The following is a 288,358-nucleotide window of genomic DNA, read 5'->3' as shown; positions in this document are numbered from 1 at the left end:
CATTCATATACATTGATAAGATCCCCCTGAACCTTCTCTCCTTCAGGCTAAACAGTCCCAGCTCTCAGCTTCTCTTTGAATGTAGGATGTTCTAGTCCCTTAATAATCTTGTATAATTATGTGAACAAAAAAAAAAAAAAAAAAAAAAAAAAAAAAGAGAATATTACAGAAACATTTATTCCTTTGGCAAATAATAATCTGTCATGATTTGTAGTTGAAAGTATTTTGTAGTTTGTTCTTTAACATGCTTACTGTATTGGGTTTGCATGGCAAGATTGGGTTTGCATGGCAAGGTTTTGGTAGGAGGGGGGCTACAGGTGTGGCTTCTGTGAGAAGCTGCTAGAAACTTCCCCCATTGTTTCATTATTGTTTCATAAATGATGCCTCTGAAACTACTTAGAATCCTTTTTCTATTTCACCCTCTTCACAAAAGACACAGTTCCTCGTGCTCCATTAAGCAAATACATTGGCATTTCTCCTAGAAAGGTACAGTCCTGCTTGCTTGTTTTTCTGTTGACCTCATGAATTGCAGGAAAAATTCACCAATGGAAAAAAATAACAGACTAATCTCTTTTCTTCTAAGAACTCAAGCTTGTGTCTGAAGCAACAGGACTAGTCATCTACAAAGACTGGGTCATTACTTGTTGAATTCATAATTATTTTAGGCTACTTTGTTTTCATACAAAAATGAGTCCCAGTTGCACAAGCCATTTGTTAATTATATGTTGCAAACAGATCCCCGTATGTAAAAGCACATATTTTCCTATTCTGCCCCCCACTAAATCTCATTTATTTTTCTTTTAGGTGCCCAAAACAATCATTGCTATTCCGTCCAAACTCAGCTCCCAGTCATTGCTAAGCAATGATATTTTTAAGAACAAGGTCCCATAAACAAGTGATGGACAGTGAATATAAAATATTTTCTTTCTAATTTTGACATGTACATTGAATTAGTTTCTTGATTTAAGTCTTTTCTTACAAACTTAATGTACTCTGCAGCTTGTGGCTGTGTGGTGGCTGTCCCTGGCGGGGCCGGTGCCCCCCAGCCGCCCTGTCGCTGCCCCCCTGGGCTGGGCAGGGGCAGACCCACAACCCAGGGCCCGCGGGGCAGGGCCGGGCAGGGAGATCCCTCCGCCAGGGCCTCAGGGGCAGCGCGGGCCGCTGGGGGCTCCCGCGGAGGTACTGCCCATCCATCGCAGCCGCGTAAGGAGAACTCCAGTCAGAAATTAACGCCACCTGCCTTCCACCCCTCCCTTTCATGGGGCCACAGGGAACGGGGGCTGCGGTCAGTTCATTATGGCTGTCTCTGGGGCTCCTTCCTTCTCAGGGGGAAGCTCCTCGCACTCTGCCCCTGCTCCCGCGTGGGTCCCCCCACGGGCTGCAGCCCTTCGGGAACAGCCGGCTCCAGCGTGGGTCACCCGTGGGGTCACAGGTCCTGCCAGCAAACCCGCCCCAGCCCGGGCTCCTCTCTCCATGGGGCCACAGGTCCTGCCAGGGGCTGCTCCAGCGTGGGCTGCCCACGGGTCACGGCCTCCTTTGGGCATCCACCTGCTCCAGCGTGGGGTCCCCACGGGCTGCGGGTGGGATCTGCTCCAGCGTTAACCCCCACGGGCTGAGGGCACAGCCGGCCTCCCCATGGGCTTCCCCTGGGGCTGCAGGGGAGCCTCTGCTCCGGCCCTGGAGCACCCCCTGCCCCTCCCCCTGTGCTGGCCTGGGGGGCTGCAGGGCTGCTCCGCTCACATATTCTCACTCCTCTTTCCTGCTGCTTTTGTGTCTCATGCAGATTCCCCCCCCCCCCCCCCCCCCCCCCCCCCTTCTTAAATACATTCTCTCAGAAATGCTACCACCATCACTGATGGGCTCGGCCTTGGCCAGTGGTGGGTCCATCATGGAGCCATCTGGCATGGGCTCCATTGGACATGGGGGAACCTTCTTGAAGCTTCCCATAGAAGACACCTCTGTAGCTCCCCCTGCTATGAAAACCTTGTCATGCAAACCCAACAGAGACAACAATTTCAGCCTTATTTGTGAATCTTAATTGTACACATCTTTGAAAAGTAATTCTGGATTACATCGCTGTAAGAGATGAACTCCACCCATTTTGTAAAAACATCACTTAGGGCACTATTTACAGTGTGACATCATATTCATAGCAACTTATTCTGACATCGCGACCAGTGGCTTATCAGGTACGCTGCTTTTATACTGTACCTTTTATTTGTTTCTCTTTTCTGGCATAGTTAAAACTCAATTTTTAGTTACTTTTTTTTTTCTTCTTCTGGTTTTAGATGGGATATAGTTAATTCTTTTCTCAGTAGCTGGTGCAGTGCTTCCTTTGGATTTAGTGTGAGAATGATGTTGATAACAGACCGATGTTTTTAGTTGTTGCTCGGTAATGTTTTTATAAAACCAAGGACTTTTCAGGTTCTCAGGCCCTGCTGGCGAGAGAGCTGGAGGGGCACGGAAATTGGGAGGGGACACGGCCGGACAGCTGACCCGAGCTAGCCAAAGGGATGTTCCATACCATACGACATCATGCTGAGTATAAAAGCTGAGGGAAGAAGAAGGAAGGGGGGGACATTTAGTGTGATGGCATTTGTCTTCCCAAGTAACTGTTATGTCAGATGGAGCCCGGCTGTCCTGGTGGTGGCCAAACACCTGCCTGCCCATGGGACGTGCTGAATGAATTTCTTGTTTGCTTTGCTTGTGTGCACGGCTTTTGCTTTACCTATTAGACTGTCTATCTCAACCCACAAGTTTTCCCATTTACTCTTCTGATTCTCTCCCCCATCCCACTGTGGAGGAAGTGGACAAGCAGCTGCATAGTGCTTAGTCACCAGCTGGGGCTATGTAAAAAAAACATACTGCACCTAAAAACCATTATCCTAACTATTTGTCAAATTCTTCTTATATATATAGTATCATATAACCATCAACTTCATAATCAGCTCAGATCTTCCAAAGTAACAATTTTGCAGACCTGTATCTTTCTGTGATTGATACTGCTATTTCTTTACTTTTCATCTCAAAATGTTAACTTTTAAAATACATCAAATTACCATATCATTTTACAAAGGATATTACCTTGAGACTGACAGATAATGACCAATTAATATTCCTTACTATTGCAAAATTACTTAAGTGGCAGTGTATATCAATGAAGATATTAACAGTTAGTTATGCATGTGACCTCAGTGATACACAGTCCTCTGTGTATCAGACCGGAGCTTTTTGGAGATATATCTTTAGCTACCAATGAACAAATAACACATAGAAAAAAAAAAATCCTGCTTATAACCTTCCATCTTCCAGATAACTTTCAGATTAGTTTTTGTGTCCATGGATACAAAGTCATTGTGAACAGCGTTCCTTTTAAGCATTGTGAATGACAATGTTATCTTTCAAACCTAACCTTCAATACTTAAATTTCCTCTGTCAGATTTCAGTGATAAAGCACATATGGATACAATTAATGCATGAAACCCAGCATTTAGTCTAATGTCTCCTCTTGGAAAATGATCTATGCAATCTGCTTAATGTAGAACTTCACAGCCAGGACTGTGGTTGTGCTCATGCAACTATTAGTGGCTGATAGTGAAGACTGGGATCAATTTTCGTTTAATGCAAGATATTTAAACCTGTTATACGGTCCAGAAGAGGGCATCTCATATATTACTATTTGAGCATGTAACAACTTTCAACAGTGTTCAAAACACAGAGGAAATTTTATTGGCAGTATAGCATTTTCCTATTTTTGTCTTTAAATAAAAACTGCTGCAATTATGAATCTGCCTTAATGTGCTTTAGTACTAACAGAAACTCATTAGCCATTTCTGTAAATTCTGCTTGTTTAAAAACTTATGCCTTCCCATCTCCACTGCATTTCATAAATACCAGGAACAAAAGCAGTCTGTCAGTACACAGACAGGTACACACACATGCATATTTGTGTGATAAATAGAACAGATCCCTCTTTTCTCACAGTCTCGCCTTATTTTTTCTTTCTTATGCCTTTTTTTGAAAGAGGCACAGAGCTAACCGCAACAAAATGTAGGAAAGCAAGACGTTCATTTTTAAAATTGGAGATGGCTGTAATTTTCCACACCAAAGAGTACAGAGAAAAGAAGGTTTGATACTTGCTTGTTCAGACTGTAACAGCTCGTCTATTTGCCGACATTTCACACAAAACTGCAAACAGCCATGGAGGGTCAACTCCTTGCTGCAATTTGGATCAATTTTTTCTGGCATATTTTCATGGAAAAAATTCTAGAAACTTGAAAGTGGCTGAGCAGAAGGCTTTATACAATATTGAGTTGTATAATGTTCTACAAACATGATACAGAAGATTTTTTTTTTTTGAAGCTCTGTTTCTTTTTGCAAACTATACAAGTGTGTAATAAGCCATCAGGTGGTCCTTAATACAACCATTGTTATTGTTCTATTCTGTTTATACATACTTAAAAAAAGGTTTGAGAAAACAAGAAATGTTGAATGTTATCTTCAGTGCTCATATGTTGATCCTCAAACGGTTGTGTGCTACTATGTTCCTTTTACAGCTGTTACTTCTACTAGGTTTACAACTATTAGGTTTCTTTATTACTGGTAACTGCAATACTGTCATTAGTACTGAAGCATTTCTTCTATAAGTTAGTTAAATATAGGGAAGAGTTTTAAAGTAACATTCATTTTTTAATTGCAACACACATTTAATTATACTTTATATTATTTTTATGGTATAATGTCACTTAATTGCAAAATCATTTTTAACATGCTTTTATTATTGGAAGAATAAATAATTCTGATATAAGTATTATTTAGAGCTACTACATGATAGTAACTACTATGTTATAAACATATAATATTTTAGCGCCACTAAAAATAGTGTTTTAAGTAAATATTTTATAATTCTTTTTAACACAAATATTAGCATCAGCCAGAATGATTTTTATTTAAATATGTTCTCTGTTCCATTATCATACAGAACATAGGTGCAGGCTATTAGACTATATACAGTATAGCATGATTAAATCTGTTGCCACTTATTTTTACTTCAGATGTTCTTGTAAATTTATTATTAACATTTAAATGGAATTTCAATACTATGAACTTATGTAAAAGTCTCTCAAATCTACCTCACCTGTTCAGTATACCTACACATATTAATTCAGATGGCCCCTAATCATAACTGTACAGACTGGAGAGCAGGGAGATATGTATAATTAATTTACTTAGAAATGTCATAAAACTCAGTGATGTATAATGAAATTATACAGCAATAAATACATAAACATCACTTAATTCCATCATAAACTCTGATGTGACAGAAATAATGATGTAATGTAGAATGAAGCCTATTCTTGGTGATGACCCATTTTTATTGGATAGGTCAACTTTATAGTATTCAATATGGCATATTTCTTTAAGAAATGTATATGAGTTCATATTCATCAACAATTAAAATTGGAAAAATCCACTGACACTTAATCACGCTAAATAACTTTAAAATAGTATTTTACTGTGTTGTAAGCTTAAGCACATTATTGATACATAGGTAAAAATACCAGAAGATGACTGCCAGTATTTTAATTGTGTTCTTATTCAACACCTTATGAATAGAAACAAAACAAAGCCTCAAAATCCTCCCCAAATGAAATATGTCTTTAGATTGAAAATACTGAATCATGTAAGATTGCTAAAACAGTGTGATTCCTTCTTGTAAAACGTAGTCAAAGCTAGCCAAAAAAAGTGCTGTAGACCAGAGAAACTAATAGTTTTTAAAATTACAGAGAAAGCTATTTTTCATTTAACACATTAATCTCTCCTTGTAAAGGTTTTATCTTGTGCGTTTTTATGAAACAGTACAAGCACAACTAAAAAGTCTAATCATGCATTAGAAAGTCTATCATAAATGTATATTAAGACTGTGGTACATGGAATTTTAGCCATATGTTTCTCTGCATGGAGTCCTCTGTATATCCTTGTAGTCTGTGGGGTTAGCAATGAGCCGACTTCATGAGACACTTGTCAGGCTTTTTCCTATGACTTTGTGTTAAACAAAAAATTAATTCTCTTTGCCTTGTTTCCCATTGTGCCTGGACTTAGAGAATCGAAGTATACATTAGCTGAGGTGAGAGTTGTCATAAAGGATACACACAACAGCCTTTTCCCAAATGCAAATGCAGTCCTCATGTACAGCATGACAATTACAGTGAAAAAGAGTCTGCTTCATTTGTTATGTGAAGGGAACTGGAAAACTATCACTGCAGATACATACCAAAATGCAAAAGAAAAAGACACCCATGGGACAGCTTTAGAATTATAAATTGGTATAATTCATCAGAGTTCACCCACAATCTGGAAAAGCCAACAGATGCATAATTGAAACTGCCAGCATTAGTATAACATTTGTATTTTCGTTTCTGACCCTTTCACACCTTTCAGCAACAAATAAGTGCATTAAATCTAAAGTTCTCAATCTGAATATTGGAAAGGTTCATGTTTTTGAAGGTAGGAATCCTTTATTAAAATTCAAGTTTACTTCAGAACGGTTTAAGATATGATTATCCTGAACTGTCATAAAAATTGGTTCCACTTAAGAACTGTGAGAAATTATATATAGTTAGCAATTGTAACAGCAGCATTTTTTTGCTAAATCATTGGACGAACTCTGAAGTTATACTGACTATAGTTAACCATCATGAATGCACTAGAGAAAGTAAAGAAAGTGGTGCGATTCACATGATGAGTTTTCAGTACAGAATCAGAAACCTGAAATGCATATATTCAGGTTAAAATGAAAAACAGTAATAGTTGAATAAACTGCAATTTTAAAATTATAACTTACTACAGGCAGTATAATGCACCTTTACTAAGATTGCCAGGCATATCACATTTTCATATTTTATACAGTTTCTTTAGCGTGAAGAAATTTCCAGTTCCTTGAACATTCATATCATCTTTTGAATGTGAAGACCTTGATTCCACATCTTTTTTACCTCTTTGAATTAAAAAAAATGAATTAACTTGCTGTCACACAAACCCATGTTATCTTCAGCCAGTAACTCTGTTACCTTACTTATAAAAACTGAGTCTAAAGCAGGGTCACCTCTTATTTGTTCAGTGATTATTTGGTGAAGAAAATGGGTTGATAACGTGATAATGTGGGTAATAAAATGGGGGTGGGGGGTGGGAAGACCTGCTCTATTACAATTTGTTTACCTTTTTTAAGTTTATTTTGATTCAGAACAATTCTGCTAGTTTTATACTTTCATTCCAGTTTATCTGGGCTTTTTCACCTCTGTAATACTTACTCCTCTTTGAACACTTTTATACTGTTTTTTGGTTTTCTTAACTTTCAGTAATTGAGTTCCTCTATTATTGACTTGCCCACCATCTTTCTAATAATCCTTACACTATCTGCTTCACACGTGCAGTTCTGGTTCTGTTTGTTGAACCACCTGGGTCTATTTTTGGACTTGTTTGTAAACTTCGCAGTTATTTCTTGCTGACTATATTCAACTACCTATGTGCAGATCTTTGATGGACAGCTACCACCTACCTTTTGTGGTATTATTACATCTTCCTCCCTCATGATTATTCTTTATCTATTGTAATGTCCCATGTGACTCTATTTTTTTTTTCTTTTGTGTGTGTGTGTTACAAGTAGGCATGGGAATTGCATAATGAGTCCAAAGTTGTCCTCTTTGAATTTCAGGATCTTAACAATCATGTCAGCCTAAAGACATGTTTTCTCCAAAACGGACTTCATTCAATCACAGGATCTCATGTTTCTCAAAACCTACATATGGCTGAAGGTCTCAAAAACCTAGTCAATGTTATTTTATCTTCATAGTCATCTGTCTACTTTCACAGTTTACTCAATCCTTCCACCTACTTTTTTTAATCATGAGAAAAATAACACTTGAAATCCTTTAAGATTCTATTTCTTTTTTACCATCTCATAGGCTGGCAAATTATTTCTTGATATTTAGGAGGAATCTGTCAAATCTGTCATGATGGATGAATAGCAGATTCTGTACTGTGTTCACCTTGGGATTTTATTCAGCCTCAGATACACACTTGCTGCTCTTTCCTCTTTCATATGACTTGGTCCCGTTTCTTTTGTTTCTTCAGGCTGTAGCTGTCTTCCATCGTTCCTTTCTATGCTCCTGCAATCCTAGCTGTGATTTTATTCTTCTCTTTTTATTTTTATTTTTTTATGTTTTATTTACAAACCCTTCATCTTATACTGTTTTTTTCTCCAGCAACAGATCTTTTTCTGAGTACTCTTCTCCATTTTCTGTGGTTTTGGAGACTCTTCCATAAGCTTCTCAAATCTAAACTCCTTCCATTTACACAGCACCTCAGTAGCCACCAAGTCTTGATCAAATGACACTATGATCTCTCACTGGGGCACCATTCAAGATTAAGGAAGGGAAGCTGGCTGCTTATTTTGTCACCATTGTTGTCTCCTCCATTAAAATCCTCTGCAGCTCTGTATCACTATTACCTCATTTCTAGTTCTTTCTCTCAGGTACCACGGTATAGAAGATACAAAATATGGGAAGAGGTATGACAAGGAAAAGAAAGATGCCGAGACAAGCAGGGGACAAAAAGACGGCAAGCAGGATCTGTGTCTGCCACAGCATTTGAATCAGTAGGAACTAACAGAAATAGATTATCTGATGGAATTCTATACGATTCATTCACAGTTTTCTGTTTGGGTTATGAGTAAGACAGATGGAGAATGATACCGCTCATTATTCTGTATTTTTTAAAGCAGGGAGAAGGGATGAAAAAAAGGTGTAAATTAACTATTTAAAAATTAAATCAGAATTAAGATTACCTCAACTAATTTTTATTCTCCTCTAGCTTTGCTCAATTGAATTCATTAGTTCTATGTTGTTTTACATTTTCTGAGAATTTTGTATAGTATAGTGTATAGTATTAATGCAAACAAGGCACACATGGTATCAGACAGGGACACTCAGAATCTGAAGGTGTGATGGCGTACCCTGAAATATTTATGGCTGCTAAGGAGTAGTTACCACCACTTTCAAAATCACATGCAACATAAATTTCTCTTCAAACAGATATTGAATCTGTTCATTTGCTTATGAAGATTTCTTTTTGAGAAATATTAGAAACTAATATGACATAGTTTACACTGAAGCCCAAAGGAACTTCAATATGTGTGAAAAGTTTGGAGAACGCTGTAATGAAATCCTATTCTAGGAAAAAGCTTTGTGGTGTTTTTGGTGGTTTTGGGGGGAGGGTGTTTGGGTTTGGTTTTTGTTTTGTTTTTCAGCTAGGATTCAAAAGGCCAACAAAACATCCAGGATGTTGCACATTATCTTCTTTTCACCTGACTCTATCATCACAATGATATATCCCTGACAGTAGTTTTGCGTTGCCATTCATTTTATCCTGAATACCGTTACATGCTTAGATTGACACAGTGTATTGTGTCTATCAATAGAGATATCAATATAAATTATGTTACCACATCAGTTTCCCTTTAATAAGCCCAGGTGGACCTTAACTGGCTCTGAAATAATGTGTCAAGTTTTTTTCACAGTGTTTGCTTCAGCTCTATATTAGCTGCAGCAGGAAGACAGACTTGCTATGGGAAGGATCCTGCCCTGAAACTGGTCAGTCTCCCCAGGACTGAGGCTATAGAAAACTGTCTCAGTTTCAGCTGGCATGGAGTTAATTATCTTCTCAGGAGCTAGGACCGTGCTGTGTTTGGGATTTGATGGGAGGCTTTGCAGTCCCTCAGGCCCTGCCAGCAAAAAGGCTGGAGGGGCACAAGGAATTGGTTGGGGACACAGCCAGGGCAGCTGACTTGAACTAGCCAAAGAGGTGTTGCATACCATGGGACGGCATGCCTGGTATATATTCCTGGGGGGATTGTGGGGGGTGGGCAGATAGTTGCTTGGGGACGAGCTGGACATCAGTCCTGGGGTGGTGATCAGTTGCATTGTGTATCATGACTTTCTTCTGAAACGGTTAAGGCCCAGAAAACAAGGAAGATGTTATAAATACTTTAGATACTTAGTTGAACAAAAGAGGCTCCAGATAGTTGTAAGATAAGGAGTGGGATAAGATAAGGGGACACCTGAATAATCTCATGGTAGACATCTCAATCTCCAGAAAGGATTCACAGGGCCACAGAGATAGGAAAGTTACAAGAGAATGGCCTGGAAGGATATGGTCTACTGATCCCAGAACTGAGTTTGCCCAGAAGTAAAGGTCAATCAGCAGGCACAGTGAAGAAGACTCCAAGCCTTCATTTGAAGACCCTAAAGACCACCCAAAGACCACCAGGGAAGATGACTGTGCATGTGGACCAGAGATTTGCATATGTTAATGAGTTCCAGGAAATATCATGCATATGTGGATGAGTTCTCAGACACCTTACAAAGATGTGGAATTTCATGATATATAGTCTCTAAAAGTCTGCTGGACTGGGGGGAGCACTTATGGAGCAGCTATCCCCAGTGCTGCAATTAAATTTTATTATATTGGACTCCTTACCCAGCCGGACCTAGCCTCCCACTTTGGTGAGGTTAGCAAGCAAGGGGGCATCACTTTCTTTCTTTCACTCTGGATTTTATTCTTTCCCTCCCCCTTTTCATTATAACTGGTATCGTTATCATTGTTATGATTGTTTTTTCATTTTTATTCTATTTATTTCAATTACTAAATTGTTCTTATCTCAACCCTCAGGACGATGGGGGAGTGAGCTAGTGGCTGCGTGGCACTTAATTACCAGCCGGGGTTAAATCACAACAGAAACACAGTGCAGAAACACCTAAGTGGCTTTGCAAGTGCCAGTTTGCCTTACATACGTGTGCTTAGCCAGAGCTAGTAAAGGATTATTGAACCGTGCTGACTCTGTTTTGCCAAAGTCTCTGTACTTCTTGCCTGGATGTGTTCTGTAGTATCTCTATTGTCTTTATTACACCTGAGGCATTAGAGGTTCAAATAGTAGAGAGTCTAGAAAAAAAGGAAAAATCAAAGCAGGGATTTGGAAACTCCTTCATGTGGGGGAACAGCACAGCACAAGATATTTCTGAAGTTTACTTACAGCCACTGGAGTAACTTTGCTTCCATTCATTCAGAGGCGATATTATTATGATGTTCATGGGTCCAGCATCTGTATTAACATTAGACTCATGTTGTCCTTGGAATAAGGCATGTGAAAAACCAAGCAGATCCATCCTTCTGCAAATGGAGGAAAAGCTCTTTGTATCTCTCTACCTTTCAGACTCTTCCCCCCACACCTTTCTTTTCCTCTCTCAAGGTCTCCTGCAGTTTAGGAAAGGAGTTAACAGTCTTTCAAGGTTATGTTCAATCTTTCAAAAGCTACATTTTTCTTTCACAAATTCTCTTTCAAGATACCTCATGCAGGACTCTCTTATTTCCCATGTCCTTGACATTTAATCAGATTGTGGCCCTAAATGAGAAGACCCAAGTAAACACACAATAATGGCCAACAGAGGGATCATGAGAGCTAAAAAATGTCCCCATTTGTAATAACTTTGATACATAATTTTCAGTGAACTTCCACTTATTACCAAAAGAGATTATGATACCTCTTAAAATAAAACTGCCTATTCATAAAACTATAATATTAATCTCCTAAATAATTCATTAAAAAATCATTATTTGACAAGTTTCCCAATTAAATGTAATTAATACCTGGAAGTATCACGGACTGTATGATAAATCAGAGATGTCAGAAATTTTAGCAATGTTCTTTTCTAGTAAATCTCTTCAGTAAATAATGGTAGATGAACCACAATAATTTTTTCACATAAAGGGGTTTGCGTATTTTTCTGCAGTGTAACTACAAAATAGGCACGAACTAAGAGTTCTTTCTGAATTATTTTGTACATGCTTCCTATATTTCCTATATATATGCTGAAACGTACATATTTCACTTTAGAACAGGGAAAAAAATGCAATTAAGAATAAGGCAATACATGGACATCTGGTGTTTTACTACAGGGGAAAGGAGTTAGACTTGTCAGAAGATTTTCTCATTGATTCAAAGCTACCCAGAGACACAAGGTCTGATCTCCTGAAAAAGCCTTTCCTTCTGCCTGATTCACTGGTTTTGTACAATATATCAAAGCCACAGAAAATCTGCAATCTGATTGCTGGCAAAACTCTTACATCCCAATTAGAAGAAAACTTGCCCCATGCACTTTTACTCCTTGCTAGAACCCTGAACCTAATTCATCATAAGCATTTTTCTGTTGCACCACATGGTATCTAGCCATGAATAATACTTTCCTGATAGATACATAAGCAGACCTTCTGCATATGAGTGCAGAAAAGAAAAGCCAAAGCTTTCACTAGATATGATGCTGTTCTTTCCAGTGGTAGCTGCCATTCTCACTTATGATCATGTTGTTAGTAAGAATTCTAATCTTTTTGCTGAGTGTGTGATCGTTAAAATGACAAAAGTGTGATCTTTCTATTGATTTTTCCACTGAATTTTCAGCATGAACATTCTCTGCCCCTGAGAGCACTCCAGCTGTGCTGCACAACAGGATAAATAATACCTTTCTGTTTCCCTGAGAAGCTGCTTGCTTTATTTTCTGATCTAACTTTTCCCATTCCAGTTTATTTTTCTTAACACAAACCAATTAATGGATTAAATGAGAAAAAAAAAAATTAAAAAACAGTCAAATGAAAAGGACATAGATGAAGAAATTATTTAGAAGTTGTTAAGGTCTTTCCAAGGTTCAACTGAAACATTTTCTAGAACTTACCTTTTATTTTGAAGATTGAAGAGGGAAGCTGGAGTCTATGAGAAGGAAGATTTTCTGTTGCTCAGTGATTTCTGGTTATAGTCTTCCTAAGGAAAGCAAAGAAACCAGAAAATGTTGTGATGTGAGTAGTTTTTATTTTGGTTTTAATATGAAGATTTTTGAGTTTTCTTGGACTTTGTTTACACTGTCAGAGTGTATTATTTCCCACAACTGGCAGCCACGGCTCTCCTAAATATGAAAGCACAACACTGTTTGTATTTTTTCTGAGCAGTAGGTCACATATTATTTCATGCATCATTCAGAATTTGTTTTAGTTATTCTGTGAAGTCAGAATATACTCTATCCTCCTTGGCAAAGACAAAAAAAAAACAAACACCAAAAACCACAACCAACAGTATTTTTATCTTCTTTTCAACAGCACACACTTCTATAGCCACACTTTTTTGTCATGAAGCTACAGTGCCGTAAGTTACATTACATTAATTTAACCATGAATTAGAAAACTAATTTTTTCCTGGTTTACTATGAATGACTTCTTTGCTGTTCAGGAACACAGATCATGGATATCTGACTTCTGCAAATTCACAAGTAAAACTAGCTGAATCTGAGTAGGTTTTATTATTAACACATACTAAGTGTCCTTGAAAAGAAAGAGAAATACTATGGTGTTAGTAGCTACACATGTTCTGTGTAAACTCTATTTTCCGTCACTTGTTCATGGTAGTATATTGCTATTAACCATTGCCATGCATTTAATAAATATAATTCATGATACTGCCCACAAAATTTTTTCTTTATTTTGAATTTGTAGGTTTCATTCCCTGTCGTATACACTGAACCTCATAATCCTCAAGTTATTTAAAGACTGGTGTTAACACATGCTTGGTTGCATGTCGTAGTAGAAGCAATCAAGATGTGCATGCAATGTATCTTGATTGCCCTTGAGCAGATGGGGACATTATCGATCCTTAATGAGCTGCAGTCAGCAGCAGAACATAGGTGGAAACAACGATCTTCATGACTTTTCAGGTGTCATGTTTTAAGATTTAATAAAAATGACTATTATTTCATAACATCTAAATGTGCACCGCAAGTATTTTCATGCAATTAATAATCACAGCGTTACAGAATGATTGAGGTTGAAAGGGACCTCTGGAGCTCATCTTGTCCAACTGCAACCTTCCGCAGTTAATCAGGGCCACCTAGAGTGGGGGTGGTGGCCCTAGAGAGGACCATGTCCTGATGTTTTTTTAAATCTCCAAGGAAATGCAGTTCCACATTTGTAATTCTTCCTAGTGAAATTGGGGGGACACAGTTGGAGGATAGAGCTATTGCTATTAGGTTCACACAGAGTATGATGACACTAAATTACATCTGTAGCTATGCCTTTGTTGTCCATGCCTTTAAAGTCCACTGCGAAGCAATGACGGTGTTTTAAAGATGGTCTAACACACAGGCTTTCACACCACTTGACTCTGGGCACACCGTCCAAAGGATCCCACTCTAGTTTGCCATTAGAGGGAACCTAGGGAGAATAATCACCTACCTTAGCCTGGCAGTTAGGACAGCTCCCAGTCTAGCCCAGAGGTACAAAGTAGGAAAACAAAATACTGTGCATCATGTCTGCAACAGATTAGCTAAGAAACACCACATCGTTTCTCCCTTTTCTGGTAGCTGTTAGTATTCTGAATTAAAATAACCTCCATTGTCTGGGGTAATATGAATAAAACAGAAAAAAACTACAACTGTCATAATATATATTTTAATATAACAATTTGTGTTAATTCAAAAGGTCTATATTTCATGCTTATATTCATAACATGTTTTAAATCTCTTTGTACTAAAATAGACTCCTTCGGGAACAACGGGAGGGTTCTTAGGTTTCTGCAAGAAGCAACCTTTCATAAACTTTTTATAAACATACCTTTAGGGTACTGTGTGGGTTACTTAAAGTAGCAAATTAATCTCTTTCTGATTGTAAATGTACCTAAGAGTAGTAAGAAAGCTGTCAATATACATGTCTTATTTTTCTTCTCAACCTTTAAGCTACCACAGTGATTGCACAAGCTTTTTCCTTAACCTGAGTATATTTAAAAGACCACAAACAAAATCTGTTTCTTTGCTAGTAGCCAGTGAGTAGGTCTTGCTGAGCCCAGGATGTTTTAGGATTGGCTTGGATTAAATTTACCAAAATCACTTAGATCAACAGCTGATACTGTGAAGGCATCTCTAGTCCCAATGTTCAAATTGGAAAGGGCTGACTACAAGAAGAAGTTTTGTGGGAAGGTGTGAATAGGATTGATTCTTGAAGGCATTGAGTGATTGGAGTGTTTCTGCATGCTGTTATCAGAAAGTGGAAAGACTTAATTTTTGTGTATTGCTGGTTTTGTTCAATAAAATTTCCTTTTTAATCTACAGGGTTCAAGTTGTTCTGTCAGAGTAACAGCAGATATTCCAGAAAGTGTTCACTTCATTAGCACAAATACCCTAGCATTTTTTTATTATCATTATTGTAATGAAATCTATTTTTTGCCTTGAAATAACAGAGCAAACATATTTAACTTATTCCTAAATTTTGTATTACAATGAGGCTGTCAACGCTCAGGCTGTCCCAGAGGCGCAGTTCTGAACACCTTTGCAGTCTGTGCTTCCCCTTTGCTCCTGTGAAGCAACCACCAACAGGCACCCTGAAAACGTGCTGCTCTCGGCAAATCCTCGCTGGGGCACATGTAAGGTGCACCCTGTCTTTCTCACCCTCTCTCTTTCCCCTTTCCTCACAGAAAGAGGAATTGGTGTAAATATTTTACATGTCAATACTTCTAGTTACATTTGCATGTACTTATATTTTTCTTTAATTATTACTTAATACATGCATTTTACATGTGTTAAAATATTTATATGTAATTTTTTTTTCCACGTGCTCTGCAGGTGTACAGTGAAACTCAAGTTGTCATGTGGTGTCCTGGGATTAAAGGTAGCCTCTCTGTCTTCTGTAGCCTTTCCTATCTTTTCTCATTCTTTCCATTTTGTTAAGTCTGTGATTTGCCCTTCTCTATGTTAACCTTTACTCTATTAGACCATTCAGTGTTGCTTTCCCGTTTTTGGTCAGGACACTCACAAGTTTCCATATCCACTTGTTAATGTTCTCTCATTACCCTCTGTGTGTGCGTGTGTGTAAAAAAATAATAAAAAAATAATTATCTGTGGCACAGCACAGTCAGGGCACAAATTCTAATGGTTTCATTTAAAAAAATGTTCAGAATAGTCTTGCTGAAAACTGCTTGAACAGCTCAAAACTACTCTTTTCATTAACAGGATGCTTCTTCTGAGCCAACTGAGAGAGAAAAAGTCAGTAGATATTTATAATGAAAGCTGTAGAAACTGTAGGAGGAAAATTCAAGAGCAACAAAATGTTGGAATTCATTCTGGCATTGAAGGTGTCAGTGCTCTGCTCTGACAGAACTGAATTTAGTGTAAGTTTTGACATAGACTTTAATGGGAAAATCCCTCAATTCAGTGTGAAAACTAATGCCTATTTTTTGTTCACTCTTCATGACAAGCCAATGAAAGCATAGTACCTGCTGTCTGGCGGTGGCATTTCTATATGCTATTTACATTAGAGTAGCTCCCCTTAAAAGTCTGTACAATGCATTTTGTGTGGTTTATGACTTCACTTTGGGCAAGGATATGATGGTTCTAAAAACATAGTATCCCCAGGTGGGACACTTCTGTTTTTCATTAACAAAATTAAATAGCTTGCACAGGATTTTGAATCCATCACTTCTTTAAATTTCAATAGGATTGCAACTGAACGTAAGGAAAATATACTTGTCTAAACTATTGTATCTTATCCTAAAGGCACATCATGACAGCTAGAAGGCAGACTACCTGTGGTTAAATTAGAGATGACATACATGAATGCACTCACTTATTAATACACCAAATTTAAAGTGGTTTTATTTTAAATCCCTGTTTTTTTCACTGAAATAAACAGGCATCCTAACCCTGCAGCTTCAAGAAAAAAGTCCAAGTTGTAATACTCTGTGATGACTCTTTTTTTGGCCTCAGAGAGGTCCTCTGGATATTTTTCCCTTCATGTGCTCTACATGCAATGAGAGGGAAAGTGAGATAACATACCCCACAACCTTGCATGTGGCTGTGAGATTTGTCAAAGCTGTTCCACTTGATGACAGCTGAAAGGTGTGCAGTCATCTGATAGCACAGGCAAGTGAATCCCCTTGTCATCACTCCGAAACCTGAAAACCACTCGGACCCACGCCAGAAGCACTGCAGTTTTAGCAAATGCAGTGGGCTGATATGCCAATATTGCTAAGCTGCTTTGTCAGCTGCTTCCTGATGCAGCACTGCTTACAGATTAAGGAGTAAAGTTAATGTCTTGGTAGGGTTTTTTGGGGCATTATGCTTGGATGTTTGCTTGGTTTTGTTTGTTTCTTCCCTTTTTTGGTTAAGCTAGCATGTGAGGAAACTGGTAAAATATACTTCTATATATTATAAAGAAATAAGAGTTGTTACTATTGGGTCTTTTCAGAAGATATTCACTGCTCTGGAACACTAAAACATGATTCTGTATTTCATCTCCCTGAGAATAAGACAAGAATGAGACTTTTTCCACTGGGATAACAGTTAAACTATCCAAGCAGATTTTTAAATGCAAGCTGTTAACTTTTTTATCTTGGATGGTGGTTGGAATAATTGCTGAATCCAAAGAAGGTCAAAGGCTTATTTTAACATCTGATCTGGCTCTGTGGGTGACCTCCTGACTTTACTAAGCCGACCATAAATCTCTCTTTGACTGCAATGAAGTCAGTATTTGATCCTGCTTGTATCGCTACAGTGCGGCAAAATACACTCAGGTTTTGACAGACTCTTTACACAATTTCATTATTCCAGAGTTAATGTCAGAACTGAATTCCTCTATAAGATGCCACAAAATATCTGCTCCTCTGGACACTTGCATCATTTCATACAAATTAAATCCTGAGGCATCATTACGTGATCCTATATGTCACCATTACTTCTTAAGAAGATGTGGATGCAGAGTGAGAAAGGAAAATCTGCCGAGTCTCAAGCAGCCTGCAGGGAGCTGCAGCACATGCCAGGCACACACACAACAGGCAGCAGAAGGCCTCAAGAACACCTTTTCATCTCTAACCCCTGCTGTAGCATCCTTCTTTAGAAATCTTAGTTACTACATTGTCTGTCATTCCATACATCAAAAGCCACTAGGTTTCATTCAGATATGCTCTATCAGGTGAAAAAACCTTAGCAAAATATTCTGATCTTCAGAAAAACTGAAACATGAGGTACAGGTAGGGTACAGCAGACACTAATGAACCACAGAGAACTCTGATGCTGTCCCTGCCCTTCCCTTTCAAGTTCTCCAAGGCCAGGGGGGCTTCTCAGCATTGACTTTTTTTTTTTTCCTTCTGATCTACATCTCTTGCTGAATTCGTATCTTTCAGGCCTCCAGGCACTAACCAGGACATCTGAACGATAAAGGGAGAACAATATTAGACAGATACGCTGAGCTCCTGCAAAAGGATATTAAATAACAGAGAAGCATCGAGGGCAGTACAGAACTTGACAGGAATCTGGATCTCAAGATATGGAAACGTTGAATAAGGAGATACACAAACAACCTTTCAGTAGAGCAACACCCAGCAGAGATGAAGATCCTGCCCTGAATCAGTGCATGATCTGTTTATATTTGCCATTGGCACATACTGATAACTACTGCTGTTAGCCAGAAACAAACACTATGCCCTCACGATCAGCAAAAGTAATCCATGCTTGTGTGATTGTTTTAAGTGCTCCTTAAACACTCTTCCCCTGCCCATCGGTACCAAAATTTCTTCACAGTTCCTAACTCCACGTCTTATCAAACCAGCATTTGATGCCTTTAGCATGTTCTCTTCACAATCTAGCAAGAGAGAGAGAATTAGGAAAGCCTAATCTTGCAGGAATCATTTAATATTCTTACTGAGAATAAATAACCCTATGCTGAGCCTTCAATTCTGTTTGATGATTTTGTCAAAAATCTGAGAGTTTTCAAATGAAGAAAGCCTCAACTCTGAAACTGCCTCTGTAAAAAGAGTGTTGCTGTCTCTTCTTGTTTGCAAATGAAGTGACCACTGCATTTTCTAGTTTTCCAAACAGAAAAACATTCCTGGGGTTTTTGGCCACAAAGATTCAATCTCAGCCCTAAAAGTAATTTTCCCTCACAGTGTCAGTATCAAACAAGAATCAACTGATCAAAAAACATGCTCCTGTTTTTATCAGTCATCTTTTATGAAGTCTTGACTACTGGTGATTGTAGATAAATCAGAACATATACAATAGGACTCTTCTTGGTCCCAAGGGCTTTTTAAGCCTGGTTGTGAACAAGAATCTCTTTACTTGCAAAGGCAAACAATTTCAGTGCATTCTCAGTGACAAATCGTGAATAAGTCACTTCATTAAATCACATTAAATAATTCCAGAGGCTTTGAGATACAGAGAATAGTATCTAAATAAGTTAAAAATGTTTTTATAATAATAAAATGGGATTTCTAAAGAGCTATGTATTTCACCAAAAAAAAAAATGGTGTTGAAATGGCCAGGCTGATTGAGAGCGGTTCTGCTCAGCCTTGTGCAGGATCTGGTAATGTTAATTTTTCATTTATTATGCACGAACTAAATGGAGGAATAGACAATATGCATATGAAGCCTATTGACAAAAACAAGCCAAGAAGAACTGCAAATATGCTAGAACAAAAGCTTCCAATTTTAAATGATTGTGCAGCATTCAGCTTGGGGCCGGATCGTGGTCTTACGAAGAGAGACTGTGGTAGCTCCCACTGCTTGGTGTGACAGAGGAGGCTGAAGGACTGCTACAGCTACTTGAGGAGTATTTCAAAGGTAATGTAACCAAATGCTTCTCAGTTGTGCCAGGCAAAAAAAACCCTGCAGGTGAAGAAGGTCTTATTGGACATTACAAAAACTATGTTTTTCACTATGAGGGCAGTGGATCACAAGAATGGATTACCCTGAGAAGAATCTTCTTCCTTGGAAGTTTTCAAAATGTAGCTAGACAAAGCCATGACTGACCTGGCCAAGGATACACGCTAGTCAGACTTCCAACTGAGAAAATAATCCTATAATGGCAATAGTATAATGAAAGACATGCAGAACATAAACAGGTGTGAGCTAAAGCTAGGCACAGATGCAAATGGGTATGGGTTGGCTCACAGTCACAATTCCGGAGTCTATTGCAGATCACAAAATAAACATTAACTAATAATATCAAGCTGTCACAAAGCCAGGGAAAGTGTACTTGGGTACGTAAATGCACATGCCATCTATAAGACTTTGGAGGAATTCCTCCTTATTTATTCAGCCCATACAATGTCTCAGCTGGAATATTGTATCAGGTTTTGGTCACTGTATTTCCAAATAAATGTGGATTGATAGAGAGTTGAGAAGATGATAAGGTAGGGAGTTACTAACATGACACCCAAGAAAAATGAAGCTGAGATAATATGGTCTAAAAAAAAAAGGAGGTACATTTTGAAATATATGTTGATTTGAGCCCTCCCTGGTTTGAGGGATGAATAAATTTATTTTTGTTTCAGAGAAGCTTTTCAGAGAAGCCTGCATGGAAACACAGAGAAGCTTTTCAGAGAAGCCTGCATGGAAACAGGACAACATGCTGGCCCCTTTGGAACTAATTTTAAAAAGTCTTGGAGAAGTCTTTGAAACGTCTCTTAGAGAGAGAAAGAAGATGACCTATGATTTCAAATAACTAACACCAACTCCATTTTAGATTCTTTTTTTTTTTTTTTTTTTTCCTGGAGTTGTGCCAAAGAAACTTGAAAGAAATAATGATCATTATTCTCACATTATAGGAAGAATAGACACACACACAGAAAAGACTAATGGAAATTCATCACCTACTCAGCTGAAGCAGCTTAAAACCCTACTGCATTAAAGATACTTGCTTTAACTCTAATTGACATTTTAAGGAAGTTTTAAGTATTGGGGTATGTGTGGGGGGGTGGTTGGTTTGTTTGGGGTTTTTTTTTTGTTTGTTTTGGTGTTTGTTTTTTTTTTTTTTTCTCTCTCTTGTGTGTAATCCTCATTTCTAGTTCATACTGGTATGTTTGACTATTAGGGTAAGAAATAATGCTTTTAGTAAAGCATGTCTCCAGTCATCATTGTGCTTTACCAAAAAAGTAAAGTATTGGATTTTGGTTTGAAGTGGCAACATCCATTGTGTTTAAAATGTGGAGTGCTACAAGAACTTGTCATACCTTTAAACCTAGGAGGAAGCCTTTCCTGGCCTTAATGTCATGATGTCTATCAAATATGCTTTTTCTAGTGAAAGTATCTTATCTTCAATTTCATTCATGTACAACTAGAACAGTATTGCAAGAGCCAAACCCAGCATCCATTACCTTATTTCCAGTTGCCACCTGGCCAAAGGAGATCTGAGGAAAGAAAAAAATCAACCACAGTTTCAGCTTTTAAGGAAAATTACACAATGCATGATTCAAAAAACAAAATCATATTTATAGTTGATCTTGCCAAATGTTACTTATCAAATACATTATTCATTGACTTTTTGTCATTTTTCATTGTTTAATTTAGTCAAAAAATGCTTCCTATGATATTCAACCAATTCTGCAGCAGCTAAAATACCATTTGTCAAACAAATTATTTAATAAATAATATTATTCAAATCTCTTAGTCAACTTGGGTTTTAAAATTTGTTTATTTATTTTCAGCTAGCTGCAATCTTTGCCATGGAGTCAAGCTGCCTAAATACAAACTGATGATGCACATTAAATGCTAACAGACATAAGGTTTCAGCCCAGACAGTGCTGTATTTTCCATGATTCTGTATCTTTCAATTGTTCTTTAACAACTCATTTTTGTTTCCTCTGATCCTTGTTTCCTTTCTGTTTTCTTCTTTGCATCTTATCATATAATTTTCCAGATCATAATTGTCTTTTTTAATGTAGTTTATATCCAGGAGGTGACTCAATACCATATTTCAAAAATGCTTATGATTTGCAATCTTTAACTAGTGCTAAAGTTTTTACTGCAAATTAACTACTCAGATATGACTGCATAAAAACAGAATTCTGAAAATGAATGTTATTTGTGCACTAGAGGATGATCTGAGCTCTGAATTATTGCTGTGACTGAAAAATGGGGAATAGATGGTGCAGCGATGGACAGGAAGAGAGATTATTTTGCAATTTGGAAAACGTTAGTATAGACTAGTGGACAGAAACCTTGCCTCTGGGCAGGGGCCTGAGCAAGTGGAAAGAGAGAAGAGAGGTTTTTATTGTTGGGCTTGAAGGAACAAGCATGCAACATGGTGCAGAAGGCTGACCCTGGGATGGAGCTGCCACAGGTAAGAGTTGATCAGAGTCTGTTTTCCTGGCTCCTTGGTGCAGGTCTGAACTGGGCATGAGAGGCTGAGGCCATGGGTTGTTTAAGTGCACAGTATGTATATGGTAAAACAGAAATGTTAAAGTAGAAATTGCCATTCATCTGCTAAACCCATCCTCCTTAGTAAATAAATTATAGGTTATATGCTTCTGAGCACTGTAGCTGTGTTCTTCTGGCCATCCCACTTAAATTCACCCTGAGAATGAACAATCTGACCAGGTTTTAAACACTGAAGTTCATCCATTCCTTGTGGGAACTGGCATTGGCAATTCAACAGTGTCTCAAATAGCTACATTTCTTCTTTATTTTTAATAACTTAATTACTGCTTCTATCATTCATTTAAGGAACATAAAATTAAATTTAATATTATCAATTATTATTATCGTGAACACTTGTGTTTTGTAAATTCAAGCTTTTTCTGCAACAGTTAATTCCAACTACAGGTAGGTGGGGCCGCACCTTATTCAGTGCGGCTAATTCAGTTCAGACTCAAGAAGAGTCTAGTGAAGACGCTAAAAATACTTAACTGGAAAAGTAGGTGTAAGTATCCTAAAATTACATCACCTTACGACTGCAAACTAGACTAGTTGACATGCTCTGCTGGAAATAAATACAGATTTATTTTGATTTATGCTTTATATTGTATCCCTTTGGTGGTTTAATTTTTTTCTTTTCAAAAGCTATAGGCGTACCTGTCAAAGCAGTCATTCACCTAACAGAAAAATCATGAGATCTAACACTGTAACTACTAAATAAGAATATAAATCAATCAAATAACCTTTCTGTTTCAGATAGTCTTTCTGCTCTTATGATTAGGAGTAACCCTGGTCCTTACCTGCAGCAGTCCTTTTGTTAGCTTCTGTGGCTTTAGCACTGCTCTCAGGACTAGATTCCTGCCCAGAGCTACCTCAGATCTTATCTTATCTGTGAACTGGTTTGCTAACTAATTGATTAGCAATTAGCTGTAGCAATCCAATCAAAAAGGTGAAGCAAGTACTAAAAGAAACACAATCCCTTCTTAGTTGATAAACAGACAAAACCAACACCTGACATGGTTTTATGAGTGCAACCTGTGCATACTTTTCAATTTGACCTCTAGTGGCTAAGGTACAAACATTTGTCAGAAAGAACAGCATTTGAGCTTAAATATCTGAAATATGGAAACGTATACGCTGATGCTCTGAGTTTAAGGTTATCTGTACTTCCATAATTACAAAATGGATAACTGTGATATTACAAACTCTGTCTCTATGGTATCAGTAGTGTATAAGTCTACAATAAGTATTCATTGAATATTGATGTTAATTGTCTTATATCCAAGAAAATCAACACAATACTTACATTTTTTTTCTCCTTTTTCTTTACAAAAAATCTTCATAGAAATAATGAATAATGTTTGCAAACACTAAAAGAAGACTTTGCCATATGTTGTAGGATGTGTCTTCAAGAAAAAAATGTTCTAAATGAAGTCAAAGTTGTTTGAAATTTACTTGATTCACAACCTGAAAGTTTTTTCTTGTGTGAGGAGGAAGACGATCTCAGGAAGTTAGTAAACAGAGTCATATGCAACCTTCCTCCCTCTTATGGTAGGTGCACTCTTGTCAGGAGAAACTGCTTTCAGCTGATGGTGACACTGAAAAAAAAATAATCAAATTTCACAGTTTATCTGAATTTCTGAATCACATGCATAATTCATGATGTTATCTCTTTAGAGCTCTAAATATGGTGTTACCTGGAGTGTCTGGCACAAATAATAACTTTGAGAATCAAAAACAAATTCCTCAGAGAAGACAGTAGAAATGAGGAAGAGAGCACTCTAATCAGAGACGACTTCAGAACAAGAGAAAGGCCTGCATTCCTTACTCCGCAGAAGAAGCAAGTCCCAAATTATCCCTGACTGACTGACTGAGCTGAGAATCTGGCTCGTGATATTTCACTAGGCTGCTGCTGATTTGGCTGTGGGTAGCAATGATCTCTGACTGATGCTACAAGTCACCTAGCAGTTGTGATATTACTTTTAAGGATAAAAGTAACTGAATTAACTGAAAAGAAAAAGAGGTTTTTAACTAAACTAATAACTGTGCTTTAACCTTCAAAGTGGCTTTTATACGGAACTTAGAAACCAACATAATCTGCGATATTAGTATGATTTATTTACCGGCTTTTAGCAAACTGTGATCATTGTTATACGTAAACAACATTTTCGCAAATTCAGCAAGATGAAAGATTGCATTCTGTAGTAAATTTCTTCTTTATGCGTTGCTACTCTGGTTTAATGGAAAAAAACCCACCTAGATCTGAACTGCAGTATGCCTGGCTAGCTTGTGTCAGGTGTGCAGGATAATGAGCCATCTGGTTTTGGTATCTCTCCTTTTTATCGGCATGTGGGCCAGACAGAATAGATGTTTCAACCCCTGAGCTTCTCTGTGGTCGCATGCATTCCGAAGTGTAAAGTAAGGAGTAGCAAACCGGTGAGGCTATTCCTAGGGAGAGAGAACATGCAGAGGGGCGACAGTGCTGCATCCCCCACTGCCAGGTGGCAGTTTGTGCGCAGCCTTGCAGACAAACGAGCTCCAGGAGGTATTGCCTTCCAAACGGCCCGGTGCTCGGAGCCCTACAGCTCTACGTCTTGACATCTTCTCACTCTGGTATCCGTATACATATTTTTCATAATTTTTACAGCGCTTGATCTGTAAGGGCACATTATGGCAAGACAGGGAGAAAAAAGAAAAAAGATTAGATATAGCAATTAAACCAAGAAAAAAATATTACAAAGATATATGCTAGTTTTCTTGGTGGGAATTTGCTGTTTCAAACATATGGCAAATCAAGGGTCTCATTCTGCATGTTTTGAAGCATGTTTTGAAGCTACCTTACACTGACGTGAATCAGTGGCAATTGTCCTGATAAATGAGACATCTCCAGATTTACTTCAGTAAACAAGGAGAGCAAAACTTGGCCCATGGGGAGTTTAGAGTAGTCATCATCTTGTAGGAATAGAGCCAAAGTCTGGGCATTTCCACTGCTGAAGAAAGTAGACAAAAGCATATGGTGCTGCTTATGAACTAAATGTCACTTGTCTTCCAAAGCTGTCTTTACTGTAAGGTTGCTTTTACTTGTTTCCCCACAGTCCCCATAGTAACTACAAAAATTCCATTTCTACTCTAAATATTTAAATCCCAGCCAGACCTATTAACATTTTGGAAAGTAAACACAAAGGAGCCAGGTGATCACTCTGCACCATTCTGGGCCTCGCTGGAAGGTTGTAACTGGTTTTGCATTTTGGGGTATAAAGATTTCTCGGTAATTTCAAGTATAATGTGTTCTGGGATAATTTAATTGTTCCAAGAAAAGCTAGTTACAACACATTAGCAAACTGTTGGTTACTGAAGTGTTATTTCATTTGGGGGGTGGGGGGTGGGGTGTTGCAAATTGACACATTTATGAATCAAGGAGCATCACCTCATCAGGGAGCTTTGACTTTATCAAACATTTTCCAGTGTTTGAGCTCACATCAGTTTAATTATTAGCATTCGTATTGCACATTATGTTTTTCTTCTCAGTTGTGATTAAAATTGAATATACAAACTAAAACTTTCCCAGGTCACTGGAAGTCAGCATTTTCTAACGGTCCCTACAATTATTCTGTAATCGATCTTACAAGTGAATTCAGAGGTTCTCATCCATATAACACCATTGTGCTAGTACAAAAATATGGGAAGACAGGATACTGATCACAAAGGACTTGTACTCTAAATTAAATATGACCGAAAACAGTGAACAATCAAACAGATCCACTGAATATTGAGGTTAACAAGAAAATCACATCAATTTACAAATTAATTATAGTCCGAATATATAATTCCAGAAAATTTGGAAATGGTTTCCATAGTTGCCTTTCCATATCAAAAAAGTAAGGGAATTTGTTGTAACGGATTAATAATAAAAACACCTTTAGTACTACTACTAATAATAATCTATTTTCCTTCTCAGAAAATCTGCATGGTTTAATATTGTTTTCGTCATATAATTGGTTGGCTTAGTTAATTATCAAGCAAACAGCCTGAAGACCAGAGCTGAAAATTAAGAACATTGCCCCAAGTGCTTTTATATTGAACTCAGACCACTCTTATTGAGCACATCAGCATAATATTAGTGCCGTAGGCACATGTGTTGGTAGAAAATCAATTTAATCTACTTTCATACTTGAAATTGTATTTTATTAATGCGAAACCCAAGAAAATATGTTTTGAAACAAAATAACTCTGATCCCTCTCTAGGTGTTCCATTAATTTATAATGTTCTTTAGACCCTGAAAATTGTTCCATTTTATCCCTTAAATAAATAGCAGTTTGTTCCTGTAGCTATCAAGAAAAATTTCTTCAGGCAAGTTTCCTGAGATTCCCTAACACATCAATCGTTACAGAAACTAAAAACATACTTCAAACAATCTCTGCATGGCTATACCCACAGGCACAATTTGGCCAACAGAAATTCAATACCTTTGAAAAACAAATATTTCTGCTTGTTATTTGCATGGAAGATGACCAAAAAGATTCAGATACCTATTCAACCTATTTTTATAGCTTTTATTAATTGAATCTAAAAATTGGCAGCATAAGTCCATTTGATCTATTACATAGAAGTGCAAATCTACTGTGCCAATACTAAAAAAATATTGACTACAAACCATTATTTTTACCTTAATTACACTATTTTTGGTCTATTACTTGACAAAATACTCTTATAAACTTAACTATTACCATAATATACTCAGAAAGCTGGTGTTTCCTGAGAAACATAATGCAGAAGGGTGGAAGAGGAGAGTAAAATAAAAACTGGGGTAGTTAAGGCATCTTTTAGCCACCACCTGTGCCCCCCCGGGGGGACCAAAAGCTTTCAATTAATGAGAGCTACATCTGACGCTCATCTGATCTGCTGGCCCCTCTTTGCACTGCCAAAAATACGTGCCTTGTGTGGTGCACCAGAATTTCTGAGAAGTTCCCTGGGGGACAGAATTGGATACATTTTCTCATCCAGTGTTAATATCTTCCAATCCTATTGTTTTACCCCTTCCCCCCCCCCCAATGCAGCAAGAGCCTTTTAAATCTGATTAATTGCACTTGATTACTTGTATTGTTGGCTTATGGAGTTGGGGAGAGGGGGGCAGATTCCAGCTGCCCTCATATATTTCTGCAGCTGCCCTTGCAGCAGGTGGTGCCCTGGTCTGAGCCCCCAGCCCCCATTGCCAGTGGCAAAGCACCCGCCAGGCTGCTCGCTCCCTGCCCTCCTCATGGGACGGGGGAGAAAACTGGAAGAACATGAAGGAGAAAGCCTGCAGGTTAGGATAGAGGTGGGGAGATTGCTTACTGGTGAGCAAAACAGGCTCAACTTGGAGAAATTTAAATTAATTTGTTGATATGATACGCCCCCTTGTTATGATAATGCCTCCTCTTCTGGTGCTACCCTCCCTCTTAATGCTTTTTTGTTCTCTGTCTCCTCTCTGGCTGGTGTTTCATGCCCTTTGTGTGCACGCTTTCCCAGAGGTGGCACCAGTTTGGCTGAGGGCTCGGTGGTGGGTCCATTGGGACTGGCTGTGGCTGGTGTGGGGCAGCCCCTGCCCTTGCCCCCAGCGGCCGCCCCTGCAGCCCCCGCTGTCCACACACGGGCACTGGTGCCAGCACACCAACCTTACCGGACTGTTTCCATCCCTGCAACCTTCGGCTGCATGCCTCAGATTTGAAACTGAGCAGGGGTTTTCTTCTGAAATAAAGAAATCTATATCTCTGTCTTTTTTTCCTTACACACACACACACCCACACACACCCTCTGAAAATAAATACATCACACACACACACACACAAAAAAAAAAAAAGCTCATTGCCTGGCATAACCCAGCTAGGTACTATATAAATCAATTATTTTCTACTCATTTTTCCGTCCACCCACAGGCTAATCTGTCCCTGTGTTTTCATGTGTTCTTCTAGAAAAATGTAAAAGTCTTGATGGCTGTATGTATTTGCGATCGATTGCAGTGCATTGTTTTGAATGCAAGTTACACTATTTACAGAAGTCCCTCCTCGGTGCAGTGCTCAGTCAATGAAAGCATTATTCTCCCTCACATGTGTGCTGGCATCTAAAATGAAGTAAATGACAAAGGCCAGTGAGTGAAATGCCACTACCTGTTTCAGTTTATTTGAAATCTACCAGGCCTTCATGCAAGATCATAATTTGCCAATTTGTAGAACAGGACAGAAGATTACACCCTGTAATAATCACACATCACGACTTTGTAATTTTTTAATTTATTCTCATGCATGATGGAAAGTATAGATTAAATATCTAAATAAATTAAAAGCCATAAAAATGGCAAAAAGAAGAGAAAACATTTTTCTCTTAAGACCCTCTCCTTTAGTCTCACTCATAATGCAAACAGTACACTGGAAGAGAAAACCTGGAGGTAGTCTGAGAAAGATAAGAGAAAGACAAAGAAACACCATGGAATGGCTTAAGAGTGAGCACTTAATTTACATTTAGAATCAAAGTTTTTATCATACACAAGGAAAAGGAGAGAGGGCTTAAGCTTTAGAGTTTCTCTCAGGTGCTGTTTGCCTGAATCAGAAACTACTGCTTCAAAACCCAGCCCCCCTGGATCAACTGCAGAAAAGGCCTAAGCTGGGGCAGAGTGGATGGGTCCAAAAATCAGGAATGATTTTTCATAATATTCTGGCTTGAATGTGATTTGAGTTGGTAATGAGGAAAGGCTGATTTCACGTTGTGGTTGTTTAGTGGACTGTGAGACACAGAAAGCCATTTCTTCTGTGTTCGGTTTGCAGCAGGCAGGGTTCCAGGTGAGACCCACAGAGGGTAATCCCAGCAGAGCAGCTCAGGGCTGAAGGGACAGCCTGCCTCCCTGAAGCAGTTCCAGCTCGGGGAAAGGCTGGCTGAAACCACGGCACGGCACAGCCGTGTACTGCCCCGAGCGCCCTGTCTGGGGGGGCAGGGGGGCAGCACAAAGGGGCAATATTCCTTGCACACAGGACAACCCTGCGGTACAGCTCATCACCGGCACACCGCCTGAACACGTTTCTATCTACCTACACCCACAGATGACTTCCTTTGATCTTGACAAGTTGTTTTTTGTCCATTGGGACAGGATTCTATAGGGATTAAAGTATAAGTAAGGCAAAAAGAAGAAATTAATTATTTTTGTAGCTTTAGTGTTTATTAAATTGTATTGATACTAACTGTAGATTCATAAATTAATTACAGTGAATTTTAAACCATTTTTTGCAAGGATTTGTTTGCTAATCATAGTTTTAAAAAACATTTTAAGAAATGGTTATATCTAGAAGGTAAAACAGCCATTTTCACTAGAAAAGCTGATCTGTTTGTCTTTCAATCTTCTTTGTAAATAAAACACAGAAGGTGGAGGTAAAATAAAGGGCAGGAATATGATTAATCTTAGAAAAAGCAAAACAAACAAATTATTGTAACTTATAATTACAATAGTTACCATAGTGATACTTTTCAGGCTTTTCATCTTTAAAGTGTTGAACAATTAGCAGTGAGAAGGGGAAAAAAAAAAAAGATATTAGCCAATGTGAAAGAAAAGAGTCTATTCTTTGAGCAGAACTTGATGAAATCTGAATGAGAGAGTAAGGGACATTTACAGCTTCTACTTATTTCAAAATAAAATTACACTAAAGGATAGGAAACATCTTTCCAAAGGCCATTAACTCAAAATCTATGACTTATATTGCATTAACTCCCAACAGAGTCATCTTTATGAGCAAAATCTTGTCAGAGTAGATGTAAAAAGAACAAATGGAACTAGTATCATTCTTCAGTTTAGGAATGAACTGTTTTCATCATCATCCTTGTTACTATAAGACATTAAGACATTATATCTGAAGCCATGTTTTGGGAAAGGCTTCTAGTGTAGAAGCATATTAATCTAAAAGGTGAATTTCAAGTATACAGGAATGAAAACTCTCAAAGATTTTGAAACTGTGGATCCTTCAGCATAATCAAAGTATTCCATGAAGGAGTTTGTAAGACTTTACTGACATGGATGGACAACTAGGTGCAACTGAGTGCAAAGAAAGAGAAGCTAACCTAATTAGCATAACAAAGTGTCTCAGATGCGTTTCATAAAGAACAGAAATACAGTAGTGTACACCCTAATGTTCACAGAGTTAGATATTTCAAAGGGAAAGAGCAGAGAAAGATCTGAGATAAGAGCCTTTGCCTACAATAATTGTTCCCCAGGGTTTCACTCAAGGGACTGCAAAGATCGGAGATGACACTCAAAAAGTGTCTCCTTAGACTTCTCCTTTACAAATTTGGGACTGCAGTTACCAAGGGATATTCACAAGATAGAAAATAGAAAAAGGAAAAAAAAAAAAAAAAAAAAAAAAAAAGTAATGCTGAAATTTATGTTCTGGCATCTTCATCTGACTTTTTGCTGTTCCTAACTGCATCCCATCAGAATCTGAGGAAATGATTGACTTAAGCTCCTCTCTGACCAGAAATACATAAACAACTACTTTCAGATGTAGAAAAGAGACGAGATTAGAAGCAGAAATGCAGGAAAAAGCAATAGCATGTTGGAACTTTCTTAAAAAGGCAGTAAATTGAGTCACATCTCAGGTCATGTCCGAACAAAGGCGTCACCATATAGAGAGACACCCCAGTAAATGTTGAACACGTTGATACAGCATGGCTTTATAGTCAGTGGTCTTACTAACTTGGCTCCCAGGAAGAGGGTAGGCATGTTCATGGAGCAATGAGTCCTGGATAATCTTACACTTCAGCCAGGTTGTTAGGTCCACCCTAATGCACGAAAGATGCTGTGCTATTTCTTTTTCAAGGGCTGACTTCAAGAGCTCACCTGGATAAAGTTGTCTAGAGAATCTCTATATCTAGCAGCCATCACATTCTGTTATGCCTAATTTACAAAGCATCATGAGTGTGGTACAACGAAATGGTGCTGGACCAGTCTATAGGATTCATGACCTTTTCTCCATTCCTTAAATTTTTGTTATAAGGATAGAATAGCAACATTTCTTCCAAAATATTGTGGAAAAAAGATACCAAAAATAAAGAGAAAAATGTATTGATAGGTGAGAATTATCACAATGTTTTCCATGTATAAGGAACAGGAAAGGTAGTGTCTTCTCTTGATTATTTTTTTTTTTAATTCATATGTCTATCTTGAAATATTTATATATTTTTGTATTGACACTGATACAAATATTGTATATGCATACACACATTTATATTGCAAGCCTACAGGTTTTAAAACCAGGAATTTATGGAATATGATGGCAGCCTAAAATAAGGGAGCTGCCTAGAATTATTTGGACAGCTACGTATGTCTTTGTGACACCTATAATAAAGTAATAAGAAGGACCAAATAATTTTCAGTAATCCCTTCAAGTACGTTGTTTAAAGATGGCAAGTTCAAGTATTCATTTTCTTCTTCTTCCTGAAAAGATTTTCTGAAATCACTTAATGAATGGAAATGTGAGGGGGAAAAAAGAGATCGACTACAACATGAGGGAAACATAGGTAGCCAGGGTTATATGAAGTGCATGCAGGTGGTAATGATTATGCTGTATTTGCAGAACAGTTACAGTTCATTTGTTCTAAGTTTAACGTGAACAGCTTGTTTCATAATGCAAATATATTTTTAAGGGGACGTAAAACAAGTAAGATTTATATTTTTTCCAGTTATTGGAGAATACAGGCATTTGCATATAAACCACACAACATGGATTCGTGCACATATATGTATGATATATAGGTGTATGCACGTATATATCCCACCATCATGGAAACTGAAAAATGGATACAGTCCATCACAGTTCAGATTATTATGCATCTGCATTGCTTAAAATATACTAAGCAAATTATTGCAACAGTGCAGACTTCAGGTTTGGAGCTCTAGCAGTGGAGTGCACTGAATACAGTAAAATTAAAAGTAACATTTTTGCTTGCTGGCTAGTCCATACTGCCAAGAAAAAAAATATCTATCCCTAAAAGAAGATTCTATAGATTGGCTACACTGTGGAACTAATAAGAAAATAAAGATTTTATATACAACAATTCAGGGTGGAATGGTATCCATACCCTGTTTCTGTACTCGTGTCCCACATGCCTATTCAAAAGAAGAGAACAACCTCTGTGGGGTCAGAGCTGGGCTTTATGCTGTGGATGGGTAGTTTTACTCACCATATGCATCTTACACCATCATCCTTCCTAGTATTGATCCATGGCACCAAGCCCCAGTATAAATTTACATTTCCAAATAGCACCAATATGCTAAGAAGAAAAAAATAAAAGCAATTAAAAAGTGGGAAAAGGTGATACAGGTTCCTTGAGCATCTATTATGTAGGAATAAGTAATAGCTTCTTTTCAAGAGTTCCTGAACTCCAGGTGTGGTAGCTTCCTTAGATCCTGATATATAGATATATATCTCTTGTATTTCCTTCCTCACAGCCTGTATTTCCTTCCTCGCAGCCTGTAACTCTGAGAGCAGTCAGTGAGAACAAATGGGTAAGTAAATAAACACAGCCTCTCTAGTTAGAAATTACTATTTCATTGATACAGCTTTAAGTATATTATCAGGTGCATAGAACCACCTAGAGGAACACTTCTGGGAAAATGTGGGGTTTTTTCTCTTAGCTGTAGAAGATGCTATTTTCATTGGCTTGTTTTCTTAATCTGGCTTCTTTCATGGCATGAACCATGAAAGCAAGCACAGGAGAGTACAGACCTACCCTGTCTGAAGTGAGTCTTTTGAAAACTGAAAGGATCAGAAATCCATAGATTTTCTGCTCAGTTAAGTCCATGACTTAACTGATTGCATTTGAGTCACAAATAACGTATTTTTCTATGTGCACTAAGGTATATTTAAATTTTAAGTATTAATAATATGAAAAATGCACATACATTAAATTAAAAAATCTACTAATACTTATCTCTATGCAACAAAAAGTTCAACACACACACACAAAAAAAAAAAGCAGAACAGAATGATGAGTCAAAATTCCAGGTAGTAACATTTTTTTTCCTATTATTTATCTGCAAAGATCTACATATCACAGCAAATGGTGAGGTCGCTTTCATTGCCTGTAGTAGAAAACTGACCACGGCTGTATCAGAGTCATCATACTCCGGACAATACACTTACAGCAAAACAGTAGCTCATATTTTTACTGCATCAGAAGCTGTCTCTTGACAGCAGTCAATAGGAGTTGGATACAAGTAATTGCCTTAACAATACGGAAAGAAAAGCAATTCAACCAGATCAACAGATGAAAGGGAGAATCATTTTGTCTTTAGGCAATTGGGATATCGAATGGCAATTGTAGTGCAGAGAAAGAAGTGCAGCAAGAAGTGTAGAGGAATTAGGAGACAGTGAGGAACAAGGCATATGTAACTTTAGTGGAAATTACAATGAATGAGAAGGTTTTGCATGTTTTTGATGAAGTAAGTATTACTGATTTATATTGTCATTGATTCAAGTCCAATGCATATTTTGGGATACTTGTCATTCCTTAAGAAAATCAAAATGTTTAAATTTCAACATCAGGTCCTTCCGTATAACAAAGGAAGAAAGAAAGAACCATTTCTTTACAGCCACTTCAGCATGCAGCTTCTCTCCATAGCAACCATTTCTTGATGCAGTGGTGAAAACGCTTACAGAAGCATCAGCTCATTTAACTCCTGTTGCTGCTTGACACACTAGGAAGATTCTGTTTCCTTTAGCATCCAAATATATAAAGGAAATGCTCCATTGGTCTTACTATAGTTTCGTTTGGTACACAAGGAGAAAAGGATGACTGGCTGATGAGTGAAGTCAGACTAATTTCTCCTTAAGAACTCAGTCATTAAAAGGCTGAAGTTCTCCAATGGATCGAAAAAAGGATTACTTTACCTTCAACAAGAAGAAAAAACACAGATGTGGAAAGCAGAAACTGTACGGTGGAAAAGGAGTAAGTCCCTCTGTATGGGTGTCTCACCAGGCCAAGTCTCCATGGTTCCTTGGCTGCCATCCTCAGCACCCAACAGTTCTAGTCTCACAGTTCAGCCCAGATCCTGTAAATACAGAAAGAAACATCCCGTGTGTATGAACTGTGTCTATTTAAGCTGTGAAAAATATAGACAAGAAAATGAAAACAGGAATCTAAACAATACAAGAGTGTCCATGAGTTGCTGTCTGGAGTAATACGCGTTTTATTGGAACATGTATTCTTGCCGTAAAACCAGATGAAAAGAAATGGTGGGAGATACCTGTGGTTGTTCCTATTGTTGTTTTCAATCTGCAAGACAAGAAATTACACATTTGTTATCAGCTTTTCATAGATGAGATACAAAATTAAGATCCAGAGAAGAAGTCCAAAATATTGTAGTCAGATTTATCTCCAGAAAGTCACATGTAGTCCTACCTTAGTGGAAGTAAAAGAGGAGAAAACTGTGCAAGCTCAACCATCACCTCTTCCAAGGATGTGGCAGTAGAGTCTGGTATGCTAAAAGCAAATATTCTGTGACCTTCTCCAAAACCCTCCAACTTAGAGCATCTTTCCCAGGGCAAATGTGCAGCAGAAGGCTTGGTAGCTGATGAGGATCTATCAGAACACGGTTAGCATGAGGGAGAGCTGTTGCTGTAATTCTGATCCTTCTTCCTGCCTATAAAGCCCAACATAGAAAAAAACCCTGTTTAATATACAGTAAACATATACAGGTGGAGGCAGACAGATCTGAGTTTCTTTATGTGAGCTGGAAAATTGCTCTGTATTGGCTGAAATAATTAAAAAATTCAGACTTCTGACCAGAGGAACACTGGAACGTGATTTTCTTTTGTATATGAAGTGAGATGGTTTTCTCACCAGGTCAGAAGACACAAGAAGCACATTTTCAATCATGATTATGACTTTAGTGTCTGTTTTGGTTTTGCTAAAATCCAGTGCCCCTATGACTGCTGTGACAGCACGACACTGAGTCACCCTGACATGCTGGCTTCACAGCTGTAGGTATCTGGACAAGCAAGAATTCTTTTCCTGAGTAGGAGAGATTGGATGTGAGTTTGGGGAGTTAAGAAGAACATAATATACTGGGTAGAACAATCGATACTGAATCTTTTACATTATCCATTTTTTATATAAAATTCCACTGTTGGACAAGCTAAGAAGGAATTTTGAAGTTGTAACTGGGGATACTACATAAAAATCACTGGTCATGGAATAATAAAAGAGCTGGCAGGAAGAATTAAGGAAACTGACATGTACACTCTAACCTTAGGTTACAAAGCTAAACAGCTGAAGGAAACCGAGAACACCCTTCAGTACAACATCCTGAACTCTCTGTAGGTTAGGGAATGCAAGACCAGCAAGACAGATAGCTTGTCTACTATTCTGATTTTCAAAATTCTTTTCATTTCAGAACTAGTGCAAAGAAATATTCTCCACTGAGTGTTTTTTCTTCCTTCTAAGCCAAAGTCTGGAGCAAAATTTTTCAGCAAGGCCTTGGACCTAGATAAAACAAGTGCCTAGAAATCAAATGGAAACTTTAATGATAGTTATGCTGACAATTTGGAATAAAAATGGATTCTATAGTGCACATAAGCCTAAAGTTAGAAATGGTTAGAGCACTGCATGGTTGTTATTTTAATTAAAAAAACCAAACCAACAAACAAAAAAGTTCTAGCTGTTTTAAAGAAACAAGGTCTAATGATCAAACTAGATCCAAATCAGAAAAAATCTGTTATCATCTTTGTATTTTAAAGCCAAAACATAAGGTTAAATTCAGGCCCTTGGTATCATAAACTGCATGTATCATCAGTTATGGATGAATATCATCAAATGAAGAAATGTTCTTTTCTCGTCACATTATAATATAAAATGTCAACACACATGGATGATTTTTATGAACTTGCACATATCTGAAATTTTCTGGTAGATTTATGCCGTCAGTAACAAGAATATTTTCCAATCTGTGCATAAACCCTTTTAAAAATCTAGTAATCTGTTACTGATTGACAAGAACTGTTGAGGTTTTCCCTAGCAGTAATTCAGATCCTCAGGGTATGAGGTTTTTGGATTTGTTATAGGGGCAGAGTACAGGCTTGGGGATTGAACCACCTTTAATCATTGTTTGACATGAAGCATTGTTGGAAGCACAGTTTAGAACTGAAGATTGACTCTTAAACATCTCCGTCCATGTTGTTGCAGAGCTTTAGCACTACTTCTAGTGTTTTAACAAGAAGACTATAACATTTCCCCATCAGGCAAAGACTGCTGAAGTGCCAGAGCCTGCCTTCTGCCCTCCCCAGCCACCAATGCCCCCAGGATCATCTCCATGTGGGGAGAAGGGCTAGAACAGTTGCTGTATTCCAGCAGTCATGGTGTCAACAGCAATCATGCCCTCTGAATCAAAATAACTGGTTCTGAAACCAAAATAACAGTAATCACAGCTGGGAACAACACAAAAGTAAGCACAAAGCACGGGTTAAACAGATCAGAAGATCAGGGCTGTATTGTCTAGTCTTCATATTTCTTTGACAAGATTTTCTGTATTTTCTCCACTAAAATTCTAAAAAGCCAATCTTTGTTTAGTAAAGGAAAAGCTGACAGGAGGTTTTCAAGAAGATCTAATATATCTACTTACTTCTTATTTGAAGAAAACTTGTGAAATTTGATGAGGAAAACCTTCAGGCTAGGAAAACGTCTCCCACCCATCAGTTCCCCAGTGGAAAAGGTGTTTGGTTTCCTATAAACTCCAACAATTGCCCTTCTGTGCATGCATTCCTGAAAAAGTGGAGACTAATACTGAATGCTTTAACTTGACAAGTAAGCAGCCACAGAAAAACAGTTACACATCAATAAACACAGCACAGGAATTCCATGTTTCCTCCCAGATGTTAAAATCTTGTAAATTTTATTTAGTTCCACATTACATTGGGGAAAACACATTTGTAGCTTTTCAACTGTTTTTTCATTAAATGTAAATCTTAACAAATTACATAATCTTTATACAAAAGTAGCTTAAAGGAGTTATTTAGGTTGAAAACCTGCAACGTTAAGACATGACAGACTTACTTCCCTGTGTTTATGCAACATGACATGATCTGCAGCTTCAGGGTCACATATATTCACCACAAGCTGTGGCCTCACCCAGTACTAAAGCTGCATAAGAAAATGAAAATACGATCCTTCAAGTCTCTGCATTTGCAAATGAAACATTTCTGGACACCTTATGATGTTTTTCAGTTTTCCTTTAGATATATATTTGTGTGGTTAGCAGCAGAGTATCTACGTAATTTTTAGAATTTATACTCCGGATAAATTAGACATCTGCATTTTATTTGGTTTCACTTTGTAGTAAGCTAGCACAAGCCCAGGAGCCTCTGGGACAAATCATATTTATGACTTTCTTAATGCCTCCATAACTGCCTGAGTTTACACATTCCATAAAACACAGAATAACCAGACCTAAACCACAATCAGTGCTCTTCTTGTTTTCCCTAGAATATTTCTTCCATCTAAACCACATGGTTTTATTTAAATTTAAAGGTCATCTCAAAGAACCAGAAGAACTTCTTTCTGACTATACAGAAATCTCACACGAACTGCTCTTCCAGCCATTGCGTATGGCTTTCCATAGGTCCTGTGAAGATGCAAGCATTTTAAAATACTTGTCAGTGCTCACCAGCAAGGTGATAAATGACAGATTAGTTCCTGTTGCTAAACTCTTTTGATATTTCTGTCTTGCCAGGCTCTTCCTTTAACACCAACAGGACACTCAGCAAGAAACTGTGCTTTCCTGGGATATTAGAGGTGTGACCATTAAAAGGTGCAGAGGATTGCTTTTTGAAAACTGGCACTACTACATCAGTGTATTTTTAGCCATTTTCTTCTTTTTTTTCAAAGAGGAAATGCAGGGAAATGACATGTGCTAACTGACAGCTTGCCAGCAGGAGCATCATTAAGAGCATTTACTATGAAATGCGAAGACAGTATTTCTTTTCCTGCAAACTGTAGTGGAAAGCTGTCCAATCCTGGTCTGTTCCTGGGCATAATGAACTTCTGCTGCTGTTAGATTGTTCTGACTGATGTGGGGAATATAAATTATTCTTAGGCATGTACTCTTGCTTTTGTCATTTGTATGTATTTTGGAAATGGTTTGAACATATTTATGCCATAACCTAAGCTCCCTAAGCTGTTCATCACCTGATGGGAATAAGGAGCCTGTGTAAAAGCAACAGAAGGAACTTCTCTGGAAATGTAGACTTTCAGCTGTAACATCAAATTGAGTCAGCTGTTTGGTTTATCTTCTCTCCTTTTCCATACCTTGTAGATTTTATGACTCAGTAACTTTAAATCTTTCTGTTTACCATTTATATTTCCCCCCACAGGCATCATATCTTTTTGATGTTGGAATTTTTAAATGTCAGATAACAGCTTCCTCCCCAAAAATGGTTTTCCAAAACCAATCCTGGCAATTAAGGCCAAAATTCTTCAAATCAGACATGCCTTGTGATTGCCTTGATTTTTGAGCACCTGTTTATGTTTGATTTGCTGAGGCACAGTGTCAGGATCCTGGTGACCACCATGGAGATTGAGGCAGAATGGCACTTACAGAAATCGCAAACATCTGGCACTCACCTTCATTGCAGCGAGCCTTTATCCAGAACCCACTGCAGTTAGCTTGGCTAAAGTCAGATAACTTATCTTTCTCAGGATAACAACGTATTAATGAACACAGTTCATTAGCATAAGATAAAATTTTCATCAGGGTGTACACCTGATTCTCTGCTGAAAATTGAGGGTATCGTTCTCAGAACAGATTTAAAATCTATACCATGAGAAACAGACTGCAGATACTAATATATTTGTCTTCCAGAATATTTCTGTCCTTTCTGGTACAGTCTTCTAGATCACAACCAGGATAACCTGCACGCAACACTCTAACCAGCTTATATTTGGTAGCTAGTTCTTGCAACATGCAACACTGAATGTTTCCCTTCCTCCTTCAAAGTAGGAAAACAGCTTGACTTTCTGCCTCAGGCTATTATATTGTAAAGATTTAGGTTTGCTCATTTTCCTTTTTTTTTTTTTTTTTTTTTTTGGTTGTTGTTGTTGTTTTGTGGTTGTTGGGTTTTTTTAGATTCCCTGCACACTGTAGTCAGCTCTGGCTCTTTCAGCAACCTATTTGCACAAGTACGATGTGTCAAGTATCAACGTTTCACTGTTGGCATTCAGTGAGGATGCATGAGAGGGAGGTAGGGTGCCAGCAAAGGAAACTGGTTTCATCCATCTCCACTGACAAATCAGGCAGCTTTGAAAGAGATAAAAAATTCTTGCCATTCTACTGCTAAGCATTTTAATAATTTAGTTGTGGGGAGCTGCTGACAGACCAGAACTATGTGTTTGCCTTATGGAAGCTGCTATTCTTATAATTTGCTCATCATTAAAAAGGGTCTCTAGAGAAATGGAGACATAGTCAGGTAATTTTTACACAAACCATCGTTTTCTCCTTTGGTGGCTCTTCATTTAGCAAGGCTGATTCCGCAAGCAGAGGAAGAATCCTTCCCTTTGCCATCAAGCAATGTCCTTCATGGTCAGCTTCAGGGAGGTCACCAGGTGATGCCAGGTACATGGTCGACACTCCTGGCTGTTTATGTGAGGCTCAGAATAGCCCCGCTGAATAAAGAAATGATAGAAGGAAACATCAACACCATAGAGAAGGACAAAGCAATTGCCAAATATAGAAAGAACAAAGGAAAAAAATTGTGACTGCCTACGAACTACACAATAGCACAAACCACTGGCTGTGCTCCTCAGCTGTAGGTCTGAAAAGCCTCAGAAGTCAGAGCTTTTCAGCAGTTGCCACAGGCATACAAAAAGCTGCAGGAGAATCAACTGAAATTTGTGTAATATTTTAATGAAAAATGTTGGTTTGGGTAAAAGCATGAGATTTTGGTTTATTTTTATGTTCAGTAGTTCAATAATAAATCAAGATAAACAAATATTACTTTTTTTTCTGTTTATTCACATTTATCTAACCCATTTTTTCTCATGGATAGGTAAAAGAAAGTAAAACATTGAAAGTAAGCTATTTAAAAACTCCCATATAGTACCCACAAGTTACACAATTCAAGAGAGAGTATTTTTTCAATTTCACGTGATTCTTTACCTCTATTTTCTGACTAATCTGAGACTGTAACTTTTAAATGCATTTCTTTGTGTAAGGCAAGCTTTTAGAAATTTAAAAGGTTTATAAGCTGCTGTGGAATACCTAGGAAAGATAAATGGATAATGAATATTACAATTTAATAGCATGTTACATCTGTTGTATAATATGTAATTACCTCTGCTACAACATAGGTAAGAATATTACCTCTTCCTTAATGCTTTCTCAGAGGTCTTTACTTGCGGCGAATGAAGAGACGGGACGCAGCTTGATGCAAGCAAATGTCAATTTATTGTACAGAAGCACGAGGTTTTATAGACTTTCAGAAGCTGCGCGTTTTAAACAGATTGGTTCTTGAAGCTAAGCCTTGCATACTAGGCAATCCCTGATTGGTGGTTAACTGCCAGCAATTAACAACAAGGTGTTACCTTTCCTTGGCGCCATCCGTCTCCCACTCCCCTGTGCTCTGCAAACATGCCTCATCATGTTAATTGTTGTCTAGACAAGCTCGAACAAATTCCCCTCAGCTAACTGATTGCCATGCATGGTCCTAGTTTGCAGACCGCTCCTGCATCTCCCCCCCCTTCCTGTTGCACAAAAAGAACCTTTGAAACCGAACAAGTAAAAACAAGGCATAAGTAATAGAACAAATAAAAAAGCAACTAAGACATATTATCAGTGTCAAAATAACCCACTGTCTCTGTTCCGTACAATTTTACAATTTCCCCTTTTTGTTTTTGAACAGCTAGTATCAGGTTTTTCATGTTCTGCAGGGCCCTTGCAAACGTGACAGCAACCAAGGTAATAGCAAACAAACAATACTGCCAATTGATTGAATGAATGCCAAAAAGACTGAAATTTTCTCAGATTTTGATAACATGTTGCTGCAATGGGGCGCCTAAAATCCACGCAGCACATACCATCAGAATCCTCACAGCCATGTCCTTGAACCAACAACAAAAAGCAGTGGCAATTTTGACTCACATTCTTAACTGCCTACCAAACAAGGTGATTTAACTCTTTAATGCTTTCCCTGCTGTTACTCCGGATAAGAGAAGAACCGCTGTGACACGTTCCCATCATAGCCTCCTACTACTTTAACATCTACAGAAAGACAATTACCGACATTCAAAGTGTAAACAATATCATCTTCTTTTGGATTAACATTATACATAGGTGGAAGGGCACACCAAACAAGAACTGGTTCAGTCAAAAAGTTCAAAACATCACATGCCTTCTCTGAACATACCTCTGGGGTCATTCCCTTCATTCCCTCTCTTTTTTATGCAAAGAGAAAAACTTTTACCGTAACAAAGAAGCCCCTATTTACATCTCTGAGCCCGGACACAAACCGCAGCTGTATGCTCCACCAGGCTCAGGGCAGAAATCATTCATGCAGTTACATAGCTATATATCTCTACAAGCATGCAGACACCTATTAAACACTAGATAACCATGTTTATCTTTCCTATTCTCCTTCACAATACCTAGCTGTTCTCTCATCTCTTGTTAGGTCAAATATTCTCCAGTTTCCTCTCCTGTATATCTCTTCAGACATTCTCTATCCTCTTTTTTGCTTGTTAATTGCGAGGAGGCAAAGGGGGTGTGTAGCTGGGTGACCATGACCTGATTTATGTTACAATCAACTAAACACTGAATACAGGGAAAAAAAAGCATGGGAGACATAAGGCAAACATCAATAAGGTGGTTAAAGATAATTATAATAAATCCTGTAATACTTTTGAGTCATGGCCCAAAGTTTCCCATCCGTGAGAAGAGACCAAAGGCATCCTGCCCCTGGCTCTGTTGCAGATCTTTGTTTTAAGGCTTTTGAGTTTTGTATACTTTTGTAAATTAATTCACAGTGGTCGCTCAGATTCACGTAACACATCCTATCAAAGTCTTCACACTTGTGTCCCTGTGCTAATAATAAAAATCAATAGCAACTCGGTTCTGTAGCAACATATGATGGACAGAATCAACATCTGTTAATAAGCCAGAAAAAAAATATTATTTGTAGTATTACTTTGTTTAGCAAGCTAGCAGCCTAATTTACTAAGCAAGTTAAAAGCGTGTACTGTTCTTACAGAAGAGATTAGAGAAGCAAAAATCTGTTATGCTGCATTCCAGAACTCAGCCTGAGAATTACAGTCTGCTCCGAGTTCTGCGTTACAATCATTTGACACATGTTGGGGCTGCGATTGTGAAAGTTGCCCATTTACAATTTTCATTGGCATTATCACAGCTAGTTGTTTTAAAAGCATCCCTTGAGCTTCCTGATGTTCGACTTGTTGCAAAATATTCTGAAGCCAATCAATCAAGTTAGTATTAAAGTTAGCGACTCTCTAGGACCCTGCAAGACTGTGGCAAGACTCCCCATCCTGACTGCCTTAATAGCCGTCTCATTCATTTGCAAACAGTTGTCCCTGGGATACCTTGCCTGAGTCACAGAATCGGCACAATTAATTGCTCCAGCCAACTGCTCATAGTTAACAGCAATTCCCCGATTAAGGTTTTCAATCAAGGCCACTACACATAGCTCACAAAAATCAAATAACCACATCATATACTGTATCAGTTAGTACCATACAAAGCAATAACTTCCAATCATGCAGTGTGAGTGTATAAGGCTCTGCAATTACTTTAAGAAGGGACATAGAAAATGTATTATGAATCCTCCCTTCCCGCACTGCTTTGCTTAACTCTTTAACAGCCTCGTATTGCACAGGCTGCCACTCTGCAGGTTGATTTGTCTGACAAAATACTGAACATGCCATAGCGACTCCCAAAACCCATCACTGAAGTGTTTCCCACTTGCATTCCTGTCACCAATCCCTCAGACTCCCTTTCACCCTCCCCAAAAATACAATCAATGCATCAGGAGAGACGAGGGGGTGGGGGAAAGGTCTAGCTCCTTTTCCAGATCTATAGGACCTGGATCAAAAGGTTTATCAGTGTCAATAAAATCATTGTCCGAGTTGTCCTGTTCCCGTGCTTGGTCCTGTGTTGTGAGGGTCGCTGCAATCAGTGACAGAAGCTTTGGGGGCAGAGGAGGTGTGGACAGAATCTCCATCGCTGACTGTGTCTTGAGAAGAGTCGCGCTGTCGGTGGAATTTACAGCTTCCTCTGGTTTAGCACCGTTAGTAGAATTAGTCCACACTTTGGCAAAGAGTAGTCAGAATTTGCCACCAAGATGCTAAATGCATTCCCGACACAGAGTTCCCCTCCGCGGCAGCATCATACAATTGGCTGCTGTATGTGCACACTTTCATTCTTACAGTCTCTAAAGTTTCTTGGCTGCTCACCTGTCTCGATGAATACAGGTGTTATCCTCGGGGTTTAGGTTGTCCGCCTGGTCCAGACAGCAAGTTCAGCCAAGCCGTCTCCTCCGGAACGCAGCCCTCTTCCATGAGCTGTCTTTTTTATCGACCAGTTCCGTCCTTATTCTTCCGGACCACCACCATAGGGGTCACCATTTGAGGAGACTGAGGCACGGACTCCCTGATCTGACTAGAAGACCCTTCATGAGTCCATATACGTCTCTTTCTGGGGACGAAGCCTGATTCCCCATTACGGATTTCCCACAGCTCACCTCTCAGCTCCGGAGGGATTTCTGGCCGGCTCCTGCTTCCTTTCAGCAGATCATTCAAAGTTCTGTGGGATTCGCTGCATGTCGCTCAGATAGGCGATTCGAGAGCCCTTCACGTCAGATCCTTAAACGCATCACGTCGGGGTCACCAATTTGCGGCGAATGAAGAGACGGGACGCAGCTTGATGCAAGCAAATGTCAATTTATTGTACAGAAGCACGAGGTTTTATAGACTTTCAGAAGCTGCGCGTTTTAAACAGATTGGTTCTTGAAGCTAAGCCTTGCATACTAGGCAATCCCTGATTGGTGGTTAACTGCCAGCAATTAACAACAAGGTGTTACCTTTCCTTGGCGCCATCCGTCTCCCACTCCCCTGTGCTCTGCAAACATGCCTCATCATGTTAATTGTTGTCTAGACAAGCTCAAACAAATTCCCCTCAGCTAACTGATTGCCATGCATGGTCCTAGTTTGCAGACCGCTCCTGCATTTACTAACTTTCTCTCCTGACTCATGACAAAATTTATGTGACTCTGGATTTCTTTACTATGATAAAGTTGTGTGAAAAAGATCATTACAGAAGTATTCAAGAAACTGAACACTTAGGGTCACCCAGGCAAAATTTCTGACAAGATTTTCCAGCAAAAAACAGACGATTATGCCTTGAGTCAATAATCCAATATGTTCTTCTTTGTACAGGCTCAGAACGTTTCACTGATGAGTAAGGCTATTACACGCCCATGCATGATTCTGTTGTGGGTTTTTTTTCCTGTCATGCAGAAAACTTTTTCTGAACAGAACTTGAAAACTTTGTGCATTTTCTGGATTCTGTGGACATCTTGCAGTTTGATTTGGTTTCTGGAGATAATAGGTAAGAAATTACATTAGAACTGGATGTCGCATCTACAGTAAAATAGTTCGATGCACTCAAGATCCTTTTTAGTTATAATGATTGTGCTATCCAGATGTGTTCCATGTGCAGGAGTATGTCAGACACATTAGATTCACAATACTGTATCACACCATGTATATGCACATAATTCCATTCTGGACATAAAAATGTCAACCATTGCATTTAAGGTGAGGTACAGCGTAAAAGATCCACCTGCCCTCTGCTCGCTCCTTCACCTTTTGTGCAAGAGAGTAGTGGTCCTCTAGAAGCTGTCTCTCCACTCTTTTGGGGTTGTAAATATGTCTATGGAGAGAAATATGGAATACTTTGAGACATTAGGGACTGCTGACTATGGGAGTGGAACAATTATTATAACCGTTGCTCTTGTTAAAGAAAACTCTTCACATTTGGATGCACAGGTGCAAGTATGGACAATCACATTAGGGTTTATTCTCATTGTACCCAAGGCCTTGCCTCTCTATAACCAACCAGCTGAATTATACTTACCAAGGTAAATTCCAGAAACAAAATTTCTTTAGTCAGAACTTCTTCCAAAGGCATTTTGAATTTTTATGGGAGCTGAATATCTTATGTCCTTTAGGGTTTGTTTAGGTTGCTGTTCTGCTTTTTCATTTGTTTTCCAAAATCAAAATTCACACTGTTCCTGGCACCTTGTGTGGAACTTTTTTGCAATTTGAGATTCAAATCTACAAAATGCCATGTAAAAGCTTCTTTAGTTTGTGAAGTAAATTTCCTAATATTTCTGAGACAATCCAGTTGTATTTTCCTTCTTCAGCAGAAAGCAGGGACAAGAATAGTAGATAAATCAGCAGAGGCAAAGTAAAGTTGAAAATCCTTCTTCTGTACATGAATGTAGAGTAACGTTCTCATCCATGTGCCTAGCACAGAGATTGGCAGTAGAGATGTGTTTGCTGTCCCATTTCAGTATGTCACTGCCTTGAGAAAGGTGAAGGAGATTTGCTGTGGTCGAATGGGGAAGCATTTCTCCCTCTTTTTCATCCCATCAAACATAAAGCCATATGAACTATCTCATTTTAAATCTTTTCAAAATCTGTCTTTACATAAAGGAAAAAAAAAATGTGCAGTTACAATACTTAGTCTGCCACAAATATACAATGCAAATTCAAACAAGCCTCTAGAACTATTAGTTTCCATCAGCATCTGTGTACCAACACTAAGGGTCCTTCCAGACCATCAGATTCAATAGCACATTAAGTCAGGAGTGTCTCACTGTTGCCCAGATCGCTATAATTATGCTAGGACATAAGAACAAAATGTCAGCTGGATAATCTTGCTCTCCACTCAGTACCAATTTGTGCTGGACAAACACACTATCAAGTGTTGGGCTCACTAATTGAGGAAAAAAATGTAGTTTAGGTAGGCAATGACTAGATGAGAAGAACAAGAGCAATTAGTAATAAGATATATAAACTACTAGAAGATACTAGAAAAATGTTTTTATTAAGCCTGGAGAAAAAATAACCAAACAAACCAAAAATCCCCACCTTTTAGGAGACATGATCATAATTTTCAAGTATATAAAAAGCTTTGTAAAGCATGCTCTCTTCCTCCTATTCCCTAAAGACCGAGAAGTGCTGGGTGTTGGAGAGATTGTGGAATCTTAAAGGAAAAGTAGGGAAATGCTTTCTAAAAAGTCCAAGGATAAACTCCCAAACTAAACATGGGGAACAGTGTTACATCTGTCAGGAATCTCTCGGTTCATCTGTCTGTCTGCTGGAATACAGTGTCACAGAGAGATTAACTGAAGCACTTTTCTTTCCTCTGACTCTGAGATTTTTCCATTTTAGCTCCCTTCTACACAAAGAAGCATTCTCAGTCCTTGCTGTCCCTGCCGATCAAAGAGAAACCTTAGGCAACAGCTGGCTGATCAGGAGTCAATAAGGCAATCACAGCAGAATAGCAATCGACAGAGCTACAACAGCAAAACCTGAGTCAGGTTCTGAAATTTGACTTTTCTAACCATAACATAGTACACTTTCACCTAAGCCTTTCTTTTCAAATGAGAATATGAGACAATGAGCTTAAGAAAAATTTTTCATATGCTCAGCTTTTACACAGGGATTTTATGCGACTGCAACAGAAATCAAAGGAAACCCAGGCTTTATAAAATGAAACTTTAAGAAGTCTTACTTTGATTTCTTCTTCCTGCATTGCCACGGTTCACAAAAAGATTCTGAATACTTCCACACAATGGCCGTACCTTTAGTTAGATCAGACTGACATACCTTCACTGACTTTGATGTATATACCTTGATCTGCATTAGGTGGAAAACTGGCCCTTTTCCTTTTACACAAATTTGGTTTAAGTAAGCTGATGATAAATTTTCCAAGTTAAATCACATAGAAAGTAAAACACATAGATTTTCCATTTCAGCTTCCTGGGTTACACCATTTTTTCTGCAATCTTGCCTTACAACACAACCTCCTTTAACAAGTCACAGAAGACTTGTATGCAAGAGGATCATACGCAATTACAACTCAACAAAGGAAACAGAAAAAGGGAGCATTTAACATCTGAAAAGGCACCATAGGGTAAGGAGCATGAATGTTCCTAATCTGGTTTTGTGACACGATGAACTATTGCTTGAAGAATAAAAAATTATGCGTGTAGCTTTATTTTGACCGGTTGTGATTTAAGGAGATGAGGGAGGTGGGAAAGGAAGACGAGTTATGCACATTGTGCTAATTGTTTCGGCAGGCACATAGCCCAGTCAGAGCTGGCCTTCCAGTAGCCGGGATAGTTCACTAACAGAAATATAGATGAATCAACCTAAAATTTAAAATATAGTATTTAAAACCTGTGGGTGGCCCAGGGCAGATATTTAAAAAACAAATCAAATACGGACCTCTACATTCTAGATGTTTATGTCTTGCTAGTCATCTGGTTTCCCTTCCTAACCAGCAGAGACGCATCTAGGGTACAACTCACCCTAACAAGGGTGTCCCAAATGTCAGACGAATTACACCCTGCAAATGCCTAGTTCTCTTTATTGACTGCAAAAATAGCTTATGCTGGTTATTTCAGAAGATTTATACAGTACTTATCTAAAATTGGGTGAGATTAATTCCACGATTAATCTGTTGTTATTACCTCAGCTAGCTGTTTAAAGCTAGTTAGGACATCTCATGACACCTGCAAAACACACAAGCTATGTGTTTGTTTTGCATCAACTTTCCCACAGTGGGAAAGCCACAGAGAGAAGCCAGGCCACTTCTGCAAAACACACACTGTCTGGGTGAATGCAGACTTTGAACCAAAACTGGTGGCTTTGCAATTTATTTTCAGCTGGTGAGACTGTGCCAAAATGTGACTCCTCAGTGGGATTTCTGATTACGCTACCTTCTGCTTGTGTCTGTGAAATATCTGCAAATAAATCAGTTTTCTTGATTTTCCCACTCTTTCAGATTATTAGACACGTTGCAGGGGGACTTTTGGTAGGAAAGAGACAGAACAACTGGAATAATAATCTTTTTAAACATGTAGGTATCATGCACTGCAGCAGTAAATAGTCAGCAAAGACAGATGATGTTCTGTGTTTTAGGAGACCAGGCAGTCATTGCCAGAAAAAAAATAAAAAATAAAAAAGAAAAAAGAAAAAAGGGACATTACATATTCAGTTACAATTAATATTTCTAACATGTCTTTGGAACTCATTTTCCATAAAACTCAGTTATTCAGATGTTCACAGAGAATAAACACAAAAGGGAATTGGGTATGCTCTTACAAATTAATTAAAAGCCTCTGATAGTACATTGATGGACACGTGTAAGAAGCTATACAGCTATTTATTTTTTAAAAAATCAAACGAAACTTTGAAGACTTATTTTTTTCATATTTTACCCAGATGCTACTGCCATGATTTCTGCTCAGCAGAGACCTCCTTGTTTCTGAAGTACAAAAGTCTGCTGATCTAAACCCTTTGACTTTATTTAGTTGTGTCGCATTTACGTGCAGCTTTCTTATGATATGCTTAGGACAAGTAACTCGGGGATTAGTCATGAAAACCTGCTGTTGCTTGAAGGGCACATTTATAATCATATCTGGTTTCAGTCAAAATGAAACAAACAATTTAGATGTCTTAATTTGATCTGAATCCAGTGCCCTGGTATCCAAGACAGCCGCACAGGGCTTGCCATCTCCCAGGAGCTATTGGAAACTGGTGCCCTTCTGGGTCATCAGCTCCAGGCTGGGTCAGTCACCCGAGAACATCTAAAACAATTTTAGATATTAATCTCCAGGCATCTCCATCAAGCCACTGATCTAAATAGAGAAATACAGCTTATCTTGAGGAAGAACAGTTAAACTGTCCCCTGGATGATTTTCAAGTTGAAAGACTCCATCTGTCTGAAGTCTGGAAAATTTCAAAACCGTGGTTGTCTCTAAAGGCTAACAGAGGCACCAGAAGGAGGTATCCTCTGGGAGTGCTCTGTGGTGAAGGCTACAAAGGATAACACTCACTGATAGATGCAACTTGAGCTATAATGTACACTCAAAGAAGAAACCTTGATAAATATTTTTTAGAAGCAGGGAAAAAAAAATCATCTGAAGGAGGAAGAATGGAAGGGAAAAAAAGAGAGAAATCTTCTAATTTTCTCTTATTTTAAGCAGTTAAGCTTTTTTTTGTATCTTTATGTCTTTTATAAATATTCTTAACTGTTTGCCTATTTGGATATTCTAGTCAAATACTTCTATCAGAATTTTATCCTAATCCAGATTGAAGGGACTGTGATTTTAAGCTAATTTGATAACAGCACGACTGTATTGTGAGGAGTATGTAAACGAGAGCACTGAGGCCTCTGAACTGGCAGAGAGTTGGCAATGCAGGAGACACAGAAGTCTTTTGATGATGAAAGGTAAGCAGGAGGACGCTCCAGCACGCAGTAAAATATCAGCTGCAAAGTTACCTCCACCCAAGTCCAGTTTTAAGATGTGGAGGTACAGGCATTCTTCAGACACATTAGCTGAAAATTTATACTGTACAATACAGTATTTTACCAAGACAAGTCGAAAACCTTCTCAAATGCAAGCAAACCAGTTTTTAAATAGATTCACACTTTTTCCTTTTTCTTTTTTTTTTTTTTTTCTTCATGTCCTTTCAGTAGCAGTATATTTACAGGTACCATATTTTGTACCTTCATTTCTGTGTCAGGTCTATAACACTCTTTCAGATTTCTTCTTAACCCCCAAGGCTAAGCTCTTTTAAAATAATAAATTGTTCCATATCTATTCATGATGTGGGAGTTCCTAGTTGAGGTGAACACTTTGCTCAGCCACTGAGTCAGGACTCTGCTTTCTTGCCACAGTCAAGGCATTTCTGTTTCAGCCTGGAAGAGCATATAGCACCATCCTCCTTATCAAGCTGCCAAAGTTAAATGCAGATCAATCATTCACTTACTGTAGATTTTACTGGTAAAAGATTTCTTCCAGCACTGATTCCTTAAAATTATCATTTGAAGAGTTTAACAGGAAGCCCTTCCATTATAAACAAAAACAAAAAAAAAAAAAAAAAAAAGAAGTGGTGTTTGTACTAAAAGTGACTTTTAAATTAGTTTCAACAAGAAACTAGAACGTGCAGATCTGAGAGGCTGTCGTGATACACTACAAGAGGAAATTAAAATAAGCCATTAAAAGAAGGGTTCTTGGCTGGCTGGTACCATATTAGATACATTACAGACGGGTCAAAAATTCCTCTTTGCTCTGTTCTGAAGTTTTCTTTACAATATAAGGTTGATTTTTAGAACTGAGTTTCTACCAGGAACCTTATATGCTTACATTGTCAGTTTTAACAATTTATAACTTGTCAATAAGGAAATGCTCTTGACATTAATTTTATATTTATAAAGGCCTGGATTTTATTTAATTTGTTTTCATGTTAAGTTGTTTAATTGTATCACTAGAAAATAAATTGTTATTTTACTGCCTTTTTACTAGTTCTAAACTGAAGATTAATTCCGTATGTAAGTCATAGTGACACTGTATCAGCAAAGATTCTGTACCTGGGATCATTGAAGCTCCTTAAGGTCCAGGGAGATTTGGTTCGTAACACCTTACTGAGCACCAAATCTTTATATTCACTTGATCTGTTGCAATAAGAAACATCTATTGCTGAAAAATATATTTTTAGAGACTAACCTCCTAAGAGAGGCAGAACAAGCTAGAGGTACAATTAATTAGGAAAAGGATGAATAATAATGGAAAACTAGAACAAAAAAAGTATTAAAAATGCTCCCAAATAATCATTGAAACTTTTCCCGACTGCTTTTCAACAAATACTAAATAGATACCTGTGTTTAAAAGCTTTATTTCAAATGGCCTATGAAGCAAATTGGTAAGTGAAAATAAATAAATTTAAAGAAGTAGAAGGAAAGTGACTAGAGGGATTAAATAGAGTAATTCTTCAGAGAATCAAATATGGGTTTAACAATTCAATAATTTGGATATAAATAATAATTATTTGGAATTCCAGGGTAATAAATTATGCAAAATTAATAAGATTTATCTAAATATATAAAGTAAATATTCTAATTTAGTTGTATCTGCACAAGTAATCATGCTCATTGCAATGACACTGGCAATACTATTAGCAGAATTATTTAATAGAATCTTTTCATTTGTAAAATGGTAATTCACCAAACATGTTCTAAAAGTTAGTCAAATTAGGTTCCTGCATGTTAAGCATTAATATCTTATGTGCAATTACCAATTACAGACACTGAAGATTTTAACTTTCATTAGATTCTTATGATTTATGAAGATTAGATGCCTTTGATAAAAAAAAAATAAAAATTAAAAGGCAACAGGGCTCAGTAAAATGCTTACCTAATGCACCGGTAACCTGGGGATCTGGCTAGCTGCAAACAGAAGAGATTATCAGCTTAAGTTCTGTTATTTCCTGTAGCAATTTCATACCTAGTTCCTATGAGTACTCTCAGAGTTATCTGGCAGGCTTTACACAAAGTTGCTCAATGACATCTGCAAATGCTGAAATAGATCTTAAGGGTCCTCTGTACTAGGCACAACATGGAAGCTCAAGGCCAAAGGAAAAAAAAATAATCAAAAATTATCTCTGGCTTCCAACTACTCATGCAAGAATCCACAGCAACGCTGAAGCTATGCACACGTGGTTGGGTTTTTTTGTGTGTGTGTGTGTCATTTTCTACTAGCATGAGATGTACAGAGGGAGCTGGGGGACGATTCTCTGGGGAAACATTCTCCCCACAAAAGTAGTTTGTTCACATCCTCCAGACAGTGTTACAGAGCTGCAAAGGGACAATGGCAGAGAAAAAATTTGCTCCTTCCTTACGTGCCAAAGAACTTCCTTTTGAAACCAGTGTGATATAAACATGTTATAGCTATCACAATTACTGCTAATTGCCATTTATGGAGCTTTTCCCAGCTTTATAGTTTGAGCTTCTGCCTGTCGTTACAGCAGCATACAAGTCTGAAACAAATGTTCAGAGGAGTCGTTTCCTCAAATCTGTTGCATGAGGAAATAGACTGGTGATATCTGTGAGACAGTGAAGTACGGCAGGAGGGCTGCCTAGCTAATGAACCAATGCAGCCCACGTCTGGCGTGAAGCAGGGCACAACCTGCTGAGAGAGGTAGACGTGGTCTCCTGGCACGCCAGCGTCTGGTCTGTTAGAAACCATCCATCACACTGTCAAAGCTATCAAATCAGCGCTGCTGTGGCGGGATCTCTGCCACTGTCACAGAGACATTTTCCTAACGTACTGCCACCTGTTAGATACTTAGTTTAGCCTCAACTCTCGGTCTGATGCATACTCATCATCACTTTTCTCCCTTCAACCTTTCTCCTTCCTCACATTTCAGGCCTGGAAAATGGGAAATGGTTTACACTAGTTAGTTAATCAATCAAGTCAGACACCAGTCTGTTAATGGAAAATTAACCGGCAACAAGAAATAAACTTTGAAATCCATCATCTAAGCACAAGCTGTCGACGTTCCTGTTGCTTTCTTGCAGGTTGCTGGAATAACTTAGAGTAAAACTGAGATAACTTTTCCAGGTAATAAATCTCATCTGTTCTGATATACTTCTGTCTTCATGATATTATAAGACACAATGAAAATAATCTTGTTTGGGAGAGTTATCTGGACAAAGATGTCATGACAGTTTTTTTCTTCTTTTTTAATTTTTAATTCTAGAAAGAGTATTTGTTGCGATTAAGTTATGGCGGCCAGGAAATAGCACAACACAAATAAAATAGTAAGCAGCAAAAAGCTTTACTATTGGTCAAACTCTACCGTCCCTGCTGTTTCTCCATCCTCCAGAGGCCAGACCACACTCCTCCTTATCTCTGCTTCATCCAGGTTTTTCTCCCGGACTCCTCAGAGCTATTTAAGCACTTTGCCGTAGGTTCACAGCTGCACATCATCAAAGCAAGACCACAGCTGCATATTATCAATGTCAATAAATCACTGTCTTTGTCCCCCTACAAATATTCATGAAACACTTGAAATAGATTTGAAACATACATCTTGGTAATTCCAAAACCAACCATCATAGCTATATCACAGCTAAACCACTAGCTTTATAAATACCAATCTATTTGAACAAACCAAATAGCCAGCAGTGCATGGCAACTAACCATAGTAATAAATACAGGTCATGTCTGTAAGAAAAATATCCAAAAAGAAATTTGGATAAGACCCTCTTGTTATGATAAATGCTGTATGAGCCATATATAATGTAACAGCAACCTATGTATGAGAGGGAAAGGAACAGTCTGAAGATAATGAGGCTGGCCATGCAAAGGCTGGTGAGCCTACAGTTAACAGAACACCGACTGGAAATCTCTTTTCATGTAGCCATAACGCAGGACTTACTTTTGGATCATTTATTCATTTGTTTGTCCTATTGAAAGCAAAATTCTTTTGCCCCTAACCTCATTCCTAGATTGAAGAAAAACCTCAGTATTTAAACAGGTTACAGTCATTCCTCCAAATGACAAAGCCAGTGATCTTTGGTACATTTTCCTTCACCTTTCCCATGCAAAATGTAAGTTCAGTCATGCTTCATTTATTAGAAGCTGTTTATGAGCATTATATGCAAACCCTGATTTTATTGCTCCCAGTTTAAAAAAATAACTCCCAAAATCATAAGGCCCTCCCAGGACTTCAGTTCTGCTTCTTTGTCTTTCTGGATGCTATCTCCTTACTAGGGTAGTTTTCTTTTCCTCTCAAACCCATCAAGAGATATCCAAATATTTACAATCCAAATCAAGTGCAAGAAATTCCTCAGTAAATAAAGGAAAAGTTTTGCGCTACAGGTCTTTGTCTCAAGTTCAATGCAATAATTTAGACAAATTGCTGCACAATCCTATCAGACCTGTCAGTCATGGGAATATACTCATTTAATCTGCACTGGGTAATAAGGTTGCCCATATACCTGCAATAGCTGCACAGGATCAAAACGTTCCAGATGACATGTAGCTGTTTGGTTTCCCATGCAGCCGTCGGCTGGATGGGGACGTCCTGAAACTCTGTGTTGAGTGTCTGTTGCTGTTGTGAAACCTGTGGGGACAAAGGGGTCTGGCAGCGCTTTAGACAGGTCTGGGGTGCCTGTGCTGGGACTTACCTGCTTCCTGCAAAGCATGCGTGGGAGCTCGGCCAAGAGATACAGCTCAGTCAAACACCGTGTGCCATAACTGGAGAGACTATTTCTCCTTGTAAACCTCATGTGTTACTCTTTGGAGGTGTCTGACTGCTTCTGCCTTCACTGCTTACGGAGATTTAGTTTCAGCTAATAATTACTCCACCAAGTCAGATTCTTATTATTAAGGGATCAAAACCCATAAATTAGTCATTTTGAGTAGAAATTCAGAATACAGACCTGTAATCTCAGCAGGCACTTCTGCTGCTAACCTCTTCATTGCTTCTGCCATTTCACCAGGATGAAGGGTAGCTATCATATTCATTAGCATTTTAAAAAAGTTTAAAATTTCACATGTAATAGAGACGTGCTTGCTGACAGCTACCACCATGCTCTAGTAAACCAATAAAGTCAGAAATGTGGCCCCAATTGCCTTTCCTAACAGGAAAAAAAAAAAAAAAAAAAGAAAACCCAAACAAACAAAAAAAACCAAAAAACACACCAAAACCTATGCACATTTTTAAATGCATTTAAATATAAAGCCCATAATTGAGTGTAAGTGTCAATAAGATCGGGGTTTAAGTGTGAACACTTGGTGTTGACACTGATATAATTAAGCATACACTTAGAATCTTAACTGTCATTCACTACTTTAAATCCATTGGAATTACTTGGCGTTTTAAAATTAGAGTTAGTCTGGTTGCCCTGACTGCAGAGGATCATTTAAGGCACAGCTAGTGTTAAGTGCTGTGTCAACAGTTCAGTAGTTTTGATATTGATAGTGTGGGTACCATCCTTCTGAAAGAGCAAATTAGGTAAGATCAGCACTTAAGATGAGATTTAGATTACTATGTATTGAATTAATTAAATTGCATTTCAATTTCTTGTTAAAACTTTGAACATTCCATGCTAAATGAATACTAATAGGACAAATCTGTATCACCGCTGAGAGAAGAGCGTGCGCTGCGCGGAGGATGGAGGGAAGCACTGGCTGTGCAGGAGGACACGGGTCCCCTGCACTGTGCTCTGTGGTGCCGCAGGAGCAGCCCTGCGCAGTAGTACAGCTGGCACTGCCTCGCACAGCCCTGCAGCCAAGCAGGCAGAAGGGCTGCACTCTCTTGGATGTAGCCTCTTGGAAAGCATTCAGGCTTCCAGTGGGGACCAACACAGCCTTCCTCCTCTTCTGCAGTCTATATAACTATATAAAAGTGGATTAATCTCAAGGGGGAAAAACGTTCCTACTAAAGATCAGTTTGGGGAAAATTTATTAGAACTGATTGACTTTCAGACTCTTTGACAGTCCTGGGTATAATAGCTGCTACACGTCCTTCCCTGTCTCCCTTTCACACATGCTTTTCTGCTCAGTAGCAAACCAAATAAATCAGCAGAATGCCTTAACATAAAATAGGAACCACAAAATTTTACTTCCCGCTCCCAGGCGATACCTTTCCTTCCACAGACTCTCTCCTTTCTCTATCTTGTCCCTTGCTCTAAGAAGCTAGTTATTCCTGCCTGGCGCTGCAGGTTCAATGGTGAAATTAAAGCATCTCATATCAGCTTCGTGGTTATAGCACTCCCAGGAGCAGAACCCGCATACTCCAGCAGAGGACTAAAAACTCACATTTCACTTTCCAGGGATGTGCTCTAACTTTAAAGTTGCTTTGAAAAAAGTCACAATTCTGGTGCTGGTTTTGCTCATATTCTGAACTAAAGTCTGATGCCTCTACTTTGATGTTGTTGCTTGGTGAAGTGCCCACTCTGAGAACTCCTGAAGGCCAAATCTCTCTGAAGACTTAGGCAGTTCAGGAGCCACATTTGCATCTTTGAACTGTAGTGGAGCTTAGCTGCCGTCTGGGTGTATAGCTGGTCAGACGCCAAACTATGCAAAGATCCATATTCCCAGACACATAGAGAAATACGCAATCCAAAAGAGAAATAATTCTAAGTATTAGGAGTTTCCCAGGTAACTGATAAAGGAATGTAGGTAGGCTGAATACCATTCTTGGTCTAACGTTATACCTAAATTTGTGTTATACATTAGAGTTAGTCCACCTGCATATTTCCCAGTTTAACTTACATTAAACCATGAGCTCTAGCATACTCTGTAGGTAAGGAGGTAATACAAAAATCACATTTATCTGTTTTGAATATAACGATATTAGACTAGCATATAAAAGGAAACAGAAATTTTTGCCTTATCACTTGAAAATAGAAGAAAATGTCTTTTTACTTTCCAGAGATGTTTGCACACATGTAAATATACTTTCAGGCTTGATGATACGGTTTCCCACATCTTACCACACTCCTGCTTTTTTTATTATTGGCATCATGTCATCCTGACACTCTTTAAAATCCTTTCTTCATAAAGCCTTTTTTGTAAGTCTTATTATTTCTTTACTTTTATATACTAACAATTTAACAAATGCTTTCACTGAGATGAAATTGTGTTTCTTTACATGCTAACAGAAGAAGCAGCACATTTCTGAAAGCAAACAGCTTTTGAACTGACTTCACTAAGATGGCAACACATCAGTGTGTCTTTTTGAACAAATAGACCAGCTTACACGTTCCTTTAGAGCTCTTGGTATTCCTGTTAAGGCATATAGAAACAGACCTCGGTAATAAGAAAAAAATACTGCTTCATTATCAGTATTGCTCTCTCAAATGTGCATATTTCTTTAATTTTATTTTGTTTTTTCCACTAGGGAACACAGCACAGTTAATTTCCAATTGGTAATTCATAATATATCCTATATTGTAACCCTTGGCAGCTATCCTTCACTTTCCTAAGCTTGATTCCAGCTTTTACTGGTGCCAGTAAATGCATCACCTAGGATTTCCTAGAGGCAACAAATGGTTGGATTTTATGTTAAGTTCATTGCAATAGACACGTTTTCTCCCCTTTCAAACCCTAAATATGAGATGGGATGCACCAGTGCCTTACTTGTATGTCCTGGCAGGTCATTTGACTAACGAGCTTCTGCAAAACTACATGACCAACTTTGCAGTCAGTGCTGTATACCCAGTAACAAACACCCAGCCTACAGCTGCCATTTCTTTTATAACATATCTGTGCTCAAAAATCTACAGTCTTGAGCTTAGATACCTTATTTACTTTCCATCTACCATTTACTGTATAGGGACTCAGAATGATCTGAGGAAGATGCTAATCTACTTTTGGGTATCAGTAGCAGACAGGCACAGAATAATCCTCAGAAACTTAAGTCTGATTTTATGTAGATAAAAAGAACTTTTCTTCCATAGATGATTCACAAAAGAATTGCTGCCTGAGAACCTGAGCATCCTGCCTACATGTTTGCTGCAAGGCACAGTCAGGTCTCAGATTTTTCTGATGTGCCTGCCGTGGTGCATTACACTCTTGGCTGAGCCGAGGCACACATCAATCACATTCCTATGACTGAACAAATTACCAAGTGCCTTTTAATCCACTAAATATACATATGCATTTACTCCAAGTTTGCAGTAAATATGAGGAAACTTGGCTATGTTATTGGATTTGTGATTAAACAAGAATATATATCCATTGTCAATACCAGTTAAACGACATACTGAAGAGCACCTACCTAGCATTCGTGGAGCCACCCAGGAGAGGCATGAGAGAGGAATAATTTACAGCCAGCACAGTTAAGGGTGCAGGTGCAGACCGTGGACAAAACGGCATCCAGAAGGGAGGCGGGAGAGACTAACAGCCCCAATGCTGTTTACTTGTGATAGTTTCACCTGTTGTATCCTAATGGTGTATCCTAATGGATGTAATGGTCTTCCCACATGATAACGAATCTCAGTCTGAGGGGTCATTCAAAAAGGTATATTCTTTTTCCTAGATAGGGATAGAAAGCTTAATACAGCTATTCATAAACATGTTAGTTGCAAAAATGGATTGCTTTGCAAATCCAGACAAGGGTGACTTGCATCTAGATTCCAATGCAATAGATCTACTACCTCTGAAGAGGAAGGAGATATTGCTGGTATGTCTAAGATCATTATTTAACACCAAGAACACTCCCGTCAAGTGTTTTCACAAAGAACAATGCATGGTTAGACATATTTGGATGCCTAACCAACGAACTGAAGACAAATCATGTGAATACTCCAAGATAAATGTTGTAGTTATAAAGGCTGAATCCACAAACTAATTCCTCTGAAGCTTTCAGAAATGCTGTATTATACTTAGCACTGTTTCAGCACCTGCCCAGCTGTGCATCGTTGCATCGTTCTGATGCCTCTCAGTGCAGGCTGCCATTCTAATGCAGCTTCCTCAGCAGGAACTCTAGTCTGTGGCCCATGTTTTGTGACAAAGGAAATGCTACAGTGATCACCAGATGAATAGATGAGGCAATCAACAGATGAATAATGAAGTATTTCACCGCTGGTGTTTCCAGATAAATGCTGTTGTTTAGTAGATTTCCTACATTTAATTTCTTTACTGGCTTTCCACAGAACAGCTTGTCAAGAACTGAAGTTGCAAAAGTTGCTAAGAACCATTTTATTTCTTTCCTGGATTACCTGCATACCTTCCCTGTTTCTGCCTTATTTTGATTTGACAGTTTCAGAACTTCGTATTTATCCAAATACTGTACTAAGCCAAATATTTTACAGACATAGAAATACAGACCTGCTGAGCTGCCTTCTCCATCAGTGTCTAACAACATAATAAGTAACTGAGATAAGGAGACACATACACTACAGTCGTAGTGTATGACGTAGTAATAGGTCCACAACAGGACCAGGTGCCTAAAGACGTTCCTTAGTGCCTATATCCAATGTGGATGAGTCAATGTCATTCAAATGCTCTTCTTCTTAAATTGCTTAACCCTGGGGTTAGGTGTTCATTAAGATCAGATCATTGAATTATGAGATGACCAGGCAGTAGAAATGACAAAGCTGTGTAATTTGGTGCATCAGAGGAAGGCACACTCAATCACACAGCATGCTGAAGATGTCATTCATGAGTTACGCACTGAGCTCATCCCTTACAAAGGCAGGAACCTAATAGAAAAGTAACGGAAAACTTTAAGAAGCATCTTCTCTTTGACACTTGCACCAAACTGTTCTGTGCCATACCAAAAGGTTCATCGAGCCCTAGATGCTGCCCAGCAGTACCTACAGAAAGCTATATGAAAAGGACAAGCCCAGTACAACCTGTCCAGTTGCCTTATCGTAACACCTATGGGCAGCAGGTGCCCGGAAAGTCACAGCAGGCTTTTCTTCCATGGAATCTCCAGGAAGATGCTGTACCAAACTGCTGCTTGTCTGCTGCAGGGTGCTGAGAAGCATACATGAGCTACCAAAATTGCAGCTGATGACAACAGAAAGATAACAAAATCCTACTTACCATCACTAGCGTTGTAGATTATGTTCTCTCACCTAAATGAACTGTTCCTTCTCTGAAGATAACTAAGCAATATTTTCAGTAAAACATACAACATTATAGGATTGCTTTGGCCAGCTCACTCCATCCTTTTCAACATTGCATACATTTGCATACTGTATTTTTTTATTTCCTCTAGATCATCTTACCAACTTCCAGGCTTTGTTCAGAACCTGCTCATCATGCTTTTGCTTGTTTTCTACAGGTATCATTGCGATGTAACTGCATTTAGAGTTCCTGAGATTTTTCCTAGGTTTTTCTAAAAAAAAATCACTTTGGTTGGATAGATCTCACTAACTGTCCATGCTAAAAAATAAGGATGGAGATGGCATAGCAAATTATACAATCTCAAATGACAGCCATGATTGTTTCTTTGCATGAATACTTTCCCCTGTTATGTACCTTATCACAGTGTGACCTTGAAGCATATGATCTTGCAGGCAGCTGTGGTGCTGGCTTCAAGGTGGGTTCTCACTGTAGTTTTGGGTTTAGCTGACCATCACTGTCAGACTGTGCAATGAAGAACGCTGTCATTTTAGTATATATAGACATAAAACAGATCTCAGGAAGACTACAGTCTTCTAGCACAGAGGACAAGAGACAAAGGGGCAAGGTGGACTAGTAAAAAAAAATAAATCACATCTCAAGGGAAGTCTGATCAGAGACAGTTCAACACTTCATACTTTCACTGGCAGAAAGTCAGTTCTATTACCCTCCCCAGCAGTTTTTTTGAAAATGTTTGATGTGTTGGTTATTTTTTACATTATCAAATAAATTTACACCATACAGAAGCTGTTTTTTTTTAACCTCATAGTGGTTGCTTTAGAACCAGACATTCTACAGTTGTTGCATTATATAGAAGTGAGCTATTGAATTTTTCAAAGAAAGAGACAGAAAGAGGAGTACTGTTGAGAGTGAGAAGTAACTAAAGTCCTCTGAAGTTCTCTGGCAACACTTGCAGAGCCATAGAGAAGACTTAAGGGGCTTTTGAATCTGTGCAAGACCAGCTGGACTCAAAAACAGTCACAAAAGCTGACTGATTTTTTAATATAGTTGTACCTGAAGTTCTCAATTTCCTTGTTAGTATGTTAGTAAAAGAGAATGAAAGAACTGCCTCTGAGAATGTGCAGGAGAAATACTGTGCTCCTAAGAAAAGTAAAACTTTTGAAGGACATCATTGTCATCATATGCACCTCTCAAAGAGCAGAATTTCTTTCATTTCTCTGAATTTGAGGAATTTTTGACTGACAGTCACTTAACAAGTCAGGCGTGTAATTATGGCATACTGACTGATTCCATTAGAAGAGATCAAATAGTGTTTGGAATCAAAGATATAAAGTTACTAGAACGACAGCTACAAGATAGAAACCTAAATCAGGAGAAGCAGTAAGGACATGTCAAAAAGATGCCAGAAGAAAACTGAGACGCCGTTACACTGGATAAACAGGTTATCACAAGGGGAAATTGGAAGATGGAAAGACAATAAAAAGTGAGAAACATCACAGAACAGCAATAAACTGTGATGGACAGAGAGTGCATTAGCTTAAAAACACACACAGATCCAGGCACCCAACATCTGTATTTATATGCCATGAACTTAACCATTTTACAATATTTTGAAATTTAATGACATATCAGTGCTCTGTATTAAGAGAACAGTGTGCAAAAAATATCTGGAAAGGACTTCCAGAGAGAGTTTAAATCCTCAAAAGCTGAAAGCAGGGATGACAGAGGGCTGACATCTTGCCCTACACGCTGAAGGAACACTTCTGAATCGTAGCCTGGATATTGATACCGAAGTCAATATTGGACAGAAAAATGTGGCTGTCAGTTTTTCAGTAAGAAAACAAGACCACTGAAATTCCCATCAAAAATACCTTCAAGGGGAAAAATAGTTCTTCCTCTTCCTCTTCCTGAAGAATAATAATCTTGAACTGAAAATCAAAAGTGAAAATGAAACTGATTACATTTTCTGTAATTTCTAAGCCCATAAATATGGTAAGCATTTACCAGCAGGTTAAATTCAAAACACAAAGAGAGAGATCCTAAAGCTGTGTTACACAATTAGAAAATTAGTCTCTATTGACAGATACTGGATAAAAGAGTTTTATGTTTATTATTATCCACATTTCTTTGTGTTTGGATACTTGAAGAGCCAAACATGAAAATCTTAGCGTATGTTTGCAATATAGTTAAGGGGCATAGTATAATATGCCATCAGTGTACATCAAATCTGTATTTCAGGACATGAAACTCCAGAAGTTTTTCTCTGGTGGTGGCTCACAGTTTAATGAACAAAAGAGTCTCCTGCAAACTCTTTAAACTTATTTTTCAGGAAAGCCTGTATTTCAGTATTTAACATTACAGGCATCTGTGATTGAACAGTTTGATGAACAAAAAAATTAAGATCCTTAATGAATATTTCAAAAGGTTACAGAGGTTGGAAGGGTTTAGCTCAGCTAAACTTAAGGGCATCACCTCTACAGCACAGTACATCACCACTGAAATTGTGGTTTGGAGGGGAAAGCAGATTCTCAATTTAGCAAAACTGCAGCAGACAGTAGAACAAATTCTAACATGCAGCAAGCAAAACTGATAAAGACAACAAAAAAAAATGCATGGTATAATGGATTCAAAAGTATTAAATTAATTATAAAGTGGATTTCTAGAAATTTCTGGACAGATACTTCATGAACTTAAAAGACTACAGCTATCAGAAAGGTTACTTCTCGCTTCTGTAAAGTACAGAACCCTGGAGATGAGATTTTGAGGAAGAGGTAGATGACAACCCATTCTTGGCAACAATCAGACAGACAGGTAGAATTTGTAGAGACAATCCATGTGTCGTGTGTGTGTGTGTGCATGTGTGTGTGTGTGTCCCTGTCCATTATTTTACAGACACCCCAAAGAAACAGTAATAGAGACTGAAAAAGAGCAGAAACAGGAATGTTTCATAGGAGTTCAGCTGGAATTCAGAATAGATTCATTGAACATTGCCGAAACAGTTAATGGAGCTGTAGTAGCATTTGACAAAAAGAATGTGTACTAACATTTTTAGTAACTGAACCAGATGATCAGGAGACGAGTCAGATAGATAATGGAAATAGCTAGTCAGTCTGTGCCCAGTTTTAAGAAACGCAGATAGTACAGCTCGCAGGGACAGGGAGTAGTCTCTGTTCCCTTGTGGTTTTGTGGAATCTTCTTTGGGGCACTTACGTCACATTGTCCTTCTCAGTTAGGTAAGTTATTGCATAGTCTTATCAAACTACCCTGGTGAATTGTTTTCTTTAGACAATAAATTCTTGAGATTTTGAGCCTGATTATTTTCCTCCTACTGCTCCTTAAGATGTGAGTCACTAGTTCCATTGTCCTTTGACTGCTGCTGACTACCAGAACACTACATGACTCTGCTGTTGACTCCAAGCAGGCAATTTGGCTACTGGATCAGATTTTCTTGCCCTGACTGTTGAACAACCTTGTTGCTTTGCTTTACTTCTTCAGCTCACCTTATTCTGTCTGCTGACTCTTCCTGAGCTCTGCCAAGCTCTCCTCAAACTTTGACTACAGCTGTAAAAAAGGTGTGAGATTTCCAAAGAAATGTTATATTAATTTGCATTAATTATTGCTGTGAGTTATTCAAAATATGCAGATTATAAGAGGCTTTAAAGTATCTGGAAATGTACTCAAGTGTCCTACAGAGTCACAATATTTACTTGACCTAGGCCTAGATGTGTGTGAAGAATCTCTGGGAAATGCAAATTTATCCATAATTCATTTTGCAACATGGACAAATTGAAAGAACAGGAGAGTATCCTGACTGTGCCAAGTACGCAAGATAGTCCAACATTCACCCCTGAAAAACTTCATCTTGAATAATCTATTGCATATGCTACAGGTTCAGGAATTTATAGGCTTAAATGTCTAAGTAAAAATGTATGGATCACTTAGTAAATGCTAATATTCAACTGGAAATGCATACTTAGACAAAAAAGGAGTGTGCCAGCCCTGCAGAACAGGTCTACTTTTTTGCAAACTATGATATTTTTCAAAGCGACAGCCAATTGGTATAGAAAGGAATACAGCTGAACTGGGAAAAGCAGTGACAAATTCACGTACAGCTCATCTGTGTTCATTACCGCTGTTAGAAGCCACGATAAGGTTAGCAGCTACCGCAGACCTCTTCTGCCTGAAACAGGGGCATAAAGTGTGATACTGCAGATTAGTGTGATGCTGCTATTAACATTTATATTTTAATTGTGATCACTCTATCACTGCATTAGCTGTGACAGGAAAGTTCAAAATCACACTTTGAGTACAGACCCCACAGACATCCGACTTGAAGATTAATGTCAATGCAAGCCTGATCTTTTTCCCCCTTTCCTTGGCTTGACATTAATCATTTCAATACCAGGCACAGGCCTTTTTAACTTATGGTTGTATCCTTGAACCACAAATTCATATGGATGAGGGTTTTTTAACAGCAAAATAAAGTTGATTTTTTTTTATACCACATTTTAAGTTTCGGGGTTTATTTCCTTTATTTAATTTAGTTGTTTATTCTAAAACAGTGAGATATTTCAATGCTTTTGCAACTTTAAAAATTGAGCAAGAGCTATTATAAGTAGATTGAAACTCAGTAGTAGTTATTTACTGAACAGTGGATGTTAGTATGGGTAACCTCAGTGGGTAAGGATTCATACCCTGTGGTGACTACAAGCAAATATCATCCATTGATGATACATTTTCAAACACTCTGCCATGGGCATGTGTCTGCTGTGCTTTAAATTCTGGATTGTTGAGGGTATCATGGAATCACAGAATGATTGAGGTTAGAAAGGATATCTAGAGGTCATCTGGTTCAACAACCCCCTGCTCATGCAGTGCCACCTGGAGCCAGCTGCCCAGGACCATGTCCATATCACTTTTAAATACCTCCACATCCTCCCTGGACAACCAGTGCTAGTGCACAGTCACCCTCACAGAAGAAAAAAAAAAATAAAAAGTTTTTCCTGATGCTCAGACAGAACCTCCTGGGTTTTAGTTTGTGTCCATTTTGTCTCTTGTCCTGGAAATGAGCACCACTGAGAAGAACCTGGCTCCATCCCCTTTGCACCCTCCCTTCAGGTATCTGTATACAAAGCCTTTCCCCTCCCAAACCTTCTCTTCTCTAGGTCAAAGTCCCAACTCTCTCAGCCTCGCCTTGTACAACAGGTGCTCCAGTCCTGTAATCATCTCATATCGCTCATACTGGGGAGCTCAGAACTGGACACAACACTCCAGGTGTGGCTTCACCAGTGCTGAGAAGAGGGGAAGGAGAAAAGGCAAAGGATCTTCTTCCTCAACCTGCTTCCTAATGCAGTCCAGGGCACTATCAGCCTTCTCTGTCACAAGGGTACATTGGTGGCTCATGGTCAGCTTGGTGTCCACTAGGTCTTTTTCTGCAAAGCGGCTTTCAAACCAGGCAGCCCCCGGCATATACTGGTGCATGGCGTTGTTCCTCCCCAGGAGCAGGCCTTCACACTTCCATCTGCGGAACTTCACGAGGTTCCTGTCAGCCCATTTCTCCAGCTTGTTTATGTCCCTCTGGATGGTGACACAACCCTCCAGCGTATCAGCCCTCCTCCCAGTTTTGTGTCATCAGCAAACTTCCTGAGGGTACACTTATCCAAACCGTTAATGAAGATGTTGAACAGGACTGGATTCACTATTGACCCGGGGTACACTGCTAGTTACTAACCTCCAACCAGACTTTGTACCACTGATAACCATCCTCTTCTGGGCCAGGCTGTTCAGCTGATTTTCAATCTACCTCACTGTCTGCTCATCCATCCCCTGCTTCAACAGCTTCTCTGTGAGGATTTTAAGGGGAACTGCACTGAAATCATTACTGACATCTAGGAAACAGTATCTACTGCTCTGCCCTTGTCTACCAATCCAGCCATTTCATCGCAGAGTGCTATCAAGTTGGTCAAACTTGAGTCCCTCTTGGTGGATCCATGCTGACTACTCCTGTTCACTTTCTCGTCCTTCATGTACCTAGAAATGGTGTCCAGGATTTGCTGTTCTATCACCTTCCCAGGGACTGAGGTGAGGCTGATGAGCCAAATGTTCCAGAACAGTACTGGTTTCCCCCTAGTAGCAGAGAACAGCTCTTTCAGTGATTCTTCATTGCTATTGCTGGACAATGATCCCCTAAATCCAGGTTTTCTGCTCACGTTAGTTCACACCAACAGCTTATTTATTTCTTACGTTTTAAAACACTCTTTGTCTCCCTCTGATTGCTAGCCCATATCTCATAAATGCACAAAGCCTTTTTATGTAGGAGTGCTAGTTAAGAAATTTCAGCATGAATAACCTTGTTTGTACAAAAATATGATCATTCATGCTCCAGTAATTTTATTCACATGCATAGAAGCTCTTCTCCAAATATTTGTATGAACAAAAGCAGTTTGGATGAATTTTCATGGGAAAATTGGACAAATAAAGGTGTATCCATTGTTGAATCATGGAGAAATTAGAATTTGTAAAAAATATTCATAATCAAAACTATTCTTATTATACCTCACTTGAGGCAGCAATTCTCTAAACTTAATCATTTTCAATAAGCTCTGGAGTTGATTTCTATGTATTAGTTTTCTCAATACCCATAGACATTGTTCTTCTACCTGAAAGACACTGAGCTAATCCTTGGCATTTCTAAGGCCAGAGAGATTTCTTTGTCCAAATTCACCTGCTAGGTATATCAGATCTCAGCTCTAGATCAGTAAATTTGTAAGCTTTTATTAATTTGAGGAGATTGCATTGATGTGCCCATCCATTTTGCCATGCAGCTACTGGGCCATACAATTTGTGGATATATATTTTGAACAGAGATTCAAAGATAAAATCTATTGTACTTTACACAGCTCAAGAGACACATGCATCTAAAAAAAATTATAAAAATCTCAAAACCAAAACTGTCATGCCTGCCAGAACATATTAGGAAATAGTGTTTTTTTTATTTTATTTGAACTTACTTTCACTTATGATTTAAAATTACTTTCATTCTCCATGAAATGAAACTTTCAGGAGAAGTGAGGGAGAAGAGAGAGAGAAGAAGAGGAAGAAAGAGATGGTTAGTAAGAGTGCAGCTGCTCCACCAGATTTGAGGAAGCTGGAAGTTCAAGTCAAGAAAGTTCAGGGCTTCATCAAATATTGAATTACTTAAAAAATGTGGAAAATCTCCAGCAAAGATGAATGAGTAGATTTTACTCTGTGATGATCTGTAATCTAATAGAAGTATTTACATGAAAAAAAACCAAAGAGATTTAAGCATCCACTGTGAGTAAAGCATGACGATTCAGTGAGATTCTCTCACATACCAAGTGCCATGAGCACCAGTGCATTAAACCTAAGTCTTTACTCCTCTTTTCAGGTCTGTCAAAGCCTGATACATGCATCATATAGAAGTTATTGAGCTTTGACTCAGATATTTCACTAAAACAACAAAAGCTTTTCCAAGAAAATTCTCAGTTGTCTGTACGGCGTAGGAACCTTGTCCCCGTGTCCCTCCTGTTCTTTACACACATTATCACCCTGGAAGGAGAGGGCATCTCTGCCACTCCTCTCCAGAAAACAGCTCATATTGCTTTCATAAATTACAGTGTTACTTTGGCCTTTGTAATTACCTGGCAGTTATGACTGATACTTAACACTTCCGTGATCCTAAAGTCAATCTCTTTGAATTTCTTTGTAAATCCTTCCACGATTTTAAGTGCTAATAAGAAATGCAGTTTTTGCTCTACTTTTCAGGAACTTCTCCCATTCCCAGTGCAATGAAACCTACACCATTTCCTCTGGGCATCACCTTCAGTAGTTCCACGTTCTAATGTTCTGGTGAAGACTGACATACAGCACAGGATCACATTATGCCCACTCCTCAGACTTGGAACAGACCACTGGGAACTGCTGATAAATTTACAGCAGCCTTGGTGCAATAATATATAGCCCTTTTCGAACTAGTTTGGCATCAGGCAGCGCCACGCTCCGTGCCAGGTTCCTGCACACCACAGCCATTCTCAAAACACTGGCAGTTGTATTGGAATGCACATGCTGTATAGTTTGTGTGCAAAATTACTTAACTTTGCTTTGCTTTAAGTGACTAAGCGTCCCTGACTAAGCGTTCAGGGTTCTGGCCCTAATCAGTGTTGAGAATGACCATTTTAATAGAAGAGTTCACAGAGACGTGGCTTGGGAACAGCTTCTAACTCTTGGTCGGATGGAGTAACATTGGTTCGTGGTTACAAAATTGATTTGCTTTATAAGGGAAATTAATTGCCCATGAAAGGGAAGAAAGAAAAACTGCACACTTTAGTTAACTACTAAATGAAATAGACTGGAAGTTCCTTCTGTAGGCAGCAAAACACTAATGAAGTTGTCAGCGCTAAAGGGTGGTAGATGATTCAGAAAAGTACAAACTCTATGTTAAGTAACACTAACTGAAGTGAGACACTCTTTTAAGGCTTCTGTTACCATTTAAGATAGTCTGGTTTAGCTTCGCAGCTGTTTGTTTCAGAGTACTGACTATGGAGAGACGGGCAGCCAGCCCTGGCTGGGTAACTTTACGCCAAGGGGGAAAGACCCATTTACAACTCTCGGTCACTGAGGAGACTGTGCGGTGGCCGAGGAGACATTGCATGGGGAGCTCGTGACAGGAACTCGGACTCCTCGGGCTCCTCATGTAAGGGAAGGAAATTAAGGTTCAGTGGCCGGGCAGCTGTAACTACAGGGTTAACTATTGCTTGGGACCCCTTAGAAGACTCTCAGATACCTGTAAGGAACACGTGAGACACTTAATTAACATAGTACTGCCTACTGAGTGAATATGCATGATTATCCCAATAAATGTAATGCATAAACATGTGTGGACTATATGATTTTGTTTGAGTGTAACATACAGCAAGCACAATAGGTGGAGCGATCTGTGCATCCAGCGCTGCAATAAAGGAATGCCTGCTTCTTGATGCTATATTGGTGTTAAGGAGTTTTTTTATTCCAAATTTCGGTGACACTTCTAGCCAATTTTTCTCTTTGTGGCTTTTTTTTTGGTTGTTTTTTTTTTTTTTCCCCCAGAACTGCAAGTGCCATAATGTATTGGAAAGTCCCTATGATACACAGTGTTACATTGGATATTTCTTGAATTACAGACAAAACTATTCTAATGGTATCTCAGCAGCGGTCAGAACTATGCACCGTGCAATACTACCATAATTCCAACTAATGCCTTTAAAGTCAGTAAGGTTAAGCTAGACTGTGATTAGTTCAACACCACAACAGCTGGTCCAAGGTTTTCAGAGGCAATGGAAATAAACTATGTTGATTTTGTTTGAGTGATGAAAGGCAAAACCCCCAAGTCTGTGTTAAAGGTTATTTAATGTTTGGTGTATAGATCCCTGCCCGCTTCCCCCACCTCCCCACGCCCCCCCCCCCCCCCCCCCCCCCATTTTATACTGAAAAGAAGAGATGACAACTAAAAGGGAATGGAAACCTCTGTATTTAAGGCTTGCCTACAGTTGTGGAACACTGCATTCAGTGACTCAATGATTATTTTCCTCCGGACTCTTTTCCTACATAAAAATCTAAAATAACATTTTATTCAGGTTGTTATTATCTGTGAAAGGGATGAGAGATCTCCATGCTCAATAAATAAACCATATATTCAGGTGCTTACACATTAAGTAAAATGTTTGGTTCAGGTGACCAGCTGAACATCACATATGAAAGCACTGTGAATACAACCACTCTGACAGGTAGATGGATCTAAGAAAGTTTATCTGCCCATTGCCCAACAGCCTGTGCTCACCAGTAAGTAACTGAGAGCTTAGATCAAACTCTGTTGTTATGGCCACAACAAATCATTCTAATTAGTGTATAATTCTAGGTGGTTGTGTTCATTTTACTATATTTCTTAATGCTTTCACATTGTTGAAGAGACAGCTTTTATATGTTTTCTTGCTATTTTCCCTCATTACATACTCCTAAGATGAATGTAAATGTGATAAAGACCGTTATTCTTCATGTTAATGAACAACTCAAACTGTTCAGAAACATCTGAATTGTTGCCAAATTCATATAAAACCCAGTGTTGCTTAATTATATTTTATCGTGCTATGAAAACTGTTTTAACATTACAATGTCCACTGAACGGTGCCTGGGGGCATTGTAGAGCTCTATTGCATTTAGGCAAATGTGGGGCAATCGATCCGTACTAAGACTATTACCGTTTGGTTGTGTGAGCCCTTCTATGTGCACAGAAGTTCTGTCACTGCCCGACTTCTCATATGTCCCATAGAAGGACTTGAAGTGATAGTAATGTCTGCATTCATGTCTGATGCTCTCAACAGCTGTGAGGAAAACCCAGCAGTTCCACCTACAAATTCTGAAGGATGAGGAGCCTGGAGTGACGAAAGATACTCTCACTGCAGAAGCCTCCTTTCGGAGAAGGGGCATTCTGGAGCTGTCACTAGGTTGAACAGCATTACTATCTGCATCTAAATATTGAAAATTCAGTCCACCTTTGCTAAGTTGTTATACCTGGCTTCCTGAAGAAACCACAAACATTCCTTTATAGCACAACTGCAGTTCTGCCCACGCTGGCACCAAAGCTCAGCCCTGTTTGGCTGAGTGGTTTCTGGCTTTCAGGAGCAAGTTCCTGCATTTACTGTTGCCCTGACTCACCTCTTTCCATGGGCTGTAACTCATGATGTCATGGTAGTTAACTGTCAGAGTTACCTTACATATTTTCACAAGAGTCACTTAAAATGCAAAAAATTCATAATTACAATATTGCTTAATTTTCTGCTTTTCATTTTCATGAACCTTATATGGTTACCTGACATACAACTAATATATGCTGAAAACATGAAAACTCTGGAGCTTGTCCCCGGCAATAAATATGTATCAAAGAAACATGTATCCATAATCTTTACTTCTGTGGAGCAAGGTGAAAATAAATAAATTTCTGTATGTAGAAACCTGTAAGTAGCAAGAATATGAATCCACATCCACTTAGACCTCTTTTGAAAGGTTGAAAATCAATGATTAGAACTGATGTTAAAACAAAAATCCCACCTCAGATTCATATTTGACCTAATCTTTCAACCCACTGAGTCTTAATATGCATAATTATGTGTCTAACCACAGTGTGTATCAGAATTGTGACCTGTTAAAATTCATACTCTATTTAGACTTTTGCAATGAAGACACAGCACCAGTATACTATGTCATTTAAATAACAACATATTCCCTTCACAGGTTCAGAAGAGATAATGAATTAAACTTGCAATATACTGTGGTGGGTCCTTATGAATTTTCAGTAATTTTCATAAACACCAGACTCATGGACTTCAGTAATATTTATCTTTCCTGTTCTCTGAACTCTTTCTTTTAATAATGAAGTAATTGAAGTCCTGTTGCTATGAAAATTGGGGGTGGGGAAATCACAAACAAACTTAAAGGTAAAAAAAAAAGTCTATAAAATCAGTTCTTTCTTACATTATGAGGGTCACCTTTAGGTACCAGTGCTCAAGTGAACAACTTGAACTTTTCATTAATTTGTCAGGAGCACTAATACTGAACCTCCCAGAAATTCATGGCAAGCGCTATGCTGCACCAGAGATGGCTAGACTAGACTTGCTGCCATGATCTCATTTTGCTGCAAAGACAATACCACGTCCACTGTAAAACATGTTGCCCAAGCCCTTTACTTTGGGGCAATATTCATGGTGAGGAATTACCTTTTTACAGAATATTTTAACTACTTGGGGTCCAATAAACGGTACTTCTATGAACATCAATGCCTAAATTCACATCTACTTCAAAGACAGCTCAAGGCACAATGTATCGGGCGGGCAGGAATATTACTCTGGGACTGTAAGCTTTGTTCATTGTTTTCTGGCACCCTGGTAACATTCAGGGCCATATGACATGTAAAATGATTCCACATCCATGGAACTTTGTTTCCCTATCACCTGCATGCCATGAACAGATCTACAGTTCTTTCCAATTTTTTAATGTAATGTTAACATTTGTAATGAATTAGAATAGAATAAAGTTTTTAATATATCAGTACTATATACCACTAGTAAAGACTGCAGTCACTATGAAAAAATTAGGGTAGCTCTTTTTTCCTCAGTGATAATCAGTTTGGGATTTTGGTGGGGGTTTTTTGAACGTTTCCTCATTTGGAGGCAATCTAACTATTCACTTTGTTATATTCAGATAGTATTTATTATGCAGTTGCTAAAAATATAGTAGAGAACAATGACAGCAGGGCCTGCTACAATGACAAATGACATCCCATTTCTTATTAAAAAGGCAGTGGCTGCTAATCAGTGTGTATAAATATTTCTTGGTGCCTATGGCAAAATGGCATCTTAAAGGCTTTTCCCCTTTCTCCACTTGCGAGATCTTTGACTCTCCATCTCAAATTACAGGAAAGGAAAGCTCCCTAGACAGTAGAATATGAGTCTGTGTGGCCTAAGAAATGTGAAAGTTTAAAATAAAACAAAACAACAACAAAAAAAGTGTTATTTCTCTTTGCTATCCCCTTTTCAACTATTCTCTGCCCAGGTCACATCTTCCTTGGTGTGAAATAGGTTAATATACCCCTTGGGTTTTGATCAGGTTCTTGGAAGACTGACATGCCGCTATTATTTGAGATTATGTGTACCCATTCCTGCCCTCACCCCTTTCCTTCTCCAGACCTAACTTTTTGCCGAATAAACAATACAATTCCCTGCTGTTTAGCCAAAGAATTATTCTGATGCCATAATAAGACAGGGAGAAGAAAACCACGGCACTTACAAAGAACCTCTAGGAACTTGCTAGATCAGACTAGCAATTCATTTACTCTGATGAGGGGTTATTGCATCATCTCACCAAGGAAAGGAGCAGTGAGAGGAGGTCAGCATCAGAAATGGCAAGAAAAAAAGTAAAGTCCCTGCCAGTTGCCCTGACCTATCGCCTGGGCTGGTTGGCTGCTTGCCAGGGCTCAGATTTGGGATGTTGCAAAAATTGATGGGACTTCAGCAGCCCCTAGACAATTACCTCTGCTGTTCCATGTGCTAGGGAAGACCTGGAAGTGTGACCTATATGGCTCCAGGAGAGACCATCAAGAGCAGAGATGGTTTTCTCCCTGAGGCTGCTGGTGACCCACTGATTCTGTGGATCAACCACCAGCTGCACAGCTGGTGTTGGAAACAGGGAAATGTTTTTTTATGACCATAGAACTCTCCAAGGGTTTAGGACTGATGGGAAGAGACAGGATCTACCTTACAAAGTGAATCAAAAACATCTTTGCCACTTTGTGCAAGTGAGGGAGGGGAGCTTTAAAGTAGGAACAACAGGGAAGAGAATCAACAACCAACAATCAGGGGAGGAAATGTTGGACCACGTTGGCAAGAAAAGGGTTCAGTGATGTGGACTGGAGCATCCTCATGATCAAGAAAACAAGGTTGAAAGTGGTCTGTTTCAAGCATATGCACAGAAATAAAAGACTACTTGCAAGAGAAGACAGTATCCTGGGGAAGGTGCTTGTAAATTTTCTGGGAAACGAGACAGCTGGGTGCCTCTGAAGTGCCTGTACATAAGCACATGCAACATGGGGAACAAATGAGGAATTAGAGGTCAGGGTGCACTTGCAGGGTTGTGAACTCATCACAGAGGTGTAGTAAGGTTACTCACACGACTGAAGTGCTGCAATGGATGCATACATGTTCCACTTTAGAAAGAACAGGCCAGGAGGGCCTGAAGGAAAAGTCACTTGGTTATGGGAGAGGAGCAAGAATGCATGGAGTTCTGTCTTCAGATGGATTATAAGGCAGCTGAGACCTTATGGGTCAGGATTAGAGGGTAGACCAAAGTGGGTGATACTGTTATGTGTGTCTGCTGCAGAACACTTGATCAGAAAAAAAGCAGAGGAAGCCTTCAGATAACTTTACTTTTACAGGCTGTGATGCTCACAAGGAATTGAACAACCACAAAATCTCCTGGAGAACCAACACAGAAGGGAACCAGCAATCCAAGATACACTAGTGGTGTATCTCAAATGTCAATACTGGGGCAAATACTGTTTAACATGCTCATTAATGACTCAGATGATGGGACAGAGCACACCCTCAGCAGGTTTGGACATGAAACAAAAACTGGGAGAAGTGATTGATAAACCACACGGTTGTACTGTTATTCAAAGGGTCCTCAATGGTCTGGAAAAATGGGCTGGCGGGAGTCTCATGAGGTATGGCAAATGAAAAAGCAAATTCCTGTGTCTGCATAGGAATCACCCTATGCACCAGTACAAGCTGCAGGCTGGTCAGAAAACATCTTTGGTGAAAAGGACCTGGGGGACCTTTCAGACAAGTTGAACATCAGCCACAGATCATGTGCCCCTGTACCACAGAAGGCCAAGAACCTCCTGGGCTGTGTTAGGAAGAACATTGCCAGAAGGTTGAGGGAGATGATACTTCCCCTCTGCACAGCCCTGGTGAGACACATCTGAAGTACTGTGTCTGGGTCTGGTCTCTCCAGTACAAGGCAAGGACGTACTGGAGTGGGTCCAGTAAAGGGCCACAAAGATGATTAAGGGACTGGAGCATCTTTTGTACAAGGGAAGACTGAAAGTGCTGGGGCTATTTATCCTTAAGAAGAAACAGTCCACAGGAGACCTTTTCAATGTTTATAAATATCTATTGGGGGAAGTAAAGACAATGGAGCCAGACTTTTCTCCATGGGACCCAATGATGAGACAAAACAGCTCAAATTAAAATAGAGGAAATTCTGTTTAAATACAAAAAAAAAAAAAAAAAAAGCTGTTTGGCTTTGTTTTTCTTTTTTGACTGTCACAGTGGCAGCATTGCACAGGTTGTCCAGACAGGTTGTGGAGTCTCCTTTGTTGGTGATATTTAAAACCTGACCAGACACAACCCTGAGCAACCTAGGTGACCCTGCTTTGATCAAGAGTTTGGACTAGATGATGTCCAGAGGTGCCTGCCAACCTTAATTGTTCTGTGATTCTGTGATATAGTAGCAATGGGGATATGGAGGCTGACAAGGCGTATGTACAACTGTGTGCACGGTACAAGCCAATTTGAAGCCTGAAAAACAAACATATCTACAGCTGTAAATCTATAGGTATGAACATAATATATGTGAAAATAAATATGTTGAGAAATTGTCACATGGATTGTAGCGGTTATCTGTTCAAATTATTCTTAGAGGCAGGAGAAAGGGGAAAGAGCAAGGGCAAGGGGAAGAAAGAGAAACAGTAACAGTCTGTCATTGAACCAGACACAATTATCAGTTTGAGTTTATCAGGTGTCATGACAGCAATAAAAATTAAAGGATATAATATGGTATATTTTATCACAAATACTTTCCCTTCAATAAGCTATGCTATCTAGAAGAGATGCTGACTGCCAAAGAAAAGATGCTGATTTCTCCCTTTGCCCTTCAGCGTGCCGCTGTTTTATGAATTTTCAGTAGTTGTGTCACCAGCCGCAAGGCTTTGCTTACACTCCTTATTACTATGCACAGTTCAAGGAAGATGCCAAAAAGAAATGTTAGGGTTTCTTTGTGAGGGAATATATATGTGAGTATATATATATATGTGTGTGCACTTGTTTGTGCGTAAATATATACACATATGACAAGTTTCATCCTAAATCTTATTGGTCAGCAGCTAGCTAAATTCCTACAAGATACAGACACATATTTTCACATATGAAGATAAAATTATATATAATTTATATAACACCTAACAAATTTCTGGCTGTTTTTACCATCTGTATATGTTTCTTTTCTGACTCCCAAAACTCTCCCCACCACAGAAATACTTAGTAACAGAGTTACACAGGATAATTACAATGTGTAGGAAGTAGAGTGTTCTCCCTAGTTTTGAGTACATCACTTCTGTCTTACTAAACTATAGCCTGGTACTGTATAACAGAAGGTACATCAAAATAGCCTTTTCCTTCTCTTTATTGTTTTGCATCTCTACTAAATAGTCATTACTGAAACGTCTATCTCTTTTTCCACATTTTTATCTTTTTAATCAGTTTTTGATATTCTTATGGTATTTCAACATACAGCATTGCATCCTCTTGCTTAATCTCTTTAGAGACAGGACAATCAGAACAACGTAGCATTCAAAACAACTGGGTAACATCAAATGTTAGACTTGTATATACCTTTTCTTAGGAACACTAGCAAACTACTATTTTTGGATCACTGCTACATATTGTCACTATTTAATGAGCTGTCCAGGTGTTTTTTATGCATAGATCCAGCTCGTGTTAAAGCTAGAAATTCCTAGGATCTGGGATCAGCAGCTGTAAATCTGCCACTGGCCTTAGAGTTGCATCACACGCATTCAGCTCACAGCGTACAGGTGCTGCTAATTTACTTTGGAAACTGAAAACCTCAGCAAAGGCTCTCCTTTACTTGTCCTCCCTTCATCCTTCATGTCTCTTACCTATGAGCTTGCAGTTGTCCAGCTAAAAACCCCAGAGCTCCCCTTAAACACTTTACCCAGCTCAGAGCTGGAGGAACTCACGTGAAGCCACTTGATGCACGTCCATGACCTTCCTCCGGGTTCCTGGGTCTCCATTTTTCTGCTTGCACATCCTAGGAGCACTCTGCTCGAGTAGGGAAGCACACACAAATTATGCTTGGAGGGTGCGTATGAACACTCACAAATTGGCTGAAATTGCACATCTTGGATCTGTATGAGCATTTCCTACACTAATGGCCAAAGCCACAGCATCGATCAATGCACAAAGAAACAAATGCTTTCACATTTCCAACGATCTAGGAAATCATCACATAATGTTTTCTTTCAGTAATAAGCGGATGTTTGATGGAAAGCAATGAACAGAGACAGTGAATGTTGCAAGAATAGGAAACCAATTAAGTGAGGTCCATATGGATTACACTATGAGCACAGCGGGATGCAGAGCAGAGGGACTGAGTGCCATATGGAATGTAGATGGTGAGCCCATCTGGGTGTTGTCTTTGCAAAGGAGATACACAATTTTACTATATCCATTCTGAGCTTCAAATTGCAAACATCTTAAAAAATTTCGAATTATTTTTATTCTTACTGTGATCCGTTTGCATGCATACACAGTACACAGCAGTTGGAAGTATATAGTTTTCAGTTATAAAGAATAAATCTCTGATACAGAGATTGACTAACACAAGGTCAGATTGAAAGATCCCTGTCAGTCAGCAGCAAGAGACAGCAAAAAGCTGCCTACCATGGGAACAGGACAGCAAGAAAATTATATAAGGGCACAGTTATGTCCCTAGGTCTTTTTAAACTCGGGGGGAGGAGAGGATTAACCTGTAATTTTTCTCAACTTCTTACCATTTCTTTACTCTATTACTTCTTTAGTTTCAGTATTTCAGCTTGGTATGTTGGAGTTAGTTCTCGATTCAGCTGCGTAGTAAGGGGAAGGGGAAAGGAAGGAAAGCTGACTCAGTTATCAAATGCTCTTCAGTGGCTCTCTTAGGTGTCCTGCCCAGAGGAATAATGAACCACCTCACACAGGCTTCACAGGACAAACCCAGCCTGATTGGGGACTTCTTATTAGGGGGTGTGATAACAGGACAAGGGGTTTCAAATGGTTTTAAAGGTAAAGAGGGTAGGTTTAGAACAGATATTGGGAATAATTCCTTTCCTGTGAGGGTGGTGAGGCACTGGAACAGGTTGCCCAGGGAAGTGGCGGATGCCCCATCCCTGGACATGTTGGAGGGCAGGTTGGATGGGGCTTTGAGCAGCCTGGTCTGGTGGAAGGTGTCCCTGCCCATGGCAGGGGGGGTGGAACTAGATGATCTTTAAGATCCCTTCCACCCCCAGCCATTCTAGGATTCTATGATAAACTTTTCCTTAAATAAAGGGGAATCCTGTATCTCTAAAACCTGGCATGTACTCTTTGTACACAGAGGACATTTTTTGTGAGCCCATTTCATTTTGCACTGCAGTAGAATTACACAATCAATTACATGTCTCAGCTGAACTTTTAAAATCAGCATATCAGGCTCTCAAGCACTTACCTGATCGTGCTCTGAGTCTTATTTAGTGCTTTTCTTATTGCTGGAGCTGGATGTTTCTTCAAATATAAATAGGTGTGTTGCCCCTAGATGGTTCATTAATATAGAAGCTGAAAAACATAAATTTTATGTTTCAGACCAGAATGTACACAGCCTATTTTATTAGTGCTTTTAGCTTTATCCATTTTTTATGCCCTATTCACCACCAAAAGGAACACAGGCAGTGAACCAGCCTAACAAAGGTCATATACTTACTTGCTCCTATAGTTAACCAGATAAACCTGTTTCTATGTCTAACTGGCTCACCTTCAAGGACTTAGTCAGAGATTGCTCAGAGACCTGAAGACATGTCAACAAGAGATGAAATGGTTTTAGTGGAGTTTTCCCCAACAACAACACCTGTGCTACTGATAGATACAGTGTGCTGAATTAAACACATTTTATCTTCATTACAATATGTTAGGACCTTTCTTCATTTTACAGCATAAATCTGTTTTCTCTGTTTATGGATCAAAACACATGCAAAGCAATTCACTGCTTAAAAACAAAATCACCAAATGAAACTGCAATATCCAGCTAAAAACCTTAGTTTGAATTTCAGATGACCAGACCAGTTTTTGCCAGCTCAAGGGCAACAAAAACTTTCTGTCTTGCACTTGTCATTTCAGTATGCTCAATAATTGGACTGGACAGTAAGAGGAAACTGGAGCCTTTGGAATTTGGCACCATCATAACTTAGAATGCAGTAGGAGAGGCGAGTAGTGGGCACTTTTGCAGACATATATCAGAAGAAAAATATATATCTAGATTTAACACAACAGCAATTGCTTCAGTGTTGCTTCATATAAACACAACTGCAAGAACAGTGATATGCTTACAAACTTGAGCCATTGTAAATTTTGCTTCAAAAAACCGAAACACTTATTTTCTGTTAATGAATGGAAAATAAATTTGCATTGAAACAAGAATATGGAGACCATTCTTTTGTATAGGGTTTTTGTAGCAGAAAAGAGACATGAAAGCAGTTTTAGAGATGTATATGGGAATATATATGTCATTTTTATTCTGAATGAAAAGTGACCAGAATACCACAGTAAACCATTTATAGATGTGTGACTCCATCAGAAACATCTGTCATTCTCAAAATGTGGAAAGAAAATTATTTTCTACATCGGTATGTATTGTGACTGGTTTCGAGGACACTTAATATTCATGTTTTCTAGTCCTTCAGAAGGTTTCACTGAGCCAGGATGTCTCTCTCATCTGTCTCTTCAGCCTCAAGAAGTCATTACCTAGGGTAATTTTTCCCTTTATCAGTGTATGTCTGATATAGGCCAGAGGCTTGCATCTTAGCCTGAATCCTTTGAAGTAATTGGAGGTAAACTATGATGGGATTTGCATCTAAGACTAAGCATATCTTCCACACTACTATTAAAAAGTCCTAATGACCTAGGATGCATTTATATGGTACTGAATTTACTTCAAGTTAAAAATTGTATGTTTTATGTCTTCCTATAATCTTAATTTCAACTACATTATTCAATACTTTCTCATGTAAAATCTCTTTCCAGAAGGTCTTTTCCAGTTTTATTGGTGTTTTCTTTATCATTTGAAATGTCAGGTGGACCTGCCTTTTTCTAAAATCATTTTCATATTTATATAACTTTATTTATGGGTTTTCAAGAAAAAGTAGCGAAAAAAATTTCCATATGTCAGTATAGTACCCCCAAAATGGTAACAAATAATTTCTATTGAAAACATCACACTCTTTGTTCTGTATGCTATTTTTACAACTACTTCAATCTACTATTTTATGCTTTCTATTGATTGTTCTATTTATTTCACATTGCCTGAGTCTGGCTGCCTGTTTTTTTGAGTTTTTTTTGGTTTTGTTTTTTTGTTTTTTTAAACGACAAAATGAAAAGAAAGTTCACTCTTTAGCAAGTATAGCCAACAAGAAATCAGCTACAGCATTTTTAGATCAAATTTGTAACAGGGGAAAAGCAAGCCTGCAAAGAAACCAGAGCACTGCCTTCAGAGCCAAGGTCACAGAAGGAGAAAAACACACTCAAAATCGAAGCAACAGAAGTTTAAAAATGTACAAGCTCTTTATCAGTGAATGTGAAAAAAGAATCCTATCATAATTTGAAAAGTACAAGTGCCTCAACTAAACTGAAAGGACGGCATTTTCATTCTGGAAAAGAGTATAGGCACAGAAATACAGAAATATACCATGATATAACACTTAACTTCAAAATTAATATGGATTGAATTTCTGGTGGACAAGCTCTGTAAGTATTGTTCCTCAGGCTGACCTCTCTCAATAATGACAGACATTTTTTTCTGCCATTTTAAATAGTTACAGCATGGGGGGTTTATTCACCTGTACTAATGAGAAAATACCCATTAAAAATCTGAGTACCAGACTGTACACAATATTCCACTCTTGATCTTACCAGTGCTGTATAGAGATGGATAATTACTTTTCTCTCCTACTAATCCTTAATATGTAAGTACGACATTAAACCTTTTAGCCATAGCCCTGTATCCTGGTTTTCTTTCATTCACTTACCTTTATAGTTCCTAGAGTTTTCTCAGTTGCAGCTTTCCTTGCTCTAAAATGTTCAGTGGTCCTTATTCTTAAATGCTTCACTTCACATTTGTGTGTTTTACAATCTTTTTTTTTTTTTTTTTTTTTTTTTTTATGTATACACATGGATCTAGAGTGAGCCAACCTCACATGATCCAGCTCATCTTCAAATTATTATTTTCAAAAATTAACACTGAGTTTTCTGGAATTTCCCTGATATTCCAAGAGTTCTTTAAAAAGACTATTAGGATGATAAAGATAACTGAAATGAGTTAGGAAGTCAAGTGATTTTCTGAGAAGAAGGCCTGAAAGACCTGAAAAATACTCAGTCATCATCTCAGGCTGCTTCCAGTAGCTGGTTTTCTGCTGGGCAGATGGCAGAGTCAGCTGTATTGTCCTTTCTATTTTGAGCCCTTGTGTTCCATGCACTACTGGGACAAATTAAACAGCTTTTCAAACCCTTCCTCCCCAAAGCTGTAGCATCTTTCTCCTCCTTTCTCAGGGTGTATACTTTCTGCTCTCTGTTATTCAAGTCTTCTGCATGCTCAAGAACCAGTTGCTTAGTTTTTGTTTGTTTGTTTGGAGTTTCTCTTCCAATTTTGTTTATTTATTTAGCACAGAGTGTATTTGTCTCTCTCCATGCCTGGTTAGGTGTATTTACTGTCAGAACAAAATTAACTATACAACTTCTCTAACATGAAACTGATCCTACCACCTACAATAAACATCAGCTTGAATTTATGAAGACTTCTCATCTTTTCATACTACTTTAAAAAGAAACTATTTTGGAATCTCTTTTGAAGGAAAGGATTTTGCTCAAAAATTGACCACCAAGAAATTCTGCTAACACTAATTCAATCAAATCACACAGAGCTAAAAGGTGATTTCTGTGAAAGTTTCTTTAGGGTAAACATGGCTTCAGCAACGTAGCCACTCTGCCTGAAATAGGAATAATACCTTCTAAAGCTGTCGCATTACTAAATCACTAACTACAAGTTAGATGAAGTATTAATTTTCAATAGCTGTTCTACAACAAAGATGAGTTGATCAAAATATATGTCATAATTGGAATGAATAGCAGTCTTATCCTTACTAGAGTAAATGCAACTTCCAGGCTTTTCTATCTGCACTTTCTGGCACTTCATAACAATGGGTTATTTATGAGATCAAAACCAGATAACTGAAAAAAAAAATAAAATGGGTGGGGGAGTTGGGGGGGAGGGGAGCGGGGAAGAAGGAAGAAAAAATAAAAACCAGAAAAGCATGGACTTCAAAAGTTGATTTCTTGGCTATCCCTCCAACATTCGCTACGCTCCAAAATGCAAGTGAAGTATTTCACTTAACGCCAGAAAACATGGATTTAACCCAAAATTACAGACTTTACATACCTTCATTCTGATGACTTTGAAAAGAAGTTTGAACCTTGCCTAAGGCATTTCTACCGGTTTCCATTTCAGCCATCAAACTAAGAGAAAACCCACAAAAAACCCACCACCTCACTTACTGTGCAACTCTACAAACAGCACAGAAAGCTAAAAATATATGCTTTTTCATAGCATTTTCTTCCTTTCTTTCTAGCATTCTTTACAATGAAATTGTTCCAGCTGTGGTAAATATTGTTCAGGCATGGATCTGCAATATATTTTGCACTTTGATATTCATAAGTATACATTTTCTTCCAAGCTGAAGACATTTATCACAGTTTGACTGGCAGTTAGAGACATATTTTCAAGAAGAAATACGCTATATATTTGGCTTTCTTTCCCACTTTTCACTTTTGTTTGTAACTAGATTATATTCCTTTTTTATTTATGGGGTTTTTTCCAATTATTTGTACATCCTTAGACGTATCTACTGCAAACTTCTAGTCCGGCTCTTTCACTTATTTTCTTTGGATGAAAATGTGAATCATATTCTATATCTTTATTCCAATAATTCAGTACTTCTTCAAAGAGCATCAAAGCAGTCTTTGATCAAATGGGAAATGATCAAAGACTAAGCTTGTTAGGGAAAAAAAAACACAAAGTGGAGATTCTAGTGCCTTTTTTCACTTTTATCTTAGCTCTCTTCTTTGATTATGTTTTATTGTATGAAGAAGGTTGATGGTAGAATAAAATAAAACAGAAATTGAGGGCCAATGGAAGTACAAGTATTACTGAAGTGCTTGACTGTTTCATGCTTTTGTTTTCAGTACAAAGTGAGCTTGTGAAACAGGAAGAGTTATACCTCATTGAGAACTCCATTCTCATGTACATACATAAGTTGCCACCTCAGGTTAAATAGGACTTTAAATTCAAAAAGTATCTACAAGTAAGAAAATAATGCCAGCTGCAAGTTCCTGATTAACCTAGTAGTGCACTGGAGTCCCAAGTACTCTGAGGGGTTGATGCAACTGTTTTATGTTACTAATCCAGTTCTCCTGTGTAGTACTAACTTTATTTTTGCAATGTGACCACTTGCATTACAGCTAAGGTGACCCAAGATGTTAATTCAAATATAGATAGCTTGAGTTATTACTGCACTGGAGACAAGCTGTGACAGTGATAATGAATAGGAAGTGGGTGTGTGGGTATGTGTGCATGTGTAATTTTCATTAATCTCTTAATAACCTAGCCCTAAATTAGGGTCCCATATTTGTTTTACATTTACCTGAAATCAAAGTTGTCGTCATATGGACTGTACACAATGCCTAGGCATATAATCTGCAAGGAATGTTTTAGAAAGGGATTAAAAGAATCCCTTTAAAAGATAATATCATATTTTTAAAGTGTAGGGATTTATCTTTCAGGTTAGATGTATGCTATTTATATGCTTCCCATCTATATCTATATGCCCACTTACTGTATCTTTTATTAATTAAACCACAGATACAGAAATTTACAATGATTATATTTCAGGCGTATGTGTCAAGATAGTGTTCAAACAGGTTCATTGACCTTCTGAAAATTAACCAAAAAGAAGAAAGCAGTTATTTTGTAAATCTTTTGGATGTTAAAGTAATCTAAATTTTTTAAACTAGTATTACTTACATAATCTGAAATTTAGCCAGAAAATAAAACAAAAAACCAAAAAAAACCCAAAACCAACCAACCAACAAAAAAAAAAAAAAAAAAAAAGAAAAAAAGCAGAAAAAGCTGATATTTTCTTTACACTCTTTATTTAGTCCCAGTACAGGAATTCCTATTGCCTCACGCTTCTCCTACCTGTTCCTCTCACATTTTTAACACATCTTATCTCCAAACTTCACACCTTACCCAATCAGCTCTGTTTTACTCCTTACACTCACATTTCTCCATCCCTTTAACAGCCATCATAGAACTGGATTAATCTTATCCTAGGACATACATCAACAGGAAACAGTGAATAAAACCAGGCAGGTTTACAGATGTATTGTTGGAGGTAGACCTTTGCAAGTAGAGTTCTGGCTGATTTCTCAGAGGTGAAATGCAAACTGAAAGAAGACGCGATCACAGTTTACAAGTACATTTACACAAAGAAAAGATTGGCAGCTAATCTAGCAAAGGAAACATACTAAAGAGAAGATTAATGACTGTAGGCTTAAATCAGAAAAACTCAAACTGGAAATAAAGTGTAAATTATTAACCATGCTTTTTGTGATCCACCACTGTAATGAATTACCAAGGAAATGTATTATTACCCAGTTCTTAATATATTCACATTATACCCATTAACTGGTTTTGGTAAAATGGCCTTAGTCTAGTCATACCAGTTATTGGCAAATGCAGTGATGATTGGTTGATATGTAAAATACTGTGATATATGGAAGTCAACTAAATGTATTTGTGATTAGAAAAAGATCAGGAAAAGTGTTAATTTGGCAACAACTGAAAAAAAGAAACATAGAAAGTGATAGGTGATGTTGAGAAACTTGAAATGTTTCACATTTTTGCATCAGTCTCCTTAAAAACAATAAAATGGAAGCATGTAGCTACCTGATACTAATTGATAGTAACAATGAAGTGGTAAGGTATCAGCTCAGGACAGGGAAGGAAAAGTTTACAGAGTAACTTCTACATTACATATTTTCAAAACTTTGGGACTTGACAAAATTCTTCCTGAGATACCTGAAAAACTTGTAGAATCATTCTCTTTGCAAAATCGTTGAGGAGGAGTTAAGCACCAAAAGACTGGAAAAGCATAAATTTACTAAGTGTAGTATTAATGGAAAAAACTAAAAAGCAAGCAAAGTGGAACTCAAGAAATATAGCCAGCTTGTGCTTAGTTCTGAGAAAACTGTGAGATAAATATTCCAGCAAAATATTTGCAAACATTCTGCAGAAAAAGTACACATCGTATACTTCAGTGTTGTAATATATGCTTATAAGAAGCCAGGAAGCTCAAGCTGATTTAATTGCTAAAGGGTAGTTGCAAAACTAGTTGGATAACTGTAGCCAGAGAGCAGTTAACATAATGGAATTCAAAGAGTGATTTGGGGGACCGACAGAAGCCTGTACTTAGGATTTATTCAATGTCTTTGTTAATGACATGGATGGTGGGGCAGAAGGATGCTTGGTGAATCTGCACTAAGGTAAGGGGAGTGGTACCTAAACTGCAGGACAATGTACAGGTGACAAACTGGAAATTTGTGCAAGACATTACACTGGGCCAACAGTAGCCAGATGCATATAGGACAAAGGGGACAGAATGCTAAAAAAAAAAACCTACCTAGGTAGAAGATCTGCAGGAAAGGATCTGAGAATTGTAAGGCATCAGAGTCTAAACACCTGTTCCCTGCTTTAGTTATTGTGAGCTTTCGTGAATAGAGCAGACTTGGTTACTTCAGTCCAAGATGGGGATTAACTGCATACAGCTCAGAGAAGATCAGCAGGTAGTCAGATGTCCAAGAAACACAGGAAGACAAGACTGGATGGCTTTTCAACCTAAAGACAAAACTGAATGGGGACATAGGATAGGTTTTAATTATGTTAATGGCTGTGGAACAAAGGGAAAATAATTTATTCTGCATTATGATGGTGTACAGGACAAGAAAAGGTTTCAATTGCAGCAAAAAGGACAGGACATTAGGAAAGAATTGAGCAGGTAAGGGCTGAGCTGATGGCACAGGTTGAGCAGTAAACCAATAGACTTTCTGCTACTGGAACAACTCACAGGCTAGGTAATACCCAGGTCTGGGTAGAGCAGAAACTGATACTGTTGATACAGGTGATACTGATATAGATGTTGTAGCTGATAAAGTGATAATCCGTGAAAGAAAACCACAGTACCTAGGAAAGTTATGTTATACAGGTAGAATTACAACAACTGCATTTAAGTTTGTATAACAAGGCTGTGGCCTCCTTCGGAAGGTCAAGTGTCATTTTGCCAAATTTCCATAGCACATAAAGGCTCGCAGCTGATATTCATATGACAATTCCACAGAACAGGAACTAAAAAAAAAAATAATAATCTATAAAATCATATTAAAAGACCTTGAAAAAGACACCTACAGAGATCAGTTTTCAGCTACATTTGCTAAAGCACTGGATTCACTCATCTGTATTTTATTAACTGAAGATAATTTGATTTAAACCAGGCCACTTCATTAAAAAGCTGTTTTAGAATTAGTATTCAGTAAGCCAAGATTCCAGAATTCTTAATAAAACTTGGAAAGTTTGACTTTGAAATTCCAAGTACCAAAACCATAAATAGGATTTTTATGCTTTCCTCCGTTTTTTCCTGAATAAAAAGACTTACAAAGTTGTATAGGCACTAACCACTTGACACAAACTAGTTCAGTATGATTGAAGAGATATTCTGTGGGGTTTTGCATTAAAAATGCAAATAAGATGAAAAAAACATGCAAAGGAGATTAAGTGATGACCAAGTAATTTTTTTTCCAAGTACATACCTGACAATATAGCAAACTCAATTATTCCTCCCAATCTACCTTTCATGCTTATATACACATAAAATCCATTCTCTAGTGCCCTCAACGGTTTTCAAAGTTGTTATTTACAGATTTTCAAGATGACAGCAATGTAGCTATAACTTTTGCTGGACCTCAGTTCATTAGTCTGTTCCTCCCTATGGTAATTTCATTATGTCTTCAACCTGTGTTCTAACTCCCACTGCTACAATTAGACATGAAATTTAAAGCCACCAGATTGTAAAGTTATGCTACCTACTACCTACTACCCAAGGGTAATTTAACCATTAATTACTAAGGCACCAACTAACATTCCTCCCTTCTAGTGAACAAGATCCTTGGAGCTGACGAACTTTCCTTCATCCCTAGGTGTATGTTTTGCTGATCTGAGGCTGTATATACCTATTAATCTCGCAATGAACAACAAGCCTTAAAGGAACCCTTTAAATTACCCAGTAATTTAAATGGAAATAAAATAAAATTTGGAGAGGTGGGATTAAAAACATCATGGAAAACCACCATAGATAGCAGGACTTCTATGATTCTGAATGCTTTTATTTGGCTGCATCTGTCCACAGATGAAAAGCCTGAAGGGGCCATATACTGAATAAACACAGACATAAATTCTGCTCTTGAAGTCAGTGGGACTATACTCATGGAGCATAAGTCTTTGAGAATGCGTTCCTTTAACAACAGTGAGGGAAATGAATGGAAAAAACACTTGCTCATTCTGCTCTGGTGTTGCTGTTCATGATCAATATTTACACATATAAAACTTGTGAGGCAGGGTGGTTGAGGTGTGCTGGTGACTTGTTTTTAAGTATTTTGTCATCTTGTGGGGTTCACAATCCCACCAGATCTGTCTCAATCCTTTGGTTAATAGAGAGAAAGTCTAGGAACAGGAGTCAGAAAACCCTGTGTCAGGATGATCAGGAAGAAGTTGTGAGGGAGAAAGGGAGGAACCTGACTTACACCTCTTCAGTTAAGTGCCTACATCAGGACACTGATCAGTAGTATCTGGTTTCTATGCAAGATTCAAAAGTGTAAATCTTCTCCTGGATTTAGTCATCTCAGCACCCATAAAGAAATTCAGGCTTTTTTCCAGGTACTGAAGTACTACTTAATCAAAGAGGCTCACACATTGCTTGGGCTTCTTTCCTTCTAAGATATCTTTTTCCTGAAGAGTCTTTTCTTTTAAAGGATTTCTTCTCTCTCTCTCTCTTTCTCTCTCTCTCTCTTTCTTTCTGTGTATATATATAAATAAATAAAGTTTTTTCAGTTTAGTTTTGTTATAGTATCTGCCGTTCCATTACCATCTTTTTGAACTACAACACTGGGCATCAGTGGGCCTAGTGGGGCCTTTATCTTACAGCATTCAGGAGTTCCAGGAGGAGAAAGGAGGAGCCGTGCGCTCTTTCAGGTGCACAGAATATCTTGGTGAGCACTGTTCAACAGCTAAAACATTCATGTGTGACCATTTTAGTCACAAATCTAAAAAAAACTCGGTTCCATATGGGCTGCTGTGAAAACAATTAACTTTACTCAAGCTAAATCCACTAAAACCAATCACAAAATTTTAGGTTAGTTACCCCTGCTGTAATCACTGGCAGGGCAGCGCACGTATTTCCTACTTCAAGCATCACATTGATGTAGGGCTTCTTGGGTCTTACTTATTCTCCTCCCTTCTCCCTGTTTTTCTCAATATCCTCAGAACCTAGCTTGGCATCCAAAGCCAGCAGAAGCATATAATGTTATTTAGATACTGATGATGATGCCAGAAACATGCTACTAAACTCAGTAGACATAAAGCCTAGAGCCTTGTGATCTTCCTATCGTTTATGTGGTAGTAACACCAGACCTGATCTCTTCTATCTGAGATGGTTTATTTCCTCTTTAATAAAAACAAAATTTTCCATCAGTTTCAAAGCAATACATCTCTTCTACCAACACACACACACCCCCCTTTACCTACATCTTTTTTCCTTCTCTGTACTGTATACAGTAATACATAATATACTTATGTAAGACCCAAAATTATTCACAGGTTGATAGATTATGGATGCTTCACGATTTATATCAATAGGTCTTGGTTTCATACCATGGATAAAAATGTCAGGAGGTGGTAATGAGGACATTTCACCCCTGAACACACAAAAAGCGTGCCTGAAAAAAAGAATGACGTTGAAAATCTTTAGGCAGAGGAAAATGGAAAACGAGTTTAATGCAGTCTGGATACTTGAGCACAGGATGCCTTCTGTATTGATGGACTTCACTTATTCTTCACTGCCAAAGGACTAAAGTCTTTGCTTTACAGTAGGAAAAAGACTTCAGAAAATTACCTAGCACATAAGTTCCACTACACAGAACAACTCACTGATACACTACCACAGAGCATTTAATTTTTCAGGACACAATTTACTACCATGTGTTCTAATTAAAAAAAAAAGATATTCTCTCTAAATTTGGAGACTCCTGTACCAGGTCATTCAGTCAGGTCAGTCTGTACTTGGATGTTACTTGTAAGAAAGTTATTTTTTTTATTCTGTCCCAACAGGACTGTTTTCTGTTTGACTGTTTATTAGCATTGACATTTTCTCCCTAAGGCTTTTATCTTCTTCTTCTAGAACTTGATTAGGAGAGTTTCATGGAGGTTGTGCAGCTTTTATCGCCAGGAAAATGTTCTATTTTGTGGTTATTCTGCTGCTGACATTTGGTGACATTTTCTCTTTTTGTTGAACAGTTTCGTTTTTTGCTAAAGAGTAAGCTAGTACAGTTAGGGTGTTTAATTTGCTTTGTCCAGCCTTTATCATATCCAGCACATACAGTACTCTTCCCGTTTCATTCCTGCAGTAGCTTGCCTCTCCTTTTGCTTTTTTTTCTGCACACTGGTTTCCTCTATGCCCTCTGTATGAAGTATCTTCTCTTCTGGGCAGCAGCTGACTATCTCTTTTCTGCTAGCTTTTTTGTTTGGTTGGTACATGTTTTTAAATCATTCAGCATTGTGGTAGAACGTTTTGTAGGTATTTTCTTTAAAACTGTAAGTAAGCAAATCTCGTAACATTAAAATTTGGAAGTTCCTGTTGGAAAAGGTCAAACAGTCTTTTTGTTTCTCCTGCTAGCATACAAGGGCTGAGTGATTACTAATCTTTACAGAATACTTAGTGAGCAGACTCAAATCCAAGATATTTTTTTCTAATAGCTGCTGCAAAGGTGAACCAGAAGAACAGACTCCTGTGCCAAAATGGATGCGATTGTACCTACAGCTTCACTGCTAATGGCAGGAAATACAAAATACTACTGAAGAGCTTTCAAGCAGAGATATATGATCTATCTCACCGTCCCCAGAGATGAAATACCTGCCAAGCTGCAAATAGCATTGTGTCTTGCAACTGCACGATCATAAAAACTGGTGTTTATAACAGCATTTTTAAAAGCTGTTAAAGTCTCAGCACTAAACAATGAAAGTGAATGGTTAATTGCAGGTCAGCTATTGAAAATTAGAAGCTTTAAGGTTAAGTTTTCCAGAGATGATATAATCTTTCTTTTTAATCAGTATTAGATTTCGGAATGACTTTGGTGGGGAGAAGGAACACGGCAATTTCAATTAGTAGTGCCAAGGAATATAAGAAATAATGTTTTCTGAAAAAAAAGACTCAGCCACACAGCTGCATTCTGGATTATGTCATTCCGTTTTTAACTAACGGTATCATGGGTTTGCAGTTTCAGCTTTCACATTCAATGCAGAGCAAGTGATCTTCTGCGATGTATACCAGAGAGAAAAAAAACTTGGGAAGGAGCTGGATTTCCTATATGATCAATATTTAGCTTAATATTAACATCTCTAACTTAGGCTGAAGACAAACATTTTCAATGTTTTTTCATAACACTTTCCCATGTGTGTCTTGGGTGCAGAAGGCAAGATGGTAGCTGGGGGGGGCTGCAGAGGTGGTCTCTTTGGGAGGAGGCCAGGGGCTGCCCCATGCCAGACACAGTCAGGTATAACCAGCTACAACGGACCCACCACAGGACAGAGCAGAGCACATCACCCAAGCTGATGGCACCTCCATGAAAATATATTTTTAAAAAGGCATAAAATGCCAGGCAGAGAGGAGGGAACAAAAAGAGCAAGAAACAGCAGAGGGTAGACCAAGGTCAGAGGAAGAGGAGGTGCTCCATGGCAGAGCAGATATACCCTGCAGTGTGTGGAGGGCTCCTGCTGGAGCACTGACGTGTGAGGAAGAAGGAGCAGTAGAGACACCCCTGTAACTCCCCTGTCCTCTGCACCACTTGGGACAGGGTAGAAGAAATTCCTTCAGGAATGAGAGAATGATGTTGAGCGTGGGAAGAGGGTGTGGGGATGGGTGGGAGGTGGCAGGGGGGGAAGATGTTGTTTTAATGTCTGCCTTTTTGTTTCCCACTACCCAAATTAGTAACTACGTGTATATTTTAATTGACTATAGATTAGGTTGATTTTCCAAGTTGATTATGTTTTGCTTGTGACAGTAACTGGTAAGTAGTCTCCCTGCCTTTATCCCAATCCATGAGCTTTTTCCTTCCTGTTCTTCCTTTCTCCCCTGTCCTGCTGAGGAGGCGGAGTAAGCAAGCAGCCAGGTAGGGGTCTGGCTGTTAGACAGGGTTAACCCACTGCAACGTGCTGCGAGAAGCTCAGAACTCATAGCCCAGGCTCACACAAAGCATGATTTGAAGGTTGGTTTCATATAGAAATGAAACACACTGAGCTATTTGTCTTTCTTACATATATGTGCACATATGCTTTCACTCACATGTTCCCTTCATCCATGGATCTGGCAGTTATTTCTCAATGATGTCTCAGATCTTCATTTAAGAAATCCACAATCTCCTTTTTCTATGTATAATCAGAATGCTGCAATTTCCCAAAAGTGTTTTGTAGTTACACAGCATCTTTCCATGCTTCTCATTTACCACTCAAATTATAAGGATAAAACCTGAAACATTTCTGGGTTTATGCGTTTTGTGCAATACGACAGTTTTAACCAAGTGTAACAATGTTAAAACGTGTGTGTGTCTGTCTCTTGTACTGTGGATTTACAGGCCTTATTTCTGCTGCTTGTTTGTTTGTTTCAATAATTTCCTAAATTTTATAATTTTCTATTTCTTTATATATATGGAGTTATTTTCTGTGCTTTCTCAGTTCCTGAAATGCTGATAGCCCTGAAAATCCCAACACCTATCTGCCTCGCGCTCCTGTCTGTAGCACCAGTGGTAATAATGCACGACGTTGGCATTGAAATAAACCCCAAAGTAACCTTGTTCAATCAGGTTTTGACACAGACAGCTGACACTGAAAATGACACGCAGTTTGGTTTTGATTTAAACAATAATTTCCAATAGAATGGATATTTTCTCACTTGTCTAAGTTCACCTTTTGAGTAACAGCTTATCTTGCATGAAACCACCAGTAACTGGAAAAGGTATTGGCACTACCCCAGTCTTCTCTGCTGGTTGCCACTGTTTCCAGCGTACATAAAAGAAAATTATATCTGGATACCTTTCTCATTCCAGCAAGGTGGAAGAACAGGGAGGTGTTGAAGACTTCATATCTAAAGCTACACTTTCATGCAACAGGAGGCTAAAAGCATCAGCCGGTAAAAAAAAAAAAAAGTATATATCTGTCAGGGGTTATGCTTCTAGAGTTTCATGAAGCAGCTAAGAGGTTATGGCCCACGACAGTCCCAGGTTATTCCATTGACAAACATCATTTGCTGTGGGGCATGGTCAGATGTTGATGATCTGTCCTTATATAATTTGTACATACGGATCATTAATGTATTCACCATTGCAATAACGTTACTTAACAGTTTACTTGCTTCTCAACCCTCTCATCAAGAGTAGTAGTTGCCAATGTAAATCTGTACTGATAAGCTGAATGCTTTCCCCATACACACACTTCTCTATACCTTCACGTACATTCTCTCTCTGAAGATCATCTCTGAAATAATGCTGTTCCCTATGTTTTACTAGTCTGTGGTACAAAGCTGCTCCTAGATATATGATCCCATGAAGTTCAAAGACCCCAGAGATACCATGAAATGTCCAATGCTAGTGTAAAAAAAAAAAAAAAAATAACTGCAGTAAAAAGGAACTTTGTAGAGATATTGTGAAGAAGAATTGATGACCGGAATGTGCAATGTGCTTTACACTCTCTTTAGCTTTAACTTTGTTTCTATTTTCTCATGGGAAGTACAAATTATATCCCTCGCTACCATTTAAGTGACATTTTGCAGATCATACAGAGCTAGATGAAAAACTTACAAAATGCATTTTTGGAGTAGGTTTAATTCAGGCTCAATCCATTTCAAGAAATTGCATTCTCTCACTATAAATCCAGATTTATAGCTTTCCTTATTAAACCTCAAGGTTTCCACAACAGCTGCCTGTTTTTAATTGCACTGCTTTTTTCAAATGAGAGTATTACAACTTGTTTGTTTTCTATTAATGCATGTTTAAACTGATCTTTAATTTACTTGACTATTTTTTGTAATATCAAATAAAAGTAGACATACTGAAAAACTATCCAGTATTTACATATTTATTATGCTGTGTGGTTCTAGAAACAATTAATCACAAGAATTTTCACCTTAAGGTACAGCTTAAAGTCTTTGTGCAGATGTTTGTTAGAATTCAATTGCCATAGGTAGTGGAATAAAACCAAAAAATGTGCAGAATTAATTTCTGTAATAATTCCAATGAAACTGGTGATGTTAAACTGGATATCATTTGAACTGTTTGGAAATATAAAATTAAATCTTTCCAAAGTTAGTAAAATTCTTTTAAGCCAAGTTGGTAGTTCAAAAGAGTAAAAGGTTTATATCTTCTCTGATTTACAGTCTTACTACCCTTTGAGTTCATCAGTACTAATGTGAAACTCTATCTTAAGTGTTTATATCACTGCAATCTGAGAAATACCCTTGTATGATCAGTTGCACTGGTAAAGTTAAAGCTTAAGCATATCAGATTCACACCATAAAACCAGTATAAATTTGCTCCAGAGTTTCTTAACTTTAGAGATTTATTGTTAAAAAGGCATAAAACACTACCCTTTGCTACATCTCCTATAGAATAATATTCCTAGCCCAGAGCTTCAACAGATTTATATTACTTCTGTGGCACAAGAGAACTAATTTCAATTCATGTCTAAAATCATCTATAAACTGTCATTAATTGCAAGCATTGAATTTACATTGATCTCCTCTGTCTCCTTGGTGTTCCTCAATAATAATCCAAGATAGCTATATCACTTTGATCAGATATGCTGGCCATCCAAAATGATCACATGCTTCTGAATATATTTTTTTTTATAGGTCTTTTTCTTGATCACCAAACTTCAAGTGAAGCAATAGTACGTTAGAATAAAGCTTATGGAAGATAAAGCTTATGGAAGTAATTTATTCACATGTTATTTTATTAACCAGGCACCTCATGGTCCAGCTGGCATTACTGTGCTTAAATACAGGGAAGAGCAGGGTATAGGACTATCATACGGGATCATATGAAACCATGGTCTGACGTGCTTTTTTTGGCTGCAGCTGAGCTGAGTTAGGTCAATACTGTTCTCCACTCCTCATCACCTTTCCCTTCCCATTAACATCCCCTCATATCCATCAGTTTACCCTAGGTATCAGTACTCCATGTAAACATGAGTTAATAGTAGGGGTGTTTTCTAACCCAGATAATTTTACCAAAGCAAGTTAGCAGTAAGTAAGGACAGAGTGTACTCTTAGAGTGGCAAATAGAAGTGGTGATAAGTCTCAGAGGTGGTGACATCCTGGGAGAAGCTATGAACTAACTTTTTTAACCAGATGGTCTGCATCTGGAGCAACATATCTGACTGTGAACTCAGAAAGACTGTGAGTCTGAGAATAACTGTTGGCTGCGTCTAGAGATTCTAAAGGGTTAGATATGTTCATTATAGATAACACCTAACCGTGCCACTAGACGCTGGAGTTATTTATCTTCCATTTTTAATTATTTATTTGTTGGGGATAAATTATTAAATGAACTTAGCTTTTCTGGGTTTACACTGCTCAAGGGTCAGTCCTGAGAGTTGTATATATACTTTCTCAATATTCACATTTCAAACGTGAAAAGACCAGTCATTTCCAAAACATTAATATTAATAAATTATTTTATGACCTGAGTGTCAACAGTAAAGGGTTTGACTCAAAACAGTCATTTATAACCAGAGTGAAAGGCTTCAAGTTCTATTTTTTATTGAATTTGACCCTCTATCATTAAAAACTCTGGTACTATATGTCAAAGATGTTGTAAGTTGTATATTTTTGTATTTTAGTCTAGACAGATGGCTGGAAAATGAAACAGCTGTATTTGTTCCAACAGCCTGAAGGAACTCCTCCTTAGCAAAAATGCTTATGATGGACAGGTTCACATTTTAGGGATAGTCCTACATATGTTTGCTGCAATAAATGAGCTTGGATTCACCTATAGACCCGCTAATGTCTAAGAAGATGAAGACATGGAAATAATTTTGTGCCAGAATGAGACTTTTCAACTTCCTCTCGGTGTATAAGGGCTACTTGTTGTAAACATTTTATTAAATCTGATAAGGTATCAAGGCAATCAAATGTAATTTGAGACCAACATGAGATATAGCCTGAACTTGGAAAATTTATGAATTATTTAAATGTCAGAAAAATTATGTGTATGCACTCTACCTGTTCCAGAAGGTCTGATCTCGCAGTTCAGAAAGCCAGCTGTGTCCTGGGCTGCACCAAAAGAAGTGTGGTCAGCAGGTGGAGGGGGGTGATTCTGCCCCTCTGCTCTGCTCTGGTGAGACCCCACCTGGAGCACTGCATCCAGCCCTGGGGTCCTCAGCACAGGAAAGACTTGGCCTTGTTGGAGCAGATCCAGAGGAGGCGACACAAATGGTCAGAGGGACAGAACATCTCTCCTGTGAAAAAAAAAGCTGAGACTTGGGGTTGTTCAGCCTGGAGAAGAGAAGGCTCCAGAAAGACCTCATTGCAGCATTTTCAGCACCTAAAGTGCCCTTTTGCAAAAGACAGAGACAAACTTTTTAGCAAGGCCTGCTGCAATAGGACAAGGGGCCATGGTTTTAATCTAAAAGAAAGTACATGCAGACTAGATGTAAGGAAGACGTTTTTTACAATGAGGGTGGTGAAACACTGGAACAGGCTGCCCAGAGAGGTGGTAGATGCCCCATCCCTGGAAACATTCCAGGTCAGGTTGGACAGGGTTCTGAGTACTGATCTAATTTAAGATGTTCCTGCTCATTGCAGGGGGATTGGACTAAATGACCTTTAAAGGTTCCTTCCAACCCAAACCATTCTATGATCTCTTTTTATAATTGGATTATTTTAAAATAACTTATTCTCTGAGGTTATTTGTCAATGAGACCACACAGAGTTAAGCAAGTTTGACCTTAATATTACTCTTTTTCAGGTCTAGGTATGAATTTGAATGCTACAGAAATGTCATTCTGAGAAATTTGTGATTTACACACAATAGGACTGAAAGGGATTAGAACATTATTGGGAAAAACAGGTTTAAAAGAACCTATGGAGCAAGTTAGAAAAAAAAAAAACCTATAGAAGGGTAAAATCTCTTCTTTTTATTGCAATGAAGCAACAACTGTGATAAAAAAATACACGAGTTCTAAAACACCTTTAGGAAAATTAAATGAGAAAAACAGCAGCACTAATGCTTTGCTAAGGCTATAACTGCAGGGTGTAATGGCCACTGCGTAAAGTACTAAATTTTAAATTGAATGCATTGATTAAGATCAACACAGTAAAAGAACTGTTATACTGTGTAACACAAAAAATGGAAATTTCAGAATACCAAAACTGGTAAAAATCATGATGCAAAGAGGAATCAATGCAGAATCATATCATTGCTGTGAACATCTAGATTACATACTGATGCAACAACAGAATAACTCAAAATTCTGGCTTTTAAAGAAAATATATAAAATCATACAAAATTCTAGCTGGCCAACCAGAAAAAGTGTTCTGTAAGACTTGTCTTTGTCATTATTGCATGGACATCTTCAATTGTAAATTTGTTATTGAAAGATATCACATAAAAATAATTTTATTCTGACCCAGCCCTTACATATCAATCTCAAGCAGAGATCAGTAGGATAAAGACATGCAATTGGACATTTGGAGTGATTCAAAATGCAATTGCAGATGTGCAAAAATTGCATGCACCTTCTGAAGTGCATCTTGTGTAGGCCATTTTTGAAGTTAGGCATAGTTACCCAAACTGTTTAAGCACCTTTTTTAGTGAACTTTCCAATTTGTACAAGTATAAATTTTGTGTGACTAGGTAAAAAGAACAGAAAATTTGATCTGTGTATGAACAGATGGTAGAAAAGTAATACTTGACTCATAATAAACTCGCAGATGATAAAGCTGCAGAAATAAGGATATCACAAGATGACATACAGCCAACATTCAAAGCAATGGAATGGGACGATAAAATTTTACGTTATAGATGAGAAGACAACACAGGAGAACATGATGAGAGCATAAAACAAAAAACAAAACCAAAAAGTTAAGGCCTTGATGCTTTTTTAGGAATAGTAGTTGTCCATTTTTTCTGCCTTAACAAAACTTTGTTAAATAGAACTTCACAGTAGATCATGATGTCCAGAATGCTGTGTCTGATATGGTCAAACTCACAAAACCATCATCACAATTTCCTTCACACAGAGTCTAGAGTATTTGTAACACATTTTGGAGTGACTGCATATAAAACATAAGCAAAAATAGAGAACGTGAGTTCACTAGTGTGAGACAGAAAAGGAAGTATAGAAGATTATTTAATCATTTGACTTACTCAAATTACACATGTAAGCTTGAATAACAGAAGAGAGATTGTATTCCTCTTATCCAAAATCTGCTTTGCAGAGTGAGGTCTTTCTTTTTTCATTATAATTTTAAAAATATATTATTCCATTGTCTTCATATCTACACATAGTGGGTATACACCCCAAAATCTTCTGTCATGTGCTTCAGGAAGAAAATTCCCTTATATTTTTTAAATACTAATTCAAGCCAATGTAAAGTACCTGTCAAGATGAGACTTCTGTATTATTACTTCCTTCCACCATAATATAAATTCTCATGTAAATATGGTTGCATATGAACTTTTATCTTGTGGACAATATGTAGGCCAACCATGGACCAGAAACAATTTCGTGATAAAAGCAATCATTGAATAACACAAATGGTGGGTAACAAATACTGAAATACTAATGAAGTAGATGCCATGCTTGGGGACATGGTTTAGTGGTGGACTTGGTCATCCTGGCTTAACAGTTAGACTTAATAATCTTAAAGGTCTTTTCCAACCTAAATAATGCTATGATTCTATGAATACTAAGGTCTACAATTGTAGACTGGCAGTGTATAAGACCAACAGTTTGGAAGAAAGAATTTTCCATCTACTAACTGTTGAAAATGGTTGGTTTAAGCACCAAACTAATTCAAGCATACAAATCAACCCATCCATGAACAGAAGAGAATTCACTGAATAAAATAATTTAAAATGAACATTTAACCCACTTACATTCAAGATCATCTTCCTTGATTTCATATTTGGAAATGCTATCTAATGAAGCTTTATCATTACCACTTTGTGCTGATTAAATACCATAATCCTCTTATTTGCGCAGATCCCTAGTGTTCCCCACTTTTATTAAAAGCAGGGTTCTAAAGAAGCTCATGAGGTGTCACTAGGTAATTACTACTTACAGTCTGAAATGAAGCTCAGTTCCAAGCCATTTGCATTTATGTGCTAAAACTAAATGATTAATGTGGATTTTTACACATTTTTAGGTTTAATTTTTCAGTCTAATGAAACCATAAATTTCAAGCTTTCAAAAATATTCCTATCTCTTATTTAATTCAAAATGTAATTGAGAACATGCTTTTGCTACAGATGGAGAGTCCTTTTCAAATTTGAATTAATTTGGTGTTTTGCTGAGCTAGTAGATTAAGTACTACTGATTGCCTGATGTTCACTCTGCTAAACCTGAGTTTTCAAATTAATGGAATGAAATTTTAGAAATTCACAAGGTCAAAAATATCTTGTGCAAAGGTGGTATTTTCTGCCCACACTGTGTGCACTGAATGACAACCACAAAGCGATGACAGCTGGTAATAGTCAGAAGCAAAATTCTACTACACCAAAATGAATAAAGTCCAAGTTGAATATTCACTGTATACAATGTATTCAGGAATAATATCTCATTTTAAAGGAGTGGATGAATTATGTTTAGTTGGTAGTACAAACAACCTGTGCAAAATGTTTACAAAAGGATTATCCTTAAAGTTAAATAGAAGTACACCAAGTTGTGAACACCAGGCTGACACAGTGGCTTCAGTGAGACTTTTGGGAGGGAATAAAAGAATGGCAAACTGAAGTGAACTTTGAAATGGTCACATATATATATAAAAAATTAAAAGTCCAGTATAATTTCCTTAAAACTTGCACAAGTAATTCTGCCCTTGATATATCTCTCAGGGAAATGAAAGGCGGGCGAGACAGGAAAAAATCTAGTGACACTAGGACAATCTAGTGATTTGTGAAACGAAAAATCCTTCCTGTTTACATCAATGCAGACATTCTTCAGCGGTTCTTCACAAAACACCTGTCCAATTGCACAGCATGCAAAGCATGATACATTAGCAATCTTGTAAAATTATCTTCTTTCTTTCTTTTTTCTCTTTTTTTTTTTTTTTTTTTTGCTTTTTTTTGGTTTGGTTTGGTTTTGGTTTTTTTGTTTGTTTGTTTTCCAGAAGTGCTAACCTTAGAGAAATTGCACTATCTATTTCACTTTTTGTCACTGGTACCTAAGTATGCTCTCAGTGGGTGGAAGCAACAGACTGATAACCTCAGCACTGGTGTTCTTTACAAGTTTTTGAAAGACATGAGCAGCATCACACATAATTCAAAGGGTTGCTTTGCATTTATTTCACCACCCTCTTCAGATTCCCCCTTCAAAAAAAACCCTCTTACCTTAGGCAGAACTGTACTTCTGAAGCATTGCTCACGGCCATGAAACCAAGAGTTCACTAGTTGCTCTTAACCCAGACCGTGCAAAGCCCTACTGGGCTTCCTACAGGCAGCATGGGAAGAAATTAACCACCTGCTGGGTATAATCCTAGTGGCCTAGTTTGAGGAGAAAGCAGCCTGGAGCAAGCCAATGAGGATTTATAAAACCATGCATGTATCTGACTTCCTACCCTGCCTTAAAGCACGGTGCCCCTGCCCACTTTGAAGGCAGCCTGGAGGATTTTCTTTACAGTGAAGGTCTACAAACACTTTTTTCTTCTCGTTTTCTAGAAAGGTTAATGGTATTATTGCTCCATGCTGAGTGGTTGCCGAATCCCTTCTGACTGAGGGGGTATTGCAATGCAGTATCTGGTATCATACAGCCCCTCCGGTCACACCCGGTAGGTGGGACCATGCCAGCAGCACTACATCAGTCATAGTGTGTGGCTGTTGCATCCGTCCTCTTTGGAAAACACATTATCTATCGCATTTGAGAAGCTGTGGCAGTCTGGTGAGGTTCCCACTGACTGGAAAAGGAGAAACAAAACCCCCATTTTTAAAAAGGGAAATAAAGAATACCTGGGGAACTACAGCATGGTGAGTCTCGCCTTGGTGCTTGGCAAAATCATGGAGCAGACCTCTTGGAAACTATGCTGAGGCAAATTGAAAATAAGGAGGTGATTGGTGACAGCCAACATGGCTTCAGTAAGGGCAAATTGTGCCTGAGAAATTTAGTGGCCTTCTACGATGTTGTTACAGCACCAACAGATGAGGGAAGAACAACCAATGTCACTTACCTGGATTTGTGCAGAGCAGTTGACACTGTCCCACACAGTGAGACATCCCTATCTCTAAAACTGGAGAGACATGGATTTGACGGGTTGACCCCCGGTGGATAAGAAATTAGCTGGATGGTTGCACTCAAGGAGTTGCAGGCCTTCAGGATTTAGATACTGGTTTCACCTTCAAAACCATGTTCTACTATTCTCCTTTTGTCACCCGTAAGGTTTTGTGCTCATATTCCACTTGTCTCTCAAAAGAAAATTCAAAGCCATAACCCTTAATGAGGGAAACCTGGACATTTCCAAGAGTAGTCATGGAGGTAAGATGCCTGTGGAACTGCCACATCTCTTATTGCTTGCTATTATTGGTACAAAAGAACAATTTAGTGCTATACTTGCTGTAAAAAATTTTGCTCTACATATGCTGCATAGCTAACCGACTTGCATAGCTCATAAAGCAATGGAAAGAGGTCATTAAAGTCTTTGCCCACTTTTCACTTCTAATGAATGTTCTCTCAGCAATGCTTGAATAACAGACAAATTGAGAGCACAGTTTCAATTCTGAAACCTGCAGAGATGGAATGATTGCAAATAAATTATATTAGACACCATTGTTTTGATCCAGTTCAAGAGTTGCATTTCTTCACAGCTCTGAAATACTTGAGAATGAATCCTTCAATGTAACGGAACTATTCTTCATAATTATGACAGTGCTTGGCCCAGAAGGACAAATCTCTGCTGAAAACATGCTTTCCCTGAAAACTAAAATTTATATTTCTTTAACATAGAAAGCAGAATTGTCATGTTTGAGCCTTAATAGTCTTTCTCTGGGCTACCTATATTCCATGGACATTAAATGAAAATACTAGGAATTTAGTCTAAGACAAATTACTTTCTCTACCACACTTGTAAAAATGCACAACATGGAAGATGACTGATAAAGCAGCATGAATTGCACTGCTCAGCCCCCACACAGAGACACATCTGAACATTTCCTTTTATCTTTTTCATACCTCAAAGTGCAAAACCACTCTGTCCCCAAAGCTTGATCTTCATGGTGAGAAGTATCCCTAAATCTACTATAACATTAAAACCAAAGCTGTAAGTGGGGTTAGGACTTGGGCCAGTAATTCTGTCTGGATTCAAAATTATGCTACAACTTTCACACTCTAAGAAAAGAAGCTAATTTCGGTTTTCCATTCCTGTCATAGTCTCATAGAAAAGGTTTTACAAAGGACTGCACTGAAGTTTTCTGTCAAAACTTCTTGTAAAGACTTTTACAATAGGTACAGTTCTCAGAATTTAAAACGTGTAATTTCTAAATTTATTAAATAATTTTCAGTTACATCGAATCTATTGAAATTTGGTCTAAGAATTTTATACCTAGCCACAAATTCACCTGGACTTTTTCTAAAAAAAAAAATAAATGTAGTAATTAACATATTTTTCAGAATTCCCTACACAGGAATCTGCTAGTCTTGATCTGTGAGCTGCTCGTGATCCTTGTAAGTATGCCAGCCATGTTGTAACTGGGAAAGGATAAGTGGTTTCTTCTTGGCTTTAGTGAGAAAGGTGCTATTCAGTTTTCTCTTGTGATTTTGGGAAGCTGTAATAAAATACATTGATTCATTCTGCAGATAGTGGCTATCACAGGAACATTATTTTTCACTTAAATTGTTATTCTTTTATGTGTTACAGAAATCTTCACTTGCAACCTTATCTTAGAGATAATATATGTTTAGAAAATTCAGAAAGCATGAGATTAAGCTCAAACAAGCTCAGATGGAGTGTCATTAATAGTTGATGCAAGAAGATTTTGTCACACATGCAATGCAATGTTTCTAAATCTTGCTGCAGCTTTTGATAATGCAGTTTCTGTAGCTCTCTCAAAACAAGTCACTTTGTAGAAGCTAATTCATTCCTCTTGGTCACAGCAGTACCTCTTTGTCACCTTGAATAAGTGTTTTTCTGATCCTGTTCCTGCAAATTACAGTGTTCCCACGAGCTTTTCAAAGGATTTCTTGCTGTTATGGTGTAAGTTATTTTTCTAAACAGAAATTGAGAGATAATTATTTATTTATTTATTCGCAAAACAAATATGAAGTTGCCCTCTAACAAAACCCTGTCTTAACCCTCCAGAGAGAGGCTACCAAAATCAACGGCCTAATACATTTTATAAAGAAATATAATTACACTGAAAGTTTATAAACTGCTGTATTTGAAACAATATTTCAACATAAATGATTCAGAACTCTACCCTAAGCTTTTTTCATAGGTTTGAATTATGTAAAATCAAACTCAACCGGTATAGAAACACATAGAATTCAGTAATCTTTCAAGGAGAAGTTCACTTCCATCTGGGCTAGATATGGCTTATTGTCTTTCATTGTTAGCAGATACCTACTACAGATGTAAGCATCTAGCTCAGATAATTTTCAATTTTTTTTTCTTTAAACTATCCAGCTTCTAAAGACAATATTGTTTTATTGTCCCTAGAAAAGAAGTAAAATTAAAATTATTCATGATTCATATTCTATGATTGTTATCCATATCTCACCTCAGGATGTATTTCTGTATCTCCATGTTTCCTATTTCAAGTATTAGGATTATACAAACATCTATACAGATGTGTTTAAAATCAAAAGATTGTCATTTATAACAGACAAAGGTGTGAGCTTAATATGAATCAATTGTAGGTCTGTGAATGTTGTAACACTACAATATGTACAATGATACCATAAAATATTACTGTTTCAGAAACCTTAACAACTATGAACCCATCTTTTTCACCAGCACATCTATTCAAAAGATACTTGCCAAACATTACTTAATAACCAAAATATTATCAGAGTACTCAGAACAGCTCCATCTAGAAAAGGTGATGACTTCTCAGGGACCTCACCTTGGACCTTTTATCTTTACCAAACTAAAGTTTCTCACACCTACTGCTCACTCGAGAAAAATGCACACATAGGTGTGCACACACACACACTCACACACATAAAGACCTTGATGTGAAGAGATAAGGCATGTGAATTCTTGTAGAGGGCTCACATTTAGATTATTTGTTTCCTAAGTTAGCATCGACTGCTGTTTTTACGTGTCAAGACCAATACCCTAAAATATCTATGAATTTCAGTTTCAAATGAGACAAATCTTCCTCCTAAAGACTAACAAATTGTTGTGTCAAACACAGAAACATTCATCAGCTTATACAGAGTCAAGGATGAAAAACAGTGCCAGTATATTGCACATTTGTCTACTGAGCAGAAATTTACTATTTATAAACCATCATAAGGAAATATAATTCTTTAAACAGTATTTGTTATAAGCACCAAGTAGAGCTGTTTACCATGGTAAGGTTTCTGAGCTACTAAATGAAATACTGATAGGGTAAGTACTCATTCCTGCAGCTCTACCTCTAGGAAAAAAAATTAACCATAAAAACAAATGGAAAAGATTAATGATAAAACCCATCTGTAAGCATTGTCATTCCCTAAAGAGCGTTCCACCAGATGGACACATCTCTGCATTTATGACTAACCCATTCCAGGCTCATCCCTTTTGCAGCTTCTGTCACATGAGACAGAAGTGGCTGTTTTCTTCTGAAGAAAGTATAAGTCTGATGAAATCATACATAAAGCAGTTCCTTTACTAGCTCCATCTTCTTTTTTTTTTTTAAAAAAAATCATTTTAAGAATTAAAATGTAGCAGCATACATAGCACTAAAAGTAATTCCGGTCGTATGATTTTTGTGCTATGGTCACACATTGGTGCTACCATACTCACTACAAAATCATACTTTATACAGACATTGGTAAATGTGCTTCTGTGAGTAGGTACGTTAAAAAAAAAATTAGAAAAATATTAGTTTGAGTGATTTCATAATGAACTGCCCTTGAATTATTTTCTAAATCTATCTTGAGGAATTTGCAAAGTTTATCTTCCTTCTGCTTCTACCCTCCATTTCCGAATAACCTACATTTGAGCCTTTAAGGCTTCTAAATTTCAGCTTCGATGCCACTTTGCTCTCTCTTTTCCGGAAACATGATACACTGCAGCTCAAAATGCAACTCTTCAGTTACTTGGCTTTTTTAACTATTGAGAGCAATGGCAGAGAGCTCAAACATTGTGCAATAAGAAAAGAACAAAATACTGACAGGTGGGGGTTTTTTGCAGTATTTTGTCATGCAATTGAGAAAGAATTATGCACCTTGGCACCTAGAGCAAGCACATGCAAGTACCTGCCTCATACCTGCTTCTCCTCCCTGACTAAATATAACCAGCAAAAATAGTATTTAAAAAAAAACAAAACCAAAAAAAACCCACCCACCCACCCCAGCAAAATAACCAGCAAAAAGCACAATAACAAAAGGCTTGACTCAAAACACTTGGAGTCAGTGAAAAGACCCCCATCAACTCCAGCAGGTTTTGTGTCATGCCATCAAAGAGCTGTCTGTACAAGTCAATGTATTTATCTAGCATCTGGTCTAATCCCGTGAACAGCAACCACAGTTCATGTAACTACTTAAATATTTCAACTGAAATTCATGCTTCAACATTTTTAATTTTAATTAAAATGAAAATTATGTTTTATTATATAGAACAATTTAATAAGGGTTAATATGTATTTATATCTCTGTAAAAGCGTTCAGATCATTTATTGTTTTTGAACAGAGGATGCTCAATACAAAATGGAAGATAATCACTTCTTGTGTCTCATCTCATTAATTTGATATCAATAACTGAGCACAGAAAGAGGCAGAGATGAGTGCAAACTCTGACATGCAGTAGGGAAAACAGAATCATCTAGCTTGCCATTTGAATATTTGATTTTGAGTTCTTTTCTTGCTGATTTCCTCTTATTGTTGGATTAACTAGTCAAGGAAGAGTGATGATGAGCAGCACAATACAAAAGCACCACCTTCCTTATTACAAAAGGATGCCCAGGGGACATGGGGGAGGTATGAACAATGCCTTGCTGTTCTTGTTCTCTGCCTTATATTTTCTAGCATTAGCAACTTTTGTTTTAGATTTATGTTACCATGATACAGTAGGGTAAAATACAACTGGCAAAACCACATTTTGATGGGTGTTTTTATTTCTGTTCCTTTTTCCCCATTTATGTGCCCGTACCAGGAAGAGTGCTTGCAAATTAGAGCACAAACAAAATGCACCACTTTCTTCTTTCTTTTCAGATGAAACTATGTTCCTATTTTCTGCTTTCTGTCTCCATTTTTTAAAGAAATAATTATTGTTCTTTTTGAAATTTTAAAATGTCAACATTTCTAACTTAATTGGATTTTGAAGTGCACTCTACTTGTTTAGTAGTAAAGTGTGTTTTAAAAATACTTGTATCTCTATCTATTTTGTTTAGTTGTGCAGGCAGGTGACTGCAGTGCCTTTGCAGAAAATCCACGTGTTTTCTGATGCATAGTGTCAGATTTATGCCTCTGGAAAAGTCAAGTAGTATCTGAAGGTGGTGATTTTAATCTATCGCATACACATCAATAAGGATAAAATAAAACTATTTTCCTAAAATATTTTAATTCAAGAATTTTATAGTGCTACAGGTAAAAAAAAATAAGAGTGACGTTTAAAATATTTCAAGTATATTACAACTTGTATAAACCACATGTGTGGGGGCTTTTTCCAAAGGGCGATTTTAGGTGTGCAGCATCAGTACCAGACATTCAGGCTGGAACAATATAGTAAAAAAGATAATTTTCCAAAGACAATTGAGCACTTGGGCGTCATCCTGCTCTTGAAATGTGCTCTTGATCCCCGATATGCTAAGGTGGAAAATAAGTACTTAGTCAGCAACCTTTTCAAAATCTCCTCCTACAGTGTGTGCTGTTTTCACTGTTCTGCTCATGACAGCAGTTGGAAAAATCTCCCGACAGAACAGCCTTCCTCTGGAAATGCCGATTCATCAAAGCTGGAACCAGCTCCTCTCCACTTTTTGAGAAAACACTGCCTGACTTTTTGCCAGCTGCCAACTTCCTTGTGCTAGATACCACTTCGCACAGAAAGGGAGCCCCTTGACTCTCCAGGTTCCCAACAACTTTTGTGGTGTGTTCAGGGAGATGGGGCTCCCCGTGTTGCCCCCCCAAGCAGGAGGCGCAGGAGAACACTGCAGAACTGGCCGGCATGGCCTCCCAGCTCCCGGGCGCTCCGGTCTGCTGCGCTGGGTGGGTAGCACAGCCTGCAGAGCCGAATGGTGAACATCAGGGCACAGCAGGCTGCCTGTGAGCGGTGTTCATGCCCAGGTACTTGCAGATATTGAAAGCCTGGTAACCTTGATGATGCCAGTTTTGTGGCAGCCCTTTTATGTGTGAGCTGCTGGGGGCTTGCTGCTGCCCCTCTGCTTATCCCCCACCTGGCTATGTAATGGATACCGCTGTCTGGTAAAAGGTAGAGAGGAAATGTTGGGCCAATCTGCTCCCAAAACCAAACCTCATGTTTATATCTTACAAATGGTCTGCACTAAAAGCAAATCAGAAATTGTAAATCTGGTTATATGCATCTCTAGTGAACCCGTTTTATGAGATCAGAACTATGAAGAACAACACATGAAAATGTTGTGACCAGCAAGAAATTCACTTCAGCCAGAAAAAACTTGTTAAGGAAGACAATGGAATTTTAAGCACTGGAAAGGCCTTTGAGAAGGTATTGACTATGTCTGCAAAAGAACATGAAGCGACATGAAAAGCGTAAGCGATCTCAGCCATAGCTGTGGCTGCGCTATGGCTGCATGAAAGCTTTGAATAAAAGCAGGACAAGTGTGATAGTCTTGAACAAAAGAAAAAGTGTATCGGAAGCCTGCTGTGCCTATTTCTGAAAGCCAGCATCCAGGAGACAGTGTTATTAGGTAGGGATCTTAGCTGCAAGCATTATTTTAAAGGTCAGTATAACTAGACATTAGACATTCAGGGTAAAGTTCTTCTGACAAGTATTAATTAACTGGATTTCAGAGCTGGTGACTGAGTGCCCTTTAGCAGTTATTTCCAAACAAGTCAGTGTCTTAGCAAGAAATATCCGAAGGAAGCCCTGGGTGCCAGCTTGCCTTAGGTGCCCAGCTTCTGGGCTAATTGGTTCTTGGTGCACCCAGGCACCCAGCAGCCCTGCAGTTTAGGGTGCAAGCCATTGTCATTCAGTGGAGGTATTTCCAGCAAGCTTAAAATTTCCACGTCAGTTGTTACAATATCTGGAAACTCCATAGAAGACATTGTGTGAGCTGACCTTTTCTTCAGATTTGTAATTTTAAAAAAAAAAAAAATCAAGAAAAAAAAACCCAACCTAAAACGCCAGCTTCTAAAGATTTGCATTTTCCAGTTAGTTCTATTGTCCATCACTTCAGAAAGTTGCATCGATATTCAAAGCAATATGTAGTTCACATGCAAGTGATAAATCCTTTAAATATGAAGGTTACAGAGAAATCTGGGGTGTATAAATTCACAGAACGCATTCCACAATTTTGTCATGTTTCAGTGCTCCCTTGCTGCAAAACAAGATGGTGATTAGATAAGGGACATCATCTACAGCTTCTGACCCCAAATGGTTACATCAGGAATAAAAAGCTTATCATTCATTATTTTTCATTGTGTCTCAAGACCCCATGGCCAGCCACTCCTGGGGAGGCTAATACAAAGCCACAGAGAGAAGCAGTTTCTGCTTGATTTTTCACAAAGCTTTTTGAGGTGTGTGGTGAGCAGAAACCTACAGCACTTTCACAGACTCAGGATACAGGAGATACAATTTGAGGAGCAGAGCAGGATGTGATGAGACCTGAGCTTGGGAGCCATTCCACAGTCTGCAGAGGCACAACTGTCTAGCAAATGTGATTAATTACTTGCCAAAGTTGCGTTCGACATTTCTTAAAAGAACAACTCCTGGTGACAAGCATGTGCTCTTCCTCTCTCTCTCTCTCTCTCTCTTTCTCTCTCCATGTATGCACACAGCATAAATAAAACCCTGGCACTCTCGGGTAGAAGGTAGAATTGGAGAACTGATATTACTTTTATACTGGAGGTACAGAGGTAGCTAATGTACAATTTGTTTACATTTCATCAAAGATGACAGAGAAAAAATAAAAGCATGGCACACTGATATTTAGGAAGGTGATTGTAGCCGGACTGCATCCCCGTGCTACCTGTCTACAAATCAACATGATTAACCCAGCACACGTAGCCAGCTGCTGGTCCTTCCTATTTTCAGTAGTCACAGACAGCAGCCAGGATTCCTCTGCTCCTTGCATCCCTGTTCTCCTCAGCAGTGATTTGTTCGGAAAGCTACTGAACTGGTAGTATAAATATGACTTACACAACCTATAACAACACAATCACATAAAACCTGGCATAAGTCCACTAGTTGCAAATTTCCTACAGTTCCATCAATAAAAAATAAATGTCAACATGACTTTGAGCAGGGTAAGTGGTGTCGGATATGCATACTTCATCTCTTTGCACTGTTTCTGATCTGTAGTTCACCAGCAAACTTGGGAGCAAACAGTCTGCTGCACCTCATCAGTCAGTGCTTTGCACAGACCACCATTCCTGCTTGCTTTCTCTCCTGCCTCCTGGGTGACAGCATTAATGCAGAAAGTATAACTTGGTCACCTTTTCTGACAGTTGCTAGTGCTTCCTTTGGCTTCTTCAGCCTTTCCAGCATAGCGGTTGACTACTTCTGAGTCACCACTCCAGATCACATTGCACTGCTTTTATATTCAATAACTTGGCATGTATGTCACCACAAGTGTATTTTCAAATGTGTTTGGAAGCCCTTCAAGCCTCTTGTCTTTTAGTTAGAACTAAGAATGAAAAGTTTTCTGTTCCAGGAAACTGTTCTGAAAGTTCCAATGTTAGTTTCCTTTCCTCTCGTGGACAAAGGCAAGGTATTTCAAAGTTTATCACTGGAGAAGAGTAGAAGAAAAGACAATTACACTTTAAGGTTGCTTACAGTTCATAGATGAATCATCAGACCACATCTTCAGTGGACTGAGGAGGCTTAAGTATGGTAGAATGGGCAACCAGCTTTTCCAGAAGTTCAGTGCCCTGCTAGGTCAACCAAACACCTTAACTCAGTACCAGCTATCAGCCTAATATGGTGTTGTATACATAAATATTAATTATATAATTTATAATTTTTTAAGATCAGTCCTCAGAAGATTGCTGTAATACAGCATGCAAATTTATAGCACAACACTTTAAGAAATAGAAAAGAACCCTTGTACTGGCCCTAAAATGGGAAGTGGTTCCTGCATTATGTTGAGGAATGAATTTGGCCTACAAATTTAATTACTGCTTTAGAATTTGCTGTCCAAAACAACTAAATAAAACACAGCATTAGCGATTTAAAAGCTCCAGGTTTATATGCTTTTATGTGTGAAGATTTTAAACACTTTCAAGATTTCCTTGCTTAAAAGTTTAAAACTTAAAGACCTTGAATCTAAAATAACCTCAGGAGAAGCACTACAGAAAGAATTACTAACTGATTGTCAGCCCTATCAAGACGTACTTCTTTCTTGCAGTTGATTTCCCTGTTTCCTAACAGGTCTTGTTCAAAGACATTGCCAAGTTACTATAGGCAAATGTTCACTCCATCATATGAGTGTTGCTCACACAATACAGCCGGGAGCAGTATTTGGTCTAGTGCTTTTAAGAATGAAGAAGAAAAGCCTCTTCAAAATTTTCTATATTAAACATAGATTTCATCTGGGTACTACATAATGCCTGATGTTGCGCATTATAGGGCAGCAAACACCAGAAGGTGTAAGTGGTTAAGGGGAACAATCAAGCTGGGTGCAGGGAGTGAAGAAAGTGCCCTCATTTATATTTGTTTGAGTTTTGCTCAGAGGACAAATCCAGGCTAATGTTCATGACCGAGCTGAATAAATGATTTTGCTTTTCTTAGCCAAATACCATAAAAATTCTGAGCACTGAGGATAAGCTGCTACTGGGAGCAGCCAGGGCTGATTTCGGTTATTTATTTATTTTTAATTGCAATCATGCAGCTAATAGCTATTTTTGTATAAACATTGAAGCTTCAAAAAGATATTAAAATGCTTTTAGTTAGGAGGAGAAGAAACTTCTAACCTGGTTCAAATTGTGTTTATTACTTCATTATACTGCTAAATGGAAATAAGGCCTTAGCACTGGCTCATTTCCAACATTTTAAAGCCGATCAATACAATAAAAAAGAAATAATAATGAAGCAAAGACCCTCTGCTAATTTGACATCTTGGCTAATAACGCCAGTATAGTTTGACTATGGTGTTCCAAAAGATGTTTCAAAACAGTAGGTCTGCCAGTTTTCAGTAATAAGGCAAGTGAAATGCCTTCATCTTTCTAAAGCCTGCTAAAACCATTTAATCATAAGCAAAATACGTTATTGTACTTTTTTCCCCTGTATAATAAACTTGAAAGCAAAATCCCGCTTCACTAGTTAAAAGTGGTATAAATTCCCTAGTTTTTTATGCTTTTCATTGCCCAATCTGAGTGATTTCTTTTCTGTTGGTTTTCTACTAACACCCACAGTTTACCGAATATAATTGTTCAAATTACCCCAAACTGTAAAACAGTGACTAACTCAATCTATTGTGAGCGAACAGTAGAGCACTAATGTGATCAAATTAAAGCTTCCATGAAGAGGAAAAACATATGTACAATAGAATAAAAAGAGAATGAATACTGACCAGAAAGTCTATTTCTAATGTAACTCTTTATCCTCACAAAAATCCCAAAGAAAAGCAGTTCTCAAATCCTGCACTCTGTCAAAACCAGACTTCAGTGGTGCCAGGGACTTACACCTCACAGGAGTCTAACTTGAAAAGATCATCTGATATGGCTAGCTGCTGTTCTAAAACAAATTATACGAACATTTTTGCGTAACAAATGTGATACTCTTGACATTTTAAAATATGTGACTTTATTCTCCCTTATATCTGCAACCAATGCTTAATCTACTTTCTCATTTTAACATCATACAGATTTAAGCTTCTGGTGGCTTTCATTTGGCTCCTGCTTGCTTAATACCACCAGACATAAAGTACTCATGGGAGAATTCTGCCTAAAGAAAGAGCTCAGTGGTGACACAAAATTATCATCTGAGCTGCAGGGAAAAAGTACAATTCAGTTTTGTAGAAAACATGAAAATAAAGCCCTCATCCTTCATCACCCTGCTACCTTAAAAAGGACATCAGACACGATAAGGAACAAAACCATTCTAAATGGTGAAGTATATTTCGGTACTTACTAAACCTGTAACACAAAGCGTGACCTGCTTTGCAATATAACCTGGTTTTGCTTCCTAGAAAAGCTAAGTCTGCATGAAGACAGATTGGCCAGCCTGATGTGACTTGCCTTTGAAAAAACATTTCAAGAGGCACAATTTCCACAGCCACCTTTGCGCCCCACATTAAACCTCTCTACACAGCCTTATGAAACAGTGGACTAGTCTTCTTTTACAAGGGTATAAAAATAGTACAAAGATAACAAGGGCCAAATATGTTGTGACTGATACATTACAGAATCCATTTTAAACTGTACTGGTTTTGTTACAAGCCACTTGGATGTGCTTTCACCTTCAATTTATGGCTACTTTTTTAGAGGGTGCCACTTGTCTTGGATCAGTCCTTAAAAGCAGAGAGGATTTGGGGCCTGTGTGTTTCTTTTCCTAGCCAATTTTCTATACCTGTGGAAACCTTCAATATATCCCAGAGAATAAGCTGACATTCCAGGAGCTAAATCAAAAAGTAATTGAGTCTGCCCTTTACCTAATTAACCACCAAATCTCTTTATTTCCTCTCAGGTAATCACATTAGTCCAAAATATCATGTGGCTTAAACAAGGACAGAATTTTGCAATAATATTTCACTTTGAAACTCATGCTCATGTATCTGATTTGCAAATAGAAACATGAGTCTAGACTGGATGTTCAACACCAAGACTAACCTTTTTTAAATTTAGAGCTGGGCAAAGACTTAAAAAAATGAATGCAAAACACTTTTGATTAAAACAAACCTAGAAAAATAGGCAACCACCACCCTGGGGGTCTTTGCAACCATGCTAGATGTCTTTTCACAAGATTTGTGGAAGCAGCACTTGGAAAACAAATTTCAGGAGAGGAAAAAAAGTAAAATAACATTTTTCATGTATGTGGAAAGTCTTGTGGGAATAAAAATTCACACATTCACAGACAAAGAGTGCAAAAGCACATGTCTATATGTCTCTGTGTCTACACATACAGACATCTCTTCTTATGCAAGCAGACATTTAAAGACAGTTAAAGAACACAGAAATATATTCTTCAGCCTTTGATACCATATTTAGGAATTCACTATTCTCCCTGGTGTCCTTTTCTGTAGCTCCATAGAAGCCAGTTTCAAACTGGTCCAAACACAGCAAGAGCTGTTAGAGTGCATCTTCTCTCGGCAAACCTTGTTTTCCACTGCTCTAAAATTGTTGTGCTAATGAACACTGCTCAACCCAGCAATGCTTACTAATCGTAAAAGATACCACTTAATTTGTATTAAACATTCTTTTTGCATCTTCTAGATGTTGTACCAGATGAATATTTGGCTCAAAAAGTCTGCCTCCCTTATATTCAGCATGAAAAGGATTACGCTTAAACAATTTTTTATATTCAGCCTAGCACACACATGCCCCTAGAAGTCATGCAACATAAGTCATACAACAGCCTTGTCTATGAAAGCTGACAGTACTTACAGCCTGGAATTGATGCTACCAGGTCCTTGAAATAGCACAGCTTCTGATAATTGGAGCAGAAGTTCCAGTTCCCTAAAACTCAGATAACCATCACACTAGTCAAGGAGCCACAAGGAGTCAAGGCTAAAATGTGCTTTTCCACTACCATTTTATGACATCAGGTTTTGGAGAAAAATACGAATAAGTCATTTTAAGGAATGTACAGTGCTTTCACCTTCAGTGTTTTCAATGTACACTAACTTCTGTGGATACTGGGTTCTAGTTCCTACTTTAAAAGGAGACACTGTGCTATTAAAAAAGGTGTTATATGCTTGTCCCAGGCTAGGTATAATCAGTCATTTCTGTGGAAGGATAGGAAAGGCTGATGATAATGATTCTTTATTTCTACACAACTTTAAATGTTACCTGTGGAAAGGCTTAAGGCTCTCATGAATCAGAAGTTACTCCTCTGATTGGAGCTCCTGTAACTGTTCCCAGTAATAATCTTAACAAAGCTTCAACACTATAGATGAGGACAAGTTTAAACTTGACAAATACTGTGTTTATCCATAACAGACCATGAGGTTTTTAAAGCAATAACCTCTGAATAGAATGGCAGTAGATAAAAATGTGCAACATTGAAAAGAAAAACAAAGAAACAAACAAACAAACCCCCTAGCTGTTTTATATGGTCTTATATCTAAAAATCCTTACCACCTAAGGATTTTTTTTCCCAAAGCAGAAGAGATCAGATCAGTTTCACAACAACAAATTAGTGTTTTTGTGTATGTAATATCTGACTCAAATTTATGAATTTACAATCATAAGTAATACTACAGTTTTGGTGCATGGAATGATTATGGTTAACTAAAAGCACACAAACTCATCTCTAAGAAATGTGGCACTTACAGATATTTCATTTTTCAAACAAGCAGTCATTTCTTGTACGTGAGGAATGTGAACATAATGAGAAAAAAATCAATAGTCAGCAGAATTATTTCAAGTAACTGAATAAGGAACTTTTATTTTAAAAAAAGGTTGAAGGGTTTTTTAAGTATGATTCACTTTGAAGGTTTTAACTAAACTGCAGAAGGTCAAGATTTTTATTATGGTTACTTACAGTATGTTGCTAGAAAGTCAATAATCTTTAGTACTGACATCTATTCTATTAGAGCAAAAAGCTGCCTTTCTTCATCTGTAGTTCTTACTATAAATCTATACTATTTCTTTTCAAAAAGCTTAGCTATAAAAAAAAATATCAGAAATCCCAGAAATCTGGTGCCATTACAGAATGGTTTACAGTGTTTAAGATAGTGTCAGCATTTACTCTATAAACCCTTGCTTTCAAAGGTTTATGACTGAGCCGTGAAAATCAGTCCATTGTATAACTTATTAACTCTCATTTTAGGAGTCTGGTTCCTCTCCCTTTCCTCTTCACTAAATATCCAGAATATTTTTCTTTACCTAAGTTACAGAAATATATTTTTAGAAATACTCTTTTCTGAGTGTTTTTCTTTCAGTTCCTTGCCCTTCACAATTACACAGCATGACATTTTAGAGTATGATGTAACAAACCTTTTAATATAGATTCAAGATGATCTACCAGTTTTCAAAGACAGAGATTATTAATAACTCAATAATTCTAATACATTTAATCCCCAAATCCTGAGCTTCCATTTTAGCTCACCTCATTCATTACTGAGAAAATTCCCTTAGATGTTACTTCTCTTTGCTGTTGGGCTCAGCAGCATCCCCACCTCATTCTGTAGCAGCCTGCCAACATATAGAGCAAGCTCTGAAACAGAACTACATTTTCATGAAATATTTGAAGAAATCCCACATCTTGGTGCTTGCCTTGTCTCTTTGTATCTCTGTGACACAGAAACAAGACATAACAGTAGCTTCCCATATTCTTAGCAGACTGGTGTTACAGTAGCACTGGCATGTCCACTGAGAGTGATCACTTCTGTTGTGAAGAAACGTCATTAGATTTCATACAGTATCACAAATGCTGAGCGTCTTGATTCCTCAGCTGCAAGCCACCCCAATGGCTGGCAGCCAACCATAGCTGCAATAATCATGTAGGATCCTGATCCTGCACCATTGCCCAGCACTTCGATTCATGTTCTCCAGAACTCCCCAGAACTCTCTTTGGCTACTCGACCACAATCATCACTGCAAGGCAAAGGGTGACCTGGTGGCTGCTGGCTCAGTCAGGAGCAGCCCAGCAGACTAGTGCTAGTAAAAATACCACCTGGCCTGCATCACCCCACTCTCTGCAGAAGATCTGCAAAGGACTCACTTGCCAGCAGCAGTCTGCTCTGGTCCACTGGGGAGGGCAAAATGGAATAGCCCTGGAATATACAAAAAGCTGCCTGAGCTGGAGTTGGTGAGGCAGGAGGAAGGGTGGGAAGAGAAAAACATTCTCATATAGATAGGTCTCATCAAAAACAGCTGCTCATATGGTAATCCTTTTCCACCTTCTTCTAGGTATGCTCAGGATTAGCATATCCAGGTAGATGTGCAGTGGCTTCAGGGACTACAGAGAAGACAAACATCAGTCAGGCATGTCAGCAAGTGACCCACCCTTTACTCTATGTTTTATTCCCCTTCTTTTTCTCACACTAGATACTTCTAGATTCATTGTAGGCATTAAGTGCTCTGTCCAAGGATCTCTCAGACTCATCATCTCATCCTGCTGGAAAGAAAGACTTCTGTCCTCTCTTGCCTTAGCAGTCCAGATTGCTGTATGCAGGAACGGAGGAGAAACAAACTCCTAAGAGGAGCTCTTGGATCTCATGAGAACCCATGGCATTCTTTCTCTTGCTCTTAGTTTGTTCAAAAAATCTCTTGAATGACTAAACTAACTCTTCACAGTGTTCATTGCTGGCAGCAGAGTAACTGAGCTTCTTGGTTTGTACAAGCTATTGAATGCCTGGCCTCATTTGACATATCTGGTGTATTAGCACAAATGGGCTTTGAGAAGCAGTGGGAAAGTTCCTGGTCTGACTTCTTTTCCATAGATTTTTTCGATCCATTTTTTCAGTCCCTTTTAATCCATTTTTTTCTCCCCATGACCCTGTGATTGCACTGTTGAATAACAGCCAAACAGTGGTAGGGCTCCTTCTGACCAGCAGCAGCCAGGGATGCACATGAAAACTGACCAAAGGGTAGAGGTGCAGGCTCTAGGGGAGCAAAGCTTGTTCATGGGTGCTGCTGGGCAAGAGCTGCGGGAAGAGCCTGGGGGTCTGAAGGAGGACTTGGCTGAGCATTACTGCACATTCCTGAACGATCTAACAGAGCACTGATCCTTTCTCAAGAAGTATGTTGATGTAATGTAATAAAAAGAATTGTATTGATTTGGCTGTCAAACACAAAGATAAACTCACTGACATTCCCAGAAATAAGGCAGAGTTCTCCTGTCCCTTTCTGTCTGAAGGAAAAACACATCATGCTTCCACACAGTGAAACTTCCTATTTTCATTCATTCTTGCTTATTTTTCTATTTACTTGCTGTCATCCATTATTTTTTTTTTTTTTTTTTACTGTTTTCTTCATATTGCCTCAACTTTCTCCCTTGAGACATGATACTTTCATCTGGCCTGTTGAACCCAGTTCTTTTCTCAGGAAAATGATGACTGAAAGCAAGTAAAATTAGACTGTCTACATAGTTTTTTATGATATATTGGCACTCTCCTAGATTAAGCCCTCTTAAGAAAGAGAGATTCCTATGTCTATATATGCCCCAGTCTTTCTAAATTACTATCTGGGGAACTGACATAAAATCAAATAGACTGGTTTTTATTTCTTTACCCTCTTCTTTTCATGTAGTCCATCGAAGAGTTTAAACTCCACTGGGAAGGGTATCAGATTTGTATATGGTATTTCTAATAGCACACATATTCATTGCTTTTCACTTAGCGTGATCTACAGAGGCTGTACAGCTTGGTTCTTTGTAAAAGTATCACCGACTTTCAGAGTAACCTTCAGTAAATCACTCCACTCCATTTTCCCTTAACTATGAAATGGTGATAGTAATATTCCATAAACACAAAACAGTTTAAGTCCTAAGTGTGATGATTATCATCTAATTGACGTCAAATTTTGTCATTTCCCTCCCATAAATATACACATATTAAAACCAAAGAAAACCCAAATCTGAAATACTTATGACCTTCTTCAAGGCCTTTTCCCAGCAAGTGAAAGACATCAGTCCCCTGGTCTTTACCATTTAGGACAAGGATTCTACGTTTACAAGTCATCATCAAACAGCGGGGGAGGAATCCAAAGAAAGTTACTGGTTTCAAAAGTCCTTGGATGAGGTCATGTACTTGTATTTAACTGCTTAACAGGACATAAGAGATAATTTCCATTAGACCACAGAGTAAGAACGCTTGGTCTTCAACTGCATGTCCCATTCTGAGAGATCAAAATTACACTTTGCTTCTATGGGAAAACGTTCTGTTCACCTGTAGCTGACATTCTTTCTAAGACCACAAGAAATCTGAACCTGGGCCTTCCTATAAATAGATGTGTACAGCGGATATGCCACGATTGGGAAAAAGGAAAATCAAAATTTAACCTAACACCAGATTTTCATATTAACACGCTGAACAATCAGATTTCAAGATGAAATGCAAGCAAAATAATTTTATCTTAATTTTCTTTCCAAGGTAAAATTTAAAGGTAGTTTTACCTATAGAAATACTGCATTGACTCTTTAGAAATGCTAAAATTATAATCAGTATTTCTAGAACATGTATTAATAGCAATCACTTTTCTAAAAATAATGTTATCTGGACTCCAGCAAAACAGGAACTTATTAATTATAGACTCAAAGTACACATCAGCTGGTTGGAATACAAGAAAGCATACAAAACAGCAGTTTAATTTTTGAAACAATTTCCTAATTGCAGAGAGAAGTAAAGAAACAAAGGAAGCAAGTTTCAGCTAAAATTTTCCTGCATTAATATCAATAGACATTTTTCTTTTAGCAAGTCAACCAAAAGAAGCTGCTTCTGTTCTGAACCATCTGCTTTATTGTATTTAAAATTATATATAATGATTATATAAATTTGAACATTTAACATTTCTGGTTACTTTGAGAGAAAAATGCAATTTCATAGCCCAACTTTTCATTTATAGTTTTGTTCATGCACTCACAAGGGAGACAACAGTTGTTCTGTAGCATTTGTTCACGTCCCCAGTCATAAAATTAGTCAAGTTTTGGAGGATTACATAGAAGAGTTTCAGGATTGCTTTGACCAACACGGAATTGCCAATAGTGCCAAATGAACATACAAGTACCCACAAATGAGACCATTTTGTCCCCTTTTCCAGGGAAATAGTTCAGAACTAGTGCCCAGTTCAATCAGATAAACTTAATTTATGGTAACCATCATTAGGGACTTCGTGTAGTCAAGAATGTGATTTTCAAATATTTACTTCTACAGAGAAATCAGTACTTTGAAGTCTAGCCAAGTCCAAAGCTGTGTCTGAAAACAATACCAGGCATTATATGTGAGTCTTCCTTGTCTTCATTTTCTCAATTTCCATTTTCTTTGCTTCCTTCTCATCTCCCTGCTCAAATTATCACCAAAAGCAACAAGGGAAAGTAGTTTAATAAAGGACATTATCAAAGGAAATCTATTCAAGTGCAGGAATATTGTAAGTAAAGTGATTACTAGCACATTACTCCCAGTTTTTAATTCCAGCAATCCTAAGTACCCTGAATAAAAATAAAAAAACCCCAATTTTTTTCTTTTTTTTTTTTTAATTGACATGTCTCTGTGAATATCTTTAGTTTTAACTTTTATTTTGAGTTATGTAGTTAAATCAGATTGGTTAGGTGTCCTAATGTGTCTTTGGATCTGACCAAAGGTATGCTTATTTTTAATTCTATGAATTTGATGAGCTGCTACTGCAGATTAATAAATTTTTTCTGAATAACAGAAGTGAACCACAGCACAAGGGGGGTCACTGCATGGATGTATTGCTAGCTGGCAACTTATTTAATTGCTGGTTTGAAAATTTTTGTTGGTGAATCAAAAGAAGGCAGAAGGTATGTTGGGCACTAATAAAAGCCTGCTAAGACCAGTAGATTATAGCTAATTATTTTTTAAGAGCCTGAGGAAGGTTTAGTACAGGAATTCATGCAATCAGGGAACTGTTTCTTGAGAAACCTTCTCATCATCTCAGGGCAGGAATGTGCCATGAAATACTGCCAGGTTTGGGGTAAGCGAAAATTTCTATCCACGTGTACATGCTACGTAGTCCCATATTTTTCACATTTTTATGATTACATTTAAATTTCCCATTAAAGATTCCTTAGTCGTTATATGATTAGGTGTATTTCCAAGTGAGGAAGTTTTTTCTGCTGCAGGAAGGTCATGGGGCACAGTTACTCCCGCTGAGATTGTGAGGCACAAGGCAGGTTATTCATTGATTAGGAGCCATTCAGCTTGGAGGAGGGGGGAGGGGTTGCTTCTATGTTGCAAAAAAAGCTACATATATGAGCTTTTCTCATTAAATATTTATTGGTAGAGTGCTGTGGATATTATTTTTATTATGAAATATTGCAATACAGTAGTGGAACTATAATATTGTTTGACAGAAGAAAAGGTAATGACTAGAGAAAACATATCCATTGCCCATTGTTGAGTGTTTAAGCACTGTTTTGGAAAAACATTCTGATCTTTACCCTGATATGCTGCACAGTATGAATGTGCAAAGAAGTTATAAAACATCTCTGGATTAGCAGCCGAGGGGATCCCTTAATGATGTACTGATGGCACACGTGTCACTACAACATCCACTTTTCATGGCAATGAAATATGAATGAAGACTTGGTGGCAGAGGTATGCCAGAGTACCAGTTCACTGTAGCTGACTTCTACCCTGTGTAAGGACACTTTGAGTGCACTTATAGACTGACATAATTTATTACAATGCACCAAAACCGAGGCTAACAGAAGGTTGGAAACAAACCTTTGCCCCCAGTTCCTTAAAGTCAAAGTGTGTTGAACCTGTGTCTGAATTTCAGATTTGTATTATGAACACGGTGAAACTGAGTTAAAATTCTAAGCACTTCTCAGGGCTTTTACCAAGATAGCATTACTTAAATTTACTTGAACTTAAGTTTCAAACATCATGTTGAAAATATCCAGTGCACATAAGAAAGAATTAGGATGGTGATGAACACATAATCTAAATGCAGGAACAGAGAGGAAGCTAACCAACACAGATTAATCTAGAGGATTAATGGGCTGTTTCCTCACTATATTTTTGTAATCTGCTAATGTATCATAACACCCAGATGTCTCAGGAAGGTTACTATTTCCTATCTCATCTAAAAGGAGTAGAAGTAGAGCGTCACTCGAAAATGTTGCTTATAAAACTGAATTATATTTCTCTTTCAGGGATCTTGTCACTGCTTTTACAAATTGTTAATCTCCTAGTGCATATTTTCACACTTGATAACACAACTATTATTTACAAGCAGTGTGGATTAGTTAGCTTTCTGAAACTGATCCTTATTATGCATAAGTTGCTTTCTGTCCCACAGGACTTGTAATGAAAGTGAGATACTACATTTCTAAAGGCTTCCCCAAAAGGAACATTCATAAGTAAAGACCATAACTAAAGTTGTTAAACCGGCACTAATGTATATGTTGTTATAAAGTTGTTAAACCGGCACAATAATCATGCCCTACCTATTTGGAAGCAAATCTTAGCAGAATTTGAAAGAAAGGGTGACTCCACTTCTTGATTTTCAGTCACTGTAAAAGACCTACCTGTAGTGATAAGTTTACTCAGAATATTTTTTTTTTGCCTGTGACTGCAGCCTTGTTGACATCAGGAGTCCTTTTCATATTGCTTGTATGGCTTTCATTTTATCAAATACACATTTCTCAGAGTTGTATGAACTTGGAAAGTTTCTGACTGGAAAGTTCCCAAAGCTGGATGTTTCCTGAGGAGAGGTGTATACAGAGATCTAAATAAGAAATCTGTCTGTTTACACATAGAATACGTATTTTGACATGAATCTTCCATTAAAATAGTTCATTCTTTCCATCACTGAGCAAAAATAAATGTGAGCTATGACAAAAATTAAAAAGCCACCTTTTCCAATGAATGGCATTGTGATTTCTGGGCCAGTAGTAAAAAATAAAACCTTGTAGAACAGCTGTCAATAAAATCACTGCTGGCACCCTCTTTACAGATACCACAAAAAAAAGTTTCATGTAACATGACTTAGTCTGTGTCTTAAAAAACAATATTCTCCCATTCCGAGTGGCGTTCCTCAGGGGTTGGTGCTGGGAACATCTGTCGGTACTGTTAAACTTCTGTGTCAGCAACAGGGACAGTGGGATCGGTGCACCCTCAGCAGGTTGGCTGATGACACCAAGCTGAGTGGTGTGGTCAGCACGCTGGGGGGAAGGGATGCCATCCAGAGGGACTTTGGCAGGCTTGAGAGCTGGGCCCATGTGAACCTCATGAAGTTCAACCAGGCCAAGTGCAAGGTCCTGCACGTGGGTCAGGGCAATCCCAAGCACACATACAGGCTTGGCAGAGAAGGGATTGAGAGCACCCCTGAGGAGAAAGGACTTGGGGATGCTGGTTAGCTGAGCAATGTGCCTTTGCAGCCCAGAAAGCCAACTGAATCCTGGGCTGCATCAAAAGAAGCGTGACCAGCAGGTTGAGGGAGGTGATTCCCCCCCTCTGCTCTGTTCTCATGAGACCCACCCAGAGTACCGAGTTCAGCTCTGGGGGCCCCAACATTAGAAGGACAGGGACCTGTTGGAGCAAGCCCAGAGGAGGCCACAAAGATGCTCAGAGGGCTGGAGCAGCTCTCCTGTGAAGACAGGCTGAGATACTTGGGGTTGTTCAGCCTGGAGAAGGCTCTGGGAAGACCTTATAGCAGCCTCCCAGTGCCTGAAGGGGGCCTACAAGAAAGCTGAAAAATGCCTTTTTACAAAGGCATGTTGTGACAGGACAAGTGGTAATGGCTTTAAGCTGAAAAATAATAGATTTAGATTAGATATTAGAAAGAAATTCTTTCCTGTGAGGGTGGTGAGGCACTGGAACAGGTTGCCCAGAGCAGCTGTGGATGTGCCATCCCTGGAAGCGTTCAAGCCCAGGTTGGATGGGGCTTTGAGCAACCTGGTCTAGTGGAAGGTGTCCCTGCCCATGGCAGGGGGAGTGGAACTATATGATCTTTAAGGTCCCTTCGAAATCCAATCATTCCATGATTCCAGCTGTGATAAGTCACTACAGTCAGGAAACTTGTATTACTTGCATGAATCAAGTCTGGCTTCCAGCTTCCAAAACTTGTTTTACATATTTTTCCATTTCCCTTAGCCTATGTTCAGCTATTGCAGCACAGGACTATATTTGCTGAGTTAATATGGATCTTGAAAGAAAAAGCCATTTAGCTATGGTTTTAGAAGCTGCACCCATGACATAAGAAAGTAGGGGAAACAGACTGTTTCTGTCTGCTCAGTTAAATTAGCAATTTTAATTAGGTGTACTAACCTGTTTCTCTTACGAGGAATGTCTTCTGGCGTCATAACTGAGCAGTGTGCACAAGACAGGCAGGAATATCTGTCTCGCAGACTGAGAGCATCTGTCAGCTCCCTGTCACATTCAAGCAGGTACCAGCTGTATTTCCTAGCCTACGTCCTCCTGTGCCAGAGAGGAAACAAATGCAAGGGTTGGATGAGATGTAGAGCACACCCTAGTTACATTCCCGAATGTGGATTTCTAGGTCATCCACAGATATCCTGAAATACATATAAAGCCTTTACCTAGTTTCATTTTCTTTCTGAAGTATTTGCCTTACTCTTAGTGTAACACTCAACATCATAAATATTAATTATTTACCATCATGTACACTTACTAGATCACTAATGATCGCAATACAACCATGCTCAACAATGCAATGGAAAAGAACAAGCAAAACACATTCAGTATACAAACACACATTAAAAAGAACAAACAAACAAACAAAAACACCAACTAAACAACTTAGTAACGCACACACAAAACAATTCAGAAGACAAGTCCAAAAGCCAGCAAGATTTCCAGATAAATTGGATATCGATAAATCAGTTGTACAGACTGGCAACTGAGTGGGTTGACAACCAACCCTTATTGTATAAAACAGTGTTCTAGAGCTGGTATTGCTAATCTTATTTCTAATGTTTCAGTTACAAGTAGTATTAAAACTCACATTTACACTGGTGACATAAACAGTCACAAAGGCACAAGGTCACGCTAGCTGACACACTGATATAGCACTCATCACCTTCCTGGCCACCAGCCACACCATGTAGCAATGGCAGGGCAGTCATGCTCCTGCACACCACCTGATGGGTGGCTGGGAGAGGGTACACATGCTCACAGTGACAGAGAACCGTCTCTGCCCCCAGGAGGCACTTACTGATGTAGACCAGGTTCCATACACAGAGCTTCTCTGCCTCAGGCTCACTGCTGTAGCAAGCTCTTCTCCCATCAGTGGTCAGTGCTGCCATCAGGTGTCCTCCAGGATCTCAAAAAAGTCTTCAGTCAAACATCTGCCACAGGATATGATTCTGGCCTTAGGTATCTCGTAAGTCACCCAGTCAAGTAATTCTCATTTATCTCACTGTGATTTTATACAGCCATCCTCAGCACCTAGCAAACCATACCCTTCTGCTATTAGTTTCAGCCAACTCCCATTAAGATCAACAATTCATTTCCTTTATTGTTACACCAAAACCTTACCGTTCCTTTCGGTTCAATCATCATCATTTTAAAGCTGTGGTTTATGCATTTGTCTCTGGCAGACTTCAGGAATCAAGGGATGGCTAAGCTGCCTCTTCCACACAAACATTTTGAATGCTACGGGCAGTCCTGCACCTCAAGAAAAACTTCATGGAGTTAGAAAGGTACAGAGAAGGAGTAATCACCTTACAGGGAGAGATGAAAAAGGCCGGGATTCCTCCATCCAGAGAGAAGGATGATGGGGTATGCTTGAGGGTCTGTAAAACCAAAAAGTTGAGTGAGTGCAGAACTATTTATTCAACAAGTCCACAACTGAACCAGCCAACACTCAATTAATTTATTAGACCGCTTAAAAACAGGTAAAAGAGAAGGCGTCTGTACACAGCAGCAGTTGAACTTCTGAAATTTGTTGCCTCAGGATGCTCTTGGAGGCAGCAGATTCCGAAAAGAATTAGACAAATTTAAAGACAACAGGCCCATAAACAGGTACTAGAGTGAAACAAGCAAACCCACACCTGCTGATATCTTTAACCTATAATTGTGGATTTGTATTTTTTTCAGTCTCAAGAACCTATAAGTTCTTACCATTCTTAATCTGTTCTTGCAAGTTTTTGTAAGGTTTTCAAGACCTAGCTGGGTAAAGCCCTTAGTGACCCAGTAGGAGGTTGCATGAGGAGATAGAAGGTTGCACGAGGGTGGCTCATGAAGTCCCTTCTAGTCTGAAATACACTATAACTTATAACTGCAATAAGTTTAAGAATTTAGGAAAAATAACATTGATAGCCACCTGGTGCCAGTAATCTCTTGAACAGAAAGACCTCATCATAGGAAAAAGTACAGCTATATTAAAAGGCAGAAAATCAAAATTCTGCTACGATGTTTAGCACATATTAAAGTTAATGGGACATATTTTGAAATAGCTTAAAATCCATTTGTTCCCATTGTTATAGTTAAAATGAATAGAGAATCAGTTGTAACTTGGTGAGATTTCAGGTGCCTATCTGGAGGGTAAATCTTAGTCCACAGAGCTGTTCCCTTTTTCATTTGGAAGGAAGATAGTTCAGCCTGTTTGCTTAACAATAGCATTATTAATAAAGCTTTAAAGCGAGAAACTTGTTTGTGCACTGATCCAAGGTTATATGTAAATGGAGAAACCAGGCTGCCCATGAAATAAAACTCCTTCACATCTTGTGTAAGCAGGATTCATAAAGGCCTATCCCTCTTGTTTTCCCCTGAAAAAATAAAATAATTCTGCTTTTTCTCTTACTTGCTTTTACTCTCCCTGCTCATCTTGATGTTAAAAAGGAAAGTTGAAGCAGCATGTTTCATTTTTTTAACTTTTTCATTAATAATCCCAAGTAAAATATAAAATCTCTATGAATTCTTTCACCTTTGGCCAATCAGTGGTTCTCATTATAAATATTATGGAAAATGATAAGATGATTGCCAAGTTAGAAGTTCATTGCAATATACCTGTAACCAATATTGCAATCACTATGATAATTAAATCCTTTAAATTCAGTTACAAATTTTAAGGAAAAATCTGCAGAGAAGATAGGATAATTTTGACTCTCCTAGATTTGAAAACTAATAAAAAAATAATTTTCTGGAGAAAAAATATATCTTAAGTAGACCATTCATGTTTTAAAATATATTGAATAACTTGCTTCCAACTATAGAGCTGCATTTCCATATTCAATCAGAAGAAAACTCCATGTAGCAGCCTAAATATCATTAAAAGTGAACAAGAATCCGCTTGCTTTCCTTATTTTGACAATGGTTTTTGCTATATGGTCACTTTATATTTGAAAAGTACAACTTGTGAAAGAACTACACATAAATAATTCATATAATAAAAAGAAACCAGCATATGTCAGGAGCATGTTTTGTAATTTATTTTTTTTTCAAATTAAGTAAGTCATACTATTTAACTGTCTATATTACTCACAGTTGTAATGACTAGAATTTACTGACAGACATGAAACTCTTGACTCTGTATAACAGCAACCTTTTAAAAAGTTCCAGATGTGGGCACTGTAGAGTTAGGAGCCAGCAGTTCCAGCTGTTCCTCTGCTTAGCACCACTGCACCAGGGGAAGTAAAAGCCCCTGGAAAAATTACAGATGCATATTCATCATTACCAACTTACTGTCCTGCCAAATGTAACTTGTGTTCCAGAGACAACCACACACAAGTACTTTACAAGGAACAGTGATACTCAAAATCACAGGTATAATAAATGAAGAGCTAGTAGATAAGCCATATTATTTCTATCTAACAGACACAGGGATTCACTACTGACCTAGTTTGATGATCTATCACCCATAATGCTGTGAACTTGACAGTGCTGGAAAAAAAGCGCAGGGAAACGCTGGAAGGAAGTCATGCAGGGAAAGCCCAAAATGGCCTCTGATGCTCCTAATTTCAGATAAATCACCTATGTTTCTCCTTCTTATTCTTTATTTTGTTTGCATCGTGGCTTCCTGTGCTCATAGTAGAAATGTGAAAAATCTGAAAGAGGTTCTAGAAAAATCCAAAGCTGTTTTCCCTGTTTCCAACCCCATTCAGGCATCCTCACACATGGATTTGACTGTTGCTGTTACCACATTCAGTTTGGAAAATGGCATCCCACACCTACCTTACAGTAAAATGACAGAAAGTTACATGCACATTATCAGCTTAAATGGTTTTATTGAACTTAGTAGTTATAATATCGATCGATAGTCACATTGCTAACAAGGACTTGGTAGTACAATTCAGCATGTGTTACATGAGGACTGAAGGGGAAAGGATTTGATTTTCCCTTTCTCTGCCTGAGACTTTAAGAAAAGCTGGATTTCATCCTAATGCTATGCAGGAGCCCACCGTTCACTCTACAACCACAAGAAACCTCATGTTATTCAGCTACTTTCTACTAAGCTCAATATGAGTTGGGGTCAAAGCAGTACTGGATGATAGAGAGAAAACCTACAGATTCTCTCAAATCCAAAATAGAATCTCAAATTGTCTCAGATTTTTAATACCAGCATCTGTCCTTGCTATGTCATTAGTTCAATCTAATAGGTTCATTACTAAAACATTCATATTAACCATTTTATTTCCCCTGGGAGTGAGTTGCAAGCTGTTGGTCAAATCTGGCACCTTTTCCCATCGATTTTAATGGAGATAGGCTAGGTGGCACCTCCTACAAATGTCATGCCTTGTCTCAGATTCCAGACTTCATATGACTTAATTAATAAACAAAGTAGAACCTCTTTCCCGCACTGTCTCATTACTAACACTTACAGAAGATTAGATTTTAGAATTCATGACCTGCTTAGTACTTCAGAATGAAACAAAGCTCCAACAGTAATTTATTACCTGGCTTGTGCGTATACTGTGTTTGGCATCTTGGCTTCTCAGTCCAAAAGTATAGAAATAAGCAAAGGGCAAATAAAATTCTTAAAACATCTTTGGAATACTATTGTTACATCCAAAAAAGATATATTTCTCAAGGTCACCTACATCATAAAACATAAAGTGAAGAAATAACTTGAAAGAATCTGTAACTAAGCTCTCAAAGTACAGCAACCCAAATTTTATACTTCATTTTTAGATAATCTCCAAATCAGTAGGATAAGTTTGAAATAAGTATTTTCACTGGACTGTAATTTCTGTTGTTTAATGAGGTAGAGAAATATGGGCTCTGTGTATGTATTTTTTCCAGGTCTTTCTTTTTTTTTTTTCCAGTTATGAGTATTCATTATTATGAAAAACCTTTATATTTGAGACAGATCTTAGATCCATATCTAAGAGGGATTTTAATTCCACAGCACTGAAACACCTAATTTTACTTGCTTGCTCACTTTAACAAAATCTATACCTCTGACTTAGTTTTGTAAAATCCGTTAAGAAGCACAGTGATGAACAGGAGTCTCAAAACTACAAATATCACGCAGTACAGTTAGAAGCCAGCGCTACAGAATGTTTCTAAAGTAAGTGGACAAAACAGTGAGAATGATATTCTGTAGCCTAGAACATGGGCTACAGGGAGGGATAAAATTCAGGCCATATTCTGACTACTGGAAGCAAGATCCATGCACAGCCTTTGGAGTCAGCATTCTTGTCTAAAGGCACACCCTCTAATTCATCAAACACCAAATCTTGAGGATGCAGTTAAGCTTGCTTTCTCTCCAAGACTTCTCTTTCCCTCTTATCTTCTCTCCATCCCTTCTTATCATCTCTACATCCCATGCGTTTAACACGGGGCAGTGCATCAGAGGCTGCCAAACCAACCAGCTACTGGCAGCTAAAGGGTTTCTCAGCACAGCTGGAACAACAGGCTTGCCCTGGCATCTGTCCTCGCCAGCTCCAAGTGTAGCTTCACTCTTCCAGAGGAAAGCAGAGTAAATCCTTATCCCACCCACCACTCTAGCACTTCTCCCTAAACCAAATCACATATCAAAGGAGAGGATGTTTTTTCTAGCTGGGTCAGAAACCTTTAAAGACAGCAGTAATTGAATTCAACACTGATATAGAGCAAGAAAATAAAAACGAGTGATTGTATCTCCTTTCAATTTCTGCCGAGTAGTCATATACAGGGTCTGGAACAAGTGCCTTCCAAACTGACAATGAAGAAAGAGAAAAGGAGGGAATAAAACATCGATTGCTCAGTGTGCCATTATAGTCAGGCAGTGACCATATACTCATCTAAAATGCCATCTCCTCCAGAACAATGTGTACAGCGTTGATCACTGTGTTTCAAAAAAAAGCTTTGAAGAACTGGCAGAGGTTCAGAAAAGGCAGCTCAAATCTCAGAGAGAGAATCAGAGAAATGATCAAAGGGATGGAAAAATGGTCAAAAGGGGTGAAACTTTTACTTTAAAAGGTGATAGAAAAAGGTTACTCTTTCCCATCAATGTATAACCGACACAATAAAAACATATGCACTGGTAGTCTGGAAATGGTTGAGAGCATCTGATCTCCATTTCTTGAGGTAAGTGGACAGGAGGAAAATTCAATTAAAGAGTGGTGAGTTAATCATGAATACTTTTCTTCCACATAGCAAAATAGAAGTCACTGTTTCCTGGAAGCTGCTGAGGCCAAAACCTCAGAGATCCAAAGAGAATGTATGTATCTCATGAACATCCTGAATTCTTACAAGTATCAATAACCTTTATTTTGGAATATGTATAAAACTTCAGGACTAAAGGTAAAAGCTTTGAATCCACCAAAAGTCAGTTTAAGACCTACATGAAAATGAAAAAAAGATTGTAAATTATTCTAGGTTAACCAAGTCAGAAATTCTCACACTTCCCCTCCCCCACCCATGCATCTCCCACCCCACCCCAGAGCTACAGACACAGTAAACAACATTCTTCCTAAGGTCAGAATGAAAAAAGGCAATTCCTAAAATGAAGGGCATTAAAATTATCTAGAAAATAAGAGTGACATTACATTTTTTGACAGAAATACATCAATAGCCACAATCGTATCTTTCAAGTAATCCTACTATTATATATCCATGTAAACCGAATACTGTTGCTTCTGTGACATGTTTAATTGTTTTATTAAGCAATACTTTTTATGTGATTTTATCCTTGCACTTTCAAGTATGGTGGGTTTTGGTTGTTTTTTTTTTTTTGCATTTGGAGTTCAACCATCTGTCACATACTCTCATATACTCTATCTTTACCTTCGTTCTACTTTCATGCACTTTATTCTAAAAAACAGCTTGCTGCATGATCAGGTAAATTATAATTCATGGTGCATACTTTATTGCACATGCTCATCTATACATTGCAGATATTAGGCATTTCATTGTTTTAATGGCAGTATAGCTATTGGATAAAAAACAAAGAGATGTCTTTGAGTAGGTAAAGGAAACATTTATGGCCTCACTTCCAAAAGTTATATCCCAATAAATGTGAAGAATAGGAGAATAAAGTGTCATGAATTCCACAGGCGTTTGCTGATATTACAGCATGCCTGTGATAAACAGGGCTAGCCAGACTGTGGAAACCAGTATTTTTGTACTCTTCAAAATTATGTGCTTTTATACAGTGATTCATTTTAATGAAATGTAAATTTAAAGTCTTGTTTTTCCATTTGCTTGTGCATTACCAGAGCACTTTTCATATGTCCATTATCACCCTTTATTTCCTTTGTCATTGAAATATTCATTCTTCATCAATATATCTGGGTTTCCTCAACAAGTTTATTTTGTTTAGATTGTGTATTTTGCTTACACGTGCCCAGATTGGTTTTGCTCTTTTAAAAAAGACATAAAATAAGGCCAAATGCACCAAATTTCCCAACATTTTGAAAACAACTTTTATTTTAATCCAGCCACCTCAAAAAATATACCAGCACTGTTTCCTTTCAAAAATTAGGAAGTTCTAAGCCTGCCTGCAAAGAATCGCATCGTCAAATGGACTTTGCGATTGGACTGTCATCACTGTAGTGATGAGACAACCACATCAGACATGTTGTACTGTATTAGGGTCACCACATACCCCAATTACAGCTAATTATTCTTGAATTCCAGTTAATTTCTTAAATGGCAGGAGGAAACATCAACAGCTGGTGAGATGGTTACATATCCTGTGACTTCTTATAAAATGAAGCTTTTCATTTTTTTACAAATAAAAGCAGCTGAAAGAACATTGTGTCATGAAACTTTACTCTCCATAGATTCTATTTGAAAGTAACTAAAGAGAAACAATCTTCCTGTGCAGATCTGTTGGCATAAAATCACAAACTTTCTTACATTTAGATTTAAGAGGGTACAGCTTTAACTTTATTTCATGCTGCATTTCTGAATATTTTGTGAAGTGGCCTCAATGTTTTGTTTCTTCCTTAATGGAATATTACATTTATTTGATTTTTCATACACAAATACAGAACATCTAATGGCTTCTTTTCCTTTTATTTTTTAGAGAAGCAAAGCAGTCTCCCAAACTTGATACGGGATTAGAAAGAGAAGTGTTTTCTTGCTTTTTTCATGTTAATTTAAAAGTTAAAAAAAATACTAGTAACAATCAAAAAATGTTATTTTATTGTTAATGCATTGTAAAAATTAACATAGAAAAATCAAATATTTTAAAGGGTTTAATTTTGAAAATTTTGTGCATGATTTCTGCTAGTCTTTAGAAACTTAAAACTAGGAAATTGTATTCAGGTATATTTCCTCTCTGATATTTTTAAGTATATTTCTATATATGCAATAACAACTCTGCATTATGTTCACTTAACTTGTCCAGAATGCCACCACGCATAATCTCTGGATAATATGTGACTTTCAAAGTGCTTTTCAGAATTAATTTGATCACATTCACAGATGAGAGATACAGATTAGTGAAAGGATAAGAGCATCTGCTGTCTCACAGTAGTCGTAAATGAGTCCGGATAGGAGTAATGGAAAAAACCTTGATCTCACTCTAACCAGTGACAAAATTTTCACTGTAGTGATGAGACCACAGAGTCTTCATCTGTGTAACATACACATTACACAGAGTGAAATAATATGCAATTTGCATAAATTGGATTCACTCTGTTTTGTTCATATTACAGTGAAAATTATTTCAAAGATATCTTTCCATAGATCACTACTCCTCTTTCTTGAAGCATTTCTTTCAGCTGTTCCCTCTTCTTCCCTGTTATGTTCTGCTTCTATTAAACAGTATTTCTGTCTCCGAGTGGCAGTCCCCACTGGCAGACCTTCCTGCAACCTTATTCTTCACCCGCACCTACACTCAAATGCACCACCCAAAGTATAACCTGAATCTGGGCACATGATATGCTTTAGCAATGGTAGAAGGAGGATGGCCAGCACAAGAACGACTAACATGGAAGTTAATCACACCTACCTCTGGTCTACTTCCATTCTAAAACTAACATTCTCCTGCAGATTATAACTCAGCAATCCAGGTACACAGGAATCAACAGGGCTCAGGATGCTCCCATACTATAAGGAATTTGGGTCAGAATACTCAGCATTCTGTTTTTTTAAGATAAACCCTTTCACTATGCACATGAGCTGGGTTAGGAACATCCAGATTTGTCTGTTACTACCTCGCCAGTAACACAAGAGCAGATGAGATTTTCTTTGCTCTCGGACAACGCTGGTGTGCCTGCCTGGCTCAGCACCAGCTCCCCCCCACAGTGTTCAAAGGGAGCATGATCCCTCTGAGGAAGCTGGGCAAGGGTCTCTCAATGGCTTCAGAGAGAGGGAAGCATTTCTGCCACCATGGAATGCATCTTCTGATCACTCCTGCTACAGCTACAAGTCTGACAGCATGTCGTGGTTCAACCCCTGCCGCCAACCAAGCACCACACAGCTGCTCACACAAGAAGAAAATTAAGGACATGGGGAAATAGATGCTGTGGGGCAGAAGACCAAGGCTTTTAGCCTACCAGAAGTCTGATGTTTGGTATGATCCACAGACATATCAAGAGGCAATGTATGAAAAAGGAAAGAAATTTTATTTCATATCAAGGGTAATGTGGCACAAATGAATATAAATTGGGCATGAAGAATTGAAATTGTTCTGGAAATTCAAAGCAAGTGTCTTGTTACTGGTCACTGTTTTGAGATACTGGGAAGCCCAGAAATCAAAATGTTTTTGAGGTAGACTTTAATAAATTGATTAATGGTGTTGCATGATGTAATTGCTTGTACTATTAAAAAAAAAAATTAATAAAAGGAACTTAAAAAAAGAAGTCATGCTTAGCTAACCAGGATATAAATAGGAACATCTGATATTTCATTGTTTTCCTCACAAACTGCAGTGATTCAGTTTTGATTCAGGCACCTCTACAGCAAAGCTGACCATCCTACTTGCTTAAGACACCAGCGCTGCAATTCATTGCCAGTGCTCCTGTACTAACATGCGTCATCTTCACTTTTCCAAGGAGTAAATATGCAGCACAAGGAGAATTTATATTTCCATTCTACTACCAATAACTGCCAAGTAATACAAGAAACTACCCATACCTTACTCTACAGTTATAGAACCCTATAAAGGTAAAAAAATGTACCACTAGGTCACTCATTTTTCTACACATAAGTGGATTTATTTTTTTCCTCCTACTGGTTGTTCTTATGAGATGGAAATACTAGTTCTCACCAGTTTTGATGGTAATGCAGTACAGATTTGGAGTCTTGAGGAATTCAGTTTAAAACAGAAAGGTTTTGTATAGGAAGTTTTTTGTAAGTGTATCGCTCCAAACCCTGTCTTCTAATGTGATCTTTGAGACTGTCTTTTCAACTGAACATGAGTTAATTATATTTTGTCATATTTGACATATATTTTATGCTTACTATACATTAATAGTATAAATTCCACACCTTCCTCTCTACTGTGTATTTTTTATATGAAAGCTCAATATCTTTATGAAAGCCATTTGACTTCATTAGGAATTAAATAAGTTTTGTAGAAGTACAGGAGTCCTACAGATAGTATTCTAAAACCCGAATGGATTTTCTAGAGGATTATGTTTTTTCCATAGCGCATGTTGCAGAGTACATACAATTAACAACAAAATTTTATACAGAAGCTGAAACAACATGCTGGGAAAGGTGCCAGTTTTCTCTAATTCCCCAAGACATTTCTACAAGGTAACTGCACAGCAGCATATTAAAATAATTATTCTTCAATGATAGCATTTTGGTCCCATTGCAATTCAACTGTACTTTATGATAAACATTCACTTCTTTATAATACTGAGTTTATTCACCTTTTCAGACACATATCATATTTTTGACCATGGTGTATTATCAATATTGAAAAAGACTACATATATTTAGGGGTCAATCATTCCCAATCTGGTTCAATGATCATAACATAAAAGAAACTGGAGATAATTTGGTGGTCAGTGGGTAGACATAAGTAACTAAATGAGAAAGACATTTTAGTAGTACATGTAAAAATGAGTTTGGAAGGGAAACATGTTTGAATTTGTCTCTAAAATGGAAGTATAGGTATATATCAAGCATTGTTAGAGACGGTCAGTTAATCAATTGTGTTAATCACATCCAGAGGAAAATGAACTAAATAGGTATTTAAACTATACTGGAACGTTTCACTATGTGTATTGGCTTAGCACTCACTATCTCATTGGTCTTTAGCCATGAGACAACCTTTGCTTTTGGCAGCATACAGTCATAATGATCCAGAGAGATGAAAACAGAAAAAAGTATGATTAAATAGACAAATCTTACACAGGGAAAATAATGGAAACATCTTTGTTCAATAGCTGATGCCTAATACAGATGCTCTAACCCAAAGGAATAATTAAATTGACGTAAAGTTATGTAAACATAAAGACAACAGGACAGACATATAGAAGCAGAGATTTCTAAAATTTGATAATTATATAGGAAAAAAACTTCTGAAAAGAAAATTTATTTTCAAATCTGTGGACCAAATCTAGAAACAGACAAGCCGGTACCCATATTAAAAGCTCTGAAAAATGAAACATCATAATTGTACACAATTTGTATACTCTTCATGAAAATTTCTAATCCAGCTTTGAAATTGGCACTGAGACAAGTAGTAATTATCTATAATGCTTACTGAACTGACAAGCTGGAGCATTAAAACCACGAGGTGCCACTTCATGTTTCTATTTGCTAGGTCACACAATATAAAAAGAAAAACTCTTCTTTTCTGGCAACTTTAAAATACGTGAAAGCACCTCTTTAATGCATACCTGTTAAGGTGACATACAATTTATAGAACATTAAATGTGTCATTTATGTTCTCAAGAATTACTGATTTTACACATGAGATGTCTTATACCCTGTCACCAAATCTGATCTTCACTTTTTCTTTTGCTTGCTTTGGAGGAATATGGGTCAAATTCATTATGTCTGATATAAACACTTTTCATCAAGAACTGTCTCAATTGTTTCTTGAGGTTACATTAAAAATAATGAGATCTGAGGCGTTTTTAAGTCAGTGGTGATATTGTCATTGATCTCAATGGGGACTGGAGAAAGGAGTGCCTGACTACACTTCCTGTAAGAAAGAAGGGGGGAAAATCACATGAAATCCATAAAGTATTGACAAGTTCAATATTGATGAAGGAATATGTGCTTCACAGGCAAAGAATCAAAACCAAATTAGCTTCAGCATCTCAACTGGATCAAGTTTCCATCAACGACTATCTCCAACCTATTTTTATGCAATGGATAACAGAACAGAGGCTCAGTATCTTGATTTGGATCCTTAAAGATTTCAAAACCACAAATGTCTGAAACCAATGCAATTCCTTAGCGACAGTTTTTTGTGCTGAGAGTGCCAACTATCATTAGCACTTACCACCGGTACTTACAGAATAGTGTTCAAGGGCACCTTGGCAACTGTTTCAAATCACCTGTAAGAGTTAGAGGTACTGCATTAGAAGAAAAAACATGGAAAGATGGGACCAAAAAGAAAAAAAAAACAAAAAAGGAAATGGTGTGGTGATGGTGGTGCACAGTAAGCAAAGATTACATAGCTTCAAAACAGTTTATTAAGCTATACAAAGAATATATTCAAATCATAGAAGCCTATGAAAAAGAAGTTTTCAAGAGTACCTGGTAATTATATAGAAAAAATGTGTTTCTGCAGACACAATTCCATGCATTTCTCTTGGTGGTGGTTTTTTTTGTTGTTGTTTTTTTTTTTTTTTTTTTTGGGGGGGGGGGAGGGGCGTGGTGGTGGAATTAGATTCAGTTGAAAATACCTTTTTTCAAGACTGAAAAATAAGTATACCAGCTGATAACTGAGACAAAAGAACAAAAAAAGTAATTTTGTATTGCTTAAATATCCTGGGTTCTAATTGGTTTATGTTGTATTTTGTTTTCTATTTTTACATATATTATGTGGATGTATTTTGGAATGAAAAATCTGAAAAAACATTGGTGTAAGTAATAAAGTCAAAGCGGTATCTTCCATCAGCAGCACAGAATGCATATCTGACTTATTTCCCCCCTTCTTTCTCCATCTGAAAGCTAATGGATGAAATGTTCCTGCCTGTCAGGGATTCCCTTTATTGTATTAGCAGCCAGTGTAACATCAGGATTGAAAATACAGCAGCGCTAGTGGTATTCCTGCCTTGAGAGGCAACAGGGTATGGAGGAGGGATGTTACAGAAGGAACATGCTTCTCCTCTGTGGTACAGTCTGACCTCATCAGTGTTACATCTCTTGCAGCTAAGGATTAAGCTACAACAGAATTTCTCTCCTTAGCCAACCTTTTTCTCTCCTTTCCTTCTCCTACTTCCATCTACACAAAAGAGGCTGATCAAGTAACTGACAGAATTGTGAATGAAGAGAACAAAAGTTCTAAAGAGTAGCGAATTCATCTGTTCCCTCCTATCAAAGTTTTGGCTAATTGTATACCATTTTACTTGTTTTAGCTAAAAGTCACTTTCCCCATTTTATTTAACCTGGGAAAGTGTTGTTATATATTCCTATACACATATCGCTTCACAAGGACCTCAAAGATCTTTACAAATTGAACGTATACCACAGAAGAACCTTTTCAGACACCCAGGAATTGCAATTAGTTCTAAGTTAAATTGCAAGGGCTATAGCAATTTTACACAGTAGTTTAAAAAAGGAATTGAAGATTGCATCCACTTGGAACTGCAGGTGAAGTTAGGTAAGGAGAAAGTAATTACCCAAATTGGAATTTGAATAGATTGCTAACAACTCTATTCTTGCAGAAAAGCAACATGCTTTTGGTTTTGCCACTGGTGTGAAAGACATAAACACCTCTGTCACATGGAGCCCCTCACTACTGAATCGCAGATTCAGAATTGATTCAAATGAGTACAGGGAGTTTTTAAAAACTTACCCCTTGGTTTTCTTTCTGGTTTTACCTGGAGGAAAAAGCCTCTTTGATCAAGTTGTTTTGTTCAAGAACTAGCCTGTTTGGTTACACAATTGAAAAAATACAGCCCAAAAAATTGATTATGCCAATGGAAAAAGCATTTCAGATGCATTTCAGAAGTTTAGCCCAGTTCTCTGTAGCAGCACTAACATTGTTTGATTTATCTTCAGAATACTCTCAGGAGCAAATAATCTTGATACATACAGCGCAGTAGCAAAGACATGGCTTACGTGTCTGTACTGTCTTTTAGGGTTGTCATAAGGCTGCTGCCAGCTCTGCACTCATGGTCTGACAGTCAGTGCTGAAAATCCAAGATCAGGTGAGGGACAACTAATCAAGTTAGTACTCTGATTGACATGCAGACATGTCCAGTTTGGCAAGGTAGAGAACAGCTAGTAGCTTAGTTGTAAAGGTTGTTCTGCCTAGGAACTGTAAACTCTCCGTACTTTTAATGAATTCTCATATTTTTATGTGCAAGAAATTAGTTACGATTTTCCTACAAACACTAATTGTAAAAGACATCAAATTTCCATTAAATAAATCAAAACTGTTGCTGTTGTTGTTTTAGTTTTGCCTTTACCTGAACTCAAGAATTATTCTTCTCATCCAGAAGCAGAGCCTTTGGCGCTGACAGATACTGTGTCAGAATTTTACACACACATTTCACAGAATGTTAAAATCACATAGGGTTTTTTTGCCTGTGAGAAAGCCATAATTGTGGCTAAGCTCAAAATTAACAAAATCTTTAAATACCACCAGCAATTATATATTTTAAAAAAGCTTCTTATTGTGGTAATAATAAACAAAACCACAAAAGACCCAGGTATGCTTTTTCAGTTCTCTTTTGGTAGTTATTCTGTCTGAATTAGATATATCCATTGCAATTATCCTATAGATCATAAGAAACACTGAAAGGGATCTACAGCCTGAATACAGACAACATACGGGATTTAGAGACAGGGCTTCCAAGATGTGAGTACCAAATGACTGGAGCTTCTACATCATGCTTCAATTGGTGTTGAAACAGAGGGCAATCTACTTATAAGAGGGGAAGACAAATATATCTGTGTCCCTGAAGATATTTGGTGAAGGTATTCCTGCCTTTCATAACATCTAACACAAGACCCTCAGCATTAGATTACTCAACTTTCCTGTACAAGCCTCAGGATCAATATTACAGGAATCTAAAGAATCCATGACTAGCTACCCCTGCTATTATCCTTAGGATTTTTACACGTTTTCCAATCATCTCATCAAACTAGCCTATTAATTTGATCAGTTAATGTTACAAACACTTTTCTTGCCACTCTGCCACTGCATTGACTCTCTTCTAAAAGAACAAGGCAAAGCTTTAACAAAAAGCTATACCTAATAAAAGCTAATCAGCCTACCACCGAGAGTTCAGATTATTTTAAGATGTAATATAGGGCTGTCTGAGCTGGGCTTTCGATCCACTTCACCTGTTTCCACTGAAATTGGAAGTAATACTCCCACTGACTTCTAAGAGAGTGGAATTAGTTTGATGCTAAGCAGTTTTAGCAGATTAACGACAACTGCACCTTTCCTCCCATATTCTACATTTTTTCTATTCCAACTGCTTTTCTGACCTTTTTCTTTCCTTAGGATGACATGTTCTCTGACCTACATCATTTTAATGCTGTTTTACTTGGACTGCCCCTAATCTAACCTCATGTTTTAATCCATGTTTAAATTGATATCCAAGCATCAATACATGACTGCATGATGATGGGTTTATTTTAGAGTTGTTACCTTCAGTGTCTTGCTTGTTCTCTCATCTCCTCATCTAAAAGGTAAATTAGATTGCTTAGCAAGCAACATCCATATGGAATTTACTTGTGACTGACAGGTGAATTGTGCAACTTAATGATGGGTGAACTGATATAAAATGGATAAGAGAGAAGACTATCAATTCTGTTCCCCAGGATTCACTCATCAGTGAATACATATTCTGTAAGAGAAACAGCTCAATCCCAGTTTAAAAGATTTTTCGGTTAAATAGAACATGTTAAATAATTCTAACTAATCTAACATTCAGAAGGCTAGCCCCCTAGTATGGATTTCTGAACTGCGCCACACATTCATCTTACCTAGAAAATGCTTCTACTGAAATCTTTCTTCAGCCTCCTGCTTTCTGTCTTATCTTTTAGAATTGTTGTACTTCCAGTTATAAAAGACCTTAATTGTCCTGGCGCTTTTGATTCTCGTCTGCCTAGATAAAACCTCAACACAGCACAGCTTAATTAATTTCCTTGTTTCATTTTTAGGTTCACAATTTCAAAAAAGTGAAAACCTGCACTTTTTGGCCTTGACTTCATAAATGCAAATGACTCTCTTAGAAAATGTTAGGCTGAATGCAAGGAAAGTAATTTTTCTTTACAATTACAGTACGAGTCTCATATGTGCAGTATACTAATCTTCACTCCATTACACAATTGCAGTTATATAAAGTACTTTACATCCAGAAAAACAATAATTTGGATGTGATTTTATGCAACAGAACAGTTGCATCTACGAGACATTTTCCATTTAGAATAAGCACACTCTAAATGGGTTTAATTTTGGAGCTACAACTAGAAAAGCTGTTGTTTAAATATTATTTCCTAACCAAAATTCTGCAGTATATATCCCCTTTTTATCTAACATATAGCAACTGAAATTATTGTTTTATGTAGAATGCTTGTGTTCTGTCACCTTTTGTTCACAGCAAGCACAGCTGAGGTGGATCACCCTTGCCTTCAGATCCAGCAAATTAAAATAGAGTTCCTCAGCTGACAGGAGAAGTATCAGTCCTTGTCAGAACTAACCCTAGCAATTTTCTGTGAATCTGCTGGGAGTCAAAGATAAAGTCCTCTATAGACACGTAATTTCCAAGGTTGGTGTAAGATTCGGGAAGAATTAGGAAAAAGTTTCTCTGGAATATACTCAAGTGGAACAATGTAAGATGTGTTAGAGTGAAATCTATGGCTACAGAGTAAAAAATGAGATGCTTATTCTAAGTCAAAGCAGGGCTGGATTCAGATTAGAGATCTTTTCCTAAGATTCTTTGTAACACTTGAGACTAGATCTGAGTGATGCACACTTAAAAGGCAAAAATCAGAGCACAGGACATAAACACATATATTTGTCTTAAACCTGTATCAGACAGTTTTTGATAGATTTGTATCAGGAAGTTTCAAATTAACTAGAGAGAGCTTCCTGTAAGTTTGTAAACTCAAGAGAAAGATACTAGGGCTTTGTAACTATTATAGTAATTCTACAGTAATGTAATAGACAAGGATTGGTTTGTCATTGTTCTTTTTTTTAATTAATTATTTTTTAGATTATTACCACCACTGTATTTGTTGGCCTTATTAACATGCTAGAAAAAAACATCTTGAATGTTAGACAGCTTTTTGAAAATCAGAAGCTTTTGAGAATGACATTAAAACCTCTGACAGTGTGTGTGCTTGCCTTTTGATATTTTTTTTTCTTTAAATATTATTCTCTTTCAAATCTGGGTGAAAATTGAAAGACCTAATTACTGAACATGAGCCTAACATGGGGCAAGAAAGAAGCCAAGAGAACGGAGCTGACAGACCCTTTGGTAAGTAAGCTCACAGAAGAGGGTTTAAGGCAGAAAATAGGGATACGCTACTACACAGACAATAAGCTATCTGCTTTCAAAGTCTCTAAATGGGTTGATCTAAGTGGTGAACCTATTTCATTAGCCTTCTCCAGAGGGTGCGAACTGAGAAAGGAAATATTAAAAAGCTATATAGCTATCTGAATACCCCAGAGTTCCATTTGTGAGGAATCTTCAGGGTCTGTGCTGACTGAGTATTGTCAAAGAAACCACAGGAAACCAGAAGGGTAGAGGTGTTGAGAAAAGCAGGTCTCTTAAAAAGTATGATGATCACCAGTGACCAGTGCGAGCACCTTTTGCTGCAGTCACCACAAGACATGATCTTACTGGCAGTTACATCAAACACACTCTCAGTGAGCAAATGCTCACGGGGGATGGGGCTGTGCTCTGCACAGCTTTGCTGGAGGCCGGTGGTCACTCATAGGCATGTAGATCACCAGAGATCAGCAATCAAAAGTCAAATAGTCACTGAGGACTAGTCCTAAACAACAGTCTTGTCGATGACTGCTGTTTAGTTGAGTCTTTATGTAGTAGCACGAGCACAAGATAATTTGGGGCATAGCCCTAGCAGTGGAGTTCTGCAAATCTTTACTTTGCAGGCAAGCAAAACAATTTCAAAAGCCAAACATTGAAAACCATATACTTATAAAAAATCTATTATTTAAATCAACTGAGTTCTGTTAGAATCTATCACACATTTTGCTGTATGGCAAAGATCTACTGAGCATTAACTGACTGATACATATAACACAAACTTTTGCATAACAACTCCAAACAGCACAGACAACAGCCTCACGGAAATAAAACCTTCCACACCACCTACCTACCCGCTCTTTGAGGCTTAAGTCCTGCAAAGCTCGTACATTTTCTTGTTTAATGAGCACTAAGTTACCGTATGCACATATCTGTTCTTAATCAGTTAACGAAACTCCTCTTTAATTGATTTTCTTGTTGACATATATTATTGTGAAGACCTTGCAAGCTATATGTCAAATTTTGAGGTGTGCATGTACCAAGAAACACACTGCTGGCAGGAGTGAAATAAGAACTTCAGGAGTAGGGAGGTAGAAAGACACATCATCATTTTTTAACGCCAGCCTTAAGAAAATATGGGTTTGGATATAAGCCACAAGCATTATTGAATTTGTCAAAATGAATTATAAAATATAATACCATTACCTTTGGGATACAAGAAAGAATTAAAATGGTGAACTGGGTGCAGTCAGTGCTGCAAGAGAAGCAGAAGCCAACATTTTGTATTCTCCCCACCTTATAAAATTTAGGAAGGCAAAATACCACAGGAGGAATTCATACCCAAGGCAGCTGCACCTGAATAGATGGGCAGGGTGCACAAGCATGAATGGAAGCTGTCTGCATAGCGAAATGGAGAGAAAGAAGAGCAAAATAATGGAAAACAGTCTCTACAGAACAATTGTACTCTGTGGACACTTAGGTGATGAATGATTTGTTTGCGCGTACAATAAATATACTCTCCAGAGCCAAAGGGACATGAAGACTACAGGTATAATTGAAAGGTTTGGAAAAGGTATGAAACCTCCCGAACATCATGTTTCCGCACTGTTGTAAGGAACCATTCAGTAGCACATAAATAAGATTCCTCCATCCCTGTTTTCAAGACCCTTGCAATTTCTCCGTGTGGGCAACTGATTTGAGTCAATTGATTACGTGAGCACTTCTTAAGATCTACTTTGAGTTTCAGTGGAAATAACAAAAAGGGGGTAAGGGTTGTGTGAATCCTGTTAACCTGGCTAGGCAGCAGGGTTCCTGTAGCAGAAATCAAAGCTGAAAGAAGTGTGAGCACAGTGTTCTAGTGGGGCACAGATCAGTCCAGTTGAGGCTACTGATTTGTACGGTCCCAAGCTACCAAACTGTCCTTATTGGGAGCAATAGGTCATCTGCCTCAGGAACTCATCGGGAGCCAGGAGCTGCTGCTCTATGATGATTTGGTAGCTCTCACAGAGTTTTGAGTGGTGGAAACTGGTACAGTGCGTAGCAGCCTGTTTTACAGTTCCTTTGGCAATTCAGCAGGAACAAAGAGCGATTAGCTTTATACAGAGGCAAGATGATGGCCCATTAATCAGTAAATCAGTGCTGTCACAGTGGAACAGTGACAACTCTTATGTTATTGAGGGTCACAAAATACCTCACACTAGCCATACCTTTTCTTCAAGTGAACTTGAGGACCAAAAGCATACGCTTTTAAAAGTCTGAATGGATGAAAAATACAGGAAGACTGTACAAAGGTGAGGAGAAACATTTCTCTTAAATTGAGAAATTATGTCACGAGCAGATTTCTACGAATATGTACAGAAATGCAATTCCTGCAAAAGTAATAGAAGTTAATTTGTCATTATTGGATGCGAAGACACTCACTACACCAAACCACAAAATTGCACATAAATTTCAAGTAGCCAGCACCTAATCAAGGCTGCCACAATAAACAGACTATTCATTACTTAGGATAATTATCACACACAAACCAAAGCTAAATGAAACAGTATAAATCCAGTGAAGAAGAGTTAGGAGCTTCATGTTTCAGCAAGACCCAGAACAGGTGAAGATTGTCTTGTTGTTACAGTTCTTTACACATTAAAATAACCCAAGACATACCGTGTTAATTCTCACACCTAAACTATTCTCTTAGCTGGTGGGTTCAATGCTTAGCAACCTCTCCCATCAGGCTCGTAATCCACTCACTTGTTTAGCTGCATTCCAACATTTTCAGTGCTGGCTTGTAGAACAGCAAGTCCTGGGTGCGCCCAAGCCATGACAGTGTCTGGAAGTCCCACGCAAGGGGAGCGCTACCCATAGCAACTGGTGATGCCCAGCAGCAGGACACACTGCTGGTTCACACCTCCTCGCTCAAGAAGCTGCTCAGCTGATCACTGAGAAGTGCCATCAGAGCTGGAAGTTGTCCTTTGCTGCCATGCCACTCTCTGCCTCTGTGTGAGAGTCAAAAATGCCACAAAGCTTATTTAGAACTTAGGAAAACATTTCCACAGACAGCTGGTGAGTGCTGCCTGATCTGCATTTTGTTTTTAAATGAATCGCCACGCTGGGTTCAACCAGTGTAGGTTACTCAGAGCTGATAAATATGCTCCCAGCTCTATTACTGACAGCTCTTCTTTATAGTAAATCCCTAGACATGAAACAAGGGCAAAAGGGAAAGGGCCAAACAAATGACAGACATACCTTGTTGGTCTTGAGACTCCAGGAGCGCAGGAGAGGTGAACTTCATGTGCTCCCTTTGGACTCCTACTGTAAATGTGACCTGCTCGGTGCGTCCCTGTTATAGAGGCATTGTGCTGGTGTCACCACCTGGCAAGGATGGCACAAACCCCAGCACTGCACATCAGACGCTTTTGTTCTGTCTCGCTGTTAATGAATGTGTATGACACCCAGTTCTGCCTTTATTGACAAAACCTGTGCTGCCACAGTAGTAACAGCTTGCAAGACTGCATCCTTAGACGTGTCACATACACTTCTACCACCTTCAGATTAAATTTAAAGTTAATTATATTGCGCCTCACCTGATGTATTAATCCTCTCCTTACCATTACTATGTATTCATAAACATCTACAGCCCATTTTTAAGTTATAAAAAACTTTCTACCTCCTTGTGCTTCCTAGATTTCCAGCTTGTAAATTAAAAAGTAATATAGCAGCTATTCATTCCATTCTGAAGAAATTAAAGTTACAGCATTATGGTTACAATTATTAATGAATCCATTTCCCAAAATTACTTTTTTATTATGTACATGAAAAAATCAAATAACAGCATAACAAATAGGTGAAAAAATGCTGAACAAAGCGTGGCTGGCATTTGATTCTGATAATTAGAAATACTGAACAAGGGTTATTTATCAATCTAGGGGAAAAACCATGATGTTAGAAACCAAGGTATCTCAATATTTACAAGAGAAGCACACAAAAAAAATTCTGCTGCTGTTACAAGCTTTGTGCATGATTTGGGTTTCAATAGGCATAGTCCCCCAAAATTAAAGGGCTGAAGTCAGCGTAAGAAGCTGTTACCTCTAGAAGGGATAGAAGTGTCAATGGATGCAAAGACTCCATCAGCTCGGTTTCCTCATCATAATGGCACCTGCTGAAAGACTTTATTATATTATGTTCTATCATAACTGCTTTCTCAGGAAGGTGAATTATGGTCTGTGGTACAAGGATAGGTAGTTAATCACTGGTGATATTTTGTGCTTAGTATATTCTATACATCAGTGCACTGCACTGTCATTGATTTATTATAGTGACTGATTTGATTTCATAAAATGTGATGATTTATTAAATCTTTTTTTTAAAATTTTCACACTACATTTCAATGGTTAGTGACACATTTTGTTGCCATTACCTTCAGCTAATTAAGCACTCCTGGATATTTATTTTACACAACTGACTGAATATGAAGCACAACACCACCAGGAAATCGCATGAAGGACGTGAGACCAGAAAGGCTGCAGTTCAAATGCTTTGTACTGAATTCAAACCTGATATTTTAGCCACTGGAATTCTACTGAGGAAGCAAAGATCCACTGAATGTATCACATCTGAATTTGATTTCTTAATATTAAACTGGGCTGCTGCTCTTGATTCTTTATATAGAACAGCTCCACTGCCTGGGTAAAATTCACCTCAGCACAATAGGTCAATACAAAGCCTGTGAATTAGTCGAGTCCCACTTATGTGTTGCTCAAAATAGCAACATAACCTAAATGGTCTTTTAGTGACCTTCTATAGAAAAGGCAATTCTCCCACACATATCCCCCAGCCTCTCTCTTTGGATATACAGAAGTGTACTTTTCTGAAAAATAAAGATTGGATTTTTTTCAGGTTAATTTATATAGCTGGATAATCTAGGACCAAGAGCATCAAACAACAATGATCAAATGAAATGCTCAAACAGGCAAGTTCAGTATTTGACAGGGGAATAAAAGGAAAGTGTTAGCAATATCTTTAATAGCATGCCTGTCAGTAGCAATAAGAAATCTGCCATCGTGACTAGCAAATACTTCACAGCTGAAAATATTTTATATCTCTCTTCCATTTCCACTTGTATCTTTATCATCAAATGAACTGTTGATCCCAAAGGAAACACGATCAAAGCCTAAGCCTGGAGTTTGCATCTTATCTTCCATATACACTATGTCATTTTCTCTAACAGTTGTTGTAACTGCATTGTGTTTTGTGCTACTTTTTCTTTCAGAAATATGTTATGAATAGATTGTTACCTTATGCTTCCATTATATTGCTTTTAGGAATGACTTTCTTTTCCTGTTACCTCTTAAACTGGCAAGAAATATAATAAGTATAATAGAAACTCAACCTACTGTGATCAAAATCCTGCCCTTTCCTGTTCCATACTTGCTTGTTCAGTCTGGCTCAATCAAGGCACAGCATCATGCAGTCAGTTTTATAATCCGTGGGTATTTTCCTCTAAAGCTGCAGGATGGCCTCAGGCAACATACTTATATCCACAAGCAGTATCAGACCAGTAGAAACCACTTGATATACCTACCAGCTTTATAGATTTTTTTTTAAAAAAAAAGTTTCACTATTATAATATTTCATTATTTGCATAACATTTAATTAAAAGATACACTTTATTACAGTGAAATATTCTCAACCGTGTTTATATGTAATGTTTATGATGCTTAATAGGTATAGGAACTTTATTTCCAAAGTTACTTGTAATATTTAACAGTAGACCATATGAATAACATAATTATCCTCATAGCATGTTTATTTCAATCGCTATAGTGTACTCTCTGAGTGTGATGACACTACAATGACATCTTTTACCAAATTCAACACCAGCTGTTTTTTTTTTATTATTAGAATTGTTAGTCAGAAGAAAACAAAACAAACAAAAAAGGATGATTGTGAAATAAACCCTTTTGTGATTCCTTTTTGTAAAACATGAAATGTCAGAAAAAGAATTAAAGGCAATGCTGTAACTTAACAAATAGAAGAATGACAAAGAATCTTATTGTTTTAAAGCTAATGGTGAATTAACTTTAGCTCAGGATCAGTTTCCAAATTGGAAAAAAACTTCAGAATATTGCATATACTTCTGGTCCATTTTTATTTAAGAAAGGTGAATTTAAATTGGAATGGGTTTCATAGCAGGAATAATACAATGATTAGATGACTGGAGAACTTTTTATTTAATTGAAAAATAGATTAAAAGAACCTGGATTGTTTTGTCTACAGAAATGAAACTGGAAAAGGAAGCTGAGAGAGTCTGCAGATATTGTAGGGTCAGGAGTAAATATTAAGATGAGAGAAGAATTATTTCAGTTACGAGACATAATGGTCTATGGTCACACTGATATCAATTTTTCTTGTAATAACTCAGTAGAAATAAAGACTGCTTTCCAGGCCTCCAGAGACAGAACATTTACAATGGAATTTAAAATGGGTAGGAAGCACTTTATTCTCTTTACAATTGAGAGAAAACATGACAGAATATAAGTGATTGTGGAGTAAAAAGGAAAGCTTGGGTTTAAAAGCCTTTCCCAGCCATCTTTTTGACCTCAAAGATAATGTCTGCAGGACACTGAACTTTGTCTGATCTTTTCTGTTTTAACCTTGTGAAAAATTAAGTTGATGCTTTTGTTTCTTTCTGTAGATCTCAGGTTTATCACAAGGCATTGAAAAACATTTTATTAACTGTGATGAGGAGGAAGTAAATTTTCAGGAACAAAAATGTATTATGTGCAAACCTGAGAGTGTGGAAGGGGACGGAGCTAAGTGTCTCAAGAAGTCCATTCTGTCTTTGTTCCTTACATCACCTTTTTTTCTTCCTTTCTAGCTGTACATACACAACTTGTAACCATCACCCCTTCCTCCCTCCCGTACTTCTGTTTTGACGTTAGTGGGTCAGAGCTACAGAAGGAACCAACATGAACATATCGGTCTCCATCTCACATTCAGAGCTAGAAATCCATAACAATTTGCTATTCTTACAAGCAGAAAAAAATACCTTCTTTCCTTCTAATCCATGAGCAGCTGACAAGTTTCCTTTTGCTCCTACCACATAGTTGTTTGTGCAGCTGCAGTACAAAAAAGTTACCCATCCAACTCAATGTTATCCACAGCTTATGTTTACTTACAGCGAAAATTATCAATTACCAGCTCTAGTAACTTTTTCAGTCTCAGCATCAGTGCTCAATGCCTCACAAAAACAGAAGGAGAATTGTTCCTGAGGTCACAGGGACAGATTGCACAAACTAATTTATGGAAACAGAGAGACATAAACCACCAAAAAGGAACAGTGTGTAATTTCACTGAACCAGAAGGGAAGGCAAATGTAAAAAGGCTTTTTTTTTTTTTTTAATCTGGCTCAATAATTGACTTCTTCAATATGGTAATGATCAAAGATCAATCGTTCTTCTTCTTGCCATATTCTCTGTCAGTTGGAAACTGAAGTCAATTCACAGTACTGAAAGCATTACTGGTTTTTATCAGTAGACACTAGCATGAAGTGGTCTCTCTAATTTCCCAACAGCAAACAGAGACAAAAAACTAGTAAAGCAAAACCACTCTTTATGAATACAGCCCCAGCAACTCAAAGAAAAAATTCCTTTCTAAACCAGTATGAAAAACATCAGGGTATAATAGATTTAATGGTTCGTGCAACTGCATAGGAAGCACTTTTTCCCCCTAAAGATATTTAAAAAACAATTCACATAATTTACCTCATTTTTTAAGTACTTCCCCTCAAAAATGTACAGTACTTTATAGTCTTTATAGTCAGAGAAATCATTTTTCTAACATCTTATAAAAAATGTAAATAAACGTACTTTAACATTGGATATGATGGAGCATGTAGCAAATATGGCAAATGCAGGGACAGAAGAAAATTGAGCCAGGGTTTCTTCAGGGAAGAAGAAAGTACATTTCCTTTGAACATAGTTTGACATTAGCCTGATAAAATATATTTTGGATAAACGATTTAGACTAAGAGGACTCTTTCCCCCTGCAGTTTACCACACAGCTCAAGTATTTTCTTTCCTAACTGTCATCATCATGGCTCTGAGCGTTACAGCTGTCTAGGATGCAAAATGCTAGAAGCTGATTTACTACTCTGCTTAATTAAAGTTGCATTTACCACTGAAGGTAAAAGAAATTAGATCTCTGCTAGCTGCCATTAAAAATGATAAGAAGTTTGCTTTTTTGTTCAGACTTGCCCTTGCTGCCCTAATTGTTGCTGTAACCTGCTAAAGAGATTTTACAAATTATTCAAACTTCCCCATACAATTGCCAAATACCAACAGCTGGTGTTTCACAAGTAATATACTCCTTTTAGTATATTTAAAGCTTTAACACAGGCCCCACAGTTAGCGTGTGCCTGAACCAGGCATACAGAGGAAAGGCGCAGGGCTGGAAGACCGACATGTTTACAAAACTCTCAGACACAAGCATGCTTAGAGTTCCATGTTGCAATCTTATTTTCTGTGTTAAACCTCTCTGTCTTTACCAATGATAAAAAATACACCCACCAAAAGATACAGCTGGAAGGCATTTACCTTTTCAACTTATTCCTCCCTGAAATATCTATCCAATGTTTGGTCTTTCCAGAATTACTGCAGTTTGCTTTTTTTTCTTGATGCTTCTTCTCTTAGGCATTTGTGGGCTTCAAGAACAGCCACTAAATATGTGGAACAGGATGATGCAACTCACAAACATATGTATAATAAAAAGGGATGGCAAAATACAACCTGGCAGTAATGTCTCTGCATCATGTTCCTGTTGAACATTGATGATATTAGATTCTAGTCAGCAAAGGTCTGCCCACACATCCTAAGGGACTGTTGTTAGAGTCAACTGGAAATAAAATAGCTCCTGCAGCACAAAAAAAAAAATAAAAAAAATAAATCAAAACATTTGTTCAGATTAAACAGGAATATACTGATTTCTTGACATGAAAACCACCAACATCTTATGATATGGTGTTAGCTGTTGAGAAGGCAGGAAGGATGATAGCTCTAAGGGATTATAGAATCCTAACTGCTTGACCTCAAAAGGTTATAGAAACTCATGGTTCTTCTTGTCTCCCACTTGCCCCAGAAAACTATATGAATAACAAACACCTGCTTCATAATTACAGGTCTTTGCAGGTGCTTGCAAGCCAAAGAATATAATAGCAGAGCTAGAATCTGAAAGCAAATAAATCCTGGAACAGTATGTGCAGTAAAACTGCTACAGAAGCACGACTGGACGATCACTATGACAGCAACATTTAATTAAATAAAGAAGAAATAATTGCATCTCATTTGTTCTTTCTGCTAGCAGAACCATAAATGTTTACTATTATTTTAGCAAAAGATGTTTTAAAAAGATGGATGTTTCCACCAACATCTGTCACTATATGTATACCATGTTCAAAGGTGATTTCTCTGACAGCAAGAAGTTATTTGATTAATAACTCTGTAATTCAATAGTTCAGAGAGAAGTAAGATATAATTAGAAATATAGGCATATATTTAGAGAAACAGGGATCTCTATGAGTTATATTTTTAATGTGTTTAAGGTACTTACTAGTCTGTGAATCTATTTGAATCTCCACTGATTTGCAAGGTATCATGTTATCCTCATAGGAGGATTAACTACAAAAACCTAAAGCCCGCCCACTGCCTCCATGGATCACAATCACACTTCAAGTATTTTAGTGTAATGCCAACAGCAAATAAAGGTTCTATATCAAGTGCTATTGCTCTTGACAATGGATTGAGTTGCTTTTGTTGCAAACTTTTCTGATTGTCAATTTAAAATCTCAAGCTTGACTGCTTCAAAATCTTGCTATTCTACCAGATTTTTTAATAGAGTTCTGAAACTTTGCAAAAAACCAAAACTTTTAAATCTGAATACAGTTGAACTATCATAAAATGCATACCAAAATCTGAAAGTCATTCTTTTTTAATCTGATGCAGTCTGCTGGAGGTTTTGCATGTTTAAATACATATTTTAATTTCAAACTGAAGATATGTAACAGCCTTCCAAAATTCAGGAACCGTTTCCCTGAAGTTCTTTAACATGTGCTCTAAAATAAACACATTTATTTTCACTGATTTAAATAAAGCGTAATTTATTTTACAGCAAATGATTCTTGTGTTTGATAAAAAGTACTGAAATTAAATTAGAGCCATCTTTAAAAACTAAATAATAGTTATCTGCTGACATATAAAGAAAATGTTGACATCCCTTGAGATCATTTTAAATTTATGTCTAAACTAAAAGATTTAGCAACACAGCCCAGCCAGGTTGGACAAGAAACCCAACACACATCAAAACTCTGAACATATCCTTTTCCACCTTGGTTTCCAAAGGTATTAAGGCTGTGCTTTCTCTTTGAAACAACTGTGAAACCTTCTGCCCAGGTTTACAATACAGCTGGCACAGAAACAGCAGGACAAACTGCCATGCGCCGGAGTTGTATACTGACTAAACAGACCAAATTTGAGGTAATAGGTATTTAAATTCCTCATCCATTCCCATGTTTCCACCTTTCCCAAATCTTGCCTAATGTAAGGTATACAAGTCTTCAAAAGTCTTGGGTGCTGTACCTGAGCTGCATTGTCCAAATTCTCTTTTTCAGCTTCCTGACAGCTGCATGAGAATTTCCAATTCTCCTACAGCAGGCAGATTCCATGGGCCAAAATGTTGCAGAATTAATCTATTATCTATTCACATAACCTACACAGTGTCTATCAATCTGTTTGTTTGTTTGTTTGAAGCTAACTCTGCTAACCTCATAAGCTTTAGCCTTCTTCCAATAAGTTTGTACAGTTTTCCAAGTTCATGTTTCCCGTACTTCTCCCTGTCTTAAGTTAATACAGTTGCAATGTGTGTTTATCTGATCTCCTTCTGTCTAACCACCAGGATAGTCAGTCCTATTTGTAATTGTGCTCTTCTCTTTCAGCCCCCAGAAGCTTAGCATTCTTTCTGCTTTGGCCTAAGAAACCTGAGTTTGAATTGCTTCACACAAGACAGGGAAATGGTCTTCAGCCTCACGCTATTTCAATATGTATTCTAAATTTTAGATGTCAAAGCAAAAGAAAATGTAGCTAAGAATCACCCATTTTTCAAAGAAAGTCATGATACCCCTCTTCAGCTTCTTTCTCCCACTTACCCCTGCTTCACTCCCTGTTTCTGAACGAAGGTGGATCATCACCTACCTTTCAAAAGGGTTCATGGGCCACAATATAGATTGAGTGTAGTCTGCTTCCTGCAGTCTTCTGTAGATGCTAAATCTCTGCAGGAGATTTCCTGCAGTCTTCTGTAGGAGCTAGATGTAAGACATCCCTCTACATATAGCATTTTCCATTGACTATGAGAACATAGCTTACTTCTGGGACGTCTAAGACTATCTCAACACTGTTGACTCAACAGTCTTGAGATATCCAAGCTATCTGTGAAGGAGAAGTGTAATTTGGAGATGCTAGGGCAGCTGCAAGCAAAATACACATATCTGGTTATCCTTATTGGTATTACTTTAAAAATCTTGTTTGTTAGTAGGTCAACTCCTGTTTGAGTTAGTAAAGGTCACCCCCAAGTGAAAAAAAAGGTAATAAAAAAGGTTACAAACAGTATTTCTTCCTCAAGTTTGCTTTATAATAACAAGAAAGCTAAAATGCAGCGTGTTGAATCTAAGCCCAAACAACTCAGTGCAGATAGTCATGACCTACTAATGGTGAGACATGACAGCTTTAACCTAGACAGAAGTTTTGAAAGGTAAAATCCTACAGCGACTGCTCAAAATCCTTGTTTAATTACTTTTATAAAAGCATGAAAATTTAAATTAATTAAAACAAGAACAACAAATTTAATGCTGGCAAAGAGCCAGACACTGGAAGGCCCTAAATATGCAAAATGGGAATAAAATATAATGGACCAAATTTCACATTATTTTTTATCTATCTGTTGTCATTATGCAATAACCCAAATAGAACGAATTAAAAGCAAAAGATGAGCACATAAGGCTTAATAGGATTATGAGAAGAGAATGACTGGCTTAAATTATGGGCATGCCAAAACTATAAAACGTTCACGTTTCTGCAATATCAGAGTGCATAAAACAATTCTTCGCTTAATAGAAATTTTCTTCTCTATAATTACCTCAGTGTTTTGGTCCACAGAGAAAATACTTCTAGTATACAAGTATTTTGCCATTTCTTTCATCTTCTTTACAGTTTATTTTTCTTTGACTCTGTTTTTATGAGTCAGTACTCTACTTTCTGCAGTGCGTGTTGGCTGGGGCCTTCCCTTAAGCAACGGCATGAGCAAAGACAAATCTATTTCTTGAAGTGTTTTCTCTATATATCAACTGAAGAATTTCACTAGATTAAGAGGTGAACTGAATTTGACTTTCTTAATTCTCTTTCTTAGTAATTCTCTTTATTTATTAATTACAGATATTGTTCAAGTGTTGGCTGTAGCATGATTCATTATTTCCTATTAAATCTTGCTTGGTTATTTCCCATCAAATCTTGATCTACTTGGATACACTATTAAATAACCAATTCTATTGAATGAAATGATTTTGCTGTCATTTCCTCCTCAGCTCAAGCACAAATACTGGCAGGTTCTTATTTCATTTGTAAAGCAGATCTATATTAATATTTAAATTAATGAAGAGATTTCTCCAGCCCACAGTACCTGAATAGCTGCCTCCTCTCATTATTGTACCTTGTACCCTGCACAAGCCAGCTCTTGTTTGTCCTATTCACAAAGGAGGGTTTTGCTAGAAAGCCATCTGTGAACTATATTCTAAATTCATCTGTACTTACTTAGGGAGAAAGAATGAGAACAGTGGAAACCTGGAAGATGGGAACAAGACTCATTGGTGATAACTGTGCTGCACCAGTAGGCTAAATTTCAATCATTTCAGAGAATCAACCTGCTCCCCAGAAGCAGAATGCCAGGATTTGACTTCTGCTGGATACTGAATGTAGGTGTTTACGATACAGGTAGCTGGCAGGCTTCCATATGATCTTACGTGTATGCCAAAGCTATGTAACATGCTAACTAGGAGCTGCTTAGGAATTTGCTTTCAGAATGACTGGAAAGAGATTTCGGTTTCTGCAAAAATTAAATTTTCCTGTGGTTTGAGGGGGGTTTGTTTGTGTGTTATTGGGCATTTCTTATAATTTTGCAAACAGTGATAGCATCTCCACATTAAATTCTAAAAGGAGATTCTTTGCATATGGAAAGTTAAGTTAATTTCATATCAAATTGCATCCCCTATGGCATATTTGATAGAAGTTACTTTGTATCAGAAGTGACTACTAGATCTTCTGTTAAGCCATGTGATGGAACTAGAAAGACACTACTACACTGTAAGAAGACTAGCCCAAAGAGCAAAAGTATACGCAATTTGAAAAAAAAAAAATTAGGGTCAGAGGTGCATGAATATGAACATCCACTTCTAAATGGAAATATGGTACTAAAAGAATAGAGGTCTTAAAATCAAACTTAAGCAAGAAAAATTGACTTGATTCATTCACTAAAGTGGAGAAAAATATTATGGTTCTGAACTCTCCCCACAGCCTTCATCGTAAAAAGAAAAAGTGCTTTTCAAAAAGTGTTTAGCATTTCCTCACATTGCAAGGCTTGTTTGAAATACAAAACTATAAAAAATGAATTACTACTTACTACTTCTAGGCTTAATCAACCAGCACTTTCCAAAGGGGGAAAACACAGCCTTCATCAAAGTATTCCCTATTATATCATAATTTCTCTAAACCCAATGAAGTAATTCTTACTTTTCGCAAATGTAACTGATAGTAGCAACTCTGATCTGTGCATTTCCAAATAATAAAGCACAAGACATGCAATATGCGGCTTTACCAGCCTATGTAATTTGCTTCAGGGCAAGTACAGTTTCAGAATTTTCTCATAATGACAGACAGTCCTGTTCAGAGGCCAGGAATAGATATGCAATACTCAGAGCAGTACTGCTCAAGAGAAAACATTTGAAGATGTATCCTACTCCCATAAACATTTCTTGCTTTTTATTGATTCATGGTGCTCCTCAGTTTTGTTTAGGGGTTTTTTGGTCACTTTTTTTTTTTTTTCATAACAATACTCAACCTCTGGTCACACCTCCTTTCCTAATCTCTACACCACCAGGTCTCATGGTTTACAGTCTAGATCCACAACAAAATTCTTTTTTATGATTTAGCATTTAATTCTCCCTCACAAAATAGTAATCTCAAGTATTGAACTATGAAGAGTCGATTACAGTGGAATTCAGAATGTTAATGATGATCATAAATTTTGTTGTTCTGTGGTGATGTAAAAAATCACATAAATACATCCAAGCTGCAAAATGACAAACAAAAAAAAAAAAAAAAATAGATGAAAGTGCAAAGTACATTAAAATAAAAGGAATTGTATTAGAAGGAAGCTGCGGAAGGATAATCTCAGTGAGAGGTAACTATTTTTCTCAGCTATTTCAATACCATGTCATCAAATCATTAAAGCCATATGACTGTGGTTGCATGGTTTAGATTTTTCGTTTTGCTATCAGCTAAAGCTAGATGATACACTACTGGGTAAATTATATGAGCAGACAAGCAATATTTATTGTATAAATGGAAATTATTATTTCATGCAGCTAAACATTAATAATGGCTATCCTTATATGAAATGAGCATTTTCACATGCACATTTCAGATGAAGGTCACCTTAGTGTTAAGCTCTGTGATTTTATTACACTGTAAAACATTATTTGTAGAATCATTTAATAAATCAAATGGAATGCTACCTATAAATAAGGCTGATAATTCTCAGAACAGTAAAACCAAAATGTTCTGAAAATAGTGTGATTTATTTTTTCTATCTTTTTACTGAAGTAATGGACCACAAATCTTCCGATACAGAAATCTAAATGAAGATGTGTATTTCTAATAAATGGTCAATTAATTTTCATCTAGTTAAATTTCACTTTCTATATTTTATCTCTTCAACCATAGATCTTAAAATCAGAACTACCTGAGAAATTTGTGGTTTACAATATTTCTATTTTATGTTCGTCTGTTGACAACTGCTCACTAGCGGCAGACTTTGCAAATCCATATAGCTCTATAATCAAGCAAACCAGTACAGGCAAGGTAGCTTTTGAACTATGGGACTGAACTTACATAACAGCAGTTGCAACAAACATTTTAAGGTTAAATAGAAATTTCACTTTGGTTTCAGAATATTATTCAAACCCTGCTGCAGTTCTTCAATATAATGACTTCTTAGAGAAATTGGAATAAATAATATTTTGTAATGACTAATTAAACAATATTTTGTATTATTGCACAGAAAGTTAATCTCTCTCTAAGAGTTACCATGGTTGGAAGAAAGGCTTTTACAAATTCACATTATTTGAGATTGTGACAGGATTAATGGCGAATTCAGAGTTTCCATAAGCAATCAAAGTCTTCAGACACCTTTGAGGATTGCCCTGATCTGACCTTCCAATATGGTTTATGGCTACATGGGATTTCTAGTCTGTTATGAAAGCAACATCTGTTTCATTATATAAATCAGCAAACTATATAAAGTTGTATATTAATGTGAGAAAACTTCCTTTATTCTCCTGTAGTAGCACAGTGTAGACCATAAAATCACATCTCTCTGAGCACTATTCCATGGCTTATTCTCACTCCTTTACTGCCTGGGAAAAAAATAAAAATAAAAATAAAATAAATTAAAAAAAAGATAATCCTCAATAGTCTCCTAAGAATTATATCCTCTACACACAGAAAACAGACTCAGTACTTCCTGCTTGTGATAACATCTTTAGCTGCCAATATTTTTTTCAGTTTTATGGTCAACCTACAAACTAAGAGAATTTTAAGAATTAGTATTTGTTTCACTTCTGAAAACAGGAGTAGATATAAGTATCAAAATCCTTGCTGTCACCTCCACAATACACATATACTTGGGTGTACAATCTAGCCATAGGAGCAAAAATGATATATTGTCATAATAGGACGTGCAACAGCAACATCAACAAAAATTCTCTGAGTTCACTACTATGTGAAAAGACTGTGACAGAAAAATACCATGTCAAGCTTAGTAAAAAGGATTCACCAAACCTTTACCCGGACACAGCAATCATCTTTTATTTTCTGAACTACTGAATATCTGGAATTCAAACTGATAATTAAAAATAAACCACCACGCAGCTACAATTAAATTGGGTTGTTTACTTTCCATAAAATGTACAGAGACTTCCTCCAGGTTTTCTGTTTTGAAGATGCAGAAAAGACCACACTGAAACCAGAGGCTTCAGGAGGTAACTAACACATCTGTTGTGTCAGGAGAAAGAAAACACTCTTGCTTTTTAAGTGAGGGTACAAGGAACAGAGACACCTCATATTTCCCATTATCCTGTTCTTACCCTGCAGAAACTGCTATTGTACCAGGAGAGTCTGAGACAGAGAGGTAGAAAAACACAGGAAAGGGGCAAGGATAATTCCCCTTCCCTTTTATTGTCTGCCCCTGAGGGAAGCTGCTCACACAGAGCTTGTTACCATCATCCATCACAGAAAAACGTTCCAAAACCCATTTTAATGGCTTCGACTACTTTCAGTGAGTATGTAGGTTTAGATGTACCCATTGGTCTGAGCAACAAAAGCACACTTTGGTCTCAGGGTAAACTTAGAATTCAAGCAGAGCTGAGGCTCGGTTATTTAAGGTAAATCTGCAATGGAAATTGAACTGCCTTTTGGTATCTGAAATAATATGAGTACCAAGAGCACACACAGTCCTCTATCCCAAATATTTAGCTTTTGACAGGCAGCAAGCCTGTATAAACTCTGGTTTATACCATTTTAACAGCATCATCCAACAAACAAAACAGAAGAATATAGCAATTTGTTGTTTGTACACATGCAGCCTTCACCTATGGGCAAAATACCCAAAGTTTGACAGGCTGGTGAAAATGTGCATTTTTATTTAATTTTTTTGAAGCTACAATTAAGTGTATTTTAGAAAAGAGAATGATGGTTAAAAAGAAAACAAAAATAAAGCACAAAATAGCAAGTTCAGTCTATATTCATTGCTTATTCATCTTGTACACCTGAGTGAAAGAAAACTAAATTGCTTGGGACAAATACTTAACAATTATATGTCACACTGTCCATTGAGAAACAGGTTTCTAAAAGCCACAGAAAATCAAACTTTCCTTTTTCTTCTAAAAAACGCATTTTTTTGAACCTACAATTAACTACCCTATTGAATTGTCCAAGTTTTAAACTATGAAATTATAAAATCTTCTTTAAATAGCCTTAGAAAACCACCATAACGTAAGACTTTGCTATACTGTTTTTCAACTTGTTCATAATGAAATCAGATTGGTCAAAAAGTGCTTAAACTGGTTCATGTGAAGATCTGGATCCTTCATTTAACACATGGAAGCGGTTCCTCTAAAGCCCATATTCTCCTAAAAGCATCATTTTATGTTCCTATTAAATCCTTATCTTAGATCCACCCCAAAACATAAGTATACACCTTTGGACTGTGGAAATGCTTGGTTTTTAGCTGGTAGGGTTTTGTGAGGGCACAGATGGCTATTACAGATTACTAAATTTGGACTGTGCAATAACTGCCAGCTGTGTAACCACCAGCCCATCTCTAAAAGAGCTTGCAAATTCAGAGAGGGAACCCTTTCAGAAAAGGGCCAAGAGCTGCTTCAGATGAACAGAGACTCTGCATTAGGAGGACAGAATTCCGCTTTTACATTAAGGACAAAATGCTTCTAGAATACTCACTATTAAAATCGTGTTTCAATGGGTTGTTTAGGGAAATGAAATAGCTGAAATACTCTCCTCTATGTTACAGCAATTACACCGTTAAACGCTTGCTCTGATTTATTTTAATTCTTCTAATCTGACCATTAAAAAAATAATTCAAGAGAGACTAGATTGGTGGAGAGCGTTACTAGAGGGGGAAGCTGATTTCCAGACCATTAGTCCTAGCTGAGATCAGGTCCACAGTGCCTGAAAACTCTCTCGAGGAATCATTGCTATTTTATTTGAAAAAAGATGATGTCTCTGTGCTATATCTCATTGAACTGGGGGGTGGGGGGTACGAAAAAACAACCAAAAAAGAAAAAATGCATTCAAAAGCTGGCCCCTGAATTCTTAAATCTTGGGATCAGTTTAGATTTCATTCAGGAGGCAGCAACTCCCCACAAAATTGGTCATCTCCTTCATCTCTGTTCCCTTCCCTTATTGATGCATTTAGCAATTGGAGAATATATTAAGCTAAATGTCTTTTTCATAACTACTGAAACAGTTATTGCATATGTTTGCTGTCCTAGGGTTCATTGCAATAGGGACTGACAGTAATAAGTATCTTGCAGAGCAGGTGCTTTGATATCAGCCACAACTTTTGGCTTCATTTCTCCCTTACAAAGAACTTGATCTAAACCTTACTCAATACAAGGAACTTGATCCTGGGAAAAGTTCGTTATAAACAGTAAAAACAATGGGGTTAAGGATCCAGTTCTCAAAGGAGCTTAATCAGCTGGGGATTTTATAATTTTTACCGGTTACTTGAACACCTGAAATAAAACTTGTCCTCACTGAATTTAAGGAGAGTTTTTTCATGAGATTTGAATTGAATCGTGATTTCACCAGAATGTGTCTCTTGAGACCCAGACGTCTACAAACCCCAATAGAAATGTTGGTCTAAAACACGCGCTGCAAATTATTAGCTAAGGAATTCAGAGCTTTGTGTTTTGTCATAAATGTGAAGACCCTACTCCAACATCTGTGAAACATTTATCTATGCAAATCCAATGAATTTGTACACAAACACTTTTTTCTGCATATATGTATATTCCTACAAACATCAACAACTGTTTGTCAAAACAAAAAAATCATTCTCTATTATACAATAATAGTGTACGTTATTAGTGGTTAGGAGAACCAATATTCAAAACTGAACAGTTATGAGGAATTTTAAATTACGATATCCACACCCTGGATAGCTTTACATCTAAATTTCCTTCCTCATTTATATACTCTCTTGACGGTATTTTGGGGCTATTTCACCTGTAAGTTGAACATTGTAATGCAAGGCACAACTAGTCCTGTTGGTTTTGAGTAGGAAAGTAAAAGGAGTAACACTTTTTAAAATACACTTTTTAACAAGTTTTAGAGAAGTTACATCTGCAAGGAAAAAATATTATAAAGAGAACCAGAGTGGCAAAAAAATTAGTATTATCAACAAAAATAACTGGGTTAAGGCAATTGCATGTCAGTATGATTCTAACCTTTCAGAAGCTACAATTTATAAATGTACATATAAAGCTAAAGGTGGAAGACACAAACAAGCTAAAAATCTCTTCATCACATCATACATAAAATATACGGCTTGAGGGGACAGAAAATGTTCTTCTGGCTGGCTAAGCAGGGGAATTGCTTTGTCTACCATCGTCTCCTTCTAGTAACAGAAGCAGTACTAAGCATAAAATCTTACAATAGTTCCTACAGCAATGTCAGCTGGAGTTCAAGCAGTAATAGACACTGCTGAAGTGTCCTTTACAAGGTGAAGTTACTGTCCTGTTAATGATCTGTTGTGTTTTCCTGATAATGTCATTTGTCCTGGTTTATGTATGCCTGACTTATACCATTATTAAGGAATAAAACTGTAAGTATTTGTAACAATATAATTTTTTAATACAAGTCTTTTTCCAAAAGTTCATGTATTTTCTCAGTGAAGGAGTTCATTATTTAATGCTTCTATTAAGGTAGACCCAAGCTTCTGAGCTGAGCTTTTTTGTTCAAATTTAATGGCTCTTTTATAGACAACTGCATCATAAATTGTTTTAACTATTGTGTTTGGTCCTTTCCTTTGTTAAGAGTTATTATTGTGCCTCTGGCTTAGGAGCTTTACTTGCTAATTCTCCAGTTTTCTTACATCAGTTTTAGGGCTCCACTTCCTGGAAGGCACCTAAGATTTTATGGGGTGACATTTTTCATGTTCCAACCTTCCTCTGTGAGGTGGCCTCTTCTTTTGTTTGAGGTGAATTGTTTAACTAGGGCATTAACATGACATACATCGAAGATCACTTTCAAAAAATCTAGTGCACTCAGTCATTTTCTTCTAATCACTGCACAGAGGGAGTTAGAATTTTTTGGAAGTTGCATTAGATCCATACTAATAGAGTATGGCTTTTTCTTTTCATGCGGGTGCAAAACAGTCTTTGAGCAACTCTCCAATATTCTTAAAAAGTTTCATTCACGGAACATAATAACAAAAAACCCTCAAAGAAATCATTTGGAAACCAGCACATAGTACATTTTATGGCTAGGACAAGTAGATAGATGATAGCAAAGATAAATAGATAGTAACCAACTAGTTAATTAAAAGCTGGCCAATGCGCATGAAGGAAGATATGGCTCTTGCAACACTTTTGTGCAACCTAAGAGGTTGACAAACACTGGATGTTCTAATAGAAAATCCACCTAAAAACACAGCCCTAAAATCAACGCACTTTTCTGTCCACTAGCTTCGTTCCTCTCCTTCCCGTTTGCTTAAGCAGAAAAAGGTTGGAAAGAGAATAACTTTCGGCAAACCTTGAAGGAAACACCCATTCTGACAAGATGGGTTTCAGGAAGCAGCAGGGTGGGAGACCAAGCATAACAAACTGTTTCACATGATGCACAGAATTATGACTGAATTTTGCCAACAGCAAGAGTAGCCTCCGGCCACTTCTAAATTCTTGACATCAGTGAAGTTTCTCAAATCATCGCAACAAAAGGTCAAATCCCTCACGTATTTGGGTTTAATTGCCATGACAGTATAAATGTGTATACTCTGTAGCAAATAGATCAGAAAGGTCAGGGTAGATTACAGATTTTAAGTCTTTCCACAACATTTTGTTGCATTTTCTTTTTCAACAGAAATTTATTATGACTTTGCTTATCTGTTCTTAACATTCATGAGGAATGGTAAGATTTTTTTTCCTATCCACAAAAAAGAAACAATCTAGAAAATATGCAGAACAGATATTGTGCTTTTACATAGTTATTGGTACAGTGGAAATAATAAAATGGCATATATTTAGTAAAAAAAAATAAGTTGTTTGTCTAGGGCAGGGGGCTATTTATTTGTTTTGTTGGGTTTCCCCGCCCCCCCGCCCCCCAGAAAATGTGTTCACTGGCCTGTTTATGTTTGGCTAGCTCACCTTGCATAGCTGTTTTCCTTCATCTAGCATGTGACATTTAATGGTTTGGCAGAGCACAACCATTAAAGTGTATTTAGAACTGTGTAAACATCCACCCCCTCTAGCTAAGATTCCTGAGCGAGGTTGGCTGCTATCTTTTCCAATTTCATGTGCTTATAGATATTATAGAGATATATAGAGATACATATGTTTTTATATACCTATTTCAAATATGGTGTAAATTCCACTTATCTTTTATCTGCTAAAGCCAATTAAGTGCTCTGAGATTAGAATCAGACTCCTTCTCTTCATGTCATAATTTAAAGGGAATCTTCTGTGACAATTTTTACCTTTTTACAGTCCAAATAAAGGGGCATTTTCTTATAGCTTGCTCAACAATATTCTACTAAGAAGTAATAGGTACCATTTTCATTTAAACATAATCAAAACCACTGTCTTGTTCCCTTTGGATTTCATAATGACACTTTATTTTTTGTGGTTATTTTGGTTTTTTGCACTGATTTTCATGCAGAACTTTTAAAAGATTACAACTGTATGCAATACCTTACGTACCAAGGTATAGAAACTCAGCTTAATATTCTCATCTGAGCATAATGTAGATTCAAAACACCATCAGGTGCAGAAAGCAGAAACGGGATTCTAGGAAAAGAGTGAACAAACTATTTTCTCATGTATATGTTTTCCTTGGTACGGTAATTAACATTTTTGAGCTGGAAAAGACTGCAACATGTTTTAATGAATTTAGAGCTTTGGCCATCCCTGCTAAAGTGCTGTTATCCCAAATTTTGCGAAATGACTGCAAAAGCTCTCAAAACTGGAAGTAACAGCAGTGAAAAAAAAGTCTTCCAATTGTATTCTTATTCTGTTATCCCAGGTAACCAATTTGCAGAACAGCATTAATGGAAAAAAAGAGTATACGCTATTGTCTGTGACAGGTTTGACAATGCCTGGATGCACCTAGGTAATGCTAAAAGCAATGACCAAAACATAACATCCTGCAATAAAGACCATCTATGTTATTGCCTTTTGAACTAAAATGTATTTCAGCTGAACCAATGGTTTTGTGCTGACTTCCATTTCTAGTTAAAACAAGCAGAGCTAAGTCATAAATAGAATGCTTCAGTGACATTTTCACACGTGTACACACATATGTATACATATGTATTACGATATCCACAGTGGGACTAAATGGCATCATAGATGGCCATTGTAACAAAGGAGTAAAATCAAAAATGTTCAGCCTTATTTTTTTAACTGACTTGGGCAAAGTAAAGCAGCAACTGCCCTCGTTAATTCCCAGGAGGAAAATAAAATAAAAAGAAAAAAGAAACCCACAAATCAGAATAACTTCAAAACTTGCTGTACATGGATTTTTGGTCCCAGTTAACCCCATAGCATATCAAGAGCAGCAGAACTGAGTAAATGCAATAGAAAAAACCCAAAACCTACTTGCTTGAGAAGAAAAAAAATTGAAAGATAAATTTTCAAAATACATAGGATAAATTTTTAGCCAGATTACATTTTTTTTCAGTTACAGACAGAGGCCTGATTTTTCAGAAGGTGACCAGGTAACTGACTACAAAAGCAAGTCGTGAGGCAAACGATTGTCTAGCTTTTCCTGTATACATCTGTGCTAACCTTTCTGCCAATACAGCATTAGCATTCATGATCCTCCTTCATCTGTCTGTCCTGGGTGGCTTAGGAAGGGAGAAGGCATCTGTTTGCAGCACAGCTGAGAAGTGAGACTAGTATCCTGCAGGGATATTTTCAGAAGTATGCCCTTAAGAGGCACATATGCCTCAATTCTTCCCCTTCACCTTGACTTTTCACCATCCTTTCCTCCCTTGCAGCATTTTACTAGAGAGTGTTTTTGCACCCTCACAGTAACAACAGTATGCTTTCCCAGGGTCTAGCAGTTTGTGGAAAGGCAAGTCGTTCAGCCCAGGAGTAACAAAAGGAATGAAGAGGATTGCAGCACTGCATGGTGTCCCGTAGCCGTGCCTGATTTAGCAGCGTGCACCAGCAGCAGCCCAGTACCAAGTTCAGATTAACCTGGCTTACTTCTCAGCAAGGAAAATTATCCAGGACAGAATATCACACTGACACAAATTTAATGCTTTAAACTACACTACTGGAGTGTACTACTTCTACTAGATACAGGACAGTGTACTATCTGGAAAGTACAAGCAATCCCCTTCCTCAGCACTACCTGGAAAGGTGCCCCCTCCAGTACTAATGGCAGGGCATTGCGTATGAGAGTCATTCCTACCCTTCTCTTCAGCCGTATCCCCACCAACACTACCTGTGTCCATTAGGATGGTCTACTTGGCCTCTCCAAATGCCCTTTCTTTAACTTGCTTTGTCACATCACAGAAGGCTGTTTCTATCTGACATAAAAATAAGGGAAACCAGTATCCAAACAGTTCATATATTTAAGGACTTTACGTACCTTTGTTGTTTCTTTTCCATGTGTGGTTAGGATGTCTTTAGAAATAACTCATGAACATTCAGTCGACTCTCATTTTAACAAGTAGATATTTCTTTTTCTAAATCAATTACACATTTTTGCCAACAGTAGATTTGGGAATCACATGAGTTTTGCACAGTGTGATGTATGTTCTCCATTGGTCCTAAACCCAACAACAAATATATTTCATAAATGTTGGCATATTTAAGATAGGGCCATCATTCTCATCTTACAATACTTGAACAAAAATTTACTTTCAAAAACTATCTATACCTTTCTTGACAGTTTTATTGTGAAATACAGAACAAAGACATTATTTCCTAATAAAACTTTTCTCAGATGTTGGTGTCCTTTCCCCCCAGCCTCTGACAGCTCATTAAGATGAGCAAGTGTTTGTAGGTAATAGCATTTAGGCGGAGCTCACAGTTAGATCCCTGGTTTAATGGCAGATTATTTTCTCCCTGTGAGATTCCTTAGCTTGTTAAGAAGCCTATGCCCTGCTCAGTTTAGGGTTTGGCTTCTCTTAGGCAACGTGAAAAGCTGCAGATGGCTTATATCGTAGCCATCGCTTCTGAAGGATGAGCTGTTAATATTAGTGATGATATACTAGTCTCATACTGTTATCCTTACCACTGTAGAGCTGTAAAAGTCAACTAGAAAAGTCTGGTTACGTGAATTATGTTCTCAGTTTCCATCCCTACAGAACTCAACTGGTCAAGGGGTATGGCAGTCAGAATGCACCTTTTCTTCCTGGCAAACACAAAACCCTACTAAATGTGTGGTCTGTTCTTACTAGACAGAGCGTGTTGGATGTCGGTAAGACTACACAGCAAACTGAAAGCCAGTAGAGAATGATGACTTGCCTTTCTGAATCACTTAGAATTCATGGTGAACAAGTGGAGTCAGACATTCAGCTTGTAAGCCTTTCAGATTTACAAAACCATATTTTTCTGGTTTGTGATGGATATAAATATAAATTCTCACCTGCAGAGAGAGAGAGTACAATCAGAAAACTGAAGGGATTTGCAAGAAAGAGATTAAGGCAAAATTTCCTTTCCCACTGAGTACTCCACAACAGACAACACTCAAGTTGTAGGTAACATAGAAGCATAGAAGATTCTTTTAAGTTTGTAATACTACCAGACTACTGTGCTTTAAAACTAACAGTCCCATGTGCATCCAAAGATATTCTTGAATCCAATTTTAAAAGCAAAAATAATTAAACTGTTTGTAAAGGTCCAAGTTTCATATTTAAAACTAAACAATAGAAAAAATATAATTTTCAAATTATAGTTAAGCGAAATATTTGATAGCTAGTAGAACAGGTATCAACATTTTCAGTTTAATACCCAGTTTTACTGTAGCAAGTACAAAAATCCATTGATATAGCAATGAAATATGAATCTATGCACATCAGCAACATTTTGATACAAGAGTTTACTAAGAGCCTAGGCACAGAAAAGTTGCAAGTATTTTTCCTACCAGTGGTATTTTATTATAGAATATCAGCTGCTAAGCATTTATTTCAGAGATGAGGCATATCACACTAAAAACGTAGGCTATACATCAAAGTTTCTGGACGAGTTCTTACGTTTTCCATTTTCCAAGGTTATAAATAACTGCAAATGTACTAACTTCCACCATCTCCCTTGATTTACTTCCTTTCTCCAGTAGTGACTGCAGTTGTTGGACACCAGTTCTAGCAATTAGATGACAAAAAAAACCCATATGCTAGATTTATCTCTTCCATTCTTTCCCCCATATTCTACTTTTTCCACAAAATGCAACTTTTAGCTAATAACATTTTCTTCACTTTAATGAAAGTGGCAGGCCTAGCTGCTACCTCCAGCTAATATGAGAGATCATGTGGCTTTAACGAGTTTGCGTGAAAGTAGGACCTCAGTCAAAATATTGCTTGCAATTATATCACTGTAGACATCTTCCCAAGTCTTCTGAGATGAATTAGAGAAAAACCCTGGCCCCTCTCATTGTGCATCTTCTATGACATTGGTGTTACATCAGTCACCTGAAATCTCTCATTTGTCTTAAATTAACTAATTTATGGTGAACTTACAATGCACACCTCCAGAAAACAGGTATCTCGGATTTCATTGCATTTGATTCACTGAAACTCTGACAGATAAACCCTATATCTGCTATTTATTCTTCAGATCTACTTCTACTGTACATCGGGTCATATTGTCTCAAATAATTTACAAAGAGAAAATAAGACACATAACCAGTATGAAACAAGAAACATGCTTACTTACCTTGCTACAGGAAAGAACATGAATATGCTAATGCTTTTTGTTTGAGTAAAAGAACTTGAATCTAGACATACTAACTTCTCCTGAATCAGCTAGTAAAAAACTGACACCCAAAAGGTTTGTATAGCAAAACATCCTTTCAGGTAGGGTGTGATTCTGAGACAGTCTAAAAGGTCTTCTGTTCTTCTAACTCATACAACCAGCAACAGAAGTATATCCTTGTATATAACCTAGGAAGTATACTTTTCTATGGTGAGTCTTAGACTAGGAAAATTCCGGAACATAATTAATTGAGAGGTAATCCTAAAAAGTATCTGTCTTTTTGCAGCAAACCTTTCTGACATTTTCCCCCTTCAGTACATCAGGATGGGTACTCCACTATAACATAGGCACGACAGATGGCGATTCTTCTGCAAGTCCATTTCCTCTCAGACTTTATTGCATTTTGACAATTTCTACAGTCTTCATTTTGTTCTTGTTGAGTCCATTCCACCTTGTTTTGCAAGAATTTTCCTGACTTTTTCTTGTAACACTAGTTTCCATCCTGAAAGTATCCAATGCTGACCAGACATGAACAACCTAAGCTAAATTTCACAAGAGTGTATAATCGCAGCATTTGGCTCACAGATTGTCCCAGCCTATAGCTCTGTCATGACAGCTGCTCCAGTGACAAATTATAGGAGCTTACAAACGAGACAGAGTTGCAAAGGACAGGAACCATCCATTAAATGATTTGCAGGCAGACCAGCTATTTACAACATCTAGTGTAGTATTTACTGTGCAAAAATGGATATGAGATCCTTTAGCATCCCCTAGCCATACGGGTGTTCTCATCAGTTCTCACTCTTCTCTTGTCTGTGCTCTCCTAGTCATTCCCCCTAAGGCACATACACAAGCACAGATAAAACTTTCCTAGGAAATTTCACCAGGACAAACATGGATAAATACACAAGATACAAGAAAGTAGTTTCAGGAATAAGAAGAGTGCTCGTAATTGTTTGTGAGACTGGTGTTGGATTCCAATGAAAACTTTCTACTGCTTTCTAACAGCAATGCTATTTAATTTGTAAGTGTAATAACAAATCTTCTGACATGCAATATGATCTAATTTTCATTGAATAACTTATTCTTAAAGTTTTAGACATTGTACTGCCTATATCTTGACAAAATCTGTGCAGACTGTTCATGGCTGAATGATAATACAACAAAAAAATTCTAAACTGCCAGCTAGTTTAGACACATAAATTTTCAACAGAAAATGCTACATCTATACCTGACCCACCTACAGTCCAAAGAAAGATTTTTAAAAAAATCTAGCGTCACCAATCAGTAGTGAAAATCCCAGAACAGCCTTGAGAGTTTGAAAAACTTATTTCCATTTACTATACTACAAGCTGCAAAACAAAACATTACTTGGGTCTAAGAAGTACATAGTGGTCAGGTAACCTGAGGAGTCGATGGGTCTGCAAAACTTGCCCCCTTTAGGAAACACCTGTTAGGATTTAATCTTGCCTTTGCATCCCTAGTTTTACTATATCTCAGAGTAAGCAAGTGTACAATTATTTCCCAAGCAGAAAGAGATTCCTAAAATGTAACCAACCACAGGACTTCATTCGTTCATTTAACTATATTAGTAGTCACTGAAAGCAAATGACATAGAACAAAGGGGGAAAAAAACCTTACATTTTAGCACCTCTCAAAAGGACAAGGTAGTATCTCAAAGACAACCAAAAGTACCCTAACAAGGACAAAATTTCTTAGCGTAATTCTTTAAGTCCCTACTTTTCATACTTGACTGATGTAATGATTTTCCTTCAAAGTTTTATATTTTCTGGGCACTGAAACAGAAAGTAAGGAAAATTACATGTTGACATGATGAATATTCATATACCCTAAATTTAAGAGTCTGTCTGAGGCTGAATGTAAGATATTAGTTGCCTTAGACCTAGACTGCAGTCACTGGAGAAAAGAAGGGTATTCCTTCGTGCAGTTCAGAGAACCAAAATGAATCCCCTACCCCAAACATCTGGAGAACTGAAGAACAAGTCCACGTGGTGCACGAAGTTCAGGGAGAGCAGCCTAACTTAGACAACCATATGGTGGTGTGAATATACCCCATTATTTTCTTTCCTCACAGCATTTTACGTAACCAAATGCTTTTATCAGCATACATGTGACCTCAAGGATCAAACCAAGAGAAACTGTTATCAATCACTGACATTTGCAAATGTGGCACAGCAGTACTTACTGATATGCAGTATTTTATTGATTACAGTATCTTTTCCTGTTGTAAAATTAAAAGGAAACAATAGCAAAATGTTCTGTGGAAAACTCTCTGCTTAGCCCAAGCCCTCTAATCACCTCATTCCAAATCAAAACAAGAACATCTCGGATTCAAGTACCTACACTTAAGCAGCTGGAGTATGGACTTGGTTGACTCTGACATATTCCAGGGAAGTGGAGTTACTATCTTTGGACCAATAGATAGTTAATTATTTATAGAAAATAAAGTATAGAATGAAAGCAACCCACCCCAGTACAGTCAATTGCATGGTAGGAAGAATATTCATCACTCTGAGCTTGGCACAAACTTTAATTACAGAAGCATCTAGTTTTCTAGATACAGCTGAAGGTATAATTTATGCATGTCATAAGTACTATAGACTGTCTCCACTGCTCAAACATCTCTGAAAGTATTAAGTAGGAAATGAGATATCTCCTGATAATGCATTGTTAAAGGCAGAAAAGTATGCCAAAATACAGTAACTCATAAGATAGATTCCTTGCGTAAACTGAAAGGAAACCAGATCACTTTTAATACAGACAATCTCGTTAACTTTCAAGAGCTGTGGCACAGAGTAAAGCGTTTCTCCTTTTCCAGCATTCCAGGCTGTCTGTACAAAACAAGTCATGGAATTATACAGGAGGTATAGTTTCACCTTGCACGTGAAGGAAGTACAAGATCATGGGGAAAGCATTTATCGTGGAGCATTCTGTATGCTCTCACATGCTGGTGGTGTTTCTCACACACAGACAACTGGTACAGTGACCTGTGATGACATTTTTTCTGTACCTTCCTACTGGGCACTTTCAACCATAGGAAAACCTGATGGGATCTTTTCTTAAAGCACAGCCAAATCTGAGTCGCCATTTCCCCACTGTATTTCATCCATAAGTCAGCCATGCGTTAATTTGGCACATCATCTCATGTGGCCTCATCAGGGCTTTGAACAACATTTTGATGTAGACTTGTTTACCAACCATATTCTGCCTCAGACTACAAAACAGCACTGAAAATGCCAAGTCCTCCTCTCCCCAGTGTGTATACCAGAGCACAAATCACACAGATTAACCGTGCTAATACACGAACGCTTAAAGATTTAAAAAAAAAAAAAAAAAAGTTACAGCAAAACTGATTGTTCTTTGACTTACAGCACTGTAAATAAAAAATAACTCTATTTTAGTCAATTACACTACACAGCTATAAAACTGACCTAAGAGAACAGCAGGTAGAAGAACCCCACATGTTCTCTCCCACATGTGTCTGTGTCGTAAATGTCATGCTTTATCATAAGTTTCCAGGTGAAACACTTTTATAGCAAATGACACCAAATTGTTATCAAAGTACTGTTAACATGTTTAGCCCAACAGAAGGAATTATCTGGTTTTCATGGCTTTATTATGATGAGGAAAATTATAGGAATTATTATCTCTTTATAACTGACCATGTTACATCAAACTGTCCCAGGGCACATCAAGACCGGGGTAAAAACCATATATAAGCTTCTTGCAAATTTCTTGATAACTAACCCCCCTTCTGGAACAGCCAGACAGGCGGAATGGGACACGGTATGCTCTTCAAACCTGGCATTGGGCTACCCTGGCTGTACCTGTGCGACTAGCATTTTCTGATACACACTAACAGTGTGTATCTAATTCCAGTCGCTAGCACAGATCTGGTGAAGGATTTTGTCAATCGCTTTTTTTTTTCCATGAAATGAACAAGAAGTAATGCAAGTTCAGGAAGTATCTGGCATTTGCTCAGACAGAGAGTTGTTTCTTTTTGCTTTCACATTTGCATTTTTTCTCTCGTAGACGGTGCTATAGCAACTGAAGATGTGATAACTTCCAAAAACAGCAGAAGAAAAGTATAGTATTAACATTTTAAAAACATTAGCAAGCAAGCAAAAGTCCCCATTAGATCCATTCTTCTTTTTAATGAGGAATTAGACTAATTTTTTAAGAACTACTTTAATAATAATGCATCTTTTGTTCATTCTTTTAGCCTCTGAAACCTGAGTTAAATCTATATGTCAGCTCATTTTGGCATATATTTACAGAGTAATTAGTGAACTGTGGTGCTCTAAAGGGCCTTGCAGGTTATGCTGCAGTTTCATTTGAAAAAAAATGATGGTCTTCCAAGGCTGACAGGCAAAACTGGAGACCTCAGGCTTGTGTCATTTCTGAGGGAAAAACATGAGAAGGAAGGCTAAAGGGAGAAAATTTGGTTTTTCCTTTAGGAAACAAAAAAACCAAAACACACCACTTTTTACTTTGTTAGGGAGTAGATAGAATTATTTGCCTTGTTATCTTTCTAGAAGGCTACCAATAAACCCAAGAAAAATATCTCTGTAAACTTGTGAGTATGAAAGGGAAATGCAAAGTATTGCTGCAGAGGAGCTGAACACCTGTACAGAGGTAGTGTGTTACTGATCCTTAGGAGGGCTTTGATACTAAATCAGTTGTACAAACTCAACCATCTCTTCAAACACAGCTATCATGGAGGGGAGAAAGTCTTAAATGCTTAAATGAGAAGTCACAGAAGAGCATAAAGAATCACAGCATGCTTACAATTTGCAATTCCAAATCTTTCCTAAAAGCAAAACTCTGCAGCAGCCAGACTGATAAAGTGGAAGCAAAGCAAATATAAAATGCAAAGAGAAAGATGGGATAATGACTTCACTTGAACCATTTGGTGAATAGATCAGTAAGTCAGTGAATCAATTATTATTTTTATTTATTATAAAGTCAGTCAAAGCTGAATAACAAAATGAAAAGTGACATGAGAATGCAGAGCTATGTCAGAGCTGACATTGTCAGGAAAGCAGAAAGAAAGACCAAAACTGGCTGAACTTTCAAAAACAAGTACGGCAAGTTATATTTCATTAAGAGCATCAATGACCCATTTGCCATTTTATCACCAGCTCACTAGGGTCTATGAATCTTTATTTGACATATTGAAACAATAACTAAAGACATTCACAACTTTTACTGTTGTTCTTACTCAGATTTTGATAAAAAAAAATGCAATTATTACTGAATGAGAACAAGTATGAACTTTATTGTGAAAAAAGGGATAGCAGGTAAGGAAATGAACTGAATTGACCCAGATTTTATGCAACTGGAGACAAGGTCACTGTTTAATTTACTCTTCTGTTAAAAAATATATATGCCGAATTATTAATACCATACATGGCTATGTTGTTGCTAGAGTCATGTAAGTAAAGTATGCAGATGCTGAGAGTACTGGGCATCGTGAAAACAGGTATTTGGTTCAGCCTGTAGTTCAGCACTTCCTAGTATCCTTATTTCCAGAAGAAGGCAGAAACAGAAGTCAAAGTCATATCAAATAAACAAGAAGAGATATCAAATGTTATTTAAAGACATTACTATTAGAATCAAAACTGTTTAACTAAAAGACTGCAGGATCCAGTTTGACAATTTACAATACTCTTGTCCAAAAAGAAGAAGATAGGTTTTCTTTCACTTTACCATTAGAAGGTTTGCTGTAATTACTCGGAGGCACTGCAGGGTTTTTTGAGCTTATATACATGAAGAAATTAAAATAGAGTGATAACTCCCATCTAAATTGGAAAAAAAGTTGTAGCTGACACTTCATGGTGTTAAATACCTCTGAGGCATGTCTAAAAGGGAGGTGTATCTGTTGCCTGGTTAGCAGAATCATTAAAAAATTGTAAAACCAACCAAATAGTATTCCAGTGCAGTAATGAAAATTTGCCCATGGAAAGGTAACATCTGGGGCTCAAGCCATGAGATTTCTATACCTTTCGGAAAAAAAAATACACTTTTGAGAAAATTTGTTTTAAGTAGAAGTCCTTCCTGAAAAAAAGAACTTACTATAAGCCTGGTAAGTTAGACTATGCTGCTTATAATGTTATTTTCATTCCTTTGGTAATGTTTTCCAGCTGACTGCATGAAGATCAAATATTAGGATGAGCAAAACCAACCATAAAGAGTTCATAAAGAAGTGATCTGCTACCAAGAAACATGAGGTATGAAGAAATGCATGGCAACATTCTGCATCCTTGCAGGATGGGGAGACCACAGAGGCCTATGCCAATATGTAAAAAGAAAATCTATTCCGACAAGTGGTAAAGTACAGCACTGAAACCTGCTCATACAATACCTGATACACGTGGAAACACTTGTCCTGACGAAGAAGAACCTGAAACTTCTGTCAAAACAGCAGCCTCTACTTACAGGACAGCATGAGCAGTATTAACATACATTCCACCTGCAGCTCCAGAAGCTTATCTGTTGACTGGGTGAAAACAGATGGAAAGCAAACATCAGAAAACCAAACAACAAAAAGTTAGAAAAGTCTGCAACTAAGACTAGATGTTTGAATTAATTAATCTCTCTCCTCCATATTTCTGAATTATGATAGTTAATTATATAATTGCATACATTTCACTCATTCAATAGCAAGTCACTGCTTTGAAGAGAATGACATTGGTTTCATTTCCTTCAGGAGCTGGAAGGATTATGGCAAATCAAATGAGATACTGCAGAGGAAGAAAGAACAATCATACGGCTTAAGAATTTTTACACTCCTGGAATATTAGATTTTATCCCTGTCTATGACAAAATGTTCCTGAAGGAATCTGGACAAAATGCTTCAACTGTATCTTTTAGAAATCCTAACTAATCAGTGCCATTAGGTAGGCATAGAAATTTGGGACCTGATGATATAAATTGCAAAACCACTGAGCACTCACTTGTGAAAACTGTCAGTGGGATTTGATTTTTTAAAATTGAATGTCAGTGCTTTGATTTAAAAAAAAATAAATGTTCTGTCCAAATAACTACCATGCAAGATTCTGAAATTTTCAGAACTGCAAATGCCACACCGTGCACCCTGGATCAGCAGACAAAATAACTGGTTTCATGTGCTTTAAATAATGTTGATAAAATGGAGCCAATATTATACACTTACATCACATGAAAACACAGAAATAAAAAAGAAATCTTGTCTTCAGAGCAGCATTTAAATATCATTCAGCATGCTAGACTGGGCTTGCATATTGAGAAACAAAGGTAAAATAAAATATGGAAGCTCAGTGTCTGTTGCTTATCCCGTGCACTGAACGAGTCTTGAGGAGGGGAGGGGAAAGCCAACAAGTTATCATACTCATCTCTTCTGTTTCCATAATTTTTGTAAGTAGAAAGTGGCTGATAGACTGAAGGTATTAATAATGATTCCATTCAGTGCACCTCTTGATACACACCAGCCGAGTTAGCAATCCCTTCCTATCTTCAAGGATTCCAGATTGTTTTATACCCACACTACTCTTTCTAATTTTGCTTCCAGCCAGTCTTACCATCATACAAATTTATTTTTGTAGACTCAAACCACATAGGCTAAGAGATTTTGTGCCTGTTCAGTTTTATGTTTTTTCCTTTCTCTTTAAGTTTTTCCTTAATATAGTTCACTGTTATGCTTAGAGGTCAAGTATAAGGATCAATAAGACACGCAACAAACAAGCCATAAAGAAGCAATCTCTACTGTTTATTGGAGCAGGCTTACAGTAATTCGGAATATAAGCTGAATGCTAAAAATGTTAAATTGTCTGTAACAGAACAATTCAAATTACTAACAGTCTCATTTATCCCACCTAGAAAATTGAAAACTATATATGTGTATATATGAATTCATAACATAAGATGTTTTCTGCTTCAGAGAAAGGTTTTGGAGTTGTTTTCCTTATGCATAAAATTGCAAATCCAGAATATTTTAAATAATTGTGGGGAAGCTGTATAAGGCAAAGGTTTGTGAGCTTCACACACACGGCACATTCATACACATAAAATAGGAACCACATCACATATCAACTATAAGCTGAAGTTATTCTTATACTTTTGAAAACTGAATGTAATGTATGATATCACCATCTTTTCCATCTAAACAAAAAAATGGATTATTACTAATAGTTGAAATGATAATATGGATCTGGCTGATTTTTAATCAGAAATCTTAGTGAGTTCTGACAAGAAGTTTGGTCCTTATACCGGCTTATATGGAATTTTGGTTCAAATCTAAATGTCTTCAAGATAAGGCAGTTGCTAGAAACTGCACAGAATATTAATACACTGCACATTGACGACGTGTTTGTTCCTGATGTAGAACAAATTGGCTCCACTTTGTTACCAGCTGAGAATCTGACCAAATGTATTGACAAATTTGCTGAATTAACCCTGGGAGCCATCCACATACACCCATGTCTTAAGCTTTTGATACAAGTATGCTATTTCTTTTACAGGACAAATACAGGTGAAAAAAAATCAAATAGATGCAAACTTCTGCTTAGTTAAGTTTGTTACAAAACAACAAACAACAGCACACAAAATCCAATACCTTACGCTGCATTCTTCTTTCATTTTCTATTTCAGGTTAGGTATCAAGGAATAAACATACCTGATTACATGCAAGTAGGAATAAATAAATAAATAAATTAATTAATAGATAGATAGATAGATAGATAGATAAATCTTTCCTGCACCATAACACATAGGACGCACTCCTTGTGTATTTCCATTAAGGTCCCCGTAGAGCAGTTTGTACTTTGAGCTGAGAGCTAACACACTTGGCTCACCTGTGAGCTACCTCTTTTTCACTCACAAATGTCAGTGGTGCCAACGTACTGGAAGAATTAGGTCTCCTCCTTGCGTGAAACAAGTCTAAACCTAGCCTGGAAAAAGCATTAATGCCAAGGGAACCTGTGGATGGGCAATAAAGTTATGGCTTACTGCAGTCTAGGGTTTAAACACTTCAGTGTTGAACTCCTCTGCTTCCCAGTAAACAAACCTGAAAGCAGGGATTTTTTGAATTAGTACAAGGGGAGTCTCATATAGAAAAAAAAAAAAAACAAAAAAAAAACAAAAACCAAACAACTCCTATGCCAAAAGTGTTATATACTTCTAGACAACAGGTGATAGACTACTCCAGGTCCAGACGATGGACCTGTCCAGGACCATGTCATAAGGCAGCATCCCTTAGGAGGTACTGATACTTTCTTGGGATAAAGGAGGAAACATTGACTGGGAAATGTGTAGAGCAAAGAAAAAAAGGACAAATTCAATTAGCCCCTGCCAGAGAAGGTGTATTTTCATTGTTGCTTTATTACCAATTATATCACCTTCAGTGTATACTGGCAGGACTTTAGCATAGGAGATATTGCAGGCAGTGGCCACCTCTTGCATCCATTACCTTCTCATCCCCAAAGTAAAAAGCCAACAGAGGAGTTTATCGTAACAGCAGGAATAAAAGCAAGCAATATGATACAGTCACCTACTGCAGTCTTGACTTGTAAAGCAATTAAATTCTTTTATTCACTCGATATTTATTGCCTGGCATATATTTCATATTGCTGTGCCATGCAGCAGAAAAATGTAACTAGATCTCACTGCATCTGGAGTATGGTCAAATGAAAACAAAGTGAAAACTGTAGATGTAGAAAGGAAAATCACCAGCTGAAATAAAGCAACAGAAGTATTACAGAGAAATCATCATCATCAGTTTGAGGTTTGGTCGTTGCTATGTGATGAGTAATCACAAAGTCTAACATAGCAATCCCAATCATTACTCTCTGAGACTGTGGCCACATGGCAAAATATAAGCATGGTCAGAAACACTCTCTGAGCAGATTATGTTCATTAGTGTAGATGTAAACTCAGTGTATCAACCTATGAACCACAGCCAAAGGACTGAATTTTTCTTGCATTCATCCAAGTTTTAGCTTGGTGTTGAGGTGCAATAATATGCATTGTGAGCAACTCTGAGGTCCAGAAATTAGGCTTATTCAGAGAATCAACTGTCAGGCTTGGAGACTGCAGTATACTCTCTTAGTCAGTTCACTATCATTTTGATTACATGTGATGTCACAGGACGTGCCTATAATATTTAAATTAAAGAAAAAAAAAAAAAAAAAACAACAACAACAAACCACACAATTCAGTGTTACCCAAGTTGGCACTGACTGCACAAGTCAATCACAAAGAGTAGTGTGACAGCACTGGCAGCACTGTGACTGGGGGTGAATGCCCCTGCTCTGGAAGTACAGCATCATTTCAGTGCACAGCACTGGCAGCAGATCAGGCACCCCTCCATGGAGCATTTTGTTGGTTTAGGTGGAAACAACCCCACATGCAGCTGATTTGAAGCACCTACCCACAGCTAGCCTGGAGGATCTCTGCACTGTGCTACTAGGATTCCCATGGTTTCCTTAGGATCGGCAACTTGCCTATAAATGTTACTCTCACAGTTTCTTGAGAGTTTCAGGAAGGCTTAAGACATCTTGAAAACTCCATTGCAGTTTCTTGGAGGCAGAGAACTTCTCCATGTACCCTAAAACAGGTTCCTGAATAAAACTGAATTTTCTGAAGATCTAGGGGTGGTTCTATTAGGTATTACCTTCCACTTCAACTTTGCCTAGCCTCTGTGAAGGCATCACATCATACAGCGAATTTGCACAGCTGTGTCACACAGATCACATCCTGGGATTATCTACTTCCTCTATCTCCAGGTAGGCCATGGTAGTAGAAAAAAGGTAATATTACCTCTGTGTATGCTGTGCTAGCGATGTGATCACTATTTAGAGCACTACATCCAAATATGACATTTCAGGAATATCAATAAATTGGAAAAAAATCAGAGAAAACCCCAAGAAGAATTAAAGAAGCATAAAATTTGAGTTATAGAGTTATAGAGAAGTTAAGAACTTCATTCAATTCAGTTCATTAAAGAGAAGCATACAATCTGGATATAAAAGACTAAGAAACCAAATTCTTAAATATAAGAAATATCTTTATAGCTTCTGCAGCAGCAGAGGTCACAGCAAGATGATCATGCTAATTTTGACATCTTATCTCAAAATTTATTAACCTAAATAGTAACAAATAAATATTTAAAATTTTGCCAGGGTCTCCAGAATGGTCTACAGATATATCCCCACAATACAAAACAACCCCATAATTTTCTGTTACTTTTCAAAAATACCACCAGTATACATACAAGGTAATAGAGGTTCAGTATCTGGGCTTGAGAGTACTAGAGCTTTATGTAAAACAGAGATAATAAAGCTGATAAACAACTTACTACAATTCACAATTTCCTTTAGTACATTAGAAATTCCCTTAAAGAAAACCAAGCAAACTACCAGTAATTTTTGTATACTCTTTTTCTATCCATGAGAAAGAAGCCAAACAGAAATAAGTTCAATTAATCTTACTTGTGAAGTAACCTGTGATTTTTTTTCTGTGAGAAATGTTTAGATGTGTTTACCTGTGGGGGCAATCTGCTTTGAGCATTTGTCTAATGTATTTCTTATATGCGTACAAGAAAACCTGTATAAAAGTGATTCCGATGTGACTAGGCAGACACATCTTCATTATTATTAATTTTTTTCAGGAGTTGACATCTCCAAAAAAGCTCATTTTGGAGCATTCTCAAAGTACTTTCTCAAGCAATGACATTTAAATGGCCTCTGGCATTTTTGAAGATTTTTTTTTTTCCTTCGAAAAGTGGCAAAACTGCTTCTTTTGGTATGCAGTGGCAATCAAGGATTTTTACCATAAAACATGTCAAAATAATGGATGGCATTCCCAGTAAAGAAAATTAATTTAAACAAGTCAGGTAGAACCACATACCTTTCTGCAGAGGAAAGGATTCTTTGTAGAAGTTCAGCATGTTCATTGCCTTCATGGAAAACCATGCTACACAATTGTTTGGAACTGGTTTATTTTCCCAGCATATGCCTTTGAAATAAAATAAAATTCCAATACTTCCACTGGTAATGTTGTTTTTCTCAACCTGTGTGCAAAAAGAAAATCCCTTTTGACTTCTAGCTGGCCTATTAGTTAGTTAATTAGTGCAGCTTATTACAAAATCAATAACAACATGCCATTGCTGATACATTTCCCATTTACAAATGTAAATATACAGGGCTTCCAACGACTTCATTGTTGAATTTATTTGTTGGAAAGATTCTGCAGGGAGTAATGCATTAGGCTGACCTGAAGTTTCTCAGTTCCACAAGTACAGAACAAGCGGGAATGATGGAAGGCTGCTTACTACCTCTCTAATTCTATAAATCCTGTTTATTCATCAGATTCTTCTTTACTGTATGAAACATCAATAAAATACAGTATTAAAAACAAACACACAATTCTATGTTCTTTGATACATCTCCCTCTAACAATAGTAATAAAAAGAGTGACAAAATTCACGCACTCGAGCTCACGTAATCCCTGGCAGGATCAATTTTGTGTAACATCAGACACACAACGGCCTCAGGTATTGTAAAACACGGAGAGGGATGGACGGCTCTGGTCACCTAAATGCATTGTTAATATGCAGCAACAGCAACAGAGTAATTGTAGCCAAACTACTGTTCTCCTAGCCATTGAATAACATTTTTCAAAAAAAATCTCTAATGCCACAATGTCAGAAATGAAAGGAACGCTGACTCTTAGATGAGTCAGACTTTGAAAAGGCAATAAAGCAGGATTTAGCCCTCTACTTGTTTTAAGGTCTGGTAAATAATTGTAGGGCCAGACAAAACAGTGATGGTTACTCAACATATCTTAATTTTTATGTCACCAGTAATCAGTTTGAAAGGTCTTGGAATCATAGAATAATTCAGGCTGGAAGGGATGTCTGGAGGTCCAGCAGCCAAGCCCTGGCTCTGAATTGATAGGATCAGGTTGCTTATGGCCATGTCCACTCAGGTCCTGGGCATCTGAAGGATGGAAGTCCCAGAACCTTCCTAGGCCCTTGTGCCAGTGTTTGACCACCCCTGTGGTGGGAAAAGCTTTCCTTTAAATCTCATTCCCAGCAGTTAACTGTCACTGGCAGCAGCCAGCCACCAGAAGAGGTTCCTGCCAAATGCAGCTCCAAGATGTTCCCTGCGGGAGAGGCCCGCAGAGCGCTGTGGCGGCCACTCTCTCGGCTCCTATCCTGTACCACAAGAGAAAAAAATTACCAATAAGGGGCACAGAGAGGCTTTCAAATGCAGGATGCTATTGACTAAACTTTCCTTTAATGTATTTGCCTAAAGTTGTTTTGTCGTTATGCTTACCTGAAAGGCATTTTGTCTCAAAAGCAGGTCTCTGGCCCTGTTATTGTAGCTACTTTTGGTTCTCTGTAAGCTCAGCTGTTTCCTAAAGCTGTTTTTATCTCTTTATATGATTTTTACTGACAATACAGAGTAGACACGCTACGTTGCTGCCTAAATTGAAAGGTTTCTGTAGCATGTAAGCCATGTCTCAAAATAACCTTCCCACCTGTATTTGGCGGCAGACACTTTGTGGTGTGAACGGCATTTCTGTGGATCTGGACACTTGACAGGCAAATTATGGGGCCGTACTTCCTTTGCTGCAGGACTAACATTGAATGCAGAAACTAATGTTTAAACTATTAGGGGAGAAAAAAAAACAACAGTATAATTGTATCTAGATTTTTGTCACAGATAAAATGCTCAGGAAATTCTGGTTAGGGTTCTTCTGCCCACCTGTTTTGTCAGGTTGCAGCACACTGAAGGCGTATATTCTAAGATTAATTTTGTCTCACAGTGTTGGAACAGTATTTCTTCTTCTGACACATTTCCTGACCATTGGCACTCCCACTTTTACTTCTTCACAGGAAGCAGAAGATCCACAACCCAAGTGCTGTAGGCCAGGTTACAAGGCTGATCCCTCAAAGTTCACCAGGAGCTTAAGTTGGTCTTGTGGTGATACTGGGTTAGAAGTCAAATCTTCAGTGATACTTAGTGTGAAGTAAGCAGGTGGGATTTGTATTTGTTCACAGTATCCCACTAAGTTCCAAAATTACCAAATACAGAAAATAAAAACCAATAAGCCCTGGAGAAATCCAACTTCATTCATTCTGGCTCTTCTCTAAGTTACAAAGTGTTTCTGTGCATTATTGGTCTAAATAAGCTTTTTATGTGGCCAATTAGCAGCTCCTCATACTTAATTTACATGAGTAGCTCTTAAAGGCTCATCAAGTCTTTCTTGATTTGAATTGTTGATTTCTAAAAGCTAAAACGTGTGGGTGGGTGGATGGATGTGGGGATGTGTGAGTGTGTGTGACATATATAAATTGTGCATATGGGGACCCTGAAACCCTCACCAGAGCACTGCCTGTTACTTGCTCATGAACAGAGCTAAATTGCAGTGATGAAGTGGTGGAGTTACATCAATCCCAGGGACCCCAGGATCTATGCAGCAGGATTTCCTACAGAAAAAGGGTGTGTTTTCTTCCTCAGCAATCACAGTCGTTCACCAGCTAACAGGCTCTTCGACTGAGCCAGTGATCACTTAGAAGCAGTTTTAGTGAGGATCTAATGAGATTTTCAAATTAGCTTCAGTGTAATCTATTACAACCTGACCAGAAAGGGTGTAGTCAGGAATACCAGAACAAAACCAGACCAGACCAAACCAAAACACACACACAGAGAAGAAAAAAAAAAAAAAAAAAAAAAAAGAGAGAGAAAAAAAAACCCCAACATAAACCAAACAACAAAAAAGTGAGGGGAAGAAGCTCAGCAACAGTTGCCGAGTCATGTAGTCATGTTCTGAGTAAAAATTATACATATAATCTTGTTGACTGTGGAGGGGAGGAAAAGCAGTTATAATGATCAGCTTTAAGGCTAAAACAGGGGTAAACTGTACTCTGGATATATCTACATGTCTGGAGATGTTTTTCAAGTTGCATTTTCTGATAATGCATATGCTTGTTTTCCCTGTTGCCTAAGGTCTTCCTTGATTCATCCCTTCATTATTTTGACACATTGGTGGCAATTCACTACTTAATGTCATCTTTGATTTTTAAAGGATTAGATCTCTTAGAAAATTGAGTTCATATACTGTGATTTATGACTGGCATAGTCATCTATGTAGTGAATTCTAGTTGCTTTCCTTAGTAGCCTGAAGTCTGTGTGAGTGGCCTGGATGATCTGTTTCAGGTATCGTAGCTGAGCAGGCTGCACACAGTAGCCCTGTATCTGGTTCCTTCATACCCTGCCAACAGCTCATCGCTGACAGTTCAAATGTGGAAGCACAAATTTCCTCTTTGAGCTGCATTAAATATGCCTCTGGCATCTTTCTTTTACACATGTCAGTCATGAAACTGTACACAGTACGGATTCTGAAAGCAGCAGTGCTACCACAAAATTTACAAAAATAATAGTGTTCAGGGATTTGAAGTAGAGGTTTGGTTTCATGGAAAATAACTGAGAAAAGGCTTTGCAAATATTCCACACACTTTATGACGTTACTCTATTACACCAGTGCTTTGACTGTGTACACCCTGAAATCTTGGGTAGTCTGCTTGTTTCTTTGAAATTAGTGCAAAATCTGATTTTGGTACAATTTGATCTGCCCAGACTGGATTTACCCTCTCATCACAAAACTGACAATGCATACATCATTTCTTTGGTAAAGCTCTCTAGAAATTTTCATCATCTTACTACAACTATTTTAAAAGAATTGCCATAATAAACGATATTTTTTTTACCAAACACTCCACAGCCAGGTGGTCTATGGAACAGGCTGAAATCTCCCAATCTGAACCTCACAGGTTTTGGTACAACTCGTATTTCTCAAAGCTTTGATACACAGGAGTAAAGCAGCTAAAGAGATGAGGCTGCATATAAATCTAAGTAAAAGGTGATCCCCAATCACACATTATGTTGCACTTTCTCTACTTTCCTACACATTTTTATCTGGAAACCAAGCAATCCTATACCACATAGAGGCCCTTCTGTGTAAAGTTCCAGAAAGATCAATGGAGTAAGAATGGCCTACTAGGTGTCGGTATAAACATTTCCCTCCTTCAGAGGGAAAGCTTCAGTCTAAAATGATCTGTGCATGGGTCTTGGGAAGTAGTCTATAGAACTGATTTTGTTACTGCTCTGTTTTGCCAAGAATGGAAGCTAAAAAGATCTGACCATGTTCAAGGAACTTATCTCTCCCTTGATAGTGCACAATTTTCCCCCAGTGTTTGCAGAATAATGTACTGTGATGAGAAAATGCTATGCTAGAAAGGGGATAGAATAACATTTGTGAAAAAGGATATATATATATATATATTTAAAAATAAAAATTCAGAATACCTCAGAAGAAATTCCTGGCTTATCCTTTCTGGGTACTCAAGGTGCTTTGTGCAAATAAAACACTCCAATACCTGTTTGCTCCGCAGTCCCAGAGGGAATGTGAACTATGTTTTAAAAAGTAGATTTGCCTGAACCTTATGCAATACAAGGTGAAGTGCTTGCCTGAAGTATACCATGGAGTCCTGCTCTCTGCACTGCGGAACAGATCTGCTGCCTTCATGTATCACTGTGGATGCAGATACAAGCTAGCAGATGTGCAGAACAGAGCGCTCCAACCAAAGAGCATAAATTTTTAGTGTTTGTGAAATCCAGGTTAGCAGAGACAGAGACAAAGCAAGCAACAAAGAAAATAAGAGTTAGCTCTTTCAAGTAACAATGCGAAGGAGAAAACTGTGGGCAAACGTGTATCATCAAAATATGAAGCACAACTATTAAAGCAGAGGGCAAAAGCGGTTTTCAAAATCATTTCTTCATGCAGTACTACATGCTGTGTCATAACATGCATTATTAATTTTTCCAGCAGAGTAATTCAACAATATTTTCTACGACATGTCACAGATCAAAGACTTGGATATTGTTCCCATTAAAAAGGACAACTGTGATAATTACTTTTGTTAACATTCCAATGAGCCAACTATGTTATTTTTTGTTGGGAGCAAATGTATAGCATTATTGAATCTTCCTTACAGTTTCCTCTTTGCTAGCAGGTAAATGGAATGACAATTTTCTTTCTCCATCAGAAAATAAGATTAATTTAAAAATCTGTTCACACTGTAAAAGCATTGAAGTAATAGAGTAATGCAATATTGTCCATGGAACATTTGCAAAGCATTTTCAGTTATTTCCATGAAATCAGATCTCTACCTTCAGTCCCTAAGGACCAGTTTTTTAGTAAGTTTTCTGGTGCCACTGCTGCTCTACTGCACCATGTACTCTTAGAAGTCAATCAAGAAACAAAGTGAATTTTGGAGGCATTGAATGAAAAGCTTCTAAATACCAAGTGCAGGCAAAGACAGTTTCGAATTATTTCCATGTTTCTTTAGAATCTCCCTTAGGCTTAGACAGTTTTAAATGTTGAGCCATGTTGGGATGTAGGTGATGTATTTAACATGCAGCAAAACAAGTTATACAGAGTAACTTGCTACCTACAACAGCAGTAAACTCCACTGCTATAAGGATTGTAATAGGGGAATAATGTACAGGGTAAACAAAGATCCCCACATAGTACATGCTTTGTAGGTCTTTCCCCTGCTTGGATCTCGTTCAAGAGCTGCAAGACATAAGGTAAGGGAAGGTCTCCCTTCTAGGCAGCTTTCTCCTTGTACTCCTTTCCTAAGTCTGCTTCTTTCAGCTCCCCTATGGCCTGAATAAGTATATTGAACCACACAGCTTACAATTAACATCTAAGAATCCCTCACATCATTTTTTTCCAAGCATACAACTGAAAATAACAATTCCAAACTAAGGTATCAGAAAACTTGGGTGCTAGGAAATCTTACCAGCTCTGAAGTCAACTAAGACATCACCCTGCTGATTGAGCATAGGTCAAATGACAGTGTGGAGGTCAGGTGTGAAAATCATTTTATATGCAGGAGGCACATTAGAGTTCTGAAATAAGATCTCTACATAGACTAGCAAGCTATGAATTTCAAACTGGTATCCTGATGACTTCTGTTCATAGGGGAATAAATGACCAAACACATATCAATAGTTTTGATCTGTGTAGTGCAGGTGAAATGACATATTTTAGTAGTACTACTTCTTTTAAAAGGCATCTAAATGTAGATTTGCTTCATGTATTGCTTCCTATTTTGTCTTTCCAGTTAGCACAAGCTTGGGCGTCCAAGGACCTGTTAGAACTAATCATTGACTCAAATCTAAATTAACATCTTTGAAAAATTCTTCAGCATATAACTGATTTTGCTTGCTCTTGCTATCTGTAAATGCCTGTGCCTCCAAATACGTTTACATGTTACACATGTGTTTGTCATGTGGGCTTATGACAGGCAACCAGAAAGTGACAATATCAATCAGTATCTAATAGTATGGTAAGTGTTGAACACAGATCTTATTATCTTTTTAATATTTCTCAGGCAACCAGCAGTAGTATATATTAACCACTGTTCAGTTTGTTTCTCAGTATTGACTAGAATTACTTGATTATAGCTGATTGAATATTAGGGACTTTCTTTCGCACTGATGCCACGACCCATTTCACTATGTTCTAACTTCAAAGAAATTCTTTAAGTAGAGAAAAAAAATTCTGTAAAAGCTTACCAGAGATCAGGCCAGACAGGTTGGAAGACTACACCAGAGTCTCAGAAGACCTCTACATAGAAAAGAAAAGAAAATCTCTAGTAAGTTAACTTTTTATGGAATATGTCAAGTTCTCGCACCAGTACCTGTAGAGAAAACTCAGCAGGAACTTAAAAGCTGTAAAAAAGAGATCCTTAGTCACTACAAAAAGTATCTGATAGTTGAATGCTCATGCTTAAATTGTGTGCACAAAGCTTTATGCTCTTAACTTTGAGTTGCCACAGATTGCCATGGGAACTGAGGTCAGGAACTGGGAATGCTTTTTTAGTGCGGGATCATAGATAAAGCTAACTTTAAACCTGCATGACAGTTTCCTTCAGTTTGGTTACTGGTTCTACACTGTCTAGAAATCTGAAATATTTCTGAACACTGAAAGAATTCTTTCTACAAGTGAAACCTTTAGTGCTTTATACTCTTAATTCCATCCTTTTGGAGCACTGCTGAAAGCTGGTCATCAGAAACTTAAAGTACAATTTAAGCAGAATATGAACTGGACTGCTAAAGCTTTCTGACAAATTTCTTCCAGCATTAATCAACATGTTTATGATTTAATTATGCTCTAAATTAATATAATAAAAAATCGAGTCTCTGTGCTCAATCTTTGATAATTGAAGTGGAGATTTTATGCACCTAAATTCAGGAAAACAGTATTAAGTATTAAGGAATGGATGTTTTGACCCAAGAGAGAGCTGCAGTTCATGTCGAAGTGTCACCTTCTTAGGCACAGCTCAACTTCTGCATCAGTGAAGCAGCCATACACATATATGTAAGGTAGGTAGTTTTGAAATTATTTGGAATGTTCAGGAAACCGAAGCTGGTACAAAAGCTGATGCTATCCCAAAGATTTATTGAAAAGGTGAGGAAATGGATGTTTCTTGCATATTCTTGTACTGAGCCCAACAGGACTAAATGCTTGGAAACTTCCTCTCTTTGGAGCCATTATATTCTCCTTCGCTTTTATTTTAAAAGGACTCCAAATACAGAATTATTCTGTTCAACTCCACCTTTTCTTCTCAAGAGTTTCTCAACAACAGCTCATTTCATTTCATTGAGACATACTTCCACATCAAATTTTTTTAAAACCAATTTTATATTTGATTTTCCTTATCAGTTCAGTTGATAACACTCAAATTTCAAGTCTGTGCGTATGATTGCCAAATCTCAAGTTAAGAAAACAGTTCTTAATTTTGAGGAATCCCTGAAACTGCAATTTTATACCATGTAGAAAATAACTTCATTAAACACTAGCTGCTGCTGGGGCTATCTTCAACTGCAAGTTCAATGAATTCCTAATAAAAGTAATTCTATGTGAATGTGCACAAAACTGGGAATTATTAAGTTAAAAGTAATGATCACCTTTCCACCAGAAGATGGATTATAAGAAACAGTAGTCAATACCCCATTAGCAAGTCCATTATAACCTTGGAATAGAAACTCTTTATTTTAGAAAGCTAAAACAATTGTAAGTGAATTTTAACAGCTGAATAAATGTATGTGGTAATGTACAGTTACAACAGTTAAATAAATTAGTCATTCCATCACTTCTAATGCACAAAAAAGTTAGTAATTTATTATCAGACCCATTATCAAATTCTTCATTATGACTACACACTTTTATGGTTAATATTGTGTCAGCATTTCCATTACAAACATTTCAGGAGCTTATCATTCAATCATTGCTGAAATTCTGCTTTGGGTCCTTCATTCTGGAAAGCATTTTTATAGATGGCTTTAGTACAGCTCTAAAAAACATAGAAGCACAAAAATAATCATTGTTATTTGACATTATTACTTCAGGTTCAAAAACTCCACTGCGGTTACAGACAGTCAAGTCTCTAACCAACTCAGGTCAAAACTGACAGAAAAAGCCCAGCCAAACATTTTTCAAGACTGAAATATTGCAACATGAGGTGAATATGAACTCCCTCATTTTTTCTCTAAATCAAATTAATTGCTAGTAATATTTTTCTTCACGCAAAATTCTGGTACTTACATTATATGTAGATTTCAATAAATACAATGAGAAAACTAGATTTAATTTTCGCTGATCCAACAGACTTACAGGATCTGACTCTCATGTCAGTTGCATTGTCCGTCAGTAGAGGTACAATATTGAACTACCTATTGACATGGTTTAAAACAGTTGCCTTGTCTCATTCCAGTTGAATTCAGGAATGTCAGGTTCACAAATTCGGGTCTCCTGGCTTTTTTCTTTGCCAAAAACAAAAACATTTCTTCAGTGTTCAGGGGGGCCTTATGAGTTCAGGGGACTTCTCACTGTTTGAGAAAAAAGTGATATAGGAAGAACTCAGGACAGCATATTGCACTGTGTCCTCCAAGCAGTGTTTCCATTTACTTTCCTCTGGGCTGGGTTGTCATGGAAGAATATGTTATTGTTCATTGTTTTGTCAGAGTGAAAAACAAATTCTGCACTTTCCTACGTGTCTGAGAAGCAAATGCCTTATGTAGGAGGACTCTGTTGAAAGAATCTTTCTAAAACAAAGTAAACAACTTTGGTGGTCTAGCTCAGTTGTGCAAAATGTAACGCTACTGGATATGAATTTCAAAAACATAAGGGAATCCAGCTGCACTACAGATATTGTTAAACCAAGTCTGACATTGAGAAGGGGTAACTTTTCTAAGCCCTTGACAAAATTTTACATACCTATTCTTATCATGTCAATCCTTTCACATTTCAGGAAGATGAGTAATGATAGTAGCTCTATCCTGGTCTGTTTGAAAAGGAAGATTCAAGTTAAAACATATTATTAAGTGCATACCATGAAAGGCTCCTTCCCCACTAATCCATAAGATCCGTTGTGTAATTGTTACATAAGTTAGTACATAAATGTGCTCCCTTAAGCAGGAAATCTGAAAAGATTTCTATGGAGGATGCAAGAACACCATGTAAAACACTCCCTTGCCAGAAAGATTCAAACACATATACGTAGACAAGCTAGACGAATTTCTAGCAGCTCACAGTCATACAGCTTAAGGGTATATATTGTGATTACTGCACATCAGGTACATCTACCAAATCCAATTTTGAACTTCAGTCTTGGCAGATAACCGAATACAATACGCAGTACACAGCTCATATCTGCCTGTGTACAGATCTTGTGTTGGTTGGACTCACAAACACAGCTGCACCCTTCTGAGAAATGTTATTACTTCGAACAACTCTTTTACAGAAAGTAATTGAACTGTATGTGTTTTAAAAAGATAAGTGATATTGACTGCTGGACGTGTTGCTCCCTTTCTACCTGAAGTGCACTGATTAACCAATTAGGACTGATTACATCACTGAAGATGAAAGACATTTGAGAGAAAATGTGGTGATGTGGGGAGGGTTGACAAATGGAACTTGGCATGTTTGGAGGATCAGGGGTTCCTAGAACAACCCCTTCTGAATGCAGAATTTTCCTTTGAGAGATGCAGAAAATTCAAAGGCAAGAGACTGTGACCCATGTAAAAGGAGTAGCAAGAAACAGAAAAACAAAACTACATGGTGTTAAGTCCAAGAGTCCTACACAAATTTAAAAGTAAAAGAATCAGAGTACAAACAGTGTAAAACTTCTGGGTTCTCATAAATTGCAAAGTAAATACAATTTGTTGATTACTAGGCTGTGAAAGATGACTGCTGCCTAAAGTCCAGTTTCCAGCCTCCCCTCGCACATTCCATTGGCCAGAAGACAAGGGAAGTTGACTAGAGAAGGCAGTGGGCAGCAGCTCCTGCTTTGAAACACCTCCAATATAGAAGGTGTAGGTTACTATCACAATTCTTTTTACCAGAACTATGTAGCGGTTTCTGAAAGAAAATAAATTCCAATTTCCTCTTTCAGATTTTGTTCTTACTGTGTTTCAGACGATCTTATTTATTTTGTTTTAATTCTTGTTGGCATTGAATCACAACTAGGCTTAATTTTAGTTTGGTGATTCAATGTTATCTTCTACTAAGAACTGTTTTTTCTGATTGTGGCATTTGAATTATGTATAATGACAATGACTGCTTAGATATCCGCTGTTGCTATTTCTTTAGCATGACGGTAGAAAATACTAAGTAAATAAAACAAAAATCAGAAAATTAAGGGACAAGATAATTACTGTATTCCACAGACACAAAACAAACTTTCACATTTAAATTTTGTTGTGTCTGAATAAAATATTAGAAGTGAATATTGGATAGCTCAAGGAACTTTGGGAAGAGTTCTAAGGCATTAAAGACTCCTTTTAAAAAATCATCTTTGCAAAGTATAGTGATGGATGAGTAGTTCTCAGGCTCATTATTTATTTCATCACTTGTATTTTATTTTTTTTTTCCAGCTCACTAGCTAGAAAGTACCATGCAGAAAAGTAACCCATAACTGCATGAATTGTTCATATCCCTTCACTTGAACTCAGGGCTCTAAAACTGTTTACGTTTTGGGTATACTGAAGTGTCCAACAACACACAGATTAGCTAAGTGAATGCTCGCTATAATACATACTGATGATAGTGGCACATTAATATTTATGGTTTTAAAAGTTTTTTTGTAGACTACAGGAAAAGCTATTGAACACTGTCACTGGAAGGTTACTACTTTGCACAACAACAAAATAAAACAATAAAAATCTTTTTTAAGTTGAGAGGGGTAAGAGGGCTCAGGTTTTTTGAGATGAGGGTTTTGTTACAAATCTTGCAACATTTGCAGGGTCATTTGACAGTGGTTGCAGAATACTATTTCTGAGACACCTAAGAAAAACTAACAAGATACAGATCAGATTATAATTCTTTTTATCTCTTGTTATTCTTGCTTCTGTTATCAAGCAGAAACTGAAAATTGATTTCATCAGCTCTCAGCCTGAAAAGGATGACCTCAAGATACCAGGAAATAATATTAACATCAATTCTTATTCTTAGAAAAGCAAGACCATTAACAAGAACGGCAACAGGTCTCAAGGAAGGAAACAAAATGTCAACACTGAAACCCATTGGTAAACCATACAGTGCATTTAAAACAAACTGATGTGACTAACACAAATAAGAACTTCTGATGCACTAAATTATTCTTCCAGATCTGGGGAGGCTTCCTTACCTCTGAGCTCCGATGCAGATCTTTTATCATGGATTTTCCTTTGATTTACTTCAGCTTGTTTTCCATGGATGTTTCCAAGTTGACGTAGTAACATTCTCTGTGCTGTTAATGGTGTCTGAATATGTTTCCCATCGCTTCCATATGAACTGAATTATTTCAGAAGAACTTGACAGAGGTGAAACAGTTTCAGAAAAGAATTGCATTTCTACAGTTTTCATGAAAATAAGCAGCTAGGTGGAGAAGCAAAATTCTCTAAATACCTTTCCTTAGAGAAAAGCTGCAGGATGACCTTAAACCTTCTGAGATTCCACAGTCAAACAGTCCTGAGACAAATCTGTAGGAAAACAGGTTGCCTTGGATTCTAAATTTTATGGAAATATTTATTATTCAAAGGGATGATAAAATAATTCTTAAATCCTGCTACTTGTTATTCCCCTTCCCATGCTGCTTACATTTCATGGTTTTACCCCAGCTGGCAACTAAATCCCATGCAGCTGCCCATTCACTGCCCCCCAACCCCTGGTGGGACGGGGGAGAGAATCAGAAAGGTAGAAGTAAGAAAACTCTCGGGTTGAGATAAAGACAGTGTATTAGGTAAAGCAAAAGCTGGGCATGCAAGCAAAGTACAACAAGGAATTCATTCACCCCTTCCCACTGGCAGAGAGGTGTTCAGCCATCTCCAGTAAAGCTGGGCTCTGTCATGCGTAATGGTTACTTGGGAAGACAAACACCATCACCCCAAATGTCCCTCCCTTCTCTCTCCTTTCCCCAGATTTACATACTGAGCATGACACCACATGGTCTAGGATGTTCCTTGGGCCAGCTGGGACTAGCCTGCTTGCTGGTGGGTGGGTGATAGGCAGAAGACCCTGACTCTGTGTAAGCGCTGCTCAGCAGCAACTAAAACATCCCTGTGTTACCAATACTGTTTCCAAAACAAATTCAAAGTATAGCCCTATACCAGGTACTATGAAGCAAATTAACTCTATCCCAGCTAAAACCAGCACATTCCATAATAATAATAAAAAAAAACAACTAATTGATAGATTGATATATTTTCTACAACTTTTACCTTAAACCCAACACAGAAATCACAGAAAGCATTTTCTGTACTAAGGATCAAGATTAAGAATAGGATGGAGGATCCAAATAGATCCAAGCCTCTTTCCTAGGATGAATGAAACAACTTTTTTTCCCTTCTTTTACCTCAATCAGCTTAAAGGAAAATGAAAGATACTACAGTGAACCATTCTAGAAAATATGTTACTATGTATATTTCTCAATTTATTAGTTTTATTAGTGTACAATGTACAGACAAGCCTTACCCTGCTCTGCTATTTCATAAGGCATTGCTTTACTGTTTTATCTTTTCCCCTGAAGTATGATATATTTAGCAATAGTTGTTTAGCTGTACTTAATTAAATGTGGCATGAACCAGAAACGTGGTTTGAAAGCAAAAAATAAGCCAGTATAGTAGAAGGTAAAACCTATGCAATGTCCCTCTGAGGACATCTTTTAAAAAATGCATAAATATATTTTGTCAACAAGTATGTACAAGAGAAAATTACTATTTTTCATACACAACAATTGCACACCCAAATAAATGAACAAAATATCCAATAAGAAGTTTTATATAGCGCAGCTGTTGAGTACAACTTGGAAGTTACATTTTTCTGTGCTATTTAGGTGCCTGTGGAATATCACAGGCAAATCATGTAAGTGACAGACAAAATGAGGGGTTATCCAATAAGGACAAGCTGTAAATCAGGTGTGTCTTCTGCAAAGGAATGCAGATTTATGTGGGTCTGGGTTCTGATTCAAAGGGTTTACCAGGAGAAAAGGTGGCAGATGTTTATGCACACACACAAAGAAGTGATTTATGTTTGTTTTACCACAGCTTATTGTGTTAGAGCTGCTTATCTTTACATATACTGCACCAAGTGTCGCAGCTGAGGTGTAGGTTCTGTTGGAGAGTTAAGCAAAGCGTATGACAAGAACAGCATTGACATTATATACCACTCTGTGCAACAGAAGAGTCAAGATCAATTCCTTTAACCAGAAAGCAGCACTGAAATGGATTTTAACCCCTTGGATGTAATTACTCACCAAGATTGCCATTAGCACCAGTCCACCTCTTTGATGGATTGAAGGCCATTAGCTACTCAAGTTTTACTAAGCCTGTAAAGTTATCCAGAACATCTAAGGGTAGATACTTTGTGTTGGATTCAACTGTGACACCACATTCAGCCAAAACCAATTTTAAATATTAAAAGAAGCAAGAAGATGAGAACAAAATAAACAAAACTAACAAAACCCCCAAAAAAAAGGCAATGGGGTGATGTCTCCTTACACTATTATTTAGTCTAATTTTTATTTGCAGATACTTACAACAGAGACCAAGCCATTTTCCATTCTCCCCTTCACCCTTTGTCCAGAGTCTTCCAGGAGGAAGCACTGAGGAAAATGACAACAATTACAGATCCATAATGTAACTTTGTTTCCTACCATATGCACTGCCTACTTTAAAAGTGTACATTTCATCTTTGTTTACTAACAGCTAAACAAGCTGCAGCTACTAATTCATCTCCACAAACTGGCTTCTTGGATGGCCTCTGGAAGGCTATATCCTAGAAAGTAAAGATTTAGGATTAGGACCTCAAAAAGACAGACATATACATCCAGTTCAGTATTCTGCTTAAGAAACATGTTATGAAAATCACGACCCTCTAATTCCCAAATTCCTTAATGAACTGCGTTAGCTATTTCAGATCTGTTATGTCCAGAGAAATTTTTTGAACAGAGCACTATACCTGATGCAAATCTGACTCAAAATCTTGCCAGGATCAAGAAGAGATTAATTTTGCTGTGTATGCTGTTTGCACAGCCTTTTAACCTCTCCTACAGAAATCATAGCATTTCACATGGAACACACGATCCCTCCCCATATCAATGTGCCTATATAGTATTTGGAGACGCAGACTTTCTCTTGTGTGTAATGCCTTTTTCTCCTTTACCCACTGAACCTTGAATCAGTTAATGAAAAGTGGGATATAATATGCAGAAAACCCTAATAGTAATTGCATCATCTTAACAAACCATTTTTTTCATAGTTAAAAATACCAAATAGATGGTATATATGGGAGTAATTTCTCTCAAGCATAAATAGGAATTCCTTCCCTGTTCTCTTGTACCATCTCTTAAATTTTGTACAAGTGCACTAGCCACTGAGCTGCTAGGCATAAAGCAGTATTTTTACAATATAATCAGAATTATGTGTGAATGAAAAATCTAGGCATTGGCTTCTAGGGAGAAAAAAAAAAAAAAAAAAAAAAAAAAAAAAAGGAGTATCTGTGTGTAAAGGAAGCATTACAGATCAGGAAGAAAAAAGGATTTAAAGATGCTTTATCCAGGCATTTCTTAGGGATAGTTTAAGCATTTGAACTTCTTACTTATACAGGCATCTATATCCCTGCATTGAACAACTTTACGCCAATCTGAGAATGTAGATTCTGTCACAAAGACAAGATACTGAAGATTTAGTTCTTCAAAACTGAGCATTGCTGCAGATATAGCCATTAAATTCCTCACTTCTTTATGGATGTGGAACACATACAACATGTCTTATTGCAGTACCTGAGAGTACCAATGATATCAAAGCTCTAAAACTCTAAAATGTTCAGTCAAGGCCAACATGCACAACTTGAATAGGAGGTGTATCAATCTAATTGATGAGCACATCTATAGCTATGCAAATCTGCAAAGTTTCATCTTCAACAATATAGATTAGACTGTTAATAACCAGGGTGGGGAGGAAGAAGGAGCAACTGTATGATGAAAAAGCTGATTACAAATATAAATTTTGGTGGAGAATATTTGTCTAAGCTTCTGGAGCAAGACATTAATTCTCCCTATAACTTTTCAAAGCCAAGAGTTAGTATTTAGGCCACAATTCCTATCTGCTAACCTGGTGTAAAATCCAGACTAGCTATTGCCTTCAATTGAATAACATGTTAGAGATCAGTATTTTCCTCTAACCTGTTTTTGTCTGTCATCTTTATCCAATCACAAAATCATTTTAAAACTAAAGTAAATCAGTGTTTGATTACACAAGAAGAATCTACTAAATCAGTTACACTACAGAAAACGTTATTGACCATCTGGTTTTAATTACTAAAGAAACAAACCAATTTTGGCAGCCCATTAGTAGTAGCTGTTTTGCACATCTGTGCAGAGGCTCCATTAAAGATCACTTTGGTTTAGGCCCCATGAAATTATTAAACAATAAGTAAATTTATGCCACTTTTCCAGACCAGAATTCTACTCTGGAAATATTAGGGTAGCATTCACATAGCCTTCAGCAAAATCATGCAGTCACTGAAATTAACTGTATTACAGTTCTTTCAAGATCTTCAAGTCTGAGTCCATAAAGAAATCAGCAAAATCCTTGACTTTCTCAGTTTTAAAGACATGAGGAAGCAAAATAAGTCACATTTGCCACTTACTGTATCATGAGACAAATTACATATTTAGTCCTCATTAGTTTGCTTTTTGAAGTATGCACTCAATATTTGATATGACACTGTGAATAAGAGAAGTCTTATATAATGAGGATGTTAACTATTTGAAGAAAGGTTGTCTCCTTTGAATTGGGCAACTGAGGATTAAGTTTGGCATTTCTGCAGAACATCAGTAAAACTATTTAGCGCAACCTAAATCTCAAAAGCATATGTTAAATTAAATATTTAGGTATTGGATGTGTATTAACATAGGAAAGAGGCATCTTCTTTTTGTCAGTATAATGTACACTAATTCTATGCATTTTAAAATTAATTGAAATGTAATTACTTTAATAACACAGCTGGGAGGGGGGGGGGGGGGAGGCCATTAATGGTCCAATAGTCCTCTACCTTTACTAAGTTTACCAGCAGTAGAGAACAGCTTGCATCTCAAAATATGACATGGTACTTTTTGTATTCCAATAGAAGTCTCTCCCACTGTTTCTCTGTCATTTGCTACTTTTTCCTTCCAGTGGTCATAGTTTCTATCCACTTTCATGTGGCTGCTCTGAAAGACAAGAGAGCTCAAGGTTGTCAAGGAAATTTCACAGCTAAAGTAAAGCAGCAGTTAAATTTAAACCTCAAAAGAACAGCTTTGGCTTGTATAGAGAATGGGCAATCCAAAGTCAATGTCAGCCCTTACTCCAATAAAGGATGAAATGCCAAACACTGTTAAAATTTTCAAAGTTGATGACAGTTACTTTATTACACATACAAAAAGTGAATCCACTCCCAAACTCATTTCTCAAACAGCAAAACAATGAAAATAGAGTATGTAAAGTGTTTTAGGCTTTTTTTTTTTTTTTTTTTTTTTTTGGGGGGCGGGGGATGGTGGTTGGTTGCTAATAACATTCAGGTTAGAAGCAACACAGTTGTGGGCAGTAACATTAGCTTTTGTATTATCATTAATTAAAAGTACATGAATTTAGAAGAGTATGCATTTTTCTATCCAATCCCGAACAGAGCTATTGATAATCGTAATATTGATTCTCTTTCTAACACTAGATGCCTGAAGGACAGTGTGGTGGTTTGACCCTGGCTGGATGCCAGGTGCTCACCAAAGTTGCTCTATCACTCCTCTCCTCAGCTGGGCAGGGGGAGAAAGTATAACAAAAGGCGCATGTGTCAAGATAAAGACAGGGAGAGATCACTCACCAGTTAACATCATGGGCAAAATAAAGTTGGCTTGGGAAAATTAGTTGAATTTATTACCATTCAAATCAGAGTAGGATAATGAGAAATAAATTCAAGTCTTAAAAACACCTTCCTCCAGCCCCTCCCTTCTTCCTGGGCTTAACCTCATTCTTGATTTCCCTGCCTCCTTCCCCTGAGTGGCACAGGGGGATGGGGAATGGAGGTTGCAGTGCAATCATCACATATCCTCTCTGCTGCTCCTTTCTCTGCAGGAGGAGGCTCCTCATACTTTTCCTGTTCTCTGGCATGGGGTCCCTCCCACAGGAGACAGTCCTCTATGAACTTCTCCAACATGGGTCCCTCCCATGGGCTGCTGTTCTTCACAAACCACTCCCGCATGGGTCCCCCCACGGGCTGCAGCCCTTCGGGAACAGCCGGCTCCAGCGTGGGTCCCCCGTGGGGTCACAGGTCCTGCCAGCAAACCCACCCCAGCCCGGGCTCCTCTCTCCATGGGGCCACAGGTCCTGCCAGGGGCTGCTCCAGCGTGGGCTGCCCACGGGTCACGGCCTCCTTTGGGCATCCACCTGCTCCAGCGTGGGGTCCCCACGGGCTGCAGGTGGGATCTGCTCCAGCGTTAACCCCCACGGGCTGAGGGCACAGCCGGCCTCCCCATGGGCTTCCCCTGGGGCTGCAGGGGAGCCTCTGCTCCGGCCCTGGAGCACCCCCTGCCCCTCCCCCTGTGCCGGCCTGGGGGGCTGCAGGGCTGCTCCGCTCACATATTCTCACTCCTCTCCTGCTGCTGCTGTGCAGAATCTTTTTTTTCACCCTTAAACATGTTATCCCAGAGGCACTACCACTGTCGCTGACAGGCTTAGCCTTGGCCAGCAGCAGGTCTGACCTGGAGCCGGCTGGCATTGGCTCTTGTCAGACATAAGGGAAGTTTCTAGCAGCTTCTCACAGAAGCCACCCCTGTAGACCCCCCACTACCAAAACCTTGCCACATAAACCCAATAGACATAGGAATCAGCCTTAATTTTGAATCTTAATTGAACAAGTCTCTAAAACATAATTCTGGATTACATTGCTGTAAAAGACAAACTCTGCCCTGTATTTCATAAAAAACATCACTTTTGACACTGCTTAACTATGACATCACATTCATAGCAACTAATTCTGACAGCATGACCAGTGTGTTTAGCAGGTACTCTGCTTTCATACTGTACCTTGTATTAGCTTCTCTTTTCTGGCATAGTTAAAACCTAATTCTTAGTATATTTTTTTTCCTTATGGAAAAGGACTTCTAGCAAATCTGAAAAACAAACAAAAAAAAAAATAAAAAAAACAAGCCATAGTAAAAACCAGCAATAATTCAAATGACACATCTAGCAGCATTCAATTATGGCACGAATTTTCGATAGCAATGATCATGATCATTAGTAACAAATGGTTTTGTTAGCTGTGTTGACTTTAAAATAACATTGGGGGAAAATGTACTAATAAAAAATTAAGAGTAGCCTACATATAAGTAATACTTTTGAGTTCCTCAGTTTCAAAGAGTGAACAATGCAGCAAGGTCAAAGATTTGTGTATACCCAAAGTAGAATGATATTCTCTAGTAAGTTCTTCTTTCTCATTTATTGACTGTCAGAACAGCATTCATAGGTCCTCTTCGGTAATTGAAAACTACAGTTTAGGATTTCACTTTCAGTGCTTTCCTGTAGTCTGAACTGCCAGTTATCTTATTTGTCCTGTATCATGTTGATCTCAAACCAGAAGGGTTTTGCTCTGATCAGTAGATAATGTAATTTCATTGAAGTCAAATGCTTTTCTAGAGGTACACAGGCATAATAAACCATAACTTACTCCGGGGCATTTTAAGATTAAAAAGCTTGAAGTCATACCAAGGGGTAGAGTGGCATTTCAGATGTGACTCTATGTTAGTCTTACTTTCACTGATTTTAAATTATTACACATCCCAAATTAAAAACTCTTGACCCACAAATGCCTTGACAATTTCCTCCTGACTTCCTGGAGGTTTCCTCTGCCCTTTCCACACATTAGTCTCTCTGTTCATGTGTTGAGACACAACATCTCCTTCACTGTCCCTTCAAACTTTTCTCACAGAGTTCTCCCTTCTGTACGGGGGGGGGGGGGGGGGGGGGGGGGGGAGTTTGCATTGTCAATTTTTAATGTTATATTCCCCATATAATTTTATTGTTGTTATTTCATCAATATGACATAATGGAAAAAATTATGCCATGTTCTGTAGAGTTTTCTTTTTTCCTAAATTTTCTTCTAGTCAGAAATCATGACTCAGACTGCTTTGCCTACTTATATCAGACGTGTTTGTAAATGATTTAGAATATTTAGGTTAGACTACAAGGAGAAAGGGGAAGTCTTTATTTCATGGTATCAACACAATCAGTACATTGCCTTCTAGTCATTAACAGTGATGGAAGTTTTGGACTGAGGTGCTAAACTGCTGCAGGGAAAGCAAGTGCTCTGTATCTCAATCTATCCTCGGATCGCACGATTTAAACTCAAATATAAATAGCTCAAATTATTCTTCATGATCAAGTATACTTCTTTTCCTAGGAACAGGCAAGTCTCTGAGCCAAAGACTTCTCAGACATGGCACCCTGCACAATGCATCATAAAGGGAAGTGAAGCTGCAGGCTGACTCACACTACAACATGTGCCTTGGGAGAGCAACGGGGATGTAAAGAAGCACTCTTTGAACACAGCTATTGTCAAAATGTCTCGAACTGAAACTATACAACAAGGTCAAGCTGTTAAATAGGGGGGGGGGGGGGGGGAAGTCTGACAAAAAGACTGCAACATGAACAGCTTATCAACGATGAAAAAAAAGCAAGTCAAAAAGATCATCAACCTGAAGGAGTAAAAGCATGTCAAAACAGAGAAGGTGTATCAGAGTGGGACTTTTCTAGCTTGCACTGTTGAGAAGCTCTTCCTATTCATACTTCAGAGGGTCCCTCCTTACATAAATCACAGAACAGCACACAGCACTAACTGTAGTTACACATCATAAGTTTCTTCGAAGATGTAGCAAGAACATAAATATGAAAATACTTACCAGAACAGAAGCTCTACCTTCAGCACAGCCCTTTGTGTTCTGTCTGGCCCATTTCTCTGGGTTGATTCTGAGATAGCTCTTTTCTTGATGATGTAAAGCTGTGCTACTTGCTATGAACACACACTTTTGTTTCTTCCTCAGATACCATGTACCTTTGTAGAGAGACAGTAAAGAGACAATATTGCTAAAGAAAAAGCAGTGTCACAGCAAGTAAACTACCCTCCCTTAAGCTACCTGCTGAAAAGGCTCTTTGGGAGACTTTTTTCCCTGTTTTTACTTACTTCAGAATCAGTCTCCATTAAATCAAGTGATTTGCACAATTTCCCTGCTGAACAGTGCAGTCAGAACTATAAAAGAATCTCATCTTCCTTATTCCACCATGATTCCACAGTGATTACAAAACTCCAAAGCCTACAGTTCTAGTAGTTAACATTCATGCTTAAATATCATTTAAGCAAATTGATGAGGTTTGACTATATGAAGAACAAAACCACTGATGTTAGATTTCTATCCCAGGAGTCTTAGTAGGTTATAATCAAACCATAAAAGGAAAAATCTTGACTTGAGAAATGAACTATTCTATTATATTCAAAATCTTACAAACAAACAATCAAAAAACTTAACACACACAAAAAAAAAAAAAAAAAAAAATAAAACCACCAACCTGTGAGAATTCAAAAAAGCAGGTTTTATGTGCCATTTTACCTTCAGTACTGAGCACAGGCTTTAGTATTAGTTTTTTCATCAAATCTAAGATCAGAATTTTGATTAGGAACACATAAAAATACTGTAAGGAAATAAGATAATTTTTCCCCATGATAAATTGTTTATTTAAAACCAGTTATTGCTGTTTCAGTATTGAATAAAAAATGCATAAGCTCGTGCAAAAAAAAGCAACTTTGCTGATGCAGAGAATTTGTGATTACATTTCTTAAACATCGTAGTCGCTATTTTGCAATGTAAGACACTGTGAGAGCTAATATGGGAATGGCAAAGCTAGAGAAGATTGCTCTTGAATATAAAAGATGAGCACAATTTTCATTCACTGAAAGCCTGCTGGGAAAGGCATCTGCGCTAACACAAGAATCCTGTGCTCATGGTTGCCTTATGGTCTTTTCTCAGTGTTGATTACCAAAGAAATTGCTTTAGGTCAGAGCAGAATAAATATAACTCATCTTCAGCAAGCAAGATGACCAAAATAAACCCTTTTTCTTTCCGTCATCGTTTTTCTTTTCTTATATTCTCTTTGAGCACATAGTCCATGATACAAGATGCCTGGGTCTCCTGTTGGATCTTAACAGGAATTTTAACACAAAATTATCACAGACAAGGCAAGTTATTAAGCATTTCCAAAATAAAGATACCCTAGGATCAAATAATAATGCAGTGAGTGGGGTTACACCCAGCTGGTGGCCGGTCACACGAGGTGTCCCCAGGGCTCCGTGCTGGGGCCCGTTCACTGTCTTTATGGAGGGCCTGGCTGAGGGGATGGAGCGCGGCCTCAGCCAGTTTGCAGATGGCCCCCGGCTGGGCGGGAGTGTTGGTCGGCCTGAGGGCAGGAGGCTCTGCAGAGGGTCTGGGCAGGCTGCACCGATGGGCCGAGGCCACTGTACGAGGTTCCACCAGGCTCAGTGCCGGGCCCTGCCCTTGGGTCACAGCAACTCCCCGCAGCGCTACAGGCTGGGGGAGAGCGGCTGGGCAGGGCCTGGGGGGAAAGGGCCTGGGGGTGCTGGCTGGCAGCCGGCTGGGCAGGAGCCAGCAGGGTGCCCAGGTGGCCAGGAAGGCCGGCAGCGTCCTGGCTGGTGTCTGAAACGGTGTGGCCAGCGGGGCAAGGGCAGTGACCGTCCCCCTGCGCTCGGCACTGGTGAGGCCGCACCTCAGGTACCGAGTTCAGGTTTGGGCCCCTCGCTGCAAGAGGGACAGGGAGGTGCTGGAGCGTGTCCAGGGACGGGCAGCGAGGCTGGTGAGGGGTCTGGAGCACAAGTCTGATGAGAAATGGCTGAGGGAACTGGGGTGTTCAGCCTGGAGAAAAAGAGGCTCTGGGGAGACCTTATCACTGTCCCCAACTACCTGGAAAGGAGGTTGTAGCAAGATGTGGGTAGGTCTTTTCTCCCAGGCAACAAATGATGAGAGGAAATGGCCTCAACTTGCACCAGGGGAGGTTTAGGTTGGATATTAGGGGAAAATTCTTCACCAAAAGGGTTATCAAGCATTGGAACAGGCTGCCCAGGTTGAGTCATCATCCCTGGAGGTACTTAAAAGACGGTAGATGCGATACTTAAGAGTCATGGCTGTTGAGGCTTGGCAGTCCTGGGTTAACAGAATCATTTGTACCTTTCGAGATGTACTGCACAAGACAGCCCAGTATGGCTACCAGCAGCAGTAGCCCTATCCATGCCCTACAGCCAAAACAGCTTCATGTGGAGTATGTCCCCACAAACACTGTGTACCATTGTCATTTGTGTGGCTTCTCCATTAGCAACACTGCAAGGAAGGATATTTTCTGCATTCAAAAAATACTCTTCCTGAAATGCTCTACAGGATCATACTATACAAGAGGAAATTAATGCAGCAAGATCTTACCTCTCATCCAGAAGCAAAAGCTGTCAGGGATGGAGCCACATGGCTGCACTCACAGACTCATCAAGCTTTTTGGAGCCTGCAGAAAACATTCCCCTCTGCTTAGGTCCCAAGTCCAACTCTTTCAGCCCCAGCCTGAGATTTCCATCGAGAAACCAGCAACGCAGCCAGAGTTTGGGGTGACAAGGTCCAGTCAATATGGCTTGCCACTCCCCTGCATGTGGCTCTCTTCCTGCAGGCACATGGTTGTTACTGTTCTCCCTGGCCACATGCCCCGGTGTCTGAGACATCAGCCAGAAGGGTTTTCCTAGTTGGACCCCTGTGTACCCTGCACTTGACTAATGCTCCCACAGAGCTGTGTAGCCCTGGCTGTGAGTGCATGGAAAAACACACAGGAAGGTGAATTGATTTGGATTTCCCCAGGACAGTCCATCTGTGCCTTTGGGATGCACAAGGCAGGAGCCTGCAGTCTAGGCCCATGGCATCCCTATGCAATCCCCCACCTCCCAGCTTGACTTATGCATGTCGATCAACCTATGCAAAGGCAATTTTTTCAGGAAGGTTTGGGCATGCCGTGCAGAATTGTCTGGCTGTGAGGGAGATTCATTAGAGAGAGGCGTGTGAGCTGCAGGTGTTTTCTGCACACTCTCACCAGAGGAGAGAATTGACTTCCCCTGGGAAGGTCGCTCCAGCTACCCACCTTCACCAAGTTGTGACAGTCACAGGCAGATTTGCATTGCCTGACAGTACACCATTTTGCAAGGCTTCCTCAGGGACATTCTCTACAGCGTGGCAATCCTAAAATAGAGTACCCATTGTCTGCCAGATGTTATCCAGCTCCTCTGTGGAGATATCTGCAAGAGCTCATCTAACAGTTTATCATTCTGAGCCTGACGTTTCAGGAAGAGCAGGAAGAAAACCCCAAAAATAAAACTGCCAGAGGTAAAAGCAGGTATTGGTTTAGGGGCTATAACAAAACAGCCTTTAGAGAAGATTTGCTGAGGACCTGCTGGGCACCTTCCTGGTTCTCCAGTGAGTCACATTCTTGTTCTTTTTAGGATCCCAGGAGTTAAAATATGATTCTGATGGTTAAGAGGCAGTGAAAGACAGAAAACAGGTCTCCATAAGGGACTGTTACGTTTATAAGCATTTGGCTTACTCTAAGTCTATTTTTGCCCCAAATGTTCAACTCTCTCCCTCCTTCCTACTCTTCTAAGAAGATGCCAGACCATCTTGCGGGATTAATGGCCATAAGGACCATCCCAAAAGGCTTGTGGAATACCAAAGATTCATCATGACTCAGACTCCCATTTAGAAAAAAAAAATCCTGTCTGTACCTGATTGCCCTGGTTCTTCCAAAGAAGGGCTGTTTGGTGTTCAGGGGCGGGCGGAAGGGTTCAGTAGGTAGTAGTACATGTATTTCTGGATTGATAAACTCCGCAACCATGAGAGATTGGTTCAGCAGCATTTTCACAACACAGTAGCACCTTCCATATCTCCATATACAGGTTATTACAGGCAACAGATTATACAAAGTTATGTCTGTTTTACCTGCATCTTTAACTGCAGACCCCCAGGTGCTCTGATATCTTTAACATTCTTTAATTTGATATTTGATAATTCTTTATCTGATATTTTTAACAGGGGAAGGTGTCCAGTTTGTAGTTTTAGACTGAAAACATTGCCACTGGGTAACAACACCCCTCACCCCCACCCCTTCCTGCAGATTTAGTATTTGACAGTACCAAGGGCAAGATTAAAGGATCACTTGAACAGGGTTTTTTCAATAGACCAGATATGAAGTGGTTCATCTCCCCTAAACTGAACTCCATTATGAACTATTATATAATATAGTGTCTGACGAAGATGTATTTCATGTGCACAGTATAGATTTATCTGTAAATACCTAGTTCTAACAATGAAGAGAACAGCAGCCCAGAATGAATGCAAGGTGGAGAACGATGTTTCTTTTTTTTTTTTTCTAAGTTCAAATACCTCTGTGCCTACATTACTTCAGAAGCCATTTTTTCTTGAGCTGTGTACAAGAACTATTGTACTTAAATATCCTCTATTCTTCATGTATGGAACAAAACTATTAATTCCTTAGTATCAGTCTTCATGGTGTATAAAATACCAAATCTTTTTTAAGGTATTTTCCAGCTCTGCATCACCTTCTTATCTCCCTGTTATGATATTCTTCTATAACTCTTCAGGCAACTTTCAATAAAACCCTCTTTACTAAATTACTTGACTGCCTAGAAGTAATAGTCTGGTTTGCCACCTAGAAGACATCATGGTGGTAGTACTAGGAATCATACCTCATTTTATCTTTGTAGGGCAGGTCCTGTTTGCTTGCTTTGCATCAGAATGCCAGTATATAACCCACCTCTGGCGTCCTACCATTTGCTTTTGTGAAGTGGTCTGAGAATCTCTATCTCCCACTACCCAGTTTTTCCTCAGATCATCTTTTCTGAAAAAGAACTTATTTTTGTAGCTGAGAATGATGTTTTTATTCACTAGAGGCTGTTTGCCAGGCACCTTTTGGCAATGGCAGTTAAGTGGCTTCTAGTCAGGTTCAGCTAACACTGACCTTCTCTAAATAATGAAATCAAATCATTTTTATTCTTAGAGACTAAGGCCAAAGACTTCTTTTCTATTTAATTTTCCTTAGTGCCAGTGATGCATAAGCCACACATCTCCAGGGCTGTCTTATGAGAAAAGGACCATACCAATAAGTTCTTTACAAACATCTGTAACTGATAGCCTCCACTTCAATACCACCTGCCTGCTCACTTTGCTGTACAAGATATTCCAAGTACATTATCTTCATTTCAACTTAACATTTCCCTTAATATGCTTTAATTTAACAGGTCCACCTCTTCCACAGCTGCTTGGAGTCTTTAGTCATGCTTTTCTATCATTCCTTCATCATATTCAGACATCACCTGCACACTTTAGCATTTTCTTGGTAAGCCTTAGCATGGCCAGCAATAGCCTGAGGGAACAGTGTCTCCCAGAACACGCACTGAATGACTGCATGAATGGAAGCATTCATCTTCTGGTTCTGTTTTTCTAAAGGAATCTGCTAGAAACCTGAGAATATCTCAAGAATTAAAAAAAAAAAAATAAAATAAAAAAAAATTGAACCCAAAATCCATTATCAGCCTTCTCTTGTTGGCAATAAAGTGCCCTCCTTTTTTTACACATTTATCTAAATCTTAAGTATAGATTTAAAAAAAAAAATATTGCAGTAGTTTCTAGAGGCACAGGAATGCATCCTACCTGATAGCTCTTCTATACAATATACCCAGAGCTATCCATGGGTTTGGATAGCTTTTTACCCAAGTTTTTTTGCTTGTTTGCTTTTCTTTTTTTCTTTTTTTTTTAATTGCTGCACAAAGATGAGAAGAACTTTCCTAGGGGCATGAATCATAGCCCAGCTTAACTTTTTCAGATTTTGTGCTACATGCAGTTTAGAGCTGCTTTGTCCACTGGGAGATATCCTCAAACATTTCCTCAACTGTTTTGGTTTCCTGACTCTCAAGTGAGATCACACATTGATGCATTCTTAAGTGTCTTATGTTTTTAGCCCTGATAGTATTACAAAATGAACATGTTATAAAATCCTTCAGGACCTGGGAGTCCAAAAGGGTTTCCTGGCTGACATGGGTCATCAGATACCATTTTCTCCTTCCACTACAAACCTCCAAACAGGCGCAGACAGCTAATGGGAAGATGTAGCCTTTTACCCTTTTGAAGAAATGTGTTAGTGTTTGGGGCTCTCTGTGAGTAGTCTAGTACCCAATTCACAGCGATTACTCACTCCAGGGAATACGTCATACTGATGTTTGCTTCACTTAGCCTGTAACTCAAGCCAGATAAGTTTTTTCTGCAAAATCCATGCCATTAAATAGGGTTTGTATAGTTATAGTTTCGGACATGATAAAAAATGGAGAACCACAGTGAATCTGTTTACAATGCAAGCCAATCTTAAACTTTTTCCTTCCTTTCTCCAAGTCCAGCATCCACATCTCTAGACCCTTATTTAACCCCTACAGTCAGGGCAGTCTTGAAAGCGTAAAATACCACACAGGACAGCCAACCTCCTTCACCCAGTTAATGTCATCTCAACCACTAGCATATGAAACTTTTTTCATCGGCTTGTTCTGGGTAAGGTAAAATGAAAAAGCAATTTTCTGATTACAGCTGTTGTTCCCCGCATACTTTAACAGCGGTGTTTGGAGGCAGCCCTCATTCATTCCCCATGTTACTGGTGGGGCAAGAAGCCTGCTCAGCTCCCTCAGTGGAAACAAATCTGGATGTCATATTGCAGATACTGTTAACTCAAATGTCCATGCTAGACCCCTTGACACTGCATAAACCTGCTGAGTAGGGGGAACAGCTAACTTGGTCCTGTAAAATTAAAGTCCACACTACCATTTGGGGCTTTCCTCAAAATACAGCTTTTGTCTTACTCAAGAACAAAATTTCACATAACCTCAACAAGGTTTGCCTAAAATCTTGTGTACCTCAAGCTTGTATACACAAATGCAAACAGATAATGTTTCAGCTTTACAATTTCTAAGAACTAACAGTAATCACATATTTTCTGAAAACCAAAAATCCTTATGCAAAAGCAGGTTTGCCTAAAGACAGAATTCTCTTTCTAGCAGTCAGGCTAAATAAAATGGCCAGGCACATGGGAATATGAAGGATAAAGAATACAAAGGGTTTCTGTCACGTCAATAGCAGCAGCAGCACTTGCATTCTACTTTAGCTAAACAACAGGAACAGCAGTAATAATCTCTGTGGAGGAAAGTGTAAAAGTCTAAGCTATTGTTGGAAGAAAAGAACTGTAAAAAAGATAACTGTTTTAAGGGAGGAGAAAGCTTGATTTATTTTTTTTTTCTCCACATACCTGTCTTATGAAGCTCAGGAAAGGACTGAAGAATATTCTTAAGACTGCTCTGGCTTCCTGGGTCTTAGGGGATCAGATAGACCTGATCCAGTCTCCGTTCAGACATGAAACACTCTCACCCTGCAGTATTCCTTTTGCACACATGTAGAACCTTCTTCCTCCACCCGTTAGGCAGTGACAAGAAACTGAGATATAGGTAAGCAATGTCAGGCATCTCTGCCTGGGAAATCACAGGTGTTGTATATTCTTTCTGCTCCATGGTGCATACTAATTTGTGGGATATAGCTGGAAACCAAGCTCTCAAAACTTATTATGTAGCTGGATATGCATAGTCCAATCCAAGTCCCATTTTTAAAGCAAGTTGGCCAATAAAGGGTGCTACTGCTGGAACAGCTCTGTTCATGTTTTTCATGGTAACTTTGACACACTAAGAAATTTTCTAAATGCAGCTAGGACAGTGCCTGGAGAAGGAGCCTTTGCCATGCACTTACAAAATCATACACACACACATATTTAAACACATACATATGTGCATGTACTTACCCATGCTATCTTTCTATAATACACACAGAACAACCTTTTCCTTTGTACACACAGATGAGTCTTGTGTAATGCTGAGCCAGACATATCTATAGGTTTTTGACAATGCCAAAGAACCTGCCAAGCAGATTTCCTCACCCACAACAAAACTTGAGTAGCAGCCAAGGTTAAGACAGTTACTTTCAAATATATATGAATGTACTGTAACAATACTTCGACATTAAATAAACAGAATGCCTGTTTGTGTCTATCTATCTAGAGATCTATTGCATAGAGGCATGCACATTTTCACAGCAGTAAGAACTAGAAACCATATTCATTATGTTAGTCAGTAACAAGTTCCTGGCAATGGTAAAACAGAACCTCATCGTTTTGCTTCCTCTGTCTCTGGGTGCCTGTGTTGATAAATGCCAGTTATTTCTGAGACATCTCTGGACCCTAGAGGGAAAGGGCATTTATGGAACCTGGGAATTCATCTCTCTGTCTTGCTGAGAGTATCTGAGTAACCATGGTAGACTGACACTTATCTACCAAAATGTCATTTTTGTGAAGAACCACTGTTCTTCAACACATGTGCGTATCAGCTGGACGAGCTGTGATATTTCAGCATGTTAATGGTATTGTCTCTATTCTGTGTCTCTTAGCTAAAAGTAAATAATAATATTCTGATCCCCTGGTTTGTTATTTTAGAGTACAAATTCTCAGTGAGGTACAATAAACCAAAAATTGGATGGTTTTCAGTGCCTGAGCTTAAACAGTACAAGTCAGGTTAGATATGCAGTGTGGCTATATCAGTAAATTACACAGTATTTGCCACAAAAGGACTGGGTGAGCAAAATCACTATCTTGTTGCACTTGGTCCTAAAGCTGTATGTGTGCTCCAGATGCTTTTATCAAATATTCCAGACAAATAAGCAAGCAAGCAAAAAAATAATTAGGTTGTACTTTCTTTCTTTTCATTTAGTTTTTTTAAAAGACAGTGACAGAGCTTGAAATTCACATTTCCAACAAGAAACAAAAATAAATTCAGCAACAAGCCCTATCACATGGTCAAGACCTTTCCTGCACATTCTAGAATGAAATAGCCTTGGGATTGAAATGTGTTATCCTATACTGATTAAAGTCAACAACTTTAAACATCAAATGAAAAGAGCCATGGTAGAATTGCTACTCTAAAATCGAGAGCAAGCAAAGTTTAAAAAAAAAAAAAAAAAAAAAAAACACACATGTTTTGAAGGAAAAATAAGCATTAGCATCACAATAGCCAATGAAGATCAGTCTTCCATCTGCCAAGCATTGTTTCACAATGAAATAAAACCTGCTGAGTTCATCAAAGTGGAAAGTGTTTTACTGCTACCGATTCCAGGTCACTGTGAATCTAATCACAGGAAAACTAAAGAGGAATATAATGAATTAGCTGGGAAAAAGGTAACTGGTTCTCATTTCTTTTACTTCTTATAGCATCTTAATCAGAATAAAGTATCACAGAGCCCTTGATGAGCCTAAGATTACAAAGAAATGGTATAACGCATCATTTAGGAAGTCAGACTCAAATGTTAGCAGCTAAGATAATTGCATACCAAGGAAAAAGATGATGAAGAAGAAATATGTAGTAGTAGTACACCGTCAAGCAGCATGACTGCAGTGTTAGTCTCCACAGAGGATAAGCTGATCTGTTACAACTTTAAAACTTGGTTTATATACATGCTGGATCTTTTATTGGGGTAAACTGTAATGTTTGTTATTTTTTTTTTTTTTTTCACTAGCATTAGAGAGATCTTTTTTTGTTTACAAGAAGCTCTACTGTTTTCACCCTTTGCAAAGGGCAGGAACAAAATTCTCTTTCAGTAAAGTGTTGAGGGGGGTGGTGGGAAGTATTAATTGCGAGTAAAACTCTAATATTGCTATTAATGCTATTGCATGAAGTTGTATAGTCCCATCTAGTGGTCAAAAATTACTTCACTGCATAGAAGAAACAGCACATAAACCATAGTCCCAACAGATCTGTAAACATTATTATCTGTTTAAGCCTTGTACCAATATTCTCATGCTAGTATAAATTCCAGGCCCACTATATTTTGTTACACAGTAACCTAAGGCAGAGCCACATACAATGAATGCTCCCTGTCCACAGCTACTTCCAGTGAAAACAGACACAACTGCATCTCAGAACTAGACTCGTGTAAAGAAAGCGATCTATCATTGATTTTATTTTGTAGCTGACTTCGCTTCTTGAGAATATTTTCTTACAGTAAATATCACTCTCTAATGGCATTCTGCAAAGCAGCAGCTGACGGTAGCATTGTAAACAGCACATTACAGATATTGTGGGTTATATTATTATTGACACAGTCTTAAAATCAAGCAGAATTCCATTTTTCCTGCAATTGCAACATCTCTTTCACAGTCTTCAAAACAGTATTTCAAGGCAGGCTGAGTCCTGCTGCTAGAAAAATGTATGCTTTTATTGACAGTACATGCAGCATTTACGACTAATTTAAAAATCTCTGGCACTTGTGGAAAATTGTCTGGAAATTTTTTTTTAAGAGAGCTCAAAACCACCCTTCTTAATAAGCTAGTAAGTAAATTAATTCCTGAGAGCATTCACAGTTTATAGTGTTAACAGGCTGCCATTTTGGAAACAAAATTGCTAGTTGTTGTGATACAGCTGGATTTCTGGTGAGGGCTTGAATCAAGGGCTCACATGTAAGTCGCACCTCGACTGGGAACGCGATCAGCAGCAAAGCTCCGAGGCAGAATTGTTTCCCTCTTTAGGAAAAGTGTAGAAAAACACTTGGTAATTGTGTAAGTAGTGAAATGCATACCATGGGCAGGGTGAGAGTAACATCTTTTTCTCACAGATTTGCTACAACTCTGCGATTGCTGTCACCACTGCTGCTGTTGGAGGGCCGCATGCCCACCACAGAGGCAACAGTATCTGAAAGGAGCCTGAAGAGACCAGAAGGGCGAGGAACTAGAAAGTGTTCATATGTATGAAAGTGCACTAGACACCAAAACATCCTGTTTTAATTTTGCAAAACAAAGGTTTCCTTGCCTTACCCCCTCAGCGACACCGCTACTGCACAGAGAGCACAGCCGAGGCCCTTCGCATTTTTTCAGTGTACATCCCGTTCATCCACTCATGAAAATGAAATCTCATTTACTTTAGTAGTTGTGCAGATCCATGTATTGTCTTAAAAATATTCTTGTCATCTGTGCTGTGTATGCACACTGTCCAAGTAAAAATTCTGCAGATATTTTTTGAAAGGGTTACAGGACATTTCATTACAAGTACCCCTGCTTCCTTTACAACATGCAAACTGCATTATGACACTGGCTGGTGAGTTACACCGTCAGCAAGAGATCAGTTCCAAAGCCTGGGCTATGAGGCTGCAGTACATGGGAAGCTCAAATGTGTTTCCCAACTCTCCAATTTATTTAGCTTTCTCTGACATTTCAGAGCAAGCTTGGCCAAAATTTTACTCAGTTGTATTCAGAATACGAATGTAGATTTTCAAAATGAAGGCATTCTACTGGGGGGCGGGGGAGGGGGGAATATTCTGGTGCATCAAGAAATCCAGATACATGTGAAAACCTATGTATATCAGTTGTAGGCAAACAACAGGAGAAATGCTGCAGTGCATGCTGCAGGATGATAAAAGCTGACATATGCAGTAAGGAAAAGTCCTGACCTCCCCCTGCATAGTTCTGTATCGCACTAAGGTACTCACCCTGCGTTCATGGGAACAGGGCTGATTGCCTGCATTAAGATTTTTGGCTTACGCTTTGAGGATAATGCACTTTTTGCTCGTTTGCAAATGAATGCATTCTGTTAAGCAGTAATTCTGAAATGGAATGTCTTTCTGTTCTATTTTGCTTGTACTTTCCAGTTTTGTGATTATTTGAGGTGGTATGAGGTTCTATACTTTTCCTTCTTTTTCCCCCAAAATAAGATCTTATTAGGGAAATACAAAATAGCAAAAATTGCTCCTTTCTGATAGATTTGGATCTGCAAATATAGTCTTCCCTACCTTCAACACATTTCCTACAAACAACTTTTTAAAAAATGGTATTGCTAAAGAAGTCTACTGAAAAATTTATCAGCTGAACTAACTTAAGTCCTCATTAGCCAATGTTGCTCTACTGGTGACATCTCTATTTACACAGATCCCTGAGAAAAATCCAGTATGTTTATATACTAGTCTTACCTACTAGAAATTCTAGTCCTCATCTGTACTACCACGCAAGTAGGTTTAATATGCTCTAATCCCATATCCCAACATGCTCTAATCCCATATGCCAGGGCCACTAACAATAATAACATTCAGTAAAATTATTCTCGAGATCAGGCCTCCAGACTTTCCAGTGGTAACTGCCTTTCAGACTGCCCCTTGCGCTTTCAACATTACCTGCTTCACCTTCCTTCTAGTAGTCCATTATCCATACAACAATTTTGCTATATTTTCTTATGTTGAAATAATAATTGTCCTTAAGACACCAAATCAAATTATTTGCTGACCTCCAAATAGATTAGCTCTATCGTATTTTTCTTGTCTATAAAATCAATTATGTTACCAAGGAAAGACACTGCATCATTGTGATATGCATTCCCCTCTTATAAATCTATGTTGTCTTTTTCCCATTTCCCTTTACATCTTTAGATAATCCATCTCCAAAATGTGTTGCAAAGTCTTCTTCAAGAGGTTGAACTGCTGTGGTCAATAGCTGTCCATGTCACTTTTCTCCTGCTCTCTTCAACAAACCTTCCTATCCCATATAACTGGCTCTCTCATAGCAATTCTGTTTGGTATTTAGATGATCCAGTGGCCAGTGTTCAAAAAACATAAAACTACAAAACATACTAGGGTTTTTAGCCATGAAAAGAGTGCAGAGATCTCATGGAGAAACAGATGGAATAAATGAGAAAAAAAAAAAAATCAACCCTTCTCTTACCACAATACCAACAATACACACAATGCTATACAAATTCCAGTTGAAGTTATCCGTTAAAACAGAAAGGGGTTTTATTGAGCTTTTGTGGGATTTCAAATAAATACTGTTCTTGAACAGTCATGGTAATTGCCCGATAGATTTTAATGGTTCCTTCCCAGCTGCTACACTCTATCTGTACAGTAAATCTGTCCTTTGGTAGTTTTAAACTATGGATTTTTGACCTAAACAACGTGTAGGTATAAGCAACAATGTAAATCACACTACCAGAACATTGTTTTGGGCAATGAACAATACCTCCTTCTGAAATAGTTGGGGTCTAGGAGGCTTTAATTTATTAGGTTAAAAATGAGCATTCGATACAAAACCAGACGCTATTCATACCCTATTTTCAGGGAAGTGTTCCTGTTCAAATGCAATCCATAGCTTTAAGCAAGTGGTTCTTAAAGTTATAATTAGACGCAGAGGCCAAAGAGCTTTCCTGGTCAGAAATGGACTTGCTTAAATACAATTTGTAGATAATAAGTAATAGTTCATCATTGTACACCTCTGAGACTTAGGATATAGTTTGTGTCTTGTTCAGTTTCACTGTTTACATAGCTAAACCCTTTGTAACAAATCTGCCTCACTGAAAGTGAAACCCAATGCCGTATTAAAAAAAAAATTGCATAAAACAAATACATAAATCCACCCATTCACAAGGCTTAAATTATTCTATTTAGCTCAATTGTAACCAAAACCATTAACATAATTAGAGTTAAATGAATGCTATGATAAAAGGAATAAAAAATTACCTGCTTATTAAAGTCCTTTGAAATTTTATACACATACACATACAAAATGGCAAGTTCCCCTAGCCTGAGCATACATCTGGCTGTCATGTAGTGAGCACAAAATATCTGCACAAGTCATTAGAGAGAAAAATAGAAAAAGAGGTGCAAAAGAATCCATATTATACACATTTCTATCTGTGCTATCTGTTACCAGGGTAAATAAAAATGGAATCAGGATCAGTTTGCAAACAAGGTAAGTCTTTCAGACATTGCAACAGACAAAACTACAAGATCTTACAGCCAGAGTCTGGAATCCTGATTTTGGCATCAGAAAAAAAAATAGAATTGCAAAGAGAATTGCAAATATCTTTGACTCTAAAATATTGCATGAGGTGGGAGCTGGGAGGGAAGGATGCAGAGTTACTTAATATTTTAACTTTTCATTAGCCTTTCTTCCTTTGAGCATCCTCTCTAATAGCTATTTATATCTTGAATGGGGTAATGAGAGTAAAGGAAGGACTTCCTCTTTGAGTAGCCATGGGACAGGTGTTGCAGTAGAAAGTGGACAGAAGGCAAAATAGCAGTTTTTCTTCTTAGGTCATTAGCTTGGAGGCCACACCGGCCATTTAAAAGGCTGACATCGGCAGCAGAGCTTTTTGGCATCAGGAACTCAAGAAGGTTATCTTTCTCTAATTGCTCCCTAAGCATCACCAGAAGCAAGATAGGTTTTCATTACCTCCACTGTGGCTCTGTGGTTAAATGCCATAGCTAAGACCTTTATTTGTCATTGCATTCCCATTTTATCCTGTTGATCTTTAATATCCATCCCGCTCTGATTTGTTCTTTCTCTCACTTTGCTTGTTATAAATGTGAAACATTTGGGCTGGGAGAGATTCTTGTAAACAATATGTAGAATATATTAGATGGCCATCGGTCACCATAGAATTACTAGGTCTTACATTTAATAATTTATTTATTTTCAGAACCCCTGTAAGACTTGATACTTACCTGAAGGATCCTGTCCTTTACACACATACTTTTATGTTATATGCTAATCATGTTCATTTAAAAAGCAGAGAATACCTACATTTCTTGTCTACTACAAAAAAATTAAGTATCTCTTAAGATATGAGCTATCAAAAGGAAAACACAAAATACTCATGTATAGTTTTCTTTAAAAACTGAGAATGCGAGGGCTTTAATCTTCAATGCCTCGCTAGCACTGCACTCTCTGGAATTGACTTGCATATAATTTCCTAAAACAATAAAAGCAAAATAGAAAATTTGTTTTCACAAGTGGCTCTTTCTTAGAATATTTCTATTGTACATCCCATTGCAGTTTACAAAGATCTGAATGTATAAATGAACTTAGGTGCATAGTAGTGTTGCTGCCCATATGTTTTCAGGATCAAGCCTTTTATCCTAAAGCAACAGCTTAAGAAAACAGAATCCTAAAAACGTAAATAAATGAAGTGAAAATATATTGATAATATACACATTGAGTATGCTTTCTAAACACAAGAAATTTGTCTGTCCAAACAGGAGTTGCAAGCCTCCTCTTTTTTCCTATAGTTGCTGCAGGTACTCTAAGGATAACTTATGACTCTGGGAGATTTGCTTTTAGTACCACCATCTTCACTGAACATCTGAAAGATGGTGTTTCAGCAATCTAAACAGATTATAATTCACAACCAGTTACACACGAGGACCAGGTGAATGGCAAATGTCTGGTAAAAAAATGCTGCTATTTTATCTGTTCTCTCCTACTTCCATCTCCCTCCTTCCCTTAAATATGGTTTGCCTTTTTAATTCTTGCCACCTTTGCGTTGTGTCAGTGATGACCTCAGTAAGTCTCTGAAAGCACCCACTTACTCCAGCTGTCCTTTAAAGTCATAAAGTACATTTCTGTCACATTAAGTAAACAACCGTATGGTGGAATTTATTGTTGCAGACATCCTTGGCTTCCAGAGGGTAAGTAGGATTAATAATAATAATAATTAAAATGAACATTTTTATGAAAACAAAGATACAGCTTTATAAAACAAAAGCATTTGGAGAGAATATTAATCCTCGTGCCTCAGGGCATAACCAACCTCTAACTGATGGGCTGCAGAAAGAAACTTTTTCCTCAGGGTAGATTTTATAATTGCTTACCACATGTCTTTCTTCCAGCTTTCTTTGAAACGTTATAGCACTAAAAGTCACTGCTAAAAACAGAATACAAGCATCGATGGAGGACTGGAATGTTTTTGCATGGCATTTCTTATATTTCTCCCACATCACTTTAACACTGTTTTCATTTAGAGTTATTAGGTCCCAGATATTACTCAACAGATTCTAAGATGACCCTTTTCTCAGCTTTTTTTCCATTTTGTAGTTGCTATATAGTTTATACAGAGTGAGTTAATTTCAGCTGATTTACTTGCAGAACTTACAGCCTCAGCTATGTCTTTCACCTTATAGCTTCATTCACACATTCTGTTTTCCAGCTACTAAGTTCTACTTTGTTTTGCCTGACAGTTTTTTGTCCTTTCTGGTTTGGTTTCTGTCTTTCTTGTAGCTTTTCAAGCCTCAACTGCAAGCTTTTCTTCTCTCTGAACAAGAATAGTTGGCATACTAGCACTGCTTTACTAAAAAAAAAAAAAAAAAAAAAAAACCCAAACCTAAACAAACAAAAACCAAAGAACATAAATTATTAAAATTGGTAGAGGATCCTCGTTTTCTTCCTGGAAGCTGTATTTTCATCATACCATTCTTTTTACAGTAACAAACTCATTTAATCCGTACCAAATTGGTAACAAATTTATTTTAGCTAATACTGAAAAAGTCTATTAACACTCAAATCACCAGTTTTAAGCATGTGAGCAAGTTAAATGAAAAACTATAATGGAACAGCTTCCTAAGAGTTCTGTGTCAAGAGATGTGTGATCTGAAAGGAAAAAAATATAAGTCAGTATAGACAAAATAAATCAAATATACTGTAGGCTGAACTGGATGGTCTAGTTCTGAGAACAAAAAAGCTTTTTATTCTTATGAATTTATATTGTGCTATATAAAAATGAATTTGTCTGTAGAAAACAAACCAGCGAACAATGTAAGTTGACCCACATAAAAATAAACGAAATTATTTTTTTGTTTGCTGTTATTAACTTTACATGCATTTTTTTCATCCAGGAGTGAATCAACTATTTATGTGTCACAAAGTATGCAGCTTAAATGAGTAAAGTATTTCAGAGGAGATGCAGATAAGCTTGGTTATTCATTATACAAGAAATTAGATGACATCTTGCTGAAGTATATGAAGCAATAAGATAAAACTGACAGAGTCTATACCTTGTATAAATTCTACAAGTATGAATTACTTTACTTTGTAACCAGTTACATCTTTTAGCTTTCGTAAGTGAAAATTTGTTCCAGCATTTGCTTTACGATACCATTTCACGTAATGACTTCCAGTATTTGTGTAATAAGTATGATCCAGTCAGGAGATGGCAAAAAAAAAAAAAATATGATAAACACACATTTTTTCTTTCCACTGCTGTTTAACCTGCTAGTGATTCATGAATATCAGTCAGATATTTACTGAGCTTCTTGGTGTCTTGTGTGATGTTGAAGAGGGGACATGGTACTGCAGGTTTACTTGCCTTGGTGACAAGGTTTCCTTTAAACATTATAGTTTATTACAGAGGTGTGCTCCCATCCTTTATTCTATCTATGATTTAGTGCAATTAAATGTGCACAGAACTGAGCAAAAGCGACAATGCTGACTGCCTCTCTGTGATTATATTCAGTTGAGTGGGGGCTGAGAATAGTAAAACCTCCATACATACACAAACAAGAAGTGTGGAAGAGCCAGGCTGAGGATACCAGTAATAAAGCAGTTTAATAATAAATTGAGTGAGAATGTCACACTTACATTTTGGAAATGAATCCTCTATTCATCTCTAGCATTCACATTTCTATTCCTTTTATTCGAAATAATAGGAAATTATGATGAAATTTTAAAGGACTCAGATCAGAGACTCAAGGGAGGATAAGTATTCCTCTAGTTCAGAAACAACCATTTGCACTTAAGTAAAATATGGGCGTATGAAAAATTGCTTTTTTGGTTTCAGTAGTTTAAAAAAAAATCACCTCAGATTATATAAGGATTATTATTTTTAAAAAATTTTTCCCTGAAATTTTTGTTTAGTTTCCAACTCACTTGCAGGCAAAGCGATGGAAAGGGCGGCTAGGATTCACATCCTTACTGGAAGGAGAGCAGCTGCCAAGAGTTGGACCGTTCATGCAGAGGGGAAGGCGAGTTCAGGCTTCCTCAAACACAGCACTCGGAAGATGATGTTCTCAGTCATTTCTTATGACATTATACCAATAATTATACTGTCTCTAGAATCTTCATCTTTTAATTAATGTCTTAATCATGAAATTGCACATCAGCCTCAATGGTGTTTCTGCACTGCAAGCAGCACAGGGCAGCCTCAGTGCGTTCTTCCACCTTCCGTGAGCAAACCCAGTCCCAGCCAGACACTCGGATGCATGTGGTTAGTGCAGAGCTGGGACCCACCTCCCCAGCGGCGCTGAGCTCCTGCCCCTCAGCACCAGCTGCAGCGCAGGCTCAGCGCTGCCCGGGGCTTGCTCATGGGGCTTCCCCTCAGCTCAGAGCAGAAATAGAGCAGAAGGCTGTCGAAATAACCCAGCTTGCTCCTCTTCTCAATACAAACCTTTGCAGAAAATTGAACTTTGTGGGGAAAAAAAAAATTGTCTCAAAATCTGTTCCAAACTTTTTTGGTTTTCTCCATCCCCAACCCTTCTGTGAGCCGAGATCTCCTTCGACATGTGTATACACAAATATTTGAAACCTTTCTCCTGTGCAGGTAATGGTGCTTGTCCCAGTCCTTTCTATTCCTTCCAGTCATACTTTTCCACCTGGTTTCTGAGCAGGGTCATCTTTGTGAGTTGTTCTGTCAAATACAGTTTAGTTTCATCCCTGTCGACCATTCTGTGGAATTTGAGGAGACATTTCATGGTTTTAGAATTGAACCCCAAGAGGTAGAAGGAAATAAACCTTCCTTAATAATTGTTTTATTCATCCACTTTGTTATGTGTAATTCTATAATCGAAAAATAATTGTCCCTCAAGTTAAATATAATTCTTCTAATGGCTCCTTTTACTAAATATATCAACATTTCTGCTGTAACTGCCTTTTGAGTCAATAGTCTGAATGCCTGAGCAATTTACTATATGTTGCTTTCCTATAGTTCACAGCTAGGGAAATTAATCTAATTTTGTCCAGGCTCAAAGCAACTGTTTGACTAAATGCAATTAGTTTACTGATACATGAACAAACCTAGGACAGGATTTAATTACATTTATAGAAATTTAATCTAATGCATCAGGTTGCTTTTTTTTTCCTAGTATTTAATGGACGTTGCCAGGATCAGTGTAACTAAATCACCCAAAATACTAAAGCAATTCCTTCTACACTCCTCTGCGAAAAAGCAACCTATATAGCTAATCAATAGCTATATACTGTTTGTACTTTTTTTTTTTTCCTGTTTTCTAGAATATCATCAAGATTGGCTGCTGTGTAACAATAATGTATTTATGGAAAGTAGCTGTATAATGGGCACATTAAGGCAGGATTTGCCACATTGACTTTCTAATTCAGTGTTCTGCCTCCAACAATGGCCAGTACGGAATGTAGTAAAAGAAGATACAAAAATTATTACAGCAGATAAGCAGGTGATAACTTATTCAGAGAATATTTATTTGAAAATATTTGACTTACTGTCTTGAATTGGTAGGAATTGTTTCCAGTCTATCTACCAAGTATAACTGTGCTTAACCTTATCACACAAAACACATGTATTTAGTATTTTCTCCCAGAGTAAGACTGTAGTTTTATTAATAATACATGTCACAGAATTCATAATTCTAGTATTTTATTAAGAAAATAAATTGTTTCTGGAGCTACATCTAAAGAGAGAGGGGTTTTGTTCCTTTGCAACTGACTAAATACGTTTCCAAATCCATATTGTCTGTACTATCCGCTGCTAACAAACCATGGCCATCCTATGCTCTTCTGCTGGTCCCACATCGCCACCTTTTTTTGAGCCCTTTTGATGTTTCCAGTCATTTTTGTTCTGCTTTGGAGGCGTGTCTCTCTATATTAGTTTCTCAGGCAATAACCTATATAGTGTTTTGGCTCCAGCCACCTCTTGAACTCTACCATGAAGTACTTTTTTAATGTTGGAATTTCTTTTTGTTTTTCTGCTCTGATTTCATGACCTCATTTAAGTAGGAAAAAAGCCTCAGTCTGTTACAAATCCCTCATGAGATTTTTTCAGGTTTACCTGTAACATTTTCATAACAAACTTTCACTATTATAAATGAAAACTCAGGACTATGATCTTCAGTTTCAGACATATTTTTGGTCCCTATAACGTATTGCTATAACAATCAGAAATAGAAATGTAGTATTTTGAATATTTACTAAAATATTTTGTTTCTTAAGTTTTGTTTTTTTTCTAAATGCAAATGCAGTTCAAAGCCATTTTTAGCAAAGACTTTTTGAAAACTTTTTTAAATCAAAACTCAAACTATTGCCTAGAAGGCTTTACATTCCTTCAGTCAGGATATGTTACAAGTCTTTTTATAATCTGAATTGCAAAATCATACATTACAAAAACAAACTAGTGTTGCCTAGACTTGAATCTTATTTACATTATATTAATGGAAAAATTACCAAGGCCACATAACACTTCCCTTAGCAATTCTTCACGTCCAAGAGAAAGTTGAATATTTTGTTTCCAGCACTGAGCAATTGGGGTTTCACTCTGAGGCGCACTGCCTATGTTGTCACATGAATCACAATCACGCAACTTACCAATTTCACTTGATCTTGTCAGCAGTCTGTTGTATTTTAGAAGTAAAATAAATTCAGATTTCATTTCTGTTTCCTAAATTATTTCATCTGAAAAATAAAGATTGATTACAAGAAGAAATTATTCACAATGTGGTGAACTACTGCAATTCATTTATGACCTAACGATGCTTAGAAGTTTTTTAATTTTGTAGCTTTTCTCTCCTGGATTTTCCTCTGGATTAGGTGCCATTTGTTCTCTCCGAGGCAATTTAAACACAGCAAAAACAACCTATTATGAGTTCTGGCTAAATTGACGAATATGTGGATGTGGGTTTAGTTTATGCAGATCAAATTTGTGCACATAGACCATCCAGAATTATTAACAATAAGAGAACTATCACTTACCTGAGAAAGACTTCTACAACTACTTTAATACTTGTGTTTTGCTATTCAAAAGTTATTCTGAATTCCTTCTTTCTTTTGAATTATTTCAAGGCACTTTTCCATTCTCAGTGAAGTATTGTTCTGCAAGCAGTTATAAGAAGTAAAGGGCAAGAAGTCAATCTTTTCAAAGATTTGTGAGATAAGCAAGCAGGTGACTGAGGGAAGAACATGGATCAAATAATCCAGCATCCTGCATAAGAAAAAGGAAGGGGGGAAAGGTGGGAGGAAAAAAAAAATGAGGAGCTTGAATTTTAGGTTATTTGGTACACATGTACACACACACGGAGATATATCCAATTATCTATATGTATACAGTCACACATATACACAGATTTTGGCAGAGAATAGCAGAAAAATTACGCAGCTGCATGGGCTTTTCATTTTTGCCACTTTCAGATGGTTTTATCATTGTCTCAGTTACAATAATGTTACTGTATTTTGGCTTACATCACATTCCTTTCACAGAATTCTCAATGCTTTAGACAAAGCATTCATATACAATTAATATTGTATAAAATTTTATATAATTTTATTTATACAGGGGGAAAAAGGGAGATGAGGTTTTATAGATCCTTTAACTTCAGTGCTGTTTCCTGAGGAAAAAACATCTCAGTTCAAAGCTGATGGATTTCATTTATAAGTAAAATCACAAAAGTGCTACTATAATGTCATCACATTCTTTACTGATTATTTCAGAGTATAAAGATCCAAGGAATGTTGACACAACAGCAGCTGCAAATCTGAGTATCCTCAAAAGACCACAAGAAGAAGAAAAAAGAAAAAAAAAAAAAAGAAAGAAAAAGAAAAAAAATCTCTATATAATAAGTGCTCTAAGATAACTCTTTGTTAGGTAAGTTCTGATAGCTGCATGGATACTAGCTGTAGTGTAAGATCAAGTCCAAAGTATCTATGTAGAATACAGTGAAGGTATATGTTAATTCACTAAAACCAGCCTTAATCAGAAATATTCACCAGTCGTGTCAACTGTGCGCTTCTAGGCTGCTTACCACACTAGTTAATGTGAGTTAATGCCAGTTCCAAAACTGTGAAATTTTAACCCACGAACCAGAATTAAGTACAAAAAAGCAGTGCTGATGAAATGGGCAAGTGACACAAAGGTTCACGGAGAGGCAACAGTAGTTGCCAAGGTGGCCACGCTGGCCTCAGCAAGAGGCACAGAGGAGAGGGAGGACGAAGCTGCTCTGTGCCGGACCAGCTCAACTCACCCCAGTGCCAAGCACATGCAGAAGAGGCAGAACCCTAACCAGGCAAAAAAGTTACAGAAATTGATCTTACAACGGGCACAAAGAATGGCACGTGGGTAAACACATTCTTTTTTTTTTTTGGAAACAGAGAGGAAAAAGTCATTTTGGTTGAAAAGATGCAATTTTTCAATGGTAGACTACTTGTCTTCATAGGAAGCTCCATTAGAAGCTCTTACAATTAGCTTCAACCTAAATACCACACACACAGAAATTCTTCAACACAAATTAACCTACAAGAATTAAAATAACGATGACTGGGATTTCTGTCCTTTTACCTACTAAGGTCAGGGCCTCATCCTGAATTCCCTCATATCAAAGTATTCAAAAAACTATATGGAAGCGTGATTAACTTCAGTGAAATTACTTTTCATTAACCCCTTTTGACATCAGAAAATAAAACACCTTAATGAATTGATACCGAAATTAAAATTAATTGACACCTAGAATATATCTTCTTGAAAAAGATTTTCTATTTTATTGCAACAGACCCCTTTTATTCTAGTTGTAAGTTCTTTCTTCAGACTGCTTTTGCTATGTGAATATGAAAGCAGCTTTTACAAGGAGCTTCTAAACAATTTCTTTATGTGACCATAGCAACACCCCATGATAAAAGCACATTTCCCTGGAAAAAAAGAGTCAAACTGATCCATGTTACTGATGCTAAGTAGCAATTGTTCAAATAAATAGTCTTATTCAAGTCAAAGAGATTACTTTTGTGAGAAACTAATTTTAATAAATATATACTTTTATGTTTTATATGCTTTATACCAAAGCACCATCTTAAATTCAGACCCTCTTAAAATGAAACAGGATTTTATGGTCAGGAAATGGAAAAAATAGCAGCATGAAAAGTAATGAAAATTACAAAGAGCTAATGCAGTGAATCTTGACCCTTTCATGCCAATTAGCTGAAATAACTTCAGAGGAAAACAAGTTCCCTCTTGTTGGAACATAACAAATTAACAGATGAACTTCTTAGTTTACAGGAAAAGCAATAAGATCAGTGTGATTGTATGTTACTTAATAATGTCAATTAATAGGCAATTCTAATCAATGCACGGAGATATAAGATAAACACAGAACTAAGACTGGAAAGCCTTTTTTCCAAATACCAAACTGCACTTTTAAATCACAAATCTATTTGCAGCTAAGGAGTGCGGACGTTAAAGTAATATATCTAACTACTGATGTTTATTTATGTGCTACATCAATGTGATTTAGACACCTAAATCCAGCAACTACTCTGAACATACCAGCCTGAATTACAAGCTTTTGGAGTAAGATAAGCCCTGAAGTAGTGTCATGCAGCCACATTGACAACATCTAGAATTTTACTGTATATAAGGCACGCCATACATCTGAGCTGAAAGAGAATCAGGACGGCCACCTTTAAATAATAGTACCCAGACATGGTACAAAGTGCTTAAGATACTATTTGAGGACTAAAACTCTGAAAACAGCTTCTGTTGTCACATCTAACGCCTTGTTACCTGAGACAACCATACTGTACAGCCCAGACTCCTCCATAGGCATGCTCTCATCAAATTGGTTAGATGGCATAGCCAAAGCAGACCTAAAGAAAGGCTACTTGGCAAATCTCTTCCTATGGCTACCAGCTCCCTACTATCTTCACGATTGCTGTATTTCACCGTCCTTGAGTCTTTGTCTCGTGCATTTGCTCTTTGACCAGCATTGTTTCTCCTTTTAATAAATTTCTAGCAAGCAATTGTACAACCTGAGAGCTAGAGAGAAAAATGCAGGCTCTTTCAGCACTCTGGTAAAATGAGCTCCCTACTTTGCTGATTACTCCAGCAGCCATTCTCTAGGCTTCCTCTACATGACTAGAATTCAACAAAGCATTCAGGTCAAGGGCATAACAGTGACTTTTGGTTTTGTAATGGTTTCAGTATTTCAGTAGTTGAGTGGAGCATTTTCTTTCTATTTCCAAAAATTCTTGGGATTTATCAGATTAAAAAGGCACAGCTAAGCGTAGCAGCCACATTTGTGGTGGAAACATGGCAGTAAGCAGAAAAAAATTAAGATTCAATGTTGGAAGTACACCTTCTTCAAGATGGTTTTCTCTATTTTTGGTTAGAAATCCATAGAAGGAAGAAGTGTTAACATAACTCACATGTCACCCATAGTACACCCAGCCTGCCCCAAAGGGCACCCAGTTCCCCAACACCTCTTCTGCCACGCTCTGCTGCTCATAGCAGTTGCTCAGTGGTTAACAGCCCCAGGGCAGCTTCAGCCTCTCAAGCTTTCACCAAAACAAACAAGCAAGCAAGCTCTGAACCTCACCAGTGACAAGATTGTCATTCCTAACTAGATCAAAGGATCTACTTTTATGTTCAGATACTGGTGCACTTGACCGATGCCTACAACATCGTGTTACCTGTCCCACACCCACAGAAAACACTGGAAGATTTGCACAGCACAGAGCCACAGGCCCTAAATCATCTGACTGAAGCAAAGCACATTACCATACTGTGTGTCATTATATATTAAAGGCAGAACAGACTCGTTCTGTAATTTTTGCCAAAGTTCTTGGCTCACAGGCACAGATGGAGTCCTACTATTTTTGGACTAAAGAATGGTGCAACCACTGATGGCACAGAAAAAGAAAAAAAAACACTGAGATACCAACATATTTTTTCCTGTATCTACTGAGGCTTTCATGGTTTCATCAATTAGTTTCTACAACTGACTTGGACAATTTTCTACCTATAAAGTTAATCAAAGCAACATTGATTCTACACAGCTGAGCATCCCAAATAGTTAAAAGAAAAAAAAAATCATCATTTCCATTTAGTTGTGATGCATAGAAATTATGAGAATATCTGACATCTTAATGTAGAACTTCCTCTGAAATCACCTCAAGATAAAAAAAAAAAAAAAAAAACCAAACTAAAATAAGTTAACAGTTCCTCTTCACACTTATAAAACATATTAAAAAAATAAAAAATAGCTGTCCCAACCCCCACCCCCCCACACCCCCAGTCTATATTATTTTGTGTATTCTATAGTATTCTCTTTGAAAATTAAATCACTTACTCCTTGGATTTCTTTTAATATAATCTGAAATATTATTTTTTAGTATTCTTATCTTGAACCCAAGATCTTTAATTTAGCTGTATATCCAGTGCCCATCCTTATGCCCTACTGTAAAACACAAATGCATTGTTTCAGAATGGAAGTAGATAACACTGAGTGCCAAACAAAACTCACAGAAGTACACGGGATTGGAAGTGTTTGTCTTTCAGACTTATTTTCAATGAAGCAATGAAAAAAAAAACCCAACAAACCAACTAGTCCCCCTTCCTTTGTGGGATACCTTCATGTCTTCAAGACAGACTAATAATTTAACCAAAAATATACTTCCAAAAATTTGGAATTCTGTGCTATTCAAAACTATTATTTAAGGTAAAATATTCTCATTATAACATAACCTTAGAAAAGTTTAGTGTGTAAGGTAATAATAAATGCATTATCTTTATTTTCACTGTTTGATTATTCATTACCACTATTTCTTTTTAACATTATCTTTCCTTCCTTCAAATAGGACTCTCAATACGTTCAGATATGTGAAAAGCAATGAACCTACTCTGAACAGAAAGTTTTCTTGGTCAAAAAATTCTTATTGTTATTTAATCTGGCAGAAATACACATAAAAATATGTCTGAGAAAAAGTACAAAGCATCACTGAAAAAGTTACCAAGCAACCACTGTTTAATGCTAAGTAAGAATAATATTGTCTGTCCAATTAGTGAGCCTATATGAGAAGAATACCCATGTTAAATCATAATATGCTATCAGATAAGAAATTCTAATACAAAATGCAATTTTAATTGTAACTATCAGCAGATGAAGCCACAAAAATAACACCAAATGCATGACATACTTACTGGAGGCATTGAAAACAGAGATAATCTTATTGCACAGTCTTTTCCAGAGACGAGCTAATGCAATCAGTAAGAAATATTGCTGACCTTGCAGTGTCTATAGCATTCAATAAATATCTAGTACAATCTACTAGCAGTTTCTTAAAATTAGTCTATAACACTGCTCCCAAATTTATTAAAGAGAATCCTAAGATAGCTAGTTGAACAATTTCATGCCTGTAGTATTGGTAAATTAGCATAGAAATAGTGCCAGCGTAATTAGTTTGTTTAAGGTCCTAAGAAAAAAAAAAGTAATAGTGCCATCAGTACACTCCCTGCTGCTGCTACAGTAACACCAAAGTAGTTTATTATTAATCATTCCTGTAAACATATAAGGAAGGAACACAGAAAATGCGGGTTTTCACACTTTAACCACAGAAGATTTAAGCTAGTAGAATAATAATCAATCAGATTAAAAACTGGGGTTGATCCATATTTTTTTTTTTTTTTTTTTTGTAATTAAATACCCTCCTTCCAGAGCACCCATTGCAGCAAAATCTTGTTTGGGGGCAGGGAGGGGGGAAGGAGGGAGTCAGGGGAAACAAAATAAAACAAACACCACACACACAAACCAGCACACAAAGGTTAGAGAGCTTTTCTAGTTAAAAAGTAGTTTATATCCTGGCATGTGTGGCTAAATAAGAATGTCTGAAACATGATGAGTGATTCCTATCCTGGTATCTGCAGGATTCCACGTTCTAGTTTTACAATAACACATTCAGATACGTTTACATCAGGTACATGACTTCAGAGGAAAATGTTGCAACATTTCTTACAGTCACGAGGAAGCATGTGTTAATGAGACAGAATAAGTTTGTTTATAGGCTGCAGAAACATTCTGACTGCAAAATATATATTAGTATTTACAATAATAAGCAATAGATCAGCTGTGTTGACTGCAGCCAAAGTGTGATTTCTCTTCTGTTTTTACCATTGCGCAAAACAATCAACTACCAAATTTCACTGGTATTGCCAGCTTTTACTTCTTTCCTTTGTTTTTTTTGTTGCTATTTTCAGTAATCTGTAATCCTGAAAGCATTCCTTGCAAAGACTATAAGGACATAATTTAACCATCACTCAATTAATTTTTGATCACTCTATAGAACTAGTTTAATTCAATGTACAATTATTCATGTAATAACTTGAGAAACAGAAATGTTAACATTTGCAAACCGCTTAAAAGAAACATGTCAGTTCTTTTGTTGCTGTAACTATTCACTACAACAACAGAGATCTCAATATAACTTGAATTCCAAAAGGGTTTTGCAGAACAGCTAATTCTGTTAGCACTTTCATTTTCATAACTTGGATTTAAAGAACCACAAATACACAAAGGCAGTATTCATCTTTCATAGAACAGATAAAGCCCAAAATCTTTTGGTAGAACAGGGCCTATTTTTTTGAGTTACAAACACGTTTATGTTCTTTCAACTTAGTATTACTTCTTGTGTGTACTTGCAGCACCTCTGCTACGTTTCATATTATTTATACCTTGAATCTGTTCCAGACAACACACCCAGAGAGTCAGGCTACTCCACCGAACATGGTCTTAAAGACACCACTCATCAGTGGGCTGTTTAGTCTTTACAGATTGCCACTAAAATGTTGAAATGTTGATTATAAAATGTCATTGTTCGCCTTCATCACTGTTTTAAAACCTATATTACATTTCTAGTCTATTGGCAAAGCTGCATCACTATTATTACCATTTTTCTCTGCTTGTGTTATCACAAATTCTTAAAATATATCTTTCTGAAATCATTTGATTTAGTAAGACTACCAGACTTTTAATTTATTTTTTTTTTTTAGTAGGTTAAATCTTGAAAATAGAAACCCAGGATTTTTTATGAAATAAAAATGGCCAGGTTTGTATTTACCTTAAACTTCAGGATATTCATGGCAGCATCACAACTGAAAGGTGTAGATTCGTGTGGAGATAGCTCGGTGTTTGGGAGCGGGGGGGTGGGGGGTGGCTACTTGGGAGCAGATTGGCACTTGGAGCTGACAGATAGTTACACAGTAGGGTAATATTTTTTAATAATATTGAATTTTCCTATATCATATAGTTATGTATGGGAAGTGTCATCCTTCTACCATAAATTCACAATTTACACTGTTGCAATTCCACTGACTTCAGTGAGCTACCCTCGTTCACATAATCAAGATGGGTGCTTTTTGGTTCACAAGATTTTTTTAATTATATGATTGGGCTGGGATTCATAACTTGTTGATTTTGCTCATCTCTTCTACAGGGTCCATCTCACTGACTAAAATACGATACAGATAATCTAAATTATTTACAGCCATGCTGTTAGATAAGTCTTTTGGCAGGTTTTTCTTTGTAGTGAATATAACGTCCAAATGATGCCAGAGAGCTTTTCATACTTTGAGTCCTATTTACTTCTATTGCCCTTTTCTTCATGAGTGAAACAAATCATTAATAATGATTTCTCAGAACAAGATTTCCCATCAGTGGCATAAAGACTTACATCTCGGGGGCTTTGGTAAAATCATTCATGATTGCACAAGTAAACACAAAGATACGTGTACTTCTGTATGGATTTAGACCATGTATGAGGCTAATGAAGACAAGATCTGCCTAAATTTATTAGTGTACTAATTTTCTAAGTTTTTAACTCAACTATAAAGAGAACTTAACTGAAAAGTTTTATGTCATGTTGTGTTTGACAGCAATATTCATAAAAGAAAAGCAGTTTATTTATTCATTAAAATGTAATAGAATGGTTGAAGTGGTTCAGAAGTGCAAAGAGACAACCAACTGCCCTTACATACTAAGTTTAACTTTCTCTTCTAGAGGTACATCTCTACTATTTGTCTTTAAATGCTAAATTGCACTGTTTGCAGAAAGGCACTAACTTTCTAAAATAACTATTTTTCTAAGTTCCAGAGCCTAATTAAGCTCCTTACCTTCTGCAGTTCACGTTTCTCCACAAAAATTTCAGACCTCTCATTTACTTAGGGGGGGGAAAGCAAAATGTTAAATCTTCTTGGGAAGAAAGCCACCTTTTCCAAGTAAATGAATAAATTTTTTTATTCCCCCTTCCCTCAGAGAAATCACTCCACATAAGCATTTATTTGTTGACCTGACACGTTGCTTTGGCTGCAAAAGGACCTTACTGAAGGTCAAGCCTTGCCCTAAAGCCCTGCAGTGAGCAGGATGGAAAGCCCAAACTTCAGCTAAACACTCAGACCTAGGTGTCAGCTGAAGTCATTGGGAGAGGAGGTAAACAAAAGGTCTCAAGATGATTTGAGGACAAAGATAAGGGTAAAGAGTGGGAAATTGTTCTCATCAAACACCGTACTGAAACCCTCTGCTTACCTATTCTGAGCAAAAGATTGAACTGGATGGAGGTGCCTAACAGATTACACCAGTTCTCTTCTGTGCAAGCAAAGGCGCTTCATTTGTTCAGCCACCTTCAACTGACAGGCAGGGCTGGCACTACCCTCCACAACCTCAGCAGCTCAGACTGTTAAAGTTGCCTTTTTCCCAGGAGCTGGGATGGCAACAGGCAATCTGGAAACGCTGGCCTTTCACTGCCACAGGGCCCAACTAGCAGATAAGAGTGCCACCTATTTCTGCTGCCGACTCACCGCCATTTTCATGAGACAACATTTACCTCTGCTGCAGGGAAAATAAAGCACACGCAGAAGCTCACTCCAGAACGCCTGCAGGCCCAAAGAGCAGGCCGCACATTCAATCTCTATGAAACATGCACAACATCAAAAAATCAGCAGCTGCTGTTTTAAACACCAGAACCAATTGGGCCCATTGGGATCAGCAGGTAGTATTCCCGGTTAAAACTTTGTTTCTCATAATAAAAGTACTGGAATGTGTGAAATAAAGTTCCATCAACCATCACATCAATCTGCATTTAAAGTCAGATCCTGGGTATGACCTTGGTAGAGCAATCGCACCGGGGTACTCATTTGCCAAACCAAGAAACAGGGTGAACATAAGCGGTGAAGCCAACACCCCAAGGGAACGGAGCCTAGGTGGTGGGGAATCCCTGGCGGCCGGACCCAGGAGCCACGCTCCTCCAGGCCACGCAGCCGCTGCCCAGCCAGGGAATGAGAAAGGCACAGAGGCTGCCCTCGACATGGCAAGAGTTTGTAAATGGAGTCCTTGTCCCAGCAGTCAGGGTTACCTGCACTTGTCACTATTGATTATCCCATAGGGCAGTACTGAAAAGGAGTTCCTACCACAGTAGGATCCCTTCCTCAGAGAGAAATAAGTTTAAAAGATCGGCTTTTTGCTGACGCATTGGAGTATTGAAATTCAGTCCATTCGTTCAATGGAGCATTTTCTGAAGACCTCTTCAGTACCTGACTTGCTGTGGTTGTTCAAGGGATAAAACACTGCTGTATGTGGAGAGTTCAACAACAGTCATTCACAATATATTTATGAACATGATTCATTTTAACATGATATTCTAAGGAAAAAAGGCTCCTGCAATCAACGTACTCCATGGGCACGTGTCTTTTACCTCTCTGCATGTATGGATGGCACTTAGCTCACCTCAAAAGACTTATTTAATCTGTTAAGCAGTTTTAAAAGAAATTTAAATGGGAGTGTGGTCTCAGATTCAGCATCCAAATATTTAAACATAGTCAGAGCAGTATGAATATAAAATATCATAAATGTCAATAGAGTAAGTGAAGAATAGGGATGATCCTACAAGCTTTATTCTTACTAAGATTACGTTATTTACTTTCCTACATCAATGATGAGCCAGTTTTTCTCCCAAATGGTAATGCCGAGTCAACTTAAGACTTTCCGAACCATAGTTAAAAAAAAAAAACCAAACACAAAATCCAAACCAAAACAACAACAACAAAAAAAAAACCCACAAAAAACAACCCAAACAAAAACCTTTTGTAAATTCTTGTTTCCTGGGAAGAAAATTTCTTCCTTCCAGGAAGTTGTATTCCCAAAATGAAAAATGCAAATTCACTATGGAAATAAGTCATTAGTCTTTACCCATCCCAGAACATGGATCTAATATTACTAGAGGAGGTAGACAGAGAAAACACAAAACAGACAATCCATAAAGTTCTGGACCTTAGAAAGAAGTTCTCCAGCTTTCGTATAATTCAAGAGTTGCCCCAGGAAAGACACAACTAATGAAGAGGTGAGAGCTAACTACAAAGCCTGAAAGCGGGCAGTAGCAGGCTCAGCCACCCGAAGGCTGAACAGTAGGCTGACTGCATACCAGTCATTGCTGTGAAATTAGTCAACAAAACCAAAAAGGAAAAAAATACAAAACAGAAGAAATACATTGATTTTGAGCCAGAAATAAGATGTCTCTCCAGTTTTTATTTTTCTTCAGAGATTTTAAAATCTGTGTCAATTATTTTGAGGCAAGTCTCTAAATATAATAGTTCAATATCAACATTTTAAACATTTCATTTTATCTTCTTTTTCTGAACGAATCCATTCTTTTCAGCCCTCGGGTTACAAAACAAAAGATCACAAATTGTGTCCATCCTTCTGTCAGCTTTTACCAATAAATAGCATAATTCCAATTTTATTGGAACTTGTCCCATGAGCTAACTTTCATGTATGCTTCATTCTCCTCTTTCTTCTAATCTAAGATCACAGTGGGAGACAGAGATAAAAATATTTGTGTCATCGTACCAAAAATGCTCGAGCCATTTTTACACTAACAAAAATGTTAGTGTAACAACAATAAATTAATACATATCCTTTATCAAAGGAACCCATGTGGCAATTTTCATTGTCTGCTAATTAATCAAAACAAATGAAAGAACATGTCTGTCTTTTGAATAATGAAACCAGAGATATGTATGCATTACATATCTTATGTAAAGCTATATTTGAATTATTTGTTTTTATATTTAAATTAATATATACTCAAACATATTTAAAAATATATCTATTTGATATATATTTTAAAAATATGAAATGTTCAGTATTAATTTCTGCTAGGAGGCTAGATTAGAAGAAAGATAGGTCTTTACCAAAGAATTAAAATACCAAGTCTCACACAAGCAAGTGGTAGGCGAGTACAGGCATTCCTATTTCAACTGACCTTTAGATCAATGACTTTATTCTTTTGCCCTGAGCGTCTGTCAGACAGGCACTGTCACATAACACCATTGCTAACCTTCAGCCTTCAATTCTTCTCTTGTACTACACACTATGGTTCAGCTTACACCTACCATCCCCTGAGCCATTAAAAACTCCCACATTCTGCCTGCAGGGCACTTACTGCAGCTCTAACTTTCTTTTCTCTTCAGTATGTAAAAAGCCAGATGGTAAGAGTAACACTCACTTTCTCAGATGTAGTTTTCTTGGATAAGAATAGCTGTCGGTCTGCATGGTTTTTAACAGCAAATAATGAATTTATTCAGTGCTACAGACAAACAGACTGGGGTTTAGACAAAATCAACAATTTCAAAACCTGCTCAGTTTTAAAACACTTGCAATTCTGCTTGTCAGCAATGTGCTACAGATTACCAACCTGCCATTTCAAATGAAAAACACCTTTGACATTCTTGAATAGTGCTAATGAAAACTTTTTTTCTTCTTCTTTCTTCTCCTTTTGTGTTGTCTTGCTCGCTTATCTTGTGGCTATTACTTTATTAGAACCTGACTTTAAAGTTCATCCTGGTATTCATTATGGATAAAAAGATACATGTGATGACAGCCTCCACTATACTGCCATCACTCACACTGATGGGACGCCGGCCTGGTAATTTAATGTTATCCCGACCAGCCACCAGGCAGCTACATACAATTAGTGAATAAAATAAGTTTTAGATTACTTTTGTATCAAATTACTTTACAAGCAAGGGTACAATCTCCTGAGGAGTCAGCTTTGAGCTTTGCTCACATAGAAACAGCAAAACCCAAATAAAAAATAAAGATGTAGACACAGACAAAGACTTGTCATAAAGAAGATACAGAATTTTTATCATGTGTGGAGTGGGAACGCACAAAGGTAAGATACAGGATTTCATATGACAAAATTTAAATTGCTTGGCCCTAAAGAGGACAAGGGTTGTTATACCAGCCATGATCTATAAGCAGAGCAGTATTCTGAGACTTCAGGACAGTAATTGCTGAACAACTGAATGCTTTCACTTTGCTGCAGAGCTTTTATCTAGGGACATATGTTTTCTTTATCATTTGGCAACTTTGTGTCAAATCAGCTTACCCATGATATAAATTAATTGCTATGCTATTCTGAGGTATTTTTATATGAATAAAGAAAACTTTGGTTGTCTGAATGCACACAAAGCAAAATAGATGTGCAGCTGGGGAACAAAAAATTTTAAAAACTCATAAATTAAGCATATAAATTTTTCACAATCCTGCTGTATATCTCCCATATCTCCCTAGTATTACTTAAATAAAACAAACCATAGAAGAATAAACACCTAGGAAAAAATTTGTCCTTAATTTGATCTAATTTCAGCACACTGGACAGCTGGTATGCAGAGAAATTAAGAAAACCTGTGAATTTCTATAAGCTGGCTTAAAGTTTGCAGGCTGGCTGACCAGTTACGCCATCTCTGGGGGAAGGACTCTGGCGATCTGTATTTCATGCTAAGATGAAAGAGCAGGCATGTTCCTTGGTGTCGTTCTAGCTTTTGTGTGACAAGTTTGTTTACTTCTGCTTGTGCATGAGTGTGTGTTGTCACATACTAAATCAAAGTGCTTTACTTAGAAAAGACAATTTTAAGTTGCAACTGGGTACCAGTAACCCAAACGAGAGCCTGCTAGCTATCTGAGCTGACATACCCATCAGGAGCCCTGGGCATGCATCTCCCCATGGCCATGGCTTGTTACAAATGTCTTCGCTGGACATCTGTGGCTGACAAAGGGCAAGCGGGTGGTTAACCCAGGGGGTCCCCACAACCGAAAGTTAATCGGAGTAGTTCCTAGGGGCTCAAAGCTCAGTTATGGTAGATAAAGACCATATGAAACCACTGAAGAACTGGGCAGTGATGACCAAGCTTGTCCTCTTGTGCTTTGATTGCTCCTTGCTACCTGCTTGGAGCCCAAAGGCGGATTTTTAAGGGAGCTGTTTCTCCCTGCGCTTTTGATTAAGGGAGGTGGTCTGAGCATTGTCCCTGAAATAGTTCACCAATAAGGCTAATACAGGCACAGAACTTCAGGGGGTTTAAAAAGGTTTTCTTAAGGTCTAGCCCACAGGAGTATGAAAGCACAGCTTCAGTACAGAGAACACCAGAATTTTAAGTTGCTGCACAAAGATTGTTCTTCTCTTGTATACTGAAGCTCGCTTGATTGTAAAATGGAACAATGTGATACTTATTTAAAAAAAAATCCTAAATGGAGATTTAAGATAAACAAAAGAGAGGAGGGGGTTTGCCCCTTACAGGGAAATTGAAAGCAGCTGAATTGCACAGCATCCAGGATTTGGCTTGGCTTTTTGTTTTTTGGTTTGGTTTTAATGTCAAAAAGAGCTCAGGAAATATGGCCTTGTGTGAGCCAATAAAGTATATAAAGAATAATACCAGGGGGGTTTGTAAGTATAGCTGATCCCACGGTTATTATTTGCTCCAGAAACCGTCCAGGTAGTTTCTTCCACATTTCTCACTTCTCAGCTCAGAAGCTGTATTTTTCTTTCTCTAAGAGGAGTACACAATGACTTTCTAATTATCAGAAAGACAGATCAAGATCATTGTAACTGCCTCTGTAACTGTACGAAACATACAATTTCATTGCCCTAAATTAACTGCCCTAAAATGTTACTTATCAATTAAAAACAAAAAAACCCAAAACAAAACTAGTTTTAAGAAACTTGTACAGGCATTAAGAATCCATCTATACCTATATTTAAAGTGTAGCTGTGCCTGCAAAACCATATTCATGTTACATCACAGATGAACAAAGATATGACAAGACTGTTCAGAAAAATAATACTTTGGTTTTCATTTATATGCGTTAGAATTACAATCCCAGCTATTGTCAGAATGGAAGCTTTAAAATGGCCATTGTGTGTGTAAAGCAAGGCAATCAACTTCCTGGTTTTATTATATTTTTTGGTATTATAAACAGTCTTAGTCATACTTAGAATTACTTCTATAACATCCTAGGGAATCTCAATTTTCTATGTAACAAAATTTCATATTCAGACAGATTTTTCCCTTCCATAGAATCTATCTGGAAAAGCAGATTCTTCAGTGGAGCATCCCTGTACTTGGCCATATGATAGTGAAAGCGATGTGTTTGTCTTGCATCAGTCTCCAAAAAAAGAGACAAAGATCAATAATGATTACAGTCAAATAAGCAGAGTGATAAATTTTTAAGCAAGTCAGTATAATTCTTAAGTATTCATTAGGAACACCAAGACAGGATCTTCATAAATGACCACACGGTAAAATAATAGCTGTTTCACACAGCAGCATGCTCTACAGGCTTAGGGTGTAATTTATACCAATGAAAATGCAGCTAAGCTTTGCACATAAAATAAATTTTAAAAACAAACCACTTGGAAAAAACCCTCTAAACTTCACATAGAAAAACAAACCAACACAACATATAAGCATTACTGGTGTCAGAATGTTAGATCTGTGAAAACGGGTATATGTGGTAAGGTTGGCCACATCTACTGTACTTTTCTTTATAAAAGATATTTAGCCCACAGAACCCTCGTCTTCCTCTCTTTCGAGAAAAGAGAGGTTCTGAGCTGTTTAAGATCCCAGCCAGAGGTCATTCTCTCTACAGCTGGTGTAAAATAGAGAGTACTTTGGGTGATTACCTTTCCTTAGCTGAAGTACCCTTTGTTCCTAGATAGCCTCATGCTTCCAGTGGCCAATTTCCTCTGAAATACCAATTTCCTGTGAGCAGGAATGAAATGTATGTTGAAGGAAATAAAAGACATGAAGCTTTTAGAATAAATCATCCGCTACATACTGATGGCAAGTTTAAATCTTTATATCTAGATATAACTGTCTAGCTCACTTGTTTTGCAATTATAGAATTTAAAAAAAAAAAAAAGAAATTACATAAGATTAGATCTGGCCAGGATATGTTCAAAGTAAAATGACAATTCTGGAAAACAGAAACTCTTCATGAGACAAGAACACAAAATCTTGTGCCAGAAAAAAAAAACACCCCTTGGCTCTTAGACATTCTTGTCCCAAGCAGGATAAGAAAAAGGAGCAACACACTATAACGTGATACTAATGCTCAGGTTATTTTCAGATCATGAGACTGAAACTGGTGGTCCAAGTGAAAGATGAAACTACAGACTATGAGGAAGCGTGTCTGGATGAGTAATTCCTGTTAAAGGGTTTGCATTTTGCATAGAAGAATAAAAGGTTAATTCAGCCAGACAGGGGAACTGGGCTAGTCCTCTGCTTAATGCATGCAGACTGTGAGAAAAGGGGGCTCCCCTCCAAGAAAATTTTCTGTAGCACATATTAGAAAAAAAATGACAAAATTACATAAACTCTGCTCTGATCAAGAACAATAAGCAGCTCTTCCACCATTTCCACATAAGTATCCCAACCACAGAGCATTAGCATCAGGTTCCTTCACTTCTATTGGAGAGATCACTTTTTAAACATACTGTAGAAGTTTCATCAAGTTGTTATGATTAAACAACCTAGTAACTTGAGGCAATGTTTAACAAAAAAAAAAAAAAAAAAAAGGGTATTTACAAGAGTATTTAAAAATCTTGTTAACATTTGTAAAACCTCCAAAATAAAATTGGTTGTAAAATGCTCACAATTTAAAAAGAAAAAAAAAAAAGACTATATTTCTACTCATGTCCCAAGATAAACATAGCACAAAACTAAAACAAAGGTACGCATATTTAGATTATATATGTTTATATGTGAATTACCTGGAAAGTTTAAATATGCAACAGAAAAGTTCTCCATGAAAAGTTCTTGAGATTTTTTACTGAAATATTTTCCCAGTTCCAGATACTTTCTCCTTTACCCTATTGGGTATCAGCAGAGAATTAGCTGGCAATTGCAATAACAGAACCAATAAAAACAAAAACAATTCCACAGGACCATTCCCATCTTCTTGTACTCCATTTTCTTCAACAACAGAAAAGTTTAAGATGTCCATTTCTCTACTCATTTTGTTCCAATCAAATTAACACAACTCGCATGACTTTTTTCTAACTTCGTTAGTTTAGATTTCAAATAAGGTTTATGCTTAAGGTAGACATGGACAGTGAGCAACAAAAAGAAAAACGGAGAAAAAAAAAAACCACTGACCAGTAAAGAACTGTCTGAACTAGTTTTAAAGCTGTAATTTACACAGAATTATAAACCTCTCTGGAACGATAATCCTGAAGATGGATGAATGAAATACTGTAAGAGAGGCAAGGTTCAAGAGTACAAACTAGATTGAGAATCAGAAGGTGTTTACTGAAATCCATGGCTAGAAAACATTTTCCTCTGTGATACGATGTAAAATCCACTGAATGGACACGAATTATTCCCAGGCAGCATGTAAGGATCAGATGCAATACTCTGAGATGCTGAATTATTCAATGCCCCTAGAAAGACAAAAACTTTGCAGGACAGTAAGAATATAACCACATAAAGCATACAAAGAGACAGATCAAAGATTCAGATGACTAATCTGGATAAGAAAACTTCCACAAAAGCCTCAGACAATACAGCCCCGCTACAAACCTGTACAGGCAGTCTCAGTTGTACTGATGGGCCAAATAGCTCAGCTATTGATATCAACAGGTTTCCTCTCCAAACCCCAGCTACGGTACCCAATTTCTGGAAGAGAGGATTATTGTATTAATCCAGACCTGCTTTTTCTTTGAATAAATGTGAATTCCACAAACCGTGTTCCTGCCTAGAGCTCAACAAATGGCCCAGGCACAACCCAGCAATGGGAGCAGCTTACAACAGTGGCCCCTGGCTTCTCTTACAAGTCATTCTCCTATCATTTTACATAATGAATAAAGTACAAAAAAACCCAAACATATAAGGAAACAAAAAATTTAATAACTGTGCATTTCTAAATTCAATCAAGGCTGAGAAAAATCATTACTTCAAGAAGTAAACTTCCAGTACATTTATGCATGCACAGTTTCTTTTTTGAAAGGTAAATTAAATGTCAAAAGTGTAACTAAAAATGAGAAGTTATTTAACATTCAGCAGTTACAGCTTGCCTGTTGGTATATATTACATTTAATTATGTACTTCACAATCATTTCAGAAAAGAAATTCAGAAAACATTTACAAAATATGTTCAAGCACATTAGTCATAACTAGGTTTTTAAAAATACTTTCAGAAAGACAATGAATTGAAAATTTACTCTATATATTCAAAATGTCTTGATTTAAAGGAATAGTGTCAGCAGACAATATCTGCAAAATCCCTGGAATACACATTGTACCTTGTGGGATATTATCACGAATGAATAAAACAGCCCGCTACATAAATAAGATATCTTTTTTTTATCTTTGACTAGCTATATCTGCTATTAAAGAGTTTAAAAAATAGTAAATGCATTCCTGAGAAGTGTGCTCTATAAGAAGAAGAATGCATTTTTCAAAACCTGTGATGCAGCTCCTGGCAAGCTGGCAGCAAATGCCACAGAGGAAATCACAGACCACCAGATGTTTGCTGTACAGTAGTCAATAACACTGTCAGCATTCAAAAGAAAGTCTCTCCCATGTTTTCCTACTTTGAAATATCCCACGAATCATGGACAAAAATATAATCTTATATTTCATAAATCATCCTTCTCAAAGTTACACTGTGTACAAAATATGTTACGAAGGCCCAGGTTCTCATATCCACATTCTCAGACATCATCTTTTTGGTCAGTCATGCAGCAAGGCGACATTAAAATAAGAGAAAGGAATGGAAACCTTGCCACAAAGGAATTAAAACAGTGCAGCAGCAAGACAGCCCTCAAACAGGCCTACAGAAAGCCAGGAAGTAGGTACTTGTCACTCAGCAAGATAAAGTCACACCTGCATCCATTTTACTAATTGTAATTTAGTATTCCTGTTTTGTTTCAGAAGACTGGTGTTTCCTTTCTAGCCCTTGTGAAATTAATTTGTTCACTTTTTCAGTTTTGTGCTTCTGGAATTAATCCAGCCTTATCCTAGGAAAAAAAAAAAAAAAACAACAACTTTATTATATTATTTGGCTAAAGGCAACAAAAATGCCTTTAGGTTGTCAACAGGCAGACTCTCGATCCTCCAAAGCAATGTCAACTCCTGCAAAACAGCCAAGAGCACGGTGGGCTCCCGCAGCCTCCCAACTCCCCAGGGCTGTGAGCAGCAGCTCTGTGAATTCATCTCACCACTGCAGAACGGTCACCCCCAGCCCACTTAGCAATCATTCCTCTCTCCCTGGAGCACAGTGTTAACTACAGTTGAGCATCTAATTCTGACTGAACATCCCACCCCCAATTTCAGTTGCTGTACACACATGCAAAGTCCGATTTCTCAAATTTATTGCTTCACCATCTACTTCATTTACATCTGATCTATTTCACAACACTTATAAATCCCTCTCTCTTTCTTCATTCTCCAGTCCTTCACACCTCCACAATGGCCCTTTCAGTCAAAAACTACCTCCTCTTTGTGACTTCACCCCTCACAACAATATATACATAAATGTGCAAAAAAACTTGACTGGTGCTCTGACCTGCGCTCTTCTCTCTCACTTGTTTTCATCTTAGAAGGATTATTAATTTGTTCTATATCATCACTCTGGGTAGGTTGAAGTGCAGAACCATGTTATTTTCACCGAGGTCTCGAAGACCGTGCAGGTGTCTGTGGGCAGTATAATAGCAACACAGGTGTTCCTATTGGTGTGACACCTTTCAACCAGAGGCAAGACTCCTCTTGGAAATGTGATCCTGTGCAACGGCAGCCCCTTGCTCACTAGGCATTAGAACAAGAGCAATGCAAAGCCTGAACACAGAATCAGTAATAATACCTGGGGAAGGATTCCTCAGCGAAGGGAGTGAGAATAGTGCCTTGATCATGAATTAAGCATTTTAATTACGCATACAGTTGAAATCTGTATTCTTCCATATCCACACTCACAATCATCAGTAGTGAGATGAATTACTTTGTTAGCCTGCACACCAGTCAAATCCATGTGCATGAGCCACGTGGGCAGGTTTAGGAGCACTGGGTGCCTGTAGCTTTGAGTTTCCAAGAAATCATTGATGTTTTTCTATCTCACTGACCACAGCCTCAAAGGAAGCTATTTAGGGTTTAGTCTCAGTGAAGCCTTTCATTCTTTTGTTCATTTGCTTGCATAAAGGATGGTTTTCTATGAAACTTCAGTATGAATTTTAGAGGTTTAAAGTTGAAAAATCATGAAAAAAAAATAATTCTAGTAGAGCACAGTGGTCAATAGGTATGCCTACAGCTGGCTGATAGCTTGCATAGAAGCTAGTGAAATTGAGACTATATCGATTGCGTCTTAATTGAGACAAAAAAGGCGGCCTTTGAAGAAGGCAGAGCCTAGTATCTTTATATTGATGGATTTACTGGTGCACCTAAATGTAAGAACAATTAAGGTAAACTTAGTGAGTTTGAAGCTGTTTGGTAGCCAAGAAGAAAATTTTGCATTCATTTCACCAAGTAGAAATAAATTTCCAAAATTCCCAAGAGCTTCCCACACCAGAGAGCAGGCAGGAGGGGCCATTGACTGGATTTTTTCTACCTGCACTTTTCCAGTGACCAGCTATGTTAGCTTGACAGCAACTTTACCATATTTTGACCTTCAGAATGGTACCACATAATACCAAAATTGGATTAGCTGATTTTTGCCATAAAACAAAAACCCAGCTGAAGAATACGGCGTGCAATCTCTGTAAAGACTTTCCATCGCTGAGCCTCTTAGAAGAGACTCCTGGCCAGTTTATTTGTCTTCATAGCATTACTCAGATTCTACTCTAATACATTATTAGAGTCAGTGCTTAAAGCTCCTTTCTTCAGATACTTTGTGTAATGAAGATGGAATTTATAGATGTGGTATTTCATGTCAAAACATCACCAACAAAAAAACCAGCAGCACAACTTGCAAACTGCAAGTATACATTGGGTTTATCAAAGCATTAAGATTTCTAACCTTTTGAAGCTTACAGCATCAGTGCAGTGTTATGTGAAGCAGACATATTCTATCCTCCAAATCGTCACATACACAGGATTCTATACACACCTGTTAGCTATATAAGCATAAAAGTCAACCTAACTTTAGAAGTCTTAATCAAAGCTTTTATCAAGCCTTTCATATTTTCACTGAGGTTGTCAGCTACGCGGTGACATCAGGCTGCCCAGATTTAAAGGGCAACTTCCTATATATTCTCTATTTTTCATACAGTAAACATTCACAGTTTGAAACTCAGAAAACAAGTCTTTCCTTGTGTCTATCCTTACTTAACTGTAAGAGAAGATACAGTTATTTGAATGCAGACTCTTACTATGGAAATGTGAAAGGAGTAGAAGGGAGACAAAGACGAGACACAATTGGATCTCTCACTGTAGAAAAATGCATAATGAACACAGCTTTCAGAGATGGGCACAACCTGAAAGCGTTTGTCCAAGTTTCTTGAAGAAAATGGCCCACTGCTGCCATATTTTATCTGTATGAACAAGAAACTCTATGTGCAAAAATAAGGTTATTATCAAAGAAGACAGTTAATATAACTTTAAGTGAGAAGAGACACTTAGCAAAAAGTAAAAACAAAACACTGAAGAATGTCCCATTTATATCACGTACAAAAACATTCATGTACTCCAAGAGAATAAAAACAGGTATTTAAAAAAAAAAAAAAAAAAAAAACAGTGCCTGCTATTGTCTACTACATTCCATTAAATGGAATTATTTGTATTAATTATAACTATTCCTAAGCATAGCAATTCCTAAAAGAAATGTTATTTTTATGTCCCTAATCAAGATTTCTCCTCAGTGCAAAAGGAAACATCTGATAACTTTTCAGAAGCAGAACATCTCAACAAACAAAACAGCAGTTAGGAGGCTGATGAAGGAAGAGAGGAAGCATTATCAGAAATTGCACATCTCTCATCAAGGAATTTCTTTAGAATTACACAGCATAAAAATAAAAAATCTCAGGTGTAAATACAGCTCTACAGCTAGATAAACATTTCTTTGACAGTTCACTCACATAGGTGACAGGAACCTAAAAACTCCACTAAATTTACAGAGAAACTGGTTCTTGTTTTAGTGTGAGGTATATCTTAAAAAAAAACTGCAATAAAACGTACTTTTAAAGTGCATTTCTTGTTCTACAGTTTTTCTCAGTATATCAACATACATTCATCGATCAGTAAGCGCACACTCTGGAACATCAGGATGGCTTCTAACTTTCTTCCGATATAAACCCACCTCTTTATCCGTGTCTTGAAATATCTGCACCAAGTCCGTTTTCTCATTCTTCCTAAGGCAATCTCAAGATCCAATGAGCCTGAGGTTCTTTCTGTTCCTTAGACTGATAAAATGCAGAGTTTCTATACATGAATACAGAGCACCTTTTTGCCTTTAGGAAGTTCACTGCTATCCTTAAAGATAGAAACAGTTATAAGAAGAAATACCTTATTAAGGAAAAGTAATGAATTTCAGGTGCAGGCAATAGGTTTACTGCTAAATTTCTTCAGCTGTTGACTCCAAGATGTTCTGTGTGGGTAACAGCTGGGAGCTGTTTTTTGCTGAGCTCTGAAAATGGTTCAAGATTGCAACAATAAATATTAGTTTGGTATTTACAGTTAGTCCTCATGTCAAAGATAAACTTGTCTATTCCATAGTTTTGGAAAATATTAATGTAACTGAAAACACTATACGCAGAAGTTTATTTTTTGCACATTTTGGGTACCAAATGGTCTTAATCTAAGCAACTTCACAGTTAGGTGGCTATATTAGCTTACTAGCTAACGAACATAATACTGTCCAACCACTTTGCAACAATATTACATGCTTGGGTAAAGATCTGAATATAATGTTTTCAGATAATGCATGATTTGACAAATTTGTCTCTTCAAAATATTGTTTCAAAAAACCTTATACCCTCACATTTACTTTTAATTCAACAATAATTTTCTTCCAGTATGTCTTGGGTTTAAGCAGTTAACTGTTGCAGCACAATCAAACTCGTAGGCTGCAACAAGGCTTTACCATAGGCCAGATTCTACTGTCCATGCTGTATCTCATTCCTCCTCCATCCAACCCCCTCTCCCACCACCCTCAGGGCTATTTAACCACTTAGCGGGAGCGAGCTACAGCTGCACATCATCCATGTCAACCAACCCACACCTCTGAGGCAAGGCCACAGCTGGATATCAATGCTGATCAACCCTCTGCCTTCACTCCTCTACAGCTAACCATTCTAAACATTCACCTTCCCTTTCCTTGAGCTCCTGGGTACCTGAGCAGTTACACTGCATTTTCTCTGTTCCCTGGCTGAGCAGAAATCATTATATGTTTAAGGAGGACAGCTTAAAGCAGCATCTGGCTATTGAGCCTATATTCTTCACAGCCTTCTGTTAAAGACTGGCTTTTCTAAGCAAGCCTAAGGTGACATGAAATTATAGTTATGGTTCAAGCCAAAAAATTCAGAATAAGAAGAATGTCCAATTTCTGAGAGTATCTGCCATTTACTGCCATTATATCCATCTTCCCACTGCCACCATTTTCTGGTATTACCATTATTATTCCCGTTACAAATTCACCACTATTTTGTAGGTAGTATCCTAACATACTGATGCCACAGGCACATAGGTAGTTACTGTGCTGGAAATGTGAGGGATGATGACCAACCATGCAAGCTCCTAGGCCATATGAAAAGGCATAAGCTGTTTACAAGAGGGTAAGAGCTAGACAGAAGAGTATACTTCACAAATTAAGCAGGCAATTTTTGTTCTAGTCTTGATTCTGCTACTTGAGCTTGGACAATCACAGCTTCTATGTAAATTGGTTTTCTTGCTGTGCCATGGCTTTTTTGCTATAGAAAAGAGAGAAGATTCCTTAATGATTTACTGGATAAACAACAAAATTCACTCAGACATAACTGCAGAGCCAAGCAAGGAATTCATCTGAGATGTTTACTGTGCTGGACTGTGTCTGCAAATGAGTCATGCGTGTCCCCAGCTCCTGGTATCAGCTATGAGGCAGGGCTGTTCTGCGCTATAATAATCAGTGATACAGCTACCTGCCAACACCACCAGCTCCCAGGGGCATCAGAAATCTGGATTACAGAACCGGTTCCCATATTTGTTAAACAAGGCTCTGTTGCAGGTGATATTCTAGCCACATGATATATTACAAGCAGCACAGACAATTTCAGTTTTCAAAGAAATAAAAAAAGCTCTTTAATATTGTCCTTTTTGCTACTGTTAGATTGTCTGCTATTTGGCTGACTTTTACTTCGTTGTTTACAATTTCCAGTTGTTTCTCAAATATACACGGCACACAAATTTCAACCTGTGGATTGCTTATAAATGGCTGACTGTAACAACTTCAGTTTAAATAGGTTTTATTCTCATGAATATTCAATCATTTGTTTTTCCACACCACATTGTTTTCTTTCCCTGTCTGGGTGACATAATCATTCGAAATGGCTCTGCTTTCTTTCACATCCAGCGATATTTTACTCATAAAACTTGGATATATGCCCAAAAATACATTTTCTTGAATAAATTCCCCTGTGTAAATATGTGTGCATGTGGAGGGGGAGAAACTAATTAAAAAGTCCATATACACAGTCAAGCCCAGATTGTATTGGGAAGGCAGTGAAATTGCTCCCTTGCTGCACACTATGAAGTGATCTAAAAATGGAAACTGCTGTGCTACTCAGTTAATGGAACAGGTTACAGTGTAATTCAAGACCTTCCTCCCTCATTCAGAAATCACTGTGAACCGACTTTGAGAAAAGGATCTCTTTTTCCTAAAATGCACATATAGAAAGCGATTTGCTTTCCATTCTCCATTACAAACATGTGTGGAACCCACTTAAACCTGCCAAAACCTGAGATAATCACAACAAAACGTTGGGAGATGGCTGGTTCAGAGCCCATGTTAATGCAAAGCTCAGGCTGTTTTTCCTGACTGGTCACTTTACATTTACGGATATTGAATTTTGCCTACATTGTTACCTGGGTCTTGTAGAGTCCTTCTATGAGTCTACGCTGCCTGCACTGCCCCCCTTACTACCTTGAATAACATGGTACCACCTGCACACTTTCTCACTCTCTCTTAACAAAGACATTCATGTGTTGATCTTTAAGCCAACTACTAATCCATGCTAAGATTTTTCCTCTTTTCCCACCAAGGCCGTGAAGCCCTTGGAGAGGGTTTGCCATTTGGAAACTTCAGCTCACTGTTCTAGCAGACTTGGTCACCTCACGTTCTTTGCCACCTTTGAAAGGGCTCCAAGAAGCCTTACAAAGATGTGAGCCCTGCAGCAGAGTGGTGCTGGACTCTGCCACCACAGCGCTGACCTGCCCGGTACGGCACTCAGAATGCCCGGCCTGCACTCCCCCACGCTGGCCCCACCAAAACCTTTTTTTTTTTATTTTTATTTTTTTTTTCCAGATGTTAAGAGTCACCATTCTCCTGTCTCTGGATACCAGCCCGGTTCCAAGGGGTGCATACAGCGTCAATATATCAGCTACATCATGCTTAAGCTGTCTTCTGTCTTTGAACTTGGATGTGAATATTACCCAATATGATGATTTTGGGGAGGTTCCTTCCACCTAGTTCTACCAGTTTCTTCTGCAGTCAGCGTGTTTTCAAACAGATCCTATGCTAAGCCCTCTCCTCCTCTGTTAGAGCCTTACAAGGTGCAAACCTCTTCATTCCTTTGCCAATGAATATAATGCATAAAATTCATTTACTTTCCCTGAAATGACCTCATGCTCTCTAAGGGCTCCTTTTATAATCTGGCTGTCACGGTATGGACCCTCTGGTAGGCTTCTTTTCCAAATCTGCTGGAAAGAAATATTTTGTTCTAGTTTTGTTCCTTTAGCTTTTTTTTTCTCAGTCCTCTGTGGCTTGCTGAATAATATTTTATATTTAAACTGACAGAGTTTATGATATTTACTTTTTCCTATTTATCTTACTTACATTTGTATTTATTTTATTCCTATTTATCCTATTTCACGGTTGTCAGGCACAACCACTTACGGAGTCCTTGACAGTGATCATAATGATAATAAATGTGAGGGTTTATGATAATCCACACTATATGAAATCATCTTCCTGACCAGTCCCGTAGAATAAGGATTTCATCCTCTTTGTAGTGATTGTCATCATCTCAGATAATCACCATAAGGAACATCCATAAGCTTTTTCTTTGTTTCTGCCTATAGAAATATTTTCATATCTCTGTCTAGTCTTTCCTCCTATCCAGTCACGGAAGAACAACTTGCCAAGGTACCAATTATTCTAAGTAGCCTCACAGAAGGGAGAAGAAGCTAGAAAGCTGGCTCTGCAGTTTCTGTACATAATGTCTGTGAATCAGAAGTTATATAGGCATAGAAGGAATAATTTAAGAATATTTGCTTACAATAATTGCAAGACACTGATATTATTTACCAGTTTGCTGGTAAAGTCTGCAGAGACGAACATGGCATTTCTTTGGAGCTGCCGTAGACTTTCTGCTGTTACATTTGTAGGACCTTCTCCGATTCCTGATCATTCCTATGGGATGCTACAGTAGAACCAATAGAGAAGCAGTAAAAATGTAGTAAAGACACTCCCTCAAACCTAGTCGGTCACTGGGCAATACTCACATGCAACAACTTTCAAAATAGAAGTCATCAGATTTGACAAGAAGGTCAAAAGAAGAATAGTTAAATGTGTTCTATTCTACTAGGCTCTATTCAATAATATAGTTTTTTGTTACTTTAGTATTTCCACTGGACTGGCTGAAAGAGCTCCAGGTATCACCTGCACATTGACAAAAAGATGAACATGCACATCCTGGATCCTTGCATTTGCTCCAGGAATGTATACACTACTTAAAAATAAAGCTGTGATACATACCCAGGATGGAAATTTGTTTATTTTTGGCAGTTCATGTGGCTTCGCACACACCAAAAGTGCTTCCTCTATCTTATAAATGCAATTCGCACTTTGACAGTTGAGCTTTTTTGTGCAAATTATTTTTAGCACGATGAGGAAAATGTTTCTTACCTTAATTGTCACAGAAAATAAAGGGTTTGGAGTATAAATAGAAATATTTAGACTACAAAGAAGCATCCATGGAATATAAAGTCCTGAGTGAGTCTTGACAATAATCCCCTGATTTTGCTGAGTTTCTTTTCTTCTACTGTAATTATGATCATATCCAATAGCATAATTATGTGTCACAAATAGCCTAGCCACCTTTCTAAATAATAAAGCAGCTTCAATAATATTTCTATAGGAAATAAACCCAACTGCTACTAACCTAGAATCTTGGCCTCTGTTTTATAATGTCTCTCAAAAAGATACTGACCTCTGACAACTTTGTCAAGGATATCTATGTAACTCAATTCTGGAGAAAGATCTGACTGCTCTGAAAAAGGACAGTCATTTCAAAGCAGGAAAAACCACTGCCCAGTTACATATGCAGGTTAAATAAATACATAAAAATTAACTTGGTCCTGCCATTTCCTAACAAAGGAGAGCTCTCTGGAATGCCAAATAAGTTCCAGGAAAGGAAGGAGTTAAGCGATATTAAATTGTGTTTATTCAGCTTGACCTTTCTTAAAGCTAGCCATACGTTTGGACAGGCTGGCAGCCTGCTTCCTCTTCTCTGTAGTCTGACATTTCCTGTACTTCTAAACCTTCGAGCAGCTTTGTCAACATCTTCCATTTCCTCCAGTGAATGCCCCAGTCTTGAAAAAAACTACAGCAAACTCTCCAGTGAGTCTAACCCACCCAAATCCAAGTTACTTATGCTCTGTGGCAAGAAACTATACTGGTGTAGATGGCCATGTATATATATCTGATTCCCACCAACACAAGCTAGCAGAAGCATGCCAATTGCTTTAACTAGGTTCCCAAAGTTTTGGTATATTCAGGATTCACTTATTTCAACAGCAGTGCAACTCTGAGCAAAGTCAAGCCATTTATGTGGAGTATCAAGAGAGGTTAAAAAGCCAAAATGTGTCTATGAGAATTCTGAAAAACTTTCCTTTTCATGTTTTAAAAATAAGTAATGTAAAGCAGATTCATTTCCCCCATGGAAAGAAAACATTTTCTTTTATGAAAAAGAATAAAGGCACCAGTTTCTTTCCATATGACTGTTTCTAGAAAGATTGCAGGGATACATCTGAGGCACATGTGGAAATGTACTACCTATATGTTTATGTAGTCAATCCATAAACGGTTCACTATTCTGTCAGATTTAGCATTGCATATAATAGCAACTGGCATGATGTCACCATTCTATTGGTTAAAATATTATCAAAAGGAAAGGACTGCTTTTATTCATTGGCAAATGTGTCCTTTAATGATAATGCTTTTATTTTCCAGTTTTGTATAGTATCTTGTGCCAGTTTTGTACAGTATCTTGTGATTTTTTGGTAACTATGGCAACTATTCATTTTTGTTCTGAATAAAACTGTGTTGTAAATCCATGCGACTTGCTGGCATATAAATTAAGGCTGCCTGCTGGAACTAGTATGCCAGAGTTCAGCTTTCCCACTTAGCTTTGAATTGACATGTTCACTGTTGATGAAGAAAGTGCCTGTCTCTGCTGAGGAAGAAAAAGATTTGTCCTGAGTAGGTAGAAAAGGTCATTCAGTTCAGTGCACAAAACACAGGTGCTGATGACTACCGACCGAGTCGGTCAGGCTGAGCAAAGAAAGTATTGGAATTACCTTTTAAAAAGCAATGGCATCAATACCAGCCAAGGGGAAAGAAAGAGAAGAAAAAAGAAGGATGAGAGGTGAAACTGCAGCTGGAATTTGCCAGCATCCCAGAGAGAACAGCCTAACTCCTAGGTGCAGGAGCACATTTCAGCAGTGCTGGCGTAGGCTGTGGTGTGCAGTCACTGACACAACACCCCAGAGCTCCTCGCTGCTGACTGCCCTGCTGCCATTCCCCAGGCCAGCACAACCCTGCCCACTGCAAAACACCTGGTGGTACCCTAATGCCTTCTAAAATAAAGTCGCTGAACTTCTACTACAACATTTTCAGAACCACATAACTCAATAGATTATAGCATCTCACCAACATATTTTTCCCTTCCTAACACACTCCCATCTGTCCTCTTTTGCTCTCTTAGAAAAGCAGGAGATTTTCATTCAAGTCACTTAATGCTAAAAGATACAATTATACTTCCATCTCTATTGTGGCAGCTGCCTGAATTTCCAGCGTACCTGAAATTTCAAATACATGCCCTATTACTTGGGCCCTGTTCTGGTCTCTCATCAGGATAACACAGAATAATAAAATAATTCACACTGGAAGGGATCTCAGGAGATCCTCTAGTGCAACCTGCCATTCAGAATGCAGAGTCAAAATTTATTTCAGACCAGGTTGCTCAATCCAATTTCAGCAGAGTTCTTCCTGACATGTCTGGGCATAGACGAAAAAAGAAACAGCCTGCAGCAAAAGTAATAATTTAATAACTTGATGAAGGGCATTGCAAACAAAGATTAACATAATAGTCATATTTCTTTTTAATCCAAACAGTAGTTTATCTTGAAATATTATCTCCAGAATTACTTTTGGAATTCCCTATCCTCAGTACCAAGTTTCAGGGCATTGCTTCTCCAGTTGAAGTTCAGCATGTGTATAAATTTTATGTGAATTGAAACCTAAGATTTATGACCTTTGATCTTTGCAAGCCATTATTACACCATTATCTTCCCCAGCATTAATTAATAAATGCTTCGTTCATCATGATGCTAAGCTAAGCATATTTTTTCACATCCTCCCAGCTCTAGGGTCCCAATTCTATTTAAAAAAGCTTAGAGCTGCTAGCACATCTTCATTTCCAGATGCTTAAGTCTCTTAACTACAGAATTGATGCAGCAACATGTTTTAGTATTATTACTGTTCAGATTAAGCTAAAACAAGTATCTGTTTGCCTTCCTTTTCTCATCTAAGATACTACTTTACATTAGCTCTTTATTTTGGAAAAAACATGCATTGATTTTTAAAGTAAATTATTCCAATACAGCTAGACAAAGCATTAGATCTTGCAAACACTAGCAGCAGTTTTAACTCTGCTACATTGCCATGATGTCAGGTTGAGGCTCCAGAAGACTGAAATAATTTCCTGAATGTTAGATTCTGGTATAACTGTTCAATGGAGATTCACATACAATAGGCTAAAGAAAGGCAAATAACAAGGGAATTTTAGGAAGATTGGTGATGGATCGAAGCCAGTTTTGACAGATCTGCCAATCTATATATCATGCTCTCAGGGAGACTTCTGATTTGAACAGATTTTCTTCAGTCAGAGATCACTGCTCCCGTGATTCTGTCTTAAATCTGACAAAGCTTGATGGAAATAATACCAAATCAAAAGTAGCATCCCTTGCTCCATTTCACAGGGAAATGCCAAAGAAAGGAGAATTTTGCCCACCAAGCATCTAGGTGAAGTAGGAACCAAAAACTCCCCCTTACTTCCCTTCAGTGGGGCACAGCAACAGATAAAATGTAGCTTCCAGTCATGGGAACTCATCACAAGAGGAGAAGTAAAGGCAGGGGAGAGAGCATGGAGAAATTTTGGAAAAGCATAGGGATCCTATGCACAGGAGAGACTTTTGTCTCCTCTTCACAAAGGTCAAAATGCCTGATCTGGACTCCACTCCCAGAAAACTGTCTCACCATGGAAAAAGCTTCCCCATGCAATCTGTGTGTGTATGCCTACAGATCTAACCTCAGCTCCTTATGATTTTGTTTTGGAGAAGGGAAAAGCTAGAGAACAGCCCCAGTGATGGCTGAAGACTGGGAGTTAAGTCCTATATTCCTACCTTTGGCGGCAGACTAAGAGGAGTGCTCCAACCTACCAGATTCCTCTATAGAGTAAAAGAAGCAATGTTTCAAATGAAAAGTATGAGCATGCCGTCCTGGAAATGGCCAAAGTCCCTCTCTGTCATGTATTTTTCCAGATTCAAATTGCCCACTGGAATTTATGCTGATGCAGAATTTATGCACAGTAAGTATAGGGTTGGTTTAGGGTTTTATGTTAGTTCTCTGAATACCTTTCCTACCATGTCAACATAACACACAGACTATGCTAAATCATTATATCAGTAGCTTCCTTATAAAGTTATAAATCTTCCTTATATTCCAATAAAATAAGTAAAGAGAAACAGGAGCCAAATGTGACAGAATTATCTGTACCATTAGTCAGGATACAGCAACATTACCAGCAGTGTGGCTTTTAAATTTAGAGAAGTAAGATCTATAAGAAGTCATCTTAGCTGCAGTAGAGGTAAGGATGATCCAAGCCCCAAAAAATGAAGGGAAAGTCTGGTTAATAGTTGGTGCAGGGAGTCCCTACAAGACAGGATTAAGCAGCTTTGAAAATCTTTCTAGGATTCAAAGCTGAAAACTGCAAGCACTCATTGAATCAATTAGACACACCATTAATTTAGTTTTCTAATTTTATCCACTTAGGGCATTGGATTTACATACTTTACTCAATAAATTTGCTTCTGAATCTCAATTTCTTCACTAAACACGACTGTACAGGACAAGAAATAAAGCGAGCATGCTTGGACCTTCAGGACTGCAATATCAATTTACACTAAGATTCTTGTTAATGTAAGCAAAGCTAAGATGAAACACAGCCTTCAGCACATTTCAATAACTACCAGTAGGACTTACAATTCAGGGGGAGAGGATCTGAAGCTAAACCACGATTTTACCAGAAAAGAAAAGCCCAAACTGCAAAATCTATTATTGACTCATGTCTCAGTAAAAATGCTCCAAGTTCTTCTGCAACAATATGTGATTGGATCAGTCATTTTATTATTCTGAACACAGTAAAGATCTATAGGTCAGGAATGAGAATGTTTGCTTTATATTTTCGTGGGAGGTGAAACTTCTTAACTGAATCTTACACTTAATCATTTCCAAATCCCAGGCTATATCTGCTGATCCCTGTTTCAATTTAAAATAAAATTCATTTTCTGGTTTGCTGCATGACTTTTATTTCAGATTTGACTTAGAGATTTATGAACGGGATATAGCTTTTCTTGCTGAACACTTGAACAATCTTGGTCCCTGTGGTGATTTCCACATTGCCACAAGTGGCAAGAAACACTCACTACTGTAAAATGATATGACATCCCTACTTCAGAAGCCAAAACAAATTTTTGAAGGCTGAAGTGCTCAGTTGCAGGAGGGATGGAAACCCAAGGGGTTCTAGCCCTTGCAGTATTCTGAAACATCAATGCCAGTTTTCAATTTATTGCTGCATAATTGAGAAAGAGAGAGAATCGGGGTACACAATGAATTATTGTCGGTATGGAAATGGGGGAACAGGGAGATTATTGATCGAACTCACAGTTTCCCCTGTAGCCACTAACATTGAACCTTTCACTCAGAGTAAAATGATTTCTCGGGAAGATAGCTGCTCCACACTGCACTGCACAGTTTACCACGAAGGGCACAATTTATAGCAAACGGACTGCAGGGTTCTGACGGCAGAGCACACAGTGCAGCACACCGGCGTGGTCCCCGGCAGCATGGCATCGCTGCTGCTGCGCCTCCTGGGGCAGTGCCTTACGCGGCACCAACTGCTGGCACACCCAGACTGTCCAGTACCTCCACGTGCGATGCCTTCCCGGGTGCAAGTTACAAATTCCTTGCCGTAGGAACGCTTGCCCTAGCGCCCAAGGACAGGCTGAGGGTTGGGGTACAAAATGGTTGGCAGCAAAGGCAAAATTAAAAATGTTTAAATTCAAAACTGTAGTGCTGAGAGCCCCGCCTTTGGCTGCTTGCTTAGCCCTGGGGCTTTTGCTTAATGCCTAGAAGCACTGGTTTTTATGGAGCTAGATTTGTTCAGTGTCCAGCTCACAATGACTCTGAGTTTCAATAGTACAGGATAAACACTCAGTGCAGCCCATGGGCCTGTTTTCTTTAACATCCATACCGAGATTCCCACGGGAATCTTGTGGGAGCACACCACAGCTCTATCCTGGCTAACATACTTGAGTCTCCTTCCAGAGAAGAGCCTCCACAAAAAGTGTATGTGCTATGTATAATGCATATCCATTTAATACACATCAAATGCAGAAGTTGTGTAGGCATTTGGAGTACAACATATGCCAATGACTTTGAGGCCAAATCACTTTTTAAAATGGGATTTCATGCCTATATCATAAGGACACTGGTGTAAGGGTTTTGGTTTTGTGTTTTGATATTCAGTGCCTGAAATCACTAAGGGAGCCAGGCGATTCAGTTCTCTTTAAAACAGCACACTAGGAACCTACCCAAACGTTCAGGCACTTCAGTGCTATTCAACATCTTCTCCCTGTGCACTTATACTTTGGACTCAGATATCTAGAAAAGTGACGGAAGGAACACATTAACCAAAATCTGAAAATTCTTCTGTACAAATCCATTTGAGGAAGAATCATCAAACAAAGAAAACAAGTCTGTGGGATTCAGATCTAAGTTTATCTGGAAGACGCACAGCTTTCAGAATACCAGGCAGCTCAAAACAGTGAAATCAATGTTTGAAGTACAAAACCAGATGAAATTAATCATAAATGAGTAACCAAACTACACCTTCACAGACAAACCACTTGAAGATTACGTATCTTGCAGATAAGTGTACATTAGTTTTCAGATACTGTACTTTACACGAAAATAAAATGGGACGTTAATCACTAATTCACTGATGAATATAATGTGTTCATGTTTTAATGAGCCGGATGAAAATTTTACTTCCTTTACAGTTCTGCTTTGCAAAGCGCTTCCCAAATAATTAATTTCAAGCAACTTACTTTATTCTACCAATATCTTCCTGACTACCTAGCACTGCTCATATACTCAATTTCCAGAGCATTTCACCTCAAAATGAGATGAACAGAAGTGTGACTCATGGACACCTAGGAGCACTGAACCATTTGGCACTTCCTTCATCACAAAGCACAATCGCTGTACTGGAGACCTCTCATATTATTTCACGTGGTTCACACCCTAGAGAATTCTTTTTTTTTTTTTTTTTCCCCCACCAAACAAAAGTAACAAAAATAACATAATAGAAAGTATCGTTTATTCAGTGGTTTACATCTTTAAATATTCTACAAGCATTAATCTTCACAAAATCCTTTACAGTTAGAAAGTACATACTTGCAGCACTTGCCTTAAAATTGAAGAAAATAGCCCTATCAATCTTAGATACACATATGCCTCCACAATTTATAAGGTATTTTCTTCATTTTATATGTGAGGAAGAAATACCATATTAGCCTCTTTTTCCTGCAAAGCACTGAGACACGAGGTCTAGAATTCAGCACATTCCAGATTAGGAACCAAGTGAGTCTGTGCTCCCTGTCTAAAATAGAGATAAAATGGCCAGTCCAGAAGACGGTTCACATCTTCAGTTAACTGACCTGTATTCTGGAATGGTTATCACCCTTTGCTGATTTTAGCAATAACTTATGGTAACTAAGGTCCTTAGGTTAACTGTTCAAGATCATAGTGGATGAATCAAAGCCTACCTACGGTGCCATACCAGAGCATATGGCAGAAGAGGAAAATATGATCTAGCATCTTTCAGGATGTAACATAGCCCACCTCACCTTCAAAATGGACTTTACAAAGGCATCACGGAAAGTGGTCACTTATACCTCTTCTGAAAACCTTGACTTATTCACTAAAGCACAAAGAGCAAAAGACTGTTGCAGCCAGGACTGGACTGCGGGCAGCCTCACCCGCACAGTTTGCCTATCCTTCAGACACCAAAGCAATATTAATCCAGGGCACTCAACGTTAAGGAGCTCCTTACACATACCACCTGCTTTGCAAAGGCTTCTGATGCCTGTTCAGTATATTTTTGACCATGGAAATGGTAACAACAATAACTACTCAACCCATGCATAAGTACTTGCCATGTGATGAATACAGGTACTCATATCTGAATGGGTCAGATGAAAATACCCTGATATTTCTCACTTGCTATGACTGCCACCCATTTAAAACATTTTAAGTTACATTAGTGAACAGGGTAGGCCCTTAAAGACTGATACATAAACGGCATACATAACTTGATCAAAAAGAGACATGCAACTAACAGGTTATATAAAAGACAACAGTGCCAATCTTTGTAATGCATAAGTAAAGAAATCTCAGGGGACAGACCAGCCGGAGAGGATCAGATACTGTTCTCAATTACATAGATATCAATCTGAGGTAAGTGCTGCTGACATCGGTTTCAAACACACATGTTTTCATTGAGATCAAAATCTGGCTAGTGTCTCAACTTTTTGTAGATCTGATATTCTGCCTGCACTATATTCCCAGGCAATTTGAATGAATAGCTGTTTCAGGCATTCATCTCAGCCTGACCATAAGTGAAAAGTCTTGACAACACAAGTATGTGTCACATGTAAGCCATAAGAAGTCCTATTAAGCTAAACTTTAAGGTGAAGTAAAAAACAGAAAATTATACCAGGAAAAAGAATGAAAGTGCTATCATGGTGATAATCAAATACTGTACCAACCCCAAGACTTTTTATCACTGTATGAAAAAACTCCCTTACTTGAAAGGGCTGATCGGTAGAGAAGTATAGGATAGCAATGATTAGCCCAACCTTTGGTCTGCAGCCCCTAGCAACATATGGCTGAAGCAAACTGAACTGAAGATGAATTTTTAAAGATTATCACCAAAGGCACCTCATAAATAAAAAGAAAGTGGAAACTACAGAGGCTGTAGTTCTGCTGCTAATGCTGTGGTTCCTGAGGTGGCCTCATTTTTTTTCCTCTTATACAGTATGAAACCATTAAGCATCATTATCAAAGATATTTGTAGCTGCTTCTTTTTTTTTTTTTTAATTAAGAGACCCAAGATCAAACAAAAACATTTCCCAAGGAGACAATAGAGATGTATGGTCCTATTTACAGCCATACTTTGAGTAGATTATGTTACACAGTGCTCAGTGTGCCTCTTAAGAAAAAAAATTCTTGAGAGGGCCTGAAGAGAAAACACAAAAATGAATGAGGATGCAAGATCCAGAGAGCATCTGCCTTCAGCAGCATTCATGGGGCAGGCAGATAGCAAGTAAGGTTCCCCAGATACTATTTGCATTTCAGTGGTATTGCAGGTGCTACCACTGTGGTAATGCACAAGTTTGTCTGAAAGATGATGAACAGATCACTTGATGACTCTTCTGCAAGTTTTCAGATACCACAGGTAAAATGAACATAGAACTTAAGAGATTTTTAGGTCCCAGTAGTGCAAATGCAAAGCCTAGCACACCTGACAAGCAGGGACTGTCCCTTTTCTTACAGGCTTGTGGTATGCCTGGCACAAAGAGGACAGATGGCTCCCGTGTGCTTTTAGATCATAACACAACTCTTAAGTGTAAACAAGAGCCATGCAACACAACCCCACCACACCAAGAGTGCACTTCTTGTTTCACGGTACGATTTCATGTTTTATGGAGCTTTGTTTCTGGCTCCACTATAAGGGGTACAGTGAGTTTTGTGCTTAAAACAGAAATTCCAGACCTTTGCAATGCATCTAGGCATTCTTTTATCTAGTTTTAAAGCATTTCTACTGAGTAATTGAAGTTAAAATGCATATTCTGAGAATACAAAGTAAATATCACCTAAATATAAAATTAGTTTGGAAATGGTTCCTTTAAGACCTTAACAAATCTCTTAGGTAATTTGTATTTACCTTAAATTATCCAAATGCAAAGATTTAAGTTCTCCTTGGCACGTATCAAAACCAGCTCCAGTGGAGTAGATTGGCATTTAAATAGGCGGTCTTTTGACAACCTAAGAAAAGAAAATTGGTTTAAAAATCACTGAGATATTTAACTCATACGATCATCTCAACAAACATAGTGGTTACAAGCTACTTGTACTTTATTTTTCGGTGCACAAAAGGTAAACCTGGGCTAAAACTACAGAAAATGCAAGTTCTCAGAAGTCAGAATTTGGGCAGCTCTTCAGTAAATGAATACATAGATACATGTGAATGTGTATAATGTGTAAATAGGTACAACGGTTGGAACTGGAAAATACTGAAGATTTGTTTCTAATACTAATTAATATGATTTCAATACAACACAATTTCCATACAAAGCTAAGATCCTTTTAGCTAAGATTCACTAAAATAATTTGAATCACTTACAATTTTATTTACCATGATTTTGTACAAGTGCTTTTTCCTCCCATTAGTCTCAGGGAATATTTACCAAAGATATTTTACAATCTCTGCTTCCTACTCCTCATTATCTTGGGGTAGGATAGCTACTGCCCTGTTCCTTCCCACTCAGACTGGTACGAAGTAATGTCCATGCTGAAAAAGGGCCAATACTTTGCAAATTTCTTCTAAGGAGATAATTGTATTCCTTCTTCTGTCTACTGAGAACAAAACCTTCAGTTTTGAAGTAGGACAGCAAAAGGAATCATCAGGCATAAATATTTCTTTGCTTATTTTTAATCTATAATACTTTTTTTTTTTATCAAATCTATTCTCCAGAGATGGTAGGAAGCAAAGGGCAACAGGGGGTGCACAAGTGTGCTGGGAAACGTACAAGAAAGAAGGTGAAGCAAAGAGAACCCTTTATTCGTTCCAGCATCCTCACCTTTCTCTGATGAGAAAAAAAAGTAAATGCAGCTTAACTGCAGAGTTATGATGTGTGTTTTGTACAGCTCTTGAACAGCAGAAAACAGACAACAAAATAAATTTCAGACAAATCTGATCCACCTGCATATTATTACTTACATCACGTGTTAGCATTTTCCTTGTTTTGCATTGATTAGTGTAATATCCTTCACTTAAAAATCAAAATCAAGTGGAAACACGGTGATTCCCAACAGGAAGGTTTTTTTATTTTTTTTTTATTGGAATCTGTGTCTAAGAGCTCCACAAGAGACACACTTAATTCAGGAAACTACAGGAGAAGAGATACAGCACTTGTTTTTTTCCAGTGGAGGGGGAGGAGCGGGGGAGAGAGAGACATATTCACTATAACCATGGAGGAGAGATTAGAACAGTCCCTATGGCCTCCTTCCCCACTTTCTTTGTCACCGAAAATAAACCGCTTTTATTTCCACAACAATCTCTCACTTACTACTTGGTGGTTCAGAGGAAAAAAACACAACAATTTCAAACGAGATACCTGTCTGAGATTTGTGGGCACTGGCACAGCAGAGTTTGCACACATTTCTGAGTCTCTGAGGTACTGATTCTCATACTGATTAATCCATAAAGTTTGCATTAATCAACATTTCTCCAGCTGTATGCTGGCACCAGCTAACACTGGAGAAGCTACACTAGAATTCAGGAAAGCTCTAATAAGTAACAGTTCACGTGGAATTCACATGTGAGGTCCTTACCCCAGCCAGCCAGCTGATTTCAAATTCTGCTTGCAGATACGTAAACTAAATTCTGTATCATGAGTGCTGGGTAATTTCTTCTAATGATGGTCAGAAAAAAATTCTCCAAAAGAGGAAGGAATAAAATATTTCCTTTTCAAACATTTTCATTGCATCTTGTTTCTAATTAGAATGCATGTTTTATTATGGAAAATGCACTAAAATAGTAGGTCATGATCAAAAATAACCTTTAGTTTATGGAGACCCAGTCATCAGCACTTCCTTAGATATTTAAGCTTTCCCTCTCTGTTTGTTGTAGGGAAGACAGAGACTCTGAAGTGAGCTTCTCCATTACTGTATCATGAAACAGAGCATCTTGCACTGCACCAGCTAATGTCTGAATTTCCCTTAGCAACTCTCCCCCTCAATAAATCCAACTTCTGCTTCTGATCAGTGCTTTCACCTTGTGCTTCGGAGCAGCTGATCATGACTACACCCATCAGCTGCATCACAGAGATTGCCTGTTTAACTTACTACATTCAAAACACACTACACAGGGCACTTTCCCGGGTTACAATTGTGGACAGTGTTCATGTTTAATGAATAGATAAACAAACAAAATTATTTCCCAGAAATTGGAGAAGTTTTGTGGATGTGACAAATAAGAAAATAAATGTTTTAGACCAAACCAGATGTGTACATTTATATCTGCCAAGCCAAAATGTAACATCAGAAAAAGAAAAAAATAATCAGATCAATAATGACTAGAAAGCTTGGAATGGGAAGAGCAGGGGAGGAAGAGTAGAATCAAAATTTTCAAAAACAGCTTGACTATCCACTCAGAGCTTCAATAAGAACAGTGAGCTCTTTGTTCTGCAGCTTTCTGTCTGTGGGGCTGATACACTTGCCCGTGCACAGGCACCCAGTGCCCTTTCAGATGCTTTAGGGCTTTCAGCTCAGCCTCCAGTCGGAAGGTGTCCCATTGGTCTTGTGCCATAATCGCCAGTTCTGCACAGATATCTTGGATATTCTGAGGGCATCGCATACAGCCCCACAGACTTCTATGCAGGCAATGAACTGCAGCTGATGTGTCAAATTCTACAGTGCCACACTCACAGTTCTGTGCCAGGGTGACCAAAATGGGTCTAAATAACCTGCCCTTGGGAGCCAAGAACTGTGAGCAGCTCAAACAGTTAATTGTTCTCAGTGACTGGAATAAATTAAGTGCTCTTACTCCTTGTGCTGAATTCTTTGACTGAAAACCGTAAAAACTATTACATATTGCCTTAGGCAAGCCTGAGTCTGTTTAAGTCTTCATAGGAGTCTTCAAATTCTCAAAATACAGCAATAAGATTCAAGCTCCTTCTTGCTCAATTCAAAGATTTTTTTCTAAAATCAGATTGTTTATTTTAACAAGTCTAGTGAGAAGCAGGTTCAGAAAATCAATATTGATTCATTCTGTAGAAGTTCACAATAGTCATAAATTAACAGTTTTATTAGGAAAGTAGAGTTAGATTTTAATGCATGAGGGTGCTGAGGAGGCTGTCAAATGGAAATGATAAAACTTTAATATCTACTTGTGGAGAAACATAGTGCACTGTAAACTTACCCAAAAAAATAAGCTGTCTCTCTCAGTTACTGAATATTTGTAGTATGAAGCCTTTTCATCCTAACACCATAGGGGAAAAAAAAAAAAAAAAAAAAAAAAAAACAAAGGAGAAAATAGAAGAGTGACCTAGCCTCCTGCTGGCATTTTCCTGTTGACACTAACCCGGGATATCATTACACAGCTACCTCAAAGGCAACCAGGGAAAATACATCACTCTGCATTTCTGCGCAGTGTTCCTCTTCGGCACGGACTCTGGGTTTCTCTTTAACTCAACGAGCTTTTCCATGGGCTTCTGCAAAGCGGCCATTTCCAAAGCAGGGAACTTGCATGATTATGAATCATCTTGCTGTAAATTGGGTATAAGCTCACTTTTCCCTTTTGCAAAGTGTTTTGAAATCTACCAGCCGTAAGATATGCTTTTTGAAGAGTTTTCTCCTTTCAGGAATGCTGAAGCTGGGTAGCCCCAGCAGAAACAGTGCAAATCCTGGAATGCACTCAGCCTTGTGCACCTCTCTTTAGCTTCTGAATTTTCTTCATTAACACAAAACTCCCAAGTAGCTGTCAACAGGCCATATATATTGTTTATGATGGATAATGTTAAAAGACCTGCTTGATTTTGATCAATCTCTTACCTCTAGCTGAATATTGACTCTGTTCAGATTTCAAAAACAATGAGCACAGAACTGCATGACTATCATTGAGGTACAGATTCTATTAATTTTATTTTCAGTATACTTAGTACTAACAAAGGATGCTGGAAGAGTCTCTAGCAGTGCAAAAAACTTGTCCTGCTAAAAACCATGCACCAGAAAAACAACAACACTCTAAATTTTAGAAGTCAGTTTGACATATTGGATGAAGTTATAATGGCTCTGCCATCTCCATTCTTTCCTCCTATGTGTTTTGGTACAAGTAAATAAAAGACATGAAATCAGTGTCAAGGATTGAATAAAACTATGTACTTAGCAGGTGCAAAATAAATTCTTAAATGAGAATAAAACTTTTTTTTTTAAAGTTAGGGCCCCTGTGTTGTTGTAAGTGCCACTTTTCCATTTAGAAAATAAGAAAATTGGGTTATGCGAATAAATTGCAGAAATTTTGTTCCTTTGAAAGCAACAACTAAGCAGTACACACTACCTGAGACCTCTCCATGCTAACTGAAAATAACAGGTAGAAAATTATATGATTTTAATTGGGAAGTAACAACAGCTTCATATGAGATATTAGAAAGATAAGCAGAAGGCCTATGAAAGCCTAAGCTTTCCAGTTAAATATTAATTTAAAATACACTGTATGTCTACATTATGAAAAATAAATCATTATTTTTGTTTAAGGAGACAAAAACCCACCATATGATTAAGAGTATCAAAAAAATCCAACTAACAAGAAAAATGACAGGTGTGCACTCCTAATGAGGCATTTTGGGTTAAGTTGTACGAAATAGAAGTCATTGCAAATGCAAAGGTAGACTTTACTTGACTGGTCATAGCTGTCAGTTATGAGACTGCAGAGAAATGTAGAATTGTCTGTCAGAGACTGCAGAGAATTGTTTATTTTGCTCAATAAACCATTTTATATGCATGGTATCACACACTACAGACTATGCATTCATCTGCCCGCACACTCCCAGCTCTCACAAAGTAATTTAACAGGATGCTGCCAACTTGAAGTATTAAGAATCTGAAGTCCTGCTTTCACCCCCCCACCCCCCACTGCCACCCCAAAAAAAAGAAAAAACACAACAAAACCCCACAAAAATACACAGCTTAGTTCTAAAAAATACTTTCAAGTGTAACACCTGCTCCTGTCGATTTTTTCTGATTCTGTAAACATATTTTCCAATCAAAGAAAAATTTCTTGCTCTTATTGCTGCGAGAAAATCCCACCCACTGCAACACTGGTTGCATTAGCAAAGGGCAAAGTAGAAAGAATTAGCCTCTTTTATTTTATGCTTGTTCCTTGTAATAAAAAGCTTGCTATTTATAGAAAATACAGCTAAATATTTAGAAAGAAATGTGTTTTTTCCTATGTGCAACTGTTCTTTAAACAACCTACTCTGTGGCCCCAGCCTGCAAACATATGCATGGGTTTGCCAAGCTCTAAAGCACAGTAGGAGTATCAGTAATGCTGTCAATTCAGGGGCCGTTCCTTCTGCTGAATGCACCTAATAAAATCACTCTACATTTTTTTAAATAGGGTTTGCTAATCCAATGATGTTCACAACTGCATAAATTCAAGCCGCAGTTGGAGAACACAGAAAGAGCTGTCTGGATGTTTAGACTGAGCAAAGGAAAAAACATACCAGCTTTATGACATTTCAACATCCCATAGGAGCTAAAAGCAGGTAAGCTCTGACATTGCAGGTAATTGCACTCTGTATATAAGGGACCAACCGAATCTCCATGAGCAGGATCTATAGAATTCTATAAAAATTTCTTGACTATCTATATTCTGTACAAGATTTGCTCTGCTAAAAATGAAGGAAAACAGAATCTTGGCATGCCATTTGCTCACTATACAACAATGTATAACAATTATAAATAAAAAATAAAATATATCAAGTTTTCACATAAAAATTAACAGAATTCAACACATACATGCCTCGTTAAATGCACAGATCAGTCCGAGATATTACAGTTTAAAACCACGTACGAAACAAATTATGGTTTTGTAAGAACTACTTTTTGGGTTAAGTTAAGCTTCTAACAACCATTCTGTAAATTTCTTTCTTACTATTATTACCACTTTATTGGCCATTTTTTGCTGTGGCCCAAAAAATTTTAATCACCTCAGATTCATATTTCACACTTAGCTAATTTGGAATATCTCCTAAAAAATTCACAGATGTGAGCAGCATTCAGGAACAGACATTTTTATAGGTGTTCTCAAGCCTCCCACCAGCCAGCCACCAGGTCAGCCACTCCATCACCACCCACCCTTCAACTCTTCCTTTCTCATGAGAATCAAGTGGCATGTCTATGAAAACACAGCAGTTGTGAACTTGGACAAACATAACATTATAATCTTTTTCTTTTTCATCTATTGCCATCTACAACTAGAAACACTGTGCAGAGTCAGCAGGGGAGATGCTGCAGCCCCAGGGGCTGCTATCAGGACCCTGGTATCTAATTGCCAAAACCAGTGATTTGAAGAATGCTGACTGCACCCACGGTGCTGACCCACATCCCTGGCTCCTCTCTCCCCTGTAGGACAGCCCACGTGGCACATACAGAACAACTGAGGGATCTGGCCCAGCCAGCATTGATTTCTGAAAGGCGGGTTCTGCTTGACAAACCTGATCTCCTTCTGTGACAAGGCAACCTGCGCTGGTGGCCGGTCACACGAGGTGTCCCCAGGGCTCCGTGCTGGGGCCCGTTCAGTGTCTTTATGGAGGGCCTGGCTGAGGAGATGGAGCGCAGCCTCAGCCAGTTTGCAGATGTCCCCCAGCTGGGCGGGAGTGTTGGTCGGCCTGAGGGCAGGAGGCTCTGCAGAGGGTCTGGGCAGGCTGCACCGATGGGCCGAGGCCACTGTACGAGGTTCCACCAGGCTCAGTGCCGGGCCCTGCCCTTGGGTCACAGCAACCCCCCGCAGCGCTACAGGCTGGGGGAGAGCGGCTGGGCAGGGCCTGGGGGGAAAGGGCCTGGGGGTGCTGGCTGGCAGCCGGCTGGGCAGGAGCCAGCAGGGTGCCCAGGTGGCCAGGAAGGCCGGCAGCGTCCTGGCTGGTGTCTGAAACGGTGTGGCCAGCGGGGCAAGGGCAGTGACCGTCCCCCTGCGCTCGGCACTGGTGAGGCCGCACCTCAGGTACCGAGTTCAGGTTTGGGCCCCTCGCTGCAAGAGGGACAGGGAGGTGCTGGAGCGTGTCCAGGGACGGGCAGTGAAGCTGGTGAGGGGTCTGGAGCACAAGTCTGATGAGAAATGGCTGAGGGAACTGGGGTGTTCAGTCTAGTGAGGAGACGCAAGAGAAATCTCATTGCTTTCTACAACTCCCTGAGAGGAGGCTGTAGGCAGGTGGGGGTCGGTCTCTTCTCCCAGGTAACAAGCAACAGGACAAGAGGAAACTGCCTCAATTGCACCAGGGGAGGTTTAAGTTGGGTATTAGGAAAAAAAATCTTCACTGAAAGTGTGGTGAAGCACTGGCACAGGCTGCCCAGGGATCACCATCCCTGGAGGTGTTAAACACGTAGATGCAGCGCTTAGGGATATGGTTTAGTGGTGGACTTGGCAGTCCTGGATTAATGGCTGAACTTGATCTCAAAGGCCTTTTCCAACCTAAATGTTTCTATGGCTCTTTCTCTTCCTGCTCCCAAGACGAAATCTGCAGTAGAAAATACCACCACTACGTATAAAAGACATAAACACTACAAATGTCACTAATGGTTCTGACTGCAAACCTAAAAGGATGTATTCTGTAAATATGAAATGATCAGTTTAGCTTCCACAACCCCAAAAGCAGCCATCCTTCACAAAGCCAGATCTCCATATGTTAATTTACTATTGGATCGAGCAATTGTTATCGCTATGTGATCTTCTCTCTAAAATTGCCTAAAAATACAAATCTGATTGCAGGAGATGCCAGAACCTATATTTCACAGACATCTTTAAGACACCTGAAAATTAAATTATTGATCTTCATAATAATCTTAGTTTACTGTAATTTGAAGTCATAAATTATTCTTTGCTTAATACGATAACTGTAGCCAGAACGTATAGTCAGTTAAGTCTAGCTAAACATTAATTCAAAGAGAAAATGAGAGCTACAGTTAACAAGTACCTTCAATTCATGACATAATGAACAATAATATAGTACTTCTCTATTTACCAGACTATTGTCAAAACTGTCTCCTGTACACTCATTATTATCATTCAATCAGAAAATCATAGTGTACCAGCCTCTTACATTTAATGGCTAAGTGAATTCTTTATGGTTTTACACCTCATAATCTTCTCAAAAATGTCACCACACTGAAACTGTAAAGATGAAGGAAAGATAGGGAAAATTAACATGTAAGAGGTTTCTCTGGCTTGTATCAAGTAACTGTAAGCTCTAACTTCTTCAAGTAACTTATCAGGACAAAAAATTACACCTTTACTTGAACCTTGAACAGAGAAATCTTCAGTTTCTAAATCTGGTAGCCAGGATAATCATAGATCATAGATCCTGTGATTTACCTCATGCACCATCTGGTCTTTCTTTTCCCCCGATTTTCTTGACTAAGCTTTCCCCGGGCTCCTCAGAAGCTTCCCAGGTGTAGCCCTTCTTCAGGTCCCAGCCCTGTGCCCCCAGGGGGACCTGAGATGTTCATCATTACTATCAATCTCACCCACACCAAGCGCAGGGGATGGGGGACAAGGAAGGAAGATTACTCAAGAGAGATCTGTGGTGAATGTTACATGATTTCCTATCACCTGCCTTCTGACAAAGTTCTTGTTTGCCAGGCCTCTGTCAGATACTCTGTATTTATAGTCACAAGAGACATCCATCCTAACTCAGTTCTTAAGGCAAATTTAGAAGAAAACTTATGCCTGACATTTATTTATACATAATGTTAACATTTATGCCCTATCATTACTGTATTCTTTTTGAGCTGCTTTCTATTAAATCAGCAATACAAAATGCAGAGTTAGTTCTTTTAACCTAATTTAGTTTATGTGTTTTTCCCCTAAATTGAATATGTGACTGCAGACAATTTTCAGAATGGAAGTAAAGATTATACAATATAATTCATACTGCAGTAGCGAGTGCTAAAATCTGAAGATAAGCTATCCCTTCATCTTATGATTTGTGAAAACACTACATCATTTCAGACATATATTATGCCATCATCACAATGTTTCTTGCATGGAGTCTGTGTTATCATCATTCTAACCAGATCTAGCAAAGAGAAAAATCTTTTGGTAATCTGATTTTGTTCCCCAACACCAGAAATACATTAATAAAAACACCTGTCATGTCAGGATACTCTGGCATAATTCAAATAAAAAGTCCTCAGGTTTCTCCTGAAATAACATATTACCTTTACATATTGAAGTAGAGAGAGAATTTAACTTACTCCTAGCACTTTTCTAAACAGCACTTACAAGCAGTCGTTTTATGCTCAGAAACATCTTAAGATATGGTCCTATGTTGTAATTTCTCCAACACCAAAGCAATTTTAAGAAAACACCTGCTCTCTCCAGGCCTGAATCATGCACCTGCCATTATGGAGTAAGACAACTTAATGCTGTGCGTTGTTTGTTTTTTAAATCGGATTTCTCTGAAGCATGACTGCACACAGAATTGCAGGGGCACAATTAAGGCACCGTCGAACCGGGGCAGGCAGGAAGGGGTTTGGATGGGTACACCTTTACTCCTGGAGAAGTTTGATTGTGGGCTGCACCCTTCATCAGCAAAAAACAGCCCTTCACAGATCTGTTGACTACAGTATACTAGGCGAGCATATAAAGCCCCAGTGGTGTTTTCAGAGGAGGCTCTATGTATGGGAGTGTGGGTACAAAGAACAGTGAAAACTGGACATGCAACATTTCAAGCCACCCTGGATATCCCAGCACCAGTGAGAAATACCCGCCCTATGTTTATGCAGGTAACTGAAGATCGCATTTATCTCATTTACTAAGCAAGGTATATAAAAAAGAAAGCAACCATGGACAGTGCAAAATGAGAACAAGGGAATATCCAGGACTGAGGCAGCCCATGTCAGCTGCAGGTAGAGAGGAAGCAGGAGAGGACTGCAGAGTCACAAATCTGAGTCAGAGCTGCTGGGGCAGCTGTTGCCATGAAGAGGAGAGGAGGAAGGGTGAACGACAGGCTTTAACTCCTTCTAGTAAGCTTTGGCAATTTCCCTGCAATATAGAAATGACTAAACTAATTTTTAAATGATCAGTCTAGCTTGTCAGCTCTATGTTCAGTAATGGCTAATTTATCCTACTTCTCAGCCTCTGTGATAACAGACATACCTAGAAGGCATGAACACACACAATTTTAAATATATTTCAATTAGATGTGAGGTACGACACAGTTTAAATAAAGCTTGACAGACTTAGAAACCACAGCACCATGAGGTTATAGTCCAAAATCCTACATGTCTAGTTATCACAGATCAACTAATAACAAAAAAAATCAAGGGTGTAAAACATTTAAATTTTTAAATATCATTTTATAATGGGTGGATTCCAGAGCTTTTTCTATGTTTTTTGCATATCCATATTGTCAGCTGGACTCTTTGCAACCACAAAAAGAAAGTATTGCTAATTAACCTGACTCTCACTCCAGACTCTTACCTAGACTCTCATCCTGATTTTAGGACGGTAATTTCAAGACTCTGACCAGAATCTAAATGTTGAAGGAGAATCTAAGGGTTGTATTTTCCTTTCCATAATAACAATGTTTCTGGTAATTTATTCATGGGAGAATTTCCTTACAAATAACCAGCTGCAGCACAGCCAGATGCCCAAGGTGGTAGCTAGGAAGTTAACATGCACAGATACTTTTGAAGGAACTTTACTGAGCAACTCAGACAATGAAATCAAAATACAACATTCACTTGAGACAGTATTTGAAGAGCTGCTCCTTTGTTAGCCATCAGAAGAAAGGTAAGAAGATAGATATGGTTTATGTGGTAAAGTTGCCATCTTTCTGTCCTGGTTTCAGCTAGGATAGAGTTACTTTTCTTCTTAGAACCTGGAACAGTGCTGTGTTTTGGAATTTAGTATGAGAATGATGATAACACACTGGTGTTTTAGTTATTGCTAAGTAGTGCTTACTCTAAATCAAGGATTTTTCAGTTTCCCATACCCTGCCAGTGAGCAGCTGCACAAGAATCTGGGAGGGAGCAGAGCCAGGACAGCTGACCCAAACTAGCCAAAGGGATATTCCATACCATAGAACATCACGGTCAGTATATAAACTGGGGGGAGCTGGCCCGGACCTGCCGATCGCTGCTCAGGGACTGGCTGGGCCTCGGTCAGCGGGTGGTGAGCGATTGTATTGTGCATCACTTGTTTTTCTTGGGTTTTGTTTCTCTCTCTCTTTTTCATGATCAGTAGTATGATGCCACTCCGGGGGTGGGGGGAGTGAACAGCTGAATTTCATTTAACCCCAGTTGCTGGCTGGAGTTAAACCACAACAGTCCTTTTTGGCGCCCAATATGGGACAAGAAGGGTTGAGATAACAACAGATGTGACCAGAGCGTGTTAAAACAAATTTTTTATAAGCATTTTTTATATTAGTTTAATAGTCGCTGGTCACAACGTTGATTAGTTGCTCTCAAAGTTGTTGCACTTGTTCTCAGAGTTGCCTTAGGTAACATCTTACTTGCAGTGTGCGTTCCCTCTTGTGGTGCTTATCACCTCCGGGGCCTGGGCTAAGGTTATCGCTGTGTTGTGCTGGGTAGCACCGGCTATGGTATGGCAGAACTGCTGCTCGCGAAACTCATCTGGTATGTGTGCTCAGCATGGCCATCACCTTTGTACTTCGGGAGCCATCTATTGGAAAGTACTAATAATTACACCTTTACCCTGTTCTGGGAGAGCCAGCCGGAGGAATCCCAGACCCTGGAGGCAAGAGGGGAAGTCTGGAGAAAGGAAGACTTCCCCTTGAATGAGGAGGATTGGGTTAGAGGTCATTTAGGTTAACACCCGCAAATCCATGGGCCCCAATGGGGGGCACCCTTGACGGCTGAGGGAGCTGGCAGATGTTATTGCCAAGCCACTCTCCATCATCTTTGAAAGGTCATGGAGGACAGGAAAGGTGCCTGAGGACTGGAGGAGAGCCAATGGCACTCCAGCCTTCAAAAAAGGCAAGAAGGAGGACCCAGGAAAATACAGGATAGTCAGCCTTACCTCCATCCCTGGAAAAGTGATGGAACAGCTCATCCTGACGTTATCTCCAAGCATGGGGAGGAAAAGAAGGTTATCAGGAGTAGTCAACATGGATTCACCAAGGGGAAATCATGCCTGGCCAACCTAATAGCCTTCTGTGATGGAATGACTGGCTGGGTAGATGAGGGGAGAGCCATGGGTGTTGGTCTCCTTGACCTCAGCAAGACTTTTGACACTGTCTCCCACAACATCCTCATAGGTAAGTTCAGGAAGTGTGGGTTAGATGAGTGGACAGTAGGGTGATTGAGAACCACTTGAATGACAGAGCTCAGAGGGTTGTGATCAATGGTACAGAGTCTAGCTGTAGGCCTGTAGCTAGTGGTGTTCCCCAGGGGTCAGTACTGGGTCCAGTCCTGTTCATCTCAATGACCTGGATGCCTGGCTGAAGGGAGCCTCAGCAAGGTTGCTGATGATACACAACTGGGAGGAGCGGCTGATACCCCTGCAGGCTGCGCTGCCACTCAGCAAGACCTGGACAGGCTGGAGAACTGGCTGAAGAGGAACCTCATCAAGTTCAACAAAGGCCAGTGTAGGGTCCTGCCCCTGGGGAGGAACAACCCCACATACCAGTACAGGCTGGGGCTGACCTGCTGGAAGGCAGCTCTGTGGAGAAGGACCTGGGAGATCTGGTGGGCAGCAAGTTGCCCGTGAGCCAGCAGTGTGCCCTGGTGGCCAAGGGGCCAGTGGCATCCTGGGGTGCATTAGGAGGAGGGTGGCCAGCAGGCCAAGGGAGGTTGTCCTGCCCCTCTGCTCTGCCCTGATGAGGCCACACCTGGTGTACTGGGTCCAGTTCTGGGCTCCCCACTTCCAGAGAGACAGGGAACTACTGGGGAGGGCCCAGCAGAGGGCTGCACAGATGATGAGGGGACTGGGGCAGCTCCCTTATGGGGAAAGGCTGAGAGAGCTGGGCCTGCTCAGCCTGGAGAAGGGAAGACTGAGGGGGGATCTTATCGGTGTCTACAAGTATCTTGAGGGTGAGTATCAAAAAGATGGGACCAGACCCCTTCCAGAGGTGCCCAGTGGCAGGACAAGGGGCAATGGGCACAAACTGCAGAACAGACAGTTCCATCTGAACGTGAGGCAGAACGTCTCCACCTTGAGGGTGACAGAGCACTGGCACAAGCTGCCCAGGGAGGCTGTGGAGTCTCCTTCTCTGGAGATAATCAAAACGCACCTGGATGCAATCCTGTGCAACCTGCTCTGGGTGAACCTGCTTTAGCAGGGGATTGGACTGGGTGATCTCCAGAGGTACCTTCCAACCCTGACCATGCTGTGATTGTATGATATGTCACCCAGGCAAGTGGACCGCCACGGAGAGGGGTATCCAGTACCTGAGGGAATTAGCCGTGCTAGATGATTTATTATGACCCGAAAAACATGCAGTTACCCATAGATCCAGATGAAGTCCAATGCACACGACCCATGTGGCGGAAATTTCTACGGAGTGCACCATTGTCATACACCAACTCATTGGCAGCAATGGGTTGGGACGACAAAGAGGCACTGGTGGTGAAGTGGCTCACCATCTCCAGCAATACGAAGACAATATCTCTTCCTTCCTATGGACTTGTGTCTTGGCTGTAGGAAAACTGTCTAAAAAGTGGGAAAAAACATCCTAGGAGTTCCAGCATCAGAAAGACGATAGGTCCTACTCCTCACCTGTACAGACCAGTATCTCAGCTATTAACAGAAAGCATCCTTTTGCTCAAGAGAGAGAATATAGAGGGGACACATGACAGCATATCCTGCAGTTTTACCTGCAGGACCACAAAGAGGACATAAGTGGGATGGAAAATCTGCCTTCACTCTAGAAGCACAGGTACATGAATTGCAAGGAAAAACAACCAAAAATGGGTGTTCTTTCAGGAAAACTGCTGCTCCAGTCTCCAGTGGGCAGTTCCCCAGACAGGATGGAGGGGCAGATCTTACTCCCAACCTTATGGAAAGGAATTCTGACCTGTTTTTACGAGAAGTAAGTGGAGAATCCGATGACCATTTACAGAAGGGCCCTGCCTCCAGCCAGGTGGAGGAGAGGGAAAACTGGGTTTACTGGACTGCATGGATCCAATGGCCTGGCACTTCAGACCCACAGGATCATAAGGCTCTAGTAGGTACCAGTGCACAATGTGCACCATGTACCCTAATGCCATCGAGCTGCGAAGAGGCAGAAACCATTTGCATTTCTGGAGTGACAGGGGGATCCCAACAGCTAGCTGTGTTGGAGGCTGAAGTAAGCCTGACTGGGAATGAGTGGCAAAGGCACCCCACTGAGACTGACCCAGAGGCTCCACGCCCTCAGCACAGGCTATCTCAGGAGAGGCTACCTCGAGGACCCAAAGGGGTACTGGTGGGCTATTGGTAGAGCTGCCTTGGAGATGGGGGAAATGAAGCAGCTGCCTATCTTGCCCCGTCTCTCAGAGGACCCTTCTGTTGTGGGGCTGTTGAGAGCTGAAGAACAGCAGGTGCCAACTGCCACCACAACGGCTCACCAGCGGTGATACTGCACCAGCCGAGACTCCCTGATCCTCATTTATAAGCCGATTCATCGACTGGAGAGCCAGGAGTGACCAGCAGGATTTGGTCACTCCTAGTTGTCAGCTGGGGTTAAACCAAGACAATTTCACAAATCCAGAAGGGAGCCCTTTGTGCCTCTGCTGTAACACAAAGCAGGACATAAAAGGCAATAACCTGATGCAAACCTGTCGGCTGTCTGGGTGTGCTGTAGTGACTGGCCACCAGTAAGCTCGCATCGTTGTGCTGTAGTGACTGGCCACTAGTAAGCCCGCATCATACAGACATAATACATGTGAACAAACGGGAACGCTTTGCTTATCACACATTATGAAATACCTTTTTGCTTCTCATATTAAGGTGATAAAGTGGGGGATACATACATAATTATGCAATTCACCAGTAATATATTCAGTATACAATGAACAGAATAAAGACAGTAAGACACTTCTTATAACAGCTTTGATTTTAGACAACACATTAGGACTTGAGGGCATACCTGAGATCCTAGTTTAGATTAAACAGGTGTCAAAATATTACAACTTCATCTGATCTCATAAGATCTGCTCCAATTGGATTAATTTGGAAGAATGAACATCCCTTCAAGGAAAGTTGAATGCAGGCTCTTTCTAGCTGGAAAGAAAAGAAGAATATGTTTTGTCTGGAAAAATACAATTCTAATGCCATATTGCTCATCCTCAAAACCTCAAAGGATTTTAAACTTATCCAATTCAGAACTATGTCTTTTATTTTCTTAAGAAAAAAAATACTAATCTGACTTGGCAATCTGAGAAGTACCAAAGGAAAAATAGAAGTAACACAAAGCAGTTGATTTTGCTGATGCACCTAGGCCTTGAGAGTAAAGAGCAGCAAGTGATGAAGGGATGAAGGGTCAGGAACACAGGCTTCCAGTGGAACCATTTGAGTAGTTCATCACCGAACTAACATTCCTACCCATCAAGGCAGGAAAGTACTGATCATCAGTCATCAGTTTTGCTGAATTCTCAGAGAAGAAAGAAAAAAAAAAAAAAAGTACCTCCTGATGCAAGCATTAAGCACCCAGTTACTGACATTGAAGGGAGGAACATCAAAATGCAGACTCAGATTTAAGTAAAAAAATCTAAAGCTAGTTTTAAGTAGGCAATTGCATTAAATGTCAGCTTAAGTTTCAAAATATATTTTTGTCCTTTTTGGAGATAAAACCAAAGCCTTTTAAATATTATTGCAATATGTGCCAGGGTCCATAGTTCAAACAGAATAATTCAGATTTGGGGGCTGGTTTGCTTTTGTTTAGGGTTGGGGGTTTTTTCCCCTTCCATTCTTTCATTTTGTCTGGTCAGAAGTAACAAAAGAACTCTGAAACCTCAGAAATACTCAGATGTCATCAGAATTAACCCATATCCTTGAAACAGTTTATTTTGAAGAAAATACATGTAATTACAAACTTTTCAACCAGTACTCCCATATCTTGATATTTTTCACTACTATCTACCTGTTGATGTGCATATAAGGGTATACAAGGAAAGCTCAAAATAACTCAGGAGATCTGCACACTTAAACGAAAGCAGCATTGAAAAACATTTCGTCAACTTTGGTTGGCAATCCCATTGAGTGGAAAGGAATTTCTGAGAAGGTTCTCACTCAAATCCTTCTCACAAGCCTCAGCTTGTGAGTTTACAGGGGATTTTTTTTCTTCTTTTAAATCAGTTCAGCTATCCTTAAAGAAGCATATAAAAAATCAGTAACAATTCCTATAGTAAGTGTTACCACTTATTAAGTTGAAGGACAATGTTAAGAAAGTCCAAGGTTGTGAGCACACATGCTATAGAGTAGGTTGGGTACAGACACAGCCAGCTCCAGGATAAAGTCACATATAAGAAAACACCCATGGCTGTGAGTTTTAGGTGGTATTAGACTCGTGTTAGATGTGTTTCCATAAGGAAACTTTGACTTCAGCTTGTAACTGAGGTCCCTGTAGGGAGACGCGTGGGACTGTCTGTGACAGGAACACCAGCTGACAGTGTGCACAAACGTTTCAAAGCCACTGTCATCCTCTGAAAATCTCCCAAAACTAGCATTATACCTCATACTTTGAGACAGATATGTAACCTGTTCAGAACGTTGCAGATTAATCTACTCCTGATCAAAGCAAGCAGGTTTTACAGAAATTTCTTGAAGAACTTAGGAATTTTTATTTATATATAGATATAGATATATTGATATATGATATATAGAACATATATATATATCAGTGCAATGCCCTGAATATATATATAATATGATATATAGAATCATATATATCTCAGTGCAATGCCCTTCATAGCAAAATGTGGAACATCTTCAAAGCACTGTAGGTTAATAACGGAACCCAGTTTACAAACAGCTTTTCTGAAACTATTGTCTCTGTACATGCTTCAAAGTGATGGTCTATCAGTACCTGCATATTTTCTCATTCCTCTGCACAAGCATGTGAGGAAAAGGTAAAGGAGATAGCTATACCTGTTTCTGTTTGTAATTTCAGAGGGCTTAGTTTAAAAATTTTACATTTAGGGAAGGCAGCATTTGGGATAGACCTTTAATAGTGTTTCCTCAGTCCTAGGAAAATTCTGTCTAGCCAGAGACAACCTTATGAAATTAGAGTATGTGCTGAGAATGGTACTTACCTTAAAGATGCATAAAATTCCTTTCAAAGTGAAGTTTGAGTGAAACACTATCTTCTATCAAAAACCTTTCATTAATACTATTTTGTACATCATCTTTGGCAACAAAATTCCATGACAGCTCCTATTTTTTTGCATTAGTATTGGAAGCAAGAATCATGGTAGTTCACGAAAGTAATGGCAATTATGTAATCATTTATTAAACCTGTCTCTGGAAACCGCTTCTTGTGTGAGACTGTCAAAATCTAACAATGCTCGTATTTGTGATGTAGTGTGATAGCGCTGGGCTGAGAGCAGAAGACAAAGACATTATATAATATGCATTTATTCCCACTACGTACCTCCAAATGTATAGCTGTATGATTTAACAGTATGATAATCTCATTCCTATTAATGCAGTAATCCCAGTTGCAGTATCTCAATTTATGAGATTTATTCATTCACATCCATCAAGCTGCTAAGTCTTTGATCACAACAGTGTTTTCTAAAAGAGATGTGTTCAGAGTCATTTTAAATTTTAATGCCAAAATATACTGTATTGGAAACCTCTACCAAAGATATCATTTGCTTCTCAGTCGGTTTAATATTGTTTACTCATTCAGCATTTTCCTTTGGCACAATCCACAAACTGTTCCTACTGACACATTCAATTCCCAGGCTATTGAGACCCACCGTGATTCTAACGCTGTCCTTTTACTGATCAGTTATCAGGGGTATTTGTTAGTCCTAGCCATGCAGAACATAGAGTTAAAAACTGTCATATGTTTAAAAAAACCCAAAACACCTAATTTGCATTGTTATCCAGAATGGGAACCTGATGATATTCAGGACACATGCTTTGCTCATGACAAGAAGATTTTTTTAAAACATTTTTCTGGTGAGCATTGTGGAACCCATACAGTTCAGAATTGTGCTTCTTGTTTTTAACTCACAGTATCAGAACTGGCACTATATATCCCAATTTGTAACGCATCTAAGAACATGCTTTCCTTTCTGTGTCCACAAAAAGCACTTTCCTAGGTTGGAATTAAGGACGTTCATAAAAGTGAAAACATTTTCCAGATGAGAGGTACAAAAGTTAGGAACTACACTGCTAAAATGCAGTCAACACAAGCAGTTGCTAAAAGTAATGGATTTAAACACATTGTTAACTCGGAGCCTGAATTACAATTGCAGAGCCAATTTCCACCTCCTCAACATCACAATTAATACTGTCAGCCAGCAAGGACTTACTAGAAGGCCTGTAATCTCTTTATTAGCAGTGTTTAGTGTGGTCCATTGCTCATGCTCAAGTGATAGCAGCTGTCATCAAACAGAACAGAGTACCACAGACACCATCATTGTACCAAGCCCAAACAGCTATACAAACACCTTGAAAGCATTTTGTGCTGGTAGCGTGTTAGTATGCAGCCACATCAGCACACAAAAGATGCAGAAATGTAAAGAAAACACAGTTTGAAGCCATTGGTTGCTGGGGAAAGGAAGATATACTGTGAAGCCACCAATGTCACCAGTGATCACAGTTCACACAAACGTGCAGTCCATCACATTGTACATTCAGAGTGTTAAACTTACCACGTGCATACCACACAGCCCTTCAGCTCGGGGGAAGGGGGGGTGGGGTGGTCTACACGCACAAGTCACTGGGCACAAGCTGAGTCACCCAAAGCCTGTATCAGGGACCTGCTGGTCACAGCACATGTGCCACCTAGTACACTTATCCATATTTCCAGGACTGACTGATTCACAACCATGTACACACTATGGCAATATAGTGTTTAGAATTTCAAGATGTATCCAAAATGGTTTGAAAACTGAATAAATCTCAGACTGTAGCTAAGAAAGCCTCTCTGCAGGGACCCCAAAAACAGCCACAGCGGATGTCAAGACGCGGTGACTCACTGCCACCTAAGGGCAATTCACACATTCCCTTCCTTAACCTCATATGAAACCTTTTCCTAGTTCACCTGCTCAAAATGCAGATACCCTGCACTGAGTTTTTTGAAAAGTAAATTAATCTCAAGTGTGTTAAGGAGACAACGAAGTAAATCAACACTTTATGGAAAATGGATATGACTTCACAGTTAAATATCCAGGTCCTTGTACTACTGAGAACATCGTAACTAAGCCCAAAGGCTGTGACTTCCTGCAATACAGAGATCACTTTCAAAGGCAAAAAACCCCCAACAACTGTGGTAAACGTAAGTAGTTATATTTTAGTACATAAGCGTAAAAAACTTGATAAGAAAGCATCAGTAAAACTACATCTACAATGTAGGGCTGGACAATACAAAACCACAGCTCTCCTCTTTGGTTTTAGTCATTAAAGTAGGAACACAAAACATTTCAAGTAGGTCTCCAGAATTATTTTTTTTTCACTATTGTTCTAATTAAATGCTTGCTAGCTTTCTGAGTGTTGAAATGTTGCATTGAGAAAACAATTGAAACACACAAGCTATGAAGCAATTCTAGACATATTTAATATATATTGTTCTCATTATCATTCATTCTCCATGACACAAATATTTCCTATCTTTGTCTATGAAATTTTACACAGACTAAGTTGAATTTGGTTTACATCAGTGCAAAATAATTGCCATTGAGAGTTCTGCTTACAGTACGGATTCCCAGGCTGTATATGCGTACCCCTAAAGCAAAGCCCTGCCACGTGCTTCATGGCTGCAGTGCCCAACGACCCTGTGAGGTGATTCACCTCTTGGGGGTTGCCTCTGCACATCTGGAGCCCCCTGTGAGCAGGGTTACAAGCAGAATAGACAGGTGGGTTAAAGGGATGGCGGTAGGGATGACAGGCTTTGTGGCACAAAGGATATGAGATTGAGGTTTTCAGTCTGAGGATAGCGTGTAGCTGGTAATCAGGGAGAAGGAAGGTTTACAAACCTGCTTTTTAGACCTAGGGAAGGAAGAAAAGGAGGGGACTCTGGTAGTCTCATACTCTTGGCCTGGGACAGAACTACCAATGCTGTCAAAATCCCCGCAGATGCTGCTGCCGCCTCTTTTGGTGCTTGAGAAAACAGGCAGAGCTTGGGATCTCCTGGGTTAGAAAGCTGGATCTTATAATCAAGTTTATTTAATGACAGACAGAAGTAAGGGAGAGAAGACTGAATTATTTCAACAGGAAGGAATATTTGGATTAAAATCTTCCCTCAGTTCTCTCCCACCTGGTATAAAAAAATCCCTGTAAAGAGAATTCAAAGAATTGATCTAGCAGAAAACTGTAGTCTTGAAACTATCCGAAAGTTGCACAGCTTTGGAAAGAACAATATTCGGGCTCTAGAGTGCTTGAGTTTTAGCTCCTCTTTTTTTTTGGTGTGTGTATCAAAAGAAATTACTTGGCAGTATAAGGATAACAAAGCTTGCTGAGATCTGTGACAGTAGAAGGGACCAGACTGAAAGCAGCTCCTTCCACCATCTGTATGCATCAGTTCCAATTTGTACGGCTTCCTGCAACATGAAGTTCTTCACAGGTGGCATGGGAGTCATTAGGACAGTAAAATTCCCTGTCTTTATTTATTTTCATAACTGTCATTGGCATTATCATTTTGGCTGAAATTTTACGTGCTGAAATTTTACATGCTGGGTGTCTGCACAGACTGGTGGATTTGGGGGAGTTTGGTTTTTAATATTCAACAATACTGTTTAAATGTAGTTAAACAAATTGTTTCACAAACACTTAAGAGCACTTGAGAGATGGGGAGAGAGGTCTACCTAAAAACGTGTTATTTTGGCTATTGCACTAAAAAATCCTAGTGCTTCTTAAACTTCCAGGTGGAGCTTCAAATTTGCTAGGGAGTCACCATTCACCACTGTCTACCTCTTGAAAGACTTGAGTTCTTTGGCCACGTTCTACAGCCATGAAAAAGCCTGTCACTTGCATGGGTCCAGCAGAGATTTTCAGAGTTTAGTATTTAAGTTCTCTAAAGAGTCTGTCTGCAATAAGCGGGATCCTCAAAGCTCCTACAAATCAAAAAGACAAAGGACTGCATTGATACACCATCCCCATCAGGCATGCTCCAACCAATTTATGCAAGATTTTCCCTAGAACTGCCACAGAGGTTACTCAGAGGATACTGGAAACCAATCAAGAGTAGAATTTCTAGGAAGGCCGTTCTGTAATGTCTCAGCTACCCCATTCATCCCCAACCTCTTTTCTCCGCTTATAAAGTCTCAAGCCAACCAACAGAGTTCTCTTCACCATTTTCATCCTTGGGAACAGGCAAGAACTTGCAGCAATTTTCAGAGACCAACTTGTTTTTTCAATGACAATCATCATACTGGGACAGGTACAAGAGAGCTCAGTGCTGTTATTACACAGGAGCCACATCGATTCTGCATGTAAGATTCAGCTTATTTAATTAGCCACACAGTTCGTCCCTTTTTGGCACCCATGAGAAATGGAAGATATGAATATAACTCTGCTCAAATTCTGTCCTAGGGAGAAGAAATACAAAGCAGACTGAACGGGGTGGGGGGAAAGCCTCCATAAGGAGACTAAGCACAAGGCAGGAATGATGGGTGAGATTGAACTGCAGCCACTTCGTGACAGTATTCTTGAATGTTATCCAACTTTATTGCTTGCTTGGAATACCCAATCTGCACAATATTCTGATAAAAAATATCCTCCTCATGAAATGTGTGTTTTTCACAGCATTAAAAATACCTGGAAACTGACGCTTTTCCACTGGGAACTTGAAATGACAGGCACCTCACTGCTGTCAGAACTATATTTACATACACTTAGTGTCTTCAGGCAGGCTGCTGAGGACTTTGAACCTCTGCTTTCCTTACCAGGTACTTCCAATTCATAGGTGCCTAAGCTACCAACAAGACTGAGGTCAAGGCTTTGCTCACCTCCTTACCACCCCAAAAGTGAACTGTGACTGCACTTACCACGTGCTTTTTCAGTGACTGAGCAGAAAGTTTCTTGCCAGTTTCACTTTCTGTCTGCAGAAGACAATTCAGCTGACTATAACTTTCTGAATGAGCAGCCTAGGAAACAAAGGAGTACTCTCTGGGACCTCTTAAAACATGAGGCACAGAAGACAGACCAGATATCAACAAAGAAAAAAAGCAACAAAAAAAGCCATAACGTTCAAATACCAAACAGCTAAAAAAAAAAAAATGGGTAAAATACCAGCTGGAAAGATGCTCTGAACTCTGAAAAAGGAAATAATTTTTCACTGTTTGGTTCACACTGTGTTCAGGTCAACAGAGTTTTCTTTCTTTGAAATAATCAGGATTATGTGAAAGAAATATGATTCCATTACCAGTTTATTCCCCTCTTGGGAAGAACTCACAAGCCTCCCTAAAACTGACCATTTGGGTCAAAAGTGTGAGGTCATTATACTCTCTGACATAGACAGCATGGGTATCATGAAGGGGAATTTCAATTGCGGGTTTATCTGCTTAGCAATGTATCTTCAGACCACGCATTATCATCAACTTTTCCTCCTGGGGCTTACATTCTACAACAAAGTTAGCAGACCTAATTGCACAACACCGTATTATACATTATTTTAAGGACTGAACTCAACTAGAACTGTTTCAGCTGCAGTATCAGCTACTTAAACAGTTGCTGGAAAAGTTATTCTATTTTATAGGGGCATTTCTCAGCTTCATTGAGTGGCATCCTGAATTGGCAACAGTTCAGTGCCTCTAGAGCTGAGGAGTGAGAACAAGCCAAAAATCCTGTTTTAAAGTATTCATACTTACTTCCTGACTTTGGAGGAATAGAGCCGCTGCCAACCATTAGAGGTGTTTAGCTGTTCTTGGGCTACTGGAAGCACTTAAGGAGACTCTTTCTCACCCCTGGTTCCTAAAGAAACCCATAGAACTGGCTGGTACTGATATCCAGCAGCTAACTCTCTCCACCTGGCACGGATGCCACTGCTTCCCCTCTCTGCACCACCCCAGCTGCCCTGTACTTAGCCTTGAACAAGCCCTGGCACTTCTTGGGCTTTCCATCTAAGAGAATTCAAAGAAGTAATCTAGCAGAAAATTAGTTCCAAAGAAAAAAAAAAAAAAAGGGATTGGGTGTTTTCTGCTGGTTTATGGAACTCAGTTGGCTCCCATAAATGTCTGACAGGCACCAAAGCTGGCATGAGGGAAGGGCAGAACTGCAGAGCTAAGAATAAGCGGAAAAAAAAGAAAGCAGGATCAAAGCAGGACAATGGAAAATTAACTTTAAAGTAAGACAAGGTTGAGCTTTGCTAGATCTAAACCCTAGATCTATAGGGCTCACATGACCCTTTTCCTACAACAGCTTCTCCTAATCCAGAAGGAATGGCAGTAATGTCCACTTACCTCATCCTTGCATATCTGACAACCAAATACAGTTACTTGGCAAGAAAGTTTCTGCTCATATTTCTGGCATTCACTCGAAAGACATGCCAGTATTTCAGAGTAAGAATTTCTCTGTGACTCAGTGTACTTCAGAGAAGCAGGAAGATAGCATGAATCCAGTTTGTTATCAATGTGTCATGAAATTGGTTCAATTTCCATAGCTACATAAAAATCAGTCAAGCTAATACACATGCCATGAAGCTATTATATCAAAGGAAAAATTCCCGATGAAGTTTTCTATAAAAGAAGAGTATTTAGTAATATTAATTCCAAAGTTAATGAAATTATTTGCTCTCAGACACAAAATGAATGTGTGAAAGCTAACAGTGACATTGAAATACAACTGCTACACATTGCAAGGTCCTTTTCATTGTAGTCAATCAGCCATTTGCTATAATCGTTTCCTAGTTATTTCAGGTCTAATATTATTTTCAAAATGATCTTCATGCTGTTGTTCTTATTCAGACAAATTCCTCTTAGATTCCTATAACAACCAATGGTAATTTTGGACTAAAAGTAAAAGACAAGATATGAACTTCAAGACTGATTTGCAAAGAGAAATGCACTCCTGGTAGGTGCTCAGGGAAACTACGATAGCGATATCTAGGCAGTTAAGATCTGATGTATAAAATGGAACTAGCCATTAGACAGTAATGTACTATCAGGACCAATGGTCTTTTTTTTTTTTTTCTTCAGTGTATTTTCTCCATGACAAGGTACAACTGTCAGGGCTTCAACAGATCTTGATTTATTTTGGCAGAAGAAACAACAACAATCTGCAGTTTGCTGAAGATTTTCCAAGTGTAGTTCCCAGCTGCCATAGGTAGTAGACATTCTGGAGAATCTCCAGCTGAACCAAAACCTAAGAAGTTCTTGGCACTGCAAAAGTTATTTTGAGGCTGTCACCTCAAATCACAAAATCAGAAAAAAAAAAATCATGCGCCAGTAGGATCCAATGACGAATTACAAAAATACTGCTTCAAAAGTTTAACAAATTCTTCTTTGGTCTGAAGCCTCCAAAATACGTGTTGCAATATGAACATACAATAACTTCAGAACTATGTATGTCTGGTATCTGCCATCATCTGCATCACACTAACCGTGGAGCAGTATCACATGAAGCCAGAAATCCAGGCTGTCTTCTAGCAGCCAAGAGCAGCAAAGCTTTGCACGTACCTGTACTTTGCAAAGAGCTCACTGTGTAATTCTCACAGAACAGTTTATTCGGTGGTACTGACAGAGTGGGTGCTCAGGGCAAACTGCCAGCAGGCTACCATTTGTTTGAATTTAATAGTCAGATTTGATTCATATCTAATAAAATATTGATCTCATTCAACTGAAACAGTCAAAATCCGAGCTGTGTTCAGCTGCAGTTGCTCAGCTATGTTGCAGGATGTTTGTACACTCTCCCAGCTGGATGAGTTTACAGGTATATTGAGCGACTGTCATGCAACTGGAAGTAAAATGCAGCTTTTTCCCACATGAAACCTTGAGGTTTGCATTCTGTAGACATTTGGGATTGTCAGACTATCTAGAGAGCAAGGAGAGGTGAAAAGAAGGAGAAAGCTCATTTGAAAAAAATTCATTTAACAGTTCAAAACACTTCTGCACTATTTACTCCAGCCTTAATTATAAATGACTCTGAAGGACGTAATTTGCTCATAACTGTGCTGGAGATATTTAATCTCTTTTAACATGCATGGGCATAAAGTTCTTATCATGGGATATGTAGGGAGAGAGAGCAGTTGCTAAAAGAAAAAACTAGAATATATACAAAATGCTGGAAAAGCCTCATTTGCTCCTCCTCCCAAAAACAAATTGTAGAAAAACAAAAGCTCTCTTATTAACATTTTCCAGTCTCATTTAAGCACCTATAAAATCCCATGTATATGCAATACCCCTCCTGACACCGTGCTAAGGTAGTTATTAGGATCTGGAGTGATGGTTCTATTTCTGACCACTTTTGAGAGTTGAACTGAAATCTTATCTGAATGCCAACTCTTAAAAGACATTTTCCTTAGAAGACGAGTTACTGAACTGTGTTTCTCATACTAGATAAAGTTGCTACAGCAATAAGCCGTGCACATCAGCACATAATCTTGGATGTGAAAAAAAAACCCTAAGGGTAAACACCTACAAGCAGTGAAGTTATTAGCAAGAGGTCTCCTGCTGCTCTTGATTAAACCAACTGATATCAATGAACTCAGAAAGTTTTCTGCCAACCAGACAGCCATGTTAAATTATTTCATCTGTCATAATGTCAAGATGCCAAACTTCCTCTCACCTCAAAACCCGCAACTATTTTCTCATAATCTATTTCTACTGTGAACCAGCTCAGCTTTCAGTCTTTGGCTCCATTTTGTTTGAATTGTAGAGCGGTTCAACCGTCAAATCACAACAGATGAGATCCCATAAAACAGGTGAGCAGTTTCAGGATAAAGCTCTCATATGGATGAACATCTGGTAGCTAATAGCTAACACTAATAAGTAATACTGCAACAGCAAATAGCTAATGTTATTTTCAATGTGAACAATCATATTGCACTTTTAAAAATTTCACCCAGGCACTGTAAATATTGCTTTGAAGTCAGATATTCACTTTTGTTTCTAAAGAAAGCTTTTACATATGGTCCTGTATAGCTTTTTTATATTATTCTATTTCATACTGATATCAATTCACAAATTCCTTGTGCAAAGAACATTTACCTTTCACAGCTCTTACACTAGCTTTTATAAAAATGGCACCCCAAAACTGCTAGTCGGGACAAATAAGGAAATATTGTCTCTCTTTCATAAAAGCATGATAGAACACTGTATTTTTAGGTAGGACTCGAATGTATTGTTTCACAATCTATAAATTTTGGCACATCATTTTCCCACCTGTAAAGAAGAAATGCTATTTTCAGTTTTACAAAAGACTAAATAAAGAGGTATCTTTCAAACTTTGGCTCTCCAGATAAAAAGAACTCATAAAGCCAAAGTATTAGCTCTGTGAATTAGTATTTCTGCTGATCAGGCACCTAAGACTAATATTCAAGTTATTGTTTATATCAAGATTAAAATCTTAAGGGAAAAAAAGGTGGAATGACTCACGTGGGGTCATGGCCATTCATTTCTTGACAAATCACTCGCAAAGTACACGCAAGTCGATTATGGTTCCAGACAGAAAAACAACAAATATAGAGAGTTATTATCAGTCAAGGAAATCTGATAGTGAAACACCTGGATCGTACAACAGAAAGCAAGTGCTAGATCACAAGTAGTTAATCCATGGTTCTAGAATAGTAGTGTATTTAATATTAGCTTTAAAAAAAACACTTGTGAAGTCAGTTGCTTAATAGGAGTATTTGTAAATATTAACATCACAATACTAAAATATTACTATGAACGTTGACTTCTAAAAAATTTATATCCTGAGAATCCTACTGATTATTTTATGTCTAGGAATCTACTTGTAGATTGTATCAGACAGTAGAAAACTGCCTTTTCCACCCAGTTCTGTTCATTGGTTTATTTGGGGGTGAAGTTGTTTGTCCTCAGGGAGAGCCACAAGGTGTCTTTGGAACACCATGGGAAAGTCTGAGAACAAGGCGCTTTGTAGCACCTAGGGTAGCAGATCATATGGAAAGAAAATGTTCCATGAAACAGGCAGTTGTCTCTACTCAGCTTTCCATACTTGGACACTGGCATAGTTGTTGAGCAGTGTACAGAGAGTTACTGCCGTCATGCCTGGAGGCTCAGCAGCAATATACTCCTGATAACCCGAATAAAGTACAGCAGGTGACAATTTCTCTCTTCTTGTAGGGAAAGGAAGTGATATTTATTTGAAATCAGCCTCTTCAATAACAGGATTTTTAAATGTCTTCACTAATTAGTTCTGGCTGCTTGAAGGATTGTTGCTTCTTTTTTATTTTCTGTTAATTATTGTAATTTTCTAACCTCATTTAGTTCTGCTATTGTTTCCTAAACTTTAAAAGCAAAACTGTTATAGAGAAGGCTTTGATGCTTTGCAGTCTTTTGTATTTCTGTTTAGTTTCTTCCCAAAAAGGACTGCCTTACATTAATGTCAGAAGCATTTAATGTTGGTTTACTAGTTAGCGTTCAGGTAATGAAGCAAAGCACAAAAGGATAGTTTGGTCAGAAGCTGGTTCAGAAATGTATTGCCTAACACAAGAACAATTACAATAGAAAGACTTTCATTTTAAATAGAATATTTTATGCTTCTGAAGAAAAAAAAACAAAAAACACAAAATTAGAAAACACTCAAGTTTTAGTTTTATATTATTATTATATGATGTTTGTTCTGACCTGTATTTTGGAGAGTTGGACAAAATGCTGAAAACTTACAACCCCCCCAAATATTTCCTAATTTGATTAAAAAAAAAAACAACCAAACAAACAAAAAAGTGTCCATTCTCCACTGAGTTACTTTTTGAGTAAAACATGTTCAACTAGTTCTAACAAACCTAACATCAAACATAAAATGTAACCAGGTACTGCAGGAATAGAAACAGGCAGAAAAATTATTTACAATTTGACTAAAATTGTTAAAGCTTTCAGTTATTTGAGAATGACAGAAATAACACTGGAGGTGATTGGGCAGCTCTGCATGTTATAGAAACGTATGGTAATTAATAGGGGAGGCACGAAGGTATCTAGAGAGAATACAGGTATTTAGGCTATTGATGCTAAACTTGCCTTTCTTACCATTCTTTCACTCACCCTAAAGAAGGAGGCACTGGAATTCCCTGGGCCTGTGGACCATAGGTTGAAAACTAATCCTGTAGGGAAAAAACACAATCTCTTTAGGATAAAAGTTGAAAAGCCCCAGGAGAGCTTTGGAGTACTGTTACAGAATCACTGGGCTTGGGAGAGAATATGAAGAGAAATCCCTATAGGATTATAAGAAATAAAAAGTAGTGATTGTGTGAACGTGGGAGACTAACCTCCCAAACTTGGATGCTATATAAACGCCATCACTAAGAGCTGACAGCTTAGGTAGTCTTGAACTTGCTCTAAGACAGATTTCTTTAATAAATACCCACTGAAGCAATGAAAATTAATGCTGCTTTGGACATAGGTTTAGCAAGAAACAAGGTCTTACAGAACAGCCTTTCATAGAAAATAATCTTGGATCGAGTGACCATGAGCTGAATCAGTCTTCATCAAACTGCAAGAGAGACAACAGGTCTGCCTGTGACTGATGTCTGAGATTTTAGAAAGGAACTAAATAAACCATACAGAGTGAATTCAGGAATGCAGAGCTTTTAAAACATGGAATTAATTCAAATCAAAGGGCAGACACTGTTTAGAGTTTGCATTGCAAGCAAGGGGGGGAAAAAAGCGAATAGAAAAAGCTTATGGGCTTCCTTCAGTGCATCAGTGCTTTTGTACACATGCAAATCTACCGAGAGCAAAGCGGGTACACTGTTCCTCAGAAGTCAGGGGATGTAGAGAGAAGGAAAATCGCTGAGATTTCCTGAGGTAGGCTTTACACTTACCATTGAAACAATCCGTAAAAAATCTTCACAAACAATAAAGAAGCACAAGGAACAAAAATAGCTACAGTGCTGTAAATACAGAATTTATTATTTGCTAGAGATTTTATTTAATTGAATTAACATTAATCTAGGTCTGGTCCACATATTTAATGCATATTTTGCCTCCATTTTTGGTAAAGTTAATGATGAGGACATTAGAGTAAGGAGTAAAAATGAAGGTAAAACGTCAGAAATTATGACACCTGAGAGAGAAATAAATGTTAACATTCTTAATACCTCATAAAGCAAAAGTAAGATGAGCTGGATCATCTCCATGTTGGAATATAGAAATATGAAGCTGTCAAATGAAATTGCAAGTCCAGCTGCATTTTGGATGCAGTATTTTATGACTGTTCAACAGTAAACATAGAAACTATACTGAAAAGTATGGGAATAAAAACCAGTTCTGGAACTGCCAGACTTACTAAACTGACTTAGTGACCAAAAAAAAAAAAAAAGTCTAGAATAGCATTTGAAGGAAGAATTAAGGGAAGAGAGATAAATGGAAAGGAGTATAAATGATAATGTGGCTTTATCAACAGCAGATCATCTCAAATCAAGCTAATGTTTCTGTTCAAAAGTTATCTGTGTTATTAGACAGATAATATTATTTATCAGAGATTTAAATCAGGCATTTGATGCAATATCCCTGCAGAAAAGATCTGCCAAAGGTAGAGAAGACAGGTGTTAACACAAGGTATTTAAAGCAGCTAAGGATGTGGCTGGAGGGATCAACAGCAGCTTATACTGACTAGGTAGCCATGGAATGATGTGAGTTTACTAGGGGTCTAACTAGTCCAGTTTAATAAGTTATTTAAAGATTTTTAAATAATACTACACATGAAATTAGCAAACAATGTAAAGTTAGTTTTGTCATTATTACAAAGACCAGACTATCTTATAAAAGTATTAAATTACTGTATTGATTTGACTGATAGAATGAGGTATCATTTAATAGTAGAAAGAGCAGAGTCATGCACTTGGGAACATCAGTTAAGAACTCCTGGCTCATTAATTATGGGTGATCATATAGGTTGAAAAAAAAAAAAGGTATATTGGAAGATGTAGTATACTGGAAGTAGTCTATTAAAAGATGCCTATGAACAATGATTGCTGAAGCTGTGAAAGGGCTGATGAATTCACAAATGCATGAGGAAATACATTTGTTGTGAGAGGAAACAAAAGGTCTAATTAGAATATTGTGTACAGTTCTGGTCAACCAGTTTCAGTGAAGATTAATTGTAATAACTGCTAAGAAAGATGATTAGAATTAATAAAGAGAACTAAATGGAGCAATATTATCAGCAGAAGATCAAGTGGTAATAAATCAGCTATGAATACATCTTTACAAGCTCAGCACAAGGCTTCCAGATGGAGTAATGAAAGCAGCAAGGAAATTCTATTATTTCAAGTTGAGGACTAATACATTTATACATGAAATTGCATAAGTAGATAGAAGAGTTCCTTGTGATAAGAATTCTTATTCCTCTTACAAGCTTTCCTACATGGCTACTACATATGTCTAAGAAGTTTCATACACACATGGGACTTACCCAAACTGTGTGTCCAAGAGGATGGTAATCATCACCAGGCTGTCAGAAAGGAATTCTTTCCTTATGGTGGACCTGCAGCATTCACTGTTTGGGTTTTGGGGTTGGCTTTTCACGTTCACCACCACTGCAATCAGCATAGACTGACTTCAGATCAAAGTTTCATTTCACTAATACAACATTTGTGCCGGCGATGGGACACTGGTGAGCATTTGCAATGTCTTTCTGAGACTCATCACATTTGTGCCTTCACACTTGTACTACAGACCCTAATGTCATATGGTAGTGGGAAACATTTCATTACAAGCGGCACACAACAGCATGTTAGCAAATATTTTCAAATCTCACTGAACTGCCTGTCTGCATGGTTGCACACAGCTGACAATGAGTGTCCAGATCACACCTGATTTCATACCTAGATACAAGCTGAAGCAATTCATATATATATGCATATATATTCCACAACAATTTAGGGCAAAGGAAGGGAACTGGCAGAGGAAAAAAAATATCTGGAATTTGAGAAGAAAATGAGCAACACTTTTGATATTTGAATTAATTGAAAATTGTCTGTCAACAAACAAGTAAAAGCTGCCTTAATTCCTATTATTGCCTTTAGGAAAGGCAACAGAGGGTAAAAGATAGCGAATGACATAAACTGGATCTTCTGCCATTTTAAGTTGCCATTTGTGGAGTTTACACGTTTTATTATTATTTATTTCTGATGCCCTCTTAGGCAGATTTCATGATCAACATTCTTTATGTTCTCCTGCCATCCCACAGCCCTCTCTAACCCTTTCCTGTTCAGCAAGTGTATGCTGTCCATCTCCTGTCCCCCAGCCCCCCAGCAATGCCTCGGCAATCACTGCCCTCACTGCGCAGCAAAGCCAAGGGATGCCGGCACAGAGCAAGACCCACATGGGAGCGATACCTTCCTTCCCTGCAGAGCAAAGTGCAGAATTCCACTGTGCTGCTGGCACCTCTCTGCATCTAGGTAATGCCGTGGTCCCCTTGCAATAACAAAGCTGGGGAGATGCTGTGCTATTTCAGTCTTCAGAGCAGGGGCCAGACTGCAGCGAGTGCCCCCGACCCTTCCCTAGACCCAGAGCACTGCCTCTCCGTACAGAGGAGGTGAGATAACGCCCATCGGGCAGCGCCGGTTCCCTGCCTGTCTCCCTCACACTCCACGCTTCACCACTTTGGGAACACCCTGTTAAAGCAGATCCCCTCACCGAACACATCATTTTCTTTGCTCAATACTTTGTTTCAGCTGGCTCCAGTATTTCTTTGGACTCAGTGAAACATATGTACCGACCTATTGGAAATCTCTCCACCATGTCCCTTCACCTCCAGACTTTTTCTAAAGGTTCTGCTGTAACTCTAGGAAATGTTCCTTCTCCCCACTTCTCCTATTTTCCACCCCTTTGTGTCATACAGACAACCAATTTCAAAAACACCCTTCAGTTCAAATGTTTGAAGGACCAAGTTGCCTTGAGTAGGCCGTTGCTCAGATTTGGAGATGACATCTTCAAATTAACCACTTATTCTTATTCTGTTTTTCACAATGAAGAACCACTGATACATCCAT

At 38.1% G+C, this 288,358-nt stretch overlaps 1 long non-coding RNA gene across 1 annotated transcript; it reads right to left on the bottom strand.

Moving 5' to 3' along the window:
• Positions 1 to 169,708: 169,708 nt before the first annotated feature.
• Positions 169,709 to 267,306, bottom strand: LOC308059806. Its single transcript, XR_013926405.1, has 2 exons — positions 219,553 to 267,306; positions 169,709 to 217,665 (listed from the first exon to the last, which is right to left on the bottom strand). It is a non-coding gene; the product is annotated as an uncharacterized lncRNA (long non-coding RNA).
• Between the last annotated feature and the right edge of the window lie 21,052 nt (positions 267,307 to 288,358).

This window comes from Falco punctatus, assembly GCF_963210335.1.
Source record: "Falco punctatus genome assembly, chromosome: 1".
Taxonomy (NCBI): Eukaryota; Metazoa; Chordata; class Aves; order Falconiformes; family Falconidae; genus Falco; species Falco punctatus.
The sequence above is the reverse complement of the archived record's forward strand: the minus strand, read 5'-3'. Positions and strand labels throughout refer to the sequence as shown.